Consider the following 204381-nt stretch of genomic DNA (forward strand, 5'->3'; position numbering starts at 1 on the left):
AAACATAATATGATAATAGTGAGAGACAGTAATTACAGGAAGTATTTCTTATACATGTGTAAAAATATGACTGATTGGGGAATACTGACCAGCACTAGTGGAAAATTTGAAATACTGATTTCACAAAATCTTATTGAAAATCTAAACAAATATTACAAAATATGTTATGAGGTCCTGATCTCTAGATGAAATGTGTGGTCTGACAGCTCATGAATATGTATTCCAGGCTCATGTGAAGATGCCTTAAATTGGTACACATCTCATGTATGGGGGTACTATGGTACAACAAAATGTACTACAAAGATAAATTGGTATTGGTATTTTTCAAACATTAGCAGATGTGTATAGCAGCTCCTTATGTGTCATACGCCAGAAAACATAACTATCATACCAATGTAGTCATACAGAGCTACATCCATCTTGATGTATGTATGGTATTTCTGTATGTATGATTTTTTTCAAAAGGACCATGCGAATAAACTATTTTTTATGTCATTGATCAGTATTAAGTGATTACTATTTTGACAGATTAATGTTGTTGAATTTAGAATTCATTGTATGATATTTGTATGATATTTTTATGGTATGATATTTTTTTGAAATATATTAAACTGTTGGCCACAAAGTCTACCACAGTAGGTCTGATCATCAAAAGGGTTGTAAATGGTAACTTACCAACAGTTGGAAAGTCGGCTACCTTGTTACCTGACAACACATCAAATTTCACTAGCCGCATAGGGAACAAATTTCTCCATGATCACAAGATAAAAAAAAGTCTATCAAATTTCACTAGCCGCATAGGGAACAAATTTCTCCATGATCACAAGATAAAAAAAAGTCTATCACCCAGAAAAAAGCTGCACAGTGAGAATTTTCTATAAGTTTAATAGAATTATCTGCACATATGCTGCTAACTGGCAGACACGTTGGATTGAATATCTGAAACTGTTTGGACAAAAGGTAAATACTCTACCTATATACAGACTAGTTGAACTTCTAAAAAACTTAAAAAAGGAAACAAAACAAAACAAAATGAATGTGTAGATGCTCTTCCTCATCACTATAGAAAAGAGTGTTCCTGGGAGGACAAGGTAAGGGAAAGCATATTTAAGGAAAAGCCAATATGACAAGAAACTAAGCATTGTACAAATTTATTACACCGGTGATAACATATTGTTAAAAACTCATCCAAACTCTTCACTACTACCTGTTAAAACTTGTAAATGGCAACTGTTTCATACAGGTCCACACAAGATAGTCAGGACTTCTCATAAAGGATGTTACCTACTAGCCTGTCCAAGAAAACACAAGATAATAGGCTTGTCCTCATACCATGATCTTATAAAATATCTTTAGTGATGTCCTTTTTTGTCATTTATTCATGTTTGTAATGAAAGTAAATGAATAACTGATCATCCTTTAAAGATTTCTATGTAGGTAATGTTATTTATGCTTCAATGTATTGCATAGATAATTCCTACTTCTAGTGCTTAGGTTAAGTAACCAGTGCAACACAAAGGCTGAATACTTGGCACTGCAGTAATGTGTCAAGTACTGACTAGGAGTATATATATATATATATATATATATATATATATATATATATATATATATATATATATATATATAGTATCTATTAGAGGTAAAGAACAAGGGAACATTTTTATTTTAGAGTTAGTGTCTATAATCTACAGACTATAACATGTAAAAATGAAGGCTACATGTTGTGGTGTTACACACTGCCGCTGGTAGTTTAGGTGTAATAATATCATCCTATCTGAGAAAACTATAGTTGTGTTCAAAAGAGAAAGAAATGTCATTTGTATGTGTGATCCAGATGTTTTACTAAACCATAAATCTAGTATATTGCAGTTTCTAAAACTATGTATTTAGTTGGAAGAAATATGTATGTTTTACAAGCAACTCTGTGCTGAATGAAATTGGAGGTTGGCATATCTAAGTTCTTATCGATTATTTATAAGTGTATGAATTGTTGCTGTGATATGTATAAAAGCATTTCAGTATATATCAACAGAATTCGAGCTGCATCAATAATTACATTAATACATATGGTTGAGCTTTGAATGATTATATCTGATTTGGTACGTCACGAATTGTAAAGTAGTTGTTCTGCTCTGCTTGGAGCTTATTTTCTGTCTTTTGTCTTTTACCAACTTCACACGTTTTGCATTTGACTTAAAGCAAATTCGCACTGGCAGGTCTTATCTAATGAATGACAGTAACAGAAATTCCTGGATAGGGCAATATGTAAAATAAGGGAAAGGGAAACACTCACCTATAGTGGATTGATGTGTGGAGCTCAGAAACAACATCCACACTGCTTTTCGAGCACTAGCTCTTTTTCTAGCAATAGTACACACATTCACACACACATACACAACCACACAGACATCCAAATACGCATTCCTGTGGCCACAGCAAGACTCAGAAAGGCTGTGAGGTTGGAAGTACTTGAAATGTTACATACCTCTTAATTTTATCGAGTGTCGTTAAGGTAAAATAATGTTTCATGAAACAGGTGGATCTTTGAAGTCATATCAGGGAGAATGATAGGACTTTGTTTTGTAGTTTTCAGTTTTTTGATGTTGTTGCAATGTTCTTAACAACTCTGGTACATATGTTTGAGGATTAGCAGATATTTTTCCTCAGATAAGTGCATAACAATACGTATCTCATAGTACCAGTCAAGTCATCCACGTCTGCATTTATTGCTTTCTTTATGGATATTTTAATTGTGATCTGTTGGTCTGTCACAGACATTTTGAAGAAGGTAGTCATTATGTAAAAATAAGGCATGAGCTGCATGTATATAATATATTGCCACAAATAATGCAACATAGTGTTACAATTACTTCTGTATATATGTCACATGAACTTAGAAATAAAAAATATATAATTAATAATGAGAATCACACTAGGAGTATCTGATTACTCTTACAGAATTTTAAAATCACTTTACTATAATCAGTCAACAACAGTCATTGGTTGATAACTTTTTGTTAGTGATGGTCTGTCCACCAACCAATACAGGCTAATTTGGTAGTCTATTAGGACATATACAATTACACAAAATACAGTTATGAAATGTGATTCAAATATTATTGCTGATGGGAGAGGTTGGCGAAGTTCTGATTCATTGGTACAAGTTTAATAATAGAATACTGCCTGTTGGAAGCAAAAATCTGAGAATTACTTCCCAAAATTGACTACTTATATTTACAAATGAAACATGAAATTCTTATATGCTAGAATAAAGCTTCATAGATGGAATGAACGTTTATAATTTATCTTAGAAAATATGTAGCTGGCAGTGTTTGTGAGATTGTAAAGTTCAAAATTTTGCACACACGAAAGTGATCGTCCATGAACCTGTTTAAACTTACATAAGAATGAAATTGACGATTTGGATACTATGCTACTATTGTACACACGTCGCAGCTGTTTCCCCCGTGCACTAATGGAGAGTTTGCTGCCGCTACGTGAAGTCCACCGCGCCTTAATGGCAGGCGGGCAGGTGGCACGCCTCCTTCTCAAGGCGCGGCCCGCACGGCCTACCGCGGCGCCGCGCCGGCCGGACGATGCTCCTGGTGCGCTGGCGGTAGGCGTCGCCGCAGCTGGCCGAGCACAGCGACCACTCGCTCCACTCTGACAGCTGGCAGTCGCCTCCTGAAACCCGAGTGTACACAACAACTCAACGCAGTCTTTCCTTATTTTATGTTTTATTTATTTGGACATTAGTATCACAATGTCTGAAAATAAGCCAAGACATAGGCACACAAAATACTATAACATGGAAGAAGTTCCAAAGTGGTAGTGTCAGGAATTGAGGGTGGGGGGGGGGGGGGGGGTAGGACGTTAAACGGGCCGTCTTGGAGTAGGAGAGACACCACAGGACTTTTAAATTCCCACTGTCTATACTTTTACGAATAAATTCATAAAACTTTGTCAGCATGACCAGGAAGGATTCAGGATTCACACTCATAGCAGTGGAAGTCCAAAAACATAACAAAATTAATTTTGTTTTACATGTGAAAGTTCATCAGTTTCTCACTTACTATTGGCTGCGTTTGTTGCTGTAGGTACACGTTTCTTCATAAGTAAGAGAGATTCTTCGATAAATTTTGCACAGTATACAGGTGTATGAAACTCTAAAAATAATTTAATTTTTGAAAAAATGAAGGTGCTGTTACATTTTAAACTTCATGTTTAGAAAAAACTCAAATTTTATAGTTAATTATCTCAATTTTTACCACAGTTTTCAATAGATTTGGAAAATTCTACAGTTTCATACACCTGTAAGTATGGTTTGTATGTTGTTCAAAATTCATCGAAGAATATCCCTTACTTATGAAGAAACGAGTACCTATAGCAACAAATGCAGCCAACAGTAAGTGAAAAAAGGTCAAATTTCAAATGTAAAAAAATATTTTCTTATATTTTTGAACTTCCACTGCTATGAGTGTAAATCCTGAATCCTTTCTGGTTATTTTGACAAAGTTTTATGAATTTATGCGTAAAAGTATAGACAGTGGAAATTAAAATGTCCTCTGGTGCCTCTCCTGCTCTAAGTTGTCCCGTTTGACGTCCTACTCCCCTTAAGAGATAGGAAGCTGTCTGACCAACAAAAGACTTGGGACGAAGAAGAATGGACTTGAGATAGACTGTTTATCTTTTGCGAATGACAGAAGATTTTAAGTGAAATAAGAAAATAAAGCAAAAAAAAAGTAAAGTCAAACATCAAGGACAAAATTGCACAGTTAAACGTGAGGTATGGAACAATAAAACGCGTGAATGGGTTGAAATATCTCGTGAGACGGTTAGCAGCCAATAGTATGGGTAAAGAGGACTTGAAAAAAAATGCTAGGAAAACGGACAGTGGTTTCCAAGCCACATAAGAGATCTACAACGGAAAATGCTTTCTCGAAATACAAGAATTCATTATTACGAGTCTTAGAACCAAAGTTTCTGTATGCATCTGAGTGTCTTACCCACCTTGAGTGATGTATATTAGAGGAATTAGAGAAAAAAACAGAGAAAGAACTCACACAATAACAAGATCTACATAAAACCTCGAAAGAAATATGTATTGTAAAATAAAAAAAAAAAAATACGGGCACAATGCGCAAGCAGAGAGTTCAAGTTATTTTTTTTCTTTTTTTTGTAATCTATGAAGACATGTTTCCAAATGGATGAAATCATGTTCAACACCTTTGACTCAAAACCGACAACAAGAACGCCGTGGTAGACGGACATCAAAAAAGATCTACAAATAACTGGTATGCAGCTGGAAGACGTACTGAACCGAGATATCTATAGAAGAGTTTTAGTGACGTTTGAGACAGTCTGAAATGATATACGAACAACTGGTGCCAAATGGTCAGATGGATGCCGTACTAGTCACAATGGACTGATCAAAAATACGTAGGATACTATAAACGAAAAAGAACAAGTGTGACAATGGTTTTGAGTTTATTGTGACCACTGGAGAACCGATTAACGAAAGAAATAATAATAATAATAATAATAATAATAATAATAATAATAATGCAAGCAAATGTGAAATACCACAATTTATTTCATTTTAGAAATATATGAATCATCAAGGAAAATAAGAAACTTAGGGTGACGGTGTATTAGTACGAGTACTTTTTTCGCGTAAACTATGGACACCTCTGAATAGTGAACAAACCCATTATTTTCTGTGCATGAATAATACTTTATTGTTTTCCAATACAATGTATTGGCTGATCTCTGAAAATAACAATTACACAGCTACAATTCTTTTCGATTTTTTAAAGAGTGAGTCGCGGCATAAACATACAAATTTTGGTGAATTGCATTCAAAAACAGCTATACTATTGTAATACATCAAATAAACCAATAATATAATTTTGAGTGGATTTAGTGGTAATTATAATCTTTGTTTCTTTTATTAAGTCACGATAAGATACTGCAGTTTAACGCTTTCTGCAACAATTGTGCCTGCCGCTGTGGCCTAGCGGTTCTAGGCGCTTCAGTCCAGAACCGCGCTGCTGCTAAGGTCGCAGGTTTGAATTCTGCCTCGGGCATGGATGTGTGAGTCCTTAGGTTAGTTAGGTTTAAGTAGTTCTAAGTCTAGGTGACTGATGACCTCAGACGTTAAGTCCCATAGTGCTTAGAGCCATTTGAACCATTTTGCAACAGTTCTTCTTTCTCTTCAGTGAAGTTTATGTCTGTAGTTTGTGAACTCTTTCCAAAAAGGAGACGTTGCTGTGATTACTCTCCACAGAAGAATAATTTCTATTGAAACCTCCTTGCTCATCACGAGACTAAGTTTTTTTTATGTTTTCCCTATTACGTGAGTCTCTCTCTCTCTCTCTCTGCCGAATTGTTAGCATTTTGAACTAATGTATGTAGTTGATACTCATGAATTAGCTAATGAAGATGCATCAGATACAAGTGTCCAGTGATTAAGCCTTTAAGCCTAAATTCTCCCTGGGCTAGTATTTTAACCGTAGTCTTCGGCACTGCAAAGACTGCTTTGAATGTACTTTGCAGATTAGTGACTTATAGCTATTACATCACAATGAAAGAGATAACACCTTTATGGTATTGTATGCTGTGTCAACCATTTCAGTGAAATGCACTTCCACAGAGAAAGTAACGTATCGAAGTTTTCCAGGAGATAGCGTTGCCAATGACAGCCTTTACATTGGTCCGTTGAAAATGTTTGTTGCAGAGAGCTGTTCACACCTCAGAACCGCAGTTAAGCACATACTTCTAACACAGAGATCCTCTTCTATCTTTTGCTCACTGAATGTGCGCTGACCATCGTTTTACATAAGTTCTTGATTCCAATAACAAACTTCTTTAGCATCATATATACTGCAGTAGATTAAAACTGAAGAAACTGCAAAAAGTTGGGAATTTAAGAAGATGCGACCTGGATAAAGTGACTAAACCAGAGGTTGTAGAGAGTTTCAGGGAGAGCATAAGGGAACGATTGACAGGAATGGGGGGAAGAGATACAGTATAAGAAGAATGGGTAGCCTTGAGAGATAAAATAGTGAAGGGAACAGAGGATCAAGTAGGTACAAAGAAGAGGGCTAGTAGAAATCCTTGGGTAACAGAAGAAATATTGAATTTAATTGATGAAAGGAGAAAATATAAAAATGCAGTAAATGAAGCAGACAAAAAGGAATACAAACGTCTCAAAAATGTGATCGACAGGAAGTGCAAAATGGCTAAACAGGAATGGCTACAGGACAAACGTAAGGATGTAGAGGCATATATCACTAGGGGTAAGATAGATACTGCCTACAGGAAAATTAAAGAGACCTTTGGAGAAAAGACAACCACTTGCATGAATATCAAGAGCTCAGATGGAAACCCAGTTCTAAGCAAAGAAGGGAAGGCAGAAAGGTGGAAGGAGTATATAGAGGGTCTATACAAGGGCGATACACTTGAGGGCAATATTATGGAAATGGAAGAGGATGTAGATGAAGATGAAATGGGAGATATGATACTGCGTGAAGAGTTTGACAGAGCACTGAAAGACCTGAGTCGAAACAAGGCCCCGGAGTAGAAAACATTCCATTAGAACTGCTGACAGCCTTGGGAGAGCTAGTCCTGACAAAACTCTACCATCTGTTGAGCAAAATGTATGAGAAAGGCGAAATACCCTCAGACTTCAAGAAGAATATAATAATTCCACTCCCAAAGAAAGCAGGTGTTGACAGATGTGAAAATTACCGAACTATCAGTTTAATTAGTCACGGCTGCAAAATACTAACGCGAATTCTTTACAGACGAACGAAAAAACCGGTAGAAGCCGATATCAGGGAAGATCAGTTTGTATTCCGTAGAAATATTGGAACATGTGAGGCAATACTGACCCTACGGCTTATCTTAGAAGCTAGATTAAGAAAAGGCAAACCTACGTTTCTAGCATTGTAAGGTGTCAGGCAAATCCAACACCTTCCATGAAAACCCTGACATGATAACAAATCTGGCAATATATTACATAGCTCCGAATAAATCCTGACATTAAATTAACCGAAGTAATACGATCAACGAGTGAGCAAATGGAATACCAAAGACTGAAACAAGAACGTCTAAATGCATGTCATACCTTCCTACCGCGAAACAGACGCAGTTCCCAGAGGAGAAACGAGAACAGAAGCCGAGAGCAGAGCCGTGTAGGCTCTGTTACGTTGCAAACTTTAAAAGCATTGCCCCACCACGAAGAGTATAACGTTTCTCATTGGATGGACAGAATTTTTGTAGGCGGAGTTCAAGGTTAACATTGAGACGGTGATTGGTCAGTTGAAAACACAACCAGATACCCTTTTCTTAAACCAAATTCGGTAAACAGTAGTAAGGAGAAGTTCAAGAGAGTTGCTACTGAGACGGCGAGGTGTGTGGAGCTGCTCTGACAGCCGCCTCTGACGCTGCCTAACCACCGACAAGGTAACGAACGGATGCGATGCCGCACAAGAGCACATAAGGCTTCACTCAGTACTGCAGAAGTCTCATCTGTTACATCCCGTTTTTACGTAATACTAGTGTCGATCGTCAATTAAACTTTGTGGTATTCATATTTGCTACTTGAAGTTAAAATCTGAAACGCGATGATTTTTCTGTAATGTAATTATTGAGAAGCCACATCAATCACTGTAATTTACGACAAGTTAAATAAGTAATTAAAGATAATTGAGGGTCACTGTAGACCATTTTTGATAGTTTTCTCTTTTATTAAACTTAATTTACACCTAGATTATAGATGTGATATGGCATAGGTCATCCTTCGATCCATTATAGAACTTGGAAACCCATTCAAGGAATATTCGTTCACATTTTTGTTGAACGCAGTTGGTTTTTATCATCCTGTATTAAAATATTTCCTTTTATAACTAGTACAATTTATAAACAATGTTTTGTGAGTAGAATAAAAATTCCAATGGTAAACTTGACTGATTTTTCGACGTTATTTTACCAGCTTGAACCCCTTCCACTAAATTTTGTTAGTATTAAGATAGTTTTACAGGGAGTGCAGTGGAGCTGATGCTGAAATCATTAAGTATTTGATTATATCATCGCTAGTCTCACTGAACTCTTCTGAACTCTACATGTTACGTGTGGTCTGGTGTCTCCTTACCAGCAACAGGTCCCACGTTCAAACTAGTCAATTCCCTGAAAAACATGCTAAGAGCGTCGTTGCGCAAAAGTCGCAGGGAAACACGACTTAGAACACAACAAACAGACACCATGCAGAAAGTTAGAGCATTTGTAGACGTAGAGAAAGTTTTTGACAAGGTTGACTAGAATACTTTCTTTCAATTTTTGAAGGTGGCAGGGGTAAAATACAGGGAGCGAAAGGCTATTTACAATTTTTACAGAAACCAGATGGCAGTTATAAGAGTCGAGGGCCATGAAAGGGAAGCAGTGGTTGGGGAGGGAGTGAGGCAGGGTTGTAGCCTATCCCCGATGTTATTCAACCTGTGTATTGAGCAAACAGTAAAGGAAACAAAAGAAAAATTCGGAGTAGGTATTAAAATCCATGGAGAAGAAATAGAAACTTTAAGATTCGCCCATGACATTGTAATTGTATCAGAGACAGCAAAGGACTTGGAAGAGCAGTTGAACGGAATCGACTGTGTCTTGAAAGGGGGATATAAGATGAACATCAACAAAAGCAAAACGAGGATAATGGAATGTAGTCGAGTTAACTCGGGTGATGCTGAGGGAATTAGATTAGGAAATGAGACACTTAAAATAGTAAAGGAGTTTGCTATTTGGGAAGCAAAATAACTGATGATGGTCGAAGTAGAGAGGATATAAAACGTAGACTGGCAATGGCAAAGAAAGCGTTTCTTAAAAAGAGAAATTTGTTAACATCGAGTTTAGATTTAAGTGTCAGGATGTCGCTTCTGAAAGTATTTGTATGGAGTGTAGCCATGCTGGGTGTGAAACATGGACGATAAGTAGTTTAGACAAGAAGAGAGTAGAAGCTTTCGAAATGTGGTACTACAGAAGAATGCTGAAGATTAGATGGGTAGATCACATAACTAATGCGGAGGTATTGAACAGAATTGGAGAGAAGAGGAGTTTGTGGCACAACTTGACTAGAAGAAGGGATCGGTTGGTAGGACATGTTCTGAGGCATCAAGGGATCACCAATTTACTATTGGAGGGCAGCGTGGAGGGTAAAAATCGTAGAGGGAGACCAAGAGATGAATGCACTAAGCAGATTCAGAAGGATGTAGGCTGCAGTAGGTACTGGGAGATGAAGCAGCTTGCACAGGATAGAGTAGCATGGAGAGCTGCGTCAAACCAGTCTCAGGACTGAAGACCACAACAACAACAACAACATATTGCAGTTTTAGTGTAAGAATCCTCAGCACGTTAAACAGAGCACTATATGATCTTAGCAAAACCAAATGACTCAGATGATTTGAATTATGCTATAATTACTCTTTCCGCCTAAAGTAAGTTACACCAAGCCGGCCGTTGTGGCCGAGCGGTTCTAGGCGCTACAGTCTGGAACCGAGTGACCGCTACGGTCGCAGGTTCGAATCCTGCCTCGGGCATGGATGTGTGTGATGTCCTTAGGTTAGTTAGGTTTAAGTAGTTCTAAGTTCTAGGGGACTGATGACCTCTGATGTTAAGTCCCATAGTGCTCAGAGCCATTTGAACCATTTAAGTTACACCAAAACACTGCATTACCCACATGTCAATGAAATAAAGTAACTAAAGTTAACTAGTTTCTCTTGCCGCCTATCTCCTATCCCTCAAAACCATTGAGATCAACATGAATAAACGGCACAGAAACTGGAAAAGGTATTTCAGCGCTAATCTACGTGGTTCAAAAATGCCACATCTTACTTTACGGCTCCAAATTCCATCTTGTTATCTACTATAAGCCGTGGGTTATTTATTTTGGCTGGAAAGACGACTAACAAGTTGTAGCCCAGAGCGATGTTTAAAAACAAACACAATCACGAAACACAGTTTAAACCACATCCAACCAAGGTAACACAGATGCTCCTTCCTCGCTTACGAGGCTAGATCCGAATTTTGATTTCTTGTTGAAGGAAAAGGATATACCTTTGGCCAAGCGGCACAAATACTGGTCACCAAATGACGCCGAAGGCTCAGTACGGCTGGCAGCGCTGCCACGTCACCTCTTTACCATTGCCAGTTTTCTGTGAACCTTCGGCAAATCAGTTCGTCGATCTTACAGAATCATGTATCAACGTAAAATGAGTTGTATTTGTGGAGATACTGACAAGAAATACTTTCGTTGTCGATATGCTTGTCTTCGCTGTAAAGCACATGTACTATTGTGGCTAAAAACTGGCCATAATTCAGAAATGCCGTTACCTTAGATTTACATTTTACACTATGGACTATCACCTAGGTAACTAAACTGAGTGCCTTTTATACATTACATTTCGATACAAGTTATATAAAAAAAAACACGTACATTCTTGTCGCCGTGGTTTAGAGTATCTAATACACAGAGTGACCCTTTTATTTTGACAAAAGAAAACACGTTTTTTTTACAGAAGTGGTACAAAAAATATATGAAGACAAATGTTTAATTTATCAAGAGGACATTAGTCAGCGTAATTTTCTTTCTTTCAGCTTCGTTTATTACAAAGGTATGAACAGTAGTACGTCATTTTTAATTAGCACTTTATATTTTTTATTCGGCAATCTATTTCTTTTCTTCAGTACCTACTCAAAACCGTACCATAGTATACAACTCGCAGTAAACTGACGTTATTAAAAACTTAACACAAAACTGACTTTGACTTTCCTCTGCAGTACACAGTGCGGGTACGTGGGGTAACGTTAACTCCTTCGCTCTAGCTGATGTTGACAGTGAACAAATGAGAATCAGCGGTCATGCAGCGAAACGTCTTCTGTTGAAAGTTTATGTGAATGCAATGTACACCAATGAATAGAAGGTAGAAATTCAGCTCATCAATGGAGAAACAACCTATCGGTTAAAAATATTACAGTACAGCTGTACATGTAACCATGTATTAAATGATTAAAAATGGTTGAGTTAACGTTTTGATAATTTACATCTCCATTAATGAGCAACATTTCCAGCCGATCTTCGCTGGTGTTTACTGTACCCACTAAAGCCAGATGGTTGACTGAATGACGAGAGTGCATTTTGTTCGTGTTTCGATTTGTTAGCTGTCAACTACAGCAAGTGGACGAATTACGTTACCCCGGGTACCTGCACTACAGGGGGCGGACAAAAATATAGTAACACAAAAAACAACACATTACCATAACTAATGGGGTATAGGAAAACCGTTGGCAATAAACATGCCTGCCAGTCATTTTGTTATGGATAAATACAGATGCTGTGTGGTTTTCATGGGAATCTTATACCAGTATTCCTGATAAATAGTCCGAAGCCCCTGATTTAGTGGTTAGCGTTGCTGCCTCTGGACCACGGGGTCCCTGGTTCGATTCCCGGGACGGGTCGGGGATTTTCTCTGCCTGTGGACTGGGTGTTCGCGTTGGCCTCTTCATTTCGCAATCATTTAGGCATATGGCGAGACTGGACAGTGAAAAGCTTGGGAATTTGTACGGGCGCTGATAACCACACCGCTGACCGCCCCAAAAACCAAAAATCATCCTCATCCTGCAAAATAGTGGGAAGTGTAGGTGACGATGATGAAGGTGGACGGCGGTGACGCACACTACTATCCAAAGTAAACCACACACGATGAATAATATTGAGATCTTAAGTGTGGAGGCCAGACACGATGTGACAATTCATCCTTGTGCTCACAAAAACAGTCCTGAAAGATGCAAATTGTGTGAACAGGGGCCCTGACGTCTGTCGTCGTGGAACTCAGCAGCACCACTGGGAAACAAATATAGTACTATCGTACGGGCTTGGTCAGCCAAAATGGTCACATAAACCTTGGAACTAATGCGACGTTGCAGTATACTCAAGTGTCCCATGGAATACCCAGATTATCACCGAACCCAAGCCATGTTTCAATCTTGGCAGTGAGTAGTCTGCATCGTAGGCTTTGGACGGTGTATGCCGGATTTAAACTCGGCCAGAAGTTGGAAACAGTGTGAGACGTGACCTATCGAACCAAATGATTTCCTTCCATAGCCCAATACTCCAGGTTTTCTGGCTTTGATACCACGTTTTCCTATTACAGGAACTACCACCTCTTATGTACAGTTTTGGAATTCCAGCTCAGCATGGAATGCCCTGCTTATGGAACTCCCTTCGTGGTTTTGTGCTGACAGGGTTCGCGAGTGCGATATCGGGTTCTTCAGAAACTTGCGCAGCTGTCGTCCTCGTATTTTAAGTCTCAATTCTCTTCAATACACACTTTCATCCGCGTTCATCTGTGATGCTTTTGCACTTTCCTTGTATGCGATATATGCGACGTAAATCTTTGATACTGTGCCCTGTGAAACACCAAACACTTCGGTTACCTTGGTTACGGAAATACCATACGAGCACCGATAGCCTGCCCACGTTCGAATTCACTTAGCTTCGACATAATGCACTCACTGTACACATGACACTCTTCTGACCAAGACTGAAACTTGGAAAGACTGTGCAGCTGGTCCCGGCGAAGGTACGAGTCCTCCCTCGGGCATGGGTTTGTCCATAGGATAATTTAGGTTAAGTAGTGTGTAAGCTTAGGGACTGATGACCTTAGCAGTTAAGTCCCATAAGATTTCACACACATCTGAACATTTTTTGAAACTTGGAAAGTACTGAGGGCATTGCTCTGATGCCATTTGTTGTCAGATACAACAGCTCAACCTGCAGGCTCGGATGGCATATGCTTTCATATTCCGGCAAAATTTTCTCGCGTTATTTCCGTATTTTTGTCCACCACTAGAGTGTGCTAATAGAGGAGAGTCAAAGTCGATTCTTGGATGAAGTCATTTCGCATTTGGCTGTTAAAATATTTTTTATTGCGATTGCAATTTCGACACACTCTTTTTGGCAAGCTTCCTGAAAACAAAGTCAGTTTTGCGTTACATTTTTAATAACGTCATGTTTACGTGAAAGGAACGGTATGTTAGTTCTTGAACAGCCTTTGAGAAGATAAAATGAATTACTGAATAATAATATTATTTGCTGTTTAAAAAAGTCGAACTAGTGTTTATATCTTCGTAACAAAGCTACAAGAAAGCCCATCACGCTGATTAATGTACCCCTAGCACCAAACATAATTTATTTTATTACTGTATAAAAAAGTATTAGGTGTGGTCAAGATGTGTTCGACACTTTGTGTATTAGTGGCCTTGCAATCCGCCGACGAACGGTCATTCCGGCGTGTGCGTTCCTCTGGATTTATTTTTTCTGAAAGGTAAACGTTTACTAATTTATTCACCAGAATTATCATAAAACTATCACCCACCGCATATTACAAAAGACGAATAATAATAATTAAGGTAAAAAGTGAGGGAGAGAGAACAGAAAGGAGAACTCAAATGAGAAGGAACGTGAGACAGTGGTAAGAAAGAAATGTTGAGTTCAGTCCTTTGCAACCGAAACAGCATCCGAGGCACGCATTCCTAAGGTGTTACAGGGATTGGGCGGTATTTAATAATTGCGTGATATGTCAAATTCTACCCTTTTGACCTCTAACCATACCAGTATCACTGACATCATACTTGTTGGACATCAATAAGGAGGCCAAAGTATCCAGTTCTGGCAGATATCTTCAACACCCTACCCTTCTCTCTTCACAGAAGCTGGCAGAAATATGAACCTTTCCAGCAAATCTGTGTCCTCTTAGGGGATAGAGGTATGGGGGTTGGGAGTGGGTAGTGGTGGAAAAACAAATCATCTTTGCTCGACTGTGAAAATGAAGGCACCAGTACACTACAGGTTCTGAGTCCATACCTCCATACTCTGCTCCAGGACGATCCACTCAGCCTGTACACAAACGAGGGCCCATGGTCACACACTGGGATGAAAGAGGGGCAGAGTGAGAAGCTCTTCACTTACATATACGGTTTTATACTCTTTACCTTAAAACTGATTTGGCTGTCATGCCGTTTTCTTTTTAGCTACTGTGCTTCTTGGATGTTATTTGGATTCCACTTGATCACGTGTTTTGACGGTATCTGACTTCGGACTCGTAATCCAAGTGATGTTAAGGGAACAGCGTTCGTTTCTGTGAGACCTATTTATTGCTGCCTCTCACGAAGGCTTTGCCTCAAACTATTTACAAGATTTTATTAATGTACGCATTCAGCATATCAAAGCAGAAATGAATATAGTTTGGAATGGCTCAAAAATAATTTCAGAGAAGTAGTTTTTAGGCTAATCCACAACATTACGACTCGTTCACAAGCATTTTTTGTGGTTCACTGAAAATGTGTTTCCAACTTTATCAAATTCTTTCGGTAAGGAAAGGAAAGGAAAATATTAACGGTATAACACTTTTCGATTGCCTGCCAACATACGTGAACAATAAACAATGAAGCACTGCGATAGATGGTGGTGCAATATATGCTACAGTCACTGAAATTAATATAGAAGAAAGTAAGGCATAGAAAGGACAATATTAACACCGTTACTTACAAAGATTTGGGAAAGCGATTCGTTTCTCACAAACTGACAGACGAGTGAAAGAAAATTTTCTAGATTGTCCTGTAAGTATTGGAAGTCATTGGACGATCCACTTGTCTATTTTTAAATATATATTTTGTCTGCCTAATTATCCTGATGTCTTATTACAACAGCTTGTCTGTAAAGGTAAAGTCGCAGGATATAGTGCATAAACATTAATATGGTAATCAAACTTTATCCCACAGAAATTATTTCCAGGTAGCCACAGACAAGCAATGCTGGAAGAATGCTGTTAGTCATGCAGACAGCAGCATCTTTTGTCCAAATAAGTGTGAGTTCTGAAAGAGGTTGCAGAGTCTTACACTCGTAGAAACCGAGTGGAGAAATGAAGAGGCATTTGTGGTTTGCTAAGCATGAATACTTGACTACGATTTTCAGAATTACCATGAGTCTCATTGATTATGTCAACAGTTACAAAACATGCTAAAGCATCCACAACAAACCAATGTTTACATATAGTTACCATGAAGATCACGATATTACTGGATGACAGTTTTAAGACTCTACACAGTCCAGTCGCATTAATGTGACCATCGCCTACGTTCGATGTCAACGTGCAGTAAACAATCACAGACTAAAGGTGGCAGACTAGCAGTGGAGAGTATATAAAGCATGTGCAGGACTCTTTATCTCCTATTGGCCAACATTTTGATAAGAACATTACGGCCTTATTCGAACATGTGCTTTTATCATCTTATTTTCAGTTTAATGGTGAATTTTATGAGCAAATTGATGGTGTTGCCATGGGAAATCCCCTCTCCCATCTGGTATCTAATTTATTCATGGAAGACTTCGAGGACAATGCACTGGACTCAGCAAGTTTTAAACCAACGGTCTTCTGGAGGTATGTGGACGACACATTCGTGGTATGGCCCGATGGGATGGAAGAATTACATCGATTTCTTGAGCATTTGAATTCCATCCATGCTAGCATTAAATTTACTATGGGAGTAGAAACAGACGCCTGCCTCCCCTTTTTGGGTGTTGTCGTTCCCCGTAAAGGTGATGGCACATTAGGACATGCCGTATATCGGAAACCAACACACACAAATCTACATCTTCATGCCAGTAGCTGCCGTCACCCTTCACAGACCATAGGTGTCTTAAGACCTTAGTGCATCGGGCGCACTGTATATCCAATAAAGACAATTTGCAAGAAGAGCTCACATACCTCAAGAGCATTTTTAAATCGAATAGATTTTCTCCGCAACAAATTGGTAGAGCATTCGATGCAAAACCTAAAATGCAGGTATGTGGTGGGGAAGAAGATAGTAATTCCTCCAGATCTAGTGCGTTTTTGCCCTATGTGGGTGCTCTTTCCTCGAAAATAGGCCGTATTCTTGAGAAACACTGTGTTACGGTGATCTTCCGGCCCCCCACGAAGACTACAGCTTTACTCGGCTCTGCGAAGGCCGATTTACAGCTTCGTTAAGCTGGTGTGTATCAGATTCCTTGCGGAAATTGTGAGAAGTCGTACATAGGTCAAACAACACGCACCGTTCATGAGAGGTGTGTGGAGCATCGAAGATACACACGCTTATTACAGCCAGACAAGTCAGCTGTGGGCGAACATTGTATCGATACAGGTCATTCCATGAATTACAGTGATGCGAAGATTTTAACATCCACCTCTTCTTTTTGGGAATCTGTCTTCAAGGAAGCTAGAGAGATTAAATTAGCTAATAATAATAGAGATAATGGTTTTAATTTGGACAAAGCATGGCATCCGGCTCTTGGAGTAATTAAACTGCAGAGAAGTTGTCATGATGTCACTGCCGCAGATCATACATCGATAAGCAAATCGAATGTCTGTAGCCTTCGCCACAGGCGGCGCACGTGTAAACGTATTTCTCTGCCGCCCACCAGCATCTGCGACCCGCATGCGCAGTACCGCTGCGGTGAAGCATATAAGGCCGTGCTTGGCTTCTTGTCTTCGGCGGACATGCCGCCGCCTTCACCCCCGGTCCACCTTCTCCAGTTTGCCGATGACACCGCCTTCCTTGCACTTGCTCCCACCCTGCAGCGCTCCCAACACCTTCTCCAATCCCATCTTGACCGGTTCACCGCTTGGTGCAACCAGTGGTTGCTCCAGGTCAATCCCTCCAAAACCCAGGCGATCATTGTAGGCAAAACCACCCCTTCCTTCTGCCTCCTTGATTTCTATCTCACCATCTATGGCCGTCCTATCGCCCTCACCGCCACCCATAAGTACCTTGGCGTCACCCTCGACCGTCGCCTCTCCTGGACCACCCATCTCCGGACAGTCCAAGCCAAGGCACGCTCCCGACTCCGTCTCCTCAAGCTCCTTTCCGGCCGTACGTGGGGTCTGGACCCCTCCACCATCCTCCACACCTATAAATCCCTCATCCGCCCTATCCTTTGTTACGCCCATCCGGCCTGGATCTCCGCCCCCCTACCTTTTATAAATCCCTTCAAATCCTTGAACGCAATGCTCTCCACCTCGCCTATCGCGTCTCCCCTCCCCCACGCGGATCCTGTACGATCTCATTCCGTGCCCCCACCTCCTCGTTTTCCTTGAGTGGATACAGATCCTGTACACCTCCTGCAAACTCGATCCTCCTCACCCACTTGTCTCGCCCATCTTCTCCCACCCCCACCTGCTGCCGCGCCTGTATTCCCACGTCCCACCCGGTCGCCATCTCTCCACCCTCCTTACCCTCTCCCAAGGTGGCTTCCGCCAGCTCCCCCTCCCTGATGATATCCTCCTCCCCTCCATCTACCCCTCCTATCAACTTTGATCCTCCTCCCCCACTTCCTGTGTCCTTTCCTATAGGCACACTCCGTCCCTTCCTTTTCCTTTTCCCCCCATCACCCCATCCTCCACCCCTTTTCCCCTGGGCTTCCCCTCCCCCTTCCTCCCTTCCCCCTATCTCTCCTGCCCATGGAATCTCTGCTCTCCCCTCTCCCCCCCCACCCTCCTCCTCTCTTGGCAGGTCCCTGGACTCGTACACGCTCAGTGGACTTTCGCGCGCTGGAGATCATCGCCATCAGTGTCTCGTGTGTGTGCCTTCGTTTTGGTTGGTTGGTTGGTTTGGGGAAGGAGACCAGACAGCGAGGTCATCGGTCTCATCGGATTAGGGAAGGATGGGGAAGGAAGTCGGCCGTGCCCTTTGAAAGGAACCATCCCGGCATTTGCCTGGAGCGATTTAGGGAAATCACGGAAAACCTAAATCAGGATGGCCGGACGCGGGATTGAACCGTCGTCCTCCCGAATGCGAGTCCAGTGTCTAACCACTGCGCCACCTCGCTCGGTTTCCTTCGTTTTGTGTTTAGTGTTCTTTCGCCGTCACGCCACCACTGTTCACATGTGCCGTCGCAGTCATCCACGTTATGTGCGCCGTGTCAACAAGTGATAGTGTTTTTTTCTCGTACAGCGTGAACAGCTTCATGTTCATTGTTTTTCGTATCTACATTTTTTGCCCGCCGTTTTTATTGTATTATCTGTGCCACCTATATGTCATATTATTGTACCACTCAAGGCTGAAGAGCAGCGTAATATGCTGCTGACAGCCCGCCTTGTATGAGGCGATTAAAATTACAATAAAGAAAAAAAAATTCTTGTCTTCAGTCTCGTGACTCACTCTGAGGATGGCCGGACGATACGCGGCCGAAATATCAGTGGAGGAAATTTTATTTGCGTGGCTGTATGCCCGAAATTTAATGGAGTATATTAAGCATGTCGGAGGACGAGGAAAACAGTGCAGTCGTTGACAAATTCTGACTTCCAGAATGGCATATCATTGGCTTTCGGGTCAAGAGTGGAAGCATCTCCGAAATGGCTAAGTTTATAAATGGTTCGCATGCCGCTGTGGTTAAAGTATATCGTTCTTGGAAAATTGGAAAGATGGCGCTATTCAAAACAGGCGCTGAGACAACTGTGGCGCACCACGGATCATAGATGACAGGGGCGAACGGCGGCTGCGGAGGAACTGTTGAGCATCTGACCGCCCAGATGAACCAAGGGGCGACCAAAATTGTCTCCTCTACGACCGTTAAGAGAACACTGCTTCGTATGGCCCCGCGCAGCAGGCGTGTGGTTCGGGCACAGATGCTGACTGCTGGTCATCGGCGAAGAATACTGGAATTTGCACTCCAGTACCGCGACTGGGCGTCCACTGAATGGTGACGGGTGACCTCTCCAGATGAATCGCGTTTTATGCTTCATCAGACAGATGGCCTTTGGCGAGTCCAACCCTGCAACAAGCGTCGGAAGGAACTATCCACGGCGGAGGTGGTGGCGTTTTGGTCTGGGGAATGTTATAGTGGCATTCCCGTGTGATCTCGTAATTTTCGATGCCACGATGAATCAAGACAAATACGCATCTATTCTTGAGGAACATGCCCACCCCCACATGCAGTTTTTTTATTCCTCGGCACTCTAACATCTACCAGCAGGACAATGCGAAGTGTCAAAGAGCTCGCAGTGCAGTGCGTGGTTCGAAGAGCACCAGGATGAGCTACCATACTGTCCTGCCCACCAAACTCGCTGGATTTAAATGCAGTAGGGAGGCTGTGTGTGGGAGCACCTCCATCGTGCTGTATGCGCCATAGATCCTCAACCGAGAATCCTAGTACAACTGGCCACAGAATGTTTCCAGGGCCCTGTCGGTACCTTCCAGAACCATACTGACTCTCTTCCTGCATGTCTCACAGCGGTCTGCGCTGCAGATGTGGCTATGCAGGCTTTTCACCGGTGATCACATTAATGCGACTGGACAGTGCAAATCTGACAATAAAACTGGTGCAAGTGATTGTATGTACGTTGTGCATCTGGTTATCTTGTTATTCAACTACTTTCTAAAATTTTTAATACATTAAGATAAAGGAGGGTAATATTACAAACCACAGTTCCTTCGTCTACATCTCTCTGTGCCACTACGCCTTCTAGGACACCCTCTTCCTCTGCAACGTGGGAGTACCTGTAATTTAATGCAATTATTGATTAATAATTTAAAAGTAATTAATTCGTTTCGATAACAGTTAGTGTGCAAAGAGTAAAAGATTTCAAGTGTAATGTTACACAGACATTTTGCAAAAGGATTATTGATTTTTATCTTACATAACATATGCGGGGTGGTCAGAAACAGTCTAAAAACCTTGTAAGGGTGGTGCAGGGTAGGTTGTGCAGCGAAAAAAACTGTTCCGCGCCGTCCAATTTAATTAGCTTTGAATTTTTGGCAATCAGGTCGTTGCGGGCACAAATTCAAGCACTTGCGCGCACTAAAACGTGGTAAATAACAGGTAGCTGTGAGTCCGTGAATTATCACTTGCTGAAATGCTCATTCCCAGCCAAACCATGCCTTTTTCGGAAGTGGTAAATTTAAGCTATGTGAGCTAAAGCTACGTTTGTTCGGTTTGAGGAAACCAAACGAAGAAGGCGTTTGGCGATACCATCTCTGACAGGCTGCTTGAATTTGCATGTCGAACGATTTGATTGGATAAAATCAATGCCACTTAAACAGGAAAACGGCACAACGTATCGAATTGTCGTCTTAAAAATTATTTCTCAGCAGAACCTACCCAGAAACCGTCTTACAAGCTTTTCAGACTCCTTCTGACCACCCTGTGTAGTGCTATTTTACAGAAATAAACAGCTCGCAGTTGCATTTCAGGATGATTTTCTCTTGATACGTATCGTACCCAGTTTGTAGTACAGTAGCAGACAGGAGCAAGCAGTCATTAACAACTGATATAGCGATTTAATAAGAACAGGTACAAGTAAAAAATGATTTAAGAGATTTTTCACTGCCTGACCTATTACTATGGCGGCGGAGGAAAGTGAAGGAAATGGGTTTACGAATAATTGATTCTACGTGCGAACAATGATCAGTGATAACCAAATAATACAATTGGAGTGTAATGTGGTTAACAGACGTCAGAGTTCACAGAAAGAGTTTTTCACTCTGCAGACGTCAGGTATGCGACCCGCCATAAAAAAGAAATACACTAAATTAAAGGAAAGCATCTTCGATGGCGTAATGAGCCATGGTAAATTTATCACTTATAAGCCATGGAGTAATGGTTTTTAGCACCCCTGTTTATCTGTCTGGGCTGGATTGCATCTATTAGTACTGCAACATGTGCAGTGTGACTCAACTAAACTGTTCGCCACGAATAATTCCAGCATGTCCAAGATATCAAAGTTTTGCTTTCACCAAGATGAAATGTAGGAAACTCCTCACTAAACGGAGTAGGTTCTCTCTTCATAATTATATTACAGAGATACCAGTCTTAACTTTGTTTTAACTGGGGCTGTAACAATTTCTGCTGCAAATTTTTTTAATCATCAGTCTTGCTACTGGTTTGATGTGGCCCGCCACGCGTTACTCTCCTGTGTCAACCTTTTTACATCTGAGTACCCCTTGCAAACTGTTTACTGAATGTAATCCAATGTCTGTCTTCCTCTATTGTTTTTACCCTCTACAGCTTCCTCTAGTACTACCATCGAAGTTATTCCCTGATGTTTTAATAGATGTCCTGTCATTCTGACCCTTCTTCATCTACATCTACATCTACGTGATTACTCTGCTATTCACAATAAAGTGCGTGGCAGAGGGTTCAATGGACCACCTTCAAGCTGTCTCTCTAGCCTTCCACTCTCGAACGGCGCGGGGGAGAAACGAGCACTTAAATTTTTCTATGCGAGCCATGATTTCTCTTATTTTATCGTGATGATCATTTTTCCCCATGTAGGTGGGTGCCAACAGAATGTTTTCGCAATCGGAGGAGAAAACTGGTGATTGAAATTTCACGAGAAGATCCCGTCGCAACGAAAAACGCCTTTTTTTTAATGACTGCCACTCCAATTCACGGTGTTTTCCATATATTCCTTTCGCCGTCGATTCTGCAGAGAACTTCATTTCTTATTTGTCAGTGTACATAATTTTCAACTTTCTTCCGTAGCACCACATCTAAAATGTTCGACTCTCTTCTTTTCCGGTTTTCCCACAGTCAATGTATCACTACCATATAATGCTATGCTCCAAACGTACATTCTCAGAAATTTCTTCCTCAAATTAAGGCCTATGTTTGATATTAGTAGGCTTTCATTGGTCAGGAATGTTCTTTCTGCCTGTGTTAGTCTGCGTTTTATGTACCCCTCGCTCCGTCCGTCATGGGTTATCACGTGGCATAGGTAGCAAAATTCCTTAACTTCGTCTACTTCGCGATCGCCTATTCTGATATTAAGTTTGTCCTTGTTCTCATTTCTGCTACACCTTATAAGTTTCGTCCTTCTCCAGTTTACACTCAATTCATATTCTGTACTCAATGGACTATTCATTCCATTCAACACATTCTGTAATTCTTTTTCACTTTCGCCGAGGATGACAATGTAATCCGCGAATATTATCATTGATAGCCTTTCACCTTGAACTTTAATCCCACTCTTGAATCTTCCTTTTATTTCCGTCACTGCTTCTTCGAGATACAGATTTAACGGTAGGGGCGATTGACTACGTTCTAGCCTCACACCTTTTTTTAATCCGAGCACTTAGTTTTGGTTATCCACTCTTATTATTCCATCTTGGCTCTTGTGCTTATTGTATAGTACCCGTCTCTCGCTAAGCCTACCCCTATTCTCGAACATTTTGTGCCATTTTACATTGTCGAACGCTTTTTGAGGTCGACAAAAGCTACGAACGTGTCTTGCTTTTTCTTCAGTGTTGCTTCCATTATCAACTGCAACGTCAGCATTGCCTCTCTGGACCCTTTATCTTTCCTAAAGCCAAACTGATCGTTGTCTACCAGATCCTCAATTTTCTTTTCCGTTCTTCTGTACATCATTCTTGTTAGCAACTTGGATGCATGAGCTGTTAAGCTGATTGTGCGATAATTCTCGCGCTTGTCGGCTCTTACTGCCAATATCTTAGATCTAAGGCAAAGGAATTCAACGGCGTGTGCCTCCTCAATATCCGATTACTAGTTTCGGCGCAATTAAAATATTTACATCTTAAGATTTATCTGTTTTGAACACGTAATCGACTGCTGCCTTTGGTGGAAGTTGATATTGTTATATGGAACTGTCCCGTCAGGCTGGTGGGGCGTTCCAACTCGATGTAGTTTTGAGAGTCCGCTATAAAAGTGGAGTCGTGGAGAAAAGTTTAATTTAAAACTTATACTATCATACTTGGCTGCATGTGACTGAACCGACACATCAACCTGAAGGTAAATGACGTGGCATCTGAAGATGATTCACCAGTTGACTACGTTAACAGTTGTTACTACAGTTCCATTTAAAAGTGACTGTACGTCATTTAGTGGGGACCCTTCCACATTTCATTTCGGTCCTTTAAACAGTTCAGGAATTATTAGAGGTGAACAGCTTATCCCAACCATAATTAATTCAAACCCAGTCAACAGCAACAACTGCACCATGGGAAATTACGTTTTGAAGTGCAGTACACATTATGGAACTAGGATGCTGTGATTTTCATTGAACAATACATAGAATAAACAACTGAGGACAAATAGGCATTATACAGACAGGGAAAAAATAAGTTTTGGTGAAATATGTTAAGCGCAGTGATAGCAGGAAACGATAGCTTGGTACAAAAACCATTTAGATTCTACCTTTATTGGATGTTGTTCTTCAACATGCGAGCAAGGACCGATGACCTCAGCAGTTTCGCCCCATAAGCACTTACCACAAATTTCCAATTTTAATACAAACTAATTGCTGAACACACAGTCCTCTTCAAACTACTTTTTCCCCACTCAACTATGTTTCACTTGTGTAGTAATGTATATGATTAACTCCTGTTATTTCAAAGCAAATCTATGTTTTACATAATCTTACTCAGCAAAATGAGAGTATCTCACTTCTGGGTGCGTAATTTACTTCATTACATACTTCCCATTTTTGTTAACTGCTGCTTTCTCGAGAACAATATTGTGTTCAACCTTCTCTTTCTTTACTGCTTCGTTTCTTCTGTTACTTTTATGAATAAGCTACTTTCTTTTGGCTGTTCTTCTTTCTACGTCCTAACAAAGGCAACTCCTGAAACTTTCGTACTAACTTTATGTTTATGTACTTAAATTGAGAGGGTTTCTCAACTTTCTCATATTTGTTATTGAGGCATTTGGAAATCTCAAGAGGTTTTTTCCTGTGTTCTAACTTTGTACAATAACAATATTAGACCCTAAGCTTCTGGGAAAGATGTAACATACGCTCTCAGAAACGAAAAAATAAATAAAAAAATAAAAAAAGAGAACGACGGCGCATCACAAAGGAATTATCTGACTGAAACGGAAATCAGTGTGTGATGTACACGAACAGACAAATAAATGATAACAATTTTAGAAAAAACTGGATGATTTATTAAAGAGAAAGAGCTTCACAAACGGAGCAAGCCAATAATGCATTGGTGCAGTAGTGTTCCTGATGCAAGCAGTTATTCGGACTGGGGTTGATTGACAAAGTTCTGGATGTCCTCCTGACGAATATCGCGACAAATTCTGTCTAGATGGGAAAGGATCAACCTTGTTACAACAAACATATAAGGGAGTTGCTGAGAAAGCAGAGAATTTTGCACAATTGTTTTAAACGTAGTCATTGTCCTGCTGACAAACAGAAATTATGCGAAATGAAAGCAGCTATCAGAAGGACAATTAGAGACTATTTTAACGAATTTGAAAGCAATATTTTGTCAGCAGATTCTAAAAATAACGCCGGACAGAGTGGCCGAACGGTTCTAGGCGCTTCAGTCTGGAACCGCGCGACCGCAACGGTCGCAGGTTCGAATCCTGCCTCGGGCATGGATGTGTGTGATGTCCTTAGGTTAGTTAGGTTTAAGTAGTTCTAAGTTCTAGGGGACTGATGACCTCAGATGTTAAGTCCCATAGTGGTCAGAGCCATTTCTAAAAATAACCACAAAAAATTTTGGTCATACTTAAAATCTATGAACGCTATAAATAATTCAATACATTCTCTTGCTAACAGCACGTGTAATATAACTGATGATGATAAACAGAAGGCCGAAATTCCACTAAGATCCTTTGAGCCAGGATTGCATCTGGCCCAGACAGTATCCCCGTAAGATTATATGTTGAATATGCTACAAATATAGCACCATTCTTATCCATCATCTACCAAGAACATTGGAACAGCGGAAAGTTCCATGGGACTGGAAGAAGGCCCAGGTCATAGCAACCTATAAAAAAGGTAGAAAATCGGATGCACATAATTACTGGCCAATTTAACTGACATAGATTTGTTGTAGAATCATGAAACATATTTTGTGTTCAGACATAATGACCTTACTAGACTCTGAGAAGCTCATCTGCAGAAACCAGTGCGGTTTTAGGAAACAGCGGTCATACGAGACACAGCTGGCCCTCTTTGTGCGTGATATACAACAGGCTCTAGATACCGGCTTCCAGATTAATGCCATATTTCTCGACTTTCGAAAGGCGTTCGATTCAGTTCCGCACTGTCGCTTGCTCCAAAAAGTGCGCGCTTACGGCCTATCCGATGACATATGCGGTTGGATAGACAGTTTTGTAACTGTAGGGGAGCAGTATGTCGCCCTGAACGGGGTGACTTCAACAGAAACAAACGTAACTTAAGGTGTGCCCCAGGGCAGTGTAACGGGTCCGATGCTTTTTAGGATTTACATAAACGATCTGGTTGATGGTATTGACAGCGGCAGTTTGCCGATGATGCTGTAGTCTACAGGAAGTAGTATCACACGAAAATTGTGAACAAATCAATGAGGATTTGCAGAAAATAAATGCGTGGTGTAATGACTGGCAGTTAGCAGTTATCTCTCAATATTAGTAAGTGTAACCTACTGCGTATAACAAGGCGAAAATCCCCATCAATGTACGAGTACAAAATAATTGTCCAGTCTTTGGAAGCGGTAACATCCGTCAAGTATCTGGGTGTGACTATTCGAAATGATCTCAAATGGAATGATCAGATTACAGAGTAACGGGCAAGGCGAACTCTAGATTACGATTTATTGGTAGAATTCAGAAGCGATGCAGTCCTTCAACAAAGGAAATAGCTTACATTAGTTCGTCCAGTCTTAGAGTATTGTTCTTCTGTATGGGACCCTTACCAGTTGGGTCTGATTCATGAGACTGAGAAGGTCCAAAGAAGAGCGGCAAGATTCGTGACTCGTACATTTAGCCATCGCGAGAGCGTTACAAATCTCACAGAAAGTTTGAAGTGGGACACACTTTCAGATAGACGGCGTGCTAAGCGGAAGGGGCTGCTCACTAAATTCCGAAATCCGATCTTCGCTGAGGAAGTAGAGGATATATTAGTACCACCAACTTTCAAATCACGCAGTGATCACCATTCAAAGAAAAGGGAAATTAGAGCTCGTACTGAGGCGTTCAGACAGTCGTTTTCCCCTCGCGCGATCCGCGAGTGGAACAGACTGGGGGAAATATGACTTTGGCGCGAATTGTGACCTCCGCCACACCCCGCTTGGTGGCTAGCGGAGTATATATGTAGATGTAGATGTTAGACTGCCAAAATCCTGAAATGGATGGAAGGCCCTGCCCTTAAAACTCCAAACATTCTCAACTGAGGAGAGATCCGCGACATTTCTGGCTAACGCACAGTTTGGCAAGCACGAAGATAAGTCGAAGAAATTTGCGTCTCGTGTGGGCGGCCGTTATCTTGCTCAAATATTGGACCAGGTTGGCTTGCCATGACGGGCAACAAAACGGGTCGTAGAGTGTCATCAACGTATCTCTGTGCTGTAAGGGTGTCGCGGATAGCAACCAAAGGTCCTGTTAAGAAAAGGCGTCGCACCCCAGACGTCCTGGTTGTCGCCCCATACGGCGCATGACAGTCAGGTTGATTTCCTACCGCAGTCCAGGGTGTCTCCAGACACATCTTCGGCCTCTAATCTCATTGAGCAGAATTTTGTTCAGTGATGAATCCCGCATCGAAGAGAGCCCGATGACTAATTGAGAAAGTGCGGAGCATTACGGGCAGGGCCATCCAATCAGCTCGGAATTTTGGCGTCCTGACGCGTCAACTGGACACAATTTCGCGTGATATCCCTCAGGAGGGTATCCAGAAACACTGTCAATCAATGCCAAGCCGACTAACTGTTTCCAACAGGGCCAGATGTATACTAACACGTTATTGACTTGCTCAGTTAGTGAAAGTCTCTCTTTTCAACAAATCATCCATTTTTTCTGAAATTGTAATCATCTGTTTGTCTGTACGTATACATCACATCTACCGATTTCCGTCCTGTTCGGATAATAATTTCGTCGTGCGTAGGTTTTTTGCCTTGGAGTGTATGTACTCGAATAATTGCTGACTTGTGATGCAACTGTTAATATCTTCAGTAGTAAATTTGTCACTAACAACTAACAGGAAATTAAAACAAGAAAACTACACATAGATGAATTATTGTTTAACATCAGACTGTTCTAGACAAGACTAAATTAAAGTCTACAAAGATTGTTGGTCATCTAGTTAGTAAATCGAATAGTTTTATTAGTAAATGTAATTTATAAAGCAAATGTAATAGTTTATAGCTAACATTTCTTCTAATCCATGTTGTTGTTGTTGTTGTTGTGGTCTTCAGTCCTGAGACTGGTTTGATGCAGCTCTCCATCCTACTCTATCCTATGCAAGCTTCTTCATCTTCCAGTACCTACCGCAACCTACATCCTTCTGAATCTGCTTAGTGTATTCATCTCTTGGTCTTCTCTACGAGTTTTACCCTCCACGCTGCCATCCAATATTAAATTGGTGATCCCTTGATGCCTCAGAACATGTCCTACCAACCGATCCCTTCTTCTAGTCAAATTGTGCCACAAACTTCTGTTCTCCCCAATCCTATTCAATACTTCCTCATTAGTTATGTGATCTACCCATCTAATCTTCAGCATTCTTCTGTAGCACCACATTTCAAAAGCTTCTACTCTCTTCTTGTCCAAACTACTTATCGTCCATGTTTCACTTCCATACATGGCACCACTCCATACAAATACTTTCAGAAACGACTTCCTGACACTTAAATCTATATTCGATGTTAACAAATTTCTCTTCTTCAGAAACGCTTTCCTTGCCATTGCCAGTCTACATTTTATATCCTCTCTACTTCAACCAACATCAGTTATTTTGCTCCCCAAATAGCAAAACTCCTTTACTGCTTTAAGTGTCTCATTTCCTAATCTAATTCCCTTAGCATCACCCGACTTTATTCGACTACATTCCATTATCCTCGTTTTGCTTTTGTTGATGTTCATCTTATATCCTCCTTTCAAGACACCATCCATTCCGTTCAACTGCTCTTCCAAGTCCTTTGCTGTCTCTGACAGAATTACAATGTCATCGGCGAACCTCAAAGTTTTTATTTCTTCTCCGTGGATTTTAATACCTACTCCGAATTTTTCTTTTGTTTCCTTCACTGCTTGCTCAATATACAGATTGAATAACATCGGTGAGAGACTACAAACCTGTCTCACTCCCTTCCCAACCACTGCTTCCCTTTCATGTCCCTCGACTCTTATAACTGCCACCTGGTTTCTGTAAAAATTGTAAATAGCCTTTCGCTCCCTGTATTTTACCCCTGCCACCTTCAGAATTTGAAAGAGAGTATTCCAGTCAACATTGTCAAAAGCTTTCTCTAAGTCTACAAATGCTAGAAACGTAGGTTTGCTCTTCCTTAATCTAGCTTCTAAGATAAGTCGTAGGGTCAGTATTGCCTCACGTGTTCTAACATTTCTACGGAATCCAAACTGATCTTCCCCGAGGTCGGCTTCTATCACTTTTTCCATTCGTCTGTAAAGAATTCGCGTTAGTATTTTGCAGCTGTGACTTATTAAACTGATAGTTCGGTAATTTTCACATCTGTAAACACCTGCTTTCTTTGGGATTGGGATTATTATATTCTTCTTGAAGTGTGAGGGTATTTCTCCTGTTTCATACATCTTGCTCACCAGATGGTAGAGTTTTGTCAGGACTGGCTCTCCCAAGGCCGTCAGTAGTTTTAATGGAATTTTATCTAACCCGGGGTCCTTGTTTCGACTCAGGTCTTTCATTGCTCTGTAAAACTCTTCACGCAGTATCGTATCTTCCATTTCATCCACATCCTCTTCCATTTCCATAATATTGTACACAAGTACATCGCCCTTGTATAGACCCTTTATATACTCCTTCCGCCTTTCTGCTTTCCCTTCTTTGCTTAGAACTGGGTTTCCATCTGAGCTCTTGATGTTCATGCAAGTGGTTCTCTTATCTCCAAAGGTCTCTTTAATTTTCCTGTAGGCAGTATCTATCTAACCCCTAGTGAGATATGCCTCTACATCCTTACATTTGTCCTCTAGCCATCCCTGCTTAGCCATTTTGCACTTCCTGTCGATTTTTGAGACGTTTGCACTACTTTTTGCCTGCCTCATTTACTGCATTTTTATATTTTCTCCTTTCATCCATTAAATTCAATATATCTTCTGTTACCCAAGGATTTCTAATAGCCCTCGTCTTTTTACCTACTTGATCCTTTGCTGCCTTCACAACTTCATCCCTCGGAGCTACCCGTTCTTCTTCTACTGTATTTCTTTCCCCCATTCCTGTCAATTGTTCCCTTATGCTCTCCCTGGAACTCTGTACAACCTGTGGTTTAGTCAGTTTATCCAGGTCCCATCTCCTTAAATTCCCACCTTTTTGCAGTTTCTTTAATTTTAATCTACAGATCATAACCAATAGATTGTGGTCAGAGTCATCTGCCCCTGGAAATGTCTTACAATTTAAAACCAGGTTCCTAAATCTCTGTCTTACCATTATATAATCTATCTGAAACCTACCAGTATCTCCAGGCTTCTTCCATGTATACAGCCTTCTTTTACGATTCTTGAACCAAGTGTTAGCTATGATTAAGTTGTGCTCTGTGCAAAATTCTACCAGGCGGATTCCTCTTTCATTTCTTAGGCCCAATCCATATTCACCTACTACGTTTCCTTCTCTCCCTTTTCCTACTATCGTATTCCAGTCACCCATGAATATTAAATTTTCATCACCCTTCACTATCTGAATAATTTCTTTTATTTCATCATACATTTCATCCATTTCTTCATCATCTGCAGAGCTAGTTGGCATATAAACTTGTACTACTGTAGTTGGCATGGGTTTCGTGTCTATCTTGGCCAGAATAATGCGTTCACTATGCTGTTTGTAGTAGCTTACCCGTACTCCTATTTTTTATTCATTACTATACCTACTCCTGCATTACCCCTATTTGATTTTGTATTTATAGCCCTGTATTCACCTGACCAAAAGTCTTGTTCCTCCTGCCACCGAACGTCACTAATTCCCACTATATCTAACTTTAGCCTATCCATTTCCCTTTTTAAATTTTCTAACCTACCTGCCCGATTAAGGGATCTGACATTCCACGCTCCGATCCGTAGAACGCCAATTTTCTTTGTGTTGATAACGACCTCCTATTGAGTAGTCCCTGCCCGGAGATCCGAATGGAGGACTATTTTACCTCCGGAATATTTTACCCAAGAGGACGCCATCATCATTTAACCATACAGTAAATCTGCATGCTCTCGGGAAGAATTGTGGCCGTAGTTTCCCCTTGCTTTCAGCCGTTTGCAGTACCAGCACAGCAAGGCCGTTTTGGTTAGTGTTACAAGGCCAGATCAGTCAATCATCCAGACTGTTGTCTTTGCAACTACTGAAAAGGCTGCTGCCCCTCTTCAGGAACCACACGTTTGTCTGGCCTCTCAACAGATACCCCTCCGTTGTGGTTGCACCTACGGTACGGCTATCTGTATCGCTGAGGCACGCAAGCCTCCCCACCAACGGCAAGGTCCATGCTTCATGGGGGGTTCTAATCCATAAAACATTAATACTATGAACCACATAGTGAAGAATTTCTGTTGGATGATAACTCTGTAAGACAAACATATAAACGGTCTTTGTTATTGAAAAATACAAGATGATATCTTAAACATTTGGAATATATCTTATTACACAGCAAATGGGACTGACTTATGAATAAGTAAAACAATACGGCGCAATCTGTAGGTTATGACGACATTATGCATAAGTTAGTTTTCAACAGAAACATTGTAGAGTTATAAGCTACATGTACTAAATCAACATGATGTGAAAACTGCAACTATACTTTTTTATTTCAGGAATTCCTAAGAAAACATTTCTTACCGACACATATCTCTCTCTCACTCTAACTCCTCTGCCACATGTTACACTACAGGGCGTCCACTCTGTCCACTCGCTGCTTAAACAGTTTACACGCTCGCGTGATTCTCTCTCTGCTGACATATTGTCATTGTTATCAGTGTCACTTGGAAACGGCGTTGCCAGGTCGTTTACACTGTTTTCGTCATCAGTACCTTGAAGTGATTCCTCCATATCATCACCGTTGTGTTGACCTGAAATATACATTGGTTGTACCAAATGAATTATGTGCTGAGAAAGTACTATTACTTAACAAGACGAAGAGACTAAATTTCTATAAGGCAAGTGAAGTGAAATTTAATATGTCTTAGATTTTCTATGTGTGATGTATGATGATAGAAATATTGTAATGGAGGAGATAGAGGCATTTTAATAAAGTATACCTTATTGGATAGCAACTAGGATTATCGCCAAGGTAATGTGTAGAAATTAGTTACAGTATTCTGGAACAAGGAATAATGTCAGTACAACGAAAAAAAAAAAAACAGTCCAAGGGAGCAAATTTAACTTTTTTTTAATTCACTCGATGACTAGTTTAGGGGCGCGACCAATTTTCAAATCATCGTGACGTAGGCAAAAACGATACTTCCAAAATGCAAAAACCATGTCAAAAATATGCAAACGGTTACAGAGCATACAGATAACTGTTCGTTTGCACATTTTTGACATGATTTTCGCATTTTCGGGAATACAATATTTGACTCCGTTACGACGAATTGAAAATGGGTCCCGGCTCGAAACCAGCCATCGAGTGAATAAAAAAAGTAAAATTTGCAGCTTTGGGTTGGTTTCTTCGGTGTGCTGATTAATAGAAGTTGCTGATCCACAGCTGTTCTAGCATTCTGGAAGTTCGTACTGTAAAATGTGTTCGAAAGATGTTGTACTTCACGCAGCATATAAGTTTACACCAAATAAATGCGGTACGTATGTCACATGAGCTTTTTCGTTAAAATACTAATTTGGTTTATACAACAGCACTATGTACTATGTGAAAATGGAGTCTATGATGATGGTAGCGCTAATACCTATTGCTTTAAGTAATGAATTACTTATTGCTATGAGAGAGTGCTAAAAATGTTTAATAATTTTGCTACAACTCGTGACTTTCACTTGTGATAAAGCGCTGATAAGTAGGTGTTAAGCGGCATTGCTGTTTAGATTGTATGAAAGAATTGTAGGCTTCTTCAGAAACTGTTTGGAGTGGAACCTCTTACGTTAAAGAAAGGCATATGCATACTACTCATATGTTCAGCAGAATTGGTACAGTTTTTCGGAGACTCTTGATTTTACTTTCCATTTCTTATATTGCCATATTATTCGAATTCGAGAAGTAGGCATTGGAGGCTGCTAATAAGAAACCGAATATTTGGTGGATGATACGTTCATTTTGAGGCGGCATGGAAGGGAGGAACTGCGTCTTTTCAGAAACATCTCAACGTGATCAACCCAAAGATTCAGTTTACCATTGAGGTGGAGACAGGCGGAAGATTGAATTTTCTTAATGAGCTAGTTTTCAAGAAATAAAATGATAGCTTGGGCCACACGATTTGTCGAAACCCCACGCGCACAGACCGTTACCTACACCGGGATTCGAACCACCACCCACAACAAAATCGAGGCATCATAAAAACGTTGGCGGACAGAGCAAGAAAAATCTGCGAACCAGAGCTGCGTGACGCAGAATTAAAAAATGTCACCGACGGACGCACTACTCGAGGATGGTTATTCGTTGGCTGAGATGAAAGGAGCACTAAGACTACCGATTAGAAATCATAGCGATTCTCAAGCGCTGGTGCAATCCAACGTTTCCTTGCCTTTCATTGAGGACGTTACTGACCTCATAGGAAAAATCTTGAAAAGCGAAACATCTTGGTACTCTACAAACCCGCCAGGGAGATACAAGAGCACCTAAAATCAGCCAAGGCTGCTCGCCGACCGCTGGAAAAAGCAAGAATTTATAGGATTCCGTGTAGTTGTGGAGATGTATACATCGGTACTAAAAGGAAAAAAAAATACGAACTAAAAGAGCACTAGGGCAACTGCAGAAGAGGGAAGATTGACAGATCAAGTAGATGCCACGAAAGGTTATACAGAGAGGCCATAGAGATTGTAAAACACCGCAGGAATTTTAACAGGAAGGAGGAGGGTGTGAAATTGAATGTCACCTGGATTCCGGTGCTGAAAATGATGTGTAACAGTCTTCCACCATAGGGTGATAGCAACAGCGGACGACGACAGTCGACATCGGCCAATTGCGTTGGCGAATTCGAAACATGTGACGTCACGCAACTGCACGAAAGCCATCCGAACCGGAATTTTTCGATATTAGCGAGCCAGGGTGTATGAATCGGACATTCAAAGAAGCTACGATTTCCCTTGAAAATGTCGTCCGCAGATAGGGGACGAAACATTGGGTTTTACGGTGAAATCCATTCAATCACGGTATAATATTTTATTAATTGTGACATTTCCGGCAGTGAAAGTTTACATTTTCCAATGTTCACGTAGTCCACAGCTGTCATAGGGGCTTCGAATATTGCCATACGTCCCGTGGGAGCCAAAGCGAATGTCCGCCTTAGCATCACACTGCGTCCAGGATACGGTGGATGACTGGAGCAGTTGTTCGCCCAGATGAAGGGGGAGTTGCTTGGATGACAGCTTACCTCGATACGACCATCGACCTGTTGTAACAAGAACTGTGGTACAACTGGCCAGGCGACAGCTTTCACTTTTTTATAGTGCAATCTCAACGATTGCTCAAGGCAGCCCATTCGCACTCGCAGCCACTTCGCTACGTGACGCTACACAGATGCCTCCTAGTACGGCTCCAACACCATCGTTCATGCTGTAGTTCACGGAGCTTCTTCCTTGTTGACTCTTATTTCTTGCTGCATTATTTGCAACGAGTCTTCATGCGCTTGCAGAAATACAAGTTAAGTAAATCTTCTGTTTACTGTGTTAACTTGTCAAGTAATCACCGGTAAAGCAGGTGCCAGACTGAGATTCATTGGAAAAATCCTAAGGAAATGCAGTCCGAAAAGAAAGGAAGTAGGTTACAGTACACTTGTTCGCCCACTGCTTGAATACTGCTCACCGGTGTGGGTTCCGTGCCAGATAGGGTTGATAGAAGAGATAGAGAAGATCCAACGGAGAGCAGCGCGCTTCGTTACAGGATCATTTTGTAATCGCGAAAGCGTTGCGGAGATGATAGATAAACTCCAGTGGAAGACTCTACAAGAGAGACGCTCAGTAGCTCGGTACGGGCTTTTGTTGAAGTCTCGAGAACGTACCTTCACCGAGGACTCAAGCAGTATATTGCTCCCTCCTATTATATCTGGCGAGGAGACCACGAGGATAAGACCAGAGAGATTAGAGCCCACACAGAGGCGTACCGACAATCTTTCTTTCCACGAACAATACGAGACTGGAATAGAAGGGAGAACCGATAGAGGTACTCAAGGTACCCTCCGCCACACACCGTCAGGTGGCTTGCGGAGTATAGATGTAGATGTAGATTCCGTGTCTACTTCAATCGTAATTGACAGAACACTTGTGTCTGCAGCAGCATTATGCTCTGTCGCCATACATTCTACTTTATAGAATGAGCACGTCTCTGACCTCCACGTTCTGTAGTGAGGCATGTTCATCCAACACCTCGCCTACTCGTGTTTCATCTTCCTTCAAATACTTTGCACGTATGCTCACGACAGACTGATGCGAGCAAGAGACCAGCTTCGTCATCTCCGATATATCTGTTCCGTGGCACCGTAGTATAACAACCTGCCCTTTGTCAAGTCTCTTATAAGAATGCACTGCTCCATTTGTGGCACGTATCGTCGCTGTAACTATTCCTCGTTCGTCTCTGCTCCCCTCATATACAGGATGGCTATAATTACACTTTTGCTACTTGATCCAGAGCAGACGGGAAACTATTTACTGTATTCACTTTTATAGGAATCATGTTCAAATTACGCTCCAAGGTTTCCGTTCTTAGCAGTGCTAGTGAAGACTTGCCTTAGGCGCCGGTACTGGTACGGCGACCGTGTGGTTGAAAGACAAGCATCAGTGTTCATTACAATTGCAGGCAGTCAACACGGGTCTGGACGAGGTGAGCAGGGCCTTATTCGTAAAGCTTTTTTTATCAAAACAGCAACAATAGTGCTGATTCTCTTTGCAAGTATCGATGCATTAAAGGAATAGGGAGAAACCCTTACTCTGCACTGTGGATGAAGAACATGATACGAAAGTTCTGATAAAGTGGCAACTGGAAATTGTTTCAGGAAGAGGCTGACGGCCAGTTCCGCCACAAATTGTCATAGAAACTACTGCTGCCACGGCTAAGAACTCTGGACGCAGTGTGCGATCTTCAACCAGTGCACGAGCCATGTCACGACAGTTGAATATTATATAGTCTATCGTTCGGAAAGTGCTGCGAACAATTGTGGAATGGTATCGGTACAAACTTCACATTACTCACCATTTCTGGCCACGTAACGCAGGCGTTTCTGACTTGGAACGTAATCATGGTACACAATTGACAAATGTTACCTTCTCATGTGGAAATGAATACGTGTTTCTTCCAATGGTTTATTCGTTATTTCTCTTCTTCGTGTATTTACAAATATTTCCAAAAAGTTTAACTGCCGTATGATCACTCGTCGTGCATGGTGGCCCTCTCAAGTAACGAAAGTTTGATTATAGTCAACCTGCACGCCGCATTGCCACAAGGCGGCAGTTGGTTTCGTCGTGCACAGTGGTCATAACGTTTACGCTTGTTAACTGTGCAATAAAGGAAACAGAAGAAAAATTCGGAGTAGGTATTAAAATCCATGGAGAAGAAATAAAAACTTTGAGGTTCGCCGATGACATTGTAATTCTGTCAGAGACAGTAAAGGACTTGGAAGAGCAGTTGAACGGAATGGATGGTGTCTTGAAGGGAGGATATAAGATGAACATCAACAAAAGCAAAACGAGGATAATGGAATGTAGTCGAAATAGTCGGGTGATGTTGAGGGTATTAGATTAGGAAATGAGACACTTAAAGTAGTAAAGGAGTTTTGCTATTTGGGGAGCAAAATAACTGATGATGGTCGAAGTAGAGAGGATATAAAATGTAGACTGGCAATGGCAAGGAAAGCGTTTCTGAAGAAGAGAAATTTGTTAACATCGAGTATAGATTTAAGTGTCAGGAAGTCATTTCTGAAAGTATTTGTATGGAGTGTAGCCATGTATGGAAGTGAAACATGGACGGTAAATAGTTTGGACAAGAAGAGAATAGAAGCTTTCGAAATGTGGTGCTGCAGAAGAATGCTGAAGATCACACAACTAATGAGGAGGTACTGAATAGGATTGGGGAGAAGAGGAGTTTGTGGCACAACTTGAACAGAAGAAGGGATCGGTTGGTAGGACATGTTCTGAGGCATCAAGGGATCAACAATTTAGTATTGGAGGGCAGCGTGGAGGGTAAAAATTGTAGGGGGAGACCAAGAGATGAATACACTAAGCAGATTCAGAAGGATGTAGGTTGCAGTAGGTATTGGGAGATGAAGAAGCTTGCACAGGATAGAGTAGCAGGGAGAGCTGCATCAAACCAGTCTCAGGACTGAAGACCAGAACAACAACATCTGTGCGTTGGAGTTTCCACTGGCAATGACAAAATGTGAGCTCTCATGGCTTCCGACCTTCACTATCTGCTACGGAGACAGCAGTGGCATTAAATGTTCAGATTTGGAGAGCAAGTAGGCTTAGCAAATCAGATTCTAACGGCCATAATGACTTCCGCTCGGCAGTTAGCCTGGAGCCGTGACTTTACTTGTCCGCCTTCCTGAACGTTGTAGCCATAAGCTGCATTTACCTGTTTTTTGTGTGTTTATTATTACTTTGCCTGTATCTAATCGGCGGAACATATGTGGAATAGCCTCTTTACCAGGAATGTAATTACTCTGATTTGCAAACCCTTTTTCTTGACAAATCTCGGAAGAGTGTAAATGGCTCATCTAATAGCTGTAACCATTCTGGAGAACAATTTCATCTTTCAGCCGCACATGTCGTTGTTTCTCTCCGGTGTTCGTAATCACGTCACTCACTTCGATGGCGGCGCAGCAGTCAAAAATAACCACCACGTGACTATATTTAGCTGCATCCTGCTTAATGCCGGTGCAGAATAGGTCGCTCTCGGCGTAACTGCATCACAGGACTGGTCATACACAAGCATACGTCGGATCGGTCACTGAATTTACTCGTCTTTTCGATGGCTGTAGTACATACTTTGATACAATAAATGCCGCTGTAGTTCGATGCGCTTCGCAACCTTGACAAGGCGAGGCCACGACGTTGGGATCTCAGATTTACTTCAAACTTTGTACATCTTTAGTAGGCCATTAAAACAACATAACGTGCACCACTCTGGCGATTCCGAGAAAATCGCAAGAGAAGTTTTACTCGTCTGTCATGTAACTGAGGTACCTGTGCGTAGGTAGCCGGCGTTAGTTTTTATTGTGATCAAGTGGTCAGCTGGCACTGTCGCTCAGCATCTTCAGGTGCAGGAGCGTTTACCTTTTGTAATAGAAAAACTGAGTAAAGGAATCAACGATCAACTTCAACGGATGTCATGCGAAAGAGTATGAGGCGATGGGTCGACTCCCGCTGAACCTTCATTTATAATCACTATTTTTCATCTCTGGTCATATTATTTAATTTATATGATATTTGGCAGGTAATATAATTAATAAAAACTTGCATTTCCATGAAGTTTTACTGAATTTCATGTTATTTCACTGCTTACTACTTTTAATTAAATTTAATTATTACAACAAACATATTTATAGTTATCGACAACTAAATGGAGAAACACATAGAGTCTTCCTGAAAATGTTTGCATGTCGTGATTTGTGATGTCCCTAATACGTGAAATCTGGTAAGGTACCCGGAACTACTTTGCACCTCAACGTTTCACGCTGCAGACACAGAGTTAGGCCCCCATTTGGCAAGTTAACCTGAGTAGTGGTGAGATGCGTCTAATGTAGCAAGAACGAATAGTGTAGGTGCAATTTTTTTGAAAATCGCAGAATTTATACTTGTACTACAAAAATACAGGTGCAAGCATCGTCTCATATACGTTCGTTTTACAAAGCTCGAACGCTAACCGCTTGACTGCTACGATATATGAAGTTCGGCACCTGCTCACAGATACATCAGTTACATAACAGACGAGCAAAACTTCTTTTGCTATTTTCTCGGCATTGCCAGAGTATTTCACCTTACTACCTGCACATTACGTTGTTCTGATGTCTTATTAAATGCGTACAAAGTCTGAAGTAAATTCATGACCCCAACGTCGTTGCAACCTGAATACAGTAAGAGAGCGCCAGACAGCGAGCAGCGACACTAGCTCAACCTACTAAGACGACATACTACACTCACGCTCATAAATTAAGGATTGAAACGCGTATGTATTCAGTACCAGCGATGGCGAGGCATGACAGAAACTCTGACCAGAGAGTTGTTTATCGTTGCTAGTCTGCGCTTGACCGCGCGAGAGTTCAGTTGCGTGTAGCGAGTCGGCAGGAACAGTTGCGAGTTGTACTCAGTCGGAGTGGTGTGTGTGGAGTCGGCGGGCGACGACATGGGTCTCTGGTCAAGGTTCGGGACGAGGTATATTGTTAAATAAGGTAATGAAGCAGCATTGCGCACATCTGATAATGTAATGTATGTTAATTGTAATTAATTTGTTCAAGAAATGCCCCAATAATAATTTTGTTTTCAAAGCAATCGTTTTTAAGAAAAGAATCATTCCAATTGAAACAATATTTCCTATGCTTTTCCTCCCAGAATCAATTTATCAGATTAATTATTGCACAGGGCCTAAGGTCAGCGCAGCTGCCCTTATAAAATTTATCAGGTTGATCTTAACGTTAATTTTGTGGGGACTCAACATTTTTGCACATTTTTATTACCATTGAGTTTTATTACTGTGGAAAGCTAACATTTGGCTCTATTTCATTATCATAGACTTTTCTTTTATTTCTGCTGGGAGATTACGTTTAGCACGATGCCCATTTACTTTTAATTATTGCCATTCTCCAAAAATTCTGCGGGGAGGTTACACTTGGCTCTATTCCCATTAACATTTTAAATATTGTCTTTGAAAATTCTGCGGGGAGGTTACAGGATAATGCTGATACATGGTGAATAACGCTCTGGTGGGCGGTTTGCAGGTTTAAATCGCCTCAGGGTATGACCATGCGGTGCATTTAACCTGCGTTCTGCGCACGGTGGCCCTGGCAGCAATCCACATACGCAGAAGTGTGTTGGTGCATCTCAGAGTACGGTGCAGCGAGTAAGTGTGCAAACGTTTTCAGACGTGCTAATGGTGACTGTGTGTTGAAAATGGCTCAAAGAACACATATTGTTGACGTTATGAGGGGCAGAATACTAGGACGACTGGAAGCTGGTCGAACACAGCAGGTCGTAGCACGGGTCCTCCGTGTGCCACAAAGTGTGACCTCAAGATTACGGCAACGATTCCAGCAGACAGGAAACGTGTCCAGGCGCTACAGTACGGGAAATCCACAGTGTACAACACCACAAGAAGACCGATATCTCACCATCAGTGTCCGCAGACGGCCATGGAGTACTGCAGGTAGCCTTGCTCGGGGCCTTACCACAGCCACTGGAACAGTTGTCTCCAGACACACATCTACAGACGACTGAACAGACAAGGTTTATTCACCCGGAGACCTGCAAGGTGCATTCCACTGACCCCTGGTTACAGGAGAGCCCATAAAGCCTGGTGTCAAGAACACAGTGCATGGTAATTGGAACAGGGGTCCCAGGTTATGTTCATGGACGAGTCCAGGTATAGTCTGAACAGTGATTCTCGCCGGGTTTTCATCTGGCGTGAACCAGGAACCAGATACCAACCCCTTAATGTCCTTGAAAGATACCTGTATGGAGGTCGTGGTTTGATGGTGTGGGGTGGGATTATTATTGGTGCACGTACACCCCTGCATGTCTTTGACAGAGGAACTGTAACAGGTCAGGTGTATCGGGACGTCATTTTGCACCAGTATGTCCGTCTTTTCAGGGGTGCAGTGGGTCCCACCTTCCTCCTGATGCATGATAACGCACGGCCCCATCGAGCTGCCATCGTGAAGGAGTACAATGAAACAGAAGATATCAGGCGAATGGAGTGGCCCGCCTGTTCTCCAGACCTAAAATCCATCGAGCACGTCTGGGATGCTCTCGGTCGACGTATCGCTGCACGTCTTCAAACCCCTAAGGCACTTCAGCAGCTCCGATAGGCACAGGTGGAAGAATGGGAGGCTATATCCCAGCAGCTGCTCGGCCACCTGATCCAGAGTATGCCAACCCAAAGTGCTGCCTGTGTACATGTGCATGATGGTCATATCCCATACTGATGTCGGGGTACATGAGCAGGAAACAGTGGCGTTTTGTAGCACACGTGTTCCGGGACGGTTTTCTCAACTTATCACCAATACCGTGAACTTACAGATCTGTGTTGTGTGTGTTCCCAATGTGCCTATGCTATTAGCGCCAGTTTTGTGTAGTGCCACATTGTGTGGTACCTCCTTCTGCAATTATCCTTAATTTACGAGCGTGAGTGTAGAAGGCTTCCCGTACTGCGTTCGAATCCCGTCACTATATTCTAATCTTCCATGAAACATTTTTATCGCTACAACGAATTAAGGTTCGACGGAAATAACTATAGCAATAATAATAGTAATAATAATAATAAGTATAGTGATTAATATTGCATGGATATAGTCGAGATATACTGAGGAACCGTGATGAAACGAACAGTTGTTTATCGGTACATTCATGGGCATATCGAAAATACAGTGTAAAGTATAGCACAGTGTAAGTATAGGCGTAGCCCAGTATGAATTCACGATGATACTCTCATGAATATGTCGATGCATAAATTTCATTTCCTCCGTCTTCCTTACTATCACAATGTACGCGGACTCGCAGAATGTTGGTACTTGTGTACCGTACTCGTGAAGCAACCAGCTTTATGGCGGCGTCAATAGTTTGGAGGAACAAGCACGATAAGCAAGCATATGATAATCAGTCAGATTTATGTATGGATCCACATAAAGAGTGAAACTGAACTCCACCGACAAAATATTTGTCGTTGTTCAGGGACTTTTCTACGCATCTTGGTATAAGGGACCGATGGTCTCCAGCATTTCGTTTGATTTCTTCCTCCAGTTTATCTCTGTATCCGTATTACACTGAAAATATCAACAATACAGTGCAAATATCGACCTATGTGCTGTGTGTATTGTTTGTAAACAAACTTGTTAGATTCGTCCATGAGAACAGGAGTGACCATTTTACTCTTCGACCTCAAGCTTCAATTACGCATTACTCTGTGTGTGTTGTATGTTTTTGTGATTGCGTATGGTAGGCTTTTTAATTATTATTACCATATTTTCAAAGAAACGAAGGTCATTCGGTTACCAAGCATAATTACATAATTACTCCTTAACAAGCTACTAGAGACCACAGGTGCTTTATAACAAAGAATTCAGAAACAAACCGTGAACACGATCTGAGATAGTGTCTGTCTATTTCGGGTTGTCCCTGTCTAGAGCAACTCGCGTTTACGTGTGCGTACACTATCATCTGGTTGGACTGAACTGCAGGTAAACCCCTGTCCAACTGCTGACGGTAAATTCCTTCAAAGATGTTTCTGGATCGTTGTACGGCCATCGTATAATATGGACACAAAGAAAAGTTGCCACACTGTACACGATATAAATATAGCGACATTAAAAAGGAAGACGCCTGCACACAGCCTGACCTCGAAATTCTGGCTGTATGTGGACCAGATGCAGTGTCCCGTCCACTTAGAGTGAAACGGTACCAATAATTGACCAAGGCACCACAGACTTTGGTGATCCTCATCGGACAGTTCATATATTGGACAACCCGATTTCCATTTTGTCATCAAACTGGGAGGACGTCTAAGAGAAAAAAAAAGTTTTCCAACCACGACAAAGTTCACGAAATGGTTCTCGAATGGCTCCGTATCCAAGGAACGGATTTGTATCGTAGAGGAAGTGCACGATTAATAGAACGAGCATGTCATTGTTTGCAAAAAACTTGATGATAAATAGTGTCACTGTGAAGTGTAGTGCAGCATTCAGTGACAGTTACTTAGCTTGCTATAGTAATGTACAATGTACTTTGAGGTCCTCTCGTATTAGCATCTGTCACAGTTCAAAGAATAAGACAAAGTAAGTTACGATATAGCTCTAGAAATGGTAAACCGACCAGTACTCTCGAACCGTGGAGGAATCTCTTAGCCACTGACCAAAAATAGGGTGAATACGAGTACATAACAGAACTTTAGGGGAAGCACTACAGGTTATTTACTAAATTATCGGGGAAACCAGGGAACAGTTCAACATAAATAAAAGTTGAAGCGACTGAAGGCGAGTTAATGGAAATGGTATAGAAATGTAAAAAACATTGGAGACGAGACGTCGTCTATAAAACCAACCCTTTGCTAAATTATTGTAGAGATTGCTTCAAATGTTGTGGCGATATGTGTAATACATTTTTTTTGTTATAATAAATTATTTCTTCCACTCATATTGTGGAAGTTAACAGTTCATTATATTTGCTTATGTCAATCCTTTCATCTGCAGAAACTCATACATGCTGCAATTAAATGGTCTACGATTTGTTGTTTCTAGGACTTACTTGTTCTGTTCATACATTTTTCTTCGCATTCTTCCCTGGTTGGAAAGTTGTTCTGATTTCCGCCGCAGCCGCCATACCTGAACTCCTTACACTCTGTTTCATCAAAAAACCAATGATAGAAAGCCCCGCGACAGTGACCTGAACTTCTTGGAAGCAGACAGAAATCCTGAGAATTGAAGAAAGACATCAAAATGTTTAGCATGCAATGAAAATAATTATCAGACTCTCAATCAGCGAGTGTATATGGTACCGGAAAACAGCGAAATCTGGCATGTTATGGAATGTCTAGGCATTATATAGAATGTGATGGAGTATGAAATAAATATAATTTAATATTTTGCCTAAGCATTTAAAAGAATACGGGTTATGTTTATACTTTAAATATTGTTACAGTTACAAGATCCACAAACACCATTTTTGAATTTCGGCATCAAGAGAATAAAGGTTGGGCTCAACACACCACCTCTGACACAAGAAGTTTGAAATGGTATAACAAGAGCAGAAGAATTGGAGGAGATTGTTCATTCATCAGAAAAACCGGCAAATGTTGAGATATCTGTGAAAATTCAGCACAAGCCCAGCCCGAGTTCATTAGACCTGTAACTTCGACATCAACTCAAGCATCTGAAATACAAGAGATCATCTGCTGTTTCATTTCAGAACCTACAATTGGAGCACACCAGTATCCTCGCTGTGAACGCCAAATTCATGTCATCTGTGAGAATTCAGCACAATTGGGAAAAGGGGGGGGGGGAGGAACTGGTATGAGTATCACATTCCCCATTTGCATGAGTAACAAGAAAGCCATTATTGATCGGCAAGACTAAAAGAAAAATGTAGAGTGTCAGGCGAATAAAATGAATGTGCTCACCACAAAATGTTCTCGTTCGTTGAGAAACGATTTCCGGTTATAGTTCCTGTAGCTGAAGTTGATAAGGGTTGTTGGGGCGCTCGCAATATTTTAGCCGCCGTGGTTGGTGTGACAAAGGATGGCGTTTATAAACTGGAAACATAGAATTCTAAAGCAGTTATACACAAGGTCACAGTTCAAGCAGGCAAGTCCGAAGATATTCCGCTGATAAAATAAGTATCTTTCAGGTCAGCTGCAATTCAGTAATATACAGGGACTGGACAAGAGTGTGTGAAGTGCATGTGAGATACCAGAACCTCAGGTGTTTATGTGTGAAAAGAAAAATTATTTTCAGTTCAGAAAGCGTAAAAGAAGTGAAGCTACGAAGCACATAAAAGTTGAAAGTTAATATGAATTTATTGTTTACTATACATTTTAGCAATTGTTAAAAACCGTTTTTTGTTTATTAAATATTAGTAAAAGCTAAGAACTCTTAAACACACAATAACGATACTTTCATTTGTTAATTTAACTTTCGATAAATATATAATTTTTTTTATTTTTACATGTTACTTCATTCTAATTTTATACTTTGCCTGTGTCTGTTTCGCATTTTTAAAATACCTTTGTATTTTATACATCTCCCAGGAAAAAATTTAAATCAGAATTAAATAAAACACCTCGCAAAGAAGTTCGAGGCATTCAATATATTGCCTAGCCATTCTTTAGAATACCTTGATGTGACACTTTTCCAATAACATATACGTTAGGAACACACAAATCCAAAAATGTTAGCACTTGCTTAACCTTGCAGAATTTACCTTGTGGAATGTATAGTGTCTCATACATATCCAGAAACATGAACACTTGCTTAAGCTTTAAGCAATTATCTTTTGAATTTCAGTTACTCAAATGAGAATACCATTTACAAGTTCGTAACGCCTAAATTTGCAAGCAGTATATAAGAGTACCGGTTTGTATCCTCTGTGACCTATCCAAGACATTTGATTGTATGAGGCAAAATATCCTCGCAAAGAAACAGAGGTTTTATGAAGAATAACGAACGATAGAACTGCATGTAACAAAAGAAAAAAAAAGTTGAAAGCTGAACTCAATAATTCAGGCAATGTGTGCAGAGGAGTTTCTGGTGACTGGAGAGAAATCATTTAATATCACTCTCAACTTACAAAAGACATAATTTATTCCTGGATATCTAGAGGTACTAAATCATTGATAAATTTAACACATGGTAACGAAATAAAAGTTTAGGTGTCCACTTAGAAAATAATATAGATTGGAAATAAAAACATCAGACAGATTCATTTCGGCTACGAAAGACAGCCAATATTTGGCAGAGATAAATCAACAAGTTAACAGATTTTGAACGGAATGAACAGTGTCTTGTGTAAGTAGGCTGTTTAGGTTTTTTTATTAGTAACGCCACCTCTGTATGAAAATCACTGGCTGTGCTGTGTGCAGTCTGTGGCTGCTTTTCATTGTTGTAATACTCGCCATTGTAGTGTTAGGCAGCTGGCTGTGAACAGCGCGTAGCGTTGGGCAGTTGGAGGTGAGCCGCCAGCAGTGGTGGATGTGGGGAGAGAGATGGCGGAGTTTTGTAATTTGTCATGAACTGCTATATATATGATATATCAAGGTAAATACATTGTTTGTTCTCTATTAATATCTTTCATTTGCTAACTATCCCTATCAGTAGTTAGTGCCTTCCATAGTTTGCATCTTTTATTTAGCTGGCAGTAGTGGCGCTTGCTGTATTGCAGTAGTGGGAGTAACCAAGATTTTGTGAGGTAAGTGATTTGTGAAAAGTACAGGTTAATGTTAGTCAGGGCCATTCTCTTGTAGAGATTATTTAAAGTCAGATTGCGTTGCGCTAAAAATACTGTGTGTCAGGTTAAGCACAGTCCTGTATAATTGTTAAAAAAGGGGACGTTTCACTTGAAAGGAGGATATAAGATGAACATCAACAAAAGCAAAACGAGGATCACGGAATGTAGTCGAATTTAGTCCGGTGATGCTGAGGGAATTAGATTAGGAACTGAGACACTTAAAATAGTAAAGGAGTTTTGCTATTTGGGGAGCAAAATAACTGATGATGGTCGAAGTAGAGAGGACATAAAATGTAGACTGACAATGGCAAGGAAAGCGTTTCTGAAGAAGAGGAATTTGTTAACATCCAGTATAGATCTGTCAGGAAGTCGTTTCTGAAAGTATTTGTATGGAGTGTAGCCATGTATGGAAGTGAAACATGGACGATAAATAGTTTGGGCAAGAAGAGAATGGAAGCTTTTGAAATGTGGTGCTACAGAAGAATGCTGAAGATTAGATGGGTAGATCACATAACTAATGAGGAGGTATTGAATAGAACAGCGGAGAAGAGGAGTTTGTGGCACAACTTGACAAGAAGAAGGGACCGGTTGGTAGGACATGTTATGAGGCATCAAGGGATCACCAGTTTAGCACTGGAGGGCAGCGTGGAGGGTAAAAATCGTAGAGGGAGACTACGAGATGAATACACTAAGCAGATTCAGAAGGATGTAGGTTGCAGTAAGTACTGGGAGATGAAGAAGCTTGCACAGGATAGAGTAGCATGGAGAGCTGCATCAAACCCGTCTCACGACTGAAGACCACAACAACAACAACAGATTTTGCGTATTCTCATTCAATACTGACGTTTGGAACAATATTCTGGTGTAATTCATGTTAAATAGAATGTTTTCATTGTTGAAAATAAGCTGTAAGAATAATATGCGGTGCTCACCAACCATCGTCTTCTGGACATGTGTATAAGGAGTTATGCCTTCTGACTCCTGCTTACAGTATATGTATTCCCTCAACAATTTTGTTGTAAATAACCCACTTCAGTTCTGAAGGGACGTTGTCATACATGATTACAATAACAGAAGAAGAAATGAGATTCATTAGCCAATATCAAGATTGACTTCAAGACGAAAAAGGTTTTACAACGCTGATAATATTTTAGCACCTACCTGGTAACATAAAATGTGTGAGAGACCTGTAGTTCCCTCTAATACAAGGGAAGTCGTTCCCTGATGTCGTAACAGACGTTCTATCATTCTGTCGATTCAACTTGTTAGTGTTTTCCATGTATTCCTATCCTCGCCGATTCTGAGAAAAAACTCCTCATTCATTACCTAATCAGTAAACCGAATTTACAACGTTCTTCTTTAGTATCGCATTTCAAATTCTGCAGTTCTCTTCCGTTCCGATTTTCCCACAGTCCATGTTCCAGTACCATATGACGCTGTACTTCAAACGTAAATTATCGGAAATTTCTTCCTAAAATTAAGAGCCATGTTTGATACTAGCAGACTTATCTTAGCCAGGAATGCCCTATTTGCATGTGCTAACCTGCTTGTTCCGACTGTCATTGGTTACTGTGCTACCTAGGTAGTAAAATCCTTTAAATTGATCTACCTCGCGATCACCAACTCTGATGTTAAGTTTCTCTCTGTTCTTATTTCTGTTACTTTTCGTCGCTTTCGTCATTCTTCGATTTCCTCTCAGTCCCTATTCTGTACTCATGAGACTATTAATTCCAATTAACAGATCCTGTAATTCTTCTTCACTTTCTCTGAGTATAGAAACGTCATCACCGAATCTTACCACTAATATCCGTGCACTTTGAATTTTTCTCACTCTTGAACTTTTCGTTTATTACAGACACTGCTTATTCGATGTATAGATTGAACACTGGAGAACGAAGATTACATCCTTGCCTTACAATTTTTTTAATCCGAGCATATGGTTGCTAGTCTGCCTCTCCCGTTGTTCCCTCTTTGTTCTTGCACCTATTATATTTTTTTTTACAATGTCGGATGGTTTTTACAGCGCTAAAAATCCTGTGAACGAGTCTTGACTTTTCTTCATTCTTCGTTCCATTGTCAACCGCAACATTAGAACTGCCCTTCTGGTGTCTTTACCTTTCCTAGGGCGAAACTGATTATCGTCTAACACATCCTAAATTTTCTTTTCTATTCTTTAGCCTTGTATGCTACTTGGATGCATGAACTGTTGAACTGATTGTGCGATAATCCTCGCAATGGACGGCTCTTGCTATCTTTGGAATTATGTGGATGGTATTTTCCTGAAAGTCTGATGGTATGTTGCCAGTCTCAAACATTATACACACCAACGTGAATAGTCTTTGCGTTGCCACTTCCCCAAATGATTTCAGCAGTTTCGAAAGGATGTTGTGTATCTCTTCTTATTTAATCTTAAATCTTCCAGAGCTCTTTTAAATTCGAACTCTAATATTGGAAATCTAATCTCGTCCCTACCGACTCTTGTTTTTCCTTCTATGACGTCATCGGGCAAGTCCTCCCCCTTAAAAAGACTTTCAACGTACATTTTCCAACTGCCCGGTCTATCCTCTGTATTTAACAGTGAATTTTCCATTGTACTCTCAGTGTTACCATGTTGCTGTGGTCTTCTGTCCACAGACTGGTTTGATGCAGCTCTCCATGCTACTCTATCCTGTGCAAGCTTCTTCATCGCCGAGTAACTACTGCAACCTACATCCTTCTCAATCTGCTTATTGTATCCATCCCTTGGTCTTCCTTACGATTTTTACACTCCACACTTCCCTCCAATACTAAATTGGTGATCCCTTGATACCTCAGAACGTGTCCAACCAACCGATGTCCTACCAAACGATCCCTTCTTGTACTCAAGTTGTGCAACACATTCCTTTTCTCCCCATTTCTGTTCAGTACCTCCTCGTTAGTTACGTGATCTACCCATCTAATCTCCAGCATTTTTCTCTAGCACCACATTTCGAAAGCTTCTATTCTCTTCTTGTCCAAACTATTTATCGTCCATGTTTCACTTCCATACATGGCTACACTCCACACACATACTTTCAGAAAACACTTCCTGACGCTTAAATCATATTCGATGCCAACAAATTTCTCTTCTTCAGAAACGGTTTCCTTGCCATTGACAGTCTATATTTTATGTCCTCTCTAATTCGACCATCATCAGTTATTTTGCTTCCGAAACAGCAAAACGCATTTACTACTTTAAGTATCTCATTTACTAATCTAATTCCCTCAGCATCACCTGATTTAATTCGACTACATTCCATTACCCTCGTTTTGCTTTTGTTGATGTTCATATTATATCCTCCTTTCAAGACACTATCCACTCCGTTCAACTGCCCTTCCACGTCCTTTTCTCTCTCTGCCAGAGTTACAGAGTCATCAGCAAACCTCAAGGTTTTTATTTCTTCTCCATGGATTTTAATTCCTACTCCAAATTTTTCTTTTGTTTCCTTTACTGCTTACTCAATATACAGATTCAATAACGTCGGGGATAGGCTACAACCCTGTTTCACTCCTTTCCCAATCACTGCTTCCCTTTCATGCTCCTCCACTCTTGTACCTGCCGTGCAGTATCTGTACAAATTGTATATAGCCTTTCGCTCCCTGTATTTGATCCCTGATACCTTCAGAATTTATACTTGCTTTCAATTTCAGCGAAGTTTGTTTATTGTACTGGTCCGCTGGGAACAAGGATCATTTATTCATGGCTGACATGAAATGTTTACCTAATGAAACGAACTGTTATTCTGTGTTCAAAAAAGTACGCAATAGTATTAATAACTTCAGTGTGATATATTCGTATATGAAAGCAGGATCGATATTTCATGATAATCTATGTTTAGTAGTAAAGATACTCAGAACAATGAAAACAATATAAGTAGAATTTCATAATATCTTAACTCTGGTTCGAATCTTCCTGCGAGAACTACGGTATATTGATAATTTTCACTTATGGACCGTCTGACAGCAACTGAATAAAACACAATTTTAGTGCCATACGCGTTTCGCCTTTACTTTCTGCAAGGCATCATCAGTGGCCTGGAATATGTACATATGTTAGCTATTTTATTTACATTTTTGTCACTGTGCCTATAGGTGACAAAAATGTAAATAAAATAGCTAACATATGTACATATTCCAGGCCACTGATGATGCCTTGCAGAAAATAAAGGCGAAACGCGTATGGCACTAAAATTGTGTTTTATTCAGTTGCTGTCAGACGGTCCATAAGTGAAAATTATCAATATACCGTAGTATTACGCGCAACTGAGGAGGACAGGACCAAAAAAGTTGAAGATGTTCCTGCGAGAAAGACGTGAACGGAGACGTATGTATTTTGTATCGTATTTCCGGTAAATATCTGCTATTATTGATAACCAAAGCACTTATTTTAGTATCGTTAGCATCCCTACATGTATGAAAAATTAATTGATCATTTATTCAATGATTGATAACATGCACTACAGCGCGAGTTGTAATTAGTATTATTGGCCGCCATTTGGAAGATGACAGTTTATTTTTTGAACTACTCCAATATTACGTAGCTTAAAGCCACAAGGAGATGGGTTACAATTAATTCCTTGAATAAACAGACTAAAGTCACGTTAATTTAAGTCATTTTGCAAAGAGTATTATCGATATCAAAATAGATCCGTGTCGTTGCCGCTTCACGGCTATCTTTTTTTTCAAATGAAGCGATTTTCACAGTTAAGAAAGTGCTCAGCTTTGAATTAATAATAAGTTTACCACGCAAAATGTGTTTCTCCAATCGAACATCCCAAAGTATAAATTATTATTCATCTGAAAAGATATTCCATTACAACCATGAGATATTTTCTAAAACCAAACGATAAAGGTGCTTCACAACGAGCTGATCCTAATTTATTTTACGTCTGCACAGACATTACAAAGTGACTTATTTATTGGGCACTTGAATATAGAAAGTCTTAACAATATGAAAAATAAAAATACTTGCCCGTGGAATGAAGTTGTAGTGAATATGTTGTATGTAGCCTCGTGTGATCTTACGATGTGTTATTAACAGCACAAGTACACACAACCATACAATCTAATATACACACGAAAAAATCACTACATTACCTATAAGCTTAGTCAGTCCTTCCAACAATCATTAATTTTTTCGATTTCTTCATATTTTTAATGCAGCCATTTCGCCTTAGCCTCTCTGCACTTCCTGTTTATTTCATTCCTAATTGCCTTGTATTTCGTATTCCTGAATTTCCCTGAACGTTTTTGGACTTCCTTCTTCCGTCGATCAGCTGAGCTATTTCTTCTGTTGCCCATAGTTTCCTTCCGATTACCTACCTTGTACCTATTTTTTTCTTCCCAACTTCTGTGATTGTTCTTTTTAGAGTTGTTCATTCCTCTTCAACTGAACTCCCTACCGAGATATTCATTATCGTAGTATCTAAAGCTTTAGAGAACGTCACTCGTATCTCTTCATTCCTTAGCATTTCCGTATCCCAATTCTTTGTACATTGATTCGTCCTGACTAGTCTCTTAAATTGCAGCTTACTATTCATTATTAATAAGTCGTGATCTGAGTCTGTATCTGCTGCTGGGTACTCCTTACAATCCAATATATGATATCGGAATCTCTGGCTGACGATTACGTAATCTAACTGTTTCTTCTCGCATCTCCCGGCCTTTTCCATGTATACCTCCTCCTCTTGTGAATCTTGAACAGACTATTCAGTATTACTAATGAAATTTATCACAGAACTCAATTAGCTTTTCTCTTCTCTCATTCCTACTACCAAGCCCGTATATTCCTGTAACCCTTTCTTCTACTCTTTCCCCTAGCCCCTCATTTCAACCCCCATGGCTATAAAATTTTCGTCTCGCTTTACGTACTGATTTACCAGTTAAATACCTTCATATACATTCTCTATCTTTTTATTTTCTGCTTTGGACGTCGGCAGGTGTACCTGAACTATTCTTGTCGGGGTTGGTTTGCTGTTGCTTCTGATGAGAACAACGTATCACGGAACTGTTCACAATAACTCACTCTCTACCTTACCTTCCTTTTCATAAAGAATCCAACTTCCGTTATACCATTTCTGTTGCTACTGATATTAGCCTATATTCGTCTGACCAGAAATCCTTGTGTCCTTTCCATTTCACATCACTGGCCCTCACTATATCTAGATTTAGCTTTAGCATTTTCCTTTTCATATTTTCTATCTTGCCTAGCACATTCAAACTTCTGACATTCCACAACCAGACTCGTAGAACATTATCCTTCTGTTGGTTATTCAATGTTTTTCTCGTGGTCACCTCCCCCTCGGTAGACCTCTCCCGGAGATCTGAGTGGGAACTAATCCGGACTCTTTTGCCGATGGAGAGATCATCATGACACTTTTTCAGTTACCGGTCACATGCCCTGTGGACACAAATTACGTGGTTTCTATTGCCTTGTGCATCCGTATTGCTGTGTGGTCTGGCGCATTAGATATCATTGACGTAGGACATTAAGAATGGTCAAATAAGGGCAGTTCGTTCCCTATTATCGCGAAATAGGGGCGAGAATGCCACGGATATGTTACACGAGTTGAGGTGGCAGTCGTTAAAACAAAGGAATTGTTCGCTGCTTCAGGATCTTCTCATCAAATATCAATCAGCAATTTTCTTCTCAGAGTAAGAAAGTACATTGTTGGCGCCCATCTACATACGGAGAAATGATGATCATAATAAAATAAGAGAAATCTGAGCTCGCACGTTAAGATTTAAGTGATTGTTTTTTCCACCCGCTGTTCGAGAGGGCAACGGTAGAGAAGTAGCTTAAAGGTGGTTCGGCGAGACCTCTGCCAGGCACTTGACTGTGAATTGCCGAGTAATCATGTAGATCATTTCTGATTCTTCGTCCTCGGGGGCGCAGTTTCCCACCCAAAGGACAAGAAAGTGCTCTGAATCTCTGTCTGCTCTTCCACCTTCTTTGACAAGGCCGACGGCAGAATGAGGACTTCTTCTATTGTAAGTCTTCGGCTACTACTGCTGATGATTTTTATAGAAAATTTAAGTAGTGGCGGTGTCCAATCCCGGGACAGAGGTTGTTACTAGTCAAAGACTCTGCCCCTCGACCACGGGAGTATTTTCACCGAAGAATAATATGAATGTAAAATGCTTCATTCTGCACCATTACGAGTAATCGCACAAATATGCCAAGGGACAGGAAACTAACGATGATACTAACCACCTTATTTCGTTTCTAGCAGAAGAATGAGTTGTGTGTGTCACTGACTGAACAGAATTTAACGTTTCAAGGAATAATCGTATATATCTGCACGGGTAGATATGGTGGAATGATTTATTGTTGTAAATAAAAGGTCCCCCGATTTTTTTTTCTTTTGACGTCTATTATCGTGGACAGATAAAATGTGAAAGTTTCGAAATCATGTGTCCTGCAGCATCACATTATTGCTTTACAGGGCTTTCTTTGCTGTGTGAAATGAGTTTAAGAGGAGATAATACAATACAACAGATTTACGTGGTAGAGAACGAGTGGTGCTAATTCTTGATAGCTTTTGCGATACAGCGGAGAGCTGTGAGTAGAGGTGCTTATGATGGTGGAATCAAGTTTGGTGTCTGGGTTTTATGGCATTAGCTGGAACAACATGCAAAATGAGCCACTAATTCCTGAACATAAACAGTAGCCAGATTATCATACGTGTACTGTAAGACATTCGTTTACTGTAAAAGCTCCAACAGTAATTAGTTTTAATATATTTAGACGTATATGTAGCTCATTAATCCTCATCTGCCAAGGTGACCAGAAGAAATAAAAGAAAACTGCATGTGTGTCACCACACTGTATATCTATCATTAGTCCTTGATATATCGTGCCACAGCATTTACTTTAATTACTCCAGTCATAATAACTTGTTCTATCATCTAGTAGCAACTGGATCAGCTCATAAAAATTACGCTTAAAATTAATATTGCATTAGTAAAATACGAATTTATTACGTGAAGCCTTTAGTTTGGCTTACAAAACCGAAAACATTTTTAGTGAAATAGATCTCGATACTTGTTGTCGTCTAGTACGTATTATTTAGAACTCATAACAAAATTTATTGCAGGAAAAAGTTTGTTCCTTGAGATGTACTTTTACACTTTAATGGAGTATAACCTATAAATAATTGAATATACTTCTTGACGAAATTTTTCGAGTATCCAAAATCGTTTTTATGAGCAGAAGCGTAAGGATATCGTACCACAGACCACAAAAGCTACAAAATTTGTTGTTGCCAAAAGCCATTGACTCGTCCCACGATTAAATAAGATGGAAGTGAATATGAAATTATGGCAAAGTTAATTAGCGTATTACCCCAGTATGGAATTGCCATTTACCCGACAAGAATATGAGAATCAATTGATTTCTTACTTTATAAAAGCAAACACTACTCTTTGCTGTAACATCTCAATCACTGGGAATATATTTTGGTCGTATATGGAACCAACTGAACAGAAAGTAAAGTGGCCTACATGTTCGAAAAAAAAAAAAAAAACCGAAATTGGAAAAATCTTTCACAGTGGATACAGAATAAAATATCACAATAAAATGTGAACTGTTGGTGTTCTTACTTTCCGAAACTCTTGTTCCTCTTCAGCGGACTGACTGCAGTCTTTACTTTGCACACCGTAGCAGACTTCGGTTTGCTCAATATTCATGACGTTATGTACATTACACTCCTCATTTTGTTGCTGTCTGACTGGCACATCCCTTGTCTGAGCCCCCTGGCGACATTTACTGATGTACTCCGTCCACTGAGACCATTCGGTTACTTCGCAGTCCCATTCGTCTGGTATAGCCCTAGAGAGAGAAAGATACAAAAGAAGTTTTAGCCAGACACAAGTTACTGCTGCTACGAGTACTATTTTTATTCATACGAATCGGACTTAGAAAACGTTATATTGTCACATAAGCACAACGCTGTATATATCGTTCTTTTTATTGTTTACTTATGTATAAAGCTATGTTTAACTATCAGTTAGACTTGCTACTGTGCGAGCAGTCAAACGAAAATCAGTGTATTATCATTTTTAATGGTATTGGTCGCAAACTAACATTGTGAAAGACACAAAATTACTGAGATAAATGTGAAAACGTACATGAAATCGATAACGCCAGTATAATACAAATTTCACAGAAATTGCATAGTAACTGAAATAACTGAACTGCATAATAACTGAAATTAAGGAAGGAGAGATGGAGTGTTTTTGTAGTTTTTCAATAATTTTAAAACTGTCGTTGAAACGTTACTGTTTGTTTCTCAAAACCATTGTGCCTTATTGTACGTCACCTGTCAGCTATAACTGGCAATACACAGCAGTCGTAGGCAAGTACACGTAGCAATTATTCTCCTGTTGATTTTATATGCTAACATTCATGCTTTGACCTGCCTTTGGAAACTGACAAATTACCCTTAGAAATGATATAGGTGTGGAGAACAATGTACTTAGGTACTCATTATAGTATTAAGGTGGTATGTTTTTTACAGCTTTTAATGTTGTAAAATTTTAATAAATAATATATGTTTTTCTAAATATTGTTAGGAGATTTTTACATTATTTATAATTAAGTTTTTCTGTTTATTCCTACAGGATTGAGGATGGTTGCTAGTCAACTGAAACCGATTACCATCTATTTTTAATTACATTATACTGTCATCAAGACTATTAAAGTTTATAATAAATAATACAGATCGCAGTCTGTCTAACTTGAGGATTCCATGTCTTACAAAAGAAATCAGTATAATGAAAAACGAAAAGATCATATTAACTGTTATATTACATACTCCTACACACGTTCTCGACGAGTTTTGATGTAGACAATATTAAATGATATGAACTAACGTCGCAGATAGTACAACAACACAAACTTGAAATTAGTTTTGGTACAAACAAAAGGTTTCCTTTACTGTTATTACTTTAATTTAGTATCTTGTTTTGTTGAATAAGTATGTAATTATTAATGCATACGTATGAAAATAGCAAAACGGAAATTAGTGGTTTCATAGGAATCTCGTTACAAAGTGTTCCCTACAGAGCATTTTCGATAAACCTAGTACAAATGACACTACCCACATTAATGACAGAGTTTATTAAAATGTATTCCTTATTGCCTAGTACACTCAATTAAAACACTAATTATAAATTAGCCATTGTGTTACCATTTGTTCAGTTACATTTCCATCGTAAAACCATAACAAGTTTAACCATTATCGTTGTTTACCACGGTCCTCCACTTTACTGAAATTCGATGTCTTCACCTTTCTTCATGTCGCCGTAATCCGAACATCGTATCTCTCTCGGTCCTCTCGCTACCAGCACCAGACTCTCATTTACCCATCCCCTCGTCCAAACCCCCCACCCACTTGACCTAAGTCCATACGGCAGGAGAAGATACCTTCACCAGGGAAGTACAGGCGATTACCGTTTTTAGGAATTACTGTCCTAGACTTTCTCAATTGCTCTTGAAAACTGCCCACAGTAGTGACCTGTCAGGGTCTTATTTCGCCGCACGCACACAAGAATCTATAATTGTTATTAGATTATTGCGGCGTAAACGCGCATTCAGCTGTCAACATAAGTATTTCTTAATTAAATAGCACATAAGCATTTCTTTCTAAATAGGTGTTTACCTTACCGGTTACTTACGCGACAGTAATTTTCATTATACACTGAGGTGACAAAAGTTGTGCGATACCTCCTCATATCGTATCGGACGTCATTTTGTCAGACGTAGTGCAGCAAGTCGACGTGGCATGGACTCTTCATGTCGTTGGAAATCTCCTGCATGAATACTGAGTCATGCTGCCTGTTTAGCCGTCCATAATTGCGAAGGTGTTGCCGCTGCAGGATTTTGTGCACGAACTGACCTCTCGATTATGTCCCATAAATGTTCGATGGGATTCATGTCGGGGACCTGGGTGGCGAAATCATTCGCTCGAATCGTCCAGTGACGTGGCACGTTATCAGCTATAAAAATTCCATCATAGACTGGGAACACGAAGTCCATGAATGGCCGCAAATGGTCTCCAAGTAGCCGAACATAACCAGAACCCAGTCCATTCTACGTAAACACAGTCCACATCATTATGGAGCCACCACCAGCTTGCACAGTGCTTGTTGACAACTTGGATTTCACCTCGTGATGTGTGCACCACACTCAAAACCTACCATCAGCTCTTACTATCCGAAATCGTCATTCATCTGACCAGGCCATGGTTTTCAGTCGTCTGGGATCCAACCGATGTGGTCACGAGCCCAGGAGAGACGCTGCAGGCGATGGTTGCTGTTAGCAAAGGCACTCGCGTCCGTCATCTACTGCTATACCCCATTAACGTCAAATTTCGCCGCACTGTCGTAACGGTTACACCGATTCTTGCGGTTATATCACGCACTGTTGCTTGTCTGTTAGCACTGACAACTCTACGCAAACGACGCTGTTCGCCGGCCGGTGTGGCCACGCGGTTAAAGGCGCTACAGTCTGGAACCGCGCGACCGCTACGGTCGCAGGTTTGAATCCTGCCTCGGGCATGGATGTGTGTGATGTCCTTAGGTTAGTTAGGTTTAAGTAGTTCTAGGGGACTGATGACCTCAGATGCTAAGTCCCATAGTGCTCAGAGCCATTTGAACCATTTTTTTGACGCTGTTCACGGTCGTTCAGTGCAGGCCGTCGCCCACTGCATTGTCCTTAGTGAGAGGAAATGCCTCACATTTGGTATTCTCGGCACACTCATGACACTGTGGTTCTTGGAATATTGAATTCCCTAATGATGTCCTTAATGGAATGTCCCATGCATCTTGCTCCAACTATCAGTCCGCGTTCAAAGTCTGTTAATTCCCATCGTGCGACATAATCACGTCGGGAACCTTTTCACACGAATCACCTGACTACAAATGACAGCTGCGCCAATGCACTGCCCTTTTAGACCTTGTATATACGATATTACCGCCTTCTGTATACGTACGTATCACTGTCTCATGACTTCTGGCAGTTCAGTGTATACAGCATCCAGCTTAACTCTTGCAAACCGTATGGTCTACACATTTTTTTTTCCTTTCTGCTTCTCTTTAATCGAATTTATATGTTGTTACGTCCCTTGCTCAAGTGTAAATCTACACTTTCTGCAAACTGCTAAATAGCTTCGTTTGATTTAGTTCACAAATTGGAACACCTTTTAAACATTTCGCACTAATTAACACCATAGCCGTATGGTCTTTTCCGAAGGCAGTTCTAATCAAAAAGCGATTCAGGCAGCTCCAGTCAGAAGTTTTTGTTAATTCTGTCTTTTGAGTTCTTGTGGCGATATTTCCAAAGAAACTTCCATCCCCTCTCTCATATTTACATATTTCTAACTGAGAATTTAAATACCAGTTTTCATAGATTTTGATTTAAAAACGTTTTAAAGTAACGAAATACTTCCATAAGAATTTTCATCCCCTACCGCAGTCCCTGAGGGATTTAATTACCAAAAACTTCTTTTAATGGGGACCGAGGAATCGAATACCAGTCTTCGGCGTTCGAGCTTCAGAATTGTTCTGATAGCGACATAGTTTAGAAAAGCCTTTGATGCCAACACCCTCTCCAAATTTCAAATTTCTATCCTTAGCGTTTTGGGTGTGTCATGATGAAGCAGTGAACCAGTCAGGATATTTGCTTTGCAGAGTAGGAGGAGCCGAGAAATAATCGTTAAGAAAAAGAAATTGAATACGATGCGCCGTTTCCGAGTTAATTAGCATTGAATCAGGCCGTTGCGCGTGCAAATCGAGCGGCCCGTCAGACACTGTGTCACCAAACGTGTATTTTGTTTGGTTTTCTAAAATCGAACAAGAGAGCGATACAAGAATGGGACGTGGGATGGTAGAAAGAATCGAACCAGAGCCAAAGTCTGAGTAGCCTCACGCGCTATCATCTACTCTATCAGAAGAACTGACACTAATTGTATCTGGTGTTAGGCTCGAATTTGCGCGATCTACTTCCTGATTGGCTAACTTCAATGCTAATCAACTCTTGAAAGGCGCAAGACATCGAATTTTTTTCAGAAAAATTATTTCTCAGCGCGACCTACCCTACCACAACTTAACAAACTGTTCAGACTGTTTCTGAGCAGCCTGTATAAGGGAGATGGACAGCGACAGATGTAACACTCGCTGTGAAGAACAAAGAGATGGCCATACTCGTGTGAGACAGCGTTATCAGGAACTGATAATGTATGAAAGGGGCCTCATTGTGGGCGTTCATTTAAATGGCTTTGCGAATCGTGCAGTATCCAGATCCGTAGAACATTCGAATGTGACAGCAGCCTATTGATGGTCTGAGTGGGAATGTTATGGCAGGAATGCTCGTCGTAAAGATTGCCGTCGTTCTAGTCTCACCATCACATGGGAGGATCTCTGTATTGTACATCAGGCATATTGTAGCCGCTTCACGAGCAGGTCTGCCATCCGAGAACGAGTAATGGAGTCCCTGCAACATTCTTTATCGTCTGGCACCATTGGTTGGAGACTAGCAGCAGCTGTGTCCCAGTGTCAGTATCCAGGAAATCAAGGGTCAGTTACATTACATTGGGCTAGCTTGCTTCAGGAAATAATACAACGGTTTTACGATACCCGTGCAGACTGAATCAGTGCAAGCATCCAGGCCAAAGAGGGGACAACGGCATACCGATAAGTGGGTTCATACTGACAAGTTCTCTGTAAATTTGACTCGATACTGTATTCGCTGAAATAATATCAAATATACTCTCAGCCATCAAGTTTCGTTTCGTTCCCTCCTCCCCTTCCAGATAGTTCACGTTTCTTATCAAGCAACTTATTTCGGAGGATATTCTAATGTTGCCGTGAATCAAACATTTCTTAAACTGTAATGAATGCAGTTACAGAAGAAATGACACCGTCCGTTTAGTTTGTACTAAGATATTTATTCTGGTTAATAGCTTGGTTCTTAATGTTATTAATATCATTATTATGGTGAGCTATGCTATTACAGGGTTAGTCTTCTACCTGCAGCTTGGAATAGTGGCAGTGCAGGCTCTCTTTGCCGTTAATTTCCTCCTGCACCCATTCTCTTTTGCCGTCTGTGGGTCGACGTATTTTCGGCAACGTTGTGTGACTCCCTCGCCACAGGTTACTGAACAGGGACTCCACTCTGACCATTCCGTCGTTGTGCATCCTGTAAAAAGTGTTCTTTTAATAATTTTTGTACATGAGGAGAAAATATTTCAGAAGTGTACAAAGATGTGAGAAGCATGTAGGGCAAAGGCTTTTAACGATGATTACGTAGTGTACTAATAGAACATCATTCAGAAGAAGATAAACATTTTATTAGGTCTGTCGGCGAGCTTATTCGTACTTTTAGAAATAGTTTTCTGATGCTCTATATTACTTGTTGTGGGTATACAGCAGTTTGCGCATTCCTGTACTTGCAGATAGTGCCTCGTTGTTTGAAAATTAATAGTATTTGATGTGATAAGAAATTAGTACAGTTCAGGAGAAAAGGAACAAACAGAAAACGAAATAGAAAGTATCAACTCTTCTCGTTGAAACCATTAAGTTCGTCATTTGAAACAAGTCTTAACGGCCAAGGCCAGAACCACGACAAATCCTTGAGTCCTCACTTTAAAAGATGACTTAACGGCCTCGCCAGTGTTTGGAGAAATTTGTAATTCTATCTTTGTATGTTCAATGGTCCATCTTTTCGAGCTCGAAATGGCGGCAGCCTCTACATGTCACACCTTTGCGAACTACTTTGTTTTCGCAATTCCAGCGCAGGAAGTGACACGTTCTATTTGCGATGACCGCGCTATGGTCCATAACTGAACCATCAGGATAAGTAACTATAGAAGAAGTGGCCGTGTCTTTCAGCTTCTACCACAACTGAGCCACGTAAGAGTCTCTAGTCTCAGCACGTCGCCGCAGATTCTAGACTGTAAAATGAAAGCAGGCATATTACTATGTGTGCAGGACGTCGGCCAAGAATACTACAGCCATTTTTGTGTTGTACTGGTGAGGGAGAAGAGGACCGTTCAGGGATTTGAAGACTGGCTGATCGCCGGCGTGTTTGACTCTTCTTCGTCTGGAGTGTGATGCCCCTTAAGGACATGTACAATGATGCGTGGTCCTCAAGTTAGGGACTCTACTTAGCTACTATATTGCAAAAGATAGCATCCCTCTTTATTGTAGAACCATTACAATACGGTTTACGATCTAAAAGTAACGGCACACTTTACCGCGAACCAAATTATCAACAGACGAACCTACGAGGGGCCTTCACTATGTGAGGCAACACATTTTTTTCTGAAAGCAGGTAGGTTTTATTCAGGATTCCAATCCACCACATTACTCACATTACTCCCCGCTCTTCTAGGTACAAAATACTATTTTGCAACATAATCTCCGTTGAATACGGCAGCCTTAAGCCATATTACTGGAGGGGCCTGTATGCCCTCATGATACCACTTTACTGGTCGACCTCGGAGCCAACGTCTGGCTGCATCAGTAACCTCCCCATCACACACGTACCGCTTCCCGTGGAGTGCGTCCTGCTTTGGGCCAAACAGCTGGAAGTCGGAAAGGGCGAAATACGGGCTGTAGGGTGGATGAGGAAGAACAGGTTGGCGCGACCTTGTTGCGATGATGAGAGACGCTTTGCCCAACGACTCATTGTGCTTTTGTCCACTGCCTGGTCTCCGAAGACATTCTGCAAGCGTACTGACTATACCACAGTACAGTTTTATCAACAAATTCGCTCTGTAATCGCTGTCATAGTGAATGCTGTAAATATACCTGATGCTTTCTTAAATGAGAATAATTAATTGTCACTGATGTAAAAATAAAAATAAATGACCATTACCCAACTACAATATATTCAACGGCTAATTCTACTTTTCACAGCTTGAATATCAGATGCTTTCTAAAATGACAATAATTAATTGTCACTGATGTAAAAATGAAAACAAATGACCGTTACCCAACTACAAGTTTAAGTTCAACGGCTAATTCAACTTTTTACAGCTTGATACCAGAATGACGATTAATCTCTATGCTATTGATAAATGAATATAAAATATTTCGAGTCCCCAATATTTTGTTTTGTAAACTCACTATATATTTAAAATACCTGATAACACTGCACCTGTTCACAGCCCGATATTGTTCTATGTTCAGAACAACACTAACATGATAAATGTAAGTCCGTCAGACACTCGGTAAGATGAGTGTAAGTGTCGACCATTGCTGAAATAATTAGAGTCCTGTCTACACAGTATGAATAACGTCCAACTCAGTACGAGATTGGTCTAAGCCGTAATCAGTTCAACACACGTGAATTACATGCAACACTGAAGCCCAGGCAAAATAATTCTGTTGACGGCTGCTAAGGTAATAATAGCCCCCTCTGAGCAACAGCATGAAATACTACTGTTGCGACCCGTCGCCTCAGAAAATTGCAAAGTTTTAAAACACATACGGCTAGATCACTGCCCCAAGTAGCATAGGCTCTGCGTGTTCAGCTGAGTCTAACCAGTGAAAGTGGCAAGATTAACGCCACATTTTATTTATTAAGTCCCTGTACTTCAGGAAATTCCAAGATCCCACATCAAAGTGTCAGAGAAACAACCATTCTTGTTTGCGAGGGGCGTTCAATAAGTAATGCGTCATTCTGTTTTCCCGGCCAATTTCGCTTGAAAAAAATGCGGAACTCGTTGTGGAACACTGTGGAATATTCCCGATCCAGCCCCTATAGTTTCAAAAAGTTCCGATAGGTGTCATCGTTATATGTAGCATTCAAAATGGCATCTGTAAAAGAGATGCATTCCAAGCAGAGAGCTCTCCAACCAGAGCACAGCATATATTCATAGAGCTTCAGAATTTCTACGGAGACCTGGCACTGAACGACAGCATGGTGAGTCGCCATCACCATCGCAACAAGGACACACAAACCTATCCGATCTCCCGCGTGCTGGCAGGCGGCACACAGCTGTTACTCCTGCAATGTTGGAACGTGTGAACACTCTCACTCGAGGTGATCGACGAATCACAATTAAACAACTCGCTGCTAACTGGACCCTCTGTTGGTAGTACTGACACCTTGTCCACCAGTACCCAAAGGTGTCTACACTCTCGGTTTCTTGCCGCTAGCAGAAGACAGTAAAGAACAGCGAAAGACCATCCATTTGAAACGGCTTGCGCATTACGAGGCTGATCGTGACAATTCTTTGTCGAACGTCGTCACAGACAATGAAACATGGATTCATCAATTCGAATCGGAAAAAAAACAGCAATCCTTGGTCTTCTAGCACTCTGAAGGGATTATTCTGCTTGATGTCCCTCCTCATGGTGCAACGATCAACTCTGAAGGATATGAAGAACGACTTCAGCGTGTTCGTCGCCACAAAAACACAAATGAACTTCTCCTCCACGACAACGCAAGGACTCACGCAAGTCTGCATGCCCTAGAGGAGCTTCAATGGACTGTTCTTCCTAATCCAAGCGAACGCCTGGGCATCACACCTTCTGACTTTCGTCTGTTTAGCTCAAAGAAGGTTGCACCCCGCGGGGAGCTGTACGTTGGTGATGGGGAGGTTACTGGTGCAGAAAGACGTTGACTCCGACGTCGACTTGTAGGCGTGGGCGTACAGACCATCCCAGAAAGGTGGCGTAAGGCCGTCGCGCTGAACGGAGATTGTGTTGAAAAACAGAGTTTTGTAATGAAAAGAGAGGGGAAATAATATGGTGCATTGGAATCCTGCATAAAACCAACCCTCTTTCAGAGAAAAAAGTGTTGCTTTACGTACTGAACGTTGGTCGTACATATTTTAAAAAAATCTAATCTTGAAAAAAGATGCATCGTTAGAAGTACGCTAACAATATGTTTAAAATTATTATTGCACTTAATAATATGTTAAATAGTTCACCCACAAATATTAGTTAAATGATGACACATTTCAATTGCAGTGATCGATTTTCAGTGTTTTCTCAAGGTGTCTCAAATTGTGTTATAGTCCACACAAGTATTGCATGCATATCTAGAAACCTGCTCTTTTCACTGTTCAATCAAAACTGACACATCTTTCATGGAAATTGAATTACAGGTGAAGCTACGTGTGGTGTCACCGCTAGACACCACACTTGCTAGGTGGTAACTTAAATCGGCCGCGGTCCTGTAGTACATGTCGGACCCGCGTGTCGCCACTGTGTAATCGCAATCCTAGCGCCACCACATGGCAGGTCACAATACACGGACTAGACCTCGCCCCAGTTGTACGGACGACATAGCTTGCGACCAGACCTACCAAGTCTTCCTCTCATTTGCCGAGAGACTGATAGAATAGCCTTCAGCTTATTCCATAGCTACTACCTAGCAAGGCGCCATTTGTATCAGTGCTTATAGCTTACTACTATTCAAGAGATGTATTCTAACAAGAGAATAAAGTTAAGTATATTATTCCAGCTACGTACTGTTCTTTTTATTCATTAATAAGTCTCATGTTCCAGTACTTCACGCCCGTCTGCGGTAGTTTAGCGTGCACTTTCAGCCACTTCGATCTACAAGGTGTTGGCCCAGCTGCCGACACATCACTACGCAATATAATCAATTAAATTTGTCAATTAAACATATAAAACAAATGCTCTACATGTTGTAGGTGAAGCGTGCATAGGCTTTCCGACATATACTCCAATTACTCCAATGCTGTCGTGTACCATTTTTTGTTCGTACATTAAACTGATCTAAGTGTGTGATTAAATTGCCTTTCACTTGTTAATTAAATAAGTAATCAAATATGCAAGTATTGTATTCAACTGGGGACCTAGAAACGATGGAGAGGCTTCGTCCCCGCCGTAGTCCTCAGTGGTTCACAACCCCACAACAGGCTACAGCAGTCCACCGCCCCACACCGAACCCAGGATTATTGTGCGGTTCGGCCCCAGTGCTCCCCCCCCCCCCCCCCCCCCCCGACAACGTCTCACACCAAACGAGTGTAGCCCCAAATGTTTGCGCAGCAATCGTCGACATAGTGTAACTGAGGCGGAATAAGGGGAACCAGCCGCATTTGCCGAGGCAGATGGAAAACCTAATTAAAAAACATCCACAGACTGGCCGGCAAACCGGACCTCGACACTAATCCGCCGGGCAGATTCCTGCCGGGGACCGGTACGCCTGCCCGCCTGGAAAGCAATGTGTTAGACCGCACGGGTAACCGGGCGGGCTAACATGTAAGCAACTCAAGCGATATATATAGATGAGTGCTTCAACCTGAAGGGTCGATCTCTTTTCTCGATACATACTCACAACTGTTATTAAAGACATATACTGAAAATGCATTACAGAGACCTTTTAGGCTTCTGGACTGTCTGAATTATCTCTCTCTCCTCTTGAAGATGATGCGTCGTGCATCACTGGAAGTAGTATGGTTTGTGTTGAACATGCGCAAATGTCGATAAACACTATACAGTCCTTTGTGCGTGTTCCTAGGGCGGACATGATGTCAAATCTGGTATCGTGTTCTCAAAGCCCCGCTTCTGCCACCATGTCTCCTGCGAGCTCCCAGTGTCCCACCGGCCAGCCTCTGTGCATGAACTAAATGACGCGCACGACCAAAACCAGTCACCTCTGATCTCTTTATAGTATGTCGTGATACAACTGAACTGTAGGGGCGAAATACTAAGTCCCTTTCTTATATTCTTTCCAAGTCGAGTGCTCCATTGTCGACCTCGGATTCTTACTTTTTCCTCTTCTTTCTTGTACATGCTGTGTGTTGTTCGCCTACCCCCAAAAGTTATTACCTATTTAATTGAGAATTTAGTGCATCTTGATCCGTTTTATACTGACAGACGCGTTCTCTAAGTCGAGAAACCCTTTGACAGACTTCTGAGTTTTCTCAAATCTTTCTTCCGTTATCGAGTGCATCGACAGAACTGCCTCTCTGGTGTCTTTTCCTGTGCTAAATCCAAACTGATCGTCATGTAGTAGAACTTCATTTTTCTTTTTCGTCCTTCTGTATATTATTCTGATCAGCAAATTAGATGCAAGAGCTGTTAAACTGTCTTCGGGATTGTGTGGTTCACATTTTTCCGAACGTCTATGGTATGTCTCCAGATTCGTAGATTCCACACACCAACTACTATAGTCGTTTGTCTGCTATTTCCCACAATTATTTTAGGAAAAAATTATGGTTGCAAGGTATTATAGGCTGTGAGATCCTCGTCTGGTGTCTAACACTACTTCGGCGACTTGCACGGCGTATAGATGAAATGAAATGATGAGGGAATTCCGAAGGATTGTTATGTATGCTTTCCACCTTATTTGATCGCAAGTCTTCCATAATTCTGTTACACGCTGACTCAAATACTGGAACCTCTGTGTCTTCCATCTCGACTCTCATTTCTTCTTCTGACACTCCTTCAGACAATTCCTCCCCCTCATAGAGGCCTTTAGTGTACTCTTTCCACTTATCCGTTTCCTGAAATCCCCATGTGGAATTTCTCATACATTCCTAGTGTTGACGCCTTTGCTTTTAACTTCACCGAAGTTTGTTTCGACGTTTCTGAAAGCTGCACCAGTCTTTCCAACGATCAATACTTTCTTCCTGCAGCCATTTCCCATTGGCTTCCCTGCACTTCTTATTTATTTAATTCCTAAGTGAACATTGACCTTGCCGTTGGTGAGGAGGCTTGCGTGCCTCAGCGATAGAGATAGCCGTACCGTAGGTGCAACCACAACGGAGGCGAATCGGTAGAAAGGCCAGACAAACGTGTGGTTCCTGAAGAGGGGGCAGCGACCTTTTCAGTAGTTGCAGGGGCAACAGTCTGGATGAGTGACTGATTTGGCACTGTAACATCAACGGAAACGGCCTTACTGTGCTGGTACTGTGAACGGCTGAAAGCAAGGGGAAACTAAAGCTGTAATTTTTTCCGAGGGCATGCAGCTTTACTGTATGGTTAAATGATGATTGCCTCCTCTTGGGTAAAATATTCCGGAGGTAAAATAGTACCACATTCGGATCTCCGGGCGGAGATTACTCATGAGGATGTCGTTATCAGGAGAAAGAAAACTGGCATTCTACAAATCGGAGCGTGGAATGTCAGATCCCTTAATAGGGCAGGTAGGTTAGAAAATTTAAAAAGGGAAATGGATAGCTTAAAGCTAGATATAATTGGAATTAGTGAAGTTCGGTGGCAGGAGAAAAAGACCACTGGTGAGGTGAATAAAGGATTATAAATACAAAGTCAAATCGGGATAAAGCAGGAATAGCTTTAATAATGAATAAAAAAATAGGAGCGCGGCTAAGCTACTACGAACAGCATAGTGATCACATCATTGAAGTTAAGATAGACACGAAATCCACGCCATCCACAGTAGTACAAGTTTATATGACAACTACCTCCGCAGATGACGAAGAGGTTGAAGACATGTATGATGAGATAAAATAAATTATTCAGATAGTGAAGGGAGATGAAAATTTAATAGTGATGGGGGACTGGAATTCGATAGTAGGAAAAGAAAGAGAAAGAAAAGTAGTAAGTGAATATGGAATGGGGGTAAGGAATGAAAGAGGAAGCCGCCTGGTACAATTTTGCACAGAACAGAATTTAATCATAGCTAACACTTGCTTTCAGAATCATGAAAGAAGGTTGTATACGTGGAAGAGGCCTGGAGACACTGGAAGGTTTCAGATAGATTATATAATGGTAAGATAGAGGTTCAGAAAGCAGGTTTTAAATTGTAAGACATTTCCAGGGGCAGATGTGGACTCTGACCGCAATCTATTGGTTATGAAGTGTAGATTAAAACGGAAGAAACTGCAAAAAGATGGAAATTTAAGGAGATGGGACCTGAACAAACTGAAAGAACCAGAAGCTGTAGAGAGTTTAAGAGAGAGCATCAGGGAACGTTTGACAAAAACGGGTGAAAGAAATACAATAGAAGAAGAATGGGTAGCTTCGAGAGATGAAGTAGTGAAGGCAGCAGAGGATCAAGTAGCTAAAAAGACGAGGGCTAGTAGAAGTCCTTGGGTAACAGAAGAGATACTGAATTTAATTGATGAAAGGAGAAAATATAAAAATGCAGTAAATGAAGCAGGCAGAAAGGAACACAAACGTCTCAAAAACGAGGTCGACAGGAAGTGCAAAACGGATAAAGAGGGATGGCTAGAGGACAAATGTAAGGATGTAGAGGCATGTATCACTAGGGGTAAGATAGATACTGCCTAGGGGAAAATTAAAGACACAGTCGGAGAAAAGAGAACCGCTTCTATGAATATCCAGAGCTCAGTTGAAAAACCAATTATAAGCAACGAAGGGAAGGCAGAAAGACGGAAGGAACACATAGAGGGTCCATACAAGGGCGATGTACTTGAGGGCAATGTTATTGAAATGGAAGAGGACGTAGATGAATATGAGATGGGAGATACGATACTGCGTAAAGAATTTGATAGAGCACTAAAAGACTTGAGTGGAAACAAGGCCCTGGCAGCAGACAACATTCAATTAGATCTACTGATAACCTTGGGAGAGCCAGACCTGACAAAACTATACCATCTGGTGAGCAAGATGTATGAGACAGGTGAAATACCCTCACACTTCAAGAAGAGTATACTAAATCCAATCTCAAAGAAAGCAATTGTTGACAGGTACGAGAATTACCGAACTATCAGTTGAATAAGTCACGGCTACAAAAGGTTAACACGAATTCTTTAAGGACGAATGGAAAAACTGGTAGAAGCCGGCCTCGGGGAATATCAGTTTGGATTCCGTAGGGGAATACGCGAGGCAATACTGATCCTATGACTTATCTTAGAAGATAGATAAGGAAAGGCAAACGTACGTTTCTAGCATTCGTAGACTTACAGTAAGCTTCTGACAATGTTGACTGTAATGCTCTCTTTCAAATTCTGAAGGTGGCAGGGGCCAAATACAGGGAGCGAAACGCTCTTTAAAATTTGTACAGAAACCACATGGCAGTTATAAGAGTCGAGGGGCATGAAAGGGAAGCAGTGGTTGAGAAGGGAGTTAGGCAAGGTTGTAGCCTATCTTCGATGTTATTCAGTCTGTATATCGAGCAATCAGTAAAGGAAACAAAAGAAAAATTTGAAGCAGGAATTAAAGTCCAGGGAGAAGAAATAAAAACTTTGAGGTTTGACGACGACATTGCAATTCTGTCAGAGACAGCAAAGAACCTGGAAGAGCATTTGAACGGAATGGACTGTGGCTTTAAAGGAGGATATAAGATGAACACCAACAAAAACAAAACGAGGATAAGGGAATGTAGTCTAATTAAATCAGGTACTGCTGAGGGAATTAGATTAGGAAATGAGACACTTAAAGTAGTAGATGAGTTTTGCTATTGCAAAAGAACTGATGATGGTCGTAGTAGAGAGGATATAAACTGCAGAATTGGAATGACAAGAGAAGTATTTCTGAAGACGTGAAATTGGTTAAAATAAGTACTAGATTTAAGTGTCAAGAAGTCTTTTCTGTATGTATTGTAGGCATGTATGGAAGTGAAACGTGGACGAGAAATAGTTTAGACAAGAAGAGAATAGGAGCTTTCGAAATGTGGTGCTACAGAAGAATGCTGAAGATTATATGGATAGATCATGTACTAATGAGGCGGCACTGAATAGGTTTGGGGAGAAGAGGAATTTGTGGCACAATTTGACTAGAAAAAGGGACTAGTTGGTAGGACACATTCTGAGGCATCAAGAGATCATCAATTTAGTATTGGAGGGAATTGTGGAGGGTAAAAATCGTAGAGGGAGACCAAGGTATGAGTACACTAAACAGATTCAGAAGGACGTAGGTTGCAGAAGTTACTCTGAGGTGAAGAGGCTTGCACAGGATAGAGTAGCATAGAGAGCTGCATCAAACCAGTCTCTAGACTGAAGACCACAACAACAACAAGTGACTTAGTATCTATAATAATAACAATTTCGTGTGGTTCAATGGCCTGGTTCATGTCTTTCATTTGGATGTCACTTCGATACATTGTATATCTCTAACCTACCCCAGTAATTCAACCGTTGATAGGGACCTGTGGTTTAACGTTGAAATCGAACCACGTGTAGTTTCTGGCTAGTTCTTGTCTTTTCCTGAAAATTTTTGTACGTTCTCTTTTTTGTCGCTAATTGAAATAGTTCTCCACAGTTTCTTCGTAATTACCTTACTTGTACTCACGTTTATCTGTAATTTCCCTTTTTGCCCATCTGTGATTGCCCTTTCTGCCTTGTTGTTCAGCTGAACTGCCTATTGTGGCATTGATTATCGTAGTATTTGGTTCATAAGAACTAGAATCTATACTCGATTGTATCTATAAAAGTCTCCTCTACCCTTCATGGCTGAGAATACAACGCCGAAAATATGTGGTGACAGTGCATTATAAGTCGTGAAAGTTATCGAATTTAGTTTTTTTTCATACGAGGGGCGTTAAAAAAAGTATTGCAACACATTTTTTCTTGGTCAGTTTCGCTTGAAAAATTGCATTGTTGGTTAAGGGACCCATGGAATATTCCCGACTCAGCCCCAATAGTTTTGTGAAGTTCCAGTAGGTGGCAGCGCTGTACAAAGCGTTCAAAATGGCGGCTGTAACGGAGGTGCGTTCCAAGCAGAGAGCTGCCATTGAGTTTCTTTTTGCGGAAAGAGCATCGCAAATATTCATAGGCAATGTACAGAAACACGGTTAGTCGTTGGGCGAGGCGTTTCTCGTCATCGCAACAAGGTCGCACAAACCTGTCCTATCTCCCGCGTGCCAACAGATGCCTCAGAATGTGTCCTACCAACCGGTCCCTTCTTCTGGTCAAGTTGTGCCACAAATTCCTATACTCCCCAAACCTATTCAGTGCCTCCTCATTAGTTACGTGATATACCCATCTAATCTTCAGTATTCTTCTGTAGCACCACATTTCGAAAGATTCTATTCTCTTCTTGTCTAAACTATTTATCGTCCATATTTCACTTCCATACATGCCTACAATCCGTACAGCAACAGCTGTGACCCTTGCAGTGCTGAACATGTGAACACCTCATCCAAAGTGATCTATGGATCGCAATGAAATACCGCGCTGCACAACTAGACGTCTCTGTTGGTAGCACTGACACACTGCACCACCAATTGAAGCACTCAAAGTTGTGTGCCCATTCGGTTCCTAACTGCCTAAAGAAAGCCATAAAAAGCAATGAATGACCATCTGTACGGAATTTTTTGCGCGCTATGAGGCTGATTCTGACAATTTTTTACTCGAACATCGTCACGGGCTATGAAATGGTTTCTTCACTCTGAACCGGAAACAAAACGGCAATCCATGGAATTGCGCCGCACCACCTCTCCTCTGAAGATAATGTTCAAAGCCGCACCCTCAACCAGTAAAGTCGTGGTGACAGTCTCGTGGGGCTCTGAAGGCGTTATTCTGTTTGATGCCCTCCCTCATGGTGAACCGATCGATTCGGAAGTGTATTGTGCTACCCTCATGAAACCGAAGAAATGACTTCAGCAATTTCATCATTAGGAAAATGTAGACAAACGTCTCCTTCATGACAATGCAAGGGCTCCCTGAAGTCTATGCCCCTGAGAAGAGTTCTCAAAACTTAACAGGATTGTTCCTCATGCACCCTATATCCAGGACAGCTTTCGGACTTCTATCTGTATGGCCTAATGAAGGATGAACTTTGCCTGTTTCTCGATTTCAACTTGTAGAAAACGGTGGAGAGCAAATTGAATATGTCTTGCGCCAGTCTCACGACAATTAGAAACCGAAGTCATTTTTTGCTTTTTATGCGGTTTTTGGTCTCGGGACACTTAAAAACCAATGTTTCCTATCCGATTTAATACGATTTTGCCATGGTAGATGGGATTACCTGACTAACAGTGCCACAAATGTTGACTGCCGAATTTGTGCAGCCATGCACATTGAACAGTACGGATGGTGTAAGGTGGAATTCAAACCATAGCCGTCATATTGCAATTCACCTGTGATTTGCAGCCGAACCTATTTACGTTAAGATGCTTACAGCGCCAGCTATCGATTGTGTAGAGGCGTATTTCTGGCAGTAAAACAGGATTTCCTCCATTGACTGAATTAGCTGAAGAACACAGAAAATAGTAGTTTTTTGTGCAGCTTCATTTAGGCCAAGAAGAGTTTGGGGCGTAATATATTTTTTATATCTTCGTCAGTATAATGTTGTTATCGACTAATTTCTGAACACTGCATCTGCTGGTTACCTTGTTTCTGTATGTACTGTCTCCATATTTTTTGTAGTGTGAGCATTGGAAAAGCCCTACGTGACTCTGTGGTGAAGCTTCTGGTAATAGCAATCCTCATGAGAGACGAACGCTGTGTATCTAATCAGGATACGACCATCAGGTAACGTTGGTTGTACACTCCTGGAAATGGAAAAAAGAACACATTGACACCGGTGTGTCAGACCCACCATACTTGCTCCGGACACTGCGAGAGGGCTGTACAAGCAATGATCACACGCACGGCACAGCGGACACACCAGGAACCGCGGTGTTGGCCGTCGAATGGCGCTAGCTGCGCAGCATTTGTGCACCGCCGCCGTCAGTGGCAGCCAGTTTGCCGTGGCATACGGAGCTCCATCGCAGTCTTTAACACTGGTAGCATGCCGCGACAGCGTGGACGTGAACCGTATGTGCAGTTGACGGACTTTGAGCGAGGGCGTACAGTGGGCATGCGGGAGGCCGGGTGGACGTACCGCCGAATTGCTCAACACGTGGGGCGTGAGGTCTCCACAGTACATCGATGTTGTCGCCAGTGGTCGGCGGAAGGTGCACGTGCCCGTCGACCTGGGACCGGACCGCAGCGACGCACGGATGCACGCCAAGACCGTAGGATCGTACGCAGTGCCGTAGGGGACCGCACCGCCACTTCCCAGCAAATTAGGGACACTGTTGCTCCTGGGGTATCGGCGAGGACCATTCGCAACCGTCTCCATGAAGCTGGGCTACGGTCCCGCACACCGTTAGGCCGTCTTCCGCTCACGCCCCAACATCGTGCAGCCCGCCTCCAGTGGTGTCGCGACAGGCGTGAATGGAGGGACGAATGGAGACGTGTCGTCTTCAGCGATGAGAGTCGCTTCTGCCTTGGTGCCAATGATGGTCGTATGCGTGTTTGGCGCCGTGCAGGTGAGCGCCACAATCAGGACTGCATACGGCCGAGGCACACAGGGCCAACACCCGGCATCATGGTGTGGGGAGCGACCTCCTACACTGGCCGTACACCACTGGTGATCGTCGAGGGGACACTGAATAGTGCACGGTACATCCAAACCGTCATCGAACCCATCGTTCTACCATTCCTAGACCGGCAAGGGAACTTGCTGTTCCAACAGGACAATGCACGTCCGCATGTATCCCGTGCCACCCAACGTGCTCTAGAAGGTGTAAGTCAACTACCCTGGCCAGCAAGATCTCCGGATCTGTCCCCCATTGAGCATGTTTGGGACTGGATGAAGCGTCGTCTCACGCGGTCTGCACGTCCAGCACGAACGCTGGTCCAACTGAGGCGCCAGGTGGAAATGGCATGGCAAGCCGTTCCACAGGACTACATCCAGCATCTCTACGATCGTCTCAATGGGAGAATAGCAGCCTGCATTGCTGCGAAAGGTGGATATACACTGTACTAGTGCCGACATTGTGCATGCTCTGTTGTCTGTGTCTATGTGCCTGTGGTTCTGTCAGTGTGATCATGTGATGTATCTGACCCCAGGAATGTGTCAATAAAGTTTCCCCTTACTGGGACAATGAATTCACGGTGTTCTTATTTCAATTTCCAGGAGTGTATTTGTGATAGGCAGATTCTAGATCGGTTCCATCAATCACCACCAAGCTTTTAGGAGTCAGAAGGCCCCTTAGTATTTGTTAGTATGGAAGAAAGTCTGAATTGAGCTAATCAGTCAGTTTATGTTGTCTTTGGTTTTCAACACGCAACGGTTCTCAGGGTTGTATCAACCAAGTTTCCGAGTTTTTCTACAGCCTTAGATACAGAAGTACTTGAAAGTTCAATTAATAGGGCCCTCCTAAGAAATTATAGAAATTCATGTTGGATTCCCACTTTATATACAATTTCGGAAACGAGTCTTTCGAGTCAAACTTAGTTTTCGAACAGTTTCTATTTTGGAACAGATAAAAAACTGTACGTATTTAATACAATGTTATTCTAGTTTGCGTATGAACAAAACAAATCAAGCTGCATGCAGACAGAAACAGTAACAGACTGTACTAACCACAACGCATGAGAAATTCCAACTGTGTGTGATTCGAGAAGATAGTATAAAAGTAATGAATTACTTGCCATCAATTGGGTATCCTCCCATACTTCTTGATTCTTGAGGTGAACAATGTCTTCTGTATAATCGCTGCCTTGTGAGGTAAAGACGGGCCAGAGGCTTCATCGGAGTTCCAGATTCGTCATAAAACGGTGCCTCCTCGTCGTTAGGGAAGCTGGACGTGATGCGTCGGATCACGTCTTGCGGAACGGTTGGCATGTTGGGCGACTGCAGGAAATAATGAGGAGACATTGCGACAAAAATCTAAAAAAAAAAAAAAAGAAAAAGCATAAAGCTCTGAAAACAGAAATTTACTCACTGTATATGTGACTCCACTATCTGTTCCTATGTCCCACGGATACAAATTTAACTCCAAGTTTTCTACCCAGCTACAGTTTCTGCAGAGCTCCAGTCCAGCTATACCAACAATCCAATCAGGCGATGGATCTGAAAAAAAAAGGAAAATAATAATTACCTACAATAGTTAAACTTCCGCAGCGCACAGGATATTTATTAATACAGATAGTGATACCATAGTTATGACCCATAAATAAAAACAGGGAATATATTGTACAATAAGTTCATAATTTGTAGCAAGAAGAAAGGACGGAATACAAGCTCAGACTGAAGGAAAAATGGTAAAAGTCATTGGTTGTATCCTTTTTAGTGGATCCATCCTGGTCTTTGCATTAATCGTTATAGGGAAACCATCAAACAGTAAAGCTGGTGTCCCGATGGAAACACAACGCGAGTTGAGTGTTAACCGATGCTCGACATCGGTGGGTAGTCAACGGGAAACGTGTTTTAGACACAGAAAGGAAATATGGCGCAAAATTACATTATACATGTACATCTACGTCATTCAAACGACGCTGTACATTAACATATCACTTAAGTGAAAATAGTCTCTAAACAGTTTCAGGGCAATTTTTAATACTTTCCAATGTATCAGGTGTGACATCGCGGATAGGTCACATCAGGGCCAAACCACACGTGAGCCGGATATGTGCGCCACGTGCAGGCCGAGGTACGGCCTGTCTCGGGATTGCTCGAGTCTTCTCACAAGGGGTACACTTCGATTTTGATCGTCTTTGAGTATGTTTTAGTGTAGAGCGAAATAAGAAACCCAATTTTTTTTACACTTGCCCATACGCCCTTTAAGGGGGTGAAACACCCGTTAAAAGAATTTCAGTTTAATATTTCTGAGTGAATTGCGCTGTAACGATGATACACATGAAAAAAAAATCAAATAAAAACTATGGTTTTTAATGTACCCTACAATGGTGCAGCCAGATTTGCAGAAAAAGTAATTTTTTTCGAAATACCCTCTCCCCCATTGTTTTATTTTTCATTTCGACTTTTGACTAATAGTAAAACGTATAGCATCACTTACACCAAATTAAATCATATATAATGAAGTGTTACCCCAAATACGCATTTGTCAGAAATAAGGCAGTAACTCTCTGGATAGCGTACATTCAGTATTGTTCTGACCAGAACAATTGTGCGCCTTTCTCATTATTTACAGGTTTACAATAATGTTACGACAATAATATATAAACATTTTCAAGTATAACATAATTAAGTCTGAAAAGGTTGCAAGTTGAAAATAAAAAAAATAATAAAGTAGTACACCAAATGTAAAAAGATGCACACAAATACAACACACAGTATTTTATATTCCATAAAATTAAATGAATGTATAAATAAAGACCAATATATGTAGCATACAACTTAGAATGTCATTATTATTAAACAACCCAACATGACAGTAGGCTCTGCAGCGGACACATATTGGGCACACGTACAGCGACATAGAGTTTTTCTTCCTTATTTATGACAAATGCGGCTTTGGAATACCAATTCATCATTTTACGATTAAAAGTGGTGTTAACGTTTTGCTGTTAGTCAAATGTCGAAATGGAAAATAAAATAGTGCGGTGAGAGGATCTGGATGAAAATGAGTTTTTCGAGAAATCTGGGTGCACTGTTGTAGCGTACATGAGAAACCACAAAACTTCTACTTCAAGTTTTTTATTTCTGTTAACCGTGTCGAGGGTATTCATTCAGTAATATTAAACTGAAATTTTTTCAAGTGGGCCTGTAGGTGTCTCTTATTTTTCTCTTTGCTACAACACATTCAAAGCCAAACAAAATCGAAGTGTATCCCTAGGGTAGGTTCACTTGTCCAAAGTAGGCAGTAGAGTGCGATATTTCATTTAGTATTACGGTGTGGCATGTTTCAGTCAGCACGAAATTCTTCAGTTCGAAAGAATCGTGGTGTCAGAGCTGTGTACCAATCGCTATTTGTTCGTGGTGTAAAGGAAGTTCAAATGTCCAGTGGCTGTTTGGACAAGAAGCCTTTAAAACTAAATAGGAATGACAGAAGAGAAGGATTTGAATTCTCAATATTTTTTATGCAGTCGCACGATCGACGGGTACCGCAGATTTGCTGTGAAACGACACTACAACACCGTGAGGAAGGAATCTGAATATTTAATTGGCGATGAAAGAGCAGTACATCAAGAAGTACTTTGCGCTAAATTTGCAGGCGTGGAGCACGTGATGAAATTTGTGGTGCGAATAGTAATTTTTCTGATTACGCTCGCGTTACTACATAGTAAGTTGAAGCATTTTTCGATGGAAATGAATAGGGAGTATAGAGACTATACAAAACAAAGAAAAAATGCCGTACTTGGAGGTCGGCATGCGATTCCTCATCCAGGTTCACGACAAAAGTTTCTCTAGCAAAATCAGATTTGGTGCACTTTTAAAACATGTGTAAAAAAGAGGAGCTGGCAATACTGTCACATAGTGCAGCGCATCGAAATCTAGAGAGGAACGTGTATCACCCCACACTACCGTACCAGCAATCGTAGCTCACAGAGTACACTGCAACCCCACATCCGCCATGGGACTATGATTCGAATTATCGTCAGGATACTTTTTAATTTTGTGGACGTTCCTAGTTCTCTCTGTTTATAAACAGGACATCATTTCGTCATAAGACAATAGCCTATCACATGACAGTGGGATCCATGAAACTGCATGCATCTGTATATTAAGCGCAGGGCGGCTTCCCCATGGAGTTCAAAAATGATGAATACGTCGATATGCTTTCGGTGCCGGGTGCATCCGAGAACAAAGTTGCTGCTGCTACTTGTGTGTATGCTGCACGATGCCCTCAGAGACGCCATCCCGATAAGAATGATTTTTGTCACTTGGAGCAACGCCTTCGGGAATCAGGTAACCTTCGTCCTCAAGTAATGGGTACAGGTCATCCTAGGACTAGACGTACTCCACAAACAGAGGACGCGATTCTTGAAACCGTTCACCAATCACATCGGCGAAGTACACGTGATATTGCAAGGGAGTTCCGGATACCGCAAAGACTGGTTGTTGAGATGTAATTAAACGTTAACACCAGCGTCCATAAGACTGCATTCGAAGTTTTGTGAAGCGTTTTTGCATCAAATGGAAGACAGCGAACATTTTGTAAATAATTTGATATGGACTGACGATCTAGATTCACTCGTGAAGGTATTTTAAACATCCATAACAGCCACTACTGGTCGGAACACAACTCACATGTCACGCATTAAGATGGCCTTCCGGCACGCTTTGCCATAAACTTATGGACTGGAATCGTAAGAAGAGTGCTTTTGGGTCCTTACCTACTGCTGGGAAAGCTGAATGCACCCCTGTACCATACGTTTCTTTGCAATATTTCGTCGGACTCATAAGAAAACGTTCCACTTGATATTCGGTGACAGCCATGGTTTCAGCGTGATGATGCACCGTCACTCTTTCGAATGAATGTGCGTAATTGCTTAAATGAAGCACTTACAGGGAAATGGATTGGCCGTGGAGATTCAATGGCCTGGCCTCCACGTTCCCTGGACTTTAATCCACTAGATTTTTATTTGTGGAGGTACTTAAAGGAGTAAATTTATAGTACTCCACCCATGGATGTACACGACATAATACAGTAGCTTGCTCTCGTGCCGCTTCGGCAATGATAGATGCAGGTGTGCTGCATAGGGTCCAATAAAGCATGACGTAGAAGGTGACGAAGTGTCTGAAAATGCAGGGTGATCGCTTGGAACATCTTCCCTAAAGTGAACACTGCTCGTATGTGTATCTACAGGCCGTGTGAAGATAAGCCTGGACGTCAAATGTACAGAATAGAATTACTGTGCATAGTATAATGTGCAATATACTATAGCCTACCTATTGTGCTTTTTGTATCTCCTGGATGCAGACGATGTTACTGTAACCACTGTTGGCTTTATTTGTGTCATGAATGATACAAAGTGGTCGTTTATGGCTGCAAGAAGTTCGTGTTATATCTTAATGTTTAAAAAAAGGTAACAGTAACAGAAAGAATGCACAAGATACCGCATTATGGAGGTGTAAACTGGAAACAATTTGATGCTTTAACAGAAAAAAAAGTTTGTCGCGAATGCGTCTCGAACATCGGCGAGTCTGTATATTCGTTTACCATGGGTTTACCACGTCTCTGATTTTTTAAACTCTCATTTTGTTCGTTGCATTTATTCGGGACGGACGTCCCATGACGCTAGTTCAATTTCATCGTTGATCCATTCCCTCAGTTTTTTTTTTTATTTCGGAGGGCAGCTGACACTCTGACCGAACAAGATGAGCTACGGCGCCGGATCTCAGTGAGGTCATGGGACAGCTTCGGCACAGTACAGAGTACATGCTACCCTTTCTTCGCCATGCTGAACGCAGTTAAAGAGCTACTAGAGCCTCGTTTTTAAATAAAATTTCTGTTAAACGTGATGGCAGGGCTAAGTTTTGCTAGACACCCTTTTGTCTTAAACTGGGATGAGGAATCGCATGCTGACCGCCAAGTCCGACCCTTTTTCTTCACTCTGTGCATTACACCCAAGTATTTCTCAAATAATGGAGCACGCCAGGAATGAGTTGGTTTACAACCTGCTATTGTTGGAAAAAAAAGGATGGCGTTGATGGCCGGGTATCCCCACCTTGTGCAATTCGGCCGCTGAGTTGGAAATCTTTGCAGTTAACGCCACAATGGGTTACTTGTAAGATGACGAGAACACCCCGCTGTCCCCAAGAGGAGGAAAACACCGACCCACCTGGGAATCGAACTTAGGCCAGCTGCATGGAAGTCTGATGCGCTGAGAAGGCAGCTAAATGGGCGGACGCTATTGTTGAAGTTATGAAGGAAAAGGAAAGCAGGACCGAAAATTAGAAAACTCAGAATGGATTGCCGACTGTGTATTTTAAGTGGACTTGGGAAGTGGAGTGCATACTGCCCACAGCGCAAGGTGAGAAACAACTTATTTCAGATTTGAAGGGGATGCAATAAAAAAGAAAATCACATTACCTAAGGGACAAATTCTGATAAAAAAAACACTGTTTTTTTTTACTAAGCTCACTGTCGTGAAAGAAAACGTGAGTTCTGAATAATTTATTGCGATCTTGAAAGAATTATAAGGATAGTTTTCTGAACATTCTCAGGTCACTGCCAATCTTACGTTTGTTTCGAACTGTTTTCGAGACCATTTGCCATTTCAGTTGAACGTGCCCCTATGTATGTGCAAATGGAAAAGATAGATCTGTGATGTAGTTCCCATGTGAAAGGCAATTTCTTTCGTGTTAAAACTGGCAAGGATTCAGGACTCTACGTTGTTTTCATCAGGAAGAGCTTGCACGTCTCTGTAATGAAGATGCAAACAGCATAAAAATATTTCGATCGACAACTGTCTGTAAAAGATTCTTTCTTAAATTAAGGCCTATGTTTAGCACTAGTGGACTTCTCTTGGCCAGAAACGTCCTTTTTGACTGTGCTAATCTGCTTTTCATGTCCTCCTTGCTCCGTCCGTCATTGGTTATTTTGCTGCCTTATCGTCGATATCATAACCTTAGAATTTTAGTTCTGCTTTTGAAGCTTTCTTTTATTTCCATCATTGCTTCTTCAATATATAGATTGAACAGCAGGAGCGAAAGACTACATCCCTGTCTTACATCCTTTTTAATACGAACACTTCGTTCTTGGTCTTCCACTCTTGTTATTACTTCTTGGCTCTAGTACATGTTATATATTTCACGTCTTTTCATATGGCTTACACCCATTTTCCCCAGAACTTCGAACATCTTGCTCCATTTGACTGTATCCAGCAATTTCTCCAGGTCGACAAATCCTATGAATGTGTCTTGATTTTTCTTTAGTCTTGCTTCCATTATCAACCGCAACGTCAGAATTGCCTCTCTCGTGCCTTTACCTTTTCTGAAGCCGAACTGATCGTCATCTACCACATCCTCAATTTTCTTTTCCATTCTTTTGTATATTATTCTTGTCAGCAACTTGGATGCATGAGCTGTTAAGCTGACTGTACGATAACTCTCGCACGTGTCAGCTCTTGCAGTTTTCGGTATTGTGTGGATGGCATTTTTCCGAAAGTCAGTTGGTATGTCGCCAGACTCATACATTCTACACATCAATGTGAATAGTCTTTTTGTTGCTACTACCCCCCAATGATTTTAGAAATTCCGATGGAATTTTATCTATCCCTTCTGCTTCATTTGATCTTAACTCTTCCAAGGCTCTTTTAAAAAAATGGCTATGGGACTTAACTTCTGAGGTCATCAGTCCCCTAGAACTTAGAACTACTTAAACATAACTAACCTAAGGACATCACACACATCCATGCCCGAGGCAGGATTCGAACCTGCGACCGTAGCGGTCGCGCGGTTCCAGACTGTAGCGCCTAGAATCGCTCGGCCACACCGGCCGGCAGGCTCTTTTAAATTTTGTTAATAATACTGGATCGCCTATCTCTCCTACATTGACTTCTGTTCCTTCTTCTTTCATATCAGGCGAGTCTTCCCCCTCATAGAGGCCTTCAGTGTGCTCTTTCCACCTATCCGCTCTCTGCTCTGCATCTAACATTGGAACTTCCATTGCACACTTAATGTTACTACCCTCGTTTGTAATTTCACCGGAGATTATTTCGACTTTACTGTATGCTGAGTCAGTCATCCCAACAATAATTTCCTCTTTGATTTCTTCACATTTCTCGTGCAACCATTTCACCTTAGCTTCTCTGCACTTCCTAAGCGACTCGTATTTCTATATTCCTGAGTTTTCCGGAACATTTTTGTACTCCCTTCATTCATCGATCAACTGAAGTATCTTCTGTTACCGATGGTTTCTTCGCAGTCACTTTCTTCGTACCTATGTTTTTCTTTCCAACTTCTGTACTTTCTCTTTATGAGATATCCATTCCTCTTCAACTGAACTGCCTACTGAGATATTCCTTATCGCAATAGCTATTACCATAGAGAACTTCTAGCGTGTCTTTTCATTCCCTAGTAATTCCGTTTCCCAGTTCTTTGAGCAATGATATAAGTAGATTGTAGATATTTGTAGGGTGACTATTGCTAGTTCTGATTTATTTTAGTGCCCCCCTGTAAAGTTACTATTGGACCGAAGCTAGCCGGCCGAAGTGGCCGTGCGGTTAAAGGCGCTGCAGTCTGGAACCGCAAGACCGCTACGGTCGCAGGTTCGAATCCTGCCTCGGGCATGGATGTTTGTGATGTCTGTAGGTTAGTTAGGTTTAACTAGTTCTAAGTTCTAGGGGACTAATGACCTCAGAAGTTGAGTCCCATAGTGCTCAGAGCCATTTGAACCATTTTGAACCGAAGCTAGTTTGCTTTCTTTTTCTTTTTGAAAAGTTAGTCACCCTCAGAAACAACATGTCATTTTATTTTGGAGCTCTCTGTTGTAGTCATTCTAGGTCGCAGTAAGATTATTATATTCGTATAGCGCATGGATGTAATTTTGTATACGTTCTATTGTATATTACTGTTGTTCATTGTGCGGTAATATTATTATATTTCCGTCGGGTTGGTGCATTGTTTTGATGTACTGTATCATTAGATTCGTGAAATTATTGTTCTTGAAATAGAAATGAGAGGAAAAGTTTAATGTTCATATGCGCTCTGGTGTTCTAAAAGGAAATATTAATTACGAGATCTATCTTGCATAACATCCCCCATGAACCATGGACCTTGACGTTGGTGGGGAGGCTTGCGTGCCTCAGCGATACAGATGGCCGTACCGTAGGTGCAACCACAACGGAGGGGTATCTGTTGAGAGGCCAGACAAACATGTGGTTCCTGAAGAGGGGCAGCAGCCTTTTCAGTAGTTGCAGGGGCAACAGTCTGGATGATTGACTGATCTGGCCTTGTAACATTAACCAAAACGGCCTTGCTGTGCTGGTACTGCGAACGGCTGAAAGCAAGGGGAAACTACAGCCGTAATTTTTCCCGAGGACATGCAGCTTTACATGCAGCTTGACTGTATGATTAAATGATGATGGCGTCCTCTTGGGTAAAATATTCCGGAGGTAAAATAGTCCCCCATTCGGATCTCCGGGCGGGGACTACTCAAGAGGACGTCGTTATCAGGAGAAAGAAAACTGGCAATCTACGGATCGGAGCGTGGAATGTCAGATCCCTTAATCGGGCAGGTAGGTTAGAAAATTTGAAAAGGGAAATGGATAGGTTAAAGTTAGATATAGTGGGAATTAGTGAAGTTCGGTGGCAGGAGGAACAAGACTTTTGGTCAGGTGATTACAGGGTTATAAATACAAAATCAAATAGAGGTAATGCAGGAGTAGGTTTAATAATGAATAAAAAATAGGAGTGCGGGTTAGCTACTACAAACAGCATAGTGAACGCATTATTGTGGCCAAGATAGACACAAAGCCCATGCCTACTACAGTAGTACAAGTTTATATGCCAACTAGCTCTGCAGATGATGAAGAAATTGATGAAATGTATGACGAGATAAAAGAAATTATTCAGGTAGTGAAGGGAGACGAAAATTTAATAGTCATGGGTGACTGGAATTCGTCAGTAGGAAAAGGGAGAGAAGGAAACGTAGTAGGTGAATATGGATTGGGGGGAAGAAATGAAAGAGGAAGCCGCCTTGTAGAATTTTGCACAGAGCATAACTTAATCATAGCTAACACTTGGTTCAAGAATCATAAAAGAAGGTTGTATACCTGGAAGAATCCTGGAGATACTAATAGGTATCAGATAGATTATATAATGGTAAGACAGAGATTTAGGAACCAGGTTTTAAATTGTAAGACATTTCCAGGGGCAGATGTGGATTCTGACCACAATCTATTGGTTATGAACTGCAGATTGAAACTGAAGAAACTGCAAAAAGGTGGGAATTTAAGGAGATGGGACCTGGATAAACTGAAAGAACCAGAGGTTGTAGAGAGTTTCAGGGAGAGCATAAGGGAACAATTGACAGGAATGGGGGAAAGAAATACAGTAGAAGAAGAATGGGTAGCTCTGAGGGATGAAGTAGTGAAGGCAGCAGAGGATCAAGTAGGTAAAAAGACGAGGGCTAATAGAAATCCTTGGGTAACAGAAGAAATATTGAATTTAATTGATGAAAGGAGAAAATACAAAAATGCAGTAAATGAAGCAGGCAAAAGGGAATACAAACGTCTCAAAAATGAGATCGACAGAAAGTGCAAAATGGCTAAGCAGGGATGGCTAGAGGACAAATGTAAGGATGTAGAGGCTTGTCTCACTAGGGGTAAGATAGATACTGCCTACAGGAAAATTAAAGAGACCTTTGGAGAGAAGAGAACCACTTGTATGAATATCAAGAGCTCAGATGGAAACCCAGTTCTAAGCAAAGAAGGGAAGGCAGAAAGGTGGAAGGAGTATATAGAGGGTTTATACAAGGGTGATGTACTTGAGGACAATATTATGGAAATGGAAGAGGATGTAGATGAAGATGAAATGGGAGATAAGATACTGCGTGAAGAGTTTGACAGAGCACTGAAAGACCTGAGTCGAAACAAGGCCCCGGGAGTAGACAACATTCCATTAGAAATACTGATGGCCTTGGGAGAGCCAGTCATGACAAAACTCTACCATCTGGTGAGCAAGATGTATGAGACAGGCGAAATACCCACAGACTTCAAGAAGAATATAATAATTCCAATCCCAAAGAAGGCAGGTGTTGACAGATGTGAAAATTACCGAACTATCAGTTTAATAAGTCACAGCTGCAAAATACTAACGCGAATTCTTTACAGACGAATGGAAAAACTGGTAGAAGCGGACCTCGGGGAAGATCAGTTTGGATTCCGTAGAAATGTTGGAACACGAGAGGCAATACTAACCTTACGACTTATCTTAGAAGAAAGATTAAGAAAAGGCAAACCTACATTTCTAGCATTTGTAGACTTAGAGAAAGCTTTTGACAACGTTAACTGGAATACTCTCTTTCAAATTCTGAAGGTGGCAGGGGTAAAATACAGGGAGCGAAAGGCTATTTACAATTTGTACAGAAACCAGATGGCAGTTATAAGAGTCGAGGGGCATGAAAGGGAAGCAGTGGTTGGGAAAGGAGTGAGACAGGGTTGTAGCCTCTCCCCGATGTTATTCAATCTGTATATTGAGCAAGCAGTAAAGGAAACAAAAGAAAAATTCGGAGTAGGTATTAAAATTCATGGAGAAGAAGTAAAAACTTTGAGGTTCGCCGATGACATTGTAATTCTGTCAGAGATAGCAAAGGACTTGGAAGAGCAGTTGAACGGAATGGACAGTGTCTTGAAAGGAGGATATAAGATGAATATCAACAAAAGCAAAACGAGGATAATGGAATGTAGTCAAATTAAATCGGGTGATGCTGAGGGGATTAGATTAGGAAATGAGACACTTAAAGTAGTAAAGGAGTTTTGCTATTTAGGGAGTAAAATAACTGATGATGGTCGAAGTAGAGAGGATATAAAATGTAGACTGGCAATGGCAAGGAAATCGTTTCTGAAGAAGAGAAATTTGTTAACATCGAGTATTGATTTAAGTGTCAGGAAGTCGTTTCTAAAAATATTTGTATGGAGTGTAGCCATGTATGGAAGTGAAACATGGACGATAACCAGTTTGGACAAGAAGAGAATAGAAGCTTTCGAAATGTGGTGCTACAGAAGAATGCTGAAGATAAGGTGGGTAGATCACGTAACTAATGAGGACGTATTGAATAGGATTGGGGAGAAGAGATGTTTGTGGCACAACTTGACTAGAAGAAGGGATCGGTTGGTAGGACATGTTTTAAGGCATCAAGGGATCACAAATTTAGCATTGGAGGGCAGCGTGGAGGGTAAAAATCGTAGAGGGAGACCAAGAGATCAATACACTAAGCAGATTCAGAAGGATGTAGGTTGCAGTAGGTACTGGGAGATGAAGAAGCTTGCACAGGATAGAGTAACATGGAGAGCTGCATCAAACCAGTCTCAGGACTGAAGACCACAACAACAACAACATCTTGCATAATCACCAGATAAATTCCACTACACACAAATCCTGAGTCACAATTTAAGGAAGAAATTTTTGAGAACGGACCTTAGAAGCACGGCACTGTACGTAACTGAATCATAGACTGTGGGAAAACCGAATATGAAGGGATCTGAAGCGTTCGAGAAGTGCTGCTAAAGAAAGATTGTTGAAAATTTTGCAGACAGGTAAGTATCGAAATGAAGAGGTTCTCCGCAGAATCGGTGAACTCACTCTAGTCGCTACTTGGCCATTGCATCCATGGTCTTTTCTATGCAGTTAGTGACAATGATGCTGCTTTAACTACCGAGAGAATTTTATTCAACTTTATTTATCTGTTTTAACATAATGATAGTTTCTGGTCGTGACCAGGGAAAGTATCACAAAACATTCAAAATCCAGCTCGCACTGGGTGATTGGGTAGCTGCATTTCTCACGTTGATGGGTCGGAACTCCTAGATACCTCTTTCTCCTGTGGCCCAAAATCGACTCTAAGTTGGATCCCGGCTGTAGCCAGTCGAAATATTCTTATAAAATTCAATCTTTGTTTGGGAAATGCCCCTTGATGTTATTAAGAAATTTCCACTATCTTGGAGAACAGCTACTAGCTCTTTTGTATGCCACCTGGAAATCCTCCTGATAGTTACCCATACTTTACTTACGGATTTGAATCTACTATCCTCAGGAACTGTTGTTACAAGCCATTCATACTCACTTAAATTGTTCTGCTTACTTTTATCCTTTCCACGTGATAGGCTGCGAGGCTTTCAGCCATGAATCATCGCTTAAACTTTCGCATTGCCAGCAGTATTCCCTTACGTGCAGCGCACTGTTTGTCATTCCTTCAAGGAGCAGGTAACCTTTTACATTTTCCTGATTCTAGGATGAACGCATCACTGTAGCTGTAATGTTACACGCACAGTTATAGGTATTTTTTAAGCTGTTCAAAACCACTGAACTGCCCGAAAGCGGGCATCGCTCGTTTAGCACTCATATCGGCGACGTCCTTTCGAGATTTTTCTTGCAAATTGTGAGGTGTATATCTACAGACGAAGCTATATCAATATTAAAATAACTAACGTCATACATGAACGTGATACCATCAGTTTGTGCGAGGCCCTCAAGTACTCGATCTCGGGGACAGGTAGTGGAAGAGCCCCGTCATGCAATATTTGCCTTGAAATCTCCTAAAACGAGGAAAGGATGCTTGAATTCACAATAAGTTTTTTGAGGGTCTTCTTATCAGGTTTGAGTGGTGGGAGGCACGTAACGTGAGCATGAGCGTGACAGGCTTGTAGTAATGAAATTAAGACACAGATGAAGAGTCGTGGGTATCGCTGACAAACACTGCTATTCTACTCATTGCCCTGTCACTGGCAACGTCGTCTTTTCTGCTGTGACAATAGCCTGCAAGTACAGGATAGTAAGTATGTTTCGTTTCTAGTAGATACAGGCAGAGAATTATTTCCTGTACGAGGAAGGAAGGAAAGAAGACGTGGTTGTCGATATCGAGGTCATTAGAGACTGAGTGTAAAGGATGGGGAAGGAAATCGGCTGTGCCATTTCAAAGGACACATTGCGACATTTGCCTGGAGCGATTTAGGAGGATTACGGAAGACCTAAATCTGGATGGCCGGACGTGGATGTGAACCGTCATCCTCCCGAATTCGAGTCCAGAGTGCTAACCACTGCCCCACATCGCTCCCCTGTGTTCCTCAACCCATTAACATTAGCCTGGAGTATGGAAGCCATGCTAATGGAAATGTTTGTATTTGCCTTTCCCTCGGAATTCCGGATAGCAGGCCTGTATGGTGGCACACTTCAGCCTCTAATTCTTCTGAATGTATGTGCTCATCGGATTCATCGGGAACAACTATCTTAGGATGGTGTAAAGTTTATTGGAAAACTTCTCGTTTGTTGCTGCTTTTCAACTCCATGTTTTCTTTCCTGTGGTGATGCTCAAGTTCCATACGTGGATTTTGTTTTCCTGTCTGTTCAGAGGAAGTGGAAGATCGTCAGCTTTGTGCTGGCTGTCCCTTGATCATAAGCAGTCTTTTTAAAATTTCCGCACATTGTCCGTGCCTTGCCCAGAATCTTGCGCCTACATTCTTCATACTTAAATCATCTTAACGGGCTGCGTACGTCAATTCTAGTTATAAAGTAAATTAAATAATTAATTATGGTTTTCTGTGAAGATATTTCAGTAAAGCAGAATAATGTGCTCAAAGGAAAGTGATTTAATCCAACCTTGAACGCCACCACATCATTTATATGACATTTAAGTGCTCTACTTGTTTTTTTAACAGATGTATACCCATGTAGCTGTCTCCTCCGTGTACTAAAATTAACCCATAGAAAATGTTTTCGGTCCTAGTCTTATACTGATTTTCCGAAATCACTAAAGGAAAATGCTGGGATGGTTCCTTTGAAACGACACAGCCAATTTGCTTCCCCATCCTTAAACCAATTAGAGCTTGTGCTCTGTCTCTAATGACCTCAATGTCGAAGGGACGTTAAACCTTAATTATATGAAGATGGTATCTGTTCTTTCGGACATGTCCGAAAGAACATATACCATCGGTGACCATTCAGCGCTCTAGAATGAAGTGGAACACTGAACTGTATGTAGTGGGTCTTATAAAATTCTATGACAACCCATTGGTCTTAATCGACCTGTTCAGTGAGTGGGCTGTAACTACTTTTATTATTCTGCTTGTATGATTTGGAAAAAGGAGAAATTTTGTCATTTTGTGAAGATGCAAGTACAGGTTTTATGTGAGACGCAACATACGATACCAAAGAGAACCATGTGGTACACCACGTGAGATACCTTCAAACTCTGACTGCCTGCCGCTATGTCATAAACATGGAACAGATTTATTGCTTTCTGTCATTCAAATAAGATAAAAGCCATGTTGCTGGTATGTGTACTATTCCATAATATTTCACCCTTGGCAATGAGTTAACAAGGTTCACACAATCAAAAACTTTAGTCAGTTCACGTAATATTTACAGTGGTAGTGCTTACTGTTTAATCGATTTAGTGTGACATATGTAAAAATAAATATGGCCTGTCCAGTTGCCAGTCTTTTTTAAATCCAAACTATTGCTGCTGAATAATATTCCTGTCCTAACTTTCCTTCCAAATGCTGATCGCTGTAAAGTCTGTGAGCATCGCTCTTTTTATATTTGAATACCTTACAAATATAAGCGACAACTCTGCTTTGTCCATATTTGAAATCAATGATTAAATTTCGTATCTTACATCTACATACTTCACAAGCTGCTGTTTATCCAAACAAACAAAAATTTCATCGATTCTATTTTTTAACCAGCTAACATTCTGATAAAGTAATTTCACTTTACCCCTATGTATTAAAACTGAAAGTAACAAGTTAAGTGGAGTTTGGAAGAGTTACTGTGTGTATTACCTTCTCTTGTTCATTCAGTTTTTACGATACAAATTGGATCAGACGATCTCAACGTTTAAATCTCAGTCCATTCTCAGAAACTTTTAGGTGCACCTTCTACAAAACTTCCAGTATACCCGTACATTTAAATTGTAGCCATTAAGTGTATCATATGAGAAGTGATAAATTCACACAGCCATACTTACTTATTTTTGATACAATGGACACCAGGTGATGTCTCCTGTCGACACGGAAGCCTGAAAATGTTTTCCCTGTCACTTCAGGGAAGCTTAGGCCACGCGCTTTTATAATAGTGCGTATTTCGTGACTCTAAAAGAAAACAACGTATCATTTATTAATGCAGGTTTCGACTCAAATAGAAAAGGCATTTAAGATTACATTTAGTGAATCATAAAACAGAGGAGATGTATTTTCTGTGATCTGTTAATATCTGACGTATTATAACTCACATGCAATGTCTTCTGAAACTGGTCTGATTCAGATTAAAAGTAACCGACCAAAATGTTGTTGGATTCAACGTTACTTCGCATCCAGAATTCGACTCGAGCATCTGAGAAACTGTGTAATCATGCTCGTTGATTCCTATTCTTGAATTTCATTACAGTGAGGTTGGTGGAAGGTACCAAAGGTCATAAAAAATATACTATTCTGAATATAAATCTCAACGTCACAATTTAGGCACTGCATCACAGAAAATGCGCGGTTAGTCACTCTGTAATGTCTATGTTATTTGTCGAAATATCTGTAATCCGTTAGTAGTACTAAGAAGTATTGTTTATGTGATGCATTGCATTTAAAATATTTTTTAATTCCATTGATGGCAATAAAACAAGACATCAGTTACGTGTTACACGGAATTTACTTGGGGCGTCCGCATGTTAAAAGACAACAAGAGAACCTTTTGTGGTGGTTAGTCATGATTAAAAACATTGTGGACATTATTATTACTGTCCTTAATGTCTCTAATTTCTCCTTTGCTGTCGGAGTACATGCTACTAAGCCGACATCATCCAGCTGCTACCCTAAGATTTTAGGGAATACTGTAACATTTATAACATTTACCACAAATATCGAATGAGTTTACTAAAACCCGACAGCGCAATAGCTGATCAAATTAAAAGGATCGACTTTCTCATAAAATCAGTAGACGATTTGAAGGAACCAATTCAACACTATTTTATTTCAGCGCTAATTTTGTCATCTTGCTTTTGAAAAGAAACAGGCGTACTTGGCCATTTGTTGACGTATTGTTTGTTGTATTTGGTCTCGGGATATCGGCCGAGGTTTGTTTAGCGATTTTTCTAACCAACAATGGGCGGTGAACCTTTGAAAATGCCAGACACCCGCGCAGCGAAACGTCTGTCTAAGATTCCGAGACAAAAATCAACAGGCAATATGTCATAACAGAAAGATTTACTCTTACAAGTCGCTCAGCCCTGTTCTTATTTTTTGCTGTACCACGATGAGCCGTGGCGGCTCATTTCATTAACTACAGGGTGTACGAAAAGACTTTCCCTGATTACATAAATTGATAACTCATGCTAGAAGTAAGATACAAATATGAAACTTGTGTCGAATTGTTTACAACTATCAAAGTTTTTTTTCTGTTTTAGGTTCGCAGTACGTAAGTAGTGGATCAGGTGCAGTGCCCAAGAAGCCATGTTAACCAATCGGGAGAAGGCACAGTGTGTCCTGTGGTACCATGATACATGATCACCAACGACAATGTAGAGACACTTCCAGACAACATTTGGAAGGAGTCCACCTGATGTCAAGAGCATTAAAGCCTGATATGATAAGTTCAAGAACACAGGATCGGTTGCTTCTTTTCTGCGAAGTCCGAAGAAATCGGTGCGCAGGGCCTCACGTGAATTACTGATGCCGAAAGCTCTCTCCATGACATTTTACACTAACGTTTATTGTATCGTGCATACAAAGTGCAAATCGTTCAGGCCTTGTTGCCCAATGTCAGTACAAGTCGATATGACTTTTCGGTCGAAATGCTATCATGTATTGAGGACGATGATGGTTATCTCAGACGAATTGCCTTTTCCGACGAAGCGACCTTTTCTGTCAGTGGAGTAGTGAATCGCCATAATGTGCGCATTTGGGGTTCGCAACCCCCTGGCGAGGTCATGGAGTGCACCAGAGGCAGTCCAAAGGTGAATGTTTGGTGCGCGCAATTGCACGATCGAATTATCGGGCCATTCTTCTTCACTGAGGCTACCATCACATCTGCAGTGTATCTGGACATTTTGCTACTGTATGCTGTTCCTCAGCTGCTTCAGTATCACCCCAATGTCTTGTTTCAGCAAGACGGCGCACCGCCTCATTGGGATTTGGACGTCCGTGCCTATCTCGATATGACCTTTCCTGGGCTATGGTCGTGATGGGCCAACGGTTTGGCCTTCACGCGCTCCTGACATAACCCCATTAGACTTCTTTATATGGGGTTATGTCGAGGACGAGGTCTACCGAACACGTGTACCAGATCTTTAAACCCTGCGGCAACGGATAACCACAGTCGTTGAATCGATCCCTCCAGCGATATTGGCTAATGTGTGGACGGAAATTGAATATCGCTTAGATGAGCTACGTGCTACCAAGGGTGCTCATGTGGAAGTTAACTGATGTGTGAAAAAACTTTGATAGTTTCATATTTGTATCTTACTCCTAGCCTTTGTTATCAATTTATGTAATCAGGGAAAGACTTTTCGGACACCCTGTATAACTTTTAGCTGGCGTCTCACCTGGGGACGAGGGGACGAGGTGTTACTCCCTTGTCGGGTTATGGCTGCCTCGCCTAGTCTTCAAAAGCGGCCGCTAGAATCGGGTCCTGAGAGAGAGAGAGAGAGAGAGAGAGAGAGAGAGAGGGGTCTCCAAAGAGCGCGGCGTAGGCAGTTGACGGGAGTTTTCGCACTTTTTGGAGCTGGAGGCAGCAGCAATATTTGCAGCATTGCAGCAACACACACGCAGTGCTGATCGGCACGTCTTTTCTGGGCCGTTGTCCACTCTTCTTCCCCAGGACTGGGCAGAAGGCAAAGGGGTGGTTCGCTTATCTCGTGCGCAACTAGTTGTTCAGCTCAGTGCACCGATTTCCCGCTCTGCAAGATGTTTGACGACATACTGGCATTTATGTTCATTGAGTCCTCGTGCACGCCTTATACTTGGCCCTATGATTTTAGGAATAGTGTAATACCCTGTCTGCTCTGTGTGCTTTTGAAGTAACTCATCTTCATCTGCTGGTCAGCGTTCTCTCTCGAAAGATCTGCCACGGTTAGTGATGTTATGGTTATTAATGTGCCCAGTTGTCGCCCTTAGCTATATAAGAGGCCTGCGTCGTATCTAGATCTTTTTTTTTTAAATTTGTGTTTGTTCTAAAATTCTGATCCAAGAGAACCAGTTGTTCTAAGTTTTAATGTTTGTTTTGATGTGTTGGATACTGGTGGGCTCTCTGGTATTACTATTATCCAACGCTTCTGAGCATGTTGTGAACTCCTGCTACTGCTTAGATCTTAGCGAGTTGTTTATTATATTTCTTCCTGGAAGAATTATGCTTTAACAGTGATTGCACTTATAGTTGATATGCCCTAGCAAATAAGCGTAGCTAACAGGACTACAGAAAGGGAGCTGAAATTTCTTCCAGGAAGAAATACTCTCCACACAGCCACGTGGGGCAGTCGTGCGGTCCAGGGAACCTTGTCATGGTTCGCGCGGCTACCCCCCGTCGGAGGTTCGAGTTCTCCCTCGGGCATGGGTGTGTTGTCCTTAGCCTAGGTTAGTTTAAGTTAGATTAAGTAGTGTGTAAGCCTAGGGGCCGATGACCTTAGCAGTTTGGTCCCATAGGTACTAACCACAAATTTCCAAATTTACTCTCCCAACAGCTTTGTAATAAGTGTCTAACTGGACTTACTTGCTGCCGTGTGCACGGCCCTCGAGCATTTCCTAAAGCGGCTTGCTGCTTGTTTGCAGTCGCGCGTCCTGCCTGTTTACGCTCGAGTTGAGAATCATATTTTATCTGACTTCTTCTGTAAACGAAGTTTGCTGTCGGCCAGTAGGCCTCTGATTAACTGGCATTGCACAGGAGATTTTCTCCTTAGTGTTCAGTACGTACTGTATTCTTGTTGTAAGTTTTGTTATAAATTTTTTGTGTAAATCTTTTGGGTAATCCCTAGGTTATCTTAATATTTATTCTTTGGTGGTCTGCCTAATGTATTGGACTTGAATTCACTTGAAGAAATTTATCTAGAACTGTTTTAATTATTTTAATTGGATGGTTTATTTAAAATTTTATACTTTAAAAGTTTTTAGAAAGGCCAATATCGTTAAGGTCTTATTTCTTGAATTTGTTTTAGGTTACTATTGTAATTTAATGGCTGTCTCACTCACCATTTTGAATGCCTGTAACGGCAAATAAACTTAAATTTTCCTACCTGTTTTTCAAAGAGGACCTGTTGTTGTGAAAGAAAATATATAAAAATAAATGTTGTCCAAGGTTAAATGATGTTAGTTTAAGGGGTTTGTCCTTCGATGTCATTTCGCTGATCCTGGTAACTTCCGATGTCACTGGTAGCCACAGAGCGTGGTTGCGTTCTTGTTGGCTAATCCCGGAGGGAGGGGGGCGAGTATTGTCTACCCCTGTTAACATCATTTGTCCTTTTTAAGTGTAATATTTGTGAAAGATTTCGATTTGCTTCCGAGAACCATGGCATGTTGAGGCAGGGAGTCGTGCAGGCATACGCTATCTAAAATGCAAACATCTTAAATACGAACTGCACATTCGTCGTACACCTGTCGAGGGCGGTGTTTCAGATCTGGCAGCAGGGTTGCGTGCGGCACTGAGTGAGCTTTCCCACATTTCATCCGAAACGATCAGTGAGGTAGGTGCCGCTGGTTTCACCATTTGTTTAACTTTGGATGAATTATTTCAAAATATCAAATTCTTAGAGGGTAACATCTACATCTACATCTATACTCCGCGAGCCACCTTACGGTGTGTGGCGGAGGGTACTTATTGTACCACTATCTGATCCCCCCTTCCCTGTTCCATTCACGAATTGTGCGTGGGAAGAACGACTGCTTGTAAGTCTCCGTATTTGCTCTAATTTCTCGGATCTTTTCGTTGTGATCATTACGCGAGATATATGTGGGCGGTAGTAATATGTTGCCCATCTCTTCCCGGAATGTGCTCTCTCGTAATTTCGATAATAAACCTCTCCGTATTGCGTAACGCCTTTCTTGAAGTGTCCGCCACTGGAGCTTGTTCAGCATCTCCGTAACGCTCTCGCGCTGACTAAATGTCCCCATGACGAATCGCGCTGCTTTTCGCTGGATCATGTCTATCTCTTCTATTAATCCAACCTGGTAAGGGTCCCATACTGATGAGCAATACTCAAGAATCGGACGAACAAGCGTTTTATAAGCTACTTCTTTCGTCGATGAGTCACATTTTCTTAGAATTCTTCCTATGAATCTCAACCTGGCGCCTGCTTTTCCCACTATTTGTTTTATGTGATCATTCCACTTCAGATCGCTCCGGATAGTAACTCCTAAGTATTTTACGGTCGTTACCGCTTCCAATGATTTACCACCTATGGCATAATCGTACTGGAATGGATTTCTGCCCCTATGTATGCGCATTATATTACATTTATCTACGTTTAGGGAAAGCTGCCAGCTGTCGCACCATTCATTAATCCTCTGCAGGTCTTCCTGGAGTACGTACGAGTCTTCTGATGTTGCTACTTTCTTGTAGACAACCGTGTCATCTGCAAATAGCCTCACGGAGCTACCGATGTTGTCAACTAAGTCATTTATGTATATTTTAAACAATAAAGGTCCTATCACGCTTCCTTGCGGTACTCCCGAAATTACCTCTATATCTGCAGATTTTGAACCGTTAAGAATGACATGTTGTGTTCTTTCTTCTAGGAAATCCTGAATCCAATCACAAACCTGGTCCGATATTCCGTAAGCTCGTATTTTTTTCACTAAACGTAAGTGCGGAACCGTATCAAATGCCTTCCTGAAGTCCAGGAATACGGCATCAATCTGCTCGCCAGTGTCTACGGCACTGTGAATTTCTTGGACAAATAGGGCGAGCTGAGTTTCACATGATCTCTGTTTGCGGAATCCATGTTGGTTATGATGAAGGAGATTTGTATTATCTAAGAACGTCATAATACGAGAACATAAAACATGTTCCATTATTCTACAACAGATTGACGTAAGCGAAATAGGCCTATAATTATTCGCATCTGATTTATGACCCTTCTTGAAAATGGGAACGACCTGCGCTTTCTTCCAGTCGCTAGGTACTTTACGTTCTTCCAGAGATCTACGATAAATTGCTGATAGAAAGGGGGCAAGTTCTTTAGCATAATCACTGTAGAATCTTACGGGTATCTCGTCTGGTCCGGATGCTTTTCCGCTACTAAGTGATAGCAGTTGTTTTTCAATTCCGATATCGTTTATTTCAATATTTTCCATTTTGGCGTCCGTGCGACGGCTGAAGTCAGGGACCGTGTTACGATTTTCCGCAGTGAAACAGTTTCGGAACACTGAATTCAGTATTTCTGCCTTTCTTCGGTCGTCCTCTGTTTCGGTGCCATCGTGGTCAACGAGTGACTGAATAGGGGATTTAGATCCGCTTACCGATTTTACATATGACCAAAACTTTTTAGGGTTCTTGTTTAGATTGTTTGCCAATGTTTTATGTTCGAATTCGTTGAATGCTTCTCTCATTGCTCTCTTTACGCTCTTTTTCGCTTCGTTCAGCTTTTCCTTATCAGCTATGATTCGACAACTCTTAAACCTATGATGAAGCTTTCTTTGTTTCCGTAGTACCTTTCGTACATGATTGTTATACCACGGTGGATCTTTCCCCTCGCTTTGGACCTTAGTCGGTACGAACTTATCTAAGGCGTACTGGACGATGTTTCTGAATTTTTTCCATTTTTGTTCCACATCCTCTTCCTCAGAAATGAACGTTTGATGGTGGTCACTCAGATATTCTGCGATTTGTGCCCTATCACTCTTGTTAAGCAGATATATTTTCCTTCCTTTCTTGGCATTTCTTATTACACTTGTAGTCATTGATGCAACCACTGACTTATGATCACTGATACCCTCTTCTACATTCACGGAGTCGAAAAGTTCCGGTCTATTTGTTGCTATGAGGTCTAAAACGTTAGCTTCACGAGTTGGTTCTCTAACTATCTGCTCGAAGTAATTCTCGGACAAGGCAGTCAGGATAATGTCACAAGAGTCTCTGTCCCTGGCTCCAGTTCTGATTGTGTGACTATCCCATTCTATACCTGGTAGATTGAAGTCTCCCCCTATTACAATAGTATGATCACGAAACTTCTTCACGACGTTCTGCAGGTTCTCTCTGAGGCGCTCAACTACTACGGTTGCTGATGCAGGTGGTCTATAGAAGCATCCGACTATCATATCTGACCCACCTTTGATACTTAACTTAACCCAGATTATTTCACATTCGCATTCGCTAATAACTTCACTGGATATTATTGAATTCTTTACTGCTATAAATACTCCTCCACCATTGGCGTTTATCCTATCCTTGCGGTATATATTCCATTCTGTGTCTAGGATTTCGTTACTGTTCACTTCCGGTTTTAACCAACTTTCCGTTCCTAATACTATATGCGCACTATTTCCTTCAATAAGCGATACTAATTCAGGAACCTTGCCCTGGATACTCCTGCAGTTTACCAATATTACGTTAACTTTTCCTGTTTTTGGTCTCTGAGGACGGACGTTCTTTATCAACGATGCTGATGTTCTCTCTGGTAAGCCGTCAGGTATTTTATCGTTTCGCCCAAGGGGGGGTCCCTCTAACCTAAAAAACCCCCGTGTGCACGCCACACGTACTCTGCTACCCTAGTAGCTGCTTCCGGTGTGTAGTGCACGCCTGACCTGTCTAGGGGGGCCCTACAGTTCTCCACCCAATAACGGAGGTCGATGAATTTGCAACCATTATAGTCGCAGAGTCGTCTGAGCCTCTGGTTTAGACCCTCCACACGGCTCCAAACCAGAGGACCGCGATCGACTCTGGGCACTATGCTGCAGATATTAAGCTCAGCTTGCACTCCGCGTGCGATGCTGGTTGTCTTCACCAAATCAGCCAGCCGCCGGAAGGAACCAAGGATGGCCTCAGAACCCAAGCGGCAGGCGTCATTCGTTCCGACATGTGCTACTATCTGCAGCCGGTCACACCCAGTGCGTTCAATAGCTGCCGGAAGGGCCTCCTCCACATTACGGACGAGACCCCCCGGCAAGCACACCGAGTGCACACTGGCATTCTTCCCCGACCTACCCGCTATTTTCCTGAGGGGCTCCATAACCCGCCTAACGTTGGAGCTCCCTATAACTAATAGGCCCGCCCTCTGTGACTGTCGGGACCTTGCCGGAGAATCGGCCACTGGCCCAACAGGCGAGGCATCCTGTGGTGGCTCGGAAACGATGTCATCACCACTAGGAAGCACCCCGTACCTGTTGGAAAGGGGTAAGGCAGCTGCCACGCGGCCAGATCCCACCTTCGCCTTTCGGCCAGGCACGCGCGAGCCCACCACTGTCCGCCATTCACCCTGGAGTGATGGCTGACCGGTAAGATGCTCACTGCCGGAAGACGCAGCGACATCAGGGGTTCCATGTGATTCCAAGGCCACCGAAGTAGGCATAGGTCTCACCACAGTTGCCCCAACGCCACTACGAGCCGACGCCTGCGCCTCGAGCTCGATGAGCCTAACAGACAAAGCCTCCACCTGCCCCCGAAGAGTGGCCAATTCTCCTTGCGTCCGCTCACAACAACCACAGTCCCTACACATGACTATGTTTACCCTACTCTATACGGTGACAAATTCCCAAGATAATCTTCTGATGAGCTACTCTGATAATCAAGAAACACTCACTGAAATACGAGACGCGAAAACTACGCTAGGTTTTCCCAGAAAAACTATTTAAAAGCTAAGCGCAGCAAATAAGTACAAAATAAATTTCTCTCCTAACGATCAAGAACTGTTAGTTTCTATGCAGAGCAGATAAACACAAATAGAATCCCGTAAGCAAGTGTGTACAATTCAGGCCCAGTTGTGCCATTTCAGTAATCGTGTTGACGACATAACCCACCTTGAACTCGGTGATTTGCAGAAGGGCGTTGTAAAACAGCTAAGCGCTAGGATTAAGGAATTACAGATTATCGCGGGCGAGTTAGGTTTGGAGAGTGAAGGAAGGGCCTAATGGGGAAGAGGGTGTTTTCGTTGATCAGTTCCAGGGTATAAAGGCCGAACCCATGCTCTTGAGGATCTGTCTCAGATTCTTTTGCTAAATTGCCGAATCCTATTTTGTGTTTATTAAATGGTAACACTGGACTGGCGACTGACCAACTGCACCAAACTCCTAAAGTGTTACGGTTAATTGTGACGTTTGAATTACATGCTAACGCCTTGCAGAACTAGCTTTTAGTCATTCTTTCTCTGTTTTATCCTTTGTCTAAGGGTGTGTTAAGTGAGTTGCTGTCACGTGTACTCCGAGAGCGGGGAGATGTGGGGCAGGTTAGATAGAGCCTGTATAATTGAAAGGAAGCTGCCAGCATGTATTAGGAACGAACTTGAGAGCTTGTATTATTGAGCAAGTACAGGCTTCCGATGAAACCTTGTTACAGTAAAATGAAGCGTGTTCGTATTGGTGTCTCGGCTTTGAGTATGAATGTCACCGAACTGGATTGCTTGTATCTCTAACATCTTAAAGGGCTGGGGGGTCTTAGGATCGGTCATGGCTTGTCTTCGCTCGGAAGCTGACCACATTTGCTGAAGTCAATGATTTGGTAACCTCTATGGAAGCCTTTACATTTGCTGACGAGCAGCGTAAACGAAGTGACTGAGAGTCACATGTCTATTCTTATATTAGTGGCAACTATCGCGGCTCAGCTGTTAAATTATCATCTAGTACATAGTGTTTTCGGTGTGGTTCCCGCAGTCACTTAGTGCGGGAGGGACCCGTTGAGCGTAGGCCAAGGCCCAACAGTTGACTACATGGTAAGCGAGTGATAGCTCGAGTGAAAAGGCCCTCGGGTTTTGTGCACGTATTCTCGCTTATGATAAACCGTTCCTCCCTTATGAATGTACCCAAATTAATAGAGAACCCGTTTGTGGTCTGCTTGATTCTGTTTCTTTAATTGACTAAGACTGGTACCTAGAATTTCGACGTTTGTGTAAGTTCACCTCTCTTAGACCACTCTCGTCCTTGCCCCCCAAACCCCTTCCCGCCTCAGAGATGTCGTGTTGGCAATGGGCAGGAGTTGCCTTTGGCAGGTGAGGCGCGAGTTAGCCTGTCGATTCTTGATTTTTCCTAGCTAGTTAAATTGTTAGCTGTGAAGAAATTACCTGTCACCTTGCTTGGATGTGATTTTATCCAGCGTATTAGATTAGTCCTTGATTTTGCCTGCAATACATTTTCCTTTGGGTTTTGCCCGTCAGAGAAGATAGCCTTCCGTACCTGTTCCGCTAGTAGTGTTACCTTTAATACCATGTAGACTGAGCGGACGGAGGTGGATCTTGGTCATCTTAGTGAAACTGAGGCTATGCAGTTAAGGGATCTCTAGGCTCCTCATCGTGTCTCACTACCTAAAATGAAGATTTTAAGGCGAAAGATTGAGATCACTATTCGTGATGCAGTAATTAAACCTTCAACTTCTCCATATGCCTTGCCTACATTTTTGGTGTCTAAGGGACGGGGGGCAGATTTAAGACCGGTTGTTGATTCCAAGATCCTCAATGAAAAAGTCACATTAGAATCAGTTCTCCTTTCGGATCTCCATAACTGTGTTGCTTGGTTTGCTGAAGCCTCCTATTTTTCTGTGCTTAATTTAAATCGGGCTTATTATGAAATGTCCATGAGTGAGGATTCCAAGTCCGGTACAGCCTTCTGTAAGAACTGGAATTGGTAAGAATTCAACCGTGTACCCTTCGGCCTAGCCACTGGAGCTGCCGAGCTTTCACGGGTTTTAGATCATATTTTGGGGGATTTAAAGTTCAACTGTGTTTATAATTAGCTTGTAGACGTTACTGCATATAGAAGAGCCTTCGCTGAACATGTTTCGTATCTTCAATAGGTGTTATTTAGTCTTCGGTCTGCTTGTATGATGGTCAAATCTTCTAAGGTCATTCTCGCCAAGCAGCAGATTTCGTTTTGGGACATCTGGTTTATAAATATGGAATAAGAATCTACCAAGAATGTACTTCCGATATGAAGAAATTTGCTCGCCCTAAGAATGGAAAGGGAGTCACCCGAGTTATCGGACGGCCAACTACTTTCGGAAGATTGTCCCTAATTTCACTCAGTTAGTCGCCTCTCTTAACGATATTCGTAAGAAAGGATGGGAATTTGAGGCGATTAAGACGGCTCTTAGTAACCAGCCCATATTAGTGATTCTTAATTTGGAAACGAGATTCATTCTCCAGACCGATGCCTTTACTGGCGGGGTGGCCGCCGTCCTTTTACAGGACGACGCAGGTGAGAGGCGAACTATTGCCTTTGCCTCGCCAAGACGGGTGGCACTAGACTTTTCGTTGTATGCGTGTCAGGGTCTGGCTGTTCCGTTCGCTCTTGAAAAGTTTAAATTTTATCTTGAACACAGGGAATTGGACCTAGGGGCCGGAACTTAGGATGGGTTTTGGATTGCGAGGCCGGCAATCCACGTATCTGTCTTTCGTTTCGAGGTTCGCTATATCGGAGTTCAGACGACCAGGTGGCCGATGCGCTCAGCCTCATATTTGAGACGGGCGCCCACTATGCAATAGTTCGGAATATTTAAGTAAGCGTGACATTTCCAGCAGAGAAAGTGCTCTTTCTACAATTGGCGTATATGTATTAGGACGATCAAGAACGAATTAGATTAGTCTCTTTTTGTGCTGATACTAAGAGAATATTTAAGGAGATCACACAGCGAAGGTCACTCTCCATCCACGACAGAATCAGTGTACCTAATCTATCTACGTACAGCATGGATTTTCCGTGTGCAGGCGTCACAAATGGTTCTACACTACTGGCCATTAAAATTGCTACACCACGAAGATGACGTGCTACAGATGCGAAATTTAACCGACAGGAAGAAGATGCTGTGATATGCAAATGATTAGCTTTTCAGAGCATTCACACAAGGTTGGCGCCGGTGGCGACACCTACAACGTTCTGACATGAGGAAAGTTTCCAACCGATTTCTCATACACAAACAGCAGCTGACCGGCGTTGCCTGGTGAAACGTTGTTATGATGCCTCGTGTAAGGAGGAGAAATGCTTACCATTACGTTTCCGACTTTGATAAAGATCGGATTGTAGCCTATCGCGATTGCGGTTCATCGTATCACGACATTGGTGCTCGCGTTGGTTGAGATTCAATGAGTGTTAGCAGAATATGGAATCGGTGGGTTCAGGAGGGCAATACGGAAAGCCGTGCTGGATCCCAACGGCCTCGTATCACTAGCAGTCGAGATGACAGGCATCTTATCCGCATGGCTGTAACGGATCGTGCAGCCACGTCTCGATCCCTGAGAGAACAGTTTGCAAGACAACAACCATCTGCACGAACAGTTCGACGGCGTTTGCAGCAGCATGGACTATCATCTCGGAGACCATGGCTGCGGTTACCCTTGACGTTGCATCACCGACAGGAGCGCCTGCGATGGTGTACTCAACGACGAACCTGGGTGCACAAATGGCAAAACGTCATTTTTTCGGATGAATCCAGGTTCTGATTACAGCATCATGATGGTCGCTTCCGTGTTTGGCGACATCGCGGTGAACGCACATTGGAAGCGTGTATTCGTCATCGCCATACTGGCGTGTCACCCGGCGTGATGGTATCGGGTGCCATTGGTTACCCCCTCTCTGTCACCTCTTGTTCGCATTGACGGCACTTTGAACAGTAGACGTTACATTTCAGATGTGTTACGACCCGTGGCTCTACCTTTCATTCGATCCTTGCGAAACCCTACATTTCAGCGGGATAATGCACGACCGCATGTTGCAAGTCCTGTAGGGGCCTTTGTGGATAGAGAAAATGTTCGACTTCTGCCCTGGCCAGCACATTCTCCAGATCTCTCACCAACTGAAAACGTCTGGTCAATGGTGGCCGAGCAACTGGCTCGTCACAATACGCCAGTCACTACTCTTGATGAACTGTGGTATTGTGTTGAAGCTGGATGGACAGCTGTACCTGTACACGCCATCCAAGCTCTGTTTGACTCATGCCCAGGCGTATCAAGGCCGTTATTAAGGCCAGAGGTGGTTGTTCTGGGTACTGATTTCACAGTATGGTTCAAATGGCTCTGAGTACTATGCGACTTAACTTTGAGGTCATCAGTCACCTAGGACTTAGAACTAATTAAACCTAACTAACCTAATGCCATCACACACATCCGTGCCCGAGGCAGAATTCGAACCTCCGACCGTAGCGGTCGCTCGGCTCCACGCCGTAGCGCCTAGAACCGCACGGCAACTCCGGCCGGCGATTTCACAGGATCTATGCACCCAAATTGCGTGAAAATGTAATCACGTGTCAGTTCTAGTATACTATATTTGTCCAATGAATACCCGTTTATCATCTGCATTTCTTCTTGGTGTAGAAATTTTAATGCCCAGTAGTGTAAATGCTTGCGTACTATGTAACTGAAGCGGAACTCGGAAACCAGCCCGGTGTACACTTCGTGTCAAACGGGAAACAGCGACTAAAATCCATATCCAGGCTGGCCAGCACACCGACCCTCGACGTTAATCCGGCAGGCGGATTGGAATCGGGGCTGGCTTACTTCCCCGTACTGCAAGTATGTTAATACGCGTGACTATCTGGTCAGCTTTTTCGTTCAGTGACGTACAGCTACAGAATAGAGGAAAGTGAGGTGCGGCGCGCTCTTACGTGGGTCTTGAGTTCGTGCTCCAGCTCCCGGGTGAAGCCTCGCTCCGCCAGCTGCCTCAGGCCCCTTGTCGCTCTGGCTCCGTACGACCAGAAGTAGTAGTCCGGCGTATGGGAGGCTCCGACCACGTCGCTGAACTTTGCTAGGAAGCTGTCGTCCGGGAAGCCTTTAGGGTGCGTGTGGCGAGACCACAGTCCTTCAAAAGCGAGCTGAAGAGAGAGAAAATCGTTAGTGCAGCGTAGATCACTTACGAATTTCTCCATACACTACGAGAAGATCTCTAGACTTTAAAATGTATAGTTTCATTCTACGCTCTTAATAATAATGTGGAATCACAAAGAAAATGATACCGAGCTTTTAGTTACTAAAATATTGAGAAACATCCTGTTTTTAAGTCAGAGGGGGTCATAAATTCATGGTCCACATCTACAGCTACATCAATACTCAGCAAATCGTATCAGGGTTTTTTGCGGAAGGTACTTCCTGTACCACTAATTGATCCCCCATTTCCCTGATTGACTCGTGGATGCCACTTGTCGGCAACCCTTTGTGTTAGCTCTAATTTCTCGAATTTTCTCTTCGTAGTCATTTCGGGAGATGTATTTGGGAGGAAATAACATACTGTCCGACTCTTTGCAAAAGTACTCCCTCGAAATTTCTATAGGATACATCTTCGTGCTGTGCAATGCTTCTTTTGAATCGTCTGCCACTACCGGCTGTTGAGAATCTCTGTAACGCTCTCCCACCGACTAAATTATCCCGCGACGAAACGCGCCGCTTTTCGTTGGATCTCCCTCCTTCCTCTTCTATCAGTCCCACTCGATAAGTCCCAGACTGATGAACAATACTCAAAAATCAGTCGAAAAGTCACTTTGTAAGCCACTTCTTTCACGGATTAGTTACATTTGCTTAAGAGTCCTCCTATGAATCCGTCTGGCGACTGCTTTTCTACTATTTGTTTTATGTGGTCATTCCACTTAAGGTCGTTCTGGATAGTTTACAGTACACACTGTTTCCAGCAGTTTGTCATCAGTAGTGTACCTGTACAGCATTTTCTTTCTTTTCCTATGTATGCGCAATATGCTACATTTGTTTACTTTCAGGGACAACTTCCAGAGCCTGCACCATTCAGCAATCCTCTGCTGGTCATTTTGCAAAAACAAAATCTGTCTTCTGCTATTGCAACTTTTTTATAGACAACCGCATCATCTGCGAAGATTCTTAAAGAACTTCCGATGCTTTCTGCTAGATCATTCATATACATTGTAAACAGTAACGGTCCTAACACACTTCCCTGGGGTACTCTGGAAATTACCGTTACATCTGTTCCGTTAAGAGAGGCACGTTAATTTCTGTGTGTAAAGAAGTTCGGAATTCAGTTGCAAATATGGACTGATACTCGGTAAGTTCGTACTTTCTTTCCTTTCTTTTTTTACTAAATGGCAGTGCGGAACGGTGTCAGGTGCCTTCCTTCTGTGCCAGACCCGAGCGCCGTTGTCTACAGCGCTATGCCTCTCGTGCAGGAACATGGCGAGTTGAGACTCGCAAAATCTCAGTTTCCGGAATCCATGTTAATTTTTATAGAGGAAATTTTCATTCTCCAAAACGTCATAATTCTTGAGCATAGAACGTGTTCCACAATCCTACAATAGGTTGACGTCAACACTACAGGTCTAAAATGTGCGTTTGTCCTACCACTCATCTTGAAAACGGGAATGATCTGCGCTTTTTCCAGTCCCCATGTATCCTTTGCTGCTCCAGCGAACTACAATAAACTGCTGCTAGAAGGGGTATAATCTTCGTAGAATCTTACACGTAACTTATCTGTAAGATTCTACGAAGATTATACCGATTCTAGCAATATCTTATCTGGTCCTCCTGCCTTTCCACTGCTAAGCGGTTGTAGTTGCTTTTATATTCCGCAATCGTTTATCTCAATATACACAATTTCGCCGCCTGCACTACGATTGAAAGGAGGGACCGTATTACAGTTTCCGGTGGTTAAATAGTTTCAGAAGAACCAAGTCGGTATTTCGGCCTTCTCTCTGTTATCTTTAGTTCCTGTCCCTATGTGGTCACTGAGTGAGCAGATGATATCGACCCGCCTAATGATTTTGGATAAGGCCAAAACCTCTTAGGCTTTTTAGTCAGACCGACTGACAAAATTTTACTTTCAAAGTCACTGAAAATTTCTCTTATTAGTATCCTTACGCTCATTTTCGCTTCTTTCAGCTTTAGTTTGACTGCTCTTGGTCTTGAGGTTCACAGGACCCCAGGTTCGATTCCCGGTAAGATCCGAGCTTTTCTCTGTGTAGGACTGGGTGTGTGTGTTGTCCTCATCATCATTTCGTCATCATCAAGACTTGTACCAGGCGGTCGAACATCTCGGACGAGGTCTCTCAGCCAATAATATCATCGCACATTTCATTTCATTTCAAGCCAGATGGGTATTTCGACCTAAAGTGAAAACGTCTCTAAGCAGCAAGGCAAATGTTTCATATTACCAGGTACACTACTATGTACTGATGAAACCTGCAACCCATATGGTTCATGAAAACTAAAGTAACTAACCGTGTCGTAAAGATCGTGCTTTGCTGAAGATGCATATGGTCGACCCACTGCTCCCCTACCCATCGTGTATTGTCTACTTTGGAGCAACTACTTCTAATTCAGGTAGCTCCTGTACCCCTATTAACTCACAGGAACTATCCACTTCAAGTTCACTACAAGGTAAACTACTTCTGACAGCAATAAACACGGCACCATAAATTCCTTTCTGAACACTGCTAGGTTATTTGTAATAATTTCGGCCGAACTGATCTACAGTTTTAGCCAGCTTTCCACACATACAAAAATTTGAGTTCAATGCTTTCTATTAGCTCTTGGAGCTCCGGTTCTTTCCCATTACAGCTACGACAGGTTACATCTACAATACCGATTGTTGCCGGGTCTATCTTAGTCCTGTGTTTGCAATGCATCCTTTTAGACTGACGTCATTTATACAGTTTCCCAAGAACCTGTAACTTAAAAAAACCCTCCCGTCCCCTTCACACAGCTCCTGTTACCCATGTAGATACTTTTGTGTGTAGTGATCCCCTGATCTATTATGGAGAACCCGAAAACCCACCACCCTGTGGCACAAGTCGAGGTATCTGCGGGCTACACGGTCGCACTCTCAGATCCTCCACTCAGATCTGTGCCAAAGATTTGCAGTCGGTAATCTTGACGACGGTACAGATGGTGAACTCCGTTATCATTTCGTAAGCAAGAGTGGCACTCTCTAACACTTCAGCTAGCCACCTGAAACCGTGAGAGAATCTCTTCCAATGCAAAGCGATACACATTGTTAGTACCAACATGAGCCACCACCCGGAGATGGCTGCACCATGTGCTCTTCATGGGATTAAGAAATACATGTTTCATACCTAGAATGACTTTAGGTAGCCATATCCCTAGAGGGGTCTACTAAGTACCTAACATTGGAGCACTCTCTGTGACTGCCTAGATCTTGCAGGTCGAGAAGCTTTCCCCGAAACAGGGCAAAACACTGCTTCTGGCTCAGTACGTTTATGACCCACAAGGCAGCGGCTGAAACCTGTTCGTCACAAGAACTGGGGAGGCCCTTCAATAACTCCCGCGGAAAATCTGTCGCTGCCTACCACACCTTAGAACTACCTTTCACTCCACCACATGTGAGGTGTCCACATCAGTACAGGCAGTACCTGGGGTGGGGAACACGTGTGACGTGCTGGTCGTCCCATGGATCCCCAAGTCCGATCCTCCATGGTGATGCCCACTGGCAATAGTCTCAAGCTGCGTGACCGAAATCAGCACCACTTGGAGTTGCGAGGGAATTGTCACTGAACCAGCAATCACAGTCCCTATCCATATTAAAGACGGCTAAACAGTTAGTAAACCGATAAATACAGAAACAATCAAGAAATTATGAGTTTAAATTAAAATCACAAAGGAAATTCAAAATAATTCGGCTCTTACGAGAAGCTGTCAACTGACAAATGAAATGGTTTGCTGTGATGCGTTGCTGCTGAAGGATATTACAACTGATAGTGGCGCTTCAAACAAAAACGCTTGTCGTAATGCAAACAGCGGTACTATGCACTACACAGTTAACAAACCACGAAACTGTGCCTTATAAATACACAAAAACGCAGGAAAATTCAGAGTTTAAAGAACACTTGGGAAATTCAAATAAGTTGTACACGGAGCCTCGAGGACATTGGGAGACCACCCTGAGTCATTAGTCTCACAAAGGCGTGGCGTGCCACTAGTGTCGATCTAATATAACCTCAATTCTCGCGGGACAAAAATGGAGAACAATCCAAAAACTGAGAGACCTGGTGATACCTCAAATAAACAAACATCGTAGTCGGCCCCGTGGAAGTCATCTCTGTTAATGGACTGAGTGATAGGCTATCCTAAGAAACAGAAAACTTTACTGAGAAGCTGGACCAGGTCAAGAGGAGGAGCAAACTTCTCAAAATAGGAAGGTAAAGATTGACTTCTTAAACGTAAGTGAAGTGGAGGGAACTAAAAGGTCGTGAAGTTATGACCTTGAAAGAAAGACTCTCAGAGTGAAATGGTGAATAGATCGCCCCCACCTCCAAGACGGGAAACAAGAGACCGAGGCAGAAATCCAGCACTCCCACTTATCAGGACAATCACATCCAGAAAATGACACATACATATTACACAGTCTGGTTTTAGGATGATGGTTACCAGAGCAGTGATATCCACTGGTCAGCAATACATTACAGCAGCAAGAGCTAGTTCAGATGGCTCTCTTTGAGAAGACTGGAGGGCAGCCAAGTATAGGTGCCTTCCCTCCACATATCTAGACAATGATGCTCTAATCACCGTTATTAATGAGAAAGTAGTGATCGACACCACCAAAGGGTGCCAGAGAGGAAGTATTTTGTCCCCACTACAGTGGAATCTAGTTGTGCATGAACACATCGAAGAGTTAATTTGTAGAGTTTCTTTTGCCAAGGATACGTAGATGATTTAGTCATTGTAACACCCGAAAAATCTGCAAGTACCGTTAGAACAATTTCACAATGTGCTCTGAACGTTATGAACAGTTGGTGCAGAAAACGGGATCTATGGGTCAGTCCCTGGAAAACTGTTGTAATGCCGTTCACTAGGAAGCATATTAACAAATGCACTGGAATATCAAGCTCTTTGACGAAATACCACCAGTATAAGTTGTAGTGATGGGTCTATGAGTTATCCTAGATGTGAAACTATCATGTATTCCTCATACAAAGAATATGTTCCGAGGCAAAGGGTGTTTTCATGTGCACCAGAAAGGGAAGGCCCTGTGGTAAAATTTGGGTTCCAGAATCCAGGAGCATGTACTGGACGTAAACCTCTGTAACAAGACCTACGATAATTTTGGCGGTGCAGCAAGATGGAATAAAGGAAAACGGTCGGTGTCTACTAAGGTGACTGGGAAAGCGCAGAGATTGGTCTGCCTGGCCATAACAGGAGGACTTAGCAGCACACCCATTGCCAGGATGGAGATCATGCTGGACATGCTGTCATTACACCTGTACACCTGTGGGCTAAAATTGAGGCAGCGACAGGTGCATATAGGCTAAAACTATCTTTAGCGTATCCTGAATTCTACACTATTTGAATGAGTCTGGTAAATATAGTCATGGTCGAGAAAATGCGAGTTGACCAAGCAATAAATTCGAGATGTTTCAATAAACCTTTCAAGGTAACAATTGGGGTTGAGAGCAGTGGAAGAATGCACCACAATACCATTCAAGAGACGTAGTCTGGTTTAGTGACAGGTGCGTGGAGAAGAATTTACATAGGTGCTACAAGGTTCGCAGCATTTACATTCTTTCAGAAAACCAAGCTGGTCCATAATCTCTGTCAGTCCTCGTAACGAGATTTAAGATCATTGCAGGAAGCCATGAAGCCCTTGTGAGGCCAGGAGAAAGCAACAGGGAAAAACTGGTGTGCGCCCCTGGTCACTCGGGAATTGGTGGCTATGAACCAGCTGGCAATCTGATCAAGGAAGGAGCGATGACTCCACTTGTTGGGTCGAACCTGTCTTAAACTTTACTAAGGCGATGGTAAAATCAGAACTACGTAGCTAGATCAGAAAGAAGCATACAAAATATTAGATTAAAGTCCAAAAACAAAAACATGGCAAGCTAGTAATGCAGAATCTATGTTTTAAGAGAAGTTCTGCAGTCCCGTGTTATAAAAGGAGACACATGAAAGCCGTGGTAGTACTAAAAACTGCTCACGGGAACTCCAGAAAACACCCGCACACGATGTGTACCGAGAAAGAAGCCTCAAAATGTAGACTCTGTGGTGAAGGGGATCAAACCGCACTTCATGAAGACACAGAATATTTGGGTCATTGAATCCTGAAAACTGAGTCTAATAACGATATAGTATAGACTCTGTTATTACTCTTTAAGGATACTGATTGGCTTTACTAGAATGTCAGAGAGAGAGAAACCGCACAGTACTAAATTTTGCCTGCAACAGCAGGCTAACACCAACGTTGTTTTGTCTCTAACTATAAATCATATCAGTCCAACAGATATGTTCCAGCAGACAAATGCATAGGTTTGAAGAGTCGTTAGGTGTAAGCGAAGAAATAAACGTGCATGTCCTTAGAATTAATTTAATATTTACGATTATGTGATAAAATATGCTGCATTTAACTAAAAAGAATAAATTTTGTCGTGCAAGACAGCGATCTCATTTGGCGAATAAAGAACAAAATAAATATGAGCAAGAAAGACATAAAAGCAATCACTGAAAGTTTCTTTTACCTCGTACTTCGCTTCGTCGCAAGGACAGCACTCTGTTTGAACTGGCAGCTGATCCTCAAAGGTGTCCGGTACCTCTTCGCAAAGAACGTGGCTCAGGGGTCCGTCATCCATATACCAGACCTTCGGACGTTCTATTACTGTGGCCCTGAAATAGTTTCACACATGTTATCGTAACGCAATGCATCTGTTTGTAGCTGATCTCCTGTTCAGGTAAAGTATATATTGCTAGGAAATTGTTTAAGTACCAAGGTAAATTTCAGCTTCATATGAAAGGGTCGCTCTAATCTATCTTGCCAGTTTTATTTAAATACATCAACAAAAGTTTCGTATCACTCGTTGGTTTCGAAATTCATGGCGCAGAAAACAAAATCTGGCTGTGACATATGTATGTATTTGCAACGTTCCAGATCATCAATATATATATATATATATATATATATATATATATATATATATATATATATATATATATATATATATATATATATATATTTGTGTAACGACAAAGTCGTCTGTTTCCCAAGGGTCGTTTTTCACAGCACTCCTGGGCAACGTCAAAACGTGGTGGAACGTCCCCTTGTCAGGATGTAGGTTTGAATCCACAGTGGCATATCATCGATGAAATCATCAAGTCAGCACTCGTCCAAATTGTTCCCCTCTTACATGGCGACTTTGCACAAGTCGCGCAGTGTACGTGTTCGTCCAAGAACAGCACGGATGCTCGATTGAGTTCATGTTTGCTTCATGAACAGGCTACTCCATTCTGGGGGTCCTACCACGCTGAAGGAAAGTGTTCATGACAACGGCACGATGTGCATCGCAGTTATCATCCAAAAAGATGAAATAGTCACCAAAATGTTGGCGATATGGTCCCTCTTTTGATTGCCGAATCTTCTTCCTGTATCGCACAGCAGTGAGATTGACCTGAAGAACTAAGAGAGGTGTATGGTGGCCCCATGTAACGCCATCACAGAACATTATTCTATCACCACCAGGCTGTTGTAAATGCTAGGACAGTGTTGGGGGCGTTCAGTATTACCGAACTGTCTCCAATCACGGTGTCTGCACCTATCAGGGTAGAAATATATCACTTTCATCCGAAAACAATGGCCGACGCCAATCCTGGGGCGTCAATTCACCATGAATTCTTGCCCATTTCTAACGGAGTGCGTGGTGTTGTGGCGTACGATGTGGGTACTCGCCGTGGCCGTCGGGAATGGAGATTCAGATCATGCAATCTCTTCCCAACAGTTCGATGCAATAGGCTATATGACGCCCTGTAGCCTCTTCGAACGCTGAATTCAGTTCTGAAGGACACAGTCCGAGGTTCCTTCTGCTCAAGTCTTAGCTATCGATCATGCTGCGCATTTGTCGAGCATGGAAGGTCTGTGCGGTGTAAGTCCTCAATAGTACCTGTCAACTGGAAACGACTCTATGAACACAAGACACCACGTCACCTTGCCTCTAGCGCACACGTCGAGAAGCAAATGATACGTACCCGAGCACTGGTCGCGACAGCCATTCGTGGCACGACAGACGTTCTCTCCGTTGTACTACAGAGACGTTTCTGTGCGTCCTTACTGCTGCTTCAGTTTCATCTGAGAAGCTGAAGTCCGTTCGAGTACGGAGTTCTACCCGTAGGTGGCGCTCATGGGTATTGTGTGTATCTTTACAAACAAGGTTAGGAGTGACCTTCCGATTGACACGGGAACAGTCACAATTGCAGCCCATCTGCACGACATATCGGGGTGATGCAAAACTCTGATGATGTGTGTATTTAACACTAAATAAGCGATGAAAGTTATTTTCATAATCCAAAAGCGTTGAGCTGCTATAGTTACACATGCTAGTCAAAACGAGGAAGCAACGTATAAAAAATTACGCAGATCAATAAGGTTTATTTCTACAAAATAGGAAAGTAGTGTGATTACTGAAGAAGAAATTGCTGAAGAAATGTCAGGTATCGCGCCATCTGACGACGAGAGCTTCAAGGTACTGCTGAGGTCATCGCTCTCGGATGGTGAGTAGTAGAAGATCGAGCGGAGGCTGCCCGGGAATGAGAGGCATATTCTATGAATCGAAACTCTTTCCTTTCTTTGTATTTCGCGCCTTATTAATACACAAAATTGTTAGTTTTAAGAAGTTTTAATGTAGTCAAAACTTCGTTAAAATATTAGAAAATCGAATAAACTTTATATGTACCTGCAAAATTTAATATTGTGAAAACGCAATCTGTCTGTCACTAGGTGGTAAATCATTTAGAAATGGAAGCAGCTGATAACGAAGGGATCGCGCTGTCGAAACCAGAAGCCTGTGGATCCCAATTAATTACTGCTGGCCCTTATTCCAACTGCACATTGAGTTAGGATTCCTCATACACGTTGGTCAGCAGGCCTGAAGATGATGTAAAGTAACGCGGAAATTGGTAGCCTAAATAAATTACGTTTAAAATACAGACGGCTGAAGTAGTTCTTAATTTTACGTTGTATACTGAACAGCCGAAGTCCCTCAAACATCTTGTACGAAGATAGTCACTCTAAATCCACTTCCAGTCCAGCAATATGAGTCAAAGCTGTAGAATACGTTAATAGAAGGGAGTGGCTCTTAGAAGCAACGTATAAAAATTTCTGGGTTATCTCAGTTTTCTTTAACGTGAGTGAATGAACATATTGCTTCCTCCTACGATCTCGCGAAAAGATCACGAAGGTAAAAATTAGAGCGATTCACACAGACGGAACTGTTTATATGCTGTTGAATATTTTGAGATTGTTCCAGTAAAAAGACATTTAAAACCATTATCTAAGTAAAAAAACTTTACTAATGTAACTTTTTTTTTACAAGTGGAAAAATTTTTTTCTAGTCCCACACAGATCCCTAACTCCATACAGGTAGTTGCGAAAATCTGTACCAAATTTTTAATAGCTGTGGCAATACTTGTAAAATTTTAAACAAAAAACGCGGTCGAATATGGTAGATAATAAGTGATGTATGAATGACTAAGTCACCAACAATTATTATTGCTCTACAAATGATGTGATCTGTTGAGTTATTTTTCTCAACAGCAGCTACTCTCTGCATTACTTACTCTTATCTGTTGGGTGATTCCCACGTTTATCATTTTAAATATTGTAAATATTGTCATAGCTATCAAAAATTCAAAAGCACAGATTTTCAGAACTATCTGTATGCGGATATGAATGTGTACTGGCCTAGCAGAAATTATTTTATTCTGGTTATTTATTCTGGTTAGTCCGTTTTAAAAATGTGTTACATTGAAAAGGTTTTTATTCTTTTTAGTCCTGTGTGTGTGAATGTGTGTGTGAAATTTTTCTGTATCTGTCAGACATTTTGATGAGACGACAACAGACAAGTGGTAAATTTCTGGGTTATCTCAGTTTTCTTTCACGTGAGTGAATGAACATATTGCTTCCTCCTACGATCTCGCGAAAAGATCACGAAGGTAAAAATTAGAGCGATTCACACAGAGGCCTATTGGCAATCGTTCTTACCGAGAAACATACCCGACGCAACAGGAAAAGAGGGAAATGGCAGGGAGTTGGTGGTTGATGCTTCGAGTCACATCGTTGCTATAGATAGTTTGCGAAAACCAGTTCATGATGGACACTGAAGAATCGTGTATGCGGTTGAAGTCAACCTCGACAGCGTCAGTTAAGGGCTGAAAACGGTCCACTGAAGCACCGAAACTGATAGTCATATAACAAATAACATCGTAAGAACGGCTGTAGGTTAGGTTAGGTTAGTGTTTTTTAACGTCCCGTCGACAACGAGGTCATTAGAGACGGAGCGCAAGCTCGGGTTAGGGAAGGATTGGGAAGGAAATCGGCCGTGCCCTTTCAAAGGAACCATCCCGGCATATGCCTGAAACGATTTAGGGAAATCACGGAAAACCTAAATCAGGATGGCTGGAGACGGGATTGAACCGTCGTCCTCCCGAATGCGAGTCCAGTGTGCTAACGGCTGTAGGTGTTCCAGTTTATTACGTACAGAAACAGCAGTGGTACATAAAGTATACTCCGCCACACATCAGACAAGAAAGAGAGTTAATATTGCATTGTCATCCAATCCTGAGTTGTGAATTGAAAGAAACCAATTTATCTGACGTCTAAAAGGGCATGATCATTGGATTTCGGGTCAAGGGTGAAAGCATTTCCGAAATGGCTAAGACTGCAAATTGTTCGCACGTCGCCGTTATTACAGTATATCGTGCATGGCAAATGGCGCTATCCAAAACAGTTGCCGAGATAGCTGTTATGCACCATGGGCCATAGATTACAGGGTTTACGCCGGCAGCGGAAACGTGCACGAACTAACAGACATGAAACCGTTCAGCAGCAGAGCGCTTAGATGAACCAAGGGGCTACCCACATTATCTCCCCAGACCATTCAGCGGACGTTGCTACGTATGGGCCTCCACAGCAGGTGTCAGGTTCGTGTAGACTTGTTGACTGCTGTACATCGGTAACGGAGGCTGGAATCTGCACAGCAGACGTCGAATGAGTGGCGACAGGTAGATTTGTCATATGAATCACGTTTTGTGCTCCATCGTACAGATGGCCACTGGTGTGTACGGCGTGGAGAGAGTCCAGCCGGAGAAGGAAGCCTTATGGTCTGGAAGTGTATTCGTGGAATTCTCCGGCTCATCTAGTCATTCAAGAAGGCACAGTGGATCAACATAAGTATGCCTCTATTCTTGGCGACCATGTTCACTCCTAGATGCAGTTTATTTTTGCTCGGCATGACGGCATCTACCAGCAGGACAATGCAACGTGTCACACTGCTCGCAGAGCACTAGGATGAGCTTAGCGTACTCCCTAGACTTACACCCAATCGAGAAAGTCTAGGTCCACTTAGAGCGGACTGTTAGAGCCGTGACTCCTCATCGTATAAACCTAGCGCAGTTTCCCGCGTGACTGGAGTTGGCGTGGGTCCACATCCCTCTCGATACCTTACAGAACCTCACTGACTCTCCTTCTGCACGTCTCATCCTGCAAAAGGTGATTATTCAGGCTTTTGACAAGTGGCCACATTGATGTGGCTGTACAGTGTAAAAACGTTTAAAAATCTGCAGATTATCCACTAACATAAATATGTCCTATTTTCATCCAAATGTGCTTACTGCAGCAACCTGTTTCCTTGCTTCTCATTGAACTTTCTATCTGACCATATTCGGAAGACCTCAGAGGTTCATGAAGTTGTGACACCTTCAACAGTTCGATCCCATGAGGCGGTAGACTCCTGTAAAACGTTATACGAGGGCTATTCGGAAAGTAAGGTACGATAGGTCGCGGAATGGAAACCACAGTGAAAATCAAAACTGTTTTATTTGTAACGGTTAGCTACACATTCCAGCTACTTCTCTACACAGTCGCCGTTCAGAGTTAGACATCTGTCGTAGCATTGTACCAACTTTTCAATTCCCTCGTTACAGAAGACAGCCGCCAATTTTCTACTCTGGACTGCAGCTTGTTGTCTGTGCAAAATATTGTCTTCATAGCCAGCGGTTCATTTGAGCAGAGATGAATCTCAGGGGTAGCCAGTTAGGGCTGTATTGTGGGTGATCAAACACTTCCCATCGAAAACGCTGCAGGAGCATCTTCATTGCCCCTGCAGAGTGCGGCCGAGACTTGTCGTTCAGAACGAACCACATGACAGTTATGTTATGTGGATTGCATAGCTTCAGGCGAAATCTTTCGCCAGGCCCTCATAGTTGGCGGGAGACGCTAATTTCTAGCCATCTTTACGTTCACACTGTGAGCTCAGAACTGAAAAGAGCGACATGATGCGATCGACTAGACACAGTGCCCAACGGTTCTGTGCAAAGCTTCATCAGATTTTCACTGTATTTTCCATTTGGCTACCGATCGTTCCTTACTTTCCGAATGACCCTTGTATGTACCAGGAAGGATGAATGCATGGAGGTTTTTCTGTTTTTTTTTCTATGGACGGAACATACACATATTATGTAAGACACTACACCAACGGCTTACAGACCCGTGTGCGGGAGGGAAGACGAGGAGTGGTATTTCTCATTGACGAAACAGGCACACCACATTTAATATATCCCACAAAAGTAGAAATGTCTTTTAAATCCAGTTAGCACAGGGTCATCAGTATCCTACTTCGAGTCGCTTGGGGTGAGAAATCGGTTGATAAATTCAGTCCAACTTGTGGCACAGTGGCTGGTGTCGCGATCTGTCGCTTTTTTGCATTTTGTGTTCGAAACTCGATTATTGCTGTTATTTTACTTTTTCATTTTGCTACTCATGTTCATAGAAGATGACTGTACGAATGTTTCTTACCAAGGGGATACAAGAGAGTTACAATAATTGTAAAATTAGAACTGGGTTTCACAATAAGTGTCAAACACTTATACAATACATGTATGTATGATATTTTCAGGGGTTACAGTCTTTTTAAATTCTCATTCTGGTATATCAGTTGTTGACTCTTACAATATATTCATATGTTTATTCCTTGGGAAGGTTTGATTCTTTACCTTGGATTATATCCACCATAAAGCCATTCGAAAGATAGAAATTCAGAAGACCAAGAGCATCGCGCCAAGACAGGTTTGCCACTACGATACTTCTTCGTATAAATCTCGCTAGGGAAAGAAACATCGTAAATATTACTGAAGATTTCACACGTTGGCAATAATTTGGCGGGAAACCATGCATAACACATCATTCTGGCAACTGATTTAGAATCAAGATACAATACAGGAATTTTACCGAAAACAATTTCAAATAATACTTCATTCATTTAAAAAAAATTCATTCACCAGATTTACTGTTAGTAGAACAATAAAGCACTCTGTCATCAGGCTACATGTGGCCCACCGGGACCATCCGACCGCCGTGTCATCCTCACCTGAGGATGTGGATAGGACGGGTCTGTGGTCAGCACACCGCTGTCCCGGTCGTTATGATGGTTTTCTCTGACCGGAGCTGCTACTATTCGGTAGAGTAGCTCCTCAATCGGCATCACGAGGCTAAGTGCACCCCGAAAAATGGAAACAGCGCATGGCGGCGCGGATGGTCACCCATCCAAGTGCCGGCCACGCCCGACAGCGCTTAACTTCGGAGATCTTACGTGAACCGGTGTATCCACTGCGGCAAGGCCGTTGCCTTAGTAGAACACTAAGGAGAACGTTATTTCAGTATACTAATTTTAATTTTAATACTGAGCAGCTTCAGTTGCACCGTTTACCTAGAATTTACCTAGATTTCAGTCGGGATAACCCAATCTTCTCCAGAATAACAGTATCTACCGTTCGTCCATAGTGGATATCGTCAAGCTAAAACTACAAATCCATAAATTATCATCAGACTGTAAAACTTATCTGGCACTGCCTCGGCCCTACTTCGCGACGGCGATGCGGCAGCCACGAGTGCTGTACTGGAACTGACGGTAGCGTCATGAGGCCCGCCTAGGCGAACACAATACCTTGCGCCTGCGTATCATCTGTATGATAGTTACTTGTTGGGATAAAACGTGAACTTAGCTCCCGACCTTTAATTTATTAGTAAAGTGGAATAAAAGGTATCGCTGAGGAAATGGGCGTATATGTTAACCTGTGCAGAACGTACTTAGATCGACTGTCTTAACATTTATGAAGTATTCATTGGTCACGATATGAGGAAGACATCATGTGCTTAAAAGATATGGTCTATCTAGGAAAATGTTTGTGCTTAAGCATGAAGTTTAATCACCTAAAAAGAACTTATGAGTGGGAAGGATAATATAAAGCCAACATCGTCATTATTACGACTAGGTCTAGAAATTTTTAAAGACGTAATTGTTATGCACTTGCTTAGCTATGGTTACAACGCATGAACATCCTACTGACTTAGCACAAAAATGGTCATGATTGAACTTATGAACAAGCCTACATCTAATCTGTAACATCCGGCAATACGGGCCTTATAAATTAGATGGTCATTATTCAAGATTAGTATATTTGACCTGAAATGGTCTAGAATCAAGTCAAAAACTAATTCACGTGCCTGATTGAGCTTCTTGGTGAAGTTAAGTTCAATCATGACCGTTTGTGTGCTAAGTCAGTAGGATGTTCATGCGTTGTAACCATAGCTAAGGAAGTGCTTAACAATTACGTCTTAAAAAATTTCTAGACCTAGTCGTAATAATTACGGCTTTATATTATCCTTCCCACTCATAAGTTCTTTTTAAGTAATTATAGTTCATGCTTAAGCACAAAAATTTTCCTAGATAGGCCATGATGCACATGATGTCTTCCTCATATCGTGACCAATGAATACTTCATAAATGTTAAGACAGTCCATCTAAGTACGTTCTGCACAGGTTAACATATACTCCCTTTTCCTCAGCTATACCTTTTATTTCACTTTACTAGAAAATTCAAGGTCAGGAGTTAAGTTCACGTCTTGTCCCGACAAGGAACTGTCATACAGTTTATGCGCAGGCTCAAGGTATTCTGTCCGCCTAGGCGGGCCTCATGACGCTACCGTCAGTTCCAGTACAGCACTCGTGGCTGCCGCATCGCGGTCGCGAAGTGGGGCCGAGGCAGTGCCAGATAAGTTTTACAGTCTGACGATAATTTATGAATTTTTAGTTTTAGCTTGACGATATCCACTATGGACGAACGGTAGATACTGTTATTCTGAAGAAGTTTGGGTTATCGCGACTGACACCTAGGTAAATGTTAGGTAAACGGTGCAACTGAGACTGCTCATTATTAAAATTAAAATTACTATTTATACAGTTGCTGACAGGGTCGCGAAATGTTGAAGATATTTAAATTTCAGTATACATTGGCAAACATTCATGTAGCAATGTTCTACGGACATGTATACAGGGTGTTACAAAAAGGTACGGCCAAACTTTCAGGAAACATTCCTCACACACAAAGAAAGAAAATATGTTATGTGGACATGTGTCCGGAAACGCTTACTTTCCATGTTAGAGCTCATTTTATTACTTCTCTTCAAATCACATTAATCATGGAATGGAAACACACAGCAACAGAACGTACCAGCGTGACTTCAAAGACTTTGTTACAGGAAATGTTCAAAATGTCCTCCGTTAGTGAGGATACATGCATCCACCCTCCGTCGCATGGAATCCCTGATGCGCTGATGCAGCCCTGGAAAATGGCGTATTGTATCACAGCCGTCCACAATACGAGCACGAAGAGTCTCTACATTTGGTACCGGGGTTGCGTAGACAAGAGCTTTCAAATTCCCCCATAAATGAAAGTCAAGAGGGTTGAGGTCAGGAGAGCATGGAGGCCATGGAATTGGTCCGCCTCTACCAATCAATCGGTCACCGAATCTGTTGTTGAGAAGCGTACGAACACTTCGACTGAAATGTGCAGGAGCTTCATCGTGCATGAACTACATGTTGTGTCGTACTTGTAAAGGCACATGTTCTAGCAGCACAGGTAGAGTATACCGTATGAAATCATGATAACGAGCTCCATTGAGCAGTACATACTGACGAAACTAAAATAAGCTCTAACATGGAAATTAAGCGTTTCCGGACACATGTCCACATAACATCTTTTCTTTATTTGTGTGTGAGGAATGTTTCCCGGAAGTTTGGCCGTACCTTTTTTTAACACCCTGTAGATAAATTAGAAACAAATATAATAATAAAAATGATAATCAGGTTTCAAACACGGGAAGCAAAAGTGTTAGGCTGCGACAGTAACCTCTGTGATGCCGCTTCGGCTGAACAATTTATTCGCTCAAAGGAACATGAAGTACCTCGAAAACGTTGACCGTCGTTTTCTCAGAAACGGTCGAATACCTACAGATAAGCCGAGACATTTGTTCGTTTATTTTGACGCGCTTTCCGCTGAGTGAAGTTGCTGGGAGATCAGGTTACTGCACCTGCCGTGTTCTCGTCATTAAACGTGATGGAAATTAGTTTAGTGCGGTGCCTGAAGGACAGGATTATCCAGCAGCTAGTAGTTACCCACCTGAAGACGACGCAGCCGCTGCCGGAGAGCGGCGCCTTCCAGTACACCTGCACCTTGTCCTTGCGGTAGCTGGAGGTGTGCGTGACGGTGTTGGGGCAGCGGTCGCTGAAGTGCGTCAGCGTGTCGCCGTACAGCGAGAAGGTGCCCGCGCCCAGCGGCCCCAGCGAGTGCAGCCGGCCGCGCGGCGGCTGCTCCTCCTCCTCGTCGTCGTCCGTCAGCGACTCCTCGTCCGCCAGCTCCACCGTCAGCACGAAGCCCGTGAACCGGTGCATCTGCGGCGAGCTCTGCAGCACCACTGCGCCACAACCGACACCGTAGCAAATCTACACACGGCTAGAATATGCTCGACAAAACCTCCCCCTATAAAATATTGTACGAGGCCTGTTCTTTAGGTAAGTACAGTTTTGAAATTAAAAAAAAAGACGTGCTAAGATATCTCAATAATATTATTTTTTCATGAAATCCTGTACCTTAATCTACGCACTGACGCCATTACAGTCTGATTCTTCCCTGTTTACGTTGTGTACTGAGTGTTTAAGGTGCCTCCGATAATCGTGAGTCCCGCCGACTGTGAAGTACGGGCTATTTTAAGATTTCTTAGTGCTAAAGGCCTAAAAGCGACTGATATTCATCGTGAGATCTGTGCAGTTTACGGAGAAAACATTACGAGTGATGGAATGGTAAGAAAGTGGGTGAGAGCATTTAAAGATGGCCGCACAAATATGCATGATGAACAACGGAGTGGGCGTCCTTCGGTCCTTAATGAAAGTTTGGTGCAGGAAGTGGACGATAAGGTGAGAGAAAACAGACGCTTTACGATTTCCTACTTGCGGGATGACTTTCATAATGTTTCTCGTAGTCTTTTGTAAGGCACTGTGGCCGAGCACTTGAATTACCGAAAATTGTGCGCACTTTGGGTACCTAAAACGTTTACGGATGTGCACAAAACCAAACGTTTAGACAGTGCATCGACTTTCCTTCAGCGGTACCACACCGACGGTGATGATTTCTTAAGCCTAATTGTTACGGGCGATGAAACATGGGTGGCCTACGTGACGCCAGAATCAAAGCAACAGTCCATGGAAGTTGAGTAAGGGCATCGTTTTGCTGCAAGAAAATGCCCATCGGCATGTGGCGAACCAGACCAAAGATCTCATCACATCTTTTCGATGGGAAACTCTAGATCATCCTCCGTACAGCCCCGATCTTGCGCCCAGTGACTACCATCTGTTCCTGCACTTGAAGAAACACCTGGGCGGTCAGCGTCTTCAAGACGATGACGAAGTCAAAAAAGTGGTGATGCAGTGGTTAACAAGTCAGGCGGCAGACTTCTATGAGGAGGGTATTCCAAAACTGGTACAACGTTATGACAAGTGCCTCAGTATTGACGGAAATAATGTAGAAAAGTAGATTAAGGTACAGGCTTTCATGTAAAAATAAAATTATTGAGATATCTTAGCACGTATTTTTTAAATTTCAAATCGGTACTTACTTAAAAAACACGCCTCGTATACGAGTAGAACAATCTCGATCGCATGAAAGCACTTTAATTCATTCGCGGAGACCAGATTCGACCAGATGGTCTCCAGTTACGACGTATCGAGACGATGGCACGGAGAAGGAATTATGAACACCACCACTGATGTCGACATCTACAGTTTGTCTCCGTGTAATCGTCTCGACACGTCATCACAGGAGTATGGCCCGAAGATGACAGACATCGGGTCGAAACCGGTCACCACTTCTGAATAATAGTATTTTTATGCGATCAAGACTGTTTTGTGTAATATTTTATTATTATTTCATTGCGATCGTTGCTGTGCCCAATGTGTGTACAAGATTATCAAAATCTCACTCCTCTTCTATCTATCTATATACAACCATACATACACTATGTGGTCAAAATTATCCGGACACCTGGCTGAAAATGACGTACAAGTTCGTGGCGCCCTCCATCGGCAATGTTGGAATTCAATATGGTGTGGGGCCGCAAGTATACGTTTAATCAGGTGCTGGACGGTTTCTTGGGGAATGGCAGGCCATTCTTCAAAAAATGGTTCAAATGGCTCTGATCACTATGGGACTTAACTTCTAAGGTCATCAGTCCCCTAGAACTTAGAACTACTTAAACCTAACTAACCTAAGGACATCACATACATCCATGCCCGAGGCAGGATTCGAACCTGCGACCGTAGCGGTCGCGCGGTTCCAGACTGTAGCGCCTAGAACCTCTCGGCCACCCCGGCCGGCAGGCCATTCTTCACGGAGTGCTGCACTGAGGAGAGGTATCGATGTCAGTCGGTGAGGCCTGGAACGAAGTCGGCGTTCCAAAACATCCCAAAGGCGTTCCATAGGATTTAGGTCAGGACTCTGTGCAGGCCAGTCCATTACAGGGATGTTATTGTCGTCTAATCACTCCACTACAGACTGTGCATTATGAACAGGTGCTCGATCGTGTTGAAAGATGCAATCGCCATCCCCGAATTTCTCTTCAACAGTGGGAAGCAAGTAGGTGCATAAAACATGAATGTGGGCCTGTGCTGCGAATTACTCTTCAACAGTGGGAAGCAAGTAGGTGCATAAAACATGAATGTAGGCCTGTGCTGTGATAGTGCCACGCAAAACAACAGCGGGTGCAAGCCCCCTGCATGAAAAACACGACCACACCATAACACCACCGCCTCCGAATTTTACTGTTGGGACTACACACGCTGGCAGATGATGTTCAAAAAAATGGTTCAAATGGCTCTGAGCACTATGGGACTCAACTGCTGAGGTTATAAGTCCCCTAGAACTTAGAACTACTTAAGCCTAACTAACCTAAGGACAACACATACATCCATGCCCGAGGCAGGATTCGAACCTGCGATCGTAGCGGTCGTGCGGTTCCAGACTGTAGCGCCAGAACCGCTCGGCCACCAGCGGCCGGCACAGATGATGTTCACCGAGCATTTACCATACCCACACCCTGCCATCGGATCGCCACATTGTGTACCGCGATTCATCACTCCACACAACAGTTTTCCATTGTTCAACCTTCCAAGATTTGCGCTACTTACACCAAGCGAGGCGTCGTTTGGCATTTACCGGCGTGATGTGTGGATTATCACAAAATCCAAGTTTTCTCACTTCCCGCCTAATTTTCATAGTACTTACAGTGGATCCTGATTCAGTTTGGAATTGCTGTGTGATGGTCTGGATAGGTGTCAGCCTATTACACATTACGACACTCTTCAACTGTCGGCGGTCTCTGTCAGTCAACCGACGAGATCGGCCCGTACGCTTCAGTGCTGTATATATCCCTTCACGTTTCCACTTCACTATCACATCGGAAACAGTGGACTAATGGATGTTTAGGAGTGTGGAAACTCGCGTACAGACGTATGATACAAGTGAAACCTAACCACCTGACCACGTTCGAAGTCCGTGAGTTCCGTGGAGCGCCCTCTCTCACGATGTCTAATGACTATTGAGGTCGCTGATACGGAGTACCTGGTAGTAAGTGGCAACGCAATGCACCTAATATGAAAAACGTATGTTTTTGTGGGTGTCCGGATACTTTTGATCACACAGTGTATTATGAAAATGTATGCATGTATGTTCCACATCTTCTTCTAAACCACTGCATCAATTTCAACGAAAGTTGTTACACATATCACTTACTGACTGGAAGTAACCATTGTAGAGGTAAACACCACCTGCCTCTCAAAAGGGTGGGGGTGAAAGAGAAGCGTTGTTCACGGCGCACAAACAACCAGACTAAATCATCCATTATTTGAGAAAGAGAGCAGCTAATCGCTTGCAGCAGACTTTACACATAATTTCAAACCTGCAGGACACTTTTTTCTTTGAAATCCCTCACAAAATGATGAAAGAAAAAAAGCGTCTGCCTCTAACTACATTTTCACTGTTCGTACAGTAAAACTGCAGCATCAGGCTTATTACTTCTTTGCTACTAACTCTGTTCGCAAAACGTTGCGGGAGATATGGCGTCATAAACATAGAGTCGGGCGAAAACGAAACTGCAGTGCTAAATTCGGCAGAGATACAAGTGAAATACGTGTATAGATAAAGGTGAAATATGTCAAATAGAGTTGAAATAAAGATGACGAGTGTGAGGTGCGGACGGACAGAGGGAAAAGGAGCAGATCTACAGACGGGAGGGGTGGGGGAGCAGATGGACAGGGAGAAGGGATGGAGAAGATGGACAGAGAATGGGGATTGGACGGGTGGAGAGAGAGAAAGGAGAGGAGGAGGTGATAAAAGGGAAGGAGGAGATGAACTAATAGAAGACTGGAATAAATGTATACCCGGGCAACACCGGTTAGTCAGCTAGTTAAGTAATAAAACGATAGTGACCCAAAAACAGGAATCCATACACTATTAAGGTTGACACAGTTATCTGGCCGATGCCTGCCGTTAGGACATCACATTGGGAGCAATCTGAGATTGTAGACCGAAGCCTCCTCAGTCACTTTGTTTAATGGTTTCTTCAGCGATTATCTCACCACTCCCAGTCCCAAGAATAAGCGGCTCTCAGATGTATGTTCCACAGGATAAACACAGTATCACTTGGCTAACAAAACTATAACAAGAATCTAGACATAATTCAGATTGCGAACAATTACTGATAGCAAGAACCTCTGGCTCCAAAACTCAATAAGCAAATATAGAAACACTTAAAAATAATATAAGACACCACACAAATACAGAGATCTACAACACTGACCGCAAACACACTCATCAACAACACCGTCACAACACGGAAACTCAACAGATAGGTTTGTTCGCACCCACACATGGAAAAGAAACTAACGCACAGAATTACGAACATTCCCAATAGACAAGGAATGAAAATAGCATACCAAAGCAGCAGCTCAAAGCAGAAATGCCTAAAGGAGGAAGACGATACTGACAAATATCAAAAATCTACAATTTACCGACCCCAGTGCATCAGTTGTGATACTATCCACTTACGGCAGACCAGCAGCACATTTTAAATACAATACAAAAGAGTATGGAAATATGACACCATCCATGTAACATTTGCAGACCTTCTCTGACAAGAAAACCATCAACTTACCGTTATAGAAATAGACATGAAAATAGTCAGATCCAGTATAAAGAAACATCTCCTGACCCTACAAGGGAGCTTCCAAATCCAAAAGCCAATAATAGAAAAGAAACACATAATAAATTATCAGACAAATATTAGCAAACTAACAAACATATAGTAAATAAAGAACAACCACCTTAACATATCAAAAATAGTATCGTATAAACAAGGCAATACAACCACCTTACTTCACCCACCACTGTACCTTAGTAAAGACACAATATACACTCCTGGAAATGGAAAAAAGAACACATTGACACCGGTGTGTCAGACCCACCATACTTGCTCCGGACTCTGCGAGAGGGCTGTACAAGCAATGATCACACGCACGGCACAGCGGACACACCAGGAACCGCGGTGTTGGCCGTCGAATGGCGCTAGCTGCGCAGCATTTGTGCACCGCCGCCGTCAGTGTCAGCCAGTTTGCCGTGGCATACGGAGCTCCATCGCAGTCTTTAACACTGGTAGCATGCCGCGACAGCGTGGACGTGAACCGTATGTGCAGTTGACGGACTTTGAGCGAGGGCGTATAGTGGGCATGCGGGAGGCCGGGTGGACGTACCGCCGAATTGCTCAACACGTGGGGCGTGAGGTCTCCACAGTACATCGATGTTGTCGCCAGTGGTCGGCGGAAGGTGCACGTGCCCGTCGACCTGGGACCGGACCACAGCGACGCACGGATGCACGCCAAGACCGTAGGATCCTACGCAGTGCCGTAGGGGACCGCACCGCCACTTCCCAGCAAATTAGGGACACTGTTGGTCCTGGGGTATCGGCGAGGACCATTCGCAACCGTCTCCATGAAGCTGGGCTACGGTCCCGCACACCGTTAGGCCGTCTTCCGCTCACGCCCCAACATCGTGCAGCCCGCCTCCAGTGGTGTCGCGACAGGCGTGAATGGAGGGACGAATGGAGACGTGTCGTCTTCAGCGATGAGAGTCGCTTCTGCCTTGGTGCCAATGATGGTCGTATGCGTGTTTGGCGCCGTGCAGGTGAGTGCCACAATCAGGACTGCATACGACCGAGGCACACAGGGCCAACACCCGGCATCATGGTGTGGGGAGCGATCTCCTACACTGGCCGTACACCACTGGTGATCGTCGAGGGGACACTGAAGAGTGCACGGTACATCCAAACCGTCATCGAACCCATCGTTCTACCATTCCTAGACCGGCAAGGGAACTTGCTGTTCCAACAGGGCAATGCACGTCCGCATGTATCCCGTGCCACCCAACGTGCTCTAGAAGGTGTAAGTCAAGTACCCTAGCCAGCAAGATCTCCGGATCTGTCCCCCATTGAGCATGTTTGGGACTGGATGAAGCGTCGTCTCACGCGGTCTGCACGTCCAGCACGAACGCTGGTCCAACTGAGGCGCCAGGTGGAAATGGCATGGCAAGCCGTTCCACAGGACTACATCCAGCATCTCTACGATCGTCTCCATGGGAGAATAGCAGCCTGCATTGCTGTGAAAGGTGGATATACACTGTACTAGTGCCGACATTGTGCATGCTCTGTTGTCTGTGTCTATGTGCCTGTGGTTCTGTCAGTGTGATCATGTGATGTATCTGACCCCAGGAATGTGTCAATAAAGTTTCCCCTTCCTGGGACAATGAATTCACGGTGTTCTTATTTCAATTTCCAGGAGTGTACAAACAGAAGATAAGAAAAACTGGCTCGTCATACAGAGAGAGAGAGAGAGAGAGAGAGAGAGAGAGAGAGAGAACAGTGCAGGGGCTACTGATATAAACTAAGGACGAACGCAACCGGCAGTATCAAACCAAAGTACACGAAATTTCGAAATGGCATTAGACCTTAAAAAAGTGAAGATACCTGGTGTTATTGAAAAGCTACTACATACGTGTAGAGGAAAGTGAGGAATGACGTAAATGACGTAAGAAAAAGAAAATATTAGCTTCGATAATAATTTAATACTATATATAGTAGTAAGTAAACGCATGAGAACTTTTCATGATGCTAGGAAATGAAGTTATAAGAAAAACAATGTTACAGTGAGCACTGCAGATGCTTTGAATTATAAAGTGAAGCGCATTTGGTCTTTGTAAGACTTTTATTACAGTCACGAAGGGGTAGATAAAATTCCAAGACTTGAGTTAAAAATCGAGTTGAAACGCTATAAATGATACGATTCTGTGATGATATTGCTACTGTCAGTGAAAGTGAAGAAGAACTACACGGTCTTCTGAATGGAACTAACAGTCTAATGGTTACAGAATACTGACTGACAATACATCGAAGAAAGACGAAGTCATGGAAAGTATCAGAAATGAGAACAGTGAGAAATATAACGTCAGGACTGGTGATAAGAAGCAGATGAAGTAAACGAATTCTACCTAGATAGCAAAATAACCCGTGACGGGCGAGCAAGAAAGACTAGCTCTGTCAAAAAGGGTGTGTACTGCTCCAATTTTTAATCAAAGGAAGTAAAAAATTATGGATTATGCATTAGTTAATTACAATTATTAGATCTCTGATCTATGATGTTAAATACAACATGTCTTGTTTTATTCCCTGGAATCGTAAACTTTGCGAGAGTTAAATGATTTGCAGAAGATGCTTTTATGCCAAGTGCCTCAGAATATTTCCAACGAATTGGTTGTTTTTCACTTCCTGTCAAATCCATCATACTCGTGATTTAGGTATTGCATTTGCCATTTCATTATCATCATCTGCAATTAAAGATTTTTCACGCTTTCTACTTCGTACAATGACGTCAGTATCACTGGATACTTCATCATTACGTCCGGTGAACGCCACTCTCTCAACACTGTGTCATAGTTTATAATATTTTTGCTTCAAAACGAAAGTGCAAAACTACGAGCACCCTTGTCTTGTAGGTTGGATTTAACGAATTTTGACCAATTCTCGCCGCCTAATGCTATGAACTAAACCACGATTGTAACTGAGAAGTGTTTGTCTCATGGCTCAGAAACGCGATGGATCGTCTTTCGTTAACGCGAGCGTGACTCTTGAAGTTTATTTTTGGTCCCCATTTGTTTCTGCGCGTCTCACTCAAGAAATTCATATCTGGCCCAAATTTGTTATCACGAAACAGACTCGTCAAGGAGCGGTGAGGGGATAAGGGGTGTGTGATTCTTGTCCACTTCTTATGTACTTAAGGGACACTGAGACTTCCGTTCTTATAGTATTCTTGGTTTAACTGTTACAGAACTTCTGCAACAACAAGATGATTCTCGAATATTATACAAAACAACCTCCCACTCTTCTTCCTGGAATAAGACTACTTATCTTCTTCTCCTTTTGGAATTCTTTGTGAAAATCTGATGGACAACTTATTCTGTGCAACATGTGTGATTGTATCTTACACATTTTCTACATACTCGCTCAGATTTCCTCTTGTTATAACATACTGATTCAAAATTCTACTCTGAATTAGCTCTTCACATCATATTACATACGTGCTTCTAAATACATCTATTCACTTGTACGGTACACAACACAATAAGTATGCACTGATCAGCCAGAACATTATGGTCACGGATCTACTATCGATATAAACTTGTCCATGCGACAGCAGCGTCACCTGGAGAGGAATGACTGCTACTCAGACACATGCACGGTGCATGTAGTAGTAGTGAGCGTGCTGTCTGGACGTAGAATGGGAAAGGTGCGTGACCTTCTGAGTTTGACCGCGGGAATAGTGTGATAGCCTGGAGGCTCGGCACGAGCATTTCAGAAACTGCGTGACTTCTTGGGTGTTTGTGGAGTGCAGTGGTGAGTATCTGCAACACGTAGTGAAACCAAGGTGAAACCACGTCTAGACCGTTCATTACAGCTGTCGGATGTCGTAGGCTGGGCAGACTGGTAAAACAAGACAGTGGCGGGCTGTGTTAGAACTAATATCAGGCTCTGATGCTGGTCAGAGTACAAATGTGTCTGAACTCACAGTGCTCCGAACGCCCTATCGATGTGCCAATGTTAACACCACGACATTGGCAACTACGACTGAAATTGGCACGTGACCATCGGCACGTTGACGCAGTGGCAGATCGCTGTAGGGTCTGATGAAACCTGATACCTTCATCATCCTGCCGATGGCAGGGCGTAAATCCGTCGTCTTCCAGGGGAACAGCTCCTTCACACATGTACTGCATGGAGGAGACAATCTGGTGGCGGCTCCGTTATGCTCTAGGAACATTCACATGGGAACCCACGAGTCCAGTGGAGCTCGTGCAAGTCACCAAGGTGCCAAGCACGAGCTCCACTGGATCCATGGAAGCCCACTTGAATGTTCCCAGAGCATACACTGGTTGCAGACCACGTATTCCCCTTCATGACGATCATGTTTCCTGACGGAAGCGGCATTTTTCAATAAGATAATGCGCCAAGTCAGAAGGCCAGAAGTGTGATTTAGTGATTCGAGGAACACAGTGGCGAGTCCCAATTGATGTGCTGGTCCCCAACTCGCCGGGTCTGAAGTCGATCGAACACATCTAGGATGTGAATGAACGTGACGTCAGAGCTCATGGCCTCCCTTTCAAGAATTTACGGGAATTAAGTGACTTGTGTGTGCAGATAAAGTGCAAAGTCCCTCCAGCGACCTGCAAAGACTTCATTGTTTCCATGTTACATTGGTTCGCCACTGATACCTTGCCAAAGGTGGGCATAACGGCTACTAGGTGGATGGTCATAATGTCCTGTCTGATCATTGTATTAAAGAAGTGCAAGTGTTCGTGAGTTCTCCGATAGGCACAGACCAGGCCCATAAAGTAGATAATGTCAGACTCCTTCTGTTGAGGAATGAAGGGTATGAGCCTTTCAACACGTCCCTGGAACACCACCTCTGAAGCTGCTTCGCAAGGTGCAGTAAGTAACTGAAGGAGGGGCTACTAAGTACCTGTGTACGACTCCCCAGGCACGTAGCCGTTGGGGTTTCCGCTGACGGAGATGCTGAAGCGGTCGCTGGTGAGGCGCGTGCGAGGCGCCGTGTCCTCGTACGGCAGCCGGCGGCACTCGGTGGCGCTGGACGCCGCTGACGTCACCAGGCACCCCAGAAGCGCCGACAGCACCAGGCAGCTGCGGGCGCGTGCCCCGCTCAGGCTGCAACACGAGTGAAAGGCCGAAGCTAAGCCGGGGTACTGAGGCAAGAAATTTTGTTTATGGCAATCGAGGCCAGGAATTGAGCATTTCAGTGCCAGGGATGAAAATGTAGAATGAGCTGATGATTGACGAAATCTTCTCGACCTTCCATACGTGTGGCTGCGTTTAAATTCCGTGACATTTCCGTAAGTGCCAGTCTCATCATCTTCTAGCGAAATGTTGAGATTACGCGGGCGTCCCATATACATACCTCGGTAGAGGCTGTCTCCCTCACCCATTATCCGAGCGACCCGTTCGGCTCTGAGTGCGTGAAAAGTGTTATGGGATCGAGAAAGAAATGATTGTCAGAAGGACTGACTGAGCATGTATAAAAATCAAAATGACCTTCTGTGAAATTAAAAGTAAGGGAGGTAATATTAAGAGGCGATGTGAATTACACTCTTAAATGCAGAGGAGTGTGTGGATGGCTGGAGAGGTTACACTGAAGGAGGTCTCTAGGAGGAGGAGGACTTACTTGTAATAGAAGAAGAAACAGGGTCGATAGGGAAGAGACAGGGGAACCAGTATTAGAATAAAAATGTAAAAGAGCTCTGGAAGACATACTTAACATTCCATCGGCATTTACAAAATCATTAGGGGAAGTGGCAACAAAACGACTATTCTCATTGGCGTGTAGGATGTATGTGACTAGCATCAGACTTTCTGAAAGACATCACCCACACAATTCCGAAGATTGCAAGAGCCAACAAGTGCGAAAATTATCGGACAATTAGCTTAACAGCTCATCCAAGTTGCTGACGAGAATAATACACAGAAGAATGAAAAAAATTGAGGATGTGTTAGATGACGATCGGTTTCGCTTTAGGGAAGGTAAAGGCACTACAGATGCTGTTCTGACGTTCGATTGATCATGGAAGCAGCACCGAAGAAAAATAAAGACACGTCGACAGGATTTGACGACCTGGAAAAATCGTTCGATTATTTAAAGCAAGATGTTCGAAATTCTGGGGGAAATAGGGGTAAGAGTAGGGAAAGACTTGTGATGTAAAATATATACAATGACCAAAATGGACCAAGAACGAATTAATCGGATTAAAAAGGTCGTACGACAGAGATGTACACTGAGGTAATATACGTCATGGGATAGTGATATGCGGGTATACGGATGGCTGTAGTATCGCGTACACAACGTTTAAAATGGCAGTGCATTGGCGGATCTGTCACTTGTTCTGTGGCGATACAAGCAAAAAGGTTTGCGACATGGTTATGGCAGCACTTCGGTAATTAGCTGACTTTGAACGTGTAATGGTAGTTGGAGCTAAATTCATATGGCGTTCCTTTTCAGAAATTGTTAAGGATTTCGATATTCCAAGATTCACAGGATCAAAAAGGTGCCGAGTATACCAGATCTCAGGCTTTACGTTCTTGAAAACTGCATGATCACTCTTTGAAAAAAATTGAAATTTTGTAAGTAACCCTGCTAACATTGATGAATTTTGCAAAATGGGAGCTTTTGTTACAACATAAATTAATGAAGCTTTCATGCCACATACACCCATGTGTAATAAAGGTGGATCCTGTTACGCCATTTTTAGAAAATGAGTTGTATAAAATGTGATGTCGGAGTCTGTGCAACACACCTTATTAAAATATCTAAACATCCATTATTATTCTAATTATTTGATTCTTTATTTTGGTTCATGTTTTAAACTGTTACATTACGTTGTAGATTCATTTCTTTCGTTTTGGTTAATCGTTACGAACACTTGTAGTTTGAGAATTGAAAATAATGGGTAACCCATTATCATGATAAAAATCATTATAATAATGCGATAATCAGTAAGGAAAACTTTACACCATAACGTTTTAGTACACCTTCACGTAAAATCAATGAACTTTCTATCGCACTGAGAAAGATAACTCCTGTCAAACATGTTTGACTTGTTCAGGCATTAGCTTACCAGATTTCGATGCCGTCACAATAACATTTAGTGCTTCATAAAGAGATTCTTGAATTCTATCCAGTACGGCAGTGCAGATGTGTTTTGTAAATTGATAGTACAACGGGAAAAAAGTGAGGTGGAGGAGAGTGACGATCGTACTTCTCTACCAGGAGTCAGAAATTATGTCCCATGTTAGGATTGTGACAATTCCTGTTAGTGTTCTAGATTTTTGTAAATTTCTATGTATGTTGCATCACATGAACATAACAAGTTCCGGATTTTTTTTCAAAACCACGCGTTTCGTATGCCACACCCTGTTAACTGTTTGAACGAAAAACTGTGACTTCACTTGTATTTAATTATTAAATCATCCGAATTATGTATGTTCCTCAAGAAGTGACAACTTACAAATCCCCTATTTAAGTACAGATCAAGGCTGGCTAACATTGCTTCACATTATGGCTGCTGCAGTACTTTTCTCGCATCGCCAAACGTCTGTTATCAGTAAAGCGTGCCTGCTTTCATTGCAAAACTGGCACAAAGATAATAAAATTCATTGCACATATAACAGATAAAAGCTGCAGGCGACCAAAGGGAATATCATAACACTACTATAATCTGTAAACTCACTATAATCACTTGCTAATAGGTAATCCAATGATTGTGCAAGTTACATTTGTAGTTTAAGGGTTGATATTTTCGATTTCGAATACTGCAAATTCAAATTTCTGTTTCACGAAATACCGCTTTAATACAAAATAAATAGCATTGCTTCAGTTTCTCATAATCGCTGGAAGTGTTCTTCTGATGAAGGATCTAATTCACAGGGAAATATCAAATCTAAAACACTGTATAACTGAAAGCTACTGTATCCATATTACGCAACACGGTGATGAGATTCGTGCTCGACACAAGATGCTCCATGTGGATGCGTTTTCATGTGTGACAATTAATACAGAACTTCTTGGCGACATTATACTGTAATTTTGTGTAAGATTTAATGTATTGCAAAGAAGAGATGTACACTTCGCCTTTTATCAGTGGGAGAGCCTGTGCGGGTCAGCCAATAGTTAGGAGAGTCAGTTTCTCACAAACAACTTCGAGAAGCAAGGTCGTTTATTTGTCCGCTGCAGTAATCTGTGACGTGCTACATCGTATCAGCCTCTGGGACAAACAACGCCGAATGTTATCCTGCTGCCTTCCTTTTTTTTCTGCGGGCGAATGGCAGACCGACACTACAGAAGCCCATGGCGAACTACATTGTAACTTCCTGAATGATTTAGAAGTTTCTGAGAACGTAACCGAACAAACACACGACGCCATCTGTTATTCATTTCCTGAGAAAAAGACGACATCATTTATTCATCGTAATCGTCAACACCACTATTAAGAACGTCGTGGGAAACACAAACTTCCTTGATTACTAGTAACAACAGCACAAGAAAAACGCACAAGCAGACTACCAGGATCATTAAAGATGAAATCAAAACGATGTCACATTTGATTCGGCTGGAAAGCATTTTTTATGAGGGGTCATACACATACTGCAAGTTCTCATCCCTAAAAGCTCCTCAACATCTGGTAAGAGAAACTGAAACTACTGACCAGATATTTGGTTTTCGATCATTATGCGTCCACTGCAATAACTGACTCTTTCATTGGTTCTTGCTAGAATATTTTATACATTATGAATGAAAAAACATAAGACACTGGTGCATTATTGTATATTATTTATTAATTTATAAGGCGGTTTTCGTCTGTTGCACCATCGTTAGGTACAAAGGTAAATATCTGTGCCTGTGACATTTTTGTAGGGTCAAAGATTTTAAATTAAGTGCATCTGCAGACTGTCTCAGTTGGTTTTCAAAAATAACAACTGTCAACGTACGATGTAATACTAAAAAGTGAGGAACCAATGCAGTAAAATGGGATGTAAAACTATTTAGCTTAGACAAAATTAGTGACAATTTAAATAATGAACTATGTAAGAAATCACAATATTGTTCTGAGAAGAAAAATAAGCAATAGAAAACTTTGGTGGCATGCTCCAAGGGGTTTAACAATATAAGCATGTCCTTGGAAAAGGTCCACTAGTTATATTATACCTCTTCGTAACACTGGGCAATTATTCCTAGTCCGCATCTCGTGGTCGTGCGGTAGCGTTCTCGCTTCCTACGCCCGGGTTCCCGGGTTCGATTCCCGGCGGGGTCAGGGATTTTCTCTGCCTCGTGATGGCTGGGTGTTGTGTGATGTCCTTAGGTTAGTTAGGTTTAAGTAGTTCTAAGTTCTAGGGGACTGATAACCACAGCAGTTGAGTCCCATAGTGCTCAGAGCCATTTGAATTATTCCTATGTGTCTGGTAAGGAAATTTACTATCAGTGGCTATCACCGATAAGTGTTTATTATAAATAAGTTAGTCGATTCTTCCTGTCGTGAAACAGTTCTTTTTTTAATCTGTCACCCTTATACTCGTATTTTCCGGTCATGTTACACCATCGTTCCTGCCATTAACTTTATATATCTAACAACAGACGTGAATACATGTACGTTGGAATTGCGTTCATAGCACTCAAACATGTGTACTTCAACAGCACACAGATTTTTATTACTCGAAAAAAATAAATTAACGAAAAAAATTGGCAACACCAAGTTGGTAGGCGTGTTTCTACATCTGAAAAATGATTATTCAAATTTCGCGCCAGTCGCATAACATTGGCGCTAGTAGCGCAACTATGAGGATGCAAATCAGGTTTGCTTGAAATGTAAGTTTTAACCGTCGTGAGCGTTAGTTACCTTTGAGACTGGACGTGGTGAGTTGATGTTAGTCGAAAGGGATATTAAGGTGACAGAGATGCCATTATCAACACCTCACTAAGTTTCAAATAGGTGTTGTGGTAGGACTCCGAGAAGCTGGATGTTCTTCCGCGATACTGCAGAAAGACTTGACAGTAATGACTCCTGGTGACACTGGTCACGAGAATGTACGGTCTGGACGGCCGCGTGGAACTACCGAGAGGGAAGACCATGGTGTTCGGTGTATGGCTCTGGCGCATAAAACTGCATCTGCAGCAGCAATTTGAGCAGCAGCTGGCGCCGCGCCATAGTGACATAATAAACTGTTAAAAATCTGTTAATGCAAGGACAGTTCCTAGCCAGACGCCCTGTAGCGTACATTCCACTGACCCCAAACCACCGCCAGCTCAGTGGTGTCAAGCGAGAGCTAACTGTAGAGCTGGATGTACGCCTGTTGTATTTTCTGGTGAAAGCTGGTTCTGCCTCAGTGCCAGTGATGGCCGCATGTTGGTTAGGCAGAGGGTAATTGAGGGCCTGTAAACAGTCTGTCTGTTTGCTAGACACACTGGACCTACACCTGGAGTAATGGTCTTGGGGGCAATTATATATCGAGCTTCTCCTACCCACCGTGACTGCAAATTTTTACGTCAGTCTGGTGATTCGACCTGTTGTGCTGCTGTTCATGAGCAGCATTCCAGGGCGTGCTTTCCAGCACGATAACGCTCGCCCACATACCGATGTTGCAACTGGGTATATTCTACAGAGTGTCGAAAGGTTCCCTTGGCCTTCTCGAATATCAGACCTGTCTCCAATCGAGCATATATGGAACACCATTGGACAGCTACAGCGTCATCCTCAACCAGCACTAACTGTCCCTGTGTTCACGCATCAAGTGCAACATGCATGATATGTACCAGCATTTCACATCTACAGTGGTTCTTCTCGAATGTTCTCCAACCTGTTACCTAGACAAATGTGTTGTCGATCGAAATTTCATTATTCTTTATCAATTATTTTTTGGTCTTGGTGACGTTTCCCGTCAGTGTACTTAAAGGGCCACCTTGCTATATTTTAAATAATTTAGGCCGCAATATTGAAGCTGAATCACTATTATCGTGGATAAAGTAATGTTAAGACTGATTTTTAAGTGACAACTATTCAAAACCAAAGAGTGGATCAGTAAGTAATTGAGAGATGCATGCTGAGATTTACTTTGAGGGAAAGGGTTACTTGTCGAGAAAAGAAGGAAATAAATTAGAAAACAAAAAAAGGAAAAATAAACCGATCGATTACACAGCAGACTGGAATGAAAAATACGACTATGACTGCAATGAAAATAAAATGGAGGCTGGTGGGACATGTAGACAGCTGGAACAAGGATGTTCATCACTAAAAAAAAAAAAAAAAAAAAAAAAAATGAATGGAAGAGTCTAGAAGAGATCTGTATATCGCACTGAATATAAAATGTGTGACGATGATATTAGATATGAGGGCGCCGGCGACGACGACGACGACGCAGAGGCTGTTATCGTTGGAAGACGTTTCATAAAGTAGATCTCATGTCAAAGAATTATTGATTTTGTCGAATCTACAATTAGGTGAGCGTAGAAAGAAAAATATATGAAAAGTAAAACTAAAAGCGTATGTCGAATAGCTGAGTGTCGAAAATGTATCTCGATGGTGGTCTTGCTTACTGCTTGCTCTGTAAGCATTATCAGCGTTCTTGGGAACGGGACGGGGCGATAACTGAAGCACCAGTCCAGTGCTCGTCAAACTGCGGCCCGCGGGCCGCACGCGTACCTGATCAAGTATTCGTGCGGACCGCGGTTCTCATCCGTATTTTATAATGATTTGCATCTAGCAGCTAACAGGAAAATCCAAAAGCGTCAGCTAACGTTACAAGCTATTTAAAAGTGTAGTTTTCCTGCTCAGTAAAAATACAAAAATACAGCGAAAGTAATATTTTAAGATGTGCTTAATTTTAATTAACGTCGGTGAATTCGGCGAAGAGATAGACCAGGTTAGCCACTTACCTCAGGAGCCGAAAAGTATGTAGTGCGGCCTCTGCGGGGTTAGAGGATGTGAGAAGGGGAATGTTTTATTGTTTGTGTTCCAGTGCTGACAACTCAGTGGTGTATGTACCTCGTACCGATCAACTGCTATGGAACGGAAGCAACATGGATTCGTGAACGCGCGTTATATAGACGGTCATATTTAAAAAAGGCGAGCAGAAGAGAAATGACATTCTGAAAAGTTAGTACACATTTGTCATCGTATCTCGTATTGCATAATGCATTTAAATGTAAGTACAGTTACTGTTACTGATAGTTTCACTGCCAATCCCGTCAATTGACGGGACGCGAAAATTTCGGAAGACTGCCGATCCCGAAATGTGACGGAGTGAAAATTTTCCCGCGTTTAGAAACAATGCAACGTATACTGTCTGGCTCCATCGAACTTCATTGTGTTACGAGGGACGTTTAGGCTCTAAAACAGCCATTTGTTGCACGATGCCAAACAGCTGGAGGGCGGCAGCCGTTCGTTCATTTACGTAAAGATATGAAACATATGGCTTAACGTTGTCTTACGGAGGACGGAATCCTGCGTGAAGTGGAACAAGCCGGCACAAGTGACCGAGCGGTTCTAGGCACTACAGTCTGGAACCGCGCGACCGCTACGGTCGCACGTTCGAATCCTGCCTCGGGCAGGGATGTGTGTCATGTTCTTAGGTTAGTTAGGTTTAAGTAGTTCTAGTAGACTGATGACCTCAGCAGTTAAGTCCCATAGTGCTCAGAGCCATTTGAACCATTTTTGAAGTGGAGCAAGATTTTGTTGACAATAACAGTAAGGATGAAAGTATCGACGGTCCAGGCGATAATCCTAAGTTTGTGCAAGAAGAATTGTGTCAATATTCGAGTTTTTCTCGTTCTGATTTCGTAAACGTTCGATGCAACGTTGCTTTTATTTCTGATCTTACATAGTTTGAAAGACGACAAGAAAAGACACTGCATACTAGTCCAGCGAGTGTAAAATATACATGCAGAAGAATCCTTGTTTCAAAGTATTTCACACAAAAAATTATACTATGTGGAAAACAGCGTGACGTACTCCAGAAGAAGTCTCAGGATTTCATATAAGGTTAATATCATAATCAAATGTTGCCAGTGTTTTTAACAAGAAAAATGTTCAACAACGTAAGTTAAAACAGTCACTGACACTGAGCTACGTATTGTGAAATTTTAATAGATCTTCGACAAAGGCGGGATTAGTAGTTGTATCATTGTATGCAGTTGTAGTAGTGACCGCTCCCGCAATTCAGCTGCTTTTCCTTTATTTTATCCATCAGAATTGGTCGGTGAAAGTCGGTGACTGTAACACTGATAGGTTTGCTTGGTACAGAGTATCTCTGGGTTCTGCGCGTCATTTTTTATTTCTTGTACGGTGTGTTACGCGAAAGGATTCTAATTTTCAGGTTTTTTCGTATCTATTATGATATCTGTTTTCAGAGTGTGAACTGCTGCATTATTCTGCTGCCTTTAAATGATATGGGCAACGTCCTTGCCACAGTGGATACACCGGTTCCCGTGAGATCACCGAAGTTAAGCGCTGTTGGGTGTGACCGGCACTTGGATGGGTGACCATCCAGCCGCCATGCACTGTTGCCATTTTTCGGGGTGCACTCAGCCTCGTGATAACAACTGAGGAGCTACTCGACTGAATAGTAGTGGCTTCGGTCAAGAATACCATCATAACGACCGGGAGAGCGGTGTGCTGACCCCACGCCCCTCCTATCCGCCTCCTCCTCGGAGGATGACACGGCGGTCGGATGGTCCCGGTAGGCCACTCGTGGCCTAACGAGGGAGTGCTTTTTTTAAAGTAATATGTAAACACACGCAGTTTTAATGATGGATCTTTCTATATAGTTATTGACGAATTTAGAGAATACTTTTTACTCGCGGTTTTCTTGTGGTCCTCTTCTGTAAACGCATGTATTAAGCCTCACTCAGAAAGATTTACAGAACACAGTATATGTCAAAAACAAAAACAAACACTTCCAAAGATACATTGCATGTAGTCCACAGACACGATGTTACAGATAGCCCAAAAGCTGAGCTTTCCACACCAGGTATAGGGAGCCTACATACTCAACAGACACACATCAGCAGTAGCCGCACATATACCGTGGCCGACACACTTTTGGAACTATAGAGTAAATTGTCATAGTACCTCACCGACTACATAAATGTGATAAAACGGATCTGTTAGAAGAAAAAATATTGCATGAAAAACAGGAAAGAGAATCAGTGAATTTCTTCACATCCTTCGACTGTATATTAAATAAAGAAGTAAAATAGTCATACAAGACAGGACAAAACCACACCGATAGCAAATGGGCCCCCATGCCATTAGTGGATAGGACTTCACAGGCTCTTGCCAGGAAATTGCAATCCAGGAAATATAATCCAGCTTTTTACACTAGGAATACTGTTTCTCACCTTTTGTTCAACAGTAAAGATAAGATGCCACCTTTAGAGCAGAAAGGATTTTATAGGATTTCCTGCAATCTGATTGGAAATTATATGTAGGTAAATCAAGTACAGCTATAACTGCTAAACTGACTGAGCATGAAAGAAGTTTGAAAAAATAAGATTACATCCTTGCTGAACATGCTCTGGGTGAACGTTAATCATATGATATGAAATGTGATGTTCTCCATAGAGGAACTAAAGGCAGAAAACTAACATTACTTGAAATTCTGGTCATTAATAAACATAAATCAAAGAATCCTTAGCTGGTCCTTGATGACCAAACACAGTTCTCTACTCACCATTACTAAAGTAGCAGCAGCCGGTTATTATTTCTCTCACCTTTAAATAATGAGCTTCTTATAATTGTTCTACATCCACATTCCATAGACTTCTTCTCCCCACGCCCCCGCCCCACGCTCCAATATTTTCGGCCAGTTCACCACACTCACCAACTTGTCCACATAGTAGCCTGTGGCAATATTCACTTGTACAGCATATTCGTCTTATACATTCATACAGATTTAGTATTTGAATATACTGAACTATAAGATTTATTTGCTCAGAGTCTTTTTGGGTATTACGTTACGCTTGTGTTTTTTTTATAGATATGGTCATAAAGTGCCACATACCTTCGTTCAGTTATCTTTATACAGCTATGAACTCTCGCTGAAGTTTGTGGATCATCTGTATAGTATTAAATTATCTGTCGAAGGCCAAAGAAGCCGAAACCCGGTCCAAACTATTAAGTAAACAGTATTGTGGAATCTTAATATGTAATTCAAGTTTTTAATTAAATGAGTACCTTCGCAATTAATGTTAAGTATTATGTAATTATACTAAAATGTAGACTTTCACGGCCGGAAATGTCATGTCCATTATAATTATCCGGGCTGTTATGCCGTGGTCGGTTGGTGAATTCTTTGTCAAATCCCAACGTTTCGTCCCAGTCTGCGGGGGACATCTTCAAGGGGTTCTGTAGCTCGATGGAAGGTCCAACACACCCACTGGCTCGCTACTGACTGCCGCTAAATTCCGTATCCGCGCGCTCCCGCGCTGCGGCGTGGCGTCACGTATTTTGAAATTTAGTGATTTGTCTTCCCCGTATTTCAGGAACCACTGTAGCCATTGACATGAAACTTTTACAGGACATTAAACTCTATATCTACCGAACTGCAATAATTGCATTTCAGCCACTACTTTCGGAAATACAATTTTTTAATTACATGGTTACAATTTTGTGCACTTTTTTGTACGTTATCCTAAATAATTTTAATTATAAACAACATTATGTTCTTCTTTTAGTTCATTTGACTCAGGAATATTCTATTCGAAGTAGTTTCTGAGATTTAGGGAAAAATGCAACAGAAAATTAAAATTTTGGGGAACTGCTTCTAACGTTTCAAAAGTCTGTAACTCAATATACGCTTAACTTTTTTATTTTTAGACACTCAGAAGCACCCTGTACCATGCTGTATATCAACCTCTTGATCTTTTTCAAAGTTTTTTTTCTTTTCTTCTTTATGGACTCCTTAGTGGCCAACTGTGCTGCATCAATGCGAACCTTGTCCATCCGTTCAAGTTCTCTAATGCTGTTTGTTTGCTCCAGGATTAATTCCCATATGCTATAGCACTTTTACCCTACCAATGTTGCCATCATTAAAAGCAATAACTGTGATGTCACCTTCAGACACCACACTTGCTAGGTGGTAGCCTTTAAATCGGCCGCGGTCCGGTAGTATACGTCGGACCCGCGTGTCGCCACTATCAGTGATTGCAGACCGAGCGCCGCCACACGGCAGGTCTAAAGAGACTTCCTAGCACTCGCCCCAGTTGTACAACCGACTTTGCTAGCGATGGTTCACTGACAAAATACGCTCTCATTTGCCGAGACGATAGTTAGCATAGCCTTCAGCTACGTCATTTGCTACGACCTAGCAAGGCGCCATTATCAGTTGCTATTGATATTGTAAATAATGTACAGACAAGAGCTACGTTCAACATTAATGGATTAAAGTTAAGTATTCCACCATCTGCGTCCGTTTTTGTAAGTTCTAATTTCCTTGTCCTGTTCCAGACCTCACGCCAGCCTGCGTGAGCTTAAACGCGTGCCTTTCGGCTTCCTCTAAACTTCGTGGGTTGGCTCTCCTGCCAATCCACAACAATAACAACATCACTGACCTCCCACATTTGTGTCTTCATTCCAACAAAAATATTTTTTGGTAAGCGAGTCAACATAAGATTCATTGGGATTTTGAGTCTGACCATGCAGACACTTCTTCAGTAATTCAGGATAGATCACTGAAATTAAGTTTCATCATATCCATGACTGCTGCTGGGATGGAATGTTTATGGCTTTATGATCTGGTGGGGTACTGGGAACTGCGGTAACGAATCAGCCCCAGGAGGACAAGGGTAGTGTACAGGTTTTTCAACAGTTGACAGTCTGTGGAAGAAGGTAGCCCATACTGCCTGCTTCATTTTCAACAAATCCTCAGTATTATTTCTAACGGCCAGTCCATAATACTGCTGTGGTTCATCAATCATTTAGTCTGTCATCCTGCCTCTTATGGTTTTAACATCAGAAAGTTTCTTGTCTCTCAATCTTTGTTTCAACTTCCTCAACCTGATACGCATCCTCATCGGGACATGACCTTTATAACACAGCAATCCACAGCCTTCTACATAAAAAAATTACCGTTTTTTTTAGATCTTGAACTAATGCACATAAAAGATTTAACATTTTCAACCAATGTAGACTATATTTAGAAAATAAAATACTTCCCATATGAGTTTGTAAGTGATTATATATATATCATTTTATTCGGAAAATTGCAAATTTTATAATGAGATAAAAATCCGAAAATGCGTAAAAAAATTTCCCACTTTAACTCCCCTTAAAAAAGAAAAAAATATACAAAATATAAATCGATTGCCTATCATGTATTGAGGCAAGAGAAAAATATGAATGCTTGCATGAAGTCGACATAATGATCAAATATGCAAAAGCTATGGCTATCACCTCTCTTACCGCAATTTTTTCAAAATAGAATCTCATGTTTCCCTCTGCAGCATCTACGGAAATTACTTTCCAAACCCAGCTGCAGAAGCAGCTTCGTCCCCAGCTTCTACGAGTGCCAGTAGTCTCTTCTGGACCCTTGAATATCCACAGATCAGAAACCCGGGACCAACTAATGACTGCATACTGTTTGTCTGTTCCTAATCGCAATGAGGAGAAGACCTCAAATGAACCACTTCTACCAAAAGTGAATGAGAGACAAAAAAAGGAAACCGCCACATACCCCCTCAGGGAAAGAGCGGTACCTAAAGGATGCACACTAACATCAAAACACTGGCAACTGGTCATCAGTGAAGTGCTTTTCTTAGAGAGCAACACATGCCCCTCCCCAGAATCTCTGCCCATCAGAGGTGAGGATGGTGTGAGTTAACAAGCATTTCACTCTCATTTAAGTATACGGCCGAAAGAGCCCGCCTTCAGGAATTGTGAAACGAACCCTGTCGTCCAGGACCATGTGCCACAAAGAGCGCAGATTCGCCATGAGATGGGGAAATTCAGTGGCATCTCTTGTACTGAATGAGGCCTAAGGGCTGTAGTGTGCGACTGAGACAGACGAGAACCTACATCATAGGGAAACCTCATAGAAGCTGTTTGTGGCCAGGGAGATGTAGCAGTGTTAAATATGACAGTCCTAAGATCGGCCATGAAAGGAAACATTTACGAAAACTATTTAATTCTGTAATAATTCAGGGCATGAAGCCATGGTAATTTCAATCTACCATCCTTCATGAATTTTCGTGGTGATCCCAATAAAACTTGAATACTGATCATATCTATAATAGTTTAGGATTTACTGTGAAAGTGAAATTAACAAGTTTTGTTAACAAAGACCGGAATGCTTAAATGTGAACGCTTTGGTCGATCTTAACGATCGATATTTCATTTAGAACTGCATCATTAAAATGACAAATTTTGTAAATATCAACTCTGTAACTTTATTTGTCCAAGAGATATAGTAAATTTAAATTACCAGTATTTTCAGTTAAGCATCAGATCATCATTTCCTCCACACAAAACACATTGAACGATGACAGCATTACACTTATTGAATGATTAAGTAACAGAATATTTGTTGTAAAGTTTAGTGCATAATAATTACTTTTGTTCTTTATTTATTTGTCGGAAAGAACATTGGTACAGGGCTACTTTCTGTGGCATTCAAAGCTAAGAAGGAAATTATATTGGTTTCATGTAAAAGAATTTAACGTTTATTATGTAATGGATATTATTGTTACTTTGTTTAGCATGTAAAAGTGGTCAAGCTTTGATTATTTAAATATGTTAACGTGTAAAATAATGTAGAATAAACTGTAGCCAATCAGATGGACGGCATCAGGGAAGGGAACTGCACTAGTCAGTTGAGCGACGATGTTCGGCATGCGGGAAACGCAGCCGGAGACGGGCAGAGGGACAACGCGGTCGGAGACCCGAAAGCTGACTTTCGGTCTTTGCGTAACTAAGAAATGGAACGACTTAGAAAATTTCGCGTTGTGTGGTATCGCGGGACTTGGTCTCTGAGCGGTGAGCAGCCGCGCGCCTGGTGTAAACTCTTTCGCGTAGTTAACGACGTGGTGTATTGGACTTGTGATTCGCAATGAGATTGTGAATCATCGAGCTGTGTCAAATGTATATGCGCTCGAGTGTAATAGTAATTCTAAATACGACCACTTTCGCTATTAGTTTGCTTTCTGAATAAACATTATCCTAACCAAATCGCAACTGTGTGGCCTACATAATTTCTGGGTCGGTAATTTAGCTCCGGATATTATTATTAGTGTTGTTACATGTTACATCAATAATGTACGTTTCATATAATTTCGCAAACTTGCCATCAGCTAGACAATTTAGCCAAAGGGTCACAAGTGTCTAATTTATGGGACACGTGTGGTTCAACACCTAGATGAGTTTGAACCAAGACATCTAACATCTTCGGTATGTTAGCTCGCAGTGGTACCACTTCAGTTAACATTGGTTCAGAATCCGCTGGCGTTGCAGGATCTGTTTTTCTAGCACGTTAACTCATATAATGAATCTTTAACTAACTGAGAACAGCTTCAGTCTCTGGCCTTATCAGACGCTATGGTGCCAGGGGCTTATTCGATTATCAGGTGATTCAAAATCTGAATGTTACTCGAAGGTACTATTTTCTCAGGGTCTACAGTCATACTTGGCTCGAAGCACCGGTGAGACAGTATCATCATTCTAATTCTTACACCATGCAAAAACCCAACGTCTATCGCAGCTGCTAAGGTGGTTTGTCTAAAGTGAAGTAACTGGCCTGTTGGGTGCTCGCAGGTGTCGTTTGCACCTGCACCGCTATTGCTTCCAACGATGTATGGAGGGGAATCCACTCACTGATGATGTGTGTCTGAGCCAACGTACCAACCCATTACTCTCACTAACGTACTCTGCAAATTGATTGAAAGGATGGTCCCCTGCCGATTACGTTGGGTTCTCGAATCTTGAGGCCTTTTGTCCCACAATTAGCGTGGTTTTCGTGAGAGACGATCCACACCGACCGTTCGGTTAAGTTGAGAAAATCCATCAGGATTTTTCTAAACACCAACACCTCATTGCAGTCTTTCCTGACCTTCATAAGCTATATGACACCATTTGGTCCCATTACATTTTTCTTACCCTGCATGACTGGGGCCTTCCAGCTCCCTACCGATACTCATACGCCAGTTTTTATCCCACCCGTTGTTCTGTGTTAGAATTGGTACATCACTCTGGACCCACGAGCAACTGACCGATATACCAAATCTAACATAGAAGGAAAGGTGGGGCACAATCTGACGAATAAGAATCGGTAGGGAGGCTGGAAAGCCCCAAGTAAAATGTGATGAATCCAACCGGTGTCATAGGCCTTATGTATGCCAGGAAAGACTGCAGTCAGGTGACGGTGTTCAAAAAAATCATGACGGATTACCGTTTCCAACCTAAGAGGATGGTCCGTTGTGGATCATCCCTTGGAAACCTCAAAAATATTTTGTACCTCTTGTAAACCTATGATCAACAGAGACTGAAGTAGTAGGTCTTGTGAAACTAAGAAGAAATAACTTTACTGTGAATAGAAACACAGCAATAAGCAAACTAATGTCAGTCTCTTAGAAAGGGCTCGGTTTCTGCAAATCTGTTGAATGCTCACTGATTTTCGAAAGGGCACGACGCTGACCTTGAGACTGCCGTACACTTACCATAGCATCTCTATCTGTATCGAATTACCTCCTGCCCTGCCGTGGGCCATAGACCTGGATTTAATTATTCCAGAGCATCGGTTTCCCGGGGTGGTGTGGGAGTGGGGGTCATGGGGGGGGGAGAGGGGGTGGTTGTCTGGAGCACCTTATGCAGAAAATTTCAACTGAGACTTTCGGATAACTGTTAGCAGATCCCTGCGGTTCGGCTCCAAGTTTTCTCCTGAGCCTCAGACGAAAGACACTTACATTTCACGATCTATCGCAGAATGTCCTCAAATCTCATTTTCCCTGTGTATGTAAAAAATTCAGTTTCCCTTCCATTCCTCAAATAGGACCATATCGTCATTGTTGACTGACTTCTCGATTTCTGCCTGCCAATCCCTGCCATTCTAAAAAAGAGTGTCTCTCCCTCTCCTTTCTCCCGTACTCCAAGAATTTTCCTCTTTTCCTTTTTTCGCTGTCCAAGTGCCGCGAGAGGGTTTCACATTCTGCATACTTCAAAAGTAACAGTCCTTTCCAGGGCTCCCAGTTACTGGCGTAGGAGATTGTTTTGGTATTTGTCCGTCACTCTCTGCACATAGCACAATGTCTTTAGTTCTAACTGCACACTAATTCATTACAGCATGTTCGAAGGGAACTCTGCATCCACCCTAAAATATGACATGCTTTCCGCGTGAGTTGCTGTTGTAATCGATTGGAGCCTAAATGTATACTGAATGGGATCACTGCTGTCAGCTATAGCGGAACATTTCGCGCTATCAGCGGCAACGATTGAAAATTTTTCCCTAAGATGGTCGTAGATTGTGTTACAAAAATTAGCAGCATAGAGATAGTAGTGATGACAGTTTCTGCAGGACCTGACCATCATTTTGCAGGACAATGCTCAAGCACGTACAGTGCAAGATGTTACTGATTTGTTTGACTGATGGGACTGCTAAGTGCTATACTACCTACTGCACTCCCCTGACTTAAGCCCTCGATTTCTAAACTGAAGGAAACACTTCACGGCATTCGCTTCAGAACTGCTACAAATTCGTCGGCAGTAGACAGCACCGCTCGAACTGTCACCACAACTGGCACTGCTAAGAGTATGCTACGACTTCCACATCGCTGCCAACGGGTTGTACACAATACTGGTGACTACTTTGAAGGTCAGTAAAACTTTGAAACACGTATCTATTTTGTACGAGCAGTATATAAATAGTTGCCACTATTAAAGTTCCAACCCTCGTATATTGCTATGATTGGTGCATCGTATCATTTGAGATATTTGAGAAAGAGGAAAATAGTTTTTTTTAATTGGCTCCCGCTCACAGAATTTTCAGCACTGGCCATCATGTAAAGTTTTTATCAGTCCACTAAAAAAGTGAGTGTACAACAGCAATTTGAGTCAAGACATTAAAGAGAATACTCTAACTGAATTACATCTTGTTTCAGTGTCTTCCTTCAGTCATTAAAATTTAACAGTGGTGTCCGCGTTTTTCGTACTAATGCAACGTCGTCTCTTTATGCAGTCATAAGAATGTTATGCAATGTTAACGCAACTGACGTCTTTGATAACGCCTGACATACATAAACTGAACGGGGAGCCGTTTCTGTAGTAGCATCTGCCTAGGGCGAGGTTATCAAGTACTAGTGTTCTGCAGAACCACACATAACGATTTATTTCGTGGAAGAGACCTTGTCTACTGATTACGAAATAGGAGTTATGTAGTTCTGGGGATCACGACCCGATGTCGACTACTTATTTGAGCCTCAAAAAATATGAAACTGCACTGGATGAAGACAAATATCTTGCTACTTGATGCAACTACACTGCAGTCGTGACAAATTGAATGCTTGTTTACAGCCACATGGAATTCTTGTTAACGTTTTTGTAACGTATGACGACGTTAATTTTCCACTTATGGTGCCAGAAAAGAAATAATTCCGAGGCCGTATTTGGACTGTCGTTAAATGAATTAAATCTATTCAACGAAGTTTTACTCGTAATAATTATCAGATTTCATCAAATTGCTGCGCCAAAATGACATTTCATCTCTGGCAGAAAATCAAGAAAGTACACTGTCCAATCACGTTAATGTGACCACCGCCTACGTTAGACGACAACGTGCAATGACCTTTCACAAAGGGCAGGTGTCAGCACAAGCAGTGGAGGCTATATAAACCTTGTCGGGGGGACGCGGAAAACAGTGTACCGTAATACAGAAACTGAACGATTTATATGACGTCCAAAAGGGCATGATCATTGGCTTTCGTCCAATGGCGGAAGCATTTCCGAAACGGCTACATTTGTAAACTGTTCGCGTGCTGCCGCGGTTAAAGTATATCATGCACGGCAGAATGGTGTTATCCAAAACCGGTGGCGACGAAACTGTGGTGCACCTGAGCCCATAGATGACAGGGTGAACGATGGCTGCAGTGATGTGTACTGGCGAATAGACGTGCAGCTGTTGAGCAACTGACCGCCGAGATGAGTCAAGGGGCTATCGACAGTGTCTCCTCAACGACCGATTTGCGAACGTTGCTGCGTATGGGCCTCAGCAGCAGGCGCCATTTTCATGCACGCATGTTGGTTGCCGTTCATCGGCTGCGGAGGCTGGGAGTTACGCGCCAGTGCCGTAACTGGCCGTCCACTGAGCTGTGCCAAGTGGCATTTCAGATGAATCGAATTTAATGCTCCATTAGATGGATGGCCATTGCCGTTTACGGAGTGAAACGTCTGAAAGCAAAACGCTGCAACAACCAAGGGAGCGCTATGGCCTGGAGAATGTTTTAATGGCATTCCCTGAGTGATCTTGTCATTCTCGAAGCCACAGCGGTTTAACACAAGGAGGCATCTATCTTTTGGGACCAGGTTTACTCCTACATACTCTCGGCACGATGGTATACACCAGGAGGACAATCCAAGGTGTCACACAGCTCGCAGTTTACAGTGCGTGGTTCGAAGAGCACTAGAATGAGTTTACTGTACTCCCCTGACCATCAAATTCACCGGATTTGAGCTCAACTGAGAATCTGTAGAACCACCTCGATAGGATTTTCGAGGCATAGATCCTGAACCCAGAAAAATATCGCAGTTTCCCATGGCACTGAAGTCAGCATGACTCCACATCCACGTTAGTATCTTACAGAATCTCATTGACTCTCTTCCTGCAGGTCTCGCAGTGGCCGGTGCTGGAAAAGGTGGTTGTTCAGTTTCTAACAGGCGATCTCATTAATGTGACTTGGCAGTGTGTTGGTGCAGTATGCTGGGTCAGTGCCCTTACGCAGGTGCTCTGGTCAGCCCCGCTGCACAGCAGAAAACATGCTGTGGTGTAGCGCACCATGGTGTGTATCTGTTGCTACTTCGGGTACTGTAACTGAAAATTCGTTGAGAGTATGTAGCTGATTGATGTCGAAGGCAAAAGATAGTGTTCATGCCTCTCAAGCTATGCATTTGGAACGCACGGCAAGCGGAGAAGTGCGTCCACGCTGTGTGTGCTGCTCCTTCTGCTGCTGCTATTGGCACTCGCAAAGACTGCAGCATGCTGGCGGTTGTTCTTGTGCACACCCGCCAGACAAGGCAGACGCTTTCTAGACGTCGCGATTTTCGGCATACAGTACAGGTGCTGCTACGGAACGGGTAGTGATGCTTTGAGCCGCAATCTGGACACGATTTGACTGTATTAACCTTTCTGGAACTCTTAGGACTTTCGTATCAGCTGCCGTTCGCTTTCGAATATGTCGATGACTAACAAATTTACGGGGAAATTGGGTTGTCTAATCTGAATATATTCTATCTGCTCCTGTCATCTGACATGAATTAATTAGACACCTTCAAAAAGAGTAAATTACGAACTCAGTGACTACGAAATGAAATAAGAATCATACTTAATTTGGTTTATTATGTTAAAGTGACTTATAAGTATCTGACAAATGACACTAATTGTAAAGTAAATGTTTGGCACATCTGACCACAAAGGACTGAGATAAGATTCTAATAGCCACATATAAAAATGAAATAACTCCAGCTACAAAGTTGTACCATGATCGTCGCGATGTTAGGTAAAGCCGGCCAGTGTGGCCGAGCGGTTCCAGGCGCTTCAGTCTGGAACCGCTAGACCGCTACGATCGCAGGTTCGAATCCTGCCTCTGGCATGGATGTGTGTGATGTCGTTAGGTTAGTAAGGTTTAAGTAGTTCTAATTTCTAGGGATTGATGATCTTAGATGTTAAGTTCCATAGTGCTCAGAGCCATCTGAACCAATTTTTTGTTAGGTAAAAGACTGATAGTACTAGAGAAGATAATGTGTTGCATCTATGGCTGGAGTTGGAAGAAAACTGGTCATTCGACCCTGAAAGTAAGGCTTCAGAGTGAAGCCTGATGTTACTTAAATTCTATATAAATTGCTTCGCTTTCCCTGTCGATCATTTCGCTGTCGTGGCTTGATGTCAGCATATCTATCTGTAGGTGGAGGCAAAGATGGCTGCAGAATCAGTCAATGGCGGCACGCCAACGACCCGCGCCTGCATAAAGCTCGATACAGCCAAAATACAAGTGTCTCAGCTCATCTTCTCAGTGACGGATCCTTGCAGCGACGAAGACTAGCAGAGGAGATTGTTCCTGCTGGTGAAGCAAAGGAGAAGTTGAATTGAGGCAAGTCGAATGTCAAATGAATTTGTACCGACTTGTTCTTAAGATGAAAACTATTTCTGCATTTTGCATCATTTGAGTTGTTCGTATTGGCTAGGATGTGGATATTCCGAGCACTGACCAGTGAAACCATTCCTTAAGAGATGCCGTTCCCCTTCCCGGAGTTTTTCTGCAGGTAGTTAACCACTAATGTGCTTCCTACCATTTAGTGGTTAAAAAGGGCATCTAAATCTCACTCTCTATCTCTTTCTGTAGACAATGAAGTGGGATCTCAGCAGCGCAGACGAGTTTCTGTATCTAACTTCTACTTTATCTTCCACAACCAATACTGGCAGTTAGTGATGTTATGTGTGGCGTCCAGTGTATCACAAAGAAACAAAGATCTACGTCTGGTTCACAATAGTGCATTTCATGGGCATTGCCGAAAACAGCGTTTCTCTTCTTTCCACCTTCGAATTGTGAAGACAGTCACTGATGGAGGCCTTTCGCCACAGGAAATCGTATCTGTGCTGCCTGTGTGGTGTTTGGCTTCCAGTTGCGGTAACCCAAAAGTCTAGTCAAGATAGTGGCACTGACCTGCAGCCCGTCCAGTTCATGATTTTGAGAATACCCCTGGGAGTGGCCCCTCTATCCGTCTGCAGAACTTCGCTGCCCACCCGAGTGCTGGCAGCTCATCCCAATGTGCTTGCAAATGGCTTCATACTTATACATCCCACGCAAATCCAGATAAAATGTAAATGAAAGTCAGTAGCATTAGTAAGTATAGCTCGAGCTGATGCTGTTGTTCCGTAACCTTGGGAAATATTTAGTGCATCGATCATAGTTAGATCAGATGACTTCAAAGCCTTAAAACTAGATGTATAGTAACATAATGAATTAATGATTCTGCATTCAAGGCCTCATAATGTTTACAGGAAAAATCACACTTGCATGCTAAACCTTGTACGTCAGCAGCCCATATTGTGTGTTTAATGTATTGGCTAAATCTGAGTCTAATTGCAACTACATGGGTTTGTTGAGTGTAATAGTCAGTCAGCAAACAACAAAAGGGAGGAAAGCTCAAACTACTATGGTCTGTAGTGGGCGTAATGTTTGCACCACATTGTAGAGCTTGTTATTATTACAGTAAAAGTGCACTCTGACGTTCAGGGCGAATTATTTGAAGAACAAAGCGACGTAATTATACAGCTGGTAGAAGCAAACGAAAGGCTGAGATGAAGGCGATGATACTACATCTTGCCGTTTCTTGGTGTCTTCGTCAGCCGCAAAGAAAATGGGTGTCTCAGTCACAGCGTTTACCGGAAACTCAACCACACAGACCGATATCTGCACGCTAACGGCTACCACCATCCGTCGCAGAAACGTTTGTTCTGAGGACCTTAGTACATCGAGAAAAAGTGATCTCAGATTCTGAAAACTTGCCGAAGGAACTGAGCCACTTGCGGAAGGTTTTCAAGGAAAAGATTTCGCAAGCTATTTTTCCGAAAATACGTAAGCAGGAGGACACCGAGGAGGACTCGAAGAAGGTTGCGTTCTTGCCGTTCTGTGGCTCAATAATAGGAAAGATAAGCCGAATCCTAAAGAGGCATAAAATCGATTCGGTCTTCAGGGCTCTAGCAAAAGTTCGACAACTCTTAAGGCCTGTGAAAGACGACGTAGACCTCAGAACGCCAGGAGTATATAAAATACCAAGTTGGTGTGGACAGTTCTATATCGGACAGTCTGTGCGTACCATTAAACAGCGCTGTGTAGATGTTTTCGTCTACGGTACCCAGAGAAATCAGCGGTAGCAGAGCATTCATTAGAAAATGGTCATCGTATTGCATTCGACGAGACATCTATTATCACCGACTAACAGTTTTTGGGACAGCATAATAAAATAACCGATCGAAATTAAAATTTGTCACAGTACGCTCAATAAAGACGGCGGCCTGCAGCTAAGCACAGCGTGGGACCAGGGCATCGGAAGGCTGAAGCGGGGCGGAGGCCGCACAACGCAAACATTACCATATATGGAGCCAGAGTGGGTACCAGTGACGTCACGGAAGGCAGCGCGGCTATATTAGGACGGCAGCAGCAACCAGAAGACAGTCACCACTTGACAATGGCCGAGGAGTAGTCGGCCGAAAGCCCGTGGATTTTAAACCACTTGACGCGACAGGAAGCCTGAGAAACTTTTACTACTACATCTGCTGACTTGTTGGTTTTGCAGTAGCTGTAACATCAATTTCTGCTTTCTTGCTATTGCTGTTGCTGTTGTTACTGCTGCTGCTGTTGCTGCTGTTGGAACTACCATTGCTCTTGATACTGTTGTTGCAGATGATGATGCTTCTGTTGCAGTTGCAAGTGCTATTGCCACAACTTGAGAAACTCAGGATCCATACTCCACACTGAATAGCTGCACTTGGAGACAGACTTCATCGCTCCTGTCCTGTCTTACTCTGCATTGGTAGAAAAAGGATTATAGTCAATTGCACTGACAATGACGAGGAGTCATTGCCACTAATAAGGAAGAGGCGTTCCATATATTCTATGACGACGGGGTTCACGAAGCGAACGACTAGCCAGGAGCAAAGTCTAAGGAATAGAGAAAGTTGTCGTAAACGTGTGAAAAACGTAAACACAGGCAAGTCTAATCACTCTACCGTCAATGGCGTGTACCGAATGCTTGAGAGAATTGCGAGGAAGTGAGGGAAAAGTGGGGGCCCGAGCATCTGCTGGTATTTTCGCGTCAGTGAATGGGCTCACATGACATACCCCGTGGCGCGCTCCGTAGGAACCAACTGTGAAGCCTGAGAATCTCTGACTTTTCATCTGATAGGCTGAATGGAGAATTGGCATCACTGAGTGATACTAAACGAAATGAGCACATTTACCACCATATTCTGTCACTCTGAACTGTCAGCACCTCACATGAGGAGACGAATATTCTTGCGTTTCCCCTTGTCTTCACGCCTTTCGGTGAAGTACAGGTCGACGAGTCTACCAGCACGGTGACTTAGCAGCTGCCACGGTATCTCTCAGCCTTTGAGGAAGGCGACAAAGTAAAGACTGTGTCAGCAGAAGGGGTTACTTCGTCACTACTCCGTCTCCACACCAAGAAGGTTGGAGGATCAGACGATATCTCCTGTACAGCGTGTCCCAGGAGGAATGGTCACTATTGAGGGACATGCTGAAACGATCGTGTCAAGAAAAAAAGTACATGTCGACATATGCCCTATTCCGAATGATTTCCAAGGTAGAACACATTTAATATACATTGTTATTTATTTTCTGTATTATTCAGTACGTTGTCAGGTTTACACAGGTACACATGTAGAACAGTTAGTAAACGTTACAACAAGCGATTTTCTATCAGTTAAAAAATACGTATTTTTAACACGTTCACTCTTATGCATTATCGTACATTTGATATTACAGCTCTTGTACAGTTCACAACAAAAGTTGTCAACTTAAGTGCATTTGTGAACTGTTGTGATTCTTGTCTGCGTGTCACTAATGATGGCAGCAGCGTCCATGATGCGACCAGTCAGTTCGTTTCACGCATTCGCCTTTCGTTTGTATACCTCAGACTTCATCAAATCCCACATTGGTGCCGAGTTAACTGTATGACCAATCCAGCGATTTGGGTTGGTTGGTTGGTTTGGGGAAGGAGACCAGACAGCGTGGTCATCGGTCTCATCGGAGTAGGGAAGGATGGGGAAGGAAGTCGGCCGTGCCCTTTCAGAGGAACCATCCCGGCATTTGCCTGGAGTGATTTAGGGAAATCACGGAAAACCTAAATCAGGATGGCCGGACGCGGGATTGAACCGTCGTCCTCCAGAATGCGAGTCCAGTGTCTTACCACTGCGCCACCTCGCCCGGTCAGCGATTTGGGTAAATGCGCCATTGGCCCAATATCAAATGTGCATTGAATTGCATCTTGGAAACGATACAGAATAAGGAATATATTTGTATGAAGTTTTTTGCTCCAAATGATATGTACTGTCACATCTTTGAATACTGACCATTCTCCTGGGACACCCTGTATTCTCCAGAAGCGGCTACCTCCTATCGCCACTAAGCTGATGGATATCTTCAGCGAGATTTTTGGATCTAAACTGCACGGAGACATGCTGAGATACGCTGAGATAGTTTCCATGTCAAAAATCGGAAAAATCGTCCGATGGAAGGCAGCTGAGGCACCTTTCAAAACTTTTGGTCTCCTGCACCATGTCGAAGCAGAGTCCTTCGTACAGGAAGGGCAGATTGGGTTTCAGCGTGGCCACTCAACTGTAGAACATTTCCTTCCCCTGGTAATGGCAATCTCCTCCAGTACTCTTTGACTTCTCCAGGAGCTTCGACAGCGTGTAGCACTATGGTCTCCTGTCCTAGTTATTGTGCAGGAGGTACTGTGTCGTTCACTCACCTGCTGAAAAGCTATCTTGCCGAACGGATGGTGTGTAGAATGGCATGTCGCATCATGTCCACGGCACGTCGCATACGTGCAAAATTCAACAGGGATCGCTCCTTGAGCGATCTTGTACACTGTGTGTGCCACCGACTCGCCATGGACTGATCGCATGCCGCGGGCGCTGTGAGCTGATGACACGACGACGTTTGCGAGCAGAAAATGCCCACTCATATTTTAGCCTCGCCTGCAGCGCCTTAGTGACAGGTTCACTAAGTGGGCTGTTAAGTGCAGCTCAACTCCCAACGCCGCCAAGAAGCCGCACATCCGTAGACCTTCAACCTGTCAACATCGTCGGTCGCGCTGTATCCTGGGGCGGCAAGACGTGCCATCTTGGCACCATATCAGTCAAGCGGCCGCGTGCCAACACATCACCGACGTCACGAACAAGGTCTTTGCATGACTCTTCTCCTCCTATCTGATGCTGGAGCCGGGCACGACTCTGACGTCATACTGAGGCCTGCCACTGTACAAGGCGTCGCCGTGCCCTTTACTCGAATACGTCTCGGTAGTGTGCGACAACACTGGCGAAAGATGAGAAGAGGCTTCGAACGGTGCAGGCATGAGAACTGAGATCGTATACCAGACTGCATGCGACCCATTTCCACGGGAACACTACCATGACACAGCTCGCTCCTTTTATGAAGATACACTACAGGGCATCTACACGCTAGACAGACCTGCTACTTGCGCGAGTCAGTCAGCACCCGAAGTTCTTTACCGTGTGGAATACGAACAATAGCTATGAATAAAAGCAGAAAAACACCAAATGAGAATACAAAGAAAAAAGGCAAAAATCATCGAGATTCTTGATTCCTGGTACGGGCGAAGAATAAACACTAGTGGACATCAGTATAAAGGCAAGATTCCTACGAAATTAGACCTCAGCGCCTGAAGCATACAGGTATCATATTTACTATGAAAGTAGTAGGTACATATAAGACACAAAGAATTATGACGGAATTACATAGTTTCTTTCATAGCACGAGAAACAAAATGAGGTGTTTGCATTTTCTGCATTGACGTTGGTACAAAGACACTCACTGTCCTGTTGCCTTGTTGAATTTTTATTTCTTTGTCCAATATCCGTTCTTCCTAATTATCTCAAAAATTCTCTTCGGCGTTGATTTAGTTAGGGTTTTTAGTTCCTGCAGTGAAATGGTCGCCCGCTTTTCTCGTATCACTCTTTTCAGCTCGTGTACGGCCTCAAATTGTATTCCACTGCGGTAAACACGCCTTGCAAGTATTCAATTAATGTTTTCCACGGACTTCAAATTCAGGTTGCGTGCAGGCCAGGACTAGACATCGATACCTTTATCTTCAAACCAATTTATTTATTTTAGAAGGAGAATGCAGAGATTCATTACCTTGTTGATACGTTAGACTTTCGTCCCCTAGATCCTCATATTCTAATCTATTCTGTCTCTAGTGCCTCAGTGTACATATTAAAGTTAATTTTAGTATTTATTCAAGCCATGCATGAGTTACCTTTAGTGCAGAAGGTTTCCCAAGTCAAATCACTTTCATCACCACATTTTCTGCTCATTCTTATCCGCTGCTCTGATCTCAGATCATGCCAATCATATTCAAATTCATCCAGACCATCTAAATTACTGAAGATCACTTTATCCCATTCTTACGTCTGTGACATACGTTTCTCATCGAAGTGCAATCTAGCCTGTTTATGTTTAGGTGTTAGAGCAGGTATCTTCAGTCGTGTCTTGAACGCCAGATGTTTGTCATTTGACAAAATGTGTAGTTCACATCTGGCAGTTACTGGCAACTGTAAATAAGAAGTTATTTTATACAGAAGTAACCATTTCGATGACTCAGATAATATTCTACTTTGCCCATATTCACCGTTCTGTTCATATCGTGCTCCCAATCTTACGAAATTACACTCCTGGAAATTGACATAAGAACACCGTGAATTCATTGTCCCAGGAAGGGGAAACTTTATTGACACATTCCTGGGGTCAGATACATCACATGATCACACTGACAGAACCACAGGCACATAGACACAGGCAACAGAGCATGCACAATGTCGGCACTAGTACAGTGTATATCCACCTTTCGCAGCAATGCAGGCTGCTATTCTCCCATGGAGACGATCGTAGAGATGCTGGATGTAGTCCTGTGGAACGGCTTGCTATGCCATTTCCACCTGGCGCCTCAGTTGGACCAGCGTTCGTGCTGGACGTGCAGACCGCGTGAGACGACTCTTCATCCAGTCCCAAACATGCTCAATGGGGGACAGATCCGGAGATCTTGCTGGCCAGGGTAGTTGACTTACACCTTCTAGAGCACGTTGGGTGGCACGGGATACATGCGGACGTGCATTGTCCTGTTGGAACAGCAAGTTCCCTTGCCGGTCTAGGAATGGTAGAACGATGGGTTCGATGACGGTTTGGATGTACCGTGCACTATTCAGTGTCCCCTCGACGATCACCAGTGGTGTACGGCCAGTGTAGGAGATCGCTCCCCACACCATGATGCCGGGTGTTGGCCGTGTGTGCCTCGGTCGTATGCAGTCCTGATTGTGGCGCTCACCTGCACGGCGCCAAACACGCATACGACCATCATTGGCACCAAGGCAGAAGCGACTCTCATCGCTGAAGACGACACGTCTCCATTCGTCCCTCCATTCACGCCTGTCGCGACACCACTGGAGGCGGGCTGCACGATGTTGGGGCGTGAGCGGAAGACGGCCTAACGGTGTGCGGGACCGTAGCCCAGCTTCATGGAGACGGTTGCGAATGGTCCTCGCCGATACCCCAGGAGCAACAGTGTCCCTAATTTGCTGGGAAGTGGCGGTGCGGTCCCCTACGGCACTGCGTAGGATCCTACGGTCTTGGCGTGCATCCGTGCGTCGCTGCGGTCCGGTCCCAGGTCGACGGGCACGTGCACCTTCCGCCGACCACTGGCGACAACATCGATGTACTGTGGAGACCTCACGCCCCACGTGTTGAGCAATTCGGCGGTACGTCCACCCGGCCTCCCGCATGCCCACTATACGCACTCGCTCAAAGTCCGTCAACTGCACATACGGTTCACGTCCACGCTGTCGCGGCATGCTACCAGTGTTATAGACTGCGATGGAGCTCCGTATGCCACGGCAAACTGGCTGACACTGACGGCGGCGGTGCACAAATGCTGCGCAGCTAGCGCCATTCGACGGCTAACACCGCGGTTCCTGGTGTGTCCGCTGTGCCGTGCGTGTGATCATTGCTTGTACAGCCCTCTTGCAGTGTCCGGAGCAAGTATGGTGGGTCTGACACACCGGTGTCAATGTGGTCTTTTTTCCATTTCCAGGAGTGTATAAATCACTGTACATGAGCGGTTCAGTTTCTTGTCGATTCCACTGCTAAGAGTACTATTTACTTCTACGCATGAATTGTTGCTTTTTTTATCACATGATACCTGTTTTCCGCGTGGCACTGCCAGAATGATGGTTTATGTGCACAGTACGTTTTGTCACTAATGGAGTCTACTTCGTATCTGCAGGAAAGGCACGTACTCACACACTAGAAGGTCCTTAATTCCAAGTTTCACACTCTACTAGCTGAATCGTTTATGTCTTGTTGTAAACTGTGATACTGACAACAAATGCGATGCCATTTCACTGTATTTATCAATATGGTGGATCTCATACTATCACATATACATTGTGCACCACTATTCCAACCAGCAGTGTTAATTTTCCTACAATACCGGTGCCTTTATACTGATTTATAGGACTATATATACATAACTATGTTCGTACAGAACCGTCACAGAACGAGTACTACTCGAACGTGGTCAAGTTTTTAGTGTGTCAGTGAATTTCCGTTAACCTAAGGTTACACAGTACCTACGGGAAAACGTTATTAGGATCCAATTGGAAAAGAGATGTACTCAGCAGTGTAGCTATCAAACGTCTGCAATATGTACATTACACTTGTCTTATTAATATTTGCAACTGTGAGTTGAATACCTTACATCCTCCACTCTAATATCAGTCTCAGGAGATTGAATGTTCCGTCTAGCACCTACAAAGTTAAATTCTCTGTCCATGAACAAAGACTTGCGTTACATTCCTCAATCTTTCCTATGATTAGTCATGAGCTCTAAGGGGCTATAAAAAGTATCCGTTGGAAGGGCGTACGTCCTGCCTCGGACATGGATGTGTGTGATGTCCTTAGGTTAGTAAGGTTTAAGTAGTTCTAGGTTCTATAGGGACTGATGACCTCAGAAGTTAAGTCCCATAGTGCTCAGAGCCATGTTTGAACCAAGGGCGTACGGTCCACAAACAGCATAAAAATCAGGAAAGATCGTCATGAGCATTGAGGCAATCATCCCACCGAAGCACCAGGTTGAAGATAGTTGTTTGGGAAACATCGTGTCCTACTGCGTGAGGAAGTCCGTAACAGACTGCTGCAGTATTAGTCCGACAAGAATCGTCGACCTTTCAAGGCCTTTATTGAGGGACCGAAGGCTTAATAACCGCATGGGGAGACATCAGGAACATAGGCCGGGTGTTTGTCTCCCACTTGAGTTAGCGAAACTTCTGCGTTATCACGAAGCAGCTGCACCACCTATCGCTGTGTTACCGGACGTTTCACCTTAATTCTTCATGCCAGCGGGGGTTTGCCATTCGGCAAACGCACTTAGTAATAATGTCACCATAGTTCGCAGTTTCCGTATTTACAGGACTCACGCCGGAAAGACACGAAGGCCACACTAATCCCTTGCCGACAGGTCGGTGCTTATAAACTGGCATCGGATCGTGCTAAATAGACTACACGCTTCGAAAACGCTCTCAACAGGGAAATTTTTGATTGCTCCTTAGGTTAAGAATTTTCATAATTAAATTTTCAAATCCGAAAGAACAGTTACCATCTTCATATAGATACAGTTAAGGCACTCCGGCCATTTGACCATCTTCTTCTGTGCGGACAAACAGTGCCCGAACTCTTACGGCAATCGGCGGTAAAGCCGCGAGTAATGAGTATGATGGGCAGGGGCACTATGAATATAGAGCGGGACAATAACTTGCGAATGTGGGTCTCACGGGAGGCGTGCCAGAGATAAGTCGCTGCACTCACACAACCCTCCGTGTCCTCGGTGGCTCAGATGGATTGCCGGCACGGTAGCTCAGCGTGTTCGGACAGAAGGTTAGACGCCCTCTGTATTAAAAAAACTGAGTTCATTGACCAACGCTGAACTTCAATGGGTGTCATGATACGTCCGCCCCGAACAAACGCAACGAACAAAATCGAACAAAATGAGATTAAAACAAAAAAGAAAAGAAGGAAAAAAAGATGGATAGAGCGTCTGCCATGTAAGCAGGAGATCCTGGGTTCGAATGACGGTCGGGGCACACATTTTCAACTGTACCCGTTGACTTATATTAACACCTGTATGCAGCGAAGGGTATCCATTTCATTGTGACATTTAAGTCTTTTAGACGGGTCCTAGTGGAAGCAGAGGCTACTTTCTGCTGTGACTCATGAAGTATTATTCCTGTCACGTGTACAAAAGTCGTGACGGAAGAGTTACTACTTGTGTGTGACGTTCCGAATTGTAATCAGTCGAGTATTTCTTCACACTTACCGCATACTTTTTTTGTTGACACTGAAACTACTCTTAGTAAATCTGTATGTTAATTTCTGAAACAAGCACGGCGTCTTCTTCGACCGTCCGATTAGTAATAGACCGACAGATTTCACATCATTCAAAAAAAAACCTTCCATATACCGGGCCTTTATATGTCCCCTATCTTCGGATGGGCCAATATGACATGAATACTTTATACACAAACACACTCTAGCACTGATTAAACAAGCAATCATTAAAGTCTTTACGAACGGTATTTATTATCACTATTCACAGCCAGTCTAAGACATTTGTACAGCATTAATGACATCGGCTGGCACTTTTTAAGCCTTTGTTCAAAGATTACGATATTTTTACAGCAAATGATCTAAACGCAATGTTATTTTTTCCACTTTTAATATCATTTGCAACTCTTTACACTAACCTTAGATATAGAGCAAATCTAAATATAAAGTAGTATCGCACTGCTTCTTGGGTAACCCTTCGTCATAAAGAAAAATGTCATACATGGAAACTTCTTGTGTTTCCTGTCCATACAGTGCGTGATACATGTGTTTTACACGCCACACGAGGCACAGAAATGTAAAGGAACGTTATTATTCTTTCATCACGAACGTAAAAACGTTTTACGGAGAAGGAGAAGTATCAGAACAGGATTTGCCCTACGAAGGTCTCGTACTAATCACGCCACCTTAGCTCCCTCTTTTCGGGAAAGTCGGCTGATTTCATGCCGCTCCAGAAAGAATGTTTACGCTCCTTGCATACTTTGGCGTGGTGATAGTCAACATTATTTACAAAAATGAGCGAAGAGGTTGTACCCAGCCCCTATTGATACTCGCCGTCAGCTTTTGTGTCAGTTCTGCGACGCATTAATCCATTATATGTTCGTTTCTTTTACAAGCTACAGCTTGTTGCTCTGGGAGAAGGAGGCGGTGGTTGTCTCTTTGTAAGCAGCCAGTGTGCTATAAACAGATCACAAGCTTTGCCTCCCAGCATCCTCGGTATGCGTGCCAAGTTAAAAGTATGTGATTAGCATACACAACTTGTAATAATAGTAAATTAACGTACGTCTTTTAAACGGACTCGTTCCACATCATTTCGACAAGAAAATAACGTTCAAATCGTTTACTGAATACATAAAAGGAAAACTTTCTTGTTGTAACACGTGTACGTATTTCCAAACTTAAACGAGTGACTGAAAATGGCCTGGCGGCAGTCGAGAAAATCAAACATTGGACAGTCAATTTTGGTTTACGTATTTTTAGGGAATATTAAGCGGAAACTGAATTCCATGTTCTCTGCGATCACAACAGCTTTCTTCGTGGGAGCCATAAAAAACACAATTAAATCGCTATGCTACTAACCTCGCGAGCATCTATAAACTAGACCTCTACGTGAAGCAAAGTGAGAGAATTAAAACCACCTTAAAGGAGTACTGAAGCCTGCCATTCGTCGCGTAAAAAACGTGATAGTCCCCTCGTTTTACTTGTGTGTACTGCGACCCACGGACTTTTTTGTTGGGTCGTGAATAGGTCCCGCATTTTCCTAACGTTGACTTCCTAAATTAAAAAAAAAAAAAAGAAAACGAACTAGTTTTGCTATTTCCTGTTTTGAGATATACTGGATCGATGCTTATCACACTTAACGTTGTCACTGTTTAGCGCGTTCTGTGAACAATTAAGATAGACGAAATTTGTTTAGTCTAGTGTTGGCAGTTGATGAGGTGTGTTGTTATTCGCGTGGGCTAATCTGTTATGCCTAAACCCAAATGCGCCTTTTCTTACAACTTAAAAGGAGAAATATAAGTTCACTATAAAATTTTCAGTGCCACATTTTCAAAAAATGGTTCAAATGGCTCTGAGCACTATGGGACTCAACTGCTGAGGTCATTAGTCCCCTAGAACTTAGAACTAGTTAAACCTAACTAACCTAAGGACATCACAAACATCCATGCCCGAGGCAGGATTCGAACCTGCGACCGTAGCGGTCTTGCGGTTTCAGACTGCAGCGCCTTTAACCGCACGGCCACTTCGGCCGGCGCCACATTTTCAATTGGACATGTTGTGCGGCATGACAAATCAAACAAAACTAAGCTGGCTTCTTTTACTGCTGTTGCAACGTCCTCTAAAATCCATGACTTCTTCAGCAAAAGAATAATGGGTAAGTTTGTTTCGCACAGTCTAAGAAATTCTGCTTACGTAGCTGTTATAAGACATTTCCTTAAAGTCGGCTCTGTGTAGTGATAACCACACATGTATGACAATAAATAAACAAAAAAATAAAGAGACACTGGAACCTATTTCTATTGATAATGAAACTTCTAATGTAATATCTAAAAATATGACGTCGTATGTGCCTGATCACTGTCGAGAACCAAAGTATATTTGGTTGAGAAAACAGAAGTGGCAAAGAAAAAACTTTTGCAAAATTACAAACAAACCCCGGAAGAAATTATCTTATAGGTGTTGGCTGTATGGCACATATCATCCACAACAGTGTCGAAACAGCTACTGGGAAGCTGCGAATTGATAACAGAGAATAACATCTGTAAGATTTACAAGTATTTTCATATTTATACTGCAAGGGTGGAAACGCTGAGAGATTCTAGGGTTTGTCAATTGTTAGGTCATAACAGTAAAAGCATTTAAGAGATCGAAAAGCAAAATCCCGGAGATAAGATCTTGTTATGAATTACTCATAACAAAGACAAAAAAATAGGAAAGAAAATAATTTTTGGAAGTTTTTAGGTTAAATCTATATTTAAGGAATTGTATGACAGTAATCGAGCTTCTCACAGTAGGTTTTATTCTTACGTTCATTGTCTACAATGTAGCACTTGAGTATTTGGTTTCATAAGGGAAGCTGTTTACAGATTATGAATCACAAACCTGGACCAGTTCCAAAAAGGATTCAGAAAGTAAGCAGTATAGAAATTGATAGTGTATTGTCAAAGAAGTAGTGTATAGTAAATGAGTTGGAATATTTAAAGTGTTACAAAAAAAGTATAAAAATCAAAGTCCTGTCCAAAATTGTAGAACTTGCTGTGTGCATCCTTGGACTGAATGCAAGAACTGGGCGTTTGTTTTCAAAAAATACTCATTATTAGTCATGTGATAAAACAAATGTTTTAGATATTTCAGTTTCCAATGCAATGATTCTCAAGTGTAATTTAAGAATTTCATGCGCAGATTTCTACGATGGATTGGTACCTACTAAACATTTATGTGACCAAAATCACTCAGATGAAAGATACAGACAAAATTCTAGTAATGTGAATAATTTCTAAGTGTACTTCACTTAGGCTACTAATAAATCCTGATCTGATGCAAAGTCAGTTAGTCCGTCATCCAAGTGTTTCGTTAACACAGTGTTTCAGAGATTGTTGGTCAGTTGATCACAGCCTTTCCACGTGTCCCGTAATTTCATGGAAAAGAAAGGTAGGGTTAGATGTACTGCAGTATTCATTTTAAAATTACACTGCTGTACCTGTTGTGTCTTATGGAGAGAACCACGATGACATACATCAATCCTCACGTCAGAATTGCATCCATGACGATATGTGTAAGACTGTAGTCAGCTCGAGGCAGTCATCTTGAAAATCCCTTGGAACCCACAGTTAAGTTAACTGCGTAACTCATTTTTGATCATCAAAGGCAAACTTGTTATCTACATCTGTACTCTACAAGCCTCTGTGAAGTGCATGACTCTTGAAACATTACAAGTAGGCTTTCTCGGGATAGTTTACCAACCAAGTCAGTGAAAAACAGAACACATTTAGGAACCAAGATGAAAGTAGTTCTGTTCAAATTTAATGAGCTGTAGAAAGAGACTTACCTTCTTCGTGCGTCGTACATTTTGTCAGGTACCTCGGCAAATACTGTTTCAAGCAGTGCCACGTTAAACATACATTAAAGTCGCTGAAGCGCTAAGTGTAAGTATATATATATGTCCGAGCCCAATGAACTACGAAATCACAAGCGATCTGCTAAGCTGTTAACTATAGCAACGCGTCTGACGCTGTACTGGAACACTCTGCGTCGCCCGCTGTTCTTATGCGCCGCGCTGCGAGCAGTTAGCGGCCCGGCCGCTTGCAGCGCTGGAGTCCGAGACGCGCTGTACAAGACAGATGGGAAGTGTTATTACATTCTGTCGCTGTTTTTGTATCACTTAAGGCAGCCGGGTATTCCTATCGGATGGCGCCATGTTTATTTTTCTTGCCATAGCAAAACGGGTGCGTCGTTATCTAGACAGTTCTACCGTTGCCACACTGCGAGAAGTGAGAAAGTAAGTAATGTGATAGACCCTTCAGGTTTGCTACCGGATCCTAAAGTCAACGTGATTCGATACGTAGGTGAAGTATCTGTCCACCGCTGCTGCTGCTGTTAAGGTTTTCACCGAGACTCCGAGGCAGCAGCATCTCTCCTGAAGATGCCGAACAACTGGATCGCTGAAATATGGACTCGTAATAATTTTAGGATCCGGCAGTAGACACATGAAGACTACTAAGAATTACTGCTCTGGGAAAGATTACGCAGTCACACCTAACTGATGTATTTTTCATTGGTATTTCAAATTGTCGTTTACCAAAAATTGGCTTTAAAATATGCGAGGTAAGTGTAACAAGCTAGCCACTTAATAGAAAAAGTGCACAAACAACTGTCTCAGCAAACTCTTGTTAAATTCTGATTCAACTGGTATTTCACTCTCCAGTCATTTGAATGTGGCCACTTGTCGAAAGCCTGGAAAACCACCGTTTCCAGCACAGACCGCTGGGAGATGTGCAGGATGAAGGTCAATGAAGTTCTGGAAGACAGGGATGTGGAGCGAGTCGACTCCGGTGACGTGACGAATTGCGCTAGTTTTCTCGCCTGCTGGTCCACGGCGCGAAGAGCCCGGTTGAGGTGGTCCCACACATACTCGATCGGGTTTAAATCCAGGAAATTCGGTGGCCGTGGGAGCACGGTAAACTCACCCTTGTGCACGTTGAACCATAATCGTACACTACGAGCTGTGGGACATGTTGCATTGCCCTGCTGGTATATGCCATCGTGCCAAGGAAAAACAAAATGCATGTGGGGGAGGGCACTGACCCCCAAGACAGATACATACATGTGTTGATGCATCAACACTGTGCCTTGCAGAATGTCGAGATCGCCCAGGTAATGCCCTCCGGCTTGAATGCTTCCGATGATTTTTGCAGAGTATTTGCTGTCAGACGTTTTTACGCCGTATACGCCAACGATTATTTGTCCGGTGCAGCATAAAACCTGATTAATCTTTCAATTCCACCTGTAACCACTCAGTGGACGGGCAATTGAGGTACTGGCGTGCAAACTGTAGCCTTCGTCGCCAATTAACAGCAGGCTCATACGTAACAGCTCAACGATCGTTGAGGAGTGACTGTTGGTACCCCCTTGGTTCATCTGGGAGTCCAGGTGATCAACAGTTGCATGTTTATTCGCCCGTGGACATAGCCGCAGCCGTCGTTCACCCCTGTTATCTATGGTGGACCACAGTTTCCTTGTCGCTGGTTTTGGATAGCGCCATTTTGCCATGTATGGTATACTTTAAACACTGCACCACGCTAACAGTTTACAAACTTTACCATTCCGGAAGTGCTTCCGCCTTGGCCCGAAAGCCCTTTTCGACGTCGGATAAATTTCTCCTTTTCCGCACTGCGACAACGAGTGCAGTGTTTTTCGAGTAACCCTCCCCAACACGTGGCTCACATTACATACTCTCCATGACTACTGGTGCTAGCTGCCGTCTTTGAGTTGTTATTGCATACTGACGTCGAACATAGGCGGTGGTCCCATTAATGTGACTGAGCAATGTATTATTACGTGTATTTTACCTAAAGAATGAAAAGGTTCATATTGCTGTAACTATATTTTTACACTGCCATTTGAAGGACATCTCTTACATCTGTGAACTGAGCACACATAGGTCAACATTTGTATAAACTTGGCGTGAGTATACTCTATGTAGAGTTCAGCAACATTTATTTATTTATTTTCCACTCCAGTGTAAGACTCTTTCACTGAGCAGTCATTTCATTCCATATATACGTTACTTCATATGTATCTTTTATTATAAAGAGATACGTACATGCAACTGAATCAACACGTTACGGTTTGTATCAGCATAATGAAAAATTACCGATGCTTCTTGGGTAATAAAACCAAACCTCTAAATTTTCTTTACTGAAGTTACTTGGCCAGCATTTGTGATGTTAAGGCGTGGCGGGGTTGCTTGCGTCGCCTTTCGAATTCCTGGCGCCACTAGCTCGATCTGAAGCTTGATGTCCCTTTGGTTTGAGGCCACAAAGATCTTTGCTCGAGGTTGTTGATGGGGCGTGTTGTGGAGTGGCGAGTTGGGGGGTTGTAACTGAGCGAGGACGACGATGTATGAGCTCCGCCAGGCGAGTACGACGAACATTTGGACAAGCGTCTTGGGAACGCAGTCTGGCAACGGCTTGCTGGGCGTATTTGTGGGCCGATTTGAATCCGTGGCTGACTTCGAGTGTTGTCTTCGTGCGTAGCGTGAACAGCCAGCTTCGGGACATAGCACACCGGTGAGACAGTTGAAGCCGGTTTCGCGGTACTGAATTCTGGACCCCCTTTGGAACCGGCAAGCATCAGCTTCGATTCGTGAACTTCAGTTAAGCTTTGGATTTCGAGGTCTCGACTATTTTTTTCTTACTGATACCTATTGGTCTGCAGCGATCATTGCGATTTCTTGGCTGATCTATTTCACCACTAGTTGATGCCTTGAATGGTGGCTGTTGTTTGCTTTTCCTGAGTCGATACTAGCTTTGGTTATTTAGCCGATGGCCTTTCCCGAGCCAGAGCGATAACGCTTCTTCTATGCTGTGGCCGACCCGCCTGTCATCAAGCAGTGTCAAGATGGTTGGGTTTTAGCCGACCTCCCTGCCAACCACAAGGTAAGTATCTTCCTCTTTTAACATGGCCGGGTGCCGATTTCGAGATACCTTCGGACATTGCAGACGTCATAGCTCTGTTAATTACTTTGACTTAAGAGGTTTCTGCGTCTCAAAATTTGCGACTGCTGAGGCTATGTAACTGGCTTTCGCAGCATAGATTTCTTTAGGGTGTTTCGCCGTCATTGTAGAGGCGGTGTCTTGCAGTGACGCGGTCATAGTGTATGGCTAGTTATTGTTACTCTCACCTTGCTGTGTTAACATTACTTTTCCGGTCTGTACCCAACGAAAAGCGCCTTGGAAGGTCGTTCCTCTCATTCTAACCTTCCTAGGTTGTCTTATTTGGTGTGTCTGGTGCTCCTTGCGTATAAGCCTTCTGGTGCACCTTTTGTTAGGAGGCAATTCTAACTCTTGGTTACTTACTGAAGCAGTTACTCATGAAGGCCATCCTGTTTTCTAGTTGGTAATCTTACTTAACTGAAGCTGTTATTAAAGAAAGCCTACCTGTTTTGTATTTGGTAACTTTACTTAACTGAAGCTTATATTATTGAAGGCCTGGCTGTTCCCTTTTAATTTGATTAAGAGCTATTTCATAATTAGCGTTAGCTGAAAATCTTATTAATCAAGGCCTACCTGTTTTTGTCCTATTATTGAGATGTAATGTATTACTCAGTCTGTGTTGTAACTAACTGAAATTGTGATTTCCAAAGGCCTACCTATTTCAGAGGTATTTATGTCAATAAGTTAGTAACAGGAAATTACATATGACGGTACATGGGCCCTAACCTTTCGCCTTATATCCCTTTATCCGTAATTGTAGGTTTTGACTGGTAGCAGCGTGTGATTTCGGTCTGTTGGTAGAGGGAAGGGGGGTGGGGGGCTTAGAATTGTCTACCCTTTCATTTATTTCCTGTGACCATTTCTTTAGTGAATATATGGCTCTGAGCACTATGGGACTTAACATCCGTGGTCATCAGTCCCCTAGAACTTAAAACTACTTAAACCTAACTAACCTAAGGACATCACACACATCCATGCCCGAGGCAGGATTCGAACCTGCGACCGTAGCGGTCACGCGGTTCCAGACTGAAGCGCCTATAACCGCACGGCCACACCGGCCGGCTAGTGAATATAACTCCATCTTCCGTCTAAAGAGTGGGACTACTACTGGTCAATATCCAATAAGACAATACCAATCACCGTTATTCAGGCCTGAAGATGACGTAGTGTATCGTCGAAACTGTTAGGCTAGAAATAAAACCAGAATAACGGCGATTGGTATCGTTTTATTTTATTTCCTTAGTGCATAAGGATGTCTTACTGTCTGCCATACATTGTACTAATTTATTCCTTTATTCGCAGGGATTTGCTGTATGTGCAAGGGGCTGCCCTGGAATTGGGAATCTAAAGAATGAGCAAACGCAGTATGTACTTAGAATTCGAGAGCTTAGCATCAAGGATCGTGTTCCAGAGCTGACAGCCAGGCTGTGAGTGGCGTTGGACACCCCGCTTTGCGTTTTGGCGAGCACCATTGGGGAGGTAGGTGTTTATCTCTCGATAATGTTTCCGCGGCGTTGGATGGGGTGCAGCGGAACTGCAGGACGGTCAACCTACTGTCAGGCAAATTGGTAGAATTCAGGCCCACATTGGCTAATTGTTTGAGAAACATTACCTCCTTGCCTGAAGTTACCAGGGCGAGGCAGCTGAGGTATCTAGCGAGGGATTTGCACGTGCGAGCAGCGTCCTTAAGCTTGGAAAGTCAGGAAGCGGGAGCAAGTCAAGCAGCTACCCCCACGAATCAGTTCTTTGATCAGGTGTCAGGCCCAGGATTTAGGTAACCCTCCAACTACTAATCATTTCGCTAGACTACCCAACCCAATTATATGCCTACTCAACGGTGTTTCAGAGGTTTCGCTCGATATCTAGGGCCATGTGCAGCAGTTTTTGTGGCTGTCAGTGCAATTTGAATTTTATGCGGTTGCCTTGGGATCGCTTTACCTTGTGATTACCCCTTGGCGAAAGGTACTCTGAGCGATTTTGTATCTGAAGCCCTGAAGTAGGAGGGCTCAATAGGACAACTAAGGAGACTGATTGTCGATAGGAAGCTCTCGCTGCTGACGCAGAACGAGCTTGAACGCAAATATTACTGGCGGGGACAGCTATCATTTGAATCTCTCAGCCTTTATGTCGAGCGAGGGCCCCTAGCTATCTTTGATCTTGATATGTCGGCTTCGAAATTCACTACTGGAAGGCATGCGTCCTGAGGATAGGTCGCGCTTGGGCTTTTTATGTCGCCCCAATAGAATCTGGGAATTGCAAAATTTGTTTGATTACATTGAATCCTTATCTTTTTCCCATGAGGATCGGAGTCGTGAACAGCACTTGGAATCTCCTCCGTCCACCTCGAAAACTAGTAGGACTCTCCAAACCTCCAACACATTGTCCGGGAAAGGCTGTTTTCGGTGCCGCGCCAGCGATCACTTGGTGTTCTGTAGCACGAGCTCCTAAACCCGGCAAATGAGGCCAGGTTACCATCGGACGGGTGCACCATGGAGCGCGAGTATTAAAACTCCCTCGGATCTGTCTTCCCTTTTATCTGTGCCCATCTAGGACAAGAACACTTGTGCACCCTGTTCGATTCTGGTAGCTCCGTGTCCTTGATGAATTATAACTGGTATTTAGAGTTTGGGTATCTGTGTAAATTATCTTCCATGTGCCGCTGTCCTTAGATATGTCGTGTCCCAAGGGGCAAGAGTTGCCTCTTGTCGGCGAGGTGCGCGGTTGTTTGTACATTTGTAATTTCACGTGGCTTGTTAAAGATCTAGCGCTCAATTCGTTGCTTGGGTGTGCTTTTATTCAGAAAATAGGATTAGTTCTCGACTTTACGAGCCGCACCTTCTCTTTTAGGTTTTCCTAGTGACAATACAGCCTTTTGCTCTTGCTGTTGCGCAATTGTGGGGATTCGGTAAATAGTAACTCAGGCGAATTTTCTGTCGCCCATCTTGAGCCAGGTCAGGCAGGGCGGTTGTTGATTTTATTAGGGGAGTTTCCCGAGGTTTCCTCTAATAAGTTCGGTTCATACGGTACCACATATTTTTGGCTGATGGCACTCCGGTGCGACAGTCTCCTTCTCGCCTCTCACCATCCAAAATGAATGTCTTGAGACAAAAATTTGCGAGTATGTTTAAGGAGGGGGTCATTAGGCCGTCTGCATCTCCCTATGCGCCACCAATTTTTCCAGTCCCTAAAGCTCGAGACCAGGAATACAGGCCGTTGATTATCGAATCCATAATAAAGTTGTTAGTTTGAGGATTTGTCCCTTTGCCGGATTGCCGACCGGGGTGGCCGAGCAGTTCTAGGCGCTTCAGTCTGGGACCGCGCGACCGCTACAGTCGCAGGTTCGAATCCTGCCTCGGGCATGGATGTGTGTGATGGCCTTCGGTTAGTTAGTTTTAAGTAGTTCTAAGTTCTAGGGGACTGATGACCTCAGAAGTTAAGTCCCATAGTGCTCAGAGCCATTTTAGCCTTTGCCGGATCCTCGAAACTCCTTTTCGGTGGGTAATTGGTTCACGGAGCTTATCTGAACCAGGCTTATCAGATTCCTCTTACGGAGGAGTCTGAACTTGTCACCGCGTTCTGCACTGATCGAAAATTTTATGAGTCGAACCGGGTGCCATTCCGCTTGTCCACTGGGTGGTGGTTTTGTCTCGTTTGTTAAATCATATCCTGGGCGACTTGAAGTTTTCTTGTGTCTTTAATTACCTTGATGATGTCATAGTCAGTCGTTTGAGGATCATATTTCCCATCTTTGGGAAGACCTCTCCAAGTTTTGGAATGCGTTAAGTCGTCCAAGATGACACTTACTGGGAAACAGGTGTCCTTTCTGGGCCATTTAATTAGGCATTAGGACCAGGTACGAACTAAGATACTGAAGAAATTGCCTCAGCCTTGAAATAGGAAGGAGATAGCTAGATTTATTGGAATGGCGAATTATTTTCACCGTTTTGTCCCTGATTTTACCCACATAGCCGCTCCCCTGAATAAATACAAAGGAAGGGGGAAAATTTGTCTGGGGTGAGAGCCAATAGGCGGCTTTTGAAACTATCAGGAAAAGATTTATCATTAAAACTTATGCTTCCAATGCTGTTGTTGCTGTAGTGTTGTTGCAAGAGGATCAAGGTATAAAATTCCCATTAGCCTTCGCGTCTAGAAGGTTGTCTGGTCCTTGGATAAACTACTCCTTTTGAGTGCGAGGCGCTAGCAGTGATTATCGTCTTAGAGAAGTTTCAGTTCTATTGTGAGCACAGGGAGTCAGATCTCGAGAGAGACAATCAGGCCCTAACTTAGGTGTTGGCTCGACCCAGGGAAACTGGTCGGATTGTCAGGTGGGCGCCCCGCATTTCAAGATGCGACACAGAAAAGGATCCGACAACCGAGTCACCGACGCCATCAGTCGCATGTTTCAGGAAAAAGGGGGCTGTCGAGGATAAGAGCGTTGAGTCTCACCCGTTGTGTATACCGTTTTAGCTGAAGTTTCCCGGTTATTTGTGGAGCTTAAAATCAAACAGGATCAAGATCCATTGTGGGGTCCATAAGAAACTCATATCTGGTGGTGAGGTTAGCGAATACTCCATCAGGAATGGCGTGCTATGTAAATGCCTTAACGAAGCCGGGCACTCTAAAATTTGTTTGCCTCTGGAGCTGGTGCTCCCGTTTACTATTATTTCTGTAGTGGCAGGACATCTGGGTCTCTATAAAACCTTCGAAAAGATTAAGGCTCACCTCACTTGGTCCACGTTGTGGCGATTAATGGGTGAGTGTGAAGCCTGTAAGAAGGCTAAACCCAGTAGAAGTCCTCCGAAGTCAAGCGCGAGGAGAACCCTATGGACAAACTCTTTATCGAGTACATAAGGCCTCTTCCTCGAGCCAAGAAGGGGAACCGATGTATTCTGGTGGTTGCTGACGCGTTTTCTAGATTTGTATGGTTAATCCCTAGTCGTGGGGTCACATCGGCCATTACCATTGCACACCTGACCGACATATTCAGCTGGTTTGGACACCCTAAGGCGCTTGTTAGTGATAACGCTCCGGCGTTTGTTTCCGAACGGTTTAAGCAGTTTTGCTTTTGTAAGGCTGTTAAACACCTAACCACCACGCCATGTTATCCCCGGGGAGTGAATCGCGACCTTGTCAGCTTTGATCATTAACAATCATAAGTCTCCAAGTAAGTGGGATACCACCATGCCGCAGCTCAATTTTGCATTTAACACTACGCAGAACGAAGCATCCAAGGCAGTTCTTGCCACTCTCTTGTTTGCGTAGCCCATCAATTCTCCTCTGTCCAACTTGTGGGATATAAACGACCTCCTGTCTTCGTTCGTTACTCCTTAAGATCTTAGGGCAAATTGGGAAGGGGCCCGGAATAACGTTAGGATACAATAGGAATATATGTCCCTTTCAGGGCAAGGTAGGTGAAGGGCTGTGCCTGTCGGGTGAGGGGATGGCGCCAAGCTCGGGAAGTTAATTCCTCGTTTCATAGACCCATGCTCAATTATAAAAATTCTGGGCCAGATTACCTTGCTTGTCAGGTATCTGGACAGTAGTAAGGTTCTCAGGAGGCATCTTAATTGTCTTAAGCCTGTTAATTAACCTTCCTTCTCTTCTGTAGGGTGCACTAGGGTCCATTATTTTAAGAGGGGAGATTGGACCGTGGCCCCACTAGCTCCATCTCCAGTCTCGTGAACTGACATTCAGCCAGGAGAGAGGTGTGCTGACCGCATGCCCCTCCATATTCACAGTCAGTGACGCCTAGGGGCTGAGGATGACACAGCGACCGCTCGGTACCGTTGGGCCTGCGGCCTGTTATGGCAGCATTAATGTATATTTTTACTAACTTGATCTCTCGTGTGACGTCCCCTCTAGTTTGAGGCCACTAAGATCTCTGCTCGAGGTTGTTAATGGGGACAGGGCGACTTACGGCATGGTGAGTTGGGTGGCGGTAACAGTGAGAGGCCTGCCTGGCGAGTAAGGTGAGCAATTGCGCAAGCGTCCTGAGCAAGATGTCCGCCGAGTGGTTGCTGAGCATATTTGTGTGTCGATTTGAATCCGTGGCTGACTTAGTGCCGTCTCCGTGCGTAGCCTGGCCAGCCAGCTCTGGGACGTGGCACGCCAATGAAAGAGTTTAAGCCGGTTTCGCTGTGCTGAATTCTGGACCTCTTTGTAATCGGCAAGCTTGAGCTTCGATTCGTGAACTTCAGTTAAGTTTAGGATTTTGAGGTCTCGACTGTTATTTTCTTATTGATGCCTATTAGTGTGTTGCGATCATTAGCTGTTCTATTTCACCACCAGTTGGTTCCTTGAATTGTGGAGTCGATACTGGCTTTGGTCGCCAGAGCGATAACATGTTTCATCTATGCTGTGGCCGCCCCCCCCCCCCCTTCGTTGTCACGCAGTTTTAGCCGACCTCCATGACAAATACAAGCTAAGTACTTTCCTCTTGTAACAGGGCCGGATGCCGATTTCGAAATACCTTCGGGGATTGTAGACGTTAATTATATTGAATTATGAGGTTCCTGTGTCTTAAAATCTGCAACTTCAGAGATTATGTAAATGGGTTTGGCAGCCTAGTTTTCCTTCGGGCGTTTCGCCGTCGTTGTAGAGGCGGTGTCTTGCAGGGACGCGGGCATACTGTATGGCTAGTTATTGTTACTTTCACGTAATTAACCTTGCTGACTTAATACTACTTTCGCTAGTCTGCACCCAACGAAAAGGACCTTGAATGACCGGTCCTCTCGTTCTAACTTTTCTAGGTCCTATTTTGTGCAGTCTAGTGCTCCTTTCGTATAAGCCTTCTGGTGCACCCCTTATAAGGGAGCAATTCAAGCTCTTCGTTACTTACTGAAGCAGTTATTCATGAAGGCCTACCTGTTTTCTGTTTGGTAATTTTGCTCAAATGAAGCTGTTATTATTGAATGCCTACCTGTCCGCTTTTAACTAAACCTGTTTAATAATTTCGGTGGCTGAAAGTCCTATTAATCAGGGCCTACCTGTTTTTATTCCCCTTTTATTAAGATCTGATATCTTACTTAGCCTGTGTCGTAATTAACTGAAATTGTGATTGTAAATGGCCTACCTGTTTCAGAAGTACTTACGTCAATGAGTAGTATCAGGAAATGACACATGATGGTGAATAAGTCCTAACCTTTCGCGTTACATTCGTTTATCCGTAATTGCAGGTTTTAATGTTGCTTCTGAGTGGTAAAAAGAGTGTTAAATCTAAACTACTTGTGTAAATGTTATGTGACAGTGTGGGAAGTGAAGTTTTCAGAATACTAAGTAAAATAGTACAGAGAAACAATTCTGTTGCGTATACGCTAAAAAAACATTTGTTCCGGGGCATATTTTATGGGAAAAATAGCCTACTGATTGTAAAAATAGTTTTTATGAGTTAGAAGAGTTCCATGGATCATCATGAGCTTTAGGAAAAAATTATTTTAAAACTTGTTTTTTTAAATAAAATCTCCTTTCCTTGCTGCTACTTAATTTTCCCACGCGATTCGCCTTTTTCTTGCTCTAAGGCTGCTTCAGCGGGATCTATAATGATACAGTTTTGTCATTTTTAGATTATCAAACAGTTCACGACGTTTTTTTTATGTAAATAAGTAATTTCTTAGTGTGCTGGGATCTGCATTTCCTCTCATCTGGTCTGGAGGACGCACTACCATTTTATTTCCGAAACAAAAGCATAATTTTGTATTCCGAACTTTTGTAGACATTTCAGTGATTTTCCTTCTTGCTTATAGTGTACTATTTTTCTTTTTCCAGTAATCATAGCTATCGGTTCGAACACTGTGCTATCAACAACGTAAATATTGTAACTTCCTTAAGTTTTACGTTGTCTTTGGTTTGCTGCCAACTTAACGAAGTTCGTTCAAAAATAACTTCTATTCATGTTGTTTATATCTTTGTGCCGACTCCAGTGCCGTGTCCAACTGACGAATCTAAAAAAAAAGTACAGTGAATTCATCCTGGTGCCCTTCTAACCACGTACGTACAGTGAAGGTGTGTGATACGTTGCATTATCCTGTTGGTAACTGCCATCGTTCCAAGGAAAAACAGTGTATGTAGGGGTGGACATGGTCTTCAAGAATAGAGGCAATATAGTGTTTATTCATTGTGCCTTCCAGAATGACGAGATACCCAGGGAATGCCACGAAAACATTACCAGAACCATAATGCTCACATCTCCGGCCTGGCCCTTCCGACAAATGTTGTAGATTGTTTGCTGTCAGACGTTGCGTTCCGCACATGACAACGGCCATCTGTCCGATGGGGAATAAAACGCGAAAAATCTTAAAAGGCCACCTGTAGTCACTCAGTGAACTTTGAGTTGCGATATTGGAGCTGGAATTCCATTCTTCATCGCCGACGAACAGCGGTCATTATCGGTGCATGAAACAGGTGTCTAATGTGGAGGCCTACACTCAGCAGCGTCCGCTGAACGGTCTTAGAGGAGACACTGTTGGTAGACTCTTGTTTCATGTGGGTGGTCAGTTGCTCAACAGTTGCATGCCTATTCGCCCGCGCACATCTGCGCAGCCCTCGTTCAGGCCTGTTATCTTTGGCGCTCGGTGCACCACAGTCGCCTCTGCGTCGCATTTACATAGCGCCATTTTGCCGTACACAACATAATTTATCCATGGTGTCACGCGGTTTAAAAGCTAAGCCGTTTCTGAAATGCTTTCACCCTTGTCCCCGGCAGTATTTTCCTCTTGCCTCCATTCTTTGTATACACTCCACTGCTAGTGTAGGCACTTGCCGTCTGTCAGTAATTATTGCACGTTGACGTCGACCACAGGCCATGGTCACAGTAATGTGAGTAGCCTGCGGAGTTACGTCTCAAATTTAAAGCAGAGTAATATTTAACCAACTCCACTCCCGGCAATGCCGTTGCAAATTTTTTACCTTTTCGATGGTGTAGCTGCAAGAAACATTTCCCTGTTCAGAATTCTTGTCATCGTGCCACAGCCACTATGAAATAGTGTCTAGCTATGAAGAATGAGTAGTCATATTACAGTGAAAAATAAGGAAATAAATAGCTAAATAATTAAAAAAATTAAACAAAATAAGATTTTCAAGAATTCGCAAAAGTATTTTCAATTTTTAAATTAGTATAACATATGAAAGTATACTAAATTTAATCGAATCCTCCATGGTGTGTGACATTAGTGTGACCACTGCCTATGTTTGACGTCAACGTGTCTAACATTCTGCGTGCTGTCTGTTTGTTCTGAGTCATGTCTCCTTACCACTTTCGCGCAACGACGCTCTGAGCGTGTTTTTTAGGGAATTGCTAGTTTGAACCTGGGACCTGTTGCTGGTAAGGAGACGCCAGACCACACATGACATGTAGAGTTCAGAAGAGTTCAGTGAGACTAGAGATGATATAATCAAATACTTAATGATTTCAGCATCAGCTCCACTGAAGTCCCTGTAAAAGAATCTTAATACTAACTAAATTTAGTGGAAGGGGTTCAAGGCTTTCCTATTTTTAGTTAGCTGGTAAAATAACGTCGAAAAAGCAGTTAAGTTTACCATTGGAATTTTTATTCTACTCACAAAACATTGTTTATAAATTGTACTATTGATAAAAGGAAATATTTTAATACACGATGATAAAAACCAACTGCGTTCAACAAAAATGTGAACGAATATTCCCTGAATGGGTTTCCAAGTTCTATAATGGATCGAAGGATGACCTATGCCATATTACATCTATAATCTAGGTTTAAATTAAGTTTCATAAAAGAGAAAAGTATACAAAATGGTCTACAGTGACCCTCAATTATCTTTAATTACATATTTAACTTGTCGTAAATTAAGTGGTTGATGTGGCTTCTCAATAATTATATAACAGAAAAATCATTGCGTTTCAGATTTTAACTTCAAGTAGCAAATGTGAATACCACGAAGGTTAATTGACGATCGACACTAGTATTACGTAAAAAGGGGATGTAACAGATGAGACTTCTGCAGTTCTGAGTGAAGCCTTATGCACTCTTATGCAGCATCGCGTGCGTTCATTACCTTGTTGGTGGTTAGGCAGCGCCAGGGGCGGTGGGTGGCGCAGCTCCACACACCTCGCCGTCTCAGTAGCAACTCTCTTGAACTTCTCCTTACTACTGTTTACCGAATTTGGTTTAAGAAAAAGGTATCTGGGTGTATTTTCAACTGACCAGTCAGCGTCTCAATGTTAACCTTAAGCTCCACCTACAAAAATTCTGTCTATCCAATGAGAAACGTTAGACTTTTTGTGGTGGGGCAATGTTTTTAATGCTTGCTACATAACAGAGATGCGTATAGTCCAACACTAAAACTTGCAGCTGGTGTGGCCCTTTTAGTGTTATTGTAAGATCTATACTGTTCTTCTATCTTTTAACATGGGCTGGGGTATAGACCTCCCGGCGGTCAGCCGGCGATGTGGGTGTCCCACTGTCCCGCTCTTATCGTAGGGCCTTCTAGCCTACACGGCTCTGCTTTCGGTTTCTGTTCTCGTTTCTCCCCTCGGAATTGCGTCTGTTTCATGGTGGGAAGGTATGACATGCATTTAGGCGTTCTTGTGTTAGTATGTGGTATTCCATTTGCTCACTCGTTGATCATATTACTTTGGTTAATTTAATGTCAGGATTTATTCGGAGCTATGTGACATATTGCCGGATTTGCCATCATGTCAGGATTTTCATGAAAGGTATTGGATTTGCCTGACACCTTACACGTGCAATAACCATTCCAAGACGGTGCATGGGAGCACTAGCAGCACTAGCAGTGGAGTTCTTGGGTCGCGGAAGCAGTGCAGTCTTTGTTGTTATTCGGATTTATGTGACATTCAAAATGACATTATCACTGCCTTTCGGAATAAGCGTGGAAGCATTTCCGAAATGGCTTAGTCTGTAAACTGTTCGTGCGCCATCGTGGTCAAAGTACTGTATAACGTGCGTGACAAAATGGTGCCATCCAAAACCAACACCCAGGCATCTGTGGTGGTCCACGGACCGTAGATGACAGGGGTGAACGGCGGTTGTGGAGATGTGTGCAGACGAATATTTGCACAATTGTTGAGCAACTGAACGCCCAGATGAACTGTCACTCCTCAAGGCCGTTCACAGAATTTTCCTGCGTACAGGCATCCGCAGCAGGCACCCGGTTTGTGCACCGATGATGACTGCTATTCATAGGCGAAGGACATTGTAATTTCTACACCAGTACTGCAACTGAACGTTTACTGAGTCGCGGCAGGTGGCTTTTTAAGATCAAATGCGTTTTATGCTCCACCGGACAGATGGCCGTTGGCGTGTACGGCGTGAAGCGTTTGAAAGCAAACATCGTGTAACACTGGTCAGAAGGGGCTATGCCGCAGGAGGGACCGTTATGGGTTTGGAAATGTTTTCGTGGCGTTCCCTGGGTGATCTCCTTGCTCTGGAAGGCACAATGGATCAACACTTACATGAACCTGTCCTTGGGCACCATTTCCACCCATACGTGCATTTGGTTTTCCTCGAAACGATGACATCTACCAGCAGGACGCTGCAACGTGGAACACAGCGCTCAGTCTAGGCGCATAGTTCGAAGAGTAGCAGATTGACTTTTTTGTCCTCTCCTGGCAATCAAACTTCCCAAATTCAAACTCTATCAGGAATCTGTTGGCTCATCTCGATCGGGTTGTAAGCGTCACGGATCCTCAGCCGAGAAACCTACTGCATCTAGTCATGCCACTGGACCGGCATGGCTCCACAACTATGTCGGCCCTTTCCAGAACGTCACTGACTCCTCCTCCGCACGTCTCGCAGCTGTCAGCGCTGTAGATTGTCACTGTTCAGGCTTTAGACAGGTGATCACATTAATATGACTGGACTGTGCATAGATTCTGATAAATACATTAGTAAGTCTTTTTTTCTCTCTTACTTTTTAGTATCAACAGGGTGTACGCTAATAGCGAATAATGCATAGCTGTGGGAGAAATACTTACTGATTGTTTCTTCCTGATGATCACTTCAACTATGTTGATAGCAACGTAGAAATTTTAGCGCCTCTGCATCTTGCAATTTTTCGTTTATTGGCTATATGCATTGTACATACGCCTCCGACAGGTATGTCGAAAAGCTGGGAGTTGATTCAACAGCGTCTTAGAAGTTTTCTCAGAAAAGAACGAGACCTTTACAACAAACTTAAAAGTAGATAGTCATTTTAACGAGCAAAAGCTGAACTAATCCTAAATGAAACGAGTTAGACAGTGACATTCTAAAACCTGAAAAAAATATTTATTTATTTACACGTCAAGTTCCGTAGGACCAATTGAGAAGCAAATCTCCAAAGTCATGGAACATGTCAGTACATGAAATTACAACATAAAAGTAATAATAGATAAAATAAAATGTCTATGTACCCGAAAAAGTCAGTCGATAAGTAAAAGTAAACGCAATCAACAATACAACAAGAATCAGCTTTATTTTTCAAGGAATTTCTCGACAGAATAGGAGTGATCCTTGAGGAAACTCTTCAGTTTCGATTTGAAAGCGCGTGGATTACTGTTAAGATTTTTGAATTCGAGTGGTACCTTATTGAAAATGGATGCAGCAGTATACTGCACACCTTTCTGCACAAGACTTAAGGAAGTCCGATCCAAATGCAAGTTTGATTTCTGCTGTGTATTAACTGAGTGAAAGCTGCTTATTCTTGGGAATAATCTAATATTGTTAATAATAAATGACTGTAACGAATATATATATATATATATATATATATATATATATATATATATATATATATATATATATACAGGGTGAGTCACCTAACATTACCGCTGGATGTATTTCGTAAACCACATCAAATACTGACGAATCGATTCCACAGACCGAACGTGAGGAGAGGGGCTAGTATAATTGGTTAATACAAACCATAAACAAATGCATGGAAGTATGTTTTGTAACACAAACCTACGTTTTTTAAATGGAACCCCGTTAGTTTTGCTAGCACATCTGAACATATAAACAAATACGTAATCAGTGCCGTTTGTTTCATTGTAAAATGTTAATTACATCCGGAGATATTGTAACCTAAAGTTGACGCTTGAGTACCACTCCTCCGCTGTTCGATCGTGTGTATCGGAGAGCACCGAATTACGTAGGGATCCAAAGGGAACGGTGATGGACCTTAGGTGCAGAAGAGACTGGAACAGCACATTACGTCCACGTGCTAACACCTTTTTATTGGTCTTTTTCACTAACTCATATGTACATTACCATGAGGGGTGAGGTACACGTACACACGTGGTTTCCGTGTTCAATTACGGAGTGGAATAGAGTCTGTCCCGACATGTCAGGCCAATAGATGTTCAATGTGGTGGCACACAATTGCAATCTCTGGCGTAATGAATGTCGTACACGCCGCAGTACATGTGGTGTAATGTCGCCGCAGGCTGCCACAATACATTGTTTCATATCCTCTGGGGTTGCAGGCACATCACCGTACACATTCTCCTTTAACGTACCCCACAGAAAGAAGTCCAGAGGTGTAAGATCAGGAGAACGGGCTGGCCAATTTATGCGTACTCCACGTCCTATGAAACGCCCGTCGAACATCCTGTCAAGGGTCAGCCTAGTGTTAATTGCAGAATGTGCAGGTGCACCATCATGCTGATACTACATACGTCGACGCGTTTCCAGTGGGACATTTTCGAGCAACGTTGGCAGATCATTCTGTAGAAACGCGATGTATGTTGCAGCTGTTTGGGCCCCTGCAATGAAGTGAGGACCAATGAGGTGGTCGCCAATGATTCCGCACCATACATTTACACTCCACGGTCGCTGTCGCTCTACCTGTCTGAGCCAGCGAGGATTGTCCACGGACCAGTAATGCATGTTCCGTAGATTCACTGCCCGTGGTTTGTGAAACCCGCTTCATCGGTAAACAGGTAGAACTGCAACGCATTCTCTGTTAATGCCCATTGACAGAATTGCACTCGATGATTAAAGTCATCACCATGTAATTGCTGATGTAGCGACTCATGAAACGGGTGAAAGCGGTGACGATGCAGTATGCGCATGTCACTGACTCAGTCCACCGGCTCTCGCAATATCCCGTGTACTCATGTGTGGGTTCATGGCAACAGCAGCTAGCACACCAACTGCACCCGCTTCTCCTGTGACGGGCCTGTTACGGACCCGTTTGCGTACTACGACCATACCTGTTGCATACAGTTGACAGTAGATGTTTTGCAATGTGCGGCACGTTGGATGCTCTCTGTCCGGGTACCGTTCTGCATACACCCTGCAGGCTTCAGCTGCATTTCGTCGACACTCGCCATAGATGAGTATCATCTCCGCCTTTTCAGAGTTCGAATACACCATGGTCACAGTTCCTACAACTGCGGCAGCTAGACCAAACCACAACAGTGCACTACAGCCACACTCGTAAACACGGTCGTCATCGTAAACATGTCCCTGCAGATGCTGCTCGCCGACCGTGGCCCGTGTTTGTTACAACACGCAACTGAACGTCGGAGGTTTCAAGCGTCAACTTTAGGTTCAAATGGTTCAAATGGCTCTGAGCACTATGGGACTCAACTGCTGAGGTCATTAGTCCCCTAGAACTTAGAACTAGTTAAACCTAACTAACCTAAGGACATCACAAACATCCATGCCCGAGGCAGGATTCGAACCTGCGACCGTAGCGGTCTTGCGGTTCCAGACTGCAGCGCCTTTAACCGCACGGCCACTTCGGCCGGCGTCAACTTTAGGTTACAATATCTCCGGATGTAATCAACATTTTACAATGGAACAAACGGCACTGATTACGAATTTGTTTATATGTTCAGATGTGCTAACAAAACTAACGTGGTTCCATTTAAAAAAAACGTAGGTCTGTGTTAAAAAACATACTTCCGTGCATTTTTGTATGGTTTGTATTAAACAATTACACTATCCCATCTGCTCACGTTCGGTCTGTGGAATCGGTTCGTCAGTATTTGACGTGGTTTACGAAATATATCCAGCGGTAACGTTCGGAGACTCACCCTATATATATATATATATATATATATAGGCCAATGTCAAAACACCCAGACTCGTGAACAGGGGTCGACAAAAGGTTCGTGAACTTACACCACTTATTGCCCGAACCGCCCGTTTCTGAGGAAAAATATCCTTTTAGAATGGGAACAGTTACCCCGAAATGTAATACTATACAACATAAGCGAATGAAAATAAGTAAAGTAGACTAATTTTCGTGTCGAACGATCACTCACTTCAGATACAGTTCGAATAGTAAAAATGGCAGCATTAAGTCTTTGAAAAAGATCCTGAACGTGGGATTCCCACGACAGTTTACTATCTAACTGAACACCTAGAAATTTGAACTGTTCAGTTTCACTACTCATATGCCCATTCTGAGAAGTTTTAATGTTACTGAAGTTGGTAAATAGATCAAGGCTATCTGTCTAGTCACTGAGGAACATTAATGCCACCGAAGCGGAGGACGACAAAGAGAAGGCCAAAATACTAGTTTTCCGAAACTGTTACCCTGAGGTATATCGCTGTACAATAGTGTCTCCTTATAATCGTATCGTGAAGACCAAGATGACAATTAAAATAGCTTAAGAATGAAAAGTCGAATGTATCTGATGCCTGTATTTCTAGTATTTGCAAATATAGTGTTCAAAGCAGATTGTCCCTCTTCCAGCTGTAGTATATGTTGATCCACAGTTCGTACATATTTGCAGACAGTCATTTTTATTGAGGACCAAAAGCTGTTGGTAAAAAACTTTCTTTACTATTAGTTCCAGTCGAAACGATCGTCATAAGGCAACATAACGTTATTAAAGCAGCTTCTATTACATCATCCTACTGTTAATAATAAAAATGAAACTAGAAAAAGACATACTGCGTCAGTGACATCATGGGTACAGTGCATTTACACATCTGAGTAATCTTAGAATATTGCTTCTTTTTGTGTTCGCTTCTGTTATATGCACTCCGCATCGAAGAGTTTTACGACTTTTCTAATGATTGATACCCGTAATATCTCCTCCCTAAATTATACTATGCAGCAATGAAATTTACTGAGGCAACTAGACATTAGCTTGTTCGAAAATCATTTCGCGTCTCCGGAAATTCATTTCAAACTATCTTTATAGTAGGTTGGTGCCTAGGTTCGTAGCGTTTCTGTTTTGAATGTTGGTGTTCCGGTTGGTAAGGGTTTATTTCTCGATTGTCGTTTTTATTTGTAATTCACTGTTGCTATTTGACTTTACATATTGTTAGTTTGTCATTTGGCGAAAGTGATTGGGGTTGTGGACGCTAGAAAATGGAGTGACAAGAGGAGAATTCGGAACATTTGCGACATATTCTGCTTTTTGAGTTCAGTTGAGGGATGACAGCAGCGGAGGCAGAGAGAAACATTTGCGCCTTGTTGGTAATAGTGCCACTGTATAGAGCACGGCCAAAAATGGTTTTATCATTTTAAGGAGGATCGTTTTTACATTAGCTGCTCGTATCCACAAAAGAGTTATGCATCTGGTGGAACAGCAACGTTGTGGTGCACTAAGAATTGCTTCCTCGGGATGTAACAACCACACCTGACTTTTATTGTCAGCAACTGAGACATCTTGCAGACGCAGTGCAAGAACAAAGACCATGAAGTCTCCGTGAAGTGATGAAACTCCACGTACACACGCCTGCATTCTGCTATACTGAAAAACACTAGAGAGGAGTTGGTCTGGGAAGATATTTCACGCCCACCTTACTTACCTGATCTTGTGCCCTTAGATTTTCGCCTTTTCCACTCTACATAGAACAGCTTCCTTTCCGGATGAAAATGCTCTCCGAACATGGCTCGACAAGGTCTTCGCCTCAAAACCACGTGATTTCTACAGTCACGGAATAGAAAAGCACTGCCAGGCTGTTGTAAATACTGAAGGAGGATATATTATTAATTAATATGCGCCGACCCAATCTGTATAATATATTTAGTTACTTTGGAATCATTTAGTCATATGCTTATTAAACGACATTATGAAACAATACGTAGTAGCGGAAGAGGAAGGAGGCAAATTAATGGTATTGTCCTCTGACCTAGAGACGTAAAATTATCTTTGGGAGATGTCAGTCGAATGTGCTCTAATGTCACACGATATAGATTAGCTTGACCGTCTGTTGTTAGTCAGCATACATACATATGATTTAAAATAACATTAAATTATTTTATAAATGTAATGCTCTGCCTGTAGAAATATCTTAAAAGTTCGTATGGCATTAGTGACTAGTATTCTGCTCTTTGCGATTTATAAAAAGTTCGTATATTGTAGTGTTAACTACAAAAACCAATAAGCAAAAGACTGTGCTTAGTTAATTCCTTGAATGTTAGTACCTGAAACTCTTACGTACTTCAACGAGAATGCTTCGTGGAGATGTGAAATTTACACGCTCTTCAATGACTCATAAGTTAGGAAAGCAGGTCACTCGTTTCTGTCGCAGCAGCCTCAACACCACAGGATGTTTTTCTGGCTGCCTACGCTAATACTGAATTCACCGACCTTGTAAAGTGATACCGTCTGACGAGCGAGCGGAATGTTCCGCGGCAGGCCTGCCAGACAGCCGCGGCTGTTTTTCAGATGTGTAATTTTCTGGAAGACTTATCTCGTAAATGAGCAGCCCGAGCAGGGACTAGTCCTTCTAGATATCTTCGGATTTTTCACGAAAGCAACCTCCTGCGATAGATTAAGTAAACACAAAATTACTGAAATGTAGGACATAGTAGGTTACTGTGTATAATCAGTAGCGCTGGTGAACAATTGAATTATCTGTTGCATGGAAGACAGACGAATTTTTTTCTGGACAGATAATAGCAAAACATGTAAAAATTACAAAAGTGTAAGTTATCTCAACAAAAATAATTATACAGGGTGGGACAAAGAAGTGGCCACGACGTGAGGATACGACTGGACGTGAATGTATTCATACAACCACACCCCGTGAAGCGCACACCAGGTGTTCGCCCTCCACGTAATCCACATCGGTTCCCTGACGTACATTTACATACACGTATTCACGCTTGACAGAGTTGTTATCAGAGATCAGTCTGGTCGCGGCGCTAGCTGGCCACCAAGGTCATGTGATCTGTGTGCGGTTACTTTGTGTGGGGAATCCTCAAGTCTAAGGTGTATCGCAAGAAGCCTCATAGTTTTCAAGAATAGCAGCAGAACATTTCGGATGAGATTGCAGCAAATCCAGCAGTCCAGGTTCGATCCGTCTTAAGCAACTTGCTGACCAGGCTCAAAAGTGCCAAGAATGGTGGTCACTTTCAACATCTGCTGTAGTCAGGTTACTTCTGTATTTTGATTCCTCTGCTTTGTTTCTATGTACCCTGGAAACTTGTTCTCCGGGCCACTTTTATTTGTTCCACCCTGTCGAAATTGTCACTCACTGAGTACAACAAGCGTTTAGTAAAGGCAAGATTAGCTACAGACGATGTGTATGTTGTATATAACGTAAGTGGAGAGAAGCTATAACTTCAACCTACTGCAGCATTTATCAGTGTGAACGCAGGTGAACTTTAGACGATGATAGTAAATAATGACTGTTACTGGAAAGTTATTAAAATAGCAAGACAAGTTTATACAAAGAAATCAAAGTTTCTAATAACTGCACGTAAGACAGACAGCGGTACGTACGATAAAAATTGGCCAATTGCGATTAGGAGTTCCGCAAAAAACTTGAGTGTGTATTTAGATAGCTCATTCATCCCGGGAATTGAGAATCTGATTTTTGCTTCTTATCGATATCAATCCAGGGTACTTCGTGACCTTATCAGATTCTCTACTGTAGTTCTTGAGACTAGCTCGGACACAAAAAAAGGGCGAGCGTGGGTCTTCAATTTACACACACCCCAGCAGAAGATTTAATAATTTTTTTTTTCAGTTGCTTACTAAATGACTACTACAACTTACATTTTAAGCTTGCATGCAGTTGAATGCAATGCGAGTTCCACCGACAAAAACATATTGTTTATGTGATATAATTACAATTTAACGAATTTAGAATCATTTTGCCTACTTTTACAGTGAAACACGGTTTTTTCCCGAGTTACACCAATCTAGATCAAGAGGAAGTATCGTGTAGGTTTTAATGAGAAAGTTTACGAGTATCAAAATGTTAACTCAATGGCAGTATCTTTTGACTGCATTAAGTTAGAAACTTAAAGGTTTTAAGCAACCAAGGGATCGTAGACCTTAGTATGTGACATAAATTTCAACTGTATACGTCCAACCGTTTCTGAGAAAAAGGGTTCTTAAGTCAGGCGAACAGACGGATGGACAACAAAGCAATCCCACAAAGGTTCCGTTTCTATCGAGTGAGGTGCGGTACCCTAAAAAGGAGTACGTCGAAACTCTGAGATATGACTGACTTTATTTGTTAAAAGGATGGAACACACTAGTCGTTGTTGTTCAGAGCAGTAGTTGAGGTTTAAACTACACCATAAATAGCAGACAATAGGCAGAAAAAGTGGAGCATTCAAGCGGAGAGGAGGAAACGAAATCAAACTTCAAAGGGGTATAAAGTATGTGAAGTTACTTCAGTGACTACAATATATGAGCTGCATCTCTCTGGACTAGATACATGTACTAGTTTTGTTGGGAAGGCTGTCGCAAAAACGGTGTATCCTCTCGTGAGGCAAACTGAGCGAGACTGTAGCAACTGGTGCCTGACATCCTCGATACGGCTGTGGGACTGGCTGGTCCCACACACGTTTCATGGGAGGAGCTCTGGCGACCAAGCTTGACACAGGAGTACCTCAACATCATTCGGACAGTTAATAGAGTCACGTATAATGTGTGGAAAAGTGTTGCCATGCTCAAAACTGGCAGCACTGCACTGACGTATGAAAATTATGTCGAGCAGGTAGTTCATGTGGTCAAGCGAATAGTTCAAATGGTTCAAATGGCTCTGAGCACTATGGGACTTAACATCTATGGTCATCAGTCCCCTAGAACTTAGAACTACTTAAACCTAACTAACCTAAGGACAGCACACAACACCCAGCCATCACGAGGCAGAGAAAATCCCTGACCCCGCCGGGAATCGAACCCGGGAACCCGGGCGTGGGAAACGAGAACGCTACCGCACGACCACGAGATGCGGGCAAGCGAATAGTAACCGGTTGTGAAAACACACTTGATCTCTTAGCAAAAAATAATCCTGAGATAATAACGAGCATCAAAACGGATACAGGGATTAGTGAACACAGGGTTGCCGTAGTGGGATTGAATATTGTAGCCCCAAAATCCTCCAAAAATACACGAAAAATATACCTACTCAAAAAAGAAAATAAAAATTAACTTGACGCCTTCCTGAGAGACAATCTACACTCCTTCCAAATTAATATGTGTAGACCAGATGTGGCTGAAATTCAGAGAAATAGTATTGGCAGCAATTGAGAGATTTATTTGATATAAATTAACAAACGACGGAGCTGATCTTCCTTGGTACAGAAAACGGGTTAGAACACTATTGCAGAAACAACGAAATAAACATGCCAAATTTAAATAGACGCAAAATCCCAAAGATTGGCGATCTTTTACAGAAGCTCGCAATTTAGCGCGGACTTCAATGCGAAATGCTTATAACAGTTTCTACGACGAAACTTTGTCTCGAAACCTGGCGGAAAATCCAAGGAGATTCTGGTCGTATGTGAAGTGTGTTAGCTGAAAGAAACAATCAATGGCTTCTCTGGGCGGTAGCAATGGAGTTACTATTGAAGACAGTGTTTCCAATGCAGAGTTACTAAACACAGCCTTCCGAAATGCCTTCACAAAAGAAGACGAAGTAAATATTCCAGAATTAGAATCAAGAACAGCTGCCAACATGAGTAACGTAAAAGTAGTAGCGAAGCAACTTAAATCACTTAATAAAAGCACGTCCTCTGATCCATACTGTACAAAAGTTAGGTTCCTTTAAGAGTATGCTGATGCATTAGCTACACACGGAACAATCATATACAACAGTTCGCTCGACGAAAGATCCGTTCCCAAAGACTGGAAAGTTGCACAGGTCACACCGATATTCAAGAAAGTTAGTAGGAGTAATCCACTTAATTACAGGCCCATATCATTAACACCGATATACATGTGTTAAAACATTATGAATTACCTCGAAGAAAACGGTCTGTTGACACATAGTCAACATGGGTTCAGAAAATATCGTTCTTGTGAAACAGTACTAGCTCTTTATTCACATGAAGTGCTGAGTGCTATTGAAAAGGGATTTCAAATAGATTTCGTATTTTCTGGATTTACGGTAGGCTTTTGACACTGTATCACATAAGCGGATTGTAGTGAAATTGCGTACTTATGGAATATCGTTTCAGTTATGTGACTGGATTTGTGATTTCCTGTCAGAGGTCACAGTTCGCAGTAATTGACGGAAAGTCATCGAGTAAAACACAAGTGATTTCTGGCGTTCCTCAAGGTAGTGTTATAGGCCCTTTGATGTTCCTTATCTATATAATGGATTTGGGAGACAATATGAGCAGCCGTATTAGGTTGTTTGCAGATGACGCTGTCGTTTATCGACTAATAAAGTCATCAGAAGATCAGAACAAATTGCAAAACGATTTAGAAAAGATATCTGAATGGTGCGAAAATTGACAGTTGACCCTAAATACCGAGAAGTGTGAGGTCATCCACATGAGTGCTAAAAGGAATTCGTTAAACTTCCGTTACACGATAAATCAGTCAAATCTAAAGGCCGTAAGTTCAACTAAAAACCTAGGAATTACAATTATGAATAACTTAAATTGGAAGGAACTCAGAGAAAATGTTCTGGGGAAGGCTAACCAAAGACTGTGTTTCATTGGCAGGGCACTTAGAAAATGTAACAGTTGTACTAAGGAGACTGCCTACACCACGCTTGTCCGTCCTCTTTTAGAATACTGCTGCACGGTGTGCGATCCTTACCATATAGGACAGACAGTGCGCATCGAGGAAGTTCAAAGAAGGGCAGCACATTTTGTATTACTGTGAAATAGGGGGGGGGGGGCGGAATGTCACTAAAATGGTACAGGATTTGGGGTGGATATCATTAAAAGAAAGGAGTTTTCGATTGCGATGGGGTCTTCTCAGGAAATTCCAATCACCAACTTTCTTTCCCCATGCGGGTTTGGGGGTTAGAATAGGCCTGTGGTACTCCGGCCTGTTGTAAGAGGCGACCAAAAGGAGTCTCACAAGTTTTGGCCTTTGTGATGGTCCCCTGTAGGGTCTGGTCTCTATTTTTCAAAATTTTCTCGAAGAGCGATCCAATTGGGGAAGGGCAAATTACATGGTGCATCATGTCCATTGTGCATTGAGATCTTTTACCCACTTTCTCGTCGTGGCATTGCAGTCCGCTCATTCTCCATCTCTTGGGCGAGGACACCTTCCTGTGTGCGTTTTCCTCCATCCACTATGCAGTGTCGGTTTCTACGCCGACGACGACCATGGAATTCTTTGCACCTCACATCCAACGTAGTAACCAGTCCATTGTGATCAGGCCGCCATGTACCATGTTTGTTGTAGCCCCCGACAGAGATCGCTCTGCTGATGCTTGCGCCGTTAACTCCCCACATATGGCAAGGAGTACATACCTGTCTCCCTGGGACATTGAGACTCCCAGCAGTGGTCATCCTGCGTGGCCCATTCTGAGGCTGGGTGACGTGCCCGTGGGGAGGACCCCTGGTCAGAGTGGGTGGCATCAGGGCGGATGACACGCCATGAACCGTAATATGTCATCTGTTGCTGGTGGTCCACCACCGCAGTCTCTAAGTGGTCAAAGTCTAACTTCGATGAAATAAGACCCCAAATCGTTCCCCTCCCTGGCCACACAATGTGAGGTGTGTCAGTCTAGAGAAGTGAGGTGTTCATTTCGTCTGGCGCGCCTATCGTGCTCTGAGGGTAATCAGGTTGCCACTGGTGCCTTCATCTTGGCCTTAGAGCATGACATGTCACCCTAGAAGGTCAAGGTGATGGTCTACCACTGTGATGTCAAGCCATATATCCCTTCCCCGATGTGGTGGTTTAAATGCTGGAAGTTCGGCTATATGTTTTCCCACTGTACTTCCACCACCACATGTCGAGATTGTGGACGTCTATCACATTCCAATACTCCATGTGCCCCGCCTCCCATCTGTGTCAACTGCAGAGAGCATCACTCATCTTATAGAAAGAGAGGAAAATCTTGGAATACAGGGCCCTGGAGCGACTAACCTACACTGAGACTAAGCAGAAGTATGAGAGGCTACATCCTGTGCGTATGACATCCACTTAAGCCGCTGCTACGACAACAGTTCTAGCATCTTCTGTTCCGGCGTGTACAGTTGGCTCTCAGAGCTGTCAGACTCCACCTGCCCCCTTGATGGAGGGGGTCACTTCCCGCCCTGGTGCTCCTGTTGCTCCTGCACAGACTACTTCAGGAACCAACCCCCACCCCAAACCACCGGGGACATCAGTCCCCACTTCTCAGCTGGAGAAGCGTACATCTTCTTTGGCTACTCTCACTAGGAAGAGGTCCCTTGGATAACTCGTTTTGCACATTCCTACCACTGGCAAAGCAGACCTCTGCTAGTGGCTGAAGCAACCACAGGTAACTGGTTGTAGGGCTTCACGGTCCTCCTCAGACCCTGAGAAGCCTTTCCAGCTAAAACAGCCGAAGGTGCAGCGAGAGAAAACCAAAAAGAAGAACCCCAAAAACCCATGAAACGTCCCCTTTTGAACAATTATACAAGACTGTGCTTTAAACTGACACACAGTATTTTTAGCGCAACGCAATCTGACTTTCAAAAAATCCCTACAAAAGAATGGCCCTGACTAACATTAAACTATACCTTTCACAAATCACTTACCTCACAAAAATCTTCGCTACTCAAGCTACTGCAATACAGCGAGCGCCACTACTGCCAGCTAAATAAAAGATTCAAAGTACTGAAGGCACTAACTACTGATAGGCATAGTTAGCAAATGAAAGATTTTGATAGAGAACAACCAATGTATTTACCTCAATAGTCATAATATATATATCAGTTCATGACAAATTTCAAAACTCCGCCATCTCTCTCCCCACACCCATCACTGCTGGCGGCTCACCTCCAACTGCGCAACGCTACGCGCTGTTCACAACCAGCTGCCTAACACTACAATGGCGAGTATTACAACAATGCAAAGCAGCCACAGACTGCACACAGCACAGCCAGTGATTTTCATACAGAGGTGGCGTTACCAATAAAAAAACCTAAACAGCCTACTTACATAGCCCCCATGCTACCCACAAAAAATTTTACAAATTTTTTTGGGCACTGGCCAATACATATTTGTTAAGTTTTTTTTTCACAATTACAATAACAAAGAAATCAAATGCACACACTTATTGATACAATGTTGGTCAAAAGCTAAAATTTTCTCACAGTCCATAAAGATAGTTCTGATCATTCATCATAATAGTAATTACATAGTAGGCTGTTTAGGTTTTTTTATTGGTAACGCCACCTCTGTATGAAAATCACTGGCTGTGCTGTGTGCAGTCTGTGGCTGCTTTGCATTGTTGTTAATACTCGCCATTGTAGTGTTAGGCAGCTGGCTGTGAACAGCGTGTAGCGTTGTGCAGTTGGAGGTGAGCCGCCAGCAGTGGTGGATGTGGGGAGAGAGATGGCGGAGTTTTGAAATTTGTCATGAACTGATATATATATTATGACTATTGAAGTAAATACATTGGTTGTTCTCTATCAAAATCTTTCATTTGCTAACTAATACGTAACTCTTGTATTACCTGTGTCAGCTGATCTTGTACTTCCCAGATTTCTCTTTGGTGTTGCGTATTTATTTGATTCTGATTTTGTTTGAATTTCCTAATTTGTTCGCACTCTTCTGTGTCATTAAAGACTACCGGTCTTGTGTCATTGAGATCATCATCTACCTTTGTAGATAAGTTAGTGAACTGATCCGAAAGTTCGGCTACTTTCTCCGATAGTGGTTACATAACCGAATCGGTAGATGCAACTGAGTCAATTTTAGCTTGCAAGGTGTTGTGAGGTTCTAGGCGCTCAGTCCGGAACCGCGCGACTGCTACGGTCGCAGGTTCGAATCCTGCCTCGGGCATGGATGTGTGTGATGTCCTTAGGTTAGTTAGGTTTAAGTAGTTCTGAGTTCTAGGGGACTGATGACCTCAGAAGTTAAGTCCCATAGTGCTCAGAGCCATTTTTGAAGGTGTCGTGATTTTCATGAACAATGGTTTGCAGTTCTTTTATGGCTGCTTCGTGATTCTGTAATGCATTTTCATGCCGCGAAAAAATAGGTTGAAAATGCTCACAAATTTGTGTTTTTACGTCATTACAGACTTTTTGACATTTCGATTCGATGTTATGTAACTCAGTAGTTAAATCTTCACGTGTTTGTTCAAGCTTATGTTCCACTGAGTCTAACTTTTGAAGCTTTTGTTCCATTGCGTCTAATTGTTGCTGTGTTTGTCTCTGGTGTTGTTCCATTGTGTCTAACTTTTGAAGATTTTGTTCCATTGTGTCTAACTTTTTAAGATTTTGTTCCACTGTGTCTAGCTTTTCAAGCTTTTGTCCCATTTGTTGCATTAATTGTAATAACAATGCACTGGTGTCTGGAACATGTTCCTCAGTGCTTTTCGGCAGTGAATTTGCACCGGCAACATTCACATTTTGACAAGCGGAAAATGTGTCTTGACTCATTTGAGAAAACGGTGAGAACCCAAAACCTGAGTCTACAATATTTGCAAAATTGTGTCCTGTCATTCCCGATTCCTGAGGCGGGCTGTTGCCGACCGACCGATCGATAATGCTTCCCTGCTCACTAATTGTTTCACTGTCTACGCCATTGTTTGCCGCCCGCACCATTTCCCTATGCACAATTACCAAATTAATATTTGATCATTAGTTAATTCATTACTCGGTGGCGCTAACACACTGCTTTCGTTTTCACTGTCATTTCTCGGTTTACTTTGGAGCCTAGTATTACGTTTTTCACACGCCATTATTGTCACAATATTTCACACGACAACACAGAAAAGCACAATTTGAAGAGCAAAATAAAATAACATAGCAATGGAAATAATGTCTACTTAATTGCAAGCGCAGCTGCGAAATACTTGGTGCAAATCTACATGCATGCCACAACTGTTTTACTGTACAACACTGAAAAACTACAACTAAAATGGAAATTCTCTCTATAATTACGCGCTGGCAATAAACAAAAGCTACACTAATTACACAAACTACAAGAAATAAATCAGAAGACTCCAGTGAGGTATCCTCGGCTAAGGGTCGACATATGAAACGTCCCCTTTTGAACAATTATACAAGACTGTGCTTTAAACTGACACACAGTACTTTTAGCGCAACGCAATCTGACTTTCAAAAAATCCCTACAAAAGAATGGCCCTGACTAACATTAAACTATACCTTTCACAAATCACTTACCTCACAAAAATCTTCGCTACTCAAGCTACTGCAATACAGCGAGCGCCACTACTGCCAGCTAATAACTGAAGGCACTAACTACTGATAGGCATAGTTAGCAAATGAAAGATTTTGATAGAGAACAACCAATGTATTTACCTCAATAGTCATAATATATATATCAGTTCATGACAAATTTCAAAACTCCGCCACCTCTCTCCCCACATCCATCACTGCTGGCGGCTCACCTCCAACTGCGCAACGCTACGCGCTGTTCACAGCCAGCTACAATGGCGAGTATTACAACAATGCAAAGCAGCCACAGACTGCACACAGCACAGCCAGAGGTGGCGTTACCAATAAAAAAACCTAAACAGCCTACTTACACCCACACGTTGCAGTGGCTCCCGTACCACCACTACCTACAAGCTCTGTGTCTGAGGATGAAGTGGAGATGCTGGCGTCCACTGAGGACCTAGACCTCTCTGGGCCCTCAAACACAATGGATGTTGATCACACAGATACTCATCCGGTGGCAGCAGGTAACCCTGTGGCGTAGACAGCCTCATTGAGTGTTTCATGCCTTCCCAATCTCATGAGCACATCATCCTCCAGTGGAATTGCGGTGGTTTTTTCCACCGTCTGGCTGAGCTAAGGCACCTCTTAAGCTTTACACCAGCCTTCTGCATTGCCCTCTTGGCAATGCGGATCCCTGCCCTCCAATGCTATAGGGATTACAAGAAATGTAGCGACTGTAATAGTCAGGTGGAGTTTGTGTCTATGTCCTGTCGCAGAGGCAATTAAAGGGCGTCGGCGAGCTCTTCAGCGAATAAGCAGCACCCTCCCCTAGAGCACCTAATAGCCTTTAAACGGCTCCATGCACGCGTTCGCCAGCTTATAAAAAGACGAAAACAGGAGTGTTGGGAGAGATACGCCTCGACCATTGGGTGCCATACGTCACCTTCCCAAATCTGGACGAACATCAGACTTGTTTTTGGGTACCAGACCCCAACAGGTGTCCCTCTCGTTAACATCAATGGCGTGTTATCTACCGATGCAAACGCGATTGCCGAGCACTTTGCTGAGCACTGTGCTAGAGCCTCTGCGTCGGAGATTTACCCTCCAGCCTTTCGCACCATTAAACGTCGGATGGAAAAGAAAGTCCTCTCGTGCACTACACGCTACAGTGAATCCTATAAAGTTCCATTTACGGAGTGGGAGCTCCTCAGTGCGCTTGCACATTGCCCCGACACAGCTCCTGCGCCAGATAGGATCCATAGTCTCGTCCGACTGCAAGCGATATCTGCTCGTCCTCTTCAACCAGATCTAGTGCGATGGCGTCTTTCCATGCCAATGGTGGGAGAGCGTCATCATTCCGGTGCTCAAACCCGGTAAAAACCCGCTTGATGTGGATAGCTATCGGCCAATCAACCTCACCAACGTTCTTTGTAAACTGCTGGAAGGTATGTTGTGTCTGTGGTTGGGTTGGGTCGGGTCCTGGAGTCACGTGGCGTACGGGCTCCGCGCCAGAGCGGTTTCCGCCAGGGTCGCTCTACCGCTGATAACCTTGTGTCCCTCGAGTCTGCCATCCGAACAGCCTTTTCCAGATGCCAACACCTTGTTGCAATCTTTTTTGATTTACTAAAAGCATATGACACGAAGGGGCGACGTCACATCCTTGCCGCATTACACAAGTGGGGTTTCTGAGGCCCGCTCCGGATTTTTATCCAAAATTTCCTGTCGCTTCGTACTTTCCGTGTCCAAGTTGGTGCCTCCTATAGCGCATGTCCTTTGTTCCTCTGTGACCTCCACCCTAGTGCCTTTAGCGTGGAGGTTTTAACGTGTTCCATAGTTGGTTCAAATGGCTCTGAGCACTATGGGACTCAACTGCTGAGGTCATTAGTCCCCTAGAACTTAGAACTAGTTAAACCTAACTAACCTAAGGACATCACAAAGATCCATGCCCGAGGCAGGATTCGAACCTGCGACCGTAGCGGTCTCGCGGTTCCAGACTGCAGCGCCTTTAACCGCACGGCCACTTCGGCCGGCGTTCCATAGTTGCTGGCTTCTTCCTTTTATTCTCATGGTCAGGCAACCATGGTAATCTGCTTTGTCGTTTTAATCTCTTCTACCTGTTTCTTGCGTTTCTGTGATTTTCTTGTCCCCTTTTTCCATTTGTTTGTTGCCCTTCTGTCGTTCTTGTGGTTTTACTTTTCATTCCTTTTTTTTTTTTTTTTTTTTTTTGCCCTGGTGGGGGGGACAGAGCGGGGTGTTTGGTGTTTTAGGGCTTGCTATTTGCCCTTTTCAGCCATGGGTTCATTCCGTTTTGTGTTGTCAGCCTCGTTTGTGTTATTCTCACCCTCGTGGCATTGTTTTCTTCGGAACAAGGGACCGATGACCTAGCAGTCTGGTCCGTCCCCCCCTCTTTTAAACCAACCAACCAACTTTCTCTTCTGAATGGGAAAATATTTTGTTGACACCGACCTACGTAGGGAGAAACGATCACCACGATAATATAAGGGAAATAAGAGCTCGTGCAGAAAGATATAGGTGTTCGTCCTTCCCGCGATTTTACGAGATTGGAATAATAGATAATTGTGAAGGTGGTTCGTTGAACCCTCTGCCAGGCACTTAAGTGTGTTTTGCAGAACATCCATCTGCGAGTAGATATAGAGTAGTCACATGAGGACGCACGATATCCGTGGCGTACCATTGTTCCACAGGTGTTCCCATAGTCAGTACAAGCCGTGACCTGAAGGCATATCCGGTGGCTCCCCCTACCATGACACAGAGTAACATCGGTGTGTCTCTCGAAAGCATACTCGCTGCCATATTCACCGACGATGACCTGTGGTAGTGTAGAACGACCGTTCATCACTGGATACAATGCGGTGACTGACGAACTTGTTTTGACAACAGTCTACAACGGACTGCGTCAGTATTGCCCGGTTTCTGCAAGAAGCAGATATCTAGTTACAAGTCAGACACGAAGGACTCAGGCTGAGTAGTCTGTTTAGAGTGTGTGAATGTATAAAGTGTACCATGAAGTATAACTGGATTTAATGTAATTTTTGATGCCTATGCTGTATATATGATATTGTATACCAGATCTGTAGTTGTTCCCTTTTCTGGCTAAATGGTTTATGCCAAAAGCCAATAATTTAAAAAAAAATGCGGTGCCATTCGTGAGTAGACTGTGCTCTCTGGTGGCGGTACCAATTCAGCAGTCGTCTGGTTTGTTGTGCTGACGGTAGTCTACGCAAGAGACGGTAGTACCCAAACTAGCTGTTCCTGATCTTCAAGTAACGACATTGTTATAGGGAGCCTATTACCTCTTCTTGGACGACAGGCTTAAATGTGAAGGAATTACGATGTTCTTGGCGCACAGTGCGGAGATACTCCCTGGAGGTGGCCAGACGTTGTCGATTAGAACCTTGACGACGAGTACGCCTGCTCTGTTTCCCATGCAGTCCAACACTGCGCCGCTGTCACACTCGAATACCTCACAAAACTGGCTATTACACATTTCCACTAGCCACCAAAACAGAGACACACAACGAGAGCCTTTTGAAAATCCTTTATGTGCTGTCTCGCACGAGTAATCGGTATCTCCGTGTCTTTCACAGTAATCAATAGACATCTGAGGTTGTTTACGGGCCTTGTATACCCTAACAGGCCTGGCAACAGCACTACACACGAACTACACTGGGACTGGGAGTGCAGTCTGGTGGCTGTTCTATCGAATACAGAGAATTTTCCCCCAATCATTTCCATACCCAAGAACTGCGTGTACGTATATGGAGCTACACTGATTTCCTATGCCTTGTAAGTGCTTCACTTTCGGCAGGCAGTGTGTATTACAGTCATTTCTCCACATTAAAATCAAGTTTCGCTTTACCACTTCGCCTAAATACGTGGCAGGAGTAGTATGTTGGGGCGGGGGGTGGGGTTGGGGGATGGGTTGGGGGGAGTGGGGGGGTAGGATAAGACCTACAACAACGGTAGACACCACTCTCGCTCTTCCGAGCTCCGTAAGAAAAACTCTCTAACGGGTACAATACACTTAACAGTGAGCGCTGCAAAACCTCATCAAATTATATTTCGACTTATTACATATTTAGAGGTAGCAAAGCCAGACAAAAGAGCACGGCAGAACATATACTGGCTCCTGTCAAGTGCTTAGAAAAGTCTTGAATTATCTTGTAGAACAAATCCGAATAAACCCACTGACCTTTAAAGTAAATCGGTTGACACATGCTATGTATTTAATGTGGTACTGGAAATTGCCTACCACGCCATTAATGGCAAACAGATGGATAAGAAAAGCGACTATTGCTGAACATCTGCTTTTAAAATTAATCGAATAGTAGATAATCGACTTTCGAAATATTCCTCAAGGCCTTAACGATGAGGTCGTTAAGGACGGGACCCAAGCTTGGCTTGCAGAGTATAGGGAAGGAAATTAGCCGCCTCTTTCTCAGAGGAATCTAAATCAGGATAGAGACTGGGACTTTAACTTAGTCATTCGAAAGTGAGTCAAGTAGGGTAACCATTGTTCCGCCTCGTACGATATACAAGAATTCCGGATATTCTCTGCACGATAAACACTCCTCCTCCTCCTCCTCTTCCTCCTCCACCTCTTCCACGTCTTCCTCCTCCTCCTTCTTCTTCTCCTCCTCCTCCTCCCCCCCCGCCCCCCCACCCCCCACCGCCCACCCCCGGAAACCCGGACATCGCGTAGGAACCAAACTGTTAGTACACCGAACGTCACTAGCTGCCAATGACGAATGCGATTCACAAGTCCATTCCACCCCATTGCATAGCCTTAACGTGCAACGAAACAACGTGAACGCTACACCCTCGTAGACATCGAAGACGTAGCCTGCTAATTCTTTTCCGCGCTATAAACATAAAATGCAATTGCAAATGGCCTGTAGTGAGTCTCCACTTAACTTTTTTGGTTTAATACCGGATGCCGTTTCGATTTCCCACATGTCAAAATGCAGCCTATTTCCAGATACGTAACGTAATATTTTGGCTCAGTTGGTAACACAGAAAGAATGTCGTAAATAAGCTGTGGATGCCGGTCTTGCACAAATTATTAAACACCAGGGATTGAGCGACAGTGAAATGCTTAAATGTGCACAACATACATACACTACTACAAAGCAAACAACGATATTCTTAGGTGGCTTTTGATACCTTTGAGAGTTCTCACATATGGTTATTTTGTTTTTCACACAAAAATGTACGTTTGAAAATTCTGTCTGATCAAATCAGGAACGCTTTCTGTTCACAGTCACATGGCACCGGAATTTATAGTTCAGTTCAGAAAGGAGAGCTCAGGTTATATTGTTTATCCGTCAAGGAGGTGAGCACGGGCACTGTACCTACAGTGACCAGACAGAATTGTCTATCAAAGAAACGAGGCGATTAAGGCCTCTAGAACTGATCTAGCAGCGGTCAGAAACAGATACAAAAGAAAAAGAAATAATGGTGTCAATGTAGTAGCTGTAATGTTCAGTACACTGTGCAGGGAGTGCTGATACCAAAGAAGGTGAAGTCAGTGACTGAAGTAGTAGTCATCCACATTGTGTGTGCCACAATGAAACAGGAGAAAGCATTCAGACTTAACTCTCTGTAGAAAATTAGTCTCTTGTTGCAAAGCGCTGTCAAAACCAATCTCCGTGGCGTGCGTGCATGGCTCCAACCAGTTGGGGTCAGGTGCAACGTCATGGTGGTGGTGGTGGTGGTGGTTAGTGTTTAACGTCCCGTCGACAACGAGGTCATTAGAGACGGAGCGCAAGCTCGGGTTAGGGAAGGATTGGGAAGGAAATCGGCCGTGCCCTTTCAAAGGAACCATCCCGGCATTTGCCTGAAACGATTTAGGGAAATTACGGAAAACCTAAATCAGGATGGCTGGAGACGGGGTTGAACCGTCGTCCTCCCGAATGCAAGTCCAGTGTGCTAACCACTGCGCCACCTCGCTCGGTGATTGCTTCCCAACCAAGAAACGAAAGACCCGTCTCTGCAGTCTGTTGACAAGCTGTGTCCAGGCTGGTGCGGAATCATTTTGAGGTACCGGTTAGCTGCTGTAAGGCAGGCCGACTCTCCACTGTCTGCACGTCTTGCGGTTTTTGTGTGGTTTTTCATGGGGGAAGGGGTGTGCAGCGCAGTCCTCAGTGCAGTCGCATTAGGCGTTCGCCTCTACTCTCCCCCCTTGGTGTGTGTGTGTGTGTGTGTGTGTGTGTGTGAGAGAGAGAGAGAGAGAGAGAGAGAGAGAGAGAGAGAGAGCGCCAGCCTTGCTCTCAATTGGCGGACTCCCGCAACAGTTCATTGTCCCATGTATTGTTGTCCCAGTAAATTCCTCCCGTCTCATAACTTCCATAAGTGTGCCACTGATCGCTTTCGTTTGTCTCTGCCCATATTTTACATATTCTTAACAGTTTTACACCGTACTTATACACAGAGGCGACAGAAGTCTTGGTGAATTAGACCCTACCTAATTTTATTGCGGGAAACTGAAAACGTATGTCCCTAAACAATTCCGATGTTTAATAATGGAAATTGCACTTCAAATATATACACGGAAGAGCCAGAGAAGGTGGTATACGCACATGTACTCAAATACAGAGATATGTAAACGTCAGAATACGGGTTTGCGGTCGGGAACGCCTATATAAGGCAGTAAGTGTCTGACACAGTTGTTAGATCGGTTACTGCTGCTACAATGGCAGGTTATCAAGATTTAAGTGAATTTGAACGTGGTGTTACTCAGCGCACTGGCGATGGGACACAGCATCTCCGAGATAGCGATTAAGTGGCGATTTTCCCGTACGATCCTATGACGAGTGTACCATGAATATCAGGAATCCGGTAAACATCAAATCTCCGACATCGCTGCAGCCGATAAAAGATCCTGTAAGAACGGGACCAACGACGACTGAAGAGAATTGTTCAACGTAACAGAAGTGCAACCCTTAGGCAAACTGTTGCAGATTTACATCATGGATATGGGCTTTCGGAGCCGAAGGCCCACTCGTGTACCCTTGATGGCCAACGACTCAAAGCTTCATTCCTCACCTGGGCCCATCAACACAGACATTGGACTGTTGCTGAGTGGAAACTTGTTGTCTGGTCGGACGAGTCTCTTTTTCAAATCGTATGGGGCGGCTGGACGTGTACGGATACGGAGACAACTTCAATAATCCATGAACCTGCGTGTCAGCAGGGGACTATTCAAGCTGGTGGAGGCTCTGTAAAGGTATGGGGCATGTGAGTCGGAGTTATTTGGACCCATGATATGTCTAGATACGACTCTGACAGGTGACACTGTGGTGAAAGTGTACTATTTATCACAAAGATTTTTATCTTTTATATTGAAATATATGCAAAATAAATTTTTATGATGGTTGGGCTTATGTCCACCTAGGATAACTAAAAAAAGTCCCGTATTTTTATAGGAGATGTGCTTTCGGGAACTAGGAATAAAATACAAACGTATGAACCGGAACCAAAGTACTTGTTGACATATGAACCATTGTGTCGAGAACGCCATGTACTCAAAGTTGCGGATTGTCCTGCTGTTAGGGTACAACGCTAATTTCTTGTGCTTAGACCTTGACTGTGCTGCTGCCAGACATAGCGGTGACAACTGCCCCGTATATCAGCTACTTCGAGAGTATCGTTTTGAGATTGTACAAGTAATGTAGGTCGTAATTACATCGTCTTTTGCGACTGTAATAATACACTAGCGTAGACTAAAGGCGTCTCATTTACTTCAAAGTGGTCTGATTTTTTTGTGCCTTGCTACATTGCTAATGTTCTTCTCCACATAGGTGTTCGATTTTTGTAGACGTAGGTAGTGCTGGCATCATAAAAAATATTACTGATTCAGTGAAGCGTGAAGAATGCGAGCGAAATACTATTATTCCACATGGGAAACGGAAGACATGGTATTCTGCTATAGTTTAGCCAACGGTGTTAATCAATACGCACATGTCATATAACCCAAATGGCTTCTTTGGCGCTACATTCTATCTGAAGAACAAAAAACAGTGAGTTGCTGCAGCAGCTTGCAGACAAAGGGTAATTTGCAACGAGGGCAAGCAATCGCGTGAGACCTCGTACGGTTCGCATGGCAGATATAGAAGAATCAGTCTTGCGACGAGTAGAGCATGATACCGAAACATGAGTACGGTGAAATGATAGTGCTGCATCTGTTTTATCCATATTACTTACCATATGCCAAAGTTCTCAGCCTAAAAGATGAACTGTAACTCTGGCAGTGATTTAAGACGGGGTTCTGAAAATCTACAGTTCACAGCTTGTAATTTGTTTATGGAGGAAGCAGCATCGTCGACAGGACTGATTGCAGACCTTTGGTACAGAGCTGAGTGGAGGGTCTGAATCAGAGGCTCAGACGGTTCTGTGACCGTGTACTCTGCAGATTCCTCAACTTGCGCCATAGGGTGGTGGGGTTTCGGGTTCCGCTAAATAGGTCAGGTGTCCACTACACACAGGAGGCAGCTACACAGGTAGCAGGGCTGTGTGGTGTGGACTGGGCGGTGTTTTAGGTTAGGCAGTCTCAGGAAAGATCAAAAAGGGCTCCAGTCTCAAAGGGTACAGGGCAAAGAAACGACAAGAATCGACCAAGCAACAGTCGGTATTGTAGTTGTAAATTGTCGTAGCTGTGTTGAAAAAGTACCAGAGCTTCAAGCACTCATAGAAAGCACTGAAGCTGAAATTGTTATAGGAACAGAAAGCTGGCTTAAGCCGGAGATAAATTCTGCCGAAATTTTTACAGAGGTGCAAAGCTTGTTCAGAAAGGATAGATCGAATGAAGTAGGTGGTGGTGTGTTTGTGTCTGTTGGCAGTAGTTTATCTTGTACTGAAGTTGAAATAGATAGTTCCTGTGAATTACTATGGGTAGAGGCTATACTCAATAGCCATACCAAATGCCTTCCTAAGAGAGAGTCTCCCTCCCTTCCTAGCTAATTATGTAAGTGTACATCAGCTACATTCAAGAAAGGAAATAGGAGTAACCCATTGAATTACAGACCCATATCACTGACCTCAATTTGCAGTATGATTTTGGAGCATGTACTGTACTCGAACATTATGAATCACCTTGAAGAAAATGACTTATTGATACATAAGATTTAGAAAATATCGTTCTTGTACAACACAGCTACCTCTTTATTCCCATGAAGTAATGAATGCTGTCAACAAGGGATCTCAGATCGATTCTGTATTCCTAGATTTCCAGAAGGCTTTTGATACCCTTCCTCACAAGCGACTATTAATCAAATTGCATGCATATGGAATATCGTATCAGTTGTGACTGGGTTCGTGATTTCCTCTCAGAGAGGTCACAGTTCATAGTGATAGATGATAAACCATCGAGTAGAACAGATGTGATAGCTGGCGTTCCGCAAGGTAGTGTCATACGCCCTCTGCTGTACCTAATGTATATAAATGATCTAGGTAATAATCTGACCGTTAGATTGTTTGCAGATGACGCTGTAATTTACCGTCTAGTAAAATCATCAGACAATCAATTCCAATTACAAAATGATCTAGAGAGAATTTCTGTATGGTGCGAAAAGTGGCAATTGCCACGAAACAAAGAAAAATATGAGGTCATCCACATGAGTACTAAAAGAAATCTGACTAATTTTGGGTATACGATAAATCGCACAAAACTAATGGCTGTCAATTCGACTAAATACCTAGGAATAACAATTACCTGCAACATAATTTGGAAAGACCACATTGATAATATTGTGGGGAAGCCGAAACAAAGACTGTGCTTTGTTGGCAGAATACTTATAAGGTGCGACAAACCCACTGAAGAGACAGCCTACATTACACTTGTCCGTCTTCTGCTGGAATATTGCTGCGTGGTGTGGGATCCTTACCAGGTAGGATTGACGGAGGACATCGAAAAAGTGCAAAGAAGGGCAGCTCGTTTCGTGTTATCGTGCAATAGGGGTGACAGTGTCACTGATATGGTACATGAGTTGGGGTGGCAGTCACTGAAACAAAGACGGTTTTCTTTGCGGCGAGATCTATTCACAGAATTTCAATCACCAACTTTCTCTTCTGAATGCAAAAATATTTTGTTGACACCCACCTACATATCAAAGAAATGATCGTCACAATGCAATAAGAGAAATCAGAGCTTGAACGGAAAGGTTTAGGTGTTCTTTTTCCACAAACACCATTTGAGAGTGGAATGGTAGAGAAGTAGTATGAAAATGGTTCGATGAACCCTCTGCCAGGCATTTAAGTATGAATTGCAGAGTAACCATGTAGATGTAGAAGCGACATTCATACAATATAGATCAAGAAACTACCACAGTAACCACGTGTGAATAGATGCAAGTCCTAGCGAAAATATGGAAAGG

The 204381-nt window shown here is 42.6% G+C and overlaps 1 protein-coding gene across 1 annotated transcript; it reads right to left on the reverse strand.

Annotated features, from left to right (window-relative positions):
• Nucleotides 1-2821: 2821 nt before the first annotated feature.
• Nucleotides 2822-164564, reverse strand: LOC126253374 (spondin-1-like). The gene is made up of 14 exons (XM_049954654.1): nt 164368-164564; nt 130110-130312; nt 120118-120412; nt 110136-110280; nt 103320-103526; nt 89569-89692; nt 74917-75044; nt 74624-74825; nt 60321-60489; nt 54894-55122; nt 43581-43746; nt 31812-32041; nt 20511-20586; nt 2822-3687 (listed from the first exon to the last, which is right to left on the reverse strand). The coding sequence occupies exons 1-14, from the start codon at nt 164436-164438 to the stop codon at nt 3518-3520; spliced, it is 2415 nt and encodes an 804-aa protein (XP_049810611.1). The 5' UTR covers nt 164439-164564; the 3' UTR covers nt 2822-3517.
• Between the last annotated feature and the right edge of the window lie 39817 nt (nt 164565-204381).

The sequence above is a fragment of the Schistocerca nitens genome, chromosome 4 (assembly GCF_023898315.1).
Source record: "Schistocerca nitens isolate TAMUIC-IGC-003100 chromosome 4, iqSchNite1.1, whole genome shotgun sequence".
Classification (NCBI taxonomy): Eukaryota; Metazoa; Arthropoda; class Insecta; order Orthoptera; family Acrididae; genus Schistocerca; species Schistocerca nitens.

Bases quoted from the DNA above. Each gene is read 5' to 3' on its own strand.
- LOC126253374 (XM_049954654.1), bottom strand. From the start codon at position 164,438: ATGTTTAACGTGGCACTGCTTGAAACAGTATTTGCCGAGGTACCTGAC. The intron at 120,413-130,109 runs GTACTTAGTAGC...GTTGTGGCGCAG, and splicing joins GCCTGGGGAGTCGTACACAG to TGGTGCTGCAGAGCTCGCCG. The intron at 55,123-60,320 runs GTAGAAGACTAA...TTCTCTCTCTAG, and splicing joins GCCACTATTCCAAGCTGCAG to GGCTATACCAGACGAATGGG.